This window comes from Mobula birostris, chromosome 18 (assembly GCF_030028105.1).
Source record: "Mobula birostris isolate sMobBir1 chromosome 18, sMobBir1.hap1, whole genome shotgun sequence".
NCBI lineage: Eukaryota > Metazoa > Chordata > Chondrichthyes > Myliobatiformes > Myliobatidae > Mobula > Mobula birostris.
In genome coordinates this window covers 13,585,644-13,874,001 of record NC_092387.1, presented here as the reverse complement: position 1 = coordinate 13,874,001, position 288,358 = coordinate 13,585,644, and the positions used below count along the sequence as shown (strand labels likewise).

Genomic DNA, 288,358 nt, shown 5'->3' with positions numbered 1-288,358 from the left:
GTTCAGATCATAGTTGTAAATCAAAGAATGTGGGTCCCGTAGTTGAGTCCTGGAACTATGAGGGCCTCCGTTGGTCAGGGTTGTCCATGGATGTTGTGTCCCAGCTGTCTACCATAAGGAGAGCAGGTTGTTGCCCATGTAGCAGGCTCCCTCTCTCTACACAGCTGATGAATCCAAAGGAACGGTAGAGACCAATAACAGTTTGGCACCAGCGGCATTGCAGGGGTTGCCAGTCAGGGTTGGACCCAACACAGGACTGCTTTAGGGACTCCAGCTCCAGATTTTTCCTTTGGGGTTTGCTCCCGAAAGCCTTCCCCATGAGTGGGTATAGCTGCAAGGCAGCGGAGGTTTGAGATCAGAGTTTTCCTCCTAGCTGAGCTGCCAACCATTGCTAATGAGCCCCATTTGCACAAAGCGATTTGCACAAAACATTTTCTAGGTAGTGAGAGCTTCTTATCTGCACTACCTCCCCGGCTGTAAAAACCTTAAGGGACCAGTAACAAACTAATGAAAACAGTAAGTGTTAGAAACACACATGTCAGCAGCATTGTAGAGGGAGAAACTGAAAGATCTAGTTCTGGTGAAAGTTTATTGATCACCAAGAGCATGACGTGAGGATTCAGCCCAGTGGAGTGGTCTTGCTGCAGAAACCAGAGAGACTTCCAGCATCCTTGGTGGCTACACGTGTTCAGCTACAGCTCCTGACCGAGTTCATAACACTGCTGGAGCTGTGAATGGACCCCCTGTGGAACAAAGGCAAAAGGGTGATTGGTGACCATTGGGAAGAGTAGGAGATGTAGGCGGGTGTGAAAGTTACCCCGTGCTCTCAAGCAGATCTGCTGTTCAGCAGGGAGGGGGGAACTGGTTAGATTGGCCTCTCAGTAAAAACAGTCAGGGTCGTCTATGACCCAATGGCTGTCTCTGCTGGATAGTAGCGGAGAAAAAAAGACAAGGGGAGCTTATAGTGTTAGGAGATTCAATTGTGAGCAGAGAAGACAGGTGTTTCTGTGGTCAAGCAAGATTCCCAGATAGTATGTTGCCTTCTTAGTGTCTAGTGGTTCCAGGGAATCCTGAAGGGGAGCAGGATCAGCCAAAGGTGATGTTGCATGTTGGTACTAAAGTCTGTAGAAAAGGGGATGAATTCCTGCAATATGAAATTTAGGGAATTGGGTAGAAGGTTGTAATGGCTGGATTACTTCCTTAGCCACATGCTAATAAGTATCGAAACGGGTGGATAGATCTGATGTGTGCCTGGTGGAAGAATTGGTGCTGCAGAAACGGCTTTAGATACTTGATGAAGATTACTTATAGAGCAGGTGGGATCTGTGCAAGGAGAATGTCTTGCACCTGAATTGCAAGGGGAAGAGTATCCCTGTAGGGAAGTTTGCTGATACTGTGATGGGTTTGGCAGGAGACGGGAATCAGAGCAGTAGTGTACAGTGGTAGAAAGGGAATCAAGCACAGAGGATAAACTTCAAGTGAGTCCAGTAGGCAGAACATAAGGGGAATGATGAGGCATATAGGAAGACTGGTAGGATAAACTGCATTTGCTTTAATACAAGGAGGCTGATGTTGGAGTGTGGATCAACCCATGGAAACAATATTCTTACAGTCACAGAAACACATGGCTGAAAGAAGGGGAGAACTGGTAGCTCAGTGCCCAAGTGTATAGAAGTCTCAAGCTGATGATGGTACGTTAAAAGGCTTGGGGACATGAAGAACATCAAGGCATTACTCAGGAGGGATGTTTTGGAAAGATGAGGCCATATGAGTAGAACTTAGAAATAAGAAAAGAGCCATCATTTTGCTGGGGTTATAGTACAGTACTCCAAACAGAAGAGATAGAAAAGACAAGTAGACAGAGTATAAGACAGACCATGGCTAGAAACAGCTGCTTTGCAGGAAAAGCAAGGTCCAGTCTTTAAACCAGGAGCTAGTGAGAATTCAGGGCCAATGTGTTCCTGTGTGAAAGGTAAGGATGATAAGATTAGGAACCGGGAGATGACAAAAGACATTGAGCTTTGATAAAGGGGGTAGGGTGGTGGGGAAGAAGCATTTAACAGGAGAGTGGACAACTGAAATAGAAGATTCCCTTGAGAAATATCGAATTGGAGAGTATTGAAAAATAAAGCAAGGTAAAAAATGGACCATGAAATCATCATTGGCAGATAAAATTGAGAAAAATCCTTGGGTATTTTATCAGGAGCAAAAAGATAAACCAGAGGAACAGTCTGTGTGGAGCCAGGGGATGTAAGTAAGGTCGTAAATGAAGACTTCAAATTTGTGTTCAAAAGTGATAGGCATCTTTGAGTTCACGAAGGGGGAAAAATCCCAGAGACTGATGAGATGTATTCATTTGCCTATCAAAATGTCCCTTATTATCTACTTCTACCACCACTGCAGGCAGTAAATTCCAGGCACCCACCACTTGCTTTGTATTTTAAAAAAAAAGTTGCCTTTCACATCTCCTTTGGAATTACCCCCCCAACACACACACACACACACACACACACACACACACACACACACACACACACACACACACACACACACACACACACACCACCACCACCACCACCACACACACACACACACACACACACACACACACACACACATATACACACACACACACACACACACACACACACACCCACCACCACACCTTAAATGCATGTTCTCTGGTATTAGACATTTCAACCTTGGGAAAAAAAGTACTGTCTGTCTGCTCTATAACATGTCTCCCATAATTTTGTAGACTTGTATCAGATCTTCCCTTAGCCTCCACTGTTCCAAACAAAACAACCCAAGTTTGTCCAACCTTTCATGATAGCACATGCCCTCTAAACCAGGCAACATCCTGGGAAACCTCTCCTGCACCCTTTCCAAAGCCTCAACATCCTTCCTAAAATGGGGAGACATTTTATAATCCTAAAATGGGGTGACCAACCAGAACTTTATGTAATACTCAAGACGTGGCCTAACTAGAGATTTATAAAGCCGTAACATAATTTCCTGACTTTGGAACTCAGTGCCTCAACTAATAAAGGCAAGCATGCCATAGGCCTTAACAATCACCCTTTCAGCTGTGTGGCATCTTTCAGGGAGCTATGAACTTGGACCCCGTGATCCCTCTGCTCATTAACAGTGCCCTTAACAATGTACTGTCTCTTTACATTTGACCTACCAAGGAGTAACGCTTCACATTTGGCTGCGTTAATCTCCATCTGCCATTTCTCTGCCCATATCTGCAATTGATTTTTTTTTCCCTCTGTGTCTTTGCTACTAATCTGTGCCATCCACAACACCACCAATCTTTGTTTCATCTGCAAACTTGCTAACCCACACCTCTACATTTTCATTTAGGTCATTATTATACAACACAGACGCCAGAGGCCCCAGTACAGATCCCTGCAGAACACCACTAATCACAGACCTCCAGGTAGAATAAGTCCCTTCAACCACCACCCTCTGTCTTCTATGGGCAAGCCAGTTCTGAATCCAAACAGCCAGTTCACCATTGATCCCATGCATGTTAATCTTCTGGATGAGTCTCCCATGAAGGACTGTGTCAGACATCTTATTAAGATCCATGTAGACAATGACCAGAGCTCTGCCTTCATCAATTACACTCCCCAGCTTATCAAAAACTCAATCAAGTTAGTAAAACATGACTTCTCCTATACAAAGCCATACTGGCTGTCCCTAATTAGGCTGTGATTTTCCAAATGTTCAAAAATCCTATCCTTAAGAATTCCCCCCAGTAACTTCCTTACCACTGATGTGAAACTCATCAGTCTGTAGTTTCCAGGATTATCCCTCATTCTCTTCTTGAATAATGGAACATCATTACCTACTCGACAGCACTCCAGGACCTCGCCTGTGGTTAGAGAGGGCGCAAAGATATTGGTTAAAGCCCCAACAATCTCTTCACTTGCCTTTCTCAAAAACCTAGGTTATGTCCCATCAGGTCATAAGGACTTATCCACCTTAATGCTCTTTAAGAGACCCAGCTCCTCCTTTACTTCAAAATGCCCTAGCATATTAATACACTCAGCACTGATCTCCCAATCCTCCGCATCATCCTGCTTGGTAAATACTGGTGTAAAGTACTCATTAAGGACCTCACCCGCATCCTTTTCAACCAAGCAAATGTTCCCCCTTTTATCCCTGAGTGGTGCCATGCACTCCATAGTTATCCTCTTGCTCCTGATGTATGTATAGAATGCCTTGGGCTTCTCCTTAATCCTACTTGCCAAGGACTTTTCATGGCCCCTCCTGGCTTTCCTAATTCCCTTCTTAAGTACTTTTCTAGCTTCTTCATAATCCAGCAAGGCTCAGTTTGACTCTAGCCTCCTAAGCTTTACATACTTCTTCTTTTTCTCCTTGACTAACTTCATCATCTTCCTCAACATCCAAGGTTCTCTTGCCATGCCGGCCTTGTCTGTCCTTCTGACTTGTCGTGTGCTTGTGCAGTTGGTTTTTAAGTACCCTCCACATGTCAGATGTAGACTTGCCCATGAACAGCTGTTCCCAATTAACTCTCCCTAGTTCCTGCCCAATGCTCTTGTAATTTACCGCGTTCCAGTTTAATATTCTACTGCAAGGTCTATCTTATCCTTCTCTGTAGCTATCTTAAAACTTAAGAAACTGCTCACCCACTGAAAGGTCAGTCATCTGGCCAGGCTTGTTACCAACACCAGGTATAGTACAGCCCCTCCTCTCGTTTGACTATCTACATACTAAGAAACCCTCATGGACGCACCTACCAAAGTCTGCTCCATGTAAACCACTTGCACTAAGAAGTCCCCAGTTTATATTAGGGAAATTGAAGTTGTCACTGACAACAATCCTATTTACTCTTTTCCTTAATCTACCTGCATATCTGTTCCTCAGTGTCCCTGCGGCTCCTGGGGATCTGTAGTGCAATACCATCAGTGTGATTGCACCCTTCCTAATCTTGACTTCTACCCATAGAAACTTGGTGGACAAACCCTCTATTATGCTTCCTCTTAAGTGCAGCTCTGATATTGTCCTGATTAGTAGTGCAACTCTTTTCTCCCACCACCACCTTTTACGTCCTCTCTACCTTTTCTAAAACATCAAAACCCTGGGACATTAAGCTCTCACTCCTGTCCTCCTCTCAACCAAGTCTCTTTAATGGCCGCAATATCATTGTTCCAAGCACTGATCCATGCTCTAAATTCATCACTTTTACCCATAATACTCCTAGCATTAATAAACACACACTTCAAGCTATCTGTCCTATCATACCTACTACTTTTCTCCTGCTTGATTTTACCGGCCCTGACATCTGCCTACCTCTCCATCCCTCCACATTCTGAACTGGTGTTCTGGTTCCCATTCCCCAGTCAACCCCGAGGAGCTCTAGTGCACCTCCTGGCCAGGATATCAGTTCCCCACCAGCTTAGGTGCAGCCTGTCCCTCTTGTACTGGTCACCCCACCCCAGAAAAGGTTCCAATTATCCAGAACCTGAAACCCTGCCCTGCCCCCCCGCACCAGGTCCTCAGCCACTACTGATCTCTGCTGTCATCATATTCCTGCCCCTACTGGCTTGTAGAAGTAATCCAGTAGTAATCTACTACAACCAGAAGTAATCCAGAGATTACTACCTTGGAGATCCTGCTCTTCAGCCTCTTTCCTAATTCCCTATATCTCTGTGCAGGTCCTCTTCCCCCTTTCTACCGATATCATTGGCTCCAATGTGCACCACGAACCTCTGACTGCTCACCTACCCCCTTGAAAATATTCTGTAGCCGCTCAGAGGCATCCTGGACTCCAGCACCTGGGAGGCAACACACCATACTGGTGTGGCGGCCACAAAAACTCCCATCCATCCCCTAACTTTTGAGTTTCTATTGCTATTGCTGTGCCTGACTTTACCTTTCCCTGCTGAGCCTCATAGCTGGCCACAGTGCCACTGACTTGGCTACTGCTGTGCCCGAATAGGTCTTACCCCACTCAGCAGTATCCAAAGGGTATACTTGTTGCTGAGGGGAATGACCACAGGGAATCCTGTACTAACTGCTTCCTCCCCTTTCCTCTGGTGGTCACCCATCTTCTATCTGAAGCCTGCGTTCTGGCTGTGACCAATAAAACTTTCACCTATGAGGTTTTCAGCCTCCTGGATGGTCCTGGTAACATCCAGCTCCAGCTGCAGTTCCACTTGCTTGACCATAGTTCAGTAGCTGAAGGTGGGTGTACTCCCTGCAGTTGTAGTCATCAGAGAGACAGGAGGAGCATTCTACCAACCTAACCATCCTGTCTACACTGAACTAAGGATTTACAGTCAATAAAGAAGCTTGCCTGTCCTTCCCTGTACCTTCTCTCTTAAACCCTTGAGTTTTGAACTTATGGTCACTTACTCAGCCTCTTCTCCGCGAGCTCGTTGTACGCTTGGCACCAACTTCTCAAGCCCAAGTTCCATAATCAATATAAATGATTCAGCACCCTTAGCTTCTGCCTGTTCTCACTGAGGTTTGACCACTCTAATACTGGCCCACTCCACTTACACCTCCCTTCTTTTTAGTGTTTGGAAAGATGGTGGTGCGCTTAGATGTAGCGACCACTCTGGGTCCAATCAGAAGTGTATTTGTTCTTCCTGTAAGTCTCTATTATGATTGAAAATCACTGCTGGATACTGAGAATGTCAAATACTGCAGGACTAACCTATCAGCAATTTGTTCAGTAGTGATGGAGGTGCACTTGTTCTGTACCTTTGTGCCAAGATGCTGTGTGGTTTTAAAAGAAAAAGCTGCAAGTGATTGTCTTTGATTTTTTTATTGTGATCACGAGACCCTGTCAGACATTAATAACGTAGAATACTGCGAACCTGGTTCACTGGTTCATTAGAGAGACTGGTGCAGGGGAGCTGCATTGCCTGGGTTGTTGCATAGATAAGGACCACAAGCCTTGGACTTGCCAGTGAAAGATATGCCAGAGCTGTCAGTGTGCTACTGGATTTCATACTGGGTTCAGTGCTGCCCTCCAGTGTTTGCTCAGTGCTTAACTCCAGTGTTCACTGGGTAGATGAACAAGTTGGACCAGGTCAACTCAGGGGACTTGGTCTTTCTTTTTGTGACCCTTTTTCTGAAATTGTAGCCATATGTCCTGTGTGCTGTTGGTATTGTGTTTTGCACCTTGGCCTTGGAGAAACGGTTTCATTTGTCTACATTCACTTATGGTGGAATGATAATTAAACCTGAACTTGAAGCTCGAACTTTGTATTAGCTGAAATAAAACTCACTCCCAACGAGACGAGTTTTTTCAAATGGCTCGTGCCCAAAAACATTGTCACTCTCTCAGTCACTAACTCAAAGAATGGCTCACTCAAACAATGACTCACTCCCATTGAGAGTTAGTTATTTCCAATAAGTATGATTATAAAATTAATAGATGACAGAAAAACTAGTGTGGACAGTAAGGAGGGCTGTCTAAGGCTACAGCGTGCTATAAATCAGTTGGAAAGTTGGGCCAAGTATGGCAGATGGTATTTAATCTTGATATGTGCGATGTGATGCAATTTAGGAGAAGAAACAAGGGTATGATAAACAGAAAATGGTAGGGCCTTGGGGAGTATGATGAGCAGAGAGATATTGGAATGCAAATCCAGAACTCCCTGAACTGGCAGAACAGGTAGAGATGGTGTTCAAGAAGGGATATGGGATACCTGCCTTTATCAGCCATGACATAGAATATAAGAGCTGGAATGTCACATTACAACATTATAAAACTTTGGTTAGACCAAACTTGGAGTACTGTATGCAGTTTTGGTCATTATTGTAGGAAGCATGTAGTTGCACTGGAGAAGGTGCAGAGGAGATTCAGCGGATTGAACCATTTCAGATACACAGATTGTATAGCTGCATGTGTGTTTTCCGGAGTGGAGGAGGCTGAGCGGTGAGATGATGGAGGCGTACAAAATTGAGGGATATAAACAGTAAGAATTGTATTCCCATAATAAGAGTTGTCTAAAAGGGCATTGTTTAAGATGAGGGCAGAAGGGGTAAGAGGGACAGAAGGGAGTTTTCACATGGGCTAGTTAGGATCAGGAGTGTGCTGCCTAAGGAGGTAGTAGAGCCAATGCTCGCAAAAAGTTGATTGAAGCTTCCAGAGAAACATTTGAATCACCAAGGTATAAGAAGCAATGGACCTCGTGGGTAAATGAGATTAGTATAGATGGATGCAACAGTGGATGTGGTGAGTCAAAGGGCTTCATTCTGTGCTGTATGACTCTTATCACTCTGTTAACCCCTCAAATCCTTGAGGATTTTCAGTATTTTCTGGTGTCAGTTTTCCAGCATCTGCAAATAGACCTGTAAACTTTTATGATTTGGTTCACATTATCATTTACATTGTTTCCCACTACATTTAAAGTACTGGATCTATTGCCTTTTAGGTTGCGTGCGGCTTAAATCACACACTAGCTGTCTCTGCTGATAGCATGATGGTTTGGGCCTTTGGTGATGGAGATTATGGAAAGCTTGGTCTAGGTAACTCAACAGCCAAGTCCTCTCCTCAGGTATGGCTTACCAAACTTTGGTGATTATAATAACATTAATTCATATTTTTCCTCCCTGATGCTCTATGATGGCATCAAATAAAGCAAATATTTAAACAGTCAACTTCTATGGCTACATTTGTGGAGTTTAATGTTTCTAAGTAATTAAGTATATAATTCAGCTTTTTTGTTGCTGTTATTTAGTGTAAAGGATTTTAAATTTTCTTTTTGCAGAAAGTAGATGTTTTGTGTGGAGTAGGAATCAAGAAGGTTGCTTGTGGCACACAGTTTTCTGTTGCCTTGACAAAAGATGGCCATGTGTACACCTTTGGCCAAGGTAAGACAATCATCGTGGATTTTTATGGATTCATATTTAGAATGTACAAAGTGAACGTGTAGGAACATTGGAAGCAATGCAAAGAACCATCAGGCTATTTAGTGGGAATTAGTTTGGGTCTGTATTCCATGGAGTTTAGAGAAATAAGATCCTAAGGTAAGGGAGCCATGGTAGATATTGGTATGTTTTCACTAGTAGGATAGTCATAACAAGATGACGTAACTACAAGATTCACTGGACATTAAAAACTGAAATAAATGCATAGCAAATTCTTTTTGTGAATCTCTGGAATTCTCTGCTTTGTGGTGCTAATTATAAATGAATGAAATTTATAATGAACAAAGAAATGTGAGAAAAATAAATCAATATGAACTGATTGATCAGACCATAAGGCATCTGAGCAGAATGAGGCCATTCGAGCCCTTGTGTCTACTCCGCCATTCCGTCATAGCTGATTTATTACCCCCCTTCTACCCCATTCACCTGCCTTCTCCCACAATATTTGCCCTGATTAATCAAGAACCTATCAACCTCTACCTTAAATATACCCATTGACTTGGCCTGTATATCCATCTGACAATGAATTCCACAGATTTACCACCCTCTGGGTAAAGAAATTTTTCCTTACCTCTGTTCTAAATGGATGTTTCTCTGTTCTGAAGCTGTGCTTTTTCACTCTCCCACTACAGGAAACATCCTCTCCACATCCATACAATCTAGCTCTTTCAAATTTCAATGGGTTTCAATGGGATGTTCTCTCATTCTTCTAAACTCCAGCGAGTACAGGCCCAGAGCATCAGATACTTTTATGTTAACCCTTTCATTCCTGGGATCATTTTCGTGAACCTTCTCTGGACCCTCTCCAATGCCAGTACAGCTTTTCTTTGATAACGGGCCCAAAACTGATCACAATACTCCCAAGTGTAGCCTTCTAAAGCCTCAGCGTTACATCCTTGCTTTTGTATTCTAGTCCTCTCAAAATAAATGCTATCATTGCATTTGTCTTCCTCACCACTGACTCGACCTGTAAGTTAACCTTTCAGGAATCCTGAACAAGGACTCCCAGGTTCCTTTGCCCTTTGATGTATTATTGAATTCCATGAACCAAAGCTTGGTTTAACAAACCAGTGATGAAGGAAAGATGAGACACTGCAGTTACTAGCAACCTGAAATAAAAACAGAAAATGCTGGAACTGCTCAGTAGGTTAGGCAACATCTGTGGGGAGAGAAACAGAGTTAATTATTGTTTCATGTCATTGACTTTCATGAGAGAACTGTTATTAATCCAGAGACCCATTTTTTCCAAGAACATGAAATTCAAACTCCACCGCACCAAGTTAGCTAAATCTAGTTAACCAAGTAATCAAAATAAAGACATCCGTTAGTCTTGCGAGACCATGGATCTGCGCCTGGAAAGTCTTCACTCTCCAGGGCGCAGGCCTGGGCAAGGTTGTATGGAAGACCAGCAGTTGCCCATGCTGCAAGTCTCCCCTCTCCACGACACCAAGTGAAGGGCATTAGGACCCAGACAGCTTGGCACCAGTGTCGTCGCAGAGCAATGTGTGATTAAGTGCCTTGCTCAGGGACACAACACGTTGCCTCAGCTGGGGCTCGAACTCATGACCTTCAGGTTGCTAGTCCAATACCTTAACCACTTGGCCACATGCCCACTAAGTAATGAGTGGTTAAGCATTGGTCCAGTGATCTGAAGGTGGCTAGTTCAAGCCTCAGCTGAGACAGCGTGTTGTGTCCTCAAGCAAGGCACTTAGCCACACATTGCTCTGCAACGACACCGGTGCCAAGCTGTATCGGCCCTAGTAGTGCCCTTCCCTTGGACAACATTGGTGGTGTGGAGAGGGGAGACTTGCAGCATGGGCAACTGCCGGTCTTCCATACAACCTTGCCCAGGCCTGTGCCCTTCCAAGGCGCAAATCCATGGTCTCATGAGACTAACAGATGCCTATTAAGTAATCAGGAAATTATAGAAATAGCATGTTGTATTAGTATTGATCATAAAGCTACCAGTTTATTGATTTAAAAATCCACCTGGTTGACCAATTTCGCTTGAGAAGGAAACCTGTTGAGCTTACTCAGTTGAGTCCACGTGAGACTCCCCCTTCTTTCCCCCCCCCCACCGCCCCCAAATATTTCCAATAATTTCTATTTACGTTCTGGTTGTTGTAAATGTAAATGAAGGTTAGTTAGAGATTTCCACTAATCAGTAAGATCCTGGGAAAAGGTTCGGATTAACTTGACCACCACCTTTCCTGTGTTAATTTAATCTGTAACATAAATCCGACAAGACGGATAATCATTGTCAGAAGTGACAAAATTACAGAGTAGAAATCTGTCCTATGGTCTGGAGAGAACGGTCTCGGCCCGAAACATCAACTATGTACACTTTTCCAGAGATGTTGCCTGGCCCACTGAGTTCCGCCAGCGTTCTGTGTGTGCTGCTTGGATTTCCAGCGTCTGCAGACTTTCTGTTGTTTGTGATATCCATCCATTGTTCACTTTTGATCATATCTGCATAAAAGGATGGGGCACAGGAAGTGCTGGTTTGCATCTGGCGGGTGAACTTTTGTATTGTCTGTGGAATCTGGAGAGGCCTCAGCTGTAAACGTGACCTAAGTATATTTTATGATGAGAGCAGACCTTGCACTATAAAGCTTGGTAAATTAGTGCTCATGGTGGTCCAAGAATAAATGGTCTGTCTTCACCTTGATAAATTTGTTCATTTATGGATTGAAAATTAAATACTGACAATCTAATACATCTTTCTGTCCACCTAGACCGCCTGATAGGCTTGCCTGAGGGTCGTGCTCGCAACCATAATAGACCTCAGCTTGTACCTGCTCTGAATGGAGTTTTTATTGAGGACATAGTGGTGGGCGCTGAGCACACGCTGTGTCTTTCATCGTCTGGAGATGTTTATGGATGGGGCAGCAATTCAGAAGGGCAGGTAAGAAATTTGAACAACCTGAACTTTTACCCGTCTGTGATGAAAATGTAAGGTGCTCGATTAGATGTGAATTCAGAATTAGAGGGCACGGGTTGTAACTCTTGCTCGAGAGCAACTGGAGATTTGTGTACAAACTATTTCTGTTGAATATTTTTGATGCTCAGTGAATGTAAAAATATTGGAATAAAACGAATTGTAAATGAGATTGTAACTAAAGCAGGTGGGCACACAAAGCAGGCAATGGTTTGAGTTGGTGGTGTTGCGATTTCTCTTACTACTGAGATGTCAGGTATCAGAAGGTTCTGCTGTGTAATCTGAGAAGAAAGCAAGATGACACTACTTCAACATTAATCTGTAAGAACTAAGCTTTTTCCACCCCTAACAAGGACACTGATGTCAGGGTATGTGGCTGGGTGTTTAGGACTTTCCTATGAAGTTTCTGTTGTCTCCAGCCTGGGTATTTGCTTCCAGCTTGGTGTACTACATAATGATGAGCAACAATATCAGATGCAGCCAGGACTCCCTGCACTGCAGACTGCTCCCACTCCAAACTGAAAGAGGGTTTTGAGAGTTAATGGGAATATATTTTTTTAATGACTATCCTCTTTAAAAACTCCAGCTTTTTCCTCTTCCTTATTCTTACTGGGCATTAGACCCTGGGATTCCTAGTTCTCTTCTAACTGAACAATTGACTGCAATGCTTCCTGCAAGTATAGTTATCCCAGACTATGTCCTCTCTGTCATCCCTGTCCTCTCATTCCGTAGCACCTTCCATACCAGGAGGTAAGTCTGACACACTCACAATTAATTTAGATAACTGACTACTTCACATTATTAATTTTGATATACAGTAGCTAAATGTAGAGAAAAGTAATGCTGACTTTAAAACCCAAATGACTTTGACCTGTGCAGCTACTGGATCACTTACAATCAGAAACCCTTTTCTTCTTCACAGTATAATTATTTTTCATTTTAAATGCTTTCTGTAAATGCCTTTTTATCTCGAGGATGGGTATAAACACAGATGCTCCTGGTTTTGGTCGAACAACAGAAGTATTCACGGTTGTGCCTTGTCTCCAGTTTACAATCTCCACTCCTTTTCCCTCTGTGTAGCTGGGTCTGGGACACACCAATCATGTAAGAGAGCCGATTCTAGTCACAGCACTCCAGGGAAAGAGTATTCGGCAGATTTCAGCAGGACGTTGCCACAGCGTGGCATGGACGGCCCCTCCAGTACCACCAAGAGCACCAGGTGAGCTGGCAACAGCTTATCTTCAGGTTTACTGTAAAAGTTGCATGGCTCCATTCAATCATTAATAATTACTTTGAAAGGATTTTTGTCAAATATTTGAGTAGATATTCACCATTTTAATAAATGTGAATATCTACTATTCTATGTATGTAGAGCAAGAATTTCCCCTCAAATCAAGGTTCTTCTAAATAAACCACTATTATAAGGTCGCATGAAATAGATGAAGTATTTATTGTACAGGTAGGTAAATTGTGTTTCTTGTAAATTAACAACTTGATCAGAGTTCAAAGTAAAATTTATTATCAGAGTACATGCATATCGCCACTTACAACCCTGAGATTGTTTTTCTGCGGGCATACTTAGCAAATCTATGGAACAGTACTTGTGAACATCAGGAACTGTGCAAATGCAGTTATAAATAAATAGCAATAAGTACAAATACAACATCCATCAATATAACAGTCTTTAAGTAAGTCCTTGAATGAGTGTAGCTATCGTGTTTTGTTCAAGAGCCTGATGACTAAGGGGTAGTAACTGTTCTTGAGCCTGGTGGTGTGAGTCCTGAGGCACCTGTACCCTCTACCTGATGGCAGCAACAAGAAAAGAGCATGGCCTGTGTGGCGAGGTCTTCTCGTGATGGAAGCTGCTTTTCTACGGCTATGTTTCATGTAGATGTGCTCAATGGTTGGGAGGATTTTACCGTGATGTGCTCGGCCAAATCCACTACCTTTTGTAGGATTTTCCGCTCAAAGGCATTGATGTTCCCATACCGGGCCGTAATGCGAGGAGGTTATGGTGCCTGTGGAAAGTGAGACAATTTGGTTTATTGGAGGTCAGGAAAAACTATTGCATGTTCTATTACCCATTATTCGATTAATCCGTGTGGGGAAAATCCATGATTGGCCTTTTCTGCGTTTTCCCTGGTTGACCTGTGGAGAGTAATTTTTTTCCTCTTTATCAGTGGTCATGATGGACCAGCTGCCGAAAAGTTGTTCATTTCTAAGTCTTTTGGAATTGTGTCCAGCAAGTCTGATAACTTGTGGCACCTTAAAGTATTCTGAAAAGGGTGATAGCTGCTGTTCACGGCCACAAATATCATAGAGAAAGTCCAGTGCTGCTTGGTATCAGAAGAGTCTGTTTACTACAAGTCTGTTAAATGAAGAAACCACAGCACCACCACCACCTTGATGGGGGTAATTATTGGAGGGTTGCCAGTATCAGCCACACCCTGTGAACAATTTATTTAGAAAAATCACTCTTGCTGGCTTCTGATCATCTTGCCCCACAACGGGATGGTGATTTTTTTTTTTGTTTTATTTCTATATTTGCCTGAATTTTGTAGTAAAAGGTGAAGCTTCACCTAAACTTGAATGAAAAATTGGATTAGTATGATGCTGAAATGTTTTTTGATTGTGCACTTGATGTGAGAATCTGCTGTTCCTCTTGGTAGGTGTATCCGTGCCTCTGCAGTTGGGTCTGCCAGACTCCGTTCCACCACAGTTCAGTTCACTGAAGGAAATAAATATCGAAACAATCAGGGCCAGGCTCCGGTTGCTCTACCACTTCTCTGACCTTATGTACTCGTCGTGGAGGTTGCTTAATCTTAGTCCCAACAATCAGGTAAGCAGCGTTGGAAACGGGACAGCTAGCTCTTTAATAATGAATCGTCCATTTTAAAAAAAACATCAAAAATTTTTGAACTAATATTTTTAATTGTGATTACAGAATAGTACATCGCACTATAATGCTGGAACATGGGGAATAGTCCAAGGCCATCTGAGGCCTTTACTTGCACCAAGAGTTTATACTCTTCCAATGGTGCGTTCTATAGGAAAGACAATGGTCCAAGGCAAAAATTATGGCCCCCAGATCACTGTGAAAAGGATATCTACCAGGTTTGTTTTATTAAACATTTTCCGCTGTGCATTGCCTTATTTCTACAGATCAATTTGAATAGCTCCAGTTTTTTTTTTCCCCTTCACAATGACGAAAGATGTCCTTAATGTTTTGTTGCATCCCTACTTCTATTCCTAGAGGCCGGAAGTGTAAGCCTATCTTTGTACAGATTGCGAGACAAGTGGTTAAGCTCAATGCTTCAGATCTGCGATTACCTTCTCGTGCTTGGAAGGTGAAACTGGTGGGAGAGGGTGCTGATGATGCTGGTGGAGTATTTGACGATACCATCACAGAAATATGTCAGGTAATATTTACTTCATCTACTTGCATAATAGCTCTTCAGAGTGTCCTAAAATGGAGCAAGGATGCCAATTTCTATTCGAGTCAAAGTTTTAAAAAGTAGCAGGTTCTGAGCAAATTTTTGGACCATAAAATTTTAATGTTGCCTCAAGGTTAACAATATTTTTAATTAATAACAATTGTAATTGAGTTTTAGATTATTGTTAGTTGCATAATTTGATTTTCTTGTATGTTATTCTGATTAATATGTATAAAATGTTGACTTGAGAGGCATAAATAGAGCGGATAGTCAGACTGTTCCCAGGGTGGAAATGGCTAATACAAGGTGTAGGTGGGATGTCAGGTAGATTTTTTACACAGAGACTGGTAGGTACGTGGAAAGTGTAGGGGGATGTCAGGTAGATTTTTTTTTTTACACAGACTGGTAGGTATGTGGAACGTACTGCCAGGGGTGGTGTCAGAGGCAGATACATTAGGGACATTTAGGAGGCTTTTCCTGGGTGGTGAGAGTCCTCGGTGATGATGCTGCCTCTTGAGGATGGTGGGGAGCATGGTGCCCATGATGGAACTGGCTGAGTCCACAATCCTCTGAGACTCTTGTTATCCTGTGCATTTAGACCTCCATGCCAGGAGGTGATGCAAGCAGTCAGAATGCTCCTTAACACATACAGTAGCATGCAAAAGTCTTGGAGACCCTAGGTTGTTTTAATATACATTTATTTTAGATGTTTATTTTTTTGTCTTCTGAATTAGTGTATCAGCAGAAAACAGCAAATTTTAAATTTGGAATTTGTTGCCACAGGTGGTTGTGGAGGCCAAGTCAATGGGTATATTTAAGGCAGATATTGATGGGTTCTTGATTAGTCAGGGCTTGAAGGGGTACGGGGAAAAAGCAGAGATTGGCGCTGAGAGGGAAATAGATCAGCCATGATGAAATGGCGGAACAGACTCGGTGGGCCAAATGGCCTAATTCTGCTCCTGTGTCTTGTGGATGAAAGTAAAACCAGTATGTGGAAGGGAAGGGTTGGATTGATCTTAAAATAGGTTAAAAGGTCAGCACGACATCGTTGGCCGAAGGGCCTGTACACAGTACGATGCTGTACTGTTCTGTGTTTAGTAACAAGATACACTTTACTTGTTAAACAGGAGCTTGAAATGGGGATCGTAGACCTGCTCATTCCTACTCCGAATGTCACGGCTGAAGTAGGCTATAATAGAGACAGGTAAGAATTAGTACTTAATTCCTGTGAAAATTTTGTTGGCTGATTCCTGATACGCAAGAAAATGTTTTATTTTTTGTACTTTTTTAATGAATGAGCAAATGGAATGTTGTCCATTAATCAATGTAAACCTGAGATTACTTTTAGCAGAAGAGCCTTCAATCTTTCTTCGTTGTTCAGCACTAAAATATTTGACAGATAATCAAAGTCTGAACAATCATCTTGAGTTCTAGATTATAAATATAATTCTGGAATCAGAACCTAAACTTACTTCCGAATAATCTAAAGCTTTCTAGAATAAAGTGTAGGTCGCTGATTTTGCTGCACAATACACGGAGTGTTAACCCTGTGCTCTGGGGATGGATGGGGTCTTGGAGCATAGCAGACTTCAGGGGCTGAATGGCCTAATTCTGTTCCTTTGTCTAGTGGATCCTGGAGAACTAGTGAGGCAATTTTCCTTAAATGACAGCAGCATCTGCACTTTACCACCTCCTTTACAAAGAGGGAAAGATATTATTTTCCCTATATGATCATAACTCTTTACCTCCACAGCCTCCTGTGCAAGTTCTTTTAATTACTGGAAACAAGTGAAAAATTATTCATTCAAAATTATGCATGCACTTGTGTTCCCACAGGTTCCTCCTTAACCCTTCTGCTTGTTCGGAAGAGCATCTGCTGCAGTTCAAGTTTCTAGGCATTCTTATGGGTGTTGCCATTCGCACAAAGAAACCATTAGATCTCCACTTAGCACCAATGGTGTGGAAGCAGCTCTGCTGTATTCCACTTTCTTTAGAAGATCTGGAAGAGGTGGACTTGCTTTATGTACAAACACTGAACAGCATTCTTCACATTGAAGATAGTGGAATTACTGAGGAGAATTTCCATGAGGTATGGTTCATGATTGAATTATAAACTTAAAAGCATCTTTCATTATTTGCATAATATCAAATGACCATTCCCCTTTCCCAAGTTTAGCGTGGGAAAATGATTCACTGCAAGCATGCACACCATTGGACCCTGGGGAAAAGGGAAATGCTGAGATTGCGAAGATGTGAAGGGAGCAGCAAATCTAAAAGTGCTGTCAAATGGCCTTGATATTCTGCTGTTTTACTAGACTTTAGTGCCAGCTGCCAGGAATGATAATGACAGAGAACTGTTAGATGTATTGTGGGTCTGTCAGCAGCAGCTGGCTTGCATTGCCACTTGCCCTTCTAAATCTAAGTGACATCTTTTTGTCCTCTCTTGTAACATTGCTTTCTTGTTTCCTCCCATCCAATCCACAGATCTCCTTATTTTCCCTCAATTGATGACTCCCAAGAAATGTTAAATTATACTGAGCTTATTTGGTTCAGGACTAATCCCTGTGTTGAAACTATTTCCTTCCTGCTAAAATGTCTGTGGCGAGCACGGAAGCGGTAGCTACATATGTTGTTCTGATGGAATAGACAAAGTGGTTTCATATTCAATCTGCCTCCTTCCATTTTTATCATCTCTGAATCCCTCTGGTGCAGTCGTAGAATAATGTTTCTCCACGCCTATATAGTGTAAAATGCTCACTACTGAGTTTTCTAACCCTTTCTCATTATGCTGTTTTCACGTATAAAGAGAATATCAGAGATCCACAAGACTGCGGGACTTAGGAGCAGAATTACGCCATTTGGCCCATCAAACCAGCTTCACCATTCAATCATGGCTGATTTATTTTACCTCTCAATCCCATTATCCTGCCTTCTTCCCATAACGTTTGATGCCTCTACCAACCAAGAACCTATCAACATCTACTTTAAATATACTCAATATACCATTGTCGTAATGAATTCCATGTGTGGCACCCTGTCAAAGGCCTCTGAAAATCCAAGTGAACATCTTCCACTTTGACTGTTCAGCCTGTTATCTCCTTATAAAATTCCAACAGATTTCTCAGGCAAGATTAACCCTTAAGGAAACCATTCTAACTTTGGCCTCTTTTATCATGTAGCTCCAAATACCCCAAAACCTCATCCTTAATAATAGACTCCAACATCTTATCAACCACTGAAGTCAGGCTAACTGACCTATAATTTCTTGTCTTTTGCTCCCTCCCTTCTTAAAGAGTGGTGTAACAGTTGTGATTTTCCGGTCCTCCAGAGCCACTCCAGAATCTAGTAATTCTTGAAAGATCACTACTGGTGCCTGCACAATCTCTTTAGCTTTCTCTTAGTGATAACGACTACTCTCGCTTCTAACTCCTGACACTTGAATTGCTAGCATAACTGATGTCTTTCATAGTGAAGACTGATGCAAAATACTTATTAAGTTGATCTGTCATTTCTTCCTCAGTTACTACGTCTCCTGTGTTACCTTCCAGCGGTCTGATATCCACTCTCACCTCTCTTTTACTCTTTATATATCCGAAAACTTTTGATATCATCTCTGATATTATTGGCTTGCTTACCATCATATTTCATCTTTACTCTCCTTATTGCAATTTTTAAAGATTTCTTCTGTTGGTTTTTAAAAGCTTCCAATCCTCTAGCTTCTCACTAATTGTTGCTAGATTGTATGCCCCCTCTTCTGCTTTTATATTGCCTTTAACCTCCCTTGTCAGCCACGGTTGCCTCATCCTTCCTTCAGAATACTACTTCATATTTAGGATGAATCTATCATGCACCTTTCGAATTGCTCCCAGAAACCCCAACCTTTGCTGTTCTGCTATCATCCCTGGTAGTGTTCCGTTCCAATCAACTTCGGACAGCTCCTCTCTCATGCCTCTGTAATTCCCTTTACTCCACCTGGAATACAGATATATCTGATTTTAGCTTCTCCCTCTCAAACTGCAAGGTGAATTCTATCATATTACGATCACTGTCTCATAAAGGTTCCTTTACTTTAAGCTCCTTTTATCAAATGTGGTTCAGAATTGGCTTTTCCTTAGTGGGCCCAACCACAAACTTCTCCAAAACACCATTCCTTCTCCTGGGGTCCAGCACCAATCTGATTTTCCTAATCAAGCTGAATATTGAAATTCCCCCGTGACCATTGACTTTTGTGCATGCCTTCTCTGTCTCCAGTTGTAATTTCTGTCCCCCATCTTGGCTACAGTTCGAAGCCTGTATATAATTCCCATTGGGGCCTTTTTACCCTTCCAGTTTCTTCACTCTATCCACAGGATCTATATTTTCTGTTACATTGTCACTTCTCTCTAAGGATTTGATCTCATTTTTTAGCCAACAAAGCCGCTCCTCTGCCATTCATTGCAAACTCACCATGCATTTTTGCATGCTTTTTGCCTCTTGTAGAATCAGTCTGGCACATAGTAGTGGCCCAGATTCTGTCATCTGATTCAAACCATCAATAGCTTCAAGAAGGGATAAGCGATGATCTTCCTGCTCTACGTACAGAACAGTGAGAGCATTGCTTATCCTTTCTTGAATCTAATTGTCAGGAGGGCACAGGTTATCAACTGCAGCACAAAACATCTTGCAGGTGCTCCAGATAATTGTCCTGGACTCCATTTGGCAGTGTAGTATCCCAGCATTTATATTTAAATATCCTTAGTTACGCAATGAGAATGGGGACGGGATGAATATCTAATGTAACATACTGTAATATCTCTGATATTAATAAATGTATAATACCAGAGAGCATGCATTTAAGGTGAGAAAGGGTAATTTTAGAGGAAATGAGGGGTAAGTTGTTTTTTTTTTACACAGAGAGTAGTGGGTGCCCAGAAAGCACTGCCTTGGTGGTAGTAGGGGCAGACACATTAGTGACTTTTAAGAAACATTTAGGTAGCCACATGAGGGTGAGGAAAATGGAGGGATATGGACATTGTAGCGATAAAGGATTAGTTTATTTGGCACTTGATTACTAATTTATTTGGTTCAGCACAACATTGTGGGATGAAGGGCCTGTTCCTCTGATGTATATTCTGTGTTCTAATATCTGTTCCGTGAGACCAGCATCATCATTGAGATAAGTTGTAGAGTACATCCAGTTGATGAGTTAAAGGGCAACTGGAAAGAGAAAAGGAACAAAAGCCATGAAATAATGACAGTTGCTCCTTTTAGTTGCAAAATGCAGGACTGTCACCCATGCCCAGCAGATCAGGCTGCACCAATGGAGAGAGAAAAACTGAGCCAATATCACAGGTGGGTGATACAGTAGAAATGGCCAGCGATGGTACGAGCTGGAGAAATCAAGTTACCTGAAGTTGTGGCTTTCAATATTATACCCATGTTCAGACGGAAGATGAGGTGCCATTCCCCAGGTTTACACTGAGCATTATTACAACAGGTCATAAGGCCAGAGACAGGTCAGAATGGGATGGGAAATGAGTCGGACTGTGTGCTGTGAGTCACCCCTGCAGACCGAATGGACTTGCTCCGTAAGCGGTCACCCAATCTGCATTTGATTTTTCCTTTGCAGAAGAGATCACAATGTGAACATTAAATGTCGCAGATTAGGTTAGAAGAGGTACAAGTGAATCACAACTTCACTCAGAAGAACTGTTTGGGTTCTTTCCATGGTTGGTCAGGGAAGAAGTAAAAGGATAAATATTGCGTTTTTGTGGTTGAGCAGAAAAGGAGCACGAGGAAGGGTGTGAGAGAGTAGACCAGGGAGTCAGGAGAGAAAAGTCCCTTCAAAGCACTGAAAAGAAAGAGCAGGGGAATATGAGCTTCTTATTGAAGCCGCTGGAAACTGCAGTAAGTAGATAAGAGGTCTTTAAGGACTGTATCAACTAGAGTGGAGAGGAACTCAATGGTACAGGAAGGAGGAGATGTACAGAGATAACCTGTGTGGAAAGATCTCATCAGAACAGTATATAAGTAGCCTATCAGTTTCAAAGTTAGCACATGAATCCTCCTTTGTGTGAGTTGTTTACTTTGATGGGTCAAATTTTGGTCAATTCTTTACACAAGCGTGCTTGTTATAACACTGACTTTTACACAGCATGGAGCAAAAGAGCACATTAATTGAAGTCTATGTTGTATATATTTGCTGTTGACATTCAATAAAACTCATGTCCTGGAAAACCAAGTGGTTATTCCTCAGGAATGTGAGGGGTTTCCTGTGTTATTTAAAACATTTATTGAATACACCATTGAAACATTTCTAACCCCTTGGACTTAGTATTTAATTTTATGTATTCCATTTCATGTAAAGTTATTACAAACTGATGTTGGGTTTCTTTATATTTTGCCAAATAAATATTGAAGAGCCGTTCTGGAGAAACTTGAATTCAAATTTCAGGCTATTCTCTCGGGTAGACAAGATATTTGGTCTGATTTAGTAATACTGCTTTTTTTTGTGTGTTTCAGATGATACCTCTTGATTCGTTTGTGGGGCAAAGTGCAGATGGCAAAATGGTGCCCATAATCCCGGGTGGGAACAGCATCCCACTCACCTTTTCCAATAGGAAGGAGTATGTGGACAGGGCAGTCGACTATCGGTTGCATGAAATCGATCGTCAAGTAAGTACACCAACTTTTAAGTAGACCTAACTCATTTCGTAAACTAATTCGGTCACATTTTATTTTTTCTATTATTTAAAATTAACTAAATTGAATACTTAGTATTAGAACGTAGTGGAAATACATGCAAAGTGCTATTTCTCCTGCTTTGACAATTTGTGTCCTATACATAATTTTACTTCATTGTGAAGAGCTTTTATGTTTTTCATTATTAGAGGCACACGATTGCCAGTTTGGTGCAGTACGTGTGCTTATTGTTTTAGTTCCATCTCTGTCTTCGTAAGTATCCCCTTGGCTGCCTTGCTTGTGCTATGGCCTTGTAGGTGCTGAGGTGAGCAGTGAGGGCACTGTGGGAGCCATGGATGGGCAGGAGTCTGGCAGGATTAGTGGTCTGGATAAACTGAGGGCACTCCCACTCTGAATCAGCATGGATGTTGTATCTCTTCAAAACAATTTTGAACATCTTGAATATAAAGTCATTGTCTTTTCCCGTTTCCAGCTGGTAATCTGCTGCGACAAAGCTTCAAGCACAATGACTGTGCTTGGCTCTGTAACCTGCCCAGTAAAGCTAATTTAGTGTAATTATGGTCTCCTTTCTGTTGCCCAGAGAGAAAACTTATCTCCAGTGAATTTGGTGGATTTTCCGGAGAGTATTTTGTGGTGCTTTGAGTCGTCTGCTGTAGGCTGTACAGATCTCAGAAACATAAAGGAGGGGGCATGGGTAGACCGTGAATGTTGCGCCACATCAGAGATCTCGATCTTAAGCCACTGTTCTTTAGTAAATCACTGGTGCTTTGAAGCCAGTGCTTAATTTCATCGTGAATGGCTGCCAGCACTGAAGTGTGGCTCCCGAGAGAGAAGAAGTGTTCTGCGTTTTACAGGGTGTCAAAGGGGCAATGTGATGCAGTGGGATCAGGCTGGCATAGAGGACCATGGTCATGCAGATATTGAGTATGAGGTATTCCTGTCTTTAGCAAGCATCATTTGACAGGTTACTTGCAACTTCGTAAGTTTTTTTTAAGCTTGAGGTACCAATGGGTAGACAGCTATTAAGTCCGGGATCTGAAATTTGGACACTGTAGCCGTCAGTATTTTTATTAATACAGCCTTCAGTAATGCTGTGTGGATTCCCAGCTCATCCATTTAAAGGGACTGCATACTGAACTTCATCATATGACAGATTCAGTGAGGTTATCAGAGTTCCAATAATTGTGCCCTTAAGCCAACTAAATTCCACTGCTGGAGAGGTTGACAAACACCGTAGAGAGATTTTGGATACATTTCAAGATGTCTTAACACCTCTTGACAAATTCCTTTTCTATAGCAATTTGTTTTCTTCCCTGAGAGGCATCAATAGCTGTACAATGTGTAAAATTCATCTGCAGTGAATTTTACATCCTCTAGTCTGAAAGGTATGGTGACCAGCTGTCACTAATCCTGTTTCTCCTGAAACCATGCTGTTTAAAAGGCCAAAATCAAACAGCTCCTTTTGCTGCTGTTGAGATCGGTGACCACCTGCAATCTCAGTTACTAGCTGCTTTATCCATGGAGAACTCTGGCAGCCACACTCAGCTTCTTGGCTTCAGGGTCATTCTTAGCAACTGTGGCACAAGAACATCAGAAATAGAAGCAAGAGTCAGCCATCTGGCCCATCGAGCCTGCTGTCCCATTCAAAGATCCAAAGTGCATTTATTGTCAAAGAATGTATAAATTATACACCTTGAGATTTGTTTGCTTACAGAGATCAGAGCTGATCTGGCTTAGGACTCAGCTCCACCTACCTGCTCCTCTGTAGCCCTTAATTCCCCTGTGATGCAAAAATCTAACTAACTGTGTCATAATCAAGTAGGTTCTATTGCTTCCCTTGGCAAAGAATTCCACAGATGCACTATTCTGTGAAAAGTTTCTCCTCATCCCTGTCCTAAATCTGTTCCCCTGAATCTTGTAGCTATGTCCCACTTACCAATAGAAGCAACATTCCTACCTCTGTCTATCCCTTTCATAATTTTATATTTCTTCTGAATTCCAGTGAGTATAGTCCCAGGTGACTCAGTTTCTCTTCACAAGTTAACCACTGCCCCCCCCCCCCATATAAGGGTTTAACCTGGTGAATCTCTTCTGCATCACTTCTAAAGCCAGTTTATTTTCTTTAATGTTTCTTTAAGTCAGGAAACCAGAACTGAATGCTGCATTCCATATGTGGCCTCAACCGTATCCTGTGTAGTTGCAGCGTAAACCTCCCTGTTCTTAATTTCAATCTCTCTGACGTGAAGGCCAGCATTCCATTTGTCGTCTTAATAACCTGTTGCATCTGCAAACCAACCTTATGCAGAAGCAATCCCCAGTCCCTCTGCACAAGGGCATGCTGCAACCTTCCAACTATCTAGTGGATCCAGAATTGGCTTGCCCACATAAGACACGGGGTAGTTGGAGATGGTTCATATTCTGCATACAGGTCGGTGACCAGTGGTGTTCCGCAGGGATCTGTTCTGGGACCCCTCCTCATTGTGAATTTTATAAATGACCTGGATGAGGAAGTAGAAGGGTAGGTTAGTAAGTTTGCTGATGACATAAAAGTTGGGGGTGTTGTGGATGGTCTGGAGGATTGTTAGAGGTTACAGCAGGCCATTGATAGGATGCAGAGCTAGCTTGAGAAGTGGCAGATGGAGTTCAACCCAGTTAAGTGTGAAATGGTTCATTTCAGTAGGTCAAATTTGAAGACTGAATATAAGACTCTTGGCAATGTGGAGGATCAGCGAGATCTTGAGGACACTCAAAGCCGCTGTACAGATTGACAGTGTTGTTAAGAAGGCGTATGGTGTGATGGCCTTCATCAACTGTGGGATTGAGTTCAAGGTCATGAGGTAATGTTAAAGCCATACAAGACTTCAGTTACAGCCTACTTGGAGTACTGTGTTCAGATCTAGTCACCTCACTACAGGAAGGATGTAGGTATTATAGAGAGAGTGCAGAGGACATTTACAAGGATGTTGCCTGGATTGGGAAGCATGCCTTATGAGAATAGGTTGAGTGAACTTGGCCTTTTCTCCTTGGAGCGACAGAGGATGAGAGGTGACCTGATAGAGATGTATAAGATGATGAGAGGCATTGATCGTGTGGCTAACCAGAGGCTTTTTTCCTAGGGCTGAAGTAGCTAACACAAGAGGGCATGGTTTTAAGGTGCTTGAAAGTAGGTACAGAGGGGGATGTCAGAGGTAAGCTTTTCAGAGAGTTGTGGGTGTGTGGAATGCACTGCCAGTGATGGTGGTGGAGGCAGATACAATAGAGTCTTTTAAGAGACTCTTAGATAGGTACATGGAGCTTAGAAAAATAGAGGGCTATGTGGTGGGAAATTCTAAGCAGTTTCTAGAGGAGGTTACATGGTCAGCACAACATTGTGGGCTGAAGGGCCTGTAATGTGCTGTAGATTTCAATGTTTTAAGTTCTTTCTTTTTCAATCTTTTTATTAATTTCAAAATATAGAAACAAAACATAGCAATAATACAGATAATATGAGATGTATTGTTACATTTAAAAAAAAAGAGTAATTGCAAAACCAAATAGTGGAAATTACCAAAACTCCCATACATGTAGAACTGATCACGGATAATATAAAGCAAAAAAAAAGGAAAAAGACAAAAAAAAGAAGAAAAAACCCATCCCAAAAGAAAAAAAAAACTAAACTAAACTAAAAGACTTGGGCAAAACTAACAACTTAAAAATGGAAAAGAAGAAAACCTCAGCGTCGACGCCTCCACTCCCCTCCAACAACAGTACAGAGAAATAAAACCAGTTTGGAAATGATCAAATTACATCAAATGAAAATGCTGAATAAATGGCCTCCAAATTTTTTCAAACTTAATAGAAGGGTCATAAACTGCACTTCTAATTTTCTCCAAATTCAGACACACCATAGTTTGTGAAAACCAATGAAATACTGTAGGAGGGTTGATCTCTTTCCAATTCAACAAGATGGACCTTCTAGCTATTAAAGTAAGAAATGCAATCATCCTTCGTGATGAAGAGGTTAAATTATTTGAGTCTATCATTGGTAATCCAAAGATAGCAGTAATTAGATGAGGTTCTAAGTCTAGATTTAGGACCGTTGAAATAATATCAAAAATATCTTTCCAATATTTCTCCAACAAGGGACATGACCAAAACATGTGAGTTAAAGAAGCAATCTCAGACTGGCATCTGTCACATATTGGATTAATATAAGAGTAATAACAAGATAGTTTATCTTTGGACCTATGAGCCCTGCGAACTACTTTAAACTGTATCAACCTATGCTTAGCACATACAGAGGATGAATTCACCAACTGAAGAATTTTTTCCCATTTTTCAGTCGGTATATTAATCTCAAGTTCTCTTTCCCAGTCAGCTTTAATTTTATTAGAGGCATCAGGACATAAATTCATAATTATATTAAATTCATAATTATATTATATACAATTGCTATTACACCTTTCTGAGAAAGATTTAAGTCTAAGATTTTTTCCAAAGTGTCCAAAGTTTCCAAAGTGAATTATTCCCTTTAAATAAATTCATAATTATATAAATTCATAATTATATTATATACAATTGCTATTACACCTTTCTGAGAAAGATTTAAGTCGTAAGATTTTTTCCAAAGTTTCCAAAGTGAATTATTCCCTTTAAGTAAGCATGTACCTATTTATGGACGTTTACCATTTAAATTGGTTACTGATTCATTTATATACTTAGGGATAACAATTACCAAAAAATATAAAGATATATTTAAAGCTAATTTTTTACCTTTAATTGATCAGATTAAACTTTTATTTACCAAATGGTCCCCAATCTCTTTGTCTTTGATTGGTCGGATTAACGCTATTAAGATGATCATTTTGCCTAAATTTTTGTATATATTTCAATCGGTTCCAATTTTTATCCCAAAATCTTTTTTTGATAACGTGGATTCAAAAATTTCCTCATATATTTGGCAGAATAAAAATCCTAGGTTAGGTAAAAGATATTTACAGAAATCCAAGAAGGAGGGGGGACTTGCCCTCCCAAATTTTAGATTCTATTATTGGGCAATTAATATTCGATATTTAAAATTTTGGCTACAAGATTTGGAAGCATCTTTAAACCCTCATTGGGTAAATCTTGAATCTAATTCATTACAAGGGTTTTCCTTGGGTTCGGTTTTAGGAAATTTACTTCCTTTTACTTCTTTTAAATCATATAGACAAATGAATAACCCAATAGTTAAACATACTTTACGTATATGGTTTCAATTCCGAAGATTTTTTGGGTTTAATCAATTCATTCTAGCAAGTCCCATTATATCAAATTTTCTTTTTCAACCTTCCATGATGGATCAAGCTTACTTTGATTGGAAAACCAAAGGTATAATATCTTTTCGCGATTTATTTTTGGATAACTGTTTTATGTCTTTTGATCAACTCTCTAATAAATATAACTTACCCAGATCTCACTTTTTTAGATATTTACAGATTAGAAACTTTTTAATTACTGTCTCTCCTAATTTTCCACACCCATATCCAATGGACACTCAATGTTTTAAGTTCTAATCTGTTTTTCTATTTTCACTTCCAAAGTGGATGACCTCACATTTACCAAGGATGTACTCCACCTGCCTGACACTTGCCCACTCATTTGATCTATCAATATCTCTTCTCAGACTCTCCCCAGCTGCGTAATTCGTTTCTCCATTTAATTTACTGTTATATGCAAAGTTGGATATGCTACACTTGATTACTTCTACCAAATGATTTATATATATTGAATAGTTACAAGCACATCGCTGACCCATGCAGCACTCAACTCTACACTTATTGCAAACCAGAGAAACACACATTTATCCCAACTCTCAGCCTTCTATTGGTTAACCAGCCTTCTATTCGTACTAATATATTACCTGCAACACTGTGCATCTTTATCTTATGGATAAGCCTTTTATAAGAATATAAGACATAGGAGCAGAATCGAGCCACTTGACACTGTCATGGCTGATTTATTCTTCCTCTCAACCCTGTTCTCCTGTCTTCTCTCCATAACCTTTGATGCTCTTACTGATCAAGAACCTATTGAGCTCCACTTAACATAGACCCAATGGCCTGGCCTCCGCTGCCATCTGTGGCAATGAATACCCTCTGACTGAAGAAATTCCTCCTCGCCTCTGTTCTAAAGGGACTTACTGATATTCTGAGGCTGTGCCCTCTGGTTCGAGACTCCCCAGCTATATGAAACATCCTCTCCACGTCCACTCTATCTAGGCCATTCAATAATCTGTAGGTTTTAATGCGCTCCCCCCTCATTCTCATAAAACTCAGCAAGTGCAGGCCCAGAGCCAACAAATGCTCAGGGGAGATGTCGGGGGTAAGTCTTTTACGCAGGGAGTGGTGAGTGGAGGCGGAAACGATAGGATACATGGAGCTTAGAAGAATAGAGGGCTATGGGTAAGCCTAGGTAGTTCTAAAGTAGGGACATGTTTGGCACAGCTCTGTGGGCCGAAGGGCCTGTATTGTGCTGTAGGTTTTCTGTGTTTCTAAATGCCTTCATACATTTAACTCTTATTCCCAGATCATTCTCATGAACCTCCTCTGGACCGTCTTCTGTGACAACACATTGTTTCTTAGATAGTGGGATCCACACTGCTCACAATACTCCAAGTGCAGTCTGACAAATGCCTCGGCATCACATCCTGTTGTATTGTAGTCCTCTTGAAATGAATGCTAATATTCCATGTTCCTTCCTAGCACTGACTCAACCTGGAACTCCATAGTCCCTTTGCACCTCTGATTTCTGAGTTTGCTCTTCATTTAGAAAGTAGACTATACTTTTATCCCTTCTACCAAAGTGCATGACCATACACTTCGCTGCACCGTATTCCATCTGCCACTTCTTTGTCCATTCCTCTAATCTTTCTAAGTCCTTCTGCAGAGTTCTTGCTTCCTCAACACTACTGAGCCCTCCACCTATCTTAGTATTGTCTGCAAATGTGGCCACAAGTTTCATTTGTTAAATGCCGTATTGAACGCCTTTTCTCAAGTATACATCATCCATGTTGCTTTCAGAAACGAGGTTGCAGGATGGAGATGATTGGGGATTAAATATCCAAAAGACCAGACAGAGGGGACATGGACACGAGTCTCTGTTGTTCAAAGTACATCTATTATCAAAATATGTATAAATCATACAACCTTGAGATTTGTCTGCTTGCAGGCATTCATGGTCTGCAGTTGTATCCTGATGGATATCTTCCTGGCAGCCTCCTGCCAGTGGTTCTGTGGGGTATCTGGCTGCTGTAAGGCATTGTCCTTTGACAGTCTATTTGGGTCCTCTGACCACCTGAGGGCTCAGTCCTATGCTCCCTCTTATCACTGCAGCGTCCATCCATTCAGTAGCATTACACCTCTGTAACTGGAAGAGTGTTGCTTGCACCGGCCCCCCAGGCCTGAGTTGACGTAGTAGTAGTAGTGCTTGCAATGTGTAGGTCCCTTCAAGAGCTGCAGAGATGCACCTACTACGCTAATGCTGACAGCTACAGCGATTTGCATGGCATCAGTAAAGAATGCTGCACCCACATGATCTCAACATCACATTGCAGATAAACTAGACACCATTCTGTGAATCTTGCAATCTGCACAGCGGCTCCGCATAGAGCTGCTGCCTCGACTCCAATGACTCGTGTTTGGTCCCAGCCTTGGGTACTGTCTTACTGGGTTCTGCCCAGATCCCAAAGATGTGCCGGTTAATAAGATAGTTGCTTCCTGTAAACTCTTTTATTGCAGGCAGGCAAGGGGAAAGAATCAGAAGGGTTGGGGGGGGGGAGCTTAATGGGCATGTGAGAGAATAGATTTCAGGGAAAAGTGGGGGAATTGGATTATTGGATTGATGAGACCTTTGATAGAATTAATGTGCCAAAAAGGTGTTTTCAAAGAAAGGAAAGGTCTTACTTTTTACATGACTTTCACAAATATTCATGGAATAATACAGTGCTGACTTTATGATACTTAAGATACAGGTGAGTAATTTCTAGCTCCTCATTGTGTGCATATATCACAAAACTTTACCTGAGCATCATTTTTTTAATATATCGGTCTCGACATAGAAATTGGATGGCAGCAGTAAAGGCACAATGGTTGCCTTGTTACTGTCTGTTCAGGGTACAGGAAATCCAGTGCATCACGAGCTACTGAACAGATTCTATAATAAAGGGAATTCTTCACAAAGCATGTATGGAAACATGAGTCAGAATGGATCCAGGTTTGTAGAGGAAAGAAACGCAGGGAATTGTAGGCAGATTGCCAGACTGGGAGGGTTAGGGAAGGGAAGGGGGAAATGTTGGTAGGATTTTGTAACCAGCTGCTTGCAATCAGTAGAGATTGGTGATCAAGCCAGCAGACCAATGGTCAGAGGGGTGGTCAAGGCATAGTCCAGGGTAAGGGGAGAAAGAAATTGGACAGCTGGTTAGTAGAGACAGGCAAGTGACATAAGAGTGGGGCAGCTGAGGTTCATGGAGAGGGAGTGATGAAAGACCGTGAGAGTTGTCACTTGGCAAAGTGGGGAGCTCACCTGAGGATTTGTGCTGGTTGCAACCGTTGGGACAAGGTGCTGTTAGGTGGTGTTTAAGGGAGCCTGGCAGGCATCACACATGATACCTTCTGCATTTGGGTAGGCTGTGGCTGCACTTCCAGTCACCTACAAAGGAGACATGGTGTGTTTTGCTCACCTTTGAACACCATATATTCAAGCTCTACTGACTATGGGTCAGATTCACAGGAGACCCAACCAAGATTGGCAATAGAGCCCTGATTTTCCTTGCTGATATTTTCTCATCAAACTCTATCTCAGTATCATGGTGGTGTTCTCACCATTTTTCCAGCAGTGTGGTATCTCTATTTCTCTGTTCCCACCTTTGATTCTCAGTTGCTGCTCTTCCAACAGGCTACCTGTCAAATAGTGGTCCAGCATGATATCCTAACTCAATATTTGCAAAGCTCAGCTCTCTCCCTGTTCTGGTCACGTACTATGTATGTGTTAAACTTAACAACATTACACTTCCTCAACTTCCACATTTGGTCCATTACTAAGAACTATCTACATTTGCCACTATTCTTACCATCTTATTGTTGTCACAACAATCCATGGCTCTGCTGTCACCACGTCACCTCTTTGGAACCCCTAGTGCTTTCACTGTCTACCTCCTAAGACTCATTCTGCTCTGCTCTGCTCTGCTCAAACACTTAGACAGGCTTTCACTTCCACTTTCTTCACCCAGGCTCCCTCACCATATTCTTGCAGGCTTTTTCTGTCTAGTCAGCTCATACATGCCTCGCTTCACACCTTCCCACAAGTTTGTGTAATCCTCTATCACAGCACTGCTGGTGTGCAACCCTGGATAGTCTAGGGAGCATTTATTAATCACCCAATATTTATTATTTATCTTTGAAAGATTTTCCTTGAACTTTGCTTTTGGTCAACCTTTACAGTTTCCTAATTCCTCTCCTTCTCGTATTCCTGACCTGCCTCCCGCCACCCACACCCCTACAAATCTCAACTAGTTTCTTTTTTTTAATATTGGCAATATTATTTGCCCATCCTGACACACTGTATCTTCACCCTTGTCCATTTTAGAAAATTTAGAGTACATTTAGCCCACTAAGAGCTGCCCATCCTAATTCAGATAATCCTAGATTACAGTTCTTCAAATACATATCCAATTTACATCTGCGATAAGAATTCCTGTCTCTGCCACCCTTGCAGATCTCCACTACCCTCAATCTTTCAACCAATTCCTTTAAATATACATCACGTGGGTTATTGCCCGGTACCAAAAGAAAGATTTGCCTGTTTTATTTTCCAAAGAAAATATCCATAATTTATTCAATCATGTAACAATACATTTCTTGGCAATGTCTTTGTAAATCTGTCCGGTACAATCAGACCTTTCCTGTATTGTGGCCATCACCTGGTGCTGTGTCTATTATTGTGCACAGTTCCACTCCAATTTATTGATTGATTGATTGAGATACATCACAGAGTGGGCCCTTCTGGCTCACCAAACCACACCATTCAGCAACCCCCGATTTAACCCTTGCCTAATCACGGGGCAATTAACCCACTAACCGGTAGGTCTTTGGACTGTGGGAGGAAACTGGAGCACCCGGAGGAAACCCAGGTGGTCACGGAGAGAAGGTACAAACTCCTTACAGGCAGTGGCGGAACTTGAACCCGGATCGCTGGTACTGTAAAGCATTGTGCTAACCACTACACTACTGTGATGCCCCATTTTGTGTCTTAATAAAAGGAAGCATCCTGCTTGCCCTTCTGTCAAGGTATTGACCTGTCCTACCTTTTAATATTCCATGTTCCTCCTTGTTACTAAATGTTATTCCATTCCCCAGTGGTACGAGTTCTCAGTTCCTTGGATTAAATTCCATTTAATAGTTTGCTGCTTTGTTTGCCTGGCCATTTCTATCCTCTGCAATCAAAAGTCTTCCTCATCTCCGATGCTGGTCTTGCCGCAAACTGCTGTAAACTACTCGATTGCAGTTCCGTATTCCTGATTAGTCTAATGCAGAAAGTTCATTTGCAAAAGTTAGGAGACTTTGCTGAGATGTAAAGGTATTTTCTTTATTGGTTCAGGTGGCTGCTGTTCGAGAAGGGATGTCTTGGATCATTCCAGTGCCACTGCTGTCTCTCCTCACTGCAAAACAGTTGGAGCAGATGGTTTGTGGGCTTCCAGAAATCTCTGTAGAAGTCCTGAAGAAAGTTGTGCGCTATCGGGAGGTGGATGAGCAGCATCAATTGGCACAGTGGTTCTGGAAGACATTAGAGGAATTCTCCAACGAAGAGAGAGTACTCTTCATGCGCTTTGTGTCTGGCAGGTCCCGTTTGCCAGCGAACACAGCCGACATCTCTCAGCGGTTTCAGATTATGAAAGTTGATAGGGTAAGAACGTTTTTGATACTGTAAAAGCCCAGCAGGCAGAAATACATCCACTCTGGCCAGTAATCCGAAGAGCGAGAATTGCTGGCTACCTTCTCATGGGTTAGCTTGTCAATGACTTCTGTACCTGCATATTGAAACACAGAAGTCAGAGACCAGCTGAAGCCCAGCCAAGTCCAACAATGAAGTACAAACATCCTGAACTGAGGGGCTGATGGAGTTCAGGGCAACCATGGCTGCTGTGAGTAGCATGACCCCATTTATTTGGGTTAGCTTGCCAGCGGAATTAAAGAGGTAAGGCACATGGATTAGTAAACAACCGGCTGCAGCAGGTCAAGCGACATCTGTGGGAGGAAAGGAATTGTCATGTTTCTAATCAAAACCCTGCATCGGGACCAAATGGTTCAGCTTATTTTCTTAATTTCTCAATTCAAAGATAATATAAATTAAAAATATTGAAATCTATTTGAACAGTTTAAAATGTTTCTGAATTGTGGAAAAGCAGTCAGACTGTTTTGGGAGCAGGGTGTCAGAGTCCTGAAGCCTAGTCACTGCTCGCAATCCATCCCACTAGCTCCCAGATCCACGAATCCTGCAAAGCCACAGGTCATGGCCACTGCTTGGCAGGCCGATTGCACACATCCAGTCCAGTGCTGAGATAGGATGTTCAACACATCTACTTCTTGCCAGTGTTTTCTCTACATGAGCCAACAAAAGATAAATGACACCAACACACAAAAAAGTTGCTGGTGAACGCAGCAGGCCAGGCAGCATCTCTAGGAAGAGGTACAGTTGGTCCGAGACCCTTCGTCAGGACTAGCTGAAAGAAGAGCTAGTAAGAGATTTGAAAGTTGGAGGGGGAGGGGGAGATCCGAAATGATAGGAGAAGACAGGAGGGGGAGGGATGGAGCCAAGAGCTGGACAGGTGATTGGTAAAAGGGATATGAGAGGATCATGGGACAGGAGGCCCGGGGAGAAGGAAAAGGGGGAAGGGGGGGAACCCAGGGGATGGGCAAGGGGTATAGTCAGAGGGACAGAGGGAGAAAAAGGAGAGTGAGAGAAAGAATGTGTGTATAAAAATAAATAACGGATGGGGTACGAGAGGGAGGTGGGGCATTAGCGGAAGTTTGAGAAGTCAATGTTCATGCCATCAGGTTGGAGGCTACCCAGACGGAATATAAGGTGTCGTTCCTCCAACCTGAGTGTGGCTTCATCTTGACAGTCGAGGAGGCCGTGGATAGACATATCAGAATGGGAATGGGATGTGGAATTAAAATGTGTGACTACTGGGGAGATCCTGCTTTCTCTGGCGAACAGAGCGTAGGTGTTCAGCAAAACGATCTCCCAGTCCTAAATTACACCAGTTCATTTCCAGTGTCCCACGATCATGCATATAACATGCTCCTGACGGTAGTGTTGTTTCTAATATCAGGGAGCATTTAACACAGTTGCCTTTGGATTTGATCTGAGTCTCTGGAGTTGTGGAAGAGTACCTGAAGAGACAAACTGAAGTGGGGGGCTGATTAACGTCAGGTATTTTGGGAGCTTGATTTAAAGAGGAGCAGTAGTAAAATAAACAGACCCTTAATCTTACCTGGCTGCCCAGCTGTATTTTGTCAGCTTTCCCATCCATTTCCCTTAGCGTCCAAAAATTTATCAGTCATAGCCTTGCATGACCTTTGCCTCAGTGACAGAGCCAAAAATTGGAATTTATTTTGAGTAAACTAAATGTTTTCTTGTCAGTTCTAAATTGCTGACCCATCACATTGTCAATGTGACCTTTCTGACATGATCCTCCAGCCTAAGGAAGCAGCCTCTCTGTGTCTCAATGAATAGCTCTTCATTCTCCTACACTCCAGTAAACACCAGCTGGCTTTTCTCAACCTCTCTTCATAACTTAACCCGCCCAGACTGAGGAAACATTTTTGTGCCTGTGTATGTATATCAGACCCCACATTTCAAGTATGAATGTTAATTTTCATATTCAAAATCCAATAAACTTTCTCAAATACAATAGCAACTGTTTGCAGAAAACCTCCATCCCTTAGTCTGGGTTTATCAAGGATAAGCAAAAACATTTCAGTCACACTCTGAAATGTTGATTCCCTTTGAATTTGTATTCGTACACATTTTTTTGTTTAGCTGCCGAAGTGCATTTTTACTAAATTGGATAGCTCCCAGGGAAGAAAATCTTCACAAATTAAATTCACATTTTAACTTGCATCATGCAAATAGTATCTGGTATTTTCTGCATAATTAGCAGAAAGCAGCAGTGTTGATGTTCTTTTACTTTACACTGCTGCAAATGAGAACTTGGCAGTATTCCTCACACGTGGCATGATGACATTGACTTTATGTTTGGGGGCTGAACTGCCAAGATGGCCATTTTATGTAGCGGGTAGACAAGCACTCTCACTACATGGTCAAGGATTTGTATGTATATAAGTTGTGCATTTTTGTTTTATATATTTATGAGGAATATACTTTGGTGGGATGTGCTCATTAATTTGTCTGCATCTGCCTTGGTGTGTGCAGTATGCTGTGATGGACCAAATTGGACGTTATGGTTGGTGACTCAGAAGGCTTTAAACACCTTGATACATCTGACAAGAAGCAACGGCCCAGCCCCAGCCCTGTCATTTCTGTCACACTGTTGGTGTGCCGAGGATAGGATCTCTGAGGCCTATTCTATGAAGCCCAGTATTGGCTAGTCCTCACCGAGGAGAGTTGGTTCAACCTTCCTGGTTGATCCTGCATTAAGTACATATGGGAAAGGCTACAGGACAAATCCAACTTGATTAAGCTCATTAATAGTCCAGCCTGTCCATTGATAATTAAACAAAGGCTCTGTAGAATGTTCCTTACTATCCATCATTGGCTGCCTCGTGAAATGTCTCTATCATTGAAACTGGAGCAACTTGGGAAATGACTCAATATTCTAATGAAACAGTGTTTGACGTTAATCAAAACATCTGTAACTGCATTCTGATCTGATCAAATAGATTATTTAGATCATTTGTTTTGTCTCTACTCTGTTTCTGAACACTTACAATGTCTCTCTCCTTCCCGCACAGCCTTATGACAGTTTGCCTACCTCACAAACCTGCTTCTTCCAGCTACGGCTCCCACCGTACTCCACCCAGGCGGTAATGGCGGAGCGACTGCGCTACGCTATCAACAACTGCAGGTCCATTGACATGGACAATTACATGTTGTCGCGCAATGTGGACAACACAGAAGGCTCAGATACGGATTATTGATTCTTTGAACAAAGAAAACTGCTGCACTAGGGGGATGCTGAGCAAGTCTTCTGATATTGTACGTGTAAGTGACTACTGCAGTTATAGTGAGAAGCCCAGAATATTTTAATTGTATATGTACTTGAAGAAAAATGAATGTGATTGACAAATGTTATTGTTTGAACTTTAATTTCAACTGTAAACAAGTTGAAAAAGAAAATGCATTTCAACTGGTTTTGTTTCCTTTTTTTGTTCAATTTTGATAAGTCTGCATGGAGATAATTTGGTGCATTTTTGAGAATGGTAGAAATTATCCCTCCCAGCAAAAGAGGGCTACAGAATTAAAGTTTTACAAACTGTACATTGTGTATAATTGTTCATGAGGGAGAGCAATTTTACATAAATATTCTTCTATTTATTTTTGTTTTAATTTGAATTGCCTGTGCTGGGTTTCCTATCAGAAATACACCAGAAGAATAAAACATTAATTTAAAGCTGTTTGTCTCTGCTAATTCTCATTGATCCAACTATTAACATCACATCTCAATGCTCACTATTTTGCCCCGAGGAGAAGTATTTCAAAAGATGTTATGACCGGATTTACAGTACTGGAACAAGGCATTGTGCTGGAACACTCCAGGAGGAACAAACATTTGAAGATTCACAGGATTGGATTTTCTGATGGTCTTCATGAACAGTAATTGTCTCTCTCCATTACAGCTGTTGCAAATCAGGAAGCCTATCACAATTGCTGCTTTCTCCTCCCCATCTCCAATGATGGAACAGTAAATATAATGACCCAATTGCAATGTATAAAATATACACGCAGGGTTGTGGGACAGCAGCATCACATTGTAAGACTTGTAAGATTGTAAGGAGCAGAATTAGACCATTTGGCCCTTCAGGTCTGCTTTGCCATTAGAGCTGATTCATTATCCTGCTTAATTCCAGTACATTTTAACTCCCAGATGGTATCTAGTTGGAGGCCATAGTTACCAAGTTAAATGGTTGAATATTCAGCACAGAATGAGAATAAATTTCTTCACCCTGAGAATAGTGAATTTTTAAAATTCTCTTTCCGAAATGTGTAAGATCTGTCACTAAGATGGGTAGATTTTTCTATATTAAGGGAGTCGTGAGATACTAGGCATAGAGAGACAGAGAGCGCCTTTATCCCCAGAGTGGCAATGGTGAATATGAAAGGGCGTAATTTTAAGGGAATTGGGGGTGGGGGCGGAGTAGAGGGCGATGTCAGAGGTAGACTTTTTACACAGGACTTGTGAGTGCCAGGGGTGATGGTGAAGAGAGTTGATTCGGGACATCTAAGAAACTCCTATATCGGCAAATTGATGAAAGAGAAATGAGGGTTAGGCTGGCACAGCATCATGGGCTGAAGGGCCCATATTGTGTTATACTGTCCTATGGTCTGTGTTAACCGTAGCTCAAAGGCTGTCAACATCAGTTTTGCTTATAATTGTTCTGAAGGCTTCGATTACTTATCTTCTACTAATAGTTTGATACCTAGAAGATGATACGACGTAGAAGAATTCATTGAGCAGCTCCAAGACCCAATCACAACAAGAAAACTGGTTTTACTTCATAATACAAAAGGAAGAAATAAGTAATCAAAAATCAAATAATTGCAGAAGCTGTAAAATCAGAAGCCTAAAAATAAATATTGCAGTCATGGTGTGCAAATCCTACAGAGAGTGTTTAAAGTGATGGATGGAAATAAGTTTTTTTTGAGAAAATGAACTTGGATTGAATATGAACACTGTCTTTTATTGCACTGGTTGCATCTTGCCTCTGCGAAATCATTTTCATCAGCAAGGAACTCATTAATCAACTCAGCTCACCTCGTCTGTTGAGTGGCTCCCAACTACAGTTCAATTCAAAATAATTGACAGAAAGCCCATAATAGAACTATCAGGAAATTCTTCACCCACAGGGTTGTTTAGATCTAGGGTCAATGAGAAAATGATGGAAGTTGACCCACTGAATAATTTGTATGGCTATTTGATGTAAAGAGATTCACCAGGTCATAGATAAGAAATGGAGATGGAAACACCTCTGTTTCAAGGTTTCTGGGCAAGCATTATGGGTTAGATGATGTGCCCCTGTGCTGCATTTCCACAACTCAATTCACAAGCAAAAATCTGGAAATCAAAAGTAAAATGGGAGATCTTTGTCAGGTTATTTGCATCTCTGTTGTAAGAAATACATTAACCAGAGTTTCAGATAGGAAAAACCACCATCTAGGCCATGCTCTCTTCTCGTTGCTGCCATTGGGAAGAAGATACAAAGCCTTGAGACCCACACCACAACAGTTATTATCCTGCAACCATCAGGTTCCTGAATCAGAGTGGACAATTTCACTCACCCCAATATTGAAATGTCCCCACTACCTGTGTACTCACTTTCAAGGATTCCTCTCATTTTCTCAATATTTACTGCTTATTTATTTATTATTATTTATTTTGCTGTGCATTTGCACAGTTTGTCTTTTGCACACTGGTTGCCCATCCTGTTGGCTGTGGTCTTTCACTGATTCTATTGTTTCTTGTATTTGCTGTGAATGAACAGAAGAAAATGAATGTCAGTTGTATATGATGATATATATGTACTTAGATAATAAATTTACAGTGAACTTTGAAATTGATAATCTTTAGGTTGCTGAGAAAGGAGAACGGCCAAGAACAACAGTGAAAGTCTGTGCTGGGATAAGAACTAGGAACAGGAGTAGGCCATTGGCCCATTGAGCCTGTCTGCCCTTCAAATAAGATCTTGGCTCATTTGGCCATGGACTCAGCTCCACCTACCTGTCTTTTCCCCATAACCCTTAATTCCCCTACTATGCAATAATCTATCCAAGCTTGTCTTAAATATATTTACTGAGGTAGCCTCCACTGCTTCATTGGGCAGAGATGGAGAGCATGAGGAGAGAATGGCACATGTAGTGCTGATGGACAACTGGAAATGTGGCAAAGGGGTGGGTTGGGGGGGCTAACTATCTTAAAGTAGGAGGTAAGGTAAATCTGGAAGACTGAGACAAGGTTGGAATATCTGATTACATGGACTTGTTGAGCTCACTGATAATTGGACTCTGCAGCTTTGTATTTTGAATTGTAGTCCAGGATCCAGGTGAATTGATGGAAGCAACAGTTGAGGTGTTCAGGCAGGGACATGAACAGGCTGGGAATGAGGGAAAAGGCACTCTGACAGGCAGGTGATCCTGGTCAGCCCAGGCATCTGAGCCTGTTCCAGGTTCAAGGGTCTAAAACACATTTTCAGAAATTGTTCTGCACTCACAACTTTATTTCACAAATATTCAAATTTACAGGATAGATGTGTTTTTAAAATAAAAACATATGTTTTACAATTTTATAACAATTTGTTGTGTCCACTGGCCTGTAACTGATGATATTTGGAGCCAGGAGATAGAACAAAGCTGGAACACGAAATACACCTTTATTCAGTAAAACTGCACAGCTACAAAAATATCAAAATTCAACAGTATATCCCGAAGCACGACTATTTAAATAGTTTACTCAAGAACTTTCATGGTATTGATAGGACCAATGACCAATCAGTGAAAGCCAGTCTGGGGTTGGTTGTCAGCTGACCGGTAGGCGTCGGTTCTTTCTGCTTGCTGCAACGCAATCAATACTTTACGGTTGAGGCTGAAATGTGTGGATATTCCTCCCACCAGGAACTTACAGCTTCCATTATGTCACCCCAATATAGACAGATATTGGTGGCTGAAAACAAGGGCATTTCCTGGTATCGTTAAAGCTCTCAGAGCTCCAAGGGATCTCTCCATAACAGATGAAATACTTTGGATGTGTAACACTTAATTGTAGCTAACTTGCGCTTAACAGGCCTCCACAAAAATAAAGAGCTAGCTGAGGAATCTAATTCACAAGAGACTGGAGGGGCTGAAATCTGGAGGTGGAGTGGTAAGAGAATCAGTATTCTGTCAAAGTTACTTGCTGCTCTTCGACTATTCCAGTAGCCTCTTGTCCTTCCACATTGATAGTCCAGTGGTTCAGCAGATTTAATTTGCCCTGAGAAACTGTTTGAATCCAGTAATTCATGAAAATGAAAAGTGAGAGCGAGGTTGAGGTCTGACCTCATGGAGGTGTGAAAATTAAGGGGGGGAGAGTAGGAGAGTCTGAAACTAGAAGGTGCGGGTATAAGGTAGTCGGAAGATTAGAAGGAGACCCGAGGGGCATTTTTCCCCACAGAGGATGGTGGGTAAATGGGATGAGCTGCCAGAGGAAGTAGTAGAGGTGGGCACCGTCCCATCAAACACAGAGGTGGTTCCCATGAGAAACACTGTCTTCAGCCGGAAGCAGGTCACGTGAACCGGCGTCGATGATGTCGTGGGGAAGACCTGTCCCCCAGGGGTAGTCTGAGGAAGAGCAGCATCCAAACTGGTTGTCCTCGGCTGGGACCACTGCCGCTCCTGTCCCCAGGGCTGGGGAACATCTCAGAGCTATTCATTGACAACACATCTCATGATCATGGGGGCAAAAAGACAGAGTCCACAGCCGACTCTGGTAATCTCTGTGTATACAGTCAACACTGTCAGCAGAGAGCTGGGTAATTTCAATGCGAGTGAAATTCACTTTCGAATTTAGGCTACGTCCACACTAGACCGGATAAATGCTTTGTGCTGCACAATTTCTGTGAGACAAACAAGGAGACTGTCCCTGAGCAGAATGTTACTGCAGCTTTGCAGTGTGACAAAGAATTTCAATCCCCCCACACAACCTAACAATTTCAGAACAGATGGCAACGAGACTGAAAGCCAGAAGAGTTAGAATTGTACGCACCAAATACTTTGACCCATAACCTACTGAATAAATACTCACTTTGCCCTGTTTTCTGTCCTTGCTTGTATGAAGGTGGTTTACCTATTTATGCCAGTGCTTCTCTGACAATAGATGTGTAATAGCCTAATTGAATGGAAATACAAGGTAACACTGATGCAAACATGTTTTATGCATTTAACAAGGTGCTTTATTAATGTATTGCTTGTGCAAACATTCAATAGATGTAATTGTCACTACTTCCAAAATGTCATTTTTATGTTTGGCTTAGACGTAAAAATGTTAAGGCCAAAAAAGGAAAATTGTAAGTTTCACTTTTACTCAGGTAAAAATAAAATCACTTTTGCCCAGTAACTCGTTTTTTTGCTCATGTTAAATACAGCAAAATAATACAGAAAGACATAGCAAAAGTAAAGGCAAACAAATGAGGTAACAGCAAATTTCACTTTTGCCCAGTAACACGCCTTATTGCATTTAGTTGTAGCTGTCGTCCCTTTCATCGGTGAAGAGACTATGGCTGTAGAAGTTTCCAGGGTGACCCCTCTGTGGGGGTGGGGCCACCCGGGGGTCAGTGTGTCCGTATGTGTAGTGGCTGTGAGGCTGGTATTGTGGCGGTGAAAAGTACGGGGGGGGGGGGTATCATATTGCTCATCATTGCAAATTCCTCCAGAGCAGAGTGAGTCAGTTTTTCAACGTTCGCTGTCAGCCGGGTCATACTGTCCCTGAAAGCCCTGTCAGTTGCCTCCAAACGCTCCAGCATTTGCTTTTTCAGTTTTAAGTCCTCCTGCGCGAGAGCCAAAAACTGGCCGTCGTTTGACAATTTCCTTTTAAGTTTGTCCAGTCTGTAAGTGGACAAAGGCGCAGCAAGTCTTTCACGGCGAGATTCCACACCATCGCCTGCTGCTTGGTCCGAACTGTCGGAGTCGGACGTGCTGGTCGAAGAGGCTGGACATCGGTCGCTGTGATGTGCGTCGACCCCGTCCTCCACATCGCAGCTTTCCACGCCGCCTGGCTGCTCACACAACTCCCGGTGCAGCAGAACGAGCTCACCGTGTCCACCGCCTGCCGGTATTCGCGGCTAATCGCCTTGAGTTCGGTTACAATAATCGTCTTGGTTATATGTCCAACTTGTGCGGACAGTCCCTCCCCAGGGATTCTGCCGCGAGGTACTGCTCCTTGTAGCGGCCGAGGATGTCGCTGTACTTGGTCTGGCACGACTCCCAGTCCACGTTCTCCGCTGCTTTGCTGAATCTGTAGTCGTTCGTAACCCGCAGCAACAGCTCCATTTCGTCGTCTGTCCAAACGAAGAAGTCCGGCCTGCGCTTTCCAGCGGAGGTTTGCTTTGTATCCCTCGAGGACATTGTGATAGGTACTCTGGTTTGCGATCAATGGAAATAGCACACGGCCGCCGCGGATCGGAAATAATGAACCGTTCCCTCTCCGCTTGTTGCGTTAGATGTGACCTGCGTGTGCCCAGCAGCGGGAGATTCGCCCAGATACCTGGTAATGCAAACACGAGGAAATCTGCAGATGCTGGAAGTTCAAGCAACACACATCAAAGTTGCTGGTGAACGCAGCAGACCAGGCAGCATCTCTAGGAAGAGGTGCAGTCGACATTCCAGGCCGACACCCTTCGTCAGGACTAACTAAAGGAAGAGCTAGTAAGAGATTTGAAAGTGGGAAGGGAGGGGAGATCTGAAATGATAGAAGAAGACAGGAGGGGGAGGGATGGAGCCAAGAGCTGGACAGGTGATAGGCAAAGGGGATATGAGAGGATCATGGGACAGGAGGTCCGGGGAGAAGGAAAAGGGGGAGGGAGCATCAGAGGAAGATGGAGAACAGGCAAGGAGTTACTGTGAGAAGGAAAGAGAGAAAATAAATAAATAGCAGGGATGCGGTAAGAGGGGGAGGATGGGCATTAAAAAAGGAAGACATCTCCTTCTTCCTGGAATGAGAAGCCTCATCCTGAGAGCAGATGTGGCAGAGACGGAGGAATTGAGAGAAAGGGATGGCATTTTCACAGGTAACCTTCCTTTTTTAAAGAAAGGGGCTTCCCTTCCTCCACCATCAACTCTGCCCACAAACGCATCTCCCCCATTTCACACACATCTGCTCTCACTCCATCCTCCCGCCACCCCACTAGGAATAGGGTTTCCCTTCTCCTCACCTACCATCTCACCAGCCTCTGGGTCCAACATATTATTCTCCGTAACTTCCGCCACCTCCAACGGATTCCACAACAAAGCACACCTTTCCCTCCCCCCCCCACTTTCCGCAGGGACCACTCCCTACGCAACTCCCTTGTCCATTTGTCCCTCCCATCCCTCCATCCCTCCATCCCTCCCCACTGATCTCCCTCCTGGCACTTATCCGTGTAAGCGGAACAAGTGCTATACATGCCCTTACACTTCCTCCCTTACCACCACTCAGGGCCCAGACTGTCCTTCCAGGTGAGGCGACACTTCACCTGTGAGTCGGCTGGGGTGATATACTGCGTCTGGTGCTCCCGATATGGCCTTCTGTATATTGGCAAGACCCGACGCAGACTGGGAGACCGTTTTGCTGAACACCTACACTCCATCCGCCAGAGAAAGCAGGATCTCCTAGTGGCCACACATTTTAATTCCACATCCCATTCCCATTCTGACATGTCTATCCACGGCCTCCTCTACTGTCAAGGTGAAGCCACACTCAGGTTGGAGGAACAACACCTTATATTCCATCTGGGTAGCCTCCAACCTGATGGCATGAACACTGATTTCTCTAACTTACGTTAATGTCCCTCCCCCACCCCCATCCCTCCTATTTATTTATTTATTTATTTATTTCTCTCTCTTTCCTTCTCACAACAATTCCTTGCCTGTTTTCCATCTTCCTCTGGTGCTCCCCTCCTCCTTTCTTTCTTCCAAGGCCTTCCATCCCATGATACTCCCCATTCTCCAGCCTTATATCCCTTTTGCCAATCACCTGTCCAGCTCTTGTCTTCATCCCTCCCCCTCCTGTCTTCTCCTATCATTTTGGATCTCCCCCTCCCCCTCCCACTTTCAAATCTCTTACTAGCTCTCTTTTCGGTTAGTCCTGACGAAGGGTCTCGGCCCGACACGTCGACTGTACCTCTTCCTAGAGATGCTGCCTGGCCTGCTGCATTCACCAGCATTTTTTTGTGTGTTTCCCATTTTAATGTGGATGGAGGTATTTTCAAAAACGCCTGGTGTGGACGCCTATCGTCTTTATGTGAAACTGGCATTTTCAAAATTTTCCAGTCTAGTGTGGACGTAGCCTCGTGGGCCGATACAAAGCGTAGGGTTGATACTTAGCCAAAATGCATAGGTTTAAGGTAAGGGAGTTCTTTCAGAGGGGGTTTGAGGAAGAATATTCTTGTATTCCGAGGTGTAATGGAATCCGGAACCAACTCCCTGGGGCGTGTGGAGGCATTATACAAGTGTGGAGATGGGACAGTTCAATCAGAAAAGGCTCGTATCCGTGGACAGAAATAAACAGTCGACATTTTGGGTCGGGACTGTCATCTGGACTAATCCCTGGGAAGTGAATTAGTATAGATTCATGCTTAGATGTGGCCTGTTATTATATCTTTGGGCTACTTAAGATCTGACATGAGATGTACTATTTAAAAGCAGCGGGCTATTGCCAGGTAGCACTCACATCGACAGTGATGAAATGCTTTGAGAGGTTGGTCATGACTAGACTGAACTCCTGCCTCAGCAAGGACCTGGACCCATTGCAATTTGCCTATTGCCACAATAGGTCAACAGCAGATGCAGTCTCCATGGCTCTCCGCACGGCCTTAGATCATCTGGACAATACAAACACCTTTGTCAGGATGCTGTTCATTGACTATAGCTCAGCATTTAATACCATCATTCCCACAATCCTGATTGAGAAGTTACAGAACCTGGGCCCCTGTACCTCCCTCTGCAATTGGATCCTTGACTTCCTAACTGGAAGACCACAATCTGTGTGGATTGGTGATAGCATATCCTCCTCGCTGACGATCAACACTGTCGCACCTCAGGGGTGTGTGCTTAGCCCACTACTCTACTCTCTATATACACATGACTGTGTGGCTAGGCATAGCTCAAATTTTCTGACTATACAACCATTGTAGGTAGAATCTCAGATGGTGACGAGAGGGCGTACAGGAGCGAGATATACCAACTAGTGGAGTGGTGTCGCAGCAACAACCTGGCAGTCAACGTCAGTAAAACAGAAGAGCTGATTGTGGACTTCAGGAAGGGTAAGACGAAGGAACACATACCAATCCTCATAGAGGGATCAGAAGTGGAGAGAGTGAGCAGCTTCAAGTTCCTGGGTGTCAAGATCTCTGAGGATCTAACCGGGTCTCAGCATATCGGTGCAACTATTAAAAACGGCAAGAGAGCAGCTATACTTCTTCAGCATTTTGAAGAGATTTGGCATGTCAGCAAATATACTCAAACACTTATATAGATGTACCGTGGAGAGCATTCTGACAGGCTGCATCACTGTCTGGTATGGAGGGGCTACTGCTCAGGACTGAAAGAAGCTGCAGAAGGTTGTAAATCTAGTCAGCTCCATCTTGGGTACTAGCCTACAAAGTACCCAGGACATCTATAGAGAGCAGTGTCTCAGAAAGGCAGCGTCCGTTATTAAGGACCTCCAGCACCCAGGGCATGCCCTTTTCTCACTGTTACCATCAGGTAGGAGGTACAGAAGCCTGAAGGCACACACTCAGCAATTCAGGAACAGCTTCTTCCCCTCTGCCATCCGATTCCTTAATAGACATTGAATCCTTGGACTCTACCTCACTTTTTTAAAATATATAGTATTTCTGTTTTTGCACGATTTTAATCTATTCAATATACATATACTGTATAAAGTATACTGAATAAGATTTATTATTATTATTATTATAGATTATGTATTGCATTGAACTGCTGCTGTTAACAAATTTCACGTCTCATGCCGGTGATAATAAACCTGATTCTGATTCAAAAGTAAGCAATGCCAATTCGGGCCAATAGGTCCTTTAGTCAGCAGCCAGTTACTTAATCAGACTCCAGTGATCAGGACCGTTGCTTTTAGAGAGACTTGGTATTTATGCAGAGAAAGCAACACACATCAAAGTTGCTGGTGAACGCAGCAGGCCAGGCAGCATCTCTAGGAAGAGGTACAGTCGACGTTTCAGGCCGAGACCCTTCATCAGGACTAACTGAAGGAAGAGTTAGTAAGAGATTTGAAAGTGGGAGGGGGAGGGGGAGGGGAGATCCAAAATGATAGGAGAAGACAGGAGGGGGAGGGATGGAGCCAAGAGCTGGACAGGTGATTGGCAAAAGGGATATGAGAGGATCATGGGGCAGGAGGCCTAGGGAGAGAGTAAGGGGGAGGGGGGAAGCCCAGAGGATGGGCAAGGGGTATAGTCAGAGGGACAGAGGGAGAAAAAAGAGGGGAAAAAAGGGAAAAGAAAAATAATGATAAATAAATAAGGGATGGGGTACGAGGGGGAGGTGGGGCATTAGCGGAAGTTAGAGAAGTCAATATTCATGCCATCAGGTTGGAGGCTACCCAGACGGAATATAAGGTCCTGACGAAGGGTCTCGGCCTGAAACGTCAACTGCACCTCTTCCTACAGATGCTGCCTGGCCTGCTGCGTTCACCAGCAACTTTGATGTGTGTTGCTTGAATTTCCAGCATCTGCAGAATTCCTGTTTGCGGAATATAAGGTGTTGTTCCTCCAACCTGAGTGTGGCTTCATCTTGACAGTAGAGGAGGCTGTGGATAGACATGTCAGAATGGGAATGGGATGTGGAATTAGGTTGTGTGGCCACTGGGAGATGCTGCTTTCTCTGGCAGACAGAGTGTAGGTGTTCAGCGAAATGATCTCCCAGTCTGCGTCGGGTCTCGCTAATATATAGAAGACTGCATCGGGAGCACCGGATGCAGTATATCACCCCAGCCGACTCACAGGTGAAGTGTCGCTTCATGTCCCCTTCATACCCCCTTCATACCCCATCCCTTATTTATTTATTATTATTATTATTTTCTCTCTCTCTTTTTTCTCCCTTTGTCCCTCTGACTATACCCCTTCCCCCTCCCGCTTTCAAATCTCTTACTATCCCTTCTTTCAGTTAGTCCTGACGAAGGGTCTCGGCCCGAAACGTCGACTGTACCTCTTCCTGGAGATGCTGCCTGGCCTGCTGCATTCACCAGCATTTTTTACGTGTGTTGGTTGAATTTCCAGCATCTGCAGATTTCCTCGTGTTTGCATTTGTACAGAGATGAGGTTTGCACAACTAAGTGGAAGGTGAATGCAGAGAGAGACTCGGATTTACCCGCAAGCTGGCTTCTATTTTCCACGGGTAGCATAGGTTTCCATCGCTCAGCACCATTTACTGTGGGATGGATAGTGTCCAGGGTTTCAGAATCAGATCTATTGTCACTGACAGTGGTGGTAAAATTGACTGTTTAGTGTCGGCAGTGCAGTGTAGCCATAAGAAATGCCAGTAACAATAATAGATGTGAAAGAGGAATAACACGCTGGTGTTCTAGTACGACGTGGATTCTGATTTTCTCTAACATCTCTTGTGCAAAGCAAGAAAATTCTGCACATTTTGAAATATATTCTGTGAAGAAGTTAATAGACAGGAGCCATAGTGGAGTGACAGATTTCTGCGGCTGGTGTTGGCTGGGAGTGGAGTGTCATGAGGACTTCGAGGGGCTCTGTTCACTTCTTTACCTATTCCGGTTGCTCCATCGGCTCGTGCCAACTGAAGGACTTTATATGGGCTAGAATGGCACCAATGTGTTTTATTTTAGAAGTGTTATTTATTTTTTCATTATTTATTCCTTTTCACGTCGTCCCATCTGCTTGGGTCACTTCTCTCAAAGCTAATTGCCGGTAACAGCTAAGTAGGCAGAATGACTCCTTCATCTGCACGGTTTTACTAGCTTTAACAATGTTTTTCTTCTGATTTATTGCTTGGCAATAAGTAAAGTGATAAAGTTAGCTTGACATGTGAATTATATGCCAAGCTGCCAGCGTCATTGTGCATGGCACGTGTTTACATTTTCCAAAATAAAAGCAGGAAATGCTGGAAAATCACTATGGGTCAGGGAGCAGCAGTTAACATTTCAAAACCCTTCATCTGACCTGCGAAAGAGATGAAGGAGGTTAATCTAAGTAGCCAAGAAGATTGAGGAGGGCGGTGGCTGGAACAAGGGGTGAAATGCTGTAGGTAGCGCTTTATCTGTGCAATGTGTGGCCGAAGCTGTGAAATCCGTGGGATGTTTGTTAGTCTGGTCGACTTGGATGTGTCAAAAATAAATGGCCAGTTCTGGTCTGGTCGAAATAGAAAGAAAGACTTCGTCCTTGAGGCTGCAACGTGCAATGTGTGCGAAGTCAAGTTTATTGTGTGCACAAGTACAGGAAGATACGGGTACGGGTACAATGAAACAAAATGCTCGCAGCACCGAGACAGATACGAACAGAATATAAATCGTACATATTACATAAAATTACTTTCCTTAAGCTCATGTTGGGCTTTGACTCAGCAGCCAATGAGAGCACAGACACGGCGGGCAACCGAAGGATTAGGGTCGCTGTGGCTGGCGTGATGTGACGTGCTCTGCAAATCACTTCGCTGGTCACAGAACCATGGTGTTCCTGATATCCCCCGGGCAACAGTCCGTCCTCAATGACAAAAGGTACTGACTTGACCTGTGAGCGTGACCAGCTAGGTTTCGTTGCACAGCCGCCTCTGTCTGTTCAGAGTTTACTTTTCCTTGTGCAACGTGGTGCTGAAAGAGGTCGGGAAATCAAGAGCCGGTGACCCGAGTGAACAGGGGAAGCAGCTAACTCATGTTTCATCTGATGTAGACAGTGCACGAAGATCAGTTTAGAAAAGGGTAACTCAGGGAGAGAGACTGGTTAAAGGGACGTCTTTCCAATTGTAAAGATGTTTCATTGTTGACGTGGATGACAGGCTGCATTAGTAATAACGTTGACGTGCATTAGTACTTGGACCAATGTTAAGTTGTTTGGAACGCTTTGATGTGACACTGACCTCCCAATGTGCAAAGTTACAGTGCGGAGGCATTCCCTGAGTTGCCGCAGCAGAGCTGTGTAACTCCCGCCACACTGCTGGACATGGGTGGACATCTGCCACCAACGCCACCATCTTTTCCAAAACAATAACAAAAAGAAATGCTGGAAAAACACAGTAGATCAGGCAGCAACAATATCCTTCATTAGAACTCCGAGGGAGATAAAGCAAGCTAGTCTAAGTTTTGGGAGGGACGCGGCTGGAACAAAGGGAATGTCTGTCAAAGGGTGAAATGAAGTTCCTTTATCTGTGTAACATGTAGCTGATTCTGTGAAAGGTGTGGGTTTTTTTTAAAGAGTCAGAAACACGAAGAAGGGTCTCGGCCGGAAACGTCGACTGTTTACACATGCTGCCTGACCTGCTGAGTTCCTCCAGCACTTTGGATTTTTTTAAAAGTCTGGCCCTCTTGAATGCGTAGAATAGCTGCAACATTTTCAGGCAAAAATGAGGTGTCAAGTCAAGTTTATTCTCATGTGAGTTTCTTTTGTCACGACTAAATGCTGAGTCATTTGCGCCATTGGCTGAATATTGTTTGGACAGAGATTTCCGGGCTGCAGGCCTCCAGTAACTCCGCGGCGGCTTCCAGCTGACCAGTCCTTCCCATATTCCCCAAGGAGGAGTGTTCAGTTTGACACTGAAATTCTGAAAGGGGACCTAACTGAGAGTTTCCACATTCTATCTTCTCAGAAGAATTATAGTGTCTAATATATGTTGCAGATCTATTAAATGTAACAAATGTGTATATATTCATACAACTATTTGCCAGAAGACTGAGGAATCTGCTTCTCCTAGATACATAGAAGATAGAGCACAGTACACACCCTTCAGCCCACAATCTTATACTGACCCTTTAACACAATCTAATATCAATCCAATATAGCCTTCATCCATAGATACAGTTAGTTAGGGATAAGAGATTTAAATGTACAGGTTTTGGGTGTGTGTGCAGGTTAATTGGGGAAATTAGCAGCACATTAGGAATGTCTAGGAGTCACGATGTTGATTTAAAGAATGGGCAAAAAATTTACTGCCAGGAGATGAGTTGGCAATTTAGACATTGGAACACAGTCGTGAGCCTCAGCTTTGAACCTTGTTGTACTTTTAACCCTATCATTTTCCTAAGGCAGAAGGGAAATCCAGTGTTCCAGGAAAAGACTAGTGTTGTCAGAGACTTCACGTACAGCAAGAGAAGCAGTGAAGTAGTGATCATAATCTGATTGAATTCGCACTGCAATTTGAGAGAGAGAAGCATAACTCACATGTATCAGTATTGCAATGGAATAAAGGGTATTACAGAGGCATGAGAGAGGAGCTTGCCCAGGTGGATTGGAGGAGGATTCTGGTGGGGGTGATGGCAGAGCAGAGATGGCTGAGGTTTCTGGGAATAGTTCACAAGGCGCAGGATTGATATGTCCCACAGAAGAAATTCTCAAATGGCAGGAGTATGCAACTGTAACTGACAAAAGAAGTTAAGGACTGCATAAAAGCCAAGGAAAGGGCATATAAGGAAGCAAAAGTGAGTGGGAAGTAGGATGATTGGGAAGCTTTTAAAATCCAACAAAAGGCAACTAAAAAGCTATAAGAAGGGAAAAGATGAAATATGAGGGCAAACTAGGCAATAATATAAAGCAGAATACTAAAAGTTTTTTCAGTTATATAAAGAGTAAAAGGGAGTTGAGAGTTGATGTTGAACCACTGGAAAATGATGCTGGTGAGGTAGTAATGGGGGAACAAAGAAATGGCAGATGAGTACAGTACTTTGCAGAAGTGAGTGCCATAACTATTACAAAGGAAAAAGTGCTAGGCAAACTCAAAGGTCTTGAGGTGGATAGGTCACCTGGACCAGATGGACTACATCCCAGAGTCCTGAGAGAGGTTGCTGAAGAGATAACGGATGCATTGGTCATGATCTTTCAACAATCACCTGATCCTGGCATGTTTCCTGAGGACTGGAAGATTGCAAATGTCACTCTACTCTTTAAGAAGAGAGGAAGGCAAAAGAAAAGAAATTATCGGCCAGTTAGCCTAATCTCAGTGGCTGGGAAAGTGTTGGAGTCTATTATTGAGGATGAAGTTTTGAGGTACTTGGAGACTAATGATAAAATAAGTCAAAGTCAGCATGGTTTCTGTAAGGGGAAATCTTGCCTGACAAATCTGTTAGAGTTCTTCGAGGAAGTAAGAAGCAGGGTGGACAAAGGAGAGGCATTTACTTGGATTTTCAGAAGGCATTTGATGGTGCCACACATGAGGCTGGTTAAGGTAAAATCCTATGGTGTTACAGGAAAGATACAGGCATGGATAGCAGAAAGGCTGACAGGCAGGAGGTAGTGAATGGGAATAAAAGGGGCCTTTACTGGTTGGCTGCCAGAGATTAGTGGTGTTCTTCAGGGGTCGGTATTGGGACCACTACTTTTCACATTGTTTGTCAATGATTTGGATAATGGAATTGATGGCTCTGTGGCAAAGTTTACGGACGATACGAAGGTAGGGGCCGGGGTAGATAGTGCTGAGGAAGCAATGCAATTTCAGCAGGACTTAGACAATTAGAAGAATGGGCAAAAAACTGGCAGATGGAATACAGTGTTGGGAAATGTATGATAATGTATTTTGGTAAAAGGAACAATAGTGCAGACTATTATCCAAATGGGGAGAAGGTTCAAACATCAGAGGTGCAGAGGGGCCTAGCAGTCCTTGTGCAAGACTCCCAGAAGGTTAATTTACAGGATGAGTCTGTGGTAAAGAAGGCAAATGCAATGTTGGCATTTATTTCAAGGGGAATGGAATATAAAAGCAAGGAGATAATGCTGGCCCTTTACAAGACACTAGTCAGGCCTCAGTACTGTCAACAGTTTTGGGCCCCATATCTCAAAAAGGATGTATTGTCATTGGAGAGAGTCCAGAGGAGATTCACGAGGATGATTCCGGGAATGAAGGGGTTAACATACGAGGAGTGTTTGGCAGCTTTGGGCCTGTACTCACTTGAATTCAGAAGATTGGGGGGTATCTCATTGAAACCTACTGAATGTTGGAAGGACTAGATAGGGTGGATGTGGAGAGGATGTTTCCTGTGGTGGGGGTATCCAGAACTAGAGGGCATAGACTCAAAATTGAGGGACGACCCTTTAGAACAGAGGCAAAGAGGAATTCTTTTAGCCAGAGAATAGTGAATCTGTAGAATGCTCTGCCAGTGACTGCAGTGGAGGCCGTTCATGTGTATATTTAAGATGGAAGTTGATTGTTTCCTGATTGGCCACGGCATCAAAGGATATGGCAAGAAGGCAGGTGTATGGGGTTGAGTGGGATCCAGGATCAGCCATGATGGAATGGCAAAGCAGACTCGATGGGCTGAATGGCCTAATTCTGCTCCTGTGTCCTATGGTCTTATGGTTGTTTCTTCCATCTCACCGAACACCACAACCCCCCCCTCCCCTCACCGATCACTACAACACCCCCTCACCTCACCGAACACCACAACACCCTCCCTCACCGAACACCACAACACCCCCTCACCTCACCAAATACCAGCACAACCCCTGACCGAACACCACACCCCCCTCCCCCACTGAACACCACAACTACCCCCCTCACCGAACACCACAACCCCCCCTCACCTCACCGAACACCACAACCCCCCCTCACCTCACCGAACACCACAACCCCCCCTCCCCCCGAACACCACAACACCCCCTGACCGAACACCACAACACCCCCCCACTGAACACCACAACCCCCTCTTCCACCGAACACCACAACCCCCCCGAACACCACAACACCCCCTGACCGAACACCACAACACCCCCCCACTGAACACCACAACACCCAACTCACCGAAAACCACAACCCCCTCCCCCACCGAACACCACAACACCCCCCTCCCCCACTGAACACCACAACACCCAACTCACCGAACACCACAACCCCCTCCCCCACCGAACACCACAACCCCCACTCACCGAACACCACAACCTCCGTCACTGAACACCACAACACCCCCTCCCCTCACCAAACACCACCACAACCCCTGACCGAACACCACACCCCCCCTCCCCCACCGAACACCACAACACCTCCCTCCCTTCACCGAACACCACAACACCCCCTCCTGTCACTGAACACCACCACAACCCCTGACCGAACAGCACAACACCCCCTCACTGAACACCACAACACCCCCCTCCCCTCACCGAACACCACAACACCCCCTCCTCCATTGAACACCACAACCCCCCTCCCTTCACCGAACACCACAATCCTCCCCCACTGAACACCACAACAACCCCTCCTCTCACTGAACACCACAACACCCCCTCACCGAACACCACAACACCCCCTCACAGAACACCACAACCCCCCCTCCCCCACCGAACACCACAACACCTCCCTCCTCCACTGAACACCACAACCCCCCCTCCCTCACCGAACACCACAACCCTCCCTCACCGAACACCACAACCCCCCCTCCCTCACCGAACACCACAACACCCCCCCACCGAACACCACAACCCCCCCTCACCAAACACCACAACCCTCCTCACCGAACACTATAACCCCTCCCCGCACTGAACACTGCAACCTCCCCTCACTGAACACTACAACACCTCCTCACCGAACACCATAACCCCCCTCACCGAACACAACACCCCCCTCCCCCACCGAACACCACAAACTCCTCCCCCACCGAACACCACAAACCCCTCACCAAACACCACAACACCCCCCTCCCCCACCGAACACCACAACACCCCCTCACCAAACACCACACCCCCTCCTCACCGAACACTATAACCCCTCCCCTCACCGAACACTGCAACCTCCCCTCACTGAACACTACAACACCTCCTCACCGAACACCACAACACCCCCTCACCGAACACAACACCCCCCTCCCCCACCGAACACCACAACACCCCCCTCCTCCACTGAACACCACAACACCCCCTCACCGAACACAACACCCCCTCCCCCACCGAACACCACAACACCCCCCTCCTCCACTGAACACCACAACCCCCCCTCCCCCACCGAACACTACAAAACCTCCTCACAGAACACCACAACCCTCCCCCACCGAACACCAAACACCACCACACCCCCCTCCCCACCGAACACCACAACACCCCCCTCACCAAACACCCCCCCACCGAACACCACAACCCCTCCCCCACCGAACACCACAAACCCCTCCCCCACCGAACACCACAAACCCCTCACCAAACACCACACCCCCTCCTCTCCCCTGACCGAACACCATTCTAAAGGGGTGGATAGATGTGGACTCCACCCTGGCACTGGAGACTGCCAGGTCCTGGAAAATCAATTGCGCTGACTGGGTCAAGCCAGTCAGTCAGGCCGAGCTCTGGGTTGGGGTTGTTCCAGGATCCTGATTAATATCTGCACCAAGGGTGGAAAAGAAAGAGCATGGAAGAATATGGGGGTTCCCCTCTGAGTCTGATCCATCAAACACGCGCCCCCACCCCCAGATAAACCAGGTCCTGTTGACACCCAGGGAAGTGTTTCAACTTCCAGGAATGAGAGAAGACAGAGGCTGCCAGTGCGAGACCTTCAACAGGAATCCAAAAGGACATTCAGAAGGATGGAACTCACTGCGAGAGGAAGCAGCTGAGACAAATTGTCAAAATGCTCAGGCGTCTACAGAAGAAATGGAAAATGAATTTAGGTGAATAAGACAAATTTGAGAGATTCTGGAGAAGCCTCGACACCAACGTTGATCCGAGTGGGCTGTTCCTTTGTCACTTTCTATGCAAGAGGCTCCAGGATCATTTCCCCGCAGTGGACAGGGCAGACAGGTTGGCATCTTATCTGCAAGTTATAGTTGGTTCAGGCTGCGCTGAGGGACAGGTTCATGCAGCTCCACCGAAATCAGAGACAAGAGTGAAATCTCAGAGCTAAGCAACTATTAGCAATTCTTTTCTGAAATACAGACTTGGGTTGGTGAGCGAGTTGTTTTCGCAGTCAGTCTTTGCACGATAGACGTACGATAAATTGGACTCATGACTTCTGAATCTAGCTTGTCATGACCTTGTTCACCTGCACTGCACTTTCTCTATCGACACTGCACTCTATTCTACATCTTACCTTGTTTAACCTGACTGTACTCACTGTGTCATGGTTTCATCTGTATGCACAGTATACAAGACAAGCTTTTCACTGTATCTCAGTAAATGTGACAGTAACAAACCAATTCCAATTCAAAGTTAGGAACATCCCAAAAATAAGATACTGGGAGCTGAAATTTCGGATTGGCTGGCTTTCCGGCAATCTCCCATCTGAGATTATAAATTGAACTAACACACAACAAACTTGCTGGTGAACGCAGCAGGCCAGGCAGCATCTCTAGGAAGAGGTACAGTCGATGTTTCAGGCCGAGACCCTTCGTCAGGACTAACTGAAGGAACAGTTAGTAAGAGATTTGAAAGTGGGAGGGGGAGGGGGAGATCCAAAATGATAGGAGAAGACAGGAGGGGGAGGGATGGAGCCAAGAGTTGGACAGGTGATTGGCAAAAGGGATATGAGAGGATCATGGGACAGGAGGCCCAGGGAGAAGGAAAAGGGGGAGGGGGGAAAAATCCCAGAGGATGGGCAAGGGGTATAGTCAGAGGGACAGAGGGAGAAAAAGGAGAGAGAGAGAAAGAATGTGTGTATATAAATAAATTACGGATGGGGTACAAGGGGGAGGTGGGGCATTAGCGGAAGTTAGAGAAGTCGATGTTCATGCCATCAGGTTAGAGGCTACCCAGATGGAATATAAGGTGTTGTTCCTCCAACCTGAGTGTGGCTTCATCTTTACAGTAAAGGAGGCTGTGGATAGACATACCAGAATGGGAATGGGACATGGAATTAAAATGTGTGGCCACTGGGAGATCCTGCTTTCTCTGGCGGACAGAGCGTAGGTGTTCAGCAAAACGATCTCCCAGTCTGCGTCGGGTCTCGCCAATATATAAAAGGCCACATTGGGAGCACCGGACGCAGTATATCACCCCCGTCAACTCACAGGTGAAGTGTCGCCTCACCTGGAAGGACTGTCTGGGGCCCTGAATGGTGGTAAGGGAGGAAGTGTAAGGGCATGTGTAGCACTTGTTCCGCTTACAAGGATATGTGCCAGGAGGGAGATTGGTGGGGAGGGATGGGGGGGACGAATGGACAAGGGAGTTGCGTGTTTCTCAAATTAGCTCTGGCCCTAGTACCTCCGGGTGGCTCATTGTGGGAACATCTGGCTGAAGTGAAGGTCGGGATGCAATTGTCGTCAGAGCCTTTGAATCACACATCAACTCCGCACCAGATGTGAGTGCCATAGATAGAAGGTATTGAGAGCAGGGACCTCTTGGGCCGCACACAGCCCCCCTGAGACTGGAGGAAGCATGAGATGGACCCACAGCAACTCTTCAACTTCACCCCCATTCCTCACGGTGAGGCTGTGCCTGTGGTCTTCTGTCTGTTCTTGTAAAGGTCTGGCTGTAGTCATGGACTCACAACATGGGCAGTGCCCGCCTCCCAGTAGTCCGTGGTACTCAGCCACTGTTACCAGAGCAATTGCTTCTTCATCCCTTTCCCAAGGCTGTGGCGTGAATCGGGCAGATCGGGAATCATCGTGGCACTGTGCTCTGCATGGAGGGACAGGGAAGGGCAGGCCCCTCGGATCACGTCAAGCCCCTCCTGTGTGATATTCCTGCAGAAGTCCACATGTAGCGTTTTCACGTTGGTCCCGTAGGTGGCCACTGCCTCCAGGGTTTTATCGGTCAGACGTGCACAGTTCTCCAGTTTCAAAGTATTTAGTTTGGGACATTTCTCAAGGATTTGGGTGATGCAGCCATCGTTAAGGTGTCCACATCCTGAAAGGGTTAACGATAGCAAGTTTGGACATCTGAAAAAAAAAAGCACAATGATTACAAAGACTGTGGCAGCAGATTTATCAGCTCAGCCACAGATCCTATCCCCATACAGCAGCTCAAAGAACAGGGACTGTGACCAGAATGAGTCTGCTTCTTCAATCTCACTGTAAATGCAGCAACAACAGCAGCTCCCAGCACCATACTCTCCGGAAACAAATTAGTCTGCAAAATATTGAAAAGGAATTTCCTACGGCAGGAAAGGGCTCTTGCACACGGACCTATAGCAAAAATCTGACAGGCTAATGTGTAATCCTGAGTACCATGGCAGGGGTTTACCTGTGTAAGTGCCATCGTATGCTGATGGGGGTGCAGAGTATACGTCATAGAGGGGCAGTAGAAATTATTCACAGCTGGTTAAAACATGCCCTTTACTTATCCAGCCGTCAAGACTGTTCAAAACATAAAATAGATCAAACATTTGAAGAAATTCAAAAGCTATTAAATTGGGAACAAAATACTTAAGACAAATAAAACATTTAACCCAATTAATTAAAAGAATACATTACTGTTAGGGGTAAGTTTTTTTTTACGCAGAGTGTGGTGAGGGCGTGGAATGGGCTGCTGGCGATGGTGGTGGAGGTGGATACAATAGGGTCTTTTAAGAGACTCCTGGATAGGCACATGGAGCTTAGAAAAATAGAGGGCTGTGGGAACCTTAGGTAATTTCTAAATTAAGTACATGTTCGGCACAGCATTGTGGGCCGAAGGGCCTGTATTGATTTTCTATGTTTCTATGTTACGCCCCTCACAGTAGTTCCTCTTGATTCAGACAAGTCACTGGGGTTTGGTCACAACTTCACAGTCGTGCCTGGAATCCTTGCAGAGCGCAGCCAGGACATAGCTGTCAAAAAAACAGCCGGCAAATGCAGGACTTGCCCATTGTCCTGAACTCACTGGCAGACGTAGGGCAACTGCTGCCAGTGCCACACAATATTGTGCCCATTTGGTGAGGCTGTACCCGCTCTCTGTGATGGGTGAGAAAGATCCCACGAGCAAAGAACTCTCCCTGTGTCCGGGACAATGAACCCAATAAACACTGACAGATTCACTGGTTTGTCTGAGGGAACCTGCCTGCTGTGCTCCTCTCATAATCCCAGTGACTCCACTTTAAAACTATCCATTGGCACCATCTCACTGGGGCATTAATAGTGCCCTGAACATAATCAATTATTCTACACAGAGGTTAAAATCAACAAAGGAATGGTGGGCAGTGAAGTTTGTGACTGGTAGCTACCAGTAGACACAATCACCCCTTCTGTGTGCTCTGTGTGTGGGATTGAGCCTCCCACGGCTGAAATATTGGTCAATGAAGGGGACTTTCTCAAAGGAAGAGGGAAGCAGTGAGAGTCTTGAGGAGGAGTCCCAAAATTCAGGACACAGATGACACTCACTGCCTGATGTAGAGAATTTTGAGGGTTAGCCGAAATTCCTGAATTCAGTGTTGTGTCCCGAGGCCTGTAAGATGCCTAAATGGAGTGCAAACTGCAGTGGGTCAAAGGTACATTGAGAGCTGTTGGAACAAGTTACAGGGTAAGAATGGTAGTGGAGTGGAGAATTAAGCTCCAGGTCACCCATTAGGAGTTCTGCAAGGCCGTCATCCAGTCTACGTTTGGTTTCCTTGTGAAGAAACGGAGCTCTTTGCTGTGGAGGATATCAAAGGAGGAGGTGAGGGCAGGGGTGGTGGGCTAGAAAATGGGTGAGACCAGAAGATATAGGAGCAGAATTAGCCCATTTGGCCCATTGAGTCTGTTTCATCATTTCATCAAAGCTGATCCAATTTTCCTCTCAGCTTCCGCCATCTCCCCATATCCCTTCATGCCTTGACCAGTCAAGAACCTTCCAACCTCTGCCTTAACTATACATAAAGACTTGGCCTCCACAACTGCCTGTGGCAAAGAATTCCGCAGATTCACCACTCACTATCTCTGGCTAAAGAAATTCTTCCTCATCTCCGTTCTAAAAGGATGCCTCTCTATTCTGAGGCTCTGTCATCTGGTCTTAGGCTGTCCAACCATAGGAAACATCCATTCCACATCCACTCTATCAAGGCCTTTCACCATTCAGTAGATTTCAATGAGGTCACCACTCATTCTTCTGAATTCTAGTGAATACAGGCCCAGAGCCATCAATATGACAAACCATTCAATCCTGAAATCATTTTCATGAATCTCCTTTGAACCCTCTCCAGTTTCAGCATATCCTTTCTAAGATAAGGGACCCAAAAATACTCACAATACCCCAAGTGAGTCCCCACCAGTGCTTTATAAAGTCTCAACATTACATCCTTGATTTTATATTCTAGTCCACTTGAAATGAATGCTATCATTGCATTTACCTTCTTCACCAAAGACTCCACCTGCATTTAACCTTTATGGATCCTGCACAAGGACCCCCAAGTCCCTTTGCATCTCAGTTTTTTGTATTTTCTCTCCACTTAAAAAATAGTTAACCCTTTCATTTCTTCTGCCAAAATGCATGACCATACACTTCCGGACACTGTATTCCATCTGCCATTTCTTTGCCCATTCTCCTAATCTGTCTAAGTCCTTCTGTAACCTCTCTTGTTCCTCAAAACTACCTGCCCCTCCACACGCCCCTCTTCATATTGTCTATGAACTTTGCGACAAAGCTATCAATTCCATCATCCAAATCATTGACATATAACACAAAAAGAATTGGCCCCAACACAGACCCCTGTAGAACACCACTAGTCACTGGCTGCCAGTCAGAAAAGGCTCCCTTTATTCCCATTTTTTGTTTCTTGCCAATCAGCCACTGCTTTATCAATGCTAGAATCTTTCCTGTAATACCATGGGCTCGTAGCTTGTTAAGCAATCTCATGTGTGACACCTTGTCAAAGGCCTTCAAAAAATCCAAGTACATAACATCAACCAATCCCCCTTGTCTATACTGCTTGTTACTTTTTCAAAGAATTCCAACAGATTTATCAGGCAAGATTTTGCCTTGAGCAAACCATGCTGGCTACGGCCTATTTTTATCATGTGCCTCCAAGTACTCTGAGACATCCTTAACAATTGACGCCAACATCTTCCCAACCACTGAGGTCAGACTAACTGGCCTATAGTTTCCTTTCTTCTGCTTCCCCACTTCTTGAAGACTGGACTGACATTTGCAATTTGATTCTAGTGAAAATGAATTCCAGTGATTCTTGAAAGATTGTTACTAATGCCTCCATGATCTCTTCAGCCACCTCTTTTAGAACTCTGAGGAGTACACGATCTACTCCAGGTGACTTATCTACCTTCAGATCTTTCTGTTTCCTAAGAACCTTCTGTCTAGTTATGGTAACTTCACCCATTGGCATCTGGAGCTTCCACCATATTGCTAGTGTCTTCCACAGTGAAGACTGATACTTATTCAGTCCTTCCGCCATTTTGTTGTCTCCCATTACTACCTTTCCAGAATCGCTTTCCAGCGATATCCACTTCACCTCTCTTTTACACTTTGTATGAAAGATGAATGTGTTCTCAAAAGGGACAAATGGTCTCTGAGTCAAGAAGGTTCATGAACTCCTCCTGTTTGTAGGTGACCATGAAAGGGGCAACAGGGAGGTGAGGGAAAGGAAAGGCGAGGAAGAGAGTGCAGTGAAGAAGCCAAGAGTTATCCGCGCGTTTTCTGGGTGATCCGGAAACCAGTGAGAGGTATTGGAATCACAAGCAAGGGAGAATCTATGGATGCTGGAATTCCAAACAAGACACACAAAATGCTGGAGGAACTCCCCAGGCCAGGCAGCATCTATTGGAAAAGGTACAGTCGACGTTTTGGGTCGAGACCTTTTGGCGGGACTGGAAGGAAAGTAGGAAGTGATGGTGTTTTATCAGATCGATAGGTCCTGCAACATCCACTTGTCATTCTGTTCATTATAGAGAATGTACGTAACAGGCTCACAGTCCGCATTGAACAAACCCTAATCCCGGCCTCTGCACACAGTGCCTAAGGAATGTTTGTACAATGCCGCTGTTAACCTTCTGGTCCAGGGGAATTCCGAAGCAACTGCCATTTGCTCCCCCTACACTGACCTCCTTCCCGCCCCCCCTCCAAACTTAGTGTCCATCATTCCTCAGTATTCAATGACTAGTGTAGGCTTGTGACCAAACAGCTAATAGTAATGGTGATAGTCAAGCTAGGAGTGGGATTCAAATATCTCAGGAGAGGGGGTCTCCTGTCTTTACCAAGTAGCCCTGGACTTCTTCTTTTCCCTTTACACACCCATCCAGCTCCCTTCTGAATGGCACTCATTCCCATCACTACCTCCCCTAACAGTTACATTCCACACCCACCTACTCCCTGCATTTAACAAATCCTCATGTTCAGTTCATTTGTTTTGTTCCAGGTTCTTGGTACCTTTGGCAATGGGAGCAGTGTCTCTCCATCCCTTCTTCTGTACCATGCATGATTTTAGATACCTCTGTCGGATTCCCACCCGACTTGTTTCTGTTTGTCCACTTAAATGAAGTTCTGCATCTTTAGAGTAATTTTGGAAAATCTTCTCAAAAAGAGCTTTTAGTTTTCCTGAAGAATGTTTTCCGGAACTGGACACAGTTTTCCAGCCGTGGCTGGACCGGTGTTTGATAAAGCCTTGCTCGTGTAGGCTATGCTTTTATTTATAAAGTCCAGGATTGTTTACATATTGTAGCCACCTGCTCAATCTACCCCATCACATTCAGCAAACCATGAACACAATCCAGGCCTTTCTGTTCTTGTACCTGATTTAGAATTTACCTTTCATTATTCCAAGTAAAATGTAACACTTCACATTTCTCAGCATTAAATTTCATGTCTCCCTTATATCAACAATCTATAAAGTTCATTTGCTCCCTTACATCAAAAAGTCTCTATCTCCATGAGGACTGCTCACAGTTCACAATGCCAAGTTTTGTATCATCTGCAGATTTCAAAGTTGTACCCTGCATACCCAAGTCTGTTATTAGAGAAACAAGTTATTCAAGGTGATTCCCTCTAGTCTACAAACAAACCTCCGTGCTACAACTCTGCTGCCCTGTTACTGAACCCCACCCTCCCAAGTGACTATTCCATAGGCTTCAGATTAGATGGCAACCCTATCCAACTTCCTTTCTGTTCCTTTCTTTGTGCTTTTGATCTGCCTTGGTCCTTTCACCTGCTCCAGCCCCCTATCACCAGTTGCTTTCCCCCACCCACTCCTTCTGTCCCTCACTCGCACACTGCCCCCTCCCCTCTGGGTCCTTGTTCCCATCTGGCCGTCATCCCTCCCTGGATTTTACTCTTCACATTTCATAATCTGCAGCCCTTTGTTGTCTCCACTGATCCTCCCAACCTCTATCGCTGTTCCTACCCTTTACTCCATCTATCAATCAACCCCTCTTCGCCTTTATGCACCAATCACATGCCATTTGTTGCCCCATTCCCCTCCCCAAGACAATCTCACTTCATTCTTTCAATCTGGACGCAGGATCTTGACCAGAAATGTCGAGTCTGTTTCTCTCCGCGGGCACTGCCTAACTCACTCAGTTCCTCCAGTAACACTTCTTATGCTCAAAATTCCCACATCAGTGATCTGAGGGATCAGAAGTGGAGAGAGTGAGCAGTTTCAAGTTCCTGGGTTTCAAGATCTCTGAGGACCTAACCTGGTCCCAACATATCGATGCAGTTATAAAGAAAGCAAGACAGCGGCTATACTTCATTAGGAGTTTGAGATTTGGTATGTCAACAAATATAGTCAAAAACTTCTATAGTTGTACTGTGGTGAGCATTCTGAGAGTGTCGTAAATTTAGTCGGCTCCATCTTGGGTACTAGCCTACAAACTACCCAGGACATCTTCAAGGAGCTGTGTGTCAGAAAGGCAGCATCCATTATTAAGGACCTCCAGCACCCAGGGCATGTCCTTTCCTCACTGTTACCATCAGGTAGGAGGTACAGAAGCCTAAAGGCACACACTCAGTGATTCAGGAACAGCTTCTTCCCCTCAGCCATCCGATTCCTAAATAGACATTGAACCCATGAGCACTACCTCACTTTTTCAATATATATTATTTCTTTTTTTGCATGATTTTTAATCTCCAATATACATATACTGTAATTGATTGATTGATTGATTTTTTCTTCTATATATGTATTGTATTGAACTGCTGCTGCTAAGTTAACAAATTTCACGACACATGCCAGTGTTGTTATATAAACCTGATTCTGATTCTGATCCTAATCCGTAGTCACTTGAGCCTTCTCTCTCTACTGGAGGTGGAGTGACAAAGTTAACAAGTGTTTAATTAACATCACCTCCATCATTGACCTCAGTTCACCATAGGTCTCTTTTCAACTTAGTGACATGATTTACTTGCGACAATTCCACCCTTGTCTACTCTAAGCAATCCTCACTTGTCCAAGTTAAACACTTGTTAAATTTGTCACTGATTATTGATTCTAGGATTCCCTACACCACTACGGGCAAACGGAATGGCTGTAATCACTGTGTTTATCCCAGTGTCCTTTAATGAACAAGGGTGTAACACTGGCTGCTTTCCAGTCCTCAGGCACCACCCCTGCATCTACAGTTAACTTGAGGATAGGTGCCAGTTTCTCTCTGGCTGCCAACTTCTTTGCCTCATTGAGAGTTCTGATTTGAAGCCTTCAGTTCAATACAAACTTGAATTTGCTACAGTCTTAAACAAATTCTTTAATTCATCTTCTAAAACTAAGTAAATAAGCAGCTTTGCACAGACAGACACTGCTCAGAGCAAGTTTCCCATCTTCCCACCAACCTGTTGCTTACTTCAGCCAAGAAGCTGTTGACCAGAGTAGAGTGGCGACTGCAGATGTCCCTCTGGAAGCTGCTTTTCGCCCAGTCCTCAATGTTACAGACCTTCACCCGGCTGGAGTGCCAGCAGATAGACAGGGAGTGCAACGCAGGGCTCAGCAGGAAGTTGTCCTTCATTAGCTCTGATGGCGAAGAGAAAGACAGCAGGGACCACAGAGCAGGGTCGTGGAAGACTTCCCGCAGCAGTTGGCAAGTACTGGACATACTTTTCCTGTTCTCCTTATCCAGAAAGGAGAAAATGTGAAGCAGGCATTCATGGTTTAAGTCTGTCAGCCGCATTGGGAGAAGGCATTCACATCCACACTCCACCAAGAGGAATGCAAAGCTGTGTCTGGGAAATCTGCCCCATCCAGTCTGCCTAAACTCTTTCATGCACTTATATGGATTAGGAATGTGGCCCTTTCTGAGGGTGACAACAGCTGTTTAAATTTAGAAGCCTGCACCTCTCCTGGAGTCCAACAACATCTCGGTTCAGTGATGTTAGTTCCTGTAATGAACAACAAGTACTCAGAATGTTAGCAGAATGTTGAAACCTTTGATTTATACCTCACCTCAACTATCGAAAGCATTCGTTTATTCCAGACTGTTTGAAATACACATTCCATATTCCAGCAGAACTTCACTTGCATCTGGAAGTTAACTCCTAACAACAAGGTCAGCCGACAGAGCTGCAAAACACCAGTTTAACCTCGCAGCTGAGCTCTCAGCGTGAGTTCTGCAGCAACTCACGGGAAGGTGCTACCCTGGAACCCACGCCTGTGCAAGTGCAAGAGGTTTCACACGCTCACGGAGACAGCGTTAGTAGAGGAGGCTCTTTAAGAGTGCAGAGTCAGTGCTGAACAGGCACCATGTGGGCCAAAGGTCAGTGTTCAGTAAAAAGTGTGTGCCGGGCAGCCCACAAAGCCAGCCAGTGGGTGAGGCACTTCACGGGTACGGTGTCAGTGAGTGGAGAGGTAGCGTGGATAGAAGCAGCACGAAGGAGGCAGGGTCTCAACAATAAAACCCTGCCTTGACACTTCAGCAGTGATGAAGACTGAGAGATGTTTGAGTCAATACTGGCGTGTTTAGATTTCCTAAAAGCAAATAGTCAGTTCTGCACACACTTGGGGAACCTCAGACTGGTTTTAGCTTCTCAGAGATGGCTCATGGTGGGTGGGATCCATTAGGTCGCAAAAGGCCAGTCCAGGTTCATTGTTCTCTTTATACAACCAGGCAAGACAAGAGCATGACTTTAGCATGACTTTCAAAGATTTGATTTGAACTCTGATACATTAGTCTCTATTCCATTCTCATCCATCCATACAAAGTTGTAAAGTTTTTAATTCACTTTCTTCAGGGACAGGGTTATTTCTCTTGAGGAGACGGTGGTGAGGCCTGCTTTGAACCAGCCCCGCCCTCCCCGTGAAGGTCCCTCCGTGGAGCTGTTGGGGTCGGAGATCCAGAATGCAGACTAACAAGATATTCCCGTGACCCTGAGGGGAATCTGCAGCTGGTGGTGTTCCCTAACCCTCGCTGCTCTTTGTCCTTCTCAGTGGCCAGGGTGACAGGTTTTTGAGGTGCCGTCAGAGCAGTCAGGGAAGTTACCTACGGCACACGAGGAGCTCTTCTTCCGCTTTGCATTCGATGTCATCGTGGCAGCGGAGAGGGGCAATGGCGGACAGGTTGGTATAAGAACGGGAGGGGGTCGGATTAACTGCAGTAGGATTAATAATACTAATAATTTATTGATAGAGCACTTTTCAAACAGACAATGTAGTTCAAAGTGCTTTACAATGTGATAAAGTGCAAACATGAAGATAAAAGACGTTAGTTGAAAGCAAGGTTAAGTAAATAGGTTTTGAGTTGGCATTTAAAAGGTTCAACCAGGTTTGCACCCTTTTATGATTTCAGGAGAGTAGTTCAAAAAAGCTGACCTGCCAATTATCCTTTGAGGGAGATGGTTTAAATTTAAGAGACTGGCGGGAAAAGACCTGAGAGCTCGAGCAGGGTTATAAAACAAAAACGATTCTGTGATGTCTCTTGGTCCTAGACCATTGGGAACTTTAAAAACGTAGAAACATAGAAAGCCTACAGCACAATACAGGCCCTTCGGCCCACAAAGCTGTGCTGAACATGTCCGTACCTGAGAAATTGCCTAGGGCTACCCATAGCCCTCTATTTTTCTGAGCTCCATATATCTGTCCAGAAGTCTCTTAAAAGATCCTATCGTATAGGCCTCCACCACCATCGCCAGCAGCCCATTCCACACACTCACCACTCTCTGCGTAAGAAAACTTCCTCCTGATGTCTCCTCTGTACCTACTTCCAAGCACCTTAAAGCTGTGCCCTGTCATCCTAGCCATTTCAGCCCTGGGAAAAAGCCTCTGACTATCCACATGATCAATGCCTCTCATCATCTTATACACCTCTATCAGATCACCTCTCATCCTCCTTCGCTCCAAGGAAAAAAGGCTGAGTTCACTCAACCTATTCTCAAAAGGCATGCTCCCCAATCCAGGCAACATCCTTGTAAATCTCCTCTGCATCCTTTCTATGGTTTCCTCATCCTTCCTATAGTGAGGCAAACAGAACTGAGCACAGTACTCCAATTGGGGTCTGACCAGGATCTTGTATAGCTGCAACATTATCTGTCAGCTCCTAAACTCAATCCCACGATTCATGAAGGCCAATGCATCGTATGTTTTCTTAACCACAGAGTCAACCTGTGCAGCAGCTTAGAGTGTCCTATGGACTCGGACCCCAAGATCCCTGTGATCCTCCACACTGCCAAGGGTCTTACCATTAATACTATATTCTGTCAACATATTTGACCTACCAAAATGAACCACCTCACACTTATCTGGGTTGAACTCCATCTGCCACTTCTCAGCCCATTTTTGCATCTTATCAAAGTCCCGCTGTAACCTCTGACAGCCCTCCACACTATCCACAACACCCCCAACATTTGTGTCATCAGCAAACTTACTAACCCATCCCTCCACTTCTTCATCCAGGTCATTTATAAAAATCACAGAGTAGGGGTCCCAGAACAGATCCCTGAGGCACACCACTGGTGACCGACCTCCATGCAGAATAGGACCCATCTACAACCACTCTTTGCCTTCTGTGGGCAATCCAGTTCTGGATCCACAAAGCAATGTCCCCTTGGATCCCATGCCTCCTTACTTTCTCAATAAGCCTTGCATGGGGTACCATATCAAATGCCTTGCTGAAATCCATATATACTACATCTACCGCCCTACCTTCATCAATGTGTTTAGTCACATCCTCAAAAAATTCAGTCAGGCTCGTAAGGCATGACCTGCCTTTCACAAAGCCATGCTGACTATTCCTAATGATATTATGCCTCTCCAAATGTATATAAATCCTGCCTCTCAGGATCTTCTCCATCAACTTACTAACCACTGAAGTAAGACTCACTGGCCTGTAATTTCCTACGCTATCCCTACTCCCTTTCTTGAATAATGGAACAACATCCGCAACCTTCCAATCCTCCAGAACCTCTCCCATCCCCATTGATGATGCGAGGATTATCACCAGAGGCTCAGCAATCTCCTCCCTCACCTCCCACAGTAGCCTGGGGTACATCTCGTTGGGTCCCTTGACTTATCAAATTTGATGCTTTCCAAAACTCCTGCACATCCTCTTCTTTAATATCTACATGCTCAAGCTTTTCAGTCTGCTGTAAGTCATCCCTACAATCACCAAGATCCCTTTCCGTAGTGAATACTGAAGCAAAGCTATCTCCTCTGGATCCATATACACTTTTCCACTGTCACACTTGATTGGTCCTGTTCTCTCACGTCTTATCCTCTTGCTCTTAACATACTTGTAGAATGCCTTGGGGTTTTCCTTAATCCTGTCTGCCAAGACCTTCTCATGGCCCCTTCTCGTTCTCATAATTTCTTTCTTGAACTCCTTCCTGCTAGCCTTATAATCCTCTAGCTCTCAATCATTACCTACCTTTTTGAACCTTTCGTAAGCTCTTCTTTTCTTCTTCACTAGATTTACAACAGTCTTTGTACACCACGGTTCCTGTACCCTACCATCCTTTCTGTCTCATTGGAACGTACCTACGCAGAACCCCATTCAAATATCCCCTGAATATTTGCCTCATTTCTTCCGTACATTTCCCTGAGAACATCTGTTTCCAATTTATGCTTCCAAGTTTCTGCCTGATAGCCTCATGTTTCCCCTTACTCCAATTAAACGGTTTCCTAAATTGTCTGTTCCTGTCCCTCTCCAATGCTATGGTAAAGGAGAAAGAATTGTGATCACTATCTCCAAAATGCTCTCCCACTGAGAGATCTGACACCTAACTAGGTTCATTTCCCAATACCAGATCAAGTACAGCCTCTCTTCTTGTGGGCTTATCTACATACTATGTCAAGAAACCTTCTTGAACACACGTAACAAACTCCACCCCATCTAAACCTCTCGCTCTAAGGAGATGCCAATCGATACTTGGGAAATTAAAATCTCCCACCACGATAACCCGGTTATTATTACACCTTTCCAGAATCTGTCTCCCTATCTGCTCCTCGATATCACTGTTACTATTGGGCGGCCTATAAAAAACAGCCAGTAGAGTTATTGACCCCTTCCTGTACCTAACTTCCACCCACAGAGACTCTGTAGTCTATAATCCCTCCATAACTTCCTCCTTTTCTGCTGCCGTGACAGTGATCACAATTCTATCTCATTTACCATAGCATTGAAGAGGGATGGGAACAGACAAGTTAGGAAAATGTTCAATTGAAGTAAGGGGAAATATGAAGATTTCAGGCAGGAACTTGGAAGCATAAATTGCGAGCAGATATTCTCAAGGAAATGTATGACAGAAATGTGGCAAATGTTCCATGGTTATTTGTGTGGCATTTTGCATAGGTACGTTGCAACGAAACAGGGAAAGGATGGTAGGGTACAGGAACCATGGTGTACAAAGGCTGTTGTAAATCTAGTCAAGAAGAAGAGAAAAGCTTACTAAAGGTTCAAAAAACTAGGTAGTGAGAGATCTAGAAAATTATAAGGCTAGCAGGAAGGAGCTTAAGAATGAAATTAGGAGAGCCAGAAGGGGCCATGAGAAGGCCTTGATGAGCAGGATTAAGGAAAACCCCAAGGCATTCTACAAGTATGTGAAGGGCAGGAAGGTTAAGATGTGGGAAATTAGGACCAATCAAGTGTGACAGTGGAAAAGTGTGTATGGAACTGGAGGAGGTAGCGGAGGTACTTAATGAATACTTTGCTTCGGTATTCACTACAGAAAGGGATCTTGGCGATTGTAAGGATGACTTACAGCGGACTGAAAAGCTTAAGCATTTAGACATTAAGACAGAGGATGTGCTGCAGCTTTTGGAAAGCACATCAAGTTGGATAAGTTGGAGAGAGGCATAATATGATTAGGAATAGTCAGCATGGCTTTGTCAAAGGCAGGTCCTGCCTGCTGAGCCTGATTCAGTTTTTTGAAGATCTGACTAAACACATTGATGAAGGTAGAGGAGTAGATAGAAACATAGAATCATAGAAAATAGGTGCAGGAGTAGGCCATTCGGCCCTTCGAGCCTGCACCGCCATTCAGTTCTGATCATGGCTGATCGTCCATTTCAGAACTCTGTACCTGCCTTCTCTCCATACCCCCTAATCGCTTTAGCCACAAGGGCCATATCTAACTCCCTCTTAAATATAGCCAATGAACTGGCCTCAACTGTTTCCTGTGGCAGAGAATTCCACAGATTCACCACTCTATGTGTGAATAGGTTTTTCCTCATCTCGGTCCTAAAAGGCTTCCCCTTTATCCTCAAACTGTGACCCCTCATTCTGGACTTCCCCAACATCAGGAACAATCTTCCTACATCTAGCCTGTCCAATCCCTTTGGAATTTTATATGTTTCAATAAGATCCCCCCTCAATCTTCTAAATTCCAGAGAGTATAAGCCTAATCAATCCAGTCTTTCATCATATGAAAGTCCTGCCATCCCAGGAATCAATCTGGTGAATCTTCTTTGTACTCCCTCTATTGCAAAAATGTCTTTCCTCAGATTAGGGGACCAAAACTGCACACAATACTCCAGGTGTGGTCTCGCCAAGGCCTTGTACAACTGCAGTAGTACCTCCCTGCTCCTGTACTTGAATCCTCTTGCTATGAATGCCAGCATACCATTCACCTTTTTCACGGCCTGCCGTACCTGCATGCCCACTTTCAATGACTGGTGTATAATGACACCCAGGTCTCGTTGCACCTCCCCTTTTCTTAATCCGCCACCATTCAGATAATAATCTCTTTTTCCTGTTCTTGCCACCAAAGTGGATAACCTCACATTTATCCACATTAAATTGCATCTGCCATGAATTTGCCCACTCAGCTAACCTATCCAAGTCACCCTGCATCCTCTTAGCATCCTCCTCACAGCTAACACTGCCACCCAGCTTTGTGTCATCCGCAAACTTGGAGATGCTGCATTTAATTCCCTCATCTAAGTCATTAATTTATATTGTAAACAACTGGGGTCCCAGCACTGAGCCTTGCGGTACCCCACTAGTCACTGCCTGCCATTCTGAAAAGGTCCCGTTTATTCCCACTCTTTGCTTCCTGTCTGCCAACCAATTCTCTATCCACATCAATACCATATCCTCATTACCCTGTGCTTTAAGTTTGCACACTAATTCTCCTGTGTGGGACCTTGTCAAAAGCCTTTTGAAAATCCAAATATACCACATCCACTAGTTCTCCCCTATCCACTCTACTAGTTACATCCTCAAAAAATTCTATGAGATTCATCAGACATGATTTTCCTTTCACAAATCCATGCTGACTTTGTCTGATGATTTCACCGCTTTCCAAATGTGCTGTTATCACATCTTTGATAACCGACTCTAGCATTTTCCCCACCACCGATGTTAGGCTAACCGGCCTATAATTCCCCGGTTTTTCTCTCCCTCCTTTTTTAAAAAGTGGGGTTACATTAGCCATCCTCCAATCCTCAGGAACGAATCCAGGATCTAAAGAGTTTTGAAAAATTATCACTAATGCATCCACTATTTCTTGGGCTACTTCCTTTAAGCACTCTGGGATGCAGACCATCTGGCCCTGGGGATTTATCTGCCTTTAATCCCTTCAATTTACCTAACACCACTTCCCTACTAACATGTATTTCCCTCAGTTCCTCCATCTCACTGGACCCTCGGTCCCCTACTATTTCCAGAAGATTATTTATGTCCTCCTTAGTGAAGACAGAACCAAAGTAGTTATTCAGTTGGTCTGCCATGTCCTTGTTCCCCATGATCAATTCACCTGTTTCTGACTGGAAGGGACCTACATTTGTCTTAACCAATCTTTTTCTTTTCACATATCTATAAAAGCTTTTACAGTCAGTTTTTATGTTCCCTGCCTGCTTTCTCTCATAATATTTTTTCCCTTTCCTAATTAAGCCCTTTGTCCTCCTCTGCTGGACTCTGAATTTCTCCCAGTCCTCAGGTGTGCCGCTTTTTCTGGCTAATTTGTATGTTTCTTCTTTGGAATTGATACTATCCCTAATTTCCCTTGTCAGCCACGGGTGCACTACCTTCCTTGGTTTATTCTTTTGCCAAACTGGGATGAACAATTGTTGTAGTCATTCATGCGATCTTTAAATGCTTATCATTGCATATCCACCATCAACCCTTTAAGTATCATTTGCCAGTCTATCTTAGATAATTCACGTCTCATACCTTCAAAGTTACCCTTCTTTAAGTTCAGAACCTTTGTTACTGAATTAACTATATCACTCTCCATCTTAATGAAGAATTCCACCATATTATGGTCACTCTTACCCAAGGGGCCTCGCACGACAAGATTGCTAACTAACCCTTCCTCATTGCTCAATGCCCAGTCTAGAATGGCCTGCTCTCTAGTTGGTTTCTCGACATGTTGGTTCAAAAAAATGATCCCGCAAACATTCCAAGAAATCCTCTTCCTCAGCACCTTTACCAATTTGGTTCACCCAATCTACGTGTAGATTGAAGTCACCCATTATAACTGCTGTTCCTTTATTACACGCATTTCTAATTTCCTGTTTAATGCCATCCCCAACCTCTCTACTACTGTTAGGTGGCCTGTACACAACTCCCACCAGCGTTTTCTGCCCCTTAGTGTTATGCAGCTCTACCCATATCAATTCCACATCCTCCCGGCTAATGTCCTTCCTTTCTATTGCGTTAATCTCCTCTCTAACCAGCAATGCCACCCCACCTTTTTTTTCATGTCCATCCCTCCTGAATATTGAATATCCCTGAATATTGAGCTCCCATCCTTGGTCACCCTGGAGCCATGTCTCTGTAATCCCAACTATATCATAATCATTAATAACTATCTGCACATTCAATTCATCCACCTTGTTATGAATGCTCCTTGCATTGACATACAAAGCCTTCAGGCTTGCTTTTACAACACTCTTAGCCCTTACACAATTATGTTGAAAAGTGGTCCTTTTTGATTTTTGCCCTGGATTTGCCAGCCTGCCACTTTTACTTTTCACCTTACTACTTTTTGCTTCTACCCTCATTTTACACCCCTCTGTCTCTCTGCACTTGTTCCCATCCCCCTGCCACATTAATTGAAATCCTCCAGAACAACAGTAGCAAATACTCCCCCTAGGACATTGGTTCCAGTCCAACCCAGGTGCAGGCCGTCTTGTTTGTACCGGTCCCACCTCCTCCAGAACTGGTTCCAATGCCCCAGAAATTTGAATCCCTCCCCCTTGCACCATTTTTCAAGCCACGTATTCATCTGAAATATCCTCCTATTTCTACTCTGACTATCACGTGGCACTGGTAGTAATCCAGAGATTATTACCTTTGTGGTCCTAGTTTTTAGTTTATCTCCTAACTCCCTAAATTCACCTTGTAGGATCTCATCCCGTTTTTTACCTATATCGTTGGTACCTATGTGCACCACGACCACTGGCTGTTCACCCTCCCACTCCAGGATGTCCTGCAGCCGCTCAGAGACATCCTTGACCCTTGCACCAGGGAGGCAACATACCCTCCGGAGTCTCATTTGCGGCCGCAGAAACACCAATCTTTTCTCCTTACAATCAAATCCCCTATCACTATAGCTCTCCCACTCCTTTTCCTTCCCTCCTGTGCCACAGAGCCACCCATGGTGCCATGAACTCAGCTGCTGCTGCCTTCCCCTGATGAGACATCTCACCCAACAGTATCCAAAACAGTATATCTGTTTAGGAGGGAGATGACCTCAGGGGACTCCTGCACTACCTGCCTACTGCTACGCTGTCTAGTGGCCACCCATTCCCTTTCTGCCTGTGTAGCCTGTACCTGCGGTGTGGCCAACTCGCTGAACGTGCTATTCACAACTTTCTCAGTATCGCGGATGCTCCAGTATGAATCTAGTTGCAGCTCCAGCTGCTCAATGAGCTCTGCCAGAAGCTGCAGCTGGACACGTTTCCTGCACACACAGTCGTCAGGGACACTGGAAGTATCCCTGATTTCCCACATGCTGCAGGATGAACAAACCACGGGGCCGAACTCAGCTGTCATGACCCACCCAATACGCTACAGCCTCGCCACCTTCCTTGCTTCAAAGAAAATACCACTGCAGGCTGTTCTCTTTTTAAAGGAACTTACCCGGCCTTACCTCACTTGGAGTGAAGCTCGTCCTCAGCCTCTGCTCGCCAAAGCCTCTCGAGACAAAGCCTTCCTACTCTGTCTCCCTCTACTCCGTCACCCACTCCATTAAACTGCTCTCTTTTAAATACTCCCGCTGCCTCATGGACCGACTTACACGCGCTTGCGCAGTCCTGTCCCAATCAACCGCCAAGAAAAATGGCAGACTTCCACAAACTGCTGTCTTTTAAATACTCCCGCTGCCTCATGGACCGACTTACACGCGCTTGCGCAGTCCTGTCCCGATCAACTGCCGAGAAAAATGTAGTGTATATAGATTTCAGCAAGCCATTTGATAAGGTACCCCATGCAAGGCTTATTGAGAAAGTAAGGAGGCATGCGATCCAGGAATCCAAGGGGACCTTGCTTTGTGGATCCAGAGTTAGTTTGCCCACAGAAGGCAAAGAGTGGTTGTAGATGTGTCATATTCTGCATGGTGGTCAGTGACCAGTGGTGTGCCTCAGGGATCTGTTCTGGGACCCCTTCACTTCCTCATCCAGGTCATTTATAAAAGTCACGAGGAGAAGGAATAGGTTAGTAAATTTGCTGATGACACAAAGGTTGGGGGTGTTGTGGATAGTGTAGAGGGCTGTCAGAGGTTCCAGTGGGACACTGATGGGATGCAAAACTGGGCTGAGAAGTGGCAGATGGAGTTCAACCCAGATAAGTGTGAGGTGGTTCATTTTGGTAGGTCAAATATGATGGCAGAATATAGTATTAATGGTAAGACTCTTGGCAGTGTGGAAGATCAGAGGGATCTTGGAGTCTGAGTCCATAGGACACTCAAAGCTGCTGTGCAGGTTGATTCTGTGATTAAGAAGGCATACAGTGCATTGGCCTTCGTCAACCGTGGGATTGAGTTCAAGAGCCGAGAGATAATGCTGCAGCTGTATAAGATCCTGGTCAGACCCTACTTAGAGTACTGTGCTCAGTTCTGGTCACCTCACTACAGGAAGGATGTGGAAACCATAGAAAGGGTGCAGAGGAGATTTACAAGGATGTTGCCTGGATTGGGGAGCATGCCTTATGAGAATAGGTTGAGTGAACTTGGCCTTTTCTCCTTGGAGCAATGGAGGATGAGAGGTGACCTGATAGAGGTATATAAGATGATGAGAGGCATTGATTGTGTGGAGAGTCAGAGACTTTTTCCCAGGGCTGAAATGGCTAGCATGAGAGGGCACAGTTATTCCATCAGCGGTTTGAATTGGGCACGGCTGCGCAAGATTGTGGAGGTCGGCCAGTGAGAACGGCGGGAAGGAGTTTAAAAAGAAGACAGATTTACAGAGCAGGCATCAGAGAAGCAGGTGTCGGAGTAGTGGGAGACAGAGTAGCAAGGCTTTGGCTCAACGGGGCTGAGGCGATAAGACTCCTGGCCTCCCGGACAATAGACAATAGGTGCAGGAGTAGGCCATTCAGCCCTTTGAGCCAGCACCGCCATTCACTGTGATCATGGCTGATCATCCACAATCAGTACCCCGTTCCTGCCTTCTCCCCATATCCCTTGACTCTGCTATCTTTAAGAGCTCTATCTAACTCTTTCTTGAAAGAATCCAGAGACTTGGCCTCCACTGCCTTCTGAAGCAGAGCATTCCACAGAACCACAACCCTCTGTATGAAAAAGAGGATGACCACATCTGCACCAGGTGTGTCGAGCTGCAGCTCCTTAGGGACCGCGTTAGGGAACTGGAGCTGCAGCTCGATGACCTTCGTCTGGTCAGGGAGAGTGAGGAGGTGATAGAGAGGAGCTATAGGCAGGTAGTCACCCTGGGACCACAGGAGACAGAGAAGTGGGTAACAGTTAGGAGAGGGAGGGCATAAAGCAGATGCTAGAGAGTACCCCAGTGGCTGTCCCCCTTAACAATAAGCACTCCTGCTTGAGTACTGCTGGGGGGGGGGGGGGAACGGCCTACCTGGGGGAAGCAACAGTGGTCACGCCTCTGGCACAGTGTCTGGCCCAGTGGCTCAGAAGGGTAGTGAAAGGAAGAGGATGGCAGCAGTGATAGGGGACTCTATAGTTAGGGGGTCAGACAGGCGATTCTGTGGATGCAGGAAGAAACGCGGATGGTAGTTTGCCTCCCAGGTGCCAGGGTCCCGGTTGTTTCTGATCACGTCACAATATCTTGAAATGGGAAGGAGAACAGCCAGAGGTCGTGGTACATACTGGTACCAACGTTATAGGTAGGAAAAGGAAGGAGGTCCTGAAAGCAGACTACAGGGAGTTGGGAAAGAAGTTGAGAAGCAGGACCTCAAAGGTAGTAATCTTGGGATTACTGCCTGTGCCACGTGACAGTGAGTATAGGAATAGAATGAGTTGGAGGATAAATGCGTGGCTGAGGGATTGGAGCAGGGGGCAGGGATTCAGATTTCTGGATCATTGGGACCTCTTTTGGAGCAGGTATGACCTGTACAAAAAGGACGGGTTGCACTTGAATCCCGGGGGACCAATATCTTGGTGGGGAGGTTTGCTAAGGCTATTGGGGAGAGTTTAAACTAGAATTGTTGGGGGGTGGGAACCGAACTGAAGTGACAGAGGAAAGGGAGGTTGGCTCACAAATAGAGAAAGCTTGGAGACAGTGCGAAAGGGAGGACAGGCAGGTGATAAAGGACGTGCTCAGACTGATGGTTTGAGATGTGTCTATTTTAATGAGAGGAGTATAATGAACAAAGTGGATGAGTTTAAGAGTGTGGATCAGCACTTGGAGCTATGATGTTGTGGCCATTACAGAGACTTGGATGGTGCAGGGGCAGGAATGGCTACTTCAAGGGCCAGGCTATAGATGTTTCAGAAAGGACAGGGAGGGAGGCAAAAGAGGTGGGGGCGTGGCACCGTTGATCAGAGATAGTGTCGCAGCTGCAGTAAAGGAGGAAGTCATGGAGGGGTTGTCTATGGACTCTCTGTGGGTGGAAGTTAGGAATAGGAAGGGGTCAATAACTCCACTGGGTGTTTTTTTTATAGACCACCCAATAGTAACAGGGACATCGATGAGCAGATAAGGAGACAGATTCTGGAAAGGAGCAATAATAACAGGGTTGTTGTGGTGGGAGATTTTAATTTCCCAAATATTGATTGGCATCTCCCTAGATTGAGGGGTTTGGATGGGGTAGAGTTTGTTAGGTGCATTCAGGAAGGTTTCTTAACGCAATATGTAGATAAGCCTACAAGAGGAGAGGCTGTACTTGATCTGGTATTGGGAAATGAACCTGGTCAGGTGTCAGGTCTCTCAGTGGGAGAGCATTTTGGAGATAGTGATCACAATTCTATCTCCTTTACCATAGCATTGGAGAGGGATAGGAACAGACAAGTTAGGGAAACATTTAATTAGAGTAAGGGGAACTATGAGGCAGGAATCAGGCAGGAACTTGGAAGCATAAATTGAAAACAGATGTTCTCAGGGAAACATACCCGAGAAATGTGGCAAATATTCAGGGGATATTTGTATGGAGTTCTGCATAGGTATGTTCCAATGAGACATGGAAAGGATGGTAGGGTACAAGATCAGTAGTGTACAAAGGTTGTTGTAATTCTAGTCAAGAAGAAAAGAAGAGCTTACAAAAGGTTCAAAAAACTAGGTAATGACAGGAATCTAGAAGATTATAAGGCTAGCAGGAAGGAGTTTAAGAATGAAATTAGGAGAGCCAGAAGGGGCCATGAGAAGGCCTTGGCGGACAGGATTAAGGAAAACCCCAAGTACGTGAAGAGCAAGAGGATAAGACGTGAGAGAATAGGACCAATCAAGTGTGACAGTGGAAAAGTATGTATGGAACCAGAGGAAATAGTGGAGGTACTTAATGAATACTGTGATTCAGTATTCACCATGGAAAAGAAACTTGGCAATTGTCAGGATGACTTGTAGTCTGAAAAGCTTGAGAATGTAGATATTAAGAAAGAGGATGTGCTGGAGCTTTTGGAAAGCATTAAGTTGGATAAGTCACCGGGACTGGACGGGATGTACCCCAGGCTACTGTGGGAAGCGAGGGAGGAGATTGCTGAGCCTCTGGCAATAATCTTTACATCATCAATGAGGATGGGAGAGGTTCCGGAGAATTGGAGGGTTGCAGATGTTGTTCCTCAATTCAGGAAAGGGAGTAGGGGTAGCCCAGGAAAGTATAGGCCACTGAGTCTTACTTCGGTGGTTGGTAAGTTGATGGAGAAGATCTTGAGAAGCAGGATTTATGAACATTTGGAGAGGCTTAATATGATTAGGAATAGTCAGTACGGCATTGTCAAAGGCAGGTTATGCCTTACGAGCCTGATTGAATTTTTTGAAGATGTGACTAAGCACATTGATGAAGGTAGAGCTGTAGATGTAGTGTATATGGATTTCAGCAAGGCATTTGATAAGGTTGTGTGGCGCATGGCTAAGTGGTTAGGGCATTGGTCTAGCGATTTGAAGATCGTGGGTTCGAGCCTTGGCCGGGGAGCGTGTATCCCCTTGAGCAAGGCACTTAACCACACAATTCTCCAGTCTACCCAGCTGAGAATGGGTACCAGCAAAAATGCTGGGGGTTAACCTCATGATAGACTGGCATCCTATCTGGGGGGGGGGGAGAGGGGAGTCTCATACTCTCGTACTCTCAGTCATTTCATGTCACGGAAACCGGCATAAGCACCTGCCTGATGGGCCACAAGGCTCTTGACAGACTTTAATCTTTAATTTGATAAGGTACCCCATGTAAGGCTTATTTGAGAAAGTAAGGAGGCATGGGATCCAAGGGGACATTGCTTTGTGGATCCAGAACTGGCTTGCCCACAAAACACAAAAGAGTGGTTGTAGATGGGTCATATTCTGAATGGAGGCCGGTGACCAGTGGTGTGCCTCGGATCTGTTCTGGCACCCTTACTCTGTGATTTTTATAAATTACATGGATGAGGAAGTAAGTAGAGGGATGGATTAGTAAATTTGCTGATGACACAAAGGTTGGGGGTGTTGTGGATAGTGTGGAGGGCTGTCAGAGGTTACAATGGAACATTGATAGGATGCAAATCTGGGCTGAGAAGTGGCAGATGGAGTTTAACCCAGATAAGTGTAAGGTTGTTCATTTTGGTAGGTCAAATATGATGGCAGAATATAGCATTAATGGTAAGACTCTTGGCAATGTGGAGGATCAGAGGGATCTTGGGGTCTGAGTCCAGAGGACAGTCAAAGCTGCTCCGCAGGTCGACTCTGTGGTTAAGGCGGCATACAGTACATTGGCCTTCATCAATCGTGGGATTGAGTTTAAGAGCTGAGAGGTAATGTTGCAGCTATATAGGACCCTGGTCAAACTCCACTTGGAGTACTGTGCTCAATTCTGGTCGTCTCACTACAGGAAGGACGTGGAAACCATAGAAAGGGTGCAGAGATTTACAAGGATGTTGCCTGGATTGGGGAGCATGCCTTATGAAAATAGGTTGAGTGAACTTGGCCTTTTCTCCTTGGAGGAACGGAGGATGAGAGGTGACCTGATAGAGGTGTACAAGATAATGAGAGGCATTGATCATGTGGATAGTCAGAGGCTTTTCCCCAGGGTTGAAATGGCTAGCACAAGAGGGCATAGTTTTAAGGTATTTGGAAATAGGTACAGAGGAGATGTCAGGGGTAAGTTTGTTTGTTTGTTCTTGTTTTTTTACGCAGAGAGTGGTGAGTGCTTGGAATGGGCTGCCGGTGACAGTGGTGGAGGCGGATACGATAGGGTCTTTTAAGAGACTCCCGGATGACTACATGGAGCTTAGAAAAATAGAGAGCTATGGGTAAGCCTAGGTAGTTCTAAGGTAGGTACATGTTCGGCACAGCTTTGTGGGCCGAAGGGCCTGTATTGAGCTGTATGTTTTCTATTTTTTTTATGTTTTAGGTGCTTGGAAGTAGGTACAGAGGAGATGTCGGGGGTAAGTGGGTTTCTTTTTAAACAGAGTGGTGAGTGTGTGGAATGGGCTGCCAGTGACAGTGGAGGTGGCAAATACAATAGGATTTTTTTTAAAAGAGACTATTAGATAGGTGCATGGAGCTTAGAAAAATAGAGGGCTATGGGTAACCCTAGGTAATTTCTTAAGTACATGTTCGGCACAGCATTGTGGGCCAAAGGGCATGTATTGTGCTGTAGGTTATCTATGTTTCTATATAACAGCTAATCTACTTCCCTGTATCCTTTCACAACCTTCTTAGCTATCTGCAACTCCTCCAATTTTCGTTTCATCTTGTTACATACCTCAAGGAGATCTGTGTTTTTTTTTGTGAGAATGATGTAAAGGTCTTTTGGAGGTCACCTGATGTAATTTTCCCGCCGATGTGAGGTCTCGTGATGACGTGCATCACGGGTATATAAGGGAAGACCCCAGATGACGCAGTTAGTTAGTTTTTAGTTTTCCAGCTAGAACGTGCATCTGTGTCTCCGTTTTTGTTGCGTATTTATTTTATGACGCAGTTTCATTTTTAAAACGGAGTGTTACGCTCTGTTGCAAGGTACAATAGTGCTGGATTGGCAATTTTTGCTAGATGTATTGATGTACCTTATTCCAGCAGTAGTACGGGAGAGTGAAGACTTTATCGAAGTACAGGACCCGATGGATTGAGAGGAGTCGGTATCGTTCGGCAGTTTAACAAAGGATCGACCTTATTGAGTCTTCATTGAAGGAGTAGTGACCTGCATCGAAGATAACGCTTGCCAAAAGAGAAAAGAGTTCATGCAAGGTTTGCTCTCTAGAATTTAAAGTCAGTCGTTTTAAACTGTTTACTTCCTGCATCTTGAATCCTTTGGACAGAACCAGCAGGAAAGTCATGTCTATGAAGAAATCCTTCTCCAGAGAAATCTCTCCCAATTGAACGTATAAATCTGTTGGACTTTCAAATTTACCATTTTAAGAACTATATCTGACTTTACCACTTTAAGAACTGTTTTCGCATTTAACACTTTAAAGAACCAGTGCCGAGTGACGATTTGTTGAACGGCTGATTAACTTCCGGTTAAGGTTTTCGTTTGTTTTTTTTTATTGTTTATCCATGTTTAATAAATGGTTGGTTGTTTTTATATAACCTGTCTCGATTAATATTCATTGTTGCTGGTTACGTAACAATCTTAAATGTAACCTGACCATCTATATTCTTATCCAAGTCCTTTACATATATGACAAACAATAATGATCCCATCACCCATCCCTGCAGTACACCACTAGTTACAGACTTACAGTCAGAAAAACAACCCTGTACCGCCTTTAACCAAGCCAATCTTGGATCCAATTTGCCAATAAATCTCGGGTTCTACTTGCCCTAACCTTTTGGAGCAGTCGATAAAGTGGGACTTTATTGAAGCCCTTTCTAAAGGACATGGGAAACAACACCTCCTGCACTACCTTCAAAAAATAAGTTCAAAAGTTGAGACAGGATTTCCCATGTGTATAACCTACCAGTACTTGTGTTTCAATCTGAACAAAAATCCTGTCCCTTACAATTTCATTTCCCAATAATTCCTTTATTACTGTTGTAAGGTTCGCCAACTTGCATTTCTTTATCCCTACTGCTCTTTTTGGGCAAGGGAACATTATCCTCTGGTACCTCATTTACGGTTAAAAACCGCATTGTTGCAAATATGGGCGTACCCCTCCTCTCCAACACCTCCCACATTCTTCTTCCTGGTGAAAAACGATCAGAAGTACCCTTTTTGGGCCCACTGGCTGCATAGATTTCCTTTTTTGGTCCCCAAGACAACCTAATTAGAACACTGTTTGCCAAGGGCTTTTCATGTCTTCTTTCCGACCTCTTACATGCCCTACAAACCTCAAAATATTCACTTAAAACCAAAAAAAAAATCAATCCTGCAAATTCTTTTAATTACTAAGATGCCCAAGTTGACAGTGAAACAAGCAGCTTCTCCTTCAAACCACCATTTACTATGATCCCTAGTGTTACCCTTATAATGATTTCCTATTCATGCATACTACCACATAATTCCATGTATTTAATTTTGCTAACCAGGACTTACAACAAGTTGTCTAATATCTTCTGAAATTGCAGGTGGACTGACACTTAGCTTTGAAATAGCTGCCAATATATTGTAAAGCCATCCCCAAAGGCCTTGCGTGTGTCTCCTTTGCTGCAACTTGCTTTCAGCGATCCAGTCTTTCAGATAAAACAGAAAGCACAGGTCTCTGCTTCCATTAAAGGTGCCTGCAGGGGTCAAGTTTGGAAATAAAGTCTAAGTGGTTATAAAATGAAAGCACTGTTATCAGTACATTGCATGCTTGGCTGACACTGCATCACCCAAGCTTTAATAAAAAAAAAATCAATCACACTGATGTCCACTTTTGCCCTGGTGGAAGAAATCAATGCAAGCCTAATCATGTCCCCCTACAATGGTCAGTCCCAAGCCAAATTTGAATATCTGAAGGCAATAACAATAACCAAGCTGCTGGATGGGAGCTGGCGCTTGGAAAATCTCCTGCAAAAGCTACAAATTATTTTGCAACTACAATGTAGAAACAGTGCATGTGAATGATCTTCCTCTTTTACCTTAGACCAATTCAATGTTGAATGCTTCCTTAAAAAGGGGTTGGTCATTCAGGACAAATAAGAAGTTTCTAAATACAGATAAGACCATCTTTGAGCCAGATTTTCAGACAGCACACCTGGCTCAATCTGAACATTTCAGACAGCGATAAGATTTTTAAATATTAAAGTAAATCAATGAGTTTAAGGTTAGTCCAGGGAAATCGCACAGTATTAAAGGATCATAGGAACAAAAGAAAATAGCTCAGCCAGGCCACCAGACCTTGCGAGCTTGCCCTGCCATTCAATATGAACATGGCTGATTTGCCCAAGGACTCGTCTCAACTTTCCTTATTACTCTCACTTCCCTAGCCTTTTAAATTAAAAAAAAACCACTATCTTTTTAAATAACACACATCAAAGTTGCTGGTGAACGCAGCAGACCAGGCAGCATCTCTAGGAAGAGGTACGGTCAACGTTTCAGGCCGAGACCCTTCATCAGGACTTGAATTTCCAGCATCTGCAGAATTCCTGTTGTTTGCATTTTTAAAATCTTTTTAAATACCCTCCTTCCCCCACCCCCAAATAATCTAGCCTCCATAATTCTCTTGGGACTAGAATTCCAGTTTCACCACCCTCTGCAAAAAGTACTTTCTACTCACCTCCACTTTAATTGGCTGGGCACTTGTAACTATGTACCCTTATTTCAGGACTCACCCAACTAGTGAAAACGTCACATCCACCTCATCATGTTCCATCAGGAGCTTGAGTCTCGGTACCAGCTCATCCACCGTTCTTCCAAACTCCAAAAAAATACCGACCCAAACTGTTTAGCCTATCTTGACAGGACAATCTTTTCTCTGATGAATCTCTTTGGACAGCCTCCATTGCTTCTGCCAGACTTTGTGCCATCATCTTATTGACCATTATCTTGTATGGTCTCCCTGTGACTGCATGGGTTTCCTCTGGGTGCTCTGGTTTCTACCCACAGTCCAAAGACATACCGGTTAATAGACAATAGGTGCAGTAGGCCATTCGTCCCTTTGAGCCAGCACCGCCATTCACTGTGATCATGGCTGATCACCCACAATCAGTACCCCGTTCCTGCCTTCTCCCCATATCCCTTGACTCCGCTATCATTAAGAGCTCTATCTAACCCTTTCTTGAAAGCAACTCTGTTCTAAATGGCCTACCCCTTATTCTCAAACTGTGGCCTCTGGTTCTGGACTCCCCCAACATCAGGAACATGCTTCCTGCCTCTAAGTGTGTCCAATCCCTTAATAATCTTATGTTTCAACCAGATCCCCTCTCGTTGATTGATCATTGTAAATGGCCTTGTGATTATGCCAAGGTTAAATAGGTGGGTTTCTGGGCAGCAGAGCTCTGGCTTGGAAGGGCCATTTCTGTACTGTATCTTTAAATAAATAATTTTGTACTTGCAAAACAGATTGACATTCATTTGCTCAAGTAGTGACACTGCACTGTAATATTATTGTAACAATACATGAACTTTTACATACATAATACCAATTAACCTACTAACAGTCTTTGGACTATGAGGTTTACGTACATACCATAATACCCAAATTATCCCATCTCTACCTTTACACCTGGTTCAAGAGCAGTCAACAACTCTGGGGGTGGAAAGAATAAAAGAGCCACTGATAAACTCAGGAGATAATTGAAAAATAACTGCAATGTCACAGGTGAAAAATTAATTCCACATTTCTCGGATACAGGAATTTTTTTCAGAGCTAAGAAGACAGGATATACACATTGCTAAGGGGAAATACTCAGTTACAGAAAGGAGGAATATGCATTTATTCAAGTAGTTCTTTTATGTCCATTGGATGCCTGGAAACACTTGAGCTGGTTTTAATCATAGCCACATCTTTCAAAAGAGCAAGTGCACACAAATGGGTTTACATTTCCAAGGGATACAGAGATTAAAAGATAACTGAATTTGAAACAGCTGAAGGTGGTTAAAAGAATTGAATAGACTTTATAAAGGCTTGCTAAGCTGCACAATGATTGGCCAATAATATTAAATTCCAGAATCACATCTAATTGACAAGTATTGATTCAGAATCAATTTTAACTAGAAAAGCTGCAGTGAGAAGGGATTAGGAAAAGGTTTGTAATTAATGACCACAGCAGTGTTGCAATTAAGCACAACACCATTAAAGCTTGAGGTGTCAGAGTTTGGAATTCAATTCCAACATCATCTGCAAGGAATCTGTATGTCCTCATTGTGAACGCATGTTTTTTTTTCCCTGGGTAGTCTGGTTTCTTCCCATAGTCTAAAGGCAGCTAATAGATTAATTTGTCATTGTAAATTGTCTAGTGGTGAGGTTAGGGCTAAATCTGTGAGTTGCTGGTGGCACGGCTCGTAGGGCCTATTCCGCACTGCACATCTAAATAAATAAAGACACAGCACAAAGTCTTGCATCATTAACATTGCACTTTACTATCAGTGAAACAATACATGAACATTTACTAATATACATACCATTATAAGCAGCCATAGTAGTACATATACAATCAGGTTTTTGTGGGGTTTAAACTGAATAAATCTCATGTTATTACTATGTCAGTTCATGTTTTGCAACCAAAAACATTAGCATTAAATAAGTTTATACAGTTTTAATAAGCAATTCAAGTTTAGAATGTGTTTTCACATTGAAGAGACTGATCTGTTGAAAACCTCCCAACTGCTTGTTGGCTTTTTCTTCCGCAGCTGCTGCCTAGCACAGTACATCCGCATGCAAATACATCATTTCATCTCATTATGTGAATTAAACATTCAGTTCCAAAAACACTACTTAGGCCACCATAACAGAATTAATGAGAATGCGCCTTTGATAAAAAGGACTTATACTGGCATGAAAATATACCATTTTACATGAGTAAAAGTCAGTTGCTGTACCCACTGTTCCATGTTGTACACAATTTGTTAAAGATTAACTGCCAAGTTTCCTCTCGGGTAACCTGGCATCTTTTCATCTCTCTTCATCAGGTAAAAAACACAAATTACAAGCTATTCTTTTCAGCCTGCATCTAATCAAACCTTAGCAAATCACTGCCAGTGAGTGATGTACATAAACCCTACTCTGCCCAGCAAAGTATTGGGATAAATCAGAGTCCAATTTTTAAAACTCAGCGGTTCCATTTTTTTTGCTCCATCGTTTCCCCTTTGAAAACTCATTTCCTGTAAGATTCAATGGTTCTTTAAAAAAAATAACAAAGTTGAATACCCAAATTACAATGTAAAAGCACAAACCTAATTGTGCAAGATAGGTGCGTGTGGAGCAGAATGCCATTGTTCTGAGTTACCAGTGTTTACAATGGTTGCATGAGAATTGGCAACAAAATTAGACAATGAACTCTTTTCATTAAAAAAATTATTGGGCATATACAAGAGAATAAGATATAGCACTGCAAAGTCAAGGTGCATTTACACTGAATGTATCAGAATGCTAAGACCAGGTCCTAGACATACACAGTACTTGTTTGTAGAAGCCATGAAAATAGTAACACCTGCTAAAACAAAACCCCTCAGGGACTCTGCCCACATACTTTATTAGACTTGTCCTGTTACTCAGATCATTCTACCAGAGAGAAATGATAGCTAAAGTCAACATACAATCTTGTGTTTCATTAGGAAATCACAAACCAAGATGCTATGTAAGAGGTTTGAAATCTGATGTAAATGCACCTTGAGGACAACAAATGCTATCCTACAATTTACTCTAAAGAGGCCATTTTAAAATATAACATTTCAATGTCAGAGTCTCCAAATTCTTGATCAACAGCACCCACTAGATTTCAAAATGTTCTGTGATACACTAAAATTAACCAGCTGTCCTCGATTGCTGTATCAGCACGAGTGATGGTGCAAACAAAATTATCATCAGCAATTTAAAAGTGCAGGATGAAAAGAAGCCTCGAGCTATCAAGTACTTGTGGAAATGTAGAACTGTTTGTGCGTGCTCCAATTCAGTATTGGCTGGGAAACACTTGCATATAAAAAACGTTAGGTTGCATTAAAATTTGGTGCCTGATCCCGATTTGGTGTGGCGTTCCACATAGAACAAGATGTAGGCCTTGGCCTTCACTACAGTTTCTTCTTCAGTCAATGTAACAGTACTGTCATTGAAGTGGAACCAGCGTCCTTCGTGAGTTGCATATGCAGTATAATGACCTGAGCCAACTCTAAGAGGGTAGAAGAAAATGCAATTACTGCTCCACTCATAACAGATTGTTTCAATTAATTTAATTTTAGGATCTTTGTAAGATTTGCATTCATTTTACCCAAACACTTAAAAATCAAATGTCATCATAAATAAAGCAACACACACAAAATGCTGGAGGAACGCAGCAGGCCAGGCAACACCCATGGAAAAAAGTGAAGAGTCTATGTTTTGGGCCAAGACCCTCCGGAAGCCAGGAGAAGGGGAGGGGTGAAGTAAAGAGCTGGGAAGTCGATTGATGAAAGAGATGAGGGCTGGAGAGGGGTGAATGAAAGGAGGGGACAGAAGGCCATGGAAAACAGGGAAGAGGGATGAGCACCACAGAGGTGGGAGGCCAGGTAAGAAGATGAGAGGGGGAAATGGGAATGGTGAAGTGGAGGTGGTTTCATCTACCACCTACCTTCCTCCCCTTTCCCCACCTTCTTACTCTGACTTCTCATCTTATTTTCTCCAGTCATGAAGGGTCTCAGCCCGAAACGGCGACTGTTTACTCCTTTCCATAGACCTGCCTGGTCTGCTGAGTTCCTCCAACATATTGTGTGTGTGTGTGTGTGTGTGTGTGTGTGTGTGTGTGTGTGTGTGTGTGTGTGTGTGTCTAGCCGTGAACTAATTGTAATCTGGAGAAAACACACACGCCAAGTGCTCATTCACTCCACCCCAGATACACCAAACAACATGGGATAAAAACAAAACGCTGGGAACACCCAGCAGGTCAGACAACATCCATGGAGAGACACAGAATCACATTTCAGGCTGAAAGCTCTTCGTCTTAACTTGAAATGTGAACAAACATTAGATTTAACCTGCAGAGGGTGTTTACCAAGAGATTTCCCAATGTCCAATCTATGCCACAACTTAAATTTAACATTCTCACACTCCAACCCGAAATGTGAACTGTTCCTCTTTCCATAGACATTGACTGACCTGCTGAGCATCTCCAAGGATCTTCTGTTTTTATTTTAGATTTCTAGCATCTGCATTTTTATGATATTCAACAAGACAGTACTTTGTATCCCAAACAATGAAATAAACACTACCGCCAGGACTCAAAGTCTGCAGGGCAGTAGTGAAAGAGGTGAATCAATCTGACACTGCTTACAGTTTGTTCTGCCACATCACCATAGTGTTAACCATCAACAAAATATACTGCAGCAGCAAGCACCACTCTCACTCATGATAATTACAACCTACAAGAGCAGTAGGTACAAGGGAAGATAACCACCAAAGCTGAGCTGTAAATCACTATCACTGGGACAAGCCTGGAACTCTTCTGTCTGCAGCCATTTAGTGTGGCAGTTCTAGACCACCGAGTCCATGACAAACAGCACTGATGTGAACTGCAGCCTTGCTTTGCCAGTGGAATCAATATCACTAAATGTTACTGTAACATGAATGCACATTTTACCATCCACTCAAGGGAGGCTCAATGTGTACAGCAGATGAAACTATTCACAAGCCATATAATAAACAAATAATCATATTACAGACATAGAAAAGTACAGCACAGAAACAGGCCTTTTGGCTCATCTAATCCTTGCCAAACCATTTAAACTGCCTAGTCCTATCGACTTCCACCCAGATCCCTACCATCTGTGTATTTATCCAAACTCCTCTTAGACATTGACATCGAGCTCACATGCACTGGCAGCTCATTCCACACACACAACTCTCTGAGTGAAGTTTCCCCTTATGGTCTGCTTTAACTTTTCATCTTTCACCCCAACGCATAGCCTTAGTTGTAGTCCAACCAAATCTCAGTTGAAAAAGCCCACTTGCATTTACCCTATCTACACCCCTCTATTTTATATACCTTTATTAAATCTCACCTCAATCTTTAACTCTCCAAGGAATAAAGTACTAACCTATTCAATTTTTCCCTTTTAACTCATGTCCTCTAGTCCCAGCAACATCCTTGTTAATTTTCTCTGTACTCTTTCACCTCATTTACATCTTTCCTGTAGGTAGGTGACCAAAGACGTGGCCAAGAAGACTACTGCGCCTTCAGGGTTCCTGGATTTCGTGGCTCTGGAGGCGGGTGGACTCGAGGTCGGTGTCTCTGCGGGAAACTGGTGTATCGTGGGAATACAGGGACGATTGAAAGCAGCTAGTTGACTGCTGGTTGTGTGCCCAGGGACCCAAGTTCTTTAACATCGTAAATCAAGCAGTTGTTTGTTACGTCTCCCCTCTCGCTGTGAAACGGGGACACCTCTTTTTCCCTTAGTAGGGTGAGACAGAGCCTGTGGTATGTCAAATACTGGATGAACGAGTAGTCTTTGGGGTACTGCAAGCCTGTGTCTTTACTGATGCTTTGCTGCATGCTTGAGTGCTCGGCGGGGAGCGCCGATGCTTTATTTTGCTGGTTGGGAGGGACTTTGGGGTTCTAACATTTAACTGTCATTCATTCTTTGGGGCATTTCTGTTTTCATGGATGGTTGCAAAGATAAAGAATTTCTGGATGTATATTGTATACATTTCTCTAATATTAAATGTACCTTTGAAAATTGCACAATACTCAAAATTAGGCATCACTGAAGTCTTACACAACTTCAGGTTAACATCCCATCTCCTGTACTCATGCATTGCTTTATAAAAACCAATGTGCCAAGAACTTTATTTATGACCCCATCTACCTGTGACACCACTTTCAATGAATTATGGACCTGTATTCCCAGATCCCCTTGTTCTAACGGACTCTTCAGTGCCCTACTGTTCACTGTAGTTGGTTGGTCCTACTGAAGTGCAACACCTCACACGCATTAAATTCCGTCTGTTAGTCTTCCAGCTGGTCCAGATCCTGCTGCAAGCTCTGATCGTCTTTATCACTGTTCATTATACTCTGTCTTGGTGTCATCTGCAAACTTGCTGATCCAGTTAACCATATTATCATCCAGATCATTGATAGAGATGAGGAACAACAGACCCAGCACTGATCCCTGCGCCGTCCCACCAGTCAGAGGCCTCCAGTCAGAGGGGCAAGTATCTACAAGAACTCTCTGGCTTCTCCAACAAAGTCATGTCTAATCCAACTTACAACCTTGAATGCCAAGTGACTGTGTGCAATTCTGGTCACCACACTATAGGAAGTGTGTGATTGAATTGAATGCAGAAGGGATTCACTAGGATGGTGTTGAGGATAACTAATTGTGATGGGAAATTGGATAGGCTGGTATTGCTTTTCCGAGAGCAAAGGAAGCTGAGGGTTAATATGATAGCAAATTAACAGAGACATAGTCAGTCAGAATCATTTTCCCATACTAAAGGAATCGAAAACAAGAGGGCACTGATCTAAGGTGAGAGGAAGGAGTTTAGGGGAATCTATTTTTATATAAACACAGAACATTACTGATATCTAGAACGTGCAGCAGGAGGTGGTGATGGAATAAAGTACAATTACTATATTTATGAGGCACAGACTAGGAAAGCATAAAGCACAGTCCTAAAACTGGCAAACTGGGTCAATGTAGAGAAGGGGTGCATGGATGTGATGGGCCAAAGGGTCTGCTTTTGTGTTACACCTCTATGAAAGAAGTTAGCCACATTGATCTCAGTGGCTAAAATTTGCCAAGCAATCCTGGAAGAGTTCTGCAATGCCTAATCGATCTCCATTAGTTACCTCAAACTTATTCAACCATTTTCCAAGATGTTGCTGAGCAAAGAGGAGAGCAGCTGAACGCAAGTGTGCACAAAGTTAAACTCACATCCACCTGAGCCCCACAGCACAGGTCAGCAGGCTCCCAAGAGATAAATCCCCATGACTCACCTTGCACCTCTACAGTCATTAGAGGAAAGCACTAGCTCACCACACCGCAACAGTGCTCCAATGCCAACGTACTGATATCTAACTATTCTCTATCCACAGTATAAGGGCACAATTGCTAAATTCTATTCCCAAAAGTAATTTCCAGCATTACCATAACTACATATTATTTGATATTTTCAATGTGCACTTTGTTTAAGCCAGCATGACTGGGTCTTTTTCATTTGCCAGTGCACAAATAAAACAGGGGTGCACCATAACAATGAACTGAAGCTGTAAGTGGTGGAACTTTACTTTGGTCTACAGATTAATATAAATCATGTTTCTATTAATGGAGCATGCTTATCACCATACTGTAAGTGGATCTTTCCCATATGCATTTTTGTGAACATTCTAGGTTTTATCCTACTGAATTTACTATAAAAACTCCTGTCCACTTGAAGGTATAGTGAAAGATTAGCTGTGAGCCACCTCCACTAATGCTTGTTAAATGGCTCCAACTTGCATATTAGCTTTCAGATGCCCATTTTTAAGGCCTAATTTTTTGTGGCAAGTATTACTCAAAACATTCCCCCAATGTAACTTAAATGTTTAATGTGAATATCTGCAGATTATCTCTTTCATCTGATCTAAAACTAAAGAATTGAGCTTTCTCGAATCTTTCCTCATACATTAGGTACAAGCTTCACTCATCTGTGCTGGCTGTATCTGGGGTTTGAATGCTTCCATAGTCTCAGTAATGAGAACTCCACAGAGTAGCCAAGATGCATCTTATCAGAGGTCTACAGTTACAGCATCATAAAACCAACCTTGTACTAGAAACAGAATGCAAAACTGCATTTGCTTTGCCAAATTATGCTCCACAGAGGACAGTGTTAGATAACATTGAAAACTGTCTTTAACTTGTCAGGTACCAGAGTACATTTAATCCAATGAGCAGCATCTTTCTCCAACTTTCAATTTTCATTGCAATTTTTGTTCAGTGGAAAACAAAAAGCTCTTTAAAAGTTATTTGCTGATTTACTGCACTCCAGCACAACCAAGAGCCAATCAAAGAACATACCTAAACATGTCATTATTTTCCTATGGTTGCCTGAACACAAACATTAATGTCTGAATCTAAACAGTAACAGGGAATTTTATTAAAACAGAACACTTAGCTGAATTACAATTTCAACTGAAAACAACCAATTGGTCTTGTGACAAATATCTGGCTTTAAAGATGCCGTCCATTGGGTTTCCAAGTTGACCTGAGATCGCTTAAGATAAGCAGTTAAGTGACTAGTTCATTACCCAGCTTAGAGCAGTTTAAGGGTCTGACTTTTCCCCTTCTTTTGGATCTCACCACCTTCATGTCATTTTCTGTTTACCTCCTGATGAAAAGAGCGGGTCACCATGCTCCTCCACAACTCTGACACCTGCTGTGAACTGGCCAGCATGTGAACACATTAGTCCTGGGACAGATAGAGGAAGCCAGGTGGTCACCAGTTTTGCAGAAACAACGGGGAATTTGGTCTCACTCTTAACAAATCCATTTCTGACAAACCTGTAACTATGGAGGTGCGCAATGAACATTGGTACCAAAATCCCACAGGGACAGTGTTGTAGGATTACTAGTTAGTGCAAGACTACCACTCAGTATAGGACTTTTAACAAAAGCAAAGTGAAACAAACAATCCATAGCAAGTCACATTACAACAGGGAATGACTAAGGTCATTCATTTTGTTATGTATGTACATGGTTACACTGGCACGTCCACAAACATTTTCTTCTAAACAAGACATCTGGACAAAATGGGAAGCAATTTTAAGCCTTTCTAGCTTTACAACAACTATGAAAAGCATTTCATTTAAAAGATTTTTATATAAATTGTTTAAAACTGTAAGGTGTAGGATTAGGAGAAAGAAAATTTAACTTAAAACTATTAATATTTACTTAGTCTTAATACTTGTGTTTAGAAGGATTATTGAGGCTGTTTGATCTAGTTGCAGTTAATTGAGCACTGACAGTATACTCAAACATCAACTTAATTCACCTCCGCATCAGCATCATCTCTATTTGATCCATATTCACTATCTATACCACATCTATAAATCTGGTGATTAGATTAAGTTGTTTGAATAGATTAAGCTATTTGATACTGTACTTGCCACACCATTTAAACCCTAAAACACTGTATTGCACGTCAAGTTTAATAACCGTGGTCTACAATGTGATAAGAGAATCAAAAGCAGGTGCTTACCCTGAGCCATGGTGCACCACCACTGCTGCAAGGTCATACAGACAGCTCTCCGGACCACTGTTCTCAGGCTAGAGAAGGGGGAAAGGTGCAGATCGTTAAACCAGCCATTCTCTGTTCTTTCAAATTAACCACATTTTCAAAAAGGCTTTCTCTCTTTAACCAGGGACACAGTTTTCCTGTAGTCTCGACCTGCAAGTTTATAAACTGCTAAATTGGTTGTATTTTTTAAAAAAAAACTGAGGAACCCAAGACGGTACCCTACACCACAGTAGTGTAGCAGTTAGCGTGATGCTGTTACAACTCAGGGCATTCCTGAATTTGGAGTTCAAGTCTGGCACTGTCTCTAAGGAGCTTGCATGTTGTCCCCACGACTGCATGGGTTTCCTCCCACAGTTCACACATGCCAGTCAGTGATTAACCAGTCATTGTAAATTGTCCTGTGCTTAGGCTAAGTTAGATAGGTGGATGCAGGGTGGTGTGGCTTGTTGGGCCAGAAGGGATTGTTCCGTGCTATTTCTCTAAATATAAAAAATAAATAAACTTTTTGGGGGGGGGGGGGCGAGAGAAGGGCCTGTCTGCATCTGTGATAAAATATTCAGTTACAAGTCAATTGGCCCCATGTTCAAACCTCACAACAGGACTTATTGGATGTTACTAATCAAAGGAGTAGGAAGCTCCCCAAGCATCCTGGCTAAAATTCAGTCAGTCACCCGCACGTTACCCCATTCACTTCTTTGCTTTGTTATTTGAGTACCCCTACTGTGTTCAAAACTGCTGCTGCACCACCACTTTGATAGGTCATAGCAGGATGCAGTAGGTTCAAAAGGTCCACACAGCATGACTGGAGGAAAGAGTGCAGAAGATCAGGACGGATGCCAGGCAACAGATGGCAAAGAACCAATTTTTTTTTTTGTCTCTAACAAAATCTGGGCTCAAAGTCCCCAGCCTGTTGCTTTGACAGGGAATTGTAGAGTGGGTATGCTTAAGACTGCAAAATATGATGTGCAGAATATTACCATAATCCACCAGGAAAAGCAAAGTATGAGAACATGTGGAATTAATCCATATGCTACTCTCAAAGTTAATGAGGGAGCCAATATGAAAAGGTAAATGAAAAAAATACAAGATGTTCAGCTACAAACGCACACACACAGGTACTTTGTTTGCATGTAGGATGCAATCTGACAGAACAGAGGACAAAAGTAGGTCATTAACATATGGACAAGTTACTCCCAGGCTGCTGTGCTGGGAATCTGCTGTGAACCCCTGCCCTTCCAACTACTCAGTGCTGCTCTGTTGGGAAGCCAGTGTGAATCTAGCAGTGAACTAAATTTCAGTGTGGAGAGGCTGCCTATTGAGCCTGTTACCATAGAGAAATTCTACCAAGGTTCCACAGGGAACTGTGCAATGAACTGTGTGCAGCAATGAGGAGAGATCGGTTTCTAACACATCCAACAAGGTAATGACGAGGAGATTGCAGGATCTGGGTGGTTGAGCGGTTTAAAACAGCCCGACAATGCCAGAGAATGTAGTTTGAAAGACCATCCCATTGCTGAGCAGCCACACCACTGGGCCTCACAGCCAGCATCACACCAAGCTCATGGAGATTCATTTTTGGGAAGACGTTTAAGAGCAGGGGTTCACACAAGGCTGCTGGCACAGCAGTACACAGCCAAATGTGCTTAAGGCACTGAATCAAGGGCCTCACCATGAATCACTGCTCTGTGGGGCGGTGCTGGATGGGTGAGGCACGTTACAATGGTATGCAACCGCTCCCATACCATTACGTACACACATTTCCCTTAAGTCTTAACGCTATAACAATTTAAATACTTATAAAACAGACAAACAATTCTAAAGTGCATTTACCTCCAATAAGAAGCACTTCATGTCTAGGCCTCGCAGAGGGAACTCTACATATGTGTCTATCTTGTTTCGCAGATAAGCTGTCCAATGAAATCGCTTCAGATGCAAACATAGCACCTAAAGAGGGAGAGGAAAGAGGTGTTTTAAAAGTGAAAACTAATTTAGTTACAAAATAATAGTTTCCTTCAAAGCCTTGGGTTGCAACAGAGAAATATTAGAAGAGGAATCATGCTTTTAATAAATGTATTAATGCATTTCCATTTAAAATCTATATAAAAAGGCAGGATAACGCCTTCTCTTTACAGTGCCAATGTTACATAAAATGAGAACCTGAAACACATTTAACTAGTGACAACAGCGTAATGAATACAAGTGGAGATAAAGAAAACTACTTTGCTGAAATGCCCCAAAATCTTTCAATTGAACAGCTATCTCCTTTCAGGTGCGTAACATGAACTCCCTCCACCAATGGTGCGGTCTGCGTTGTGTAGATGGCATAATTGCAGCCTTTGCAATAACATGTCCAAACTACATCAATACATCTCAAATACATTGTTTCTACTAAGGGAGCAAGAATCTGAGAACAACCCACAAGGTCACATGCCAAGCTGACTTTGAAATGCATCTCTAATCATCACAGCTGGATCTACATAGTGGAATTGCCACTCCTAGAACTGCCTCAAACTACTTGGCAGGAGTATCTTGGCAGAAAATGACTCACCACTTAAGGACCATGAGGGATCAGCAATAAATGCTAACCTTGACAGCAACATCCAGTTCAAGTAAATGAATAAAATGACCTTTGTAACAAGTAGAATGGAATTGTCATCGACATTATTAATCCATTCAACAGACACACAGAATTATGGATAACGGGGTAAACCAATTTGGAGGAAAGTTTTAAGCATCTAGTTCCAGAAGTTTCATGCAGTTTATAAGTTTTATTCTGGCTACTTGTATTAGTATACACCCTATCCTCGTTATATGCGAGGGATACTTTCCTCAAAGTTGACGCATAATGTGAAATCGCATAATGTGAATAATTATTTAAATAGAGAAAACAGGAATGCGTTCCAGAGGGCTTCCTAAATATGTCTTATCTGTAATTTATTCATATTTTCATACCAATACGACACAAAAGCAGTACTACAAGACAACAATTGTATTATATTTCATCAATTTAAGGTAATATTCAATGAAAGTTAATGTCAGAGGGTGTACAGTACTCACCAACAGTGGCAGGTGTGTTTGGTCCGAGAGATAAGTGGTTGTTGTGACACTGTTGTCCGGCAGCTTTACATAGATAAGGGGGATGGCTGTGGTCATCAGGGTCATATCAAGCACAGCAAGGGGTGAAGGAAGACTCACAGGACTCTTAGAACTGCCGGCAGAAGGTGCTACCGATTTGAATAAAGTGGTGAGAGTTGTTTGCTTGGCAGCATTTTGTTTTAAATTTGCTTGCAGGGAAGAAGGGTTGATGCAGGGGAAGACTGAAATGCTGACTCCGTTCTAAACGTTGGTCCATGTCCATCGCCATTTGTGCCAAGTGTTCCGACTTCCACCATTCCCTCACCGTTGGTAAACCCCCGGGATTTTTAAAATCGTCTGTTGCTTGCAGCATCTGAGAGATAGCTCATGGCAGGAAACGCGCTGTTATGTTAGGATGAATGCTGTCCAAATGTTTAGGATGGGCTGGCGCATTGTCAAGCAACAAAAGAACTTTAAAGGCAAGATTCTGTTGCTGGCAGTAGCATCCCAGAGCTGTGTACCTTCAGCTAATGCTGCGCTGTTTATAATTTCCAACTTTTTTTCCCCCAAGTGTTAAAGTGGTTCTCTGCCGCTCAGCTGACGGCCCAGGACATGACATCGGACGCTTAGGAGGCATAGTTAAATATTTCAAGTGCAAAATCACTGCACTGTAGGTAAAATCAACAGAAGTTTAAGATCGCGCATCCACACCTTGCCAAAACCAATGCGAGACTGGCAGGAGTGAGACTGAAGCATGCGCACGTGACTTGTATTGGCGGGAAAGCAATGCTCCTCGCATAACTGAGAGTTTTGGACGCATATAACGAGACGTTGGTAGAAATAGGTTCCTTGCATAACTGTGAATCAGCATTGTCTGAAGATGCATATAACGAGGATAGGGTGTACTTGTATACAGAGACTTGTATTTTGTAATTTCAAAACATTGAGGAGTCCAAAATTACTGGTGTAACAGTTTTTACTTTAAGTGAAGTGTGTAGCTATCACATGGTAGCATGACGACGTATATAATTAATGTATTTTTACATATAACAATTAAATGAATGCATTTACATACAGATACAAAAAAATTACTCAAAATTACTCATCACTTCCAAAAATGAAAATGCTTCCTGAATCATTAATAAATATGGCTAATAATCTACACTATTAGGCAACATAGTAAATTAAGCATACCTGAAAGCTCTAACTCAAGGACGGTATAGGTGGCGCCATGATAAGGTGCTTCTGGCTCTTGCTGACACACTACAGCGGGAGAGATGCAAGAAGAGGACGGCTGGCACAGATTTGAGGAAGGCCATCACCTTCATCAAAGAGGGAGCCAGGCCTTTCGTAACCAAACAACCAAAGTCCAATCTGCTGCTAACGGCCAGGTCCTGGGAGATGAGGGTCGATGTGGGAAGGAGTTGCAGTTCCCGGCTGTGGTGCACAGAACCCTACGCCCGGATATTGTACTGTGGTCAGCTGAAGACAAGAAAATAATCTTGACTGTGCCTTGGGAGGATGGATGGGAAGAGGTCCACGAGAGAAAGGCCTTGAAGTACCAGCTCTTACTGCAGGAGTGTAAAGACAGGGGATGGCAGGCATGGTTGTTCCCTGTGGAGATCAGCTGCAGAGGTTTCCCAGTCAAATCAGCATGGCGGTTGTTGTCAGATCTGGGCCTGACTGAAAGGAGCAAAAAAAACAAGCAGCTCGTAGGATGGGGGAAAAAAGAGGTAGAACGAGCCTCTTGTTGGATTTGGAGTAGGCGAGAGGAGGGGACCTGGAAGCCAGGAGCAGATGGGCAGTGATTTGGACGCTACTATCGGCCCACCAACTGGAGAGTGTCATGGTTAAGGGTCGAAACATTGTGAAGGTTGGGACCACCTGATGACATCTGCTCCTGGCTGAAGGCTACGGTTACCTTATAAGGTAACTGGAGAATGCACCCTAACAGGTGTATGTAACAAGAATAAAGTATGCTCTCATGTCTTAAGTTAGGTACAACGTCTATAATATTGCAAATGCCCACTATTTTTAATTTTTTAAAAAATAAGAAACATTGTCCTCACATGAAAACCCAAGGAAGAAACTTATGAAGTTGACAAAAAGCAGCACACCAAAAGATTAGGAGCATTTGAGAACTCAAAGGAGAGCAAGAAATTGGTAAGTACAGTCAAGACAGAAAATGTAATTAAACTCCGTAGCTGCTTAAAGCACTCAAGCAGAAAATGGAATACCAAATTGATCTGCATCTGTGGATGGAGACTTGTATTTTGTAACTTCAAAACATTGAGGAGTCCAAAATTATCGGTGTAACTTAGTTTTTACTTTAAGTGAGGTGTGCAGGTATCACATGGTAGCATGACGACATATATAATTAATGTATTTTTACATATAGCAATTAAATGAATGCATATACACACAGATACAAAAAATTACTCAAATATTAGATACACAACAGAACCAGTTACTCTTTCAAGTTGACAATCTTTCATCTGTTTTCAATGACAGGTAACCAACCTGAAATGTTAATCTTCTCTCTCTATGAGTGCTGCTCAATTCAATATTTCCAGCCTTTTCAGGTTTTATTTCATATTTCCTGTATCTGCATTTTTATTATTTTTCAAATAAATACTAACCTTTGGCAACTTTTGAATCCAAAATTTCTTGGTGGACTTCTGTCGCTTTTTACACCTATGACACATATATAGCTCTGTTTCATCCAACTCCTCCAAGTCCGTGAAACTGCGCAGGCAATCTGGAACAAAATAAATCAACTTGACTGTAATCACTGACTTCACTAAACATTCCATTTATAAGTGCCTGCATAACACCTCAGAAAGAAACTGAAAGTGGAAATATATATCAGTGATTTTATCCTTGCCTTAATTTGTTCAGATTTTGTTACTGGAGTAGGCAAGACAGTCTGATGGGCAATGGAAATGCCCACTTGAATGACTCGTCCTAAGAACTGCAGGCCTTGCTGTCCAATATGTTGTAATAACCCATAGCAGTTGTGTTTTTTTTAAAACTAACGTTATATGTAATTTGCAATGCCCAAATACATCCAAACCACATCGCAAATCTTTTGTTGGGTAGTGTTCTAATGTCGGTATTTGGGAAAGTCAATGCACAATGCCTACCGTGTTTTTTTTTCCCCTTCATTTATCAGGTCCCAGGATGCCATTAGGTGTTCTAATAGATAAACGGAAAACAAAACTTGCTGTGCTAGTTTTAATCACATTCACCAAAATAAATCAGGCAATAACAAAAATAGTTGTGAACTTAATTTAAAATAATTAGTAATTCAGTTACAAGAATCACACAGAAATAGAGGGGGGAAAAAATACAGAGGAACACGAAGGTGCCACCAGAGAACAGAAATGTAGGGCCCTGGAGACTGTTGTACTTGGGGACCATAATACATAGTTCCCTGAAAGCTGAGATTCACTTAGACTGGGTGGTGAAGGCTGCATTTGACATGCATGCCTTCATTTGTCAGGGTCCTGAGTACAGGAGTTGGCATGCCATGCTATGACTGTTCAAGTTATTGGTGAGACCACAGTTGAGACCAGAGTATTTTTATTTCTGATAGCCCAGCAACAGAAAGAATGCAAAAAAGATTGACAAGGACATTATCAGGACCGGTGGTCTTGATAAGGAGCTGGAGAGGCTGGGATTTCTTTTATTCTGGAGCTTAGAAGGCTGATGGGTGACCTTAGAGAAGCACAAGCATCACAAGGGGCATAGATAAGGTAGCAGGATAGGGGAACCTAAAACTAAAGGGTTTATTCGGATGAGGGGGCAGAAAAAAGTTCAAAGTAAAATCTATTAGCTGAGTACATACATGTCACCACATACAACCCTGAGATTTTTTTTCTGCGTGCATACTTAGCAAATCTAACTAAACAGGGTCAATCAGCAACAAACTGTGCAAGTGCAGGTATAAATAAATAGCAATAAACAACTACCATGAAATAAGATAAATGAGTGTAGTTCTCCCCTTTTGTTCAAGAGCCTGATGATTGAGTAGAAACTGTTCTTGAACCTGGTGGTGCAAGTCCTGAGGCTCTTGCACCTTCTACCTGATGGCAGCAGCGAGAAAAACGCATGGCCTGGGTGCTGCTGATCTCTTATGATGGCTGCTATGGCAATATTTCATGTACATGTGCTCAATGGTTGGGAAGCTTTACATGTACAGGGCTGAATCCACTACCTTTTGTAGGATTTTCTACTCAAAAGCATTAGTGTTCCCAAACCAGGCTGTAATGTAGTCAGTCAACACACTTTCCACTACACCTCTATAGAAGTTTGCCAAGGTTCTCTGCAAACTCCTGAGGAAGTAGAGGCACTGTCGTGCTTTCTTCACAATTATATCCAGGACAGGTCCTCTGAGATAGTGACACCTAGGAACTTAAAGTTACTGACCCTCTCCACCTCTGATCCTCCAATGATTACTGGCTCATGGACCTCTGGTTTCCCTCTTCTGAAGTCTACAATCAATTCCTTGGTCTTATTGACATTGATTGAGAGGTTGCTCTTACACCACTCAGCCAAATTTTCAATCTCCCTACTGTACGCAGATTCATCACCACCGTTGATGCAGCAAACAGCGGTGTCATCAGCAAATATATATGGTACTTACCCCCTGCTCTACTCAATTTACACCCATGACCGCAGCTAAGTACATATCCTTGTGGTGCTCCTGTGCTGAAAGTGATCCGGACTCACTGGGGTCTATGTAAGTTAGGTAATCCAGGATCCCATTGTAAAAGGTCCAGGCCTTACGAGTTTACTGATTAGTTTTGAGGGGATGATGGTATTAAATGCTGAGCTGAAGTGATAAAGTGTATCCTGATGCATTTATATTTGCTGTCCAGATGTTCCAGGATTATGTGAAGAGTCATCGAGATAGCACCTGCTGTAGACCTGTTTGGTTAGGCGAATTGGAGCTGACTTACGTCACCACTCAGACAGGAGCTGATTATTTTGACCCTGACCAAAAATGTGAAGTGAGATTTCAGATCGAGGACAAAGGAATCCAGTATAAGAGGAAGAAAGCATTGCAGACTTGCATAATTATGTAATCAATGACTTGGACACATTTAGTCTTTCTGCAAAATAAAACAGTCTCATGACTTTTCTAGCTTCATGCTGGGAAATGGAAACCAAGTACTTGATTGGGTAGATTTGTAATGTAATTCATTGCTGGCCAGTAACTTCCTATGTATTAAAAAATGACAGTTGTAAATGGTTAATTGGCAAACAGCCATATACATGTCATTCATAATTTGTTGCTTTTCTTTTCACTTGTCATTAAAAATACTTAGTCAAGTACTTCAGATTTTCCAGGTCAAGGTAATGAGATACTAATAATTATGTGACTAATGTACATTAGTTTTTTGTGATTATTATATACAGTCTGGACTCAGATGGCCTAGAATTTGAAAACAGTGATGCCATCTGTTTTCAATGCATGACAGAAACTATCAGTAACCTGTCACACGCGTGGAAGACCAAAATCACAAGTCACTAACAAGGATTCACTATCTCCAAAGAGTGCACTATTGCAGTCTTTGACAGTGTAATGAGTAGGAATCAACTGTTTTGAAAATTCTTAACTCCAAAAAAGCCATGCTTTGCTCAGTGATGAATAAATAAGCTTTTTAAAAAGCCATGTTTATGTGTGGTGGAACTAAACAGTGCCTCTTGTTCTGTAGCACCAATTTTACATGTAGAATGCCGGCTGACCTTTATGTCTAAAGTCCACGGTAATTCAATAAAGTTATTCAAACTTAAGCTGATATTCATTCCTCTAACTTTTTGGATACTTTCATCTTATTTCCCATGTAAAATATTTAAGTTAAAGCTTAAGTTCCCATCATTCTGTCAGTCAGAATTCTTAAATCTGACCGGCTGCAGAGCTGGCTGCTAGCATCGCATTGCAGGCTAGGATCAATTGCAACTGATGTTAAAAGGAAGAAATTAATCCCATAGGAGATCTGCATGTAGCTTTCTTCAAAGTGAGTTGCATATATCACTTCACTACTAATCAAAAACTATGCATCAAGATTCTCCAACATAAAACAAGCCAAAGTTGACTATTTGTAGAAATGTACATTTTTTAGTAGCAAATTCAGAACACACCCCTACTTATCCTGCCTGACATCACTGCTGAGATGCAGTTTTATTTAAATGGAAGAATTTGATGCCCATCAGGGATCAATAATTTGAATGATAATTGAATGCCATGAAGCAGCAACTAGATTTCTGCTTAATCCACATATGAGATGCATAATAATTGCAGATGCAGTTATATACAGGCCTCCCAGCAGTGGCTGGAATGTGGACCACAGATTACTACGGGAAATAGAAAAGGCGTGTTAAAAGGGCAACGTTATGATAGTCATGGAAGATTTCAACATGCATGTTGATTAGGAAAATCAGGTTGGTAATGGATCTCCAGAGAATAAGTTTGTTGAATGCCTAAGACAGTGGTCCCAACCACCGGGCATGTGCTACCCAGCCGCGAGGAAACGATATGATTTGGTGATATGAAACAATATGAGTCAGCTGCACCTTTCCTCATTCCCTGTCACACCCACTGTTGAACTTGAATGCACGCGAGGTCATGACCCACGCGTCATCCATGTCAGCACGGGAAGATCAACTCCTCGAGCTTGCAAATGACAGCGGTCTGAAAAGTATGTTTGACATAAAATCTCTGCTGGCATTCTGGATCAAAGTCAAGGCTGAATATCCTGAATAGCCACGAAAGCACTGAAAACGTTGCTTCCATTTCCAACATCATATCTCTGCAAAGTGGGCTTTTCTGCAATGAATGCAACGAAAACTAAATTGCGGAATATGCCGGACATAAGGAACCCCCTTCGAGAATCGCTGTCTCCCATAACCCCTCGATGGGACTGTCCTGCTGCAGGAAAACAAGTCCAGGGCTCCCACTGATTCAATGTTGTGGGTGTGTTGCAATGATTTTATATGTTCGTACAAGGAAAATGTGCGCTGTGTATAATATTTAATATTAAATTCATTAGATAATGAAATTGAGTGTATTAGCCACTTATAAGTGACTTATAGTTGACTTATCACCTATATTCTGGTAGTGATTAACACCCACCCCCCACCCCCAGTCGGTCGGTCTGCAAGAATACTGTCTATTAAACCGGTCCGCGGTGCGTAAAAGGTTGGGGACCCCTGGCCTATGAGATGGCTTTTTAGAGCAACTGTTGAGCCTACTAGGGAATCAACTACACTGGATTGGGTGTTATGGAATGAACTGGAGGTGATTAGGGAGCTTAATGTAAAAGAACCCTTAGGAGGCAGCGATCATGATATGATTGAGTTTAACTTGAAATTTGATAGGGAAAAAGTAAAGTCTGACGTAGCAGTATTTCAGTGGAGTAAAGGAAATTACAGTGGTATGAGGGAGTAAATTGGAAGGAGATGCGGGCAGGCATGATGGCAGAACAGCAATGGCATGAGGTTCTGGGGAAAATGAAGGTGCAGGATAGATCATTCTAAAAACAAAGAAATACCATTGTAGCTGATAAGGGAGGGCATACAACAAAGTAGGAAGACAGGATTGTGAAGCTTTTAAAACCCTACAGAGAGCAACTAAAAGAATCATTAGCAAGAAAAAGATGAAATATGAAAGCAAGCTAGCAAACAATATCAAAACATAACAGTTAACTTGCAGGTAGAGTCGGTGGCGAGGAAGGCAGATGGTCTAGAATACAAGAGCAGGGGATGTGATGCTGAGGCTTTATAAGGGCACTGGTGAGGTCTCACCTTGAGTACTGTGAATAGTTTTGGGCTCTTCATCTAAGAAAAGTTGTGCTGGCATTGGAGAGTTCAGAGGAGGTTCACAAGGTTGATTCCGGGAATGAAAGGGTTATCATATGAGGGACGTTTGATAGCTCCGGGTCTGTACTTGCTGGAATTTAGGAGGAGGAGGGATCATATTGAAACCTTTTGAATGTTAAAAGGCCTAGACATGGTAGATGTGGAAAGGACATTTCCCATGGTGGGGGAATTCTATGACAAGTGGGCACAGCCTCAGGATAGAGAGGTGTCCATTTAAAACCGATGCGGAGAAATTTCTTTTGCCAGAGGGTGGTGAACTTGTGGAATTTATTACCACAGGCAGCTGTGGAGGCCAGGTCGTTGGGTGTATTTATGGCAAAGCTTGATAGGTTCTTGATCGGACACAGCATCAAAGGTTATGGGGAGAAGGCCGGGGAATGGTGGGAGGGTGGGGGGGGGGGGGGGCGATAGAAAAGGATCAGCCATGATTCAATGGCGGAGCAAATTCGAAGGGGCAAGTGGCCTATTTCTATTCCCATGTCTTATGGTCTAATTGCTTTTTGTTCCAATATATTTGCAAAGTGCTCACAAAATACATCAAAATGACTTCCATCCAACCAGTCGGTGTTCTTAAGCCCACAGTGAAGGAAGAGGGCAAGAGCTCCATAGAAGCAAACAACTATAAGCTTCAATGATAACTACAACAGAAGTCGGTCATTTTTGATGTTCTTAGAATCAAAGTTACTGTCCACCTCAACTCTTCCCAACATTGCTCACTTATTAGTTTTGGTTTAAACACCCTACACCCCTTATAGTGAACATTCAGTTTGATAGTGTTTGTTCTTCCAGCAGTGGATGGAGAAGTTCCTGCGAGCATAGTGCTCAGTTAGACAGACATAAAAACACTGCCTACGCGGAGACCATATTCCTGATGAGATGTCAAATCAATTCCTTGGTCCCGCTGACATTGAGAGGTTGTTATTACACCACTCAACCAAATTTTTAACCTCCCTTCTGTACAGTGATTCATCACCCCCTTTGATACAACCCACAACAGTGGTGTCGTCAGCAAACTTGTACATGGTGTTGGAGCTGTACTTAGTCACATGGTCATAGGTGTAAAGCGAGTAGAGCAAGGGGCTAAGCACACATCCCTGTGGTACGTCTGTGCTGATGGAGATTGTGGGAAAGATGTTTTTGCCAATCTGAACTGACTGGGGTCTATAAGTGAGGAAATCCAGAACTGGAGTTTACTGATTAGTTTTCAGAGGATAATAGTATTAAATGTTGAGCTTTAATCGATAAAGAGCATCCTGACGTATGCATCTTTGCTGTCCAGATGTTGCATGATTGTGTGAAGAGTCAATGTGATGGCATCTGCTGCTTCAGACGGCGAACTGGGACTGGATCCAAGTTGTCACTCAAACAGGAGCTGATATGTTTTAATACCAGCCTCTGAAAACACTTCACTGTGGATGTACGCAAGTGCCAAAGGGCAATAGTCACTGAGGTCTCTTCTTGGGCACCGGTATGATTGGAGCCTGTTTGGAGGCAGGTGGGTAACACACTGCTGGAACGACAGATTGAAGATATCCGTGAATGCACAGCCAGTTAGTCAGCACGGGTCTTCACGACTCAGCCAGGTAATCCATCTGGATGGGGTGCTTTCCTTGAATTCACTCTCTTGAAGGCAGCCTGCACACCATCTTCAGATACCGAAGCCAAAGCATCTTCAGGAGATACAGGGGTGTGCAATGGGTCCTCCTTGCTCTGGTGGTCAAAGTGAGTACAGAAAGCATTGAGCTCATCTGGAGGCGAAGCTCTGTTGTCCCTCTATGTCACAAGATTTAACTTAGTAGGTAGTTACGGCATTCAAACCCTGCCACAGTTGTCAAGCATCCCTCGTTGATTCCAGACTCGTCCGGAACCACCACTTTGCCCGCAAGATGGATTTCTGGAGATCATAGCTGCAGCTCTTGCAGCATTTTTGATCTCCAGACATGAGTGCCTCTGCTCTGGCTATCAGCAGATTCCAGATTTCATGGTTCATCAAGGACTTCTGACTGGGGCAAACCCGGACGATTTCGTGGGAACACACTCATCCAAAGCTGTTTCAATAAAGTGTGTTACAGCCCTGGTGTAGTCAATCAGGTTCTCAGTTAAATTCTTGAACGTGACCCAATCCACTGATTCAAGGCAGTTCTGAAACCATTCCTCAGCCTCTTGCGACCATGCCTTGCTCTTTCAGCTCTGTCTGTATGCAGGTAGGAATACAGCCAAGTAGTCCGATTTGCTAAAGTGTGGTCTCGGAAAAAACGATAGGCATTCCTTATCATGGTGTAGCAGTGACAGCTTGTTGGGGCCTCTGGTGCAAAAGGTTACGTGCTAGTGACAGTTGGGCAGGGTTTTCTTCAAAAAGGCTTGGCTAAAGTCACTGACTATAATTTGAGATGCATTGGGATCAGCTGTTTCTTACCTAAAGATGACATTGTGAGATGCGCAAGTGCTGCTGGTGGTACATAAACTGCGGTCAGGGTCATGGACAAGAACTCCTGTGGTAGATAGAATGGTCTACATTTAATTGTTAGGTGTTCTAAGTCAGAGGAACAAGAGGTCGACTTAATTTCAACGTCCGTACACCAAGAATTCATTAAAAAAAAACACAAGCACATGCCGCCACTTTTTTCCTTACCAGAGTTTGCGGTTTGATCCATTCAGAAAATCGTTAAACCTTCCGGTCAGATAACTACGTCCAGCATATTCATTGTTAACCAAGTTTCACTGCAACAAATAATTGAGATCTGCCTCATCTGTCTTTGATACAGCAGCTTTGCCCTGAGATCATCAATATTATTCTCCAGCAACTACATATTTGCCAACAAGATGCGGGATAGAGGAGACCCCGTCTCTCTGTGCTTCAGCCTGGTTTGAATTCTGCCGCTCCTATTGCACTTCCAACCATTTTGACCCTTAAAGGCACCGCACTTAACTGCTCTGCCGGAGCTCATGATTTCTGCTCCGTATTCAGTCGTCGACTGTCAGATCTGAAGATCACTGATGGGATTTCGTAGTCCATTAGAGGAAATTTACATACTGCAGATTGTAGAGAAAGTAATTCAGAAATATATTTAGAGGAAAGCTGGTACCTCAGAGTCAATGTACGCTGGCGCCATCTTGCTGATATCCAAGGAGGTTTGAAAACAAACAGGTTTTAAAATAATTTGATTTTTAAAAAAGAAATAAACGTTTTCCCTCTTCACTCCCACATACTTAACAAAATAGATTTCACTGGGTTAATATTCAACAGCTTTAACAAAACTCAGCATGCATGCAGAAAGGTTGTGAAGAGTCGAGGGCACTGACTACAGTAAACAAATGACATTTACAAATTAGAGTACTAACTCAATGGATCAGCGCAATTTGAGTAAAGAAACTGATTCAGTCACCTTCAGCCATTTTTAGAGTATGGTGCATCTTAAATGAGTGAGGCTATAAAGAAAGCAATGAAGTACAGTATGTATTATATTAAAAGAAAGACAAATGTATGTGACAAACCTATGCATACGTCCAACCACCACAAGATGTTTGGGTTATAGTGCACTGAAAACTAACAGACTGTAAAAAGAAAGAAGCACAGATTTGATGAGACAAATGTACAAAATCTCCCTCAGAACACTGCATCAGGTAATGAGGGAGGAGAAGGTGGCGGCGCGATGCAGCACGCGTGGCCGTTCCGAATGAATATCGTATGTGTAACCAGGGGGCCATGCACAATCCAGATTTGATGGAGACAGCCGTGAGAAGCATGAAGGAACACCTGGAGTAACTTCTGAAATGTCTGCTTTGCTGCCGCTGCGACTGTGCGATCGAGAATCTCCGGAGATGAAGGCCCCAAATCCTCAGCTTTGCCTATTGCCTGTTGCCGGGGCCAGGGTCAGGGTCAAAGCACTCAGCAGAGATGGTGCTTGGTGTCGGACAGCTGGTCGGAGGCTTGGAGTTTTTGGACGGACTCGGAGTCAGACTGTGGCCAGATGCTTCCAGTATGCTGCATAGGCAAGTTGGCGGCGCTGGAGGTTTACCGTCTGCGTGAGATGATGGGACTTTCGAGAGACTGACACCTTTACTGTGCCATGGTCTGTTCTTATCAAATTACGGTATTGCTTTGCACTGTTGAAACTATATGTTATAATTATGTGGTTTTTGTCGGTTTGTCATGTGTTTTCGTGATATCATTCTGGAAAAACATTCTATCATTTCTTAATACATGTATTACTAAATGACAATAAAAGAGGACTGCGTGTCCTCATAATCTAATCTAATCAATAGATTTTTATGACAATCCAGTTGCTTACCCAAATCTTAAACTCTCATTATAAATTACTTAGTACTGCATCTTTTTATCTTTCAATTTTATGTAAAAATTACACACAACAGAAACTTACCACGTAGAGTACATACTGGTCCACTATCCTGATTCTTGCATCTTTTGTTTCTGAACTGACTTGGGATATCTAATGAAAGATCTTGAAACAGAAAATTTCTTTAGAAATAAGCTCTTAAATAGGAAACAGCTAAAACATAAAAATACAAAGAAACTTACCAAGGAATGGATCGAACTTTCGAGATTCGGTTCCACATATTAGACAGTTGACTTCATTCTGGAGTATTCCTCCGAATATATTAGTGACAACTGTTGAAACACCATTTCTGAAAATAATCATGTTACAAGCAACAGGTAAATAAGGAAGCAAAAAGCCATGTTGTTGCTATTATTATGCTGTAACATTAACACACAACACATTCTCCATTCTTCCCTAACATAAAATACAAGAATCAGGGACTTACATGCAGCATTTACTGGAGGAAGAGATGCTCGAGCTGTCTGGCAAAATAAATGAAGTTGTCATACCATTGTAGCTTCGCTGAAGCTCCAAGTGTAGATGGTCTAACAAGTATCGCATAAATTCATGAGCATCTTGTTGCTGATATCCTCTGCAGAGAAATAAAATTAACCATGTGATACTTGGCACAGTGAATGTCTGTTCGCTTAAGTACATTCTTTCCATTACAAATCACAGACTACTTTGCTCCTTTTGTTCCATTATCCTCAGTGTGATAGTGTATGTCAGCTGAGTTATTTGATGTGCAAAAGGGACAATTTCAGACAAACAGTTCAGATTTGCTATGAAATCAATTCCATCTACAGACCTCCTTTGCTGTAGTATTTCATGTATTCCATTCCGTCTTCTGAGGCTAAGTAAGAAAATGCTGCATCAGGGATGAAGCTTTGAACACGATATACAGTGAGGGAATTATGCCATGGGAAAAAGCAGAACAGGTTTTGCCTTCATCCATATTTTGTAAAGTCAATTACATACAAATGACAGTTGTTATAGTACCTAAATTGCTGCTCCCTCTCTATTGTAATCAGCACTTCACATCACTAACAACTCTAGGGCAATTTTACGCAAATGGCAACACTTTCAACTCTCTTGATGAAAGCATAATTAGTTTGTGGAAATTCAGCATGGTCACTCCCTGGTGTTTCACACTTTCTTTGTAAGTGCAGTGTAAAGAGCTTTTTTGAAACACATAATGTCAATTAGAGTTACTATTTACAGCTCAAATCAAATGTCACTGGAAGACGAGTGCATTGAGATTTACAATACATTTTTCAAGTTTAAACCTTGTCTTAAATGTCTAATTAGCTGTCCTAATGCATGAATTCACACTTAATTGCCAGAGAAACAGAAACTAATGCCACATCTTTTAACAATTTTATAGCAAGCTTTCATATTAAACTCAATTAACAGCATAAAATATTTGCCCATAATTTGAAATCTTCCATTCAAAATGCCTTTGAAATACAATTATGAATTTATTTTACACCGCTTTTCTACAGAAAATCAATTCCTTCCATGATTAACAGATACTATAAACTTCCAGAACACGTCAGTATCTGTACAGAGAGCAAAAATCAAGCTGCATCCTGACCTTCTGTTCCTCCAGCAGTTTTTGTTTTGCTCATTATACCTGCAGACTCTTGAGTAAGAAAGGCTTCAAGTGATTTGGACAAAAGGATAATCTGATGCCTACCTGAAATTTGGCATGATCTTCCAAATGACATAGAAGAGAGACTCAGGACAGAATGCAGTTTGGCTTCCTTGCCATAAAGCACAGAGTGTTTTCCGGAACTCTTCTACTAGGGAACTGCAGTATCAAGCAGGGATAAAAGGGTGGAACATCAATAGCACTACCCAAGTGCTCAGACAGTACAAGCATTTTCTCAAACTACAAGAACTATATTACAGAGTCATTTGAACCATTGCCTCAAATTGGTTTGTTTCTTTAATATGGAAGGCTATTATGATAGGGTACCCCTGTGGCTGTCCCCCTTAACAATAATAAGTCCTCCTGTTTGAGTACTTTTTTTTGGGGGGGGGGGGGGGAGAGATGGCCTACCTGGGGAAAGCAACAGTGGCTGCGCCTCTGGCATAGAGTCTGGCCCTGTGGCTCAGAAGGGTAGGGAAAGGAGGAAGGCAGCAGTAATAGGGGACTCTATAGTTAGGGGGTCAGACAGGCGATTCTGTGGACGCAGGAAAGAAACGCAGATAGTAGTTTGCCTCCCAGGTGCCAGGGTCTGGGATGTTTCTGATCGCGTCCACGATATCCTGAAGTGGGAAGGTGAACAGCCAGAGGTCGTGGTACATATTAGTACCAATGACATAGGTAGGAAAAGGGACAAGGTCCTGTAAACAAGTTGAGAAGCAAGACCTCAAAAGTAGTCATCTCAGGATTACTGTCTGTGCCACACGACAGTGAGTACAGGACGAGAGTGAGGTAGAGGATAAATGCATGGCTGAGGGATTGGAGCAGGGGGCAGGGATTCAGATTTCTAGATCATTGGGGCCTGTACAAAAAAGACGGGTTGCACTTGAATCCAAGGGGGACCGATATCCTGGCAGGGAGGTTTGCTAAGGCTATTGGGGAGAGTTTAAACTAGAATTGCTGGGGGGTGGGAACAGAACTGAAGAGATGGAGGAAGGGGCAGTTGGCTCAAAAATAGAGAAAGCCTTGAGACAGTGCAAGAGGGACGATAGGTAGGAACATGCTCAGACCGATGGTTTGAGATGTGTCTATTTTAATGCAAGAAGCTTCATGAACAAAGCAGATGAGCTTAGAGTGTGGATCAGTACTTGGAGCTGATGTTGTGGCCATTACAGAGACTTGGATGGCTCAGGGGCAGGAATGGTTACTTCAAGTGCCAGGCTTAGATGTTTCAGAAAGGAGGGAGGCAAAAGAGGTGGGGGTGTGGCACTGCTGATCAGAGATAGGGTCACAGGTGCAGTAAAGGAGGAAGTCATGGAGGGATTGTCCACCGAGTCTCTGTGGGTGGAAGTTAAGGAACAGGAAGGGGGTCAATAACTCCACTAGGTGTTTTTTAAAAAATATAGACCACCCAATACTAACAGGGACATCAGGCAGATAGGGAGACAGATTCTGGAAAAGTGTAATAACAGGGTTGTTGCGGTGGGAGATTTTAATATCCAGATATTGACTGGCATCTCCCTAAAGCAAGGGGTTTGCATGGGGTGGAGTTTGTTAGGTGTGTTCAGGAAGGTTTCCTGACACATGCAGATAGGCCTACAAGAGGAGAGGCTGTACTTGATCTGGTATTGGGAAATGAACCTGGTCAGGTCTCTCAGTGGGAGAGCATTCTGGAGATGGAGATCACAATTCTATCTCCTTTACCATAGCATTGGAGAGGGATAGGAACCAGACAAGTTAGCAAAGTGTAAAATTGGAATAAGGGGAAATATGAAACTATCAGGCAGGAACTTGGAAGCATAAAATGGGAACAGATGTTCTCAAGGAAATGTACAGCAGAAATGTGGCAAATGTTCAGGGGATATTTGCATGGTGTTCTGCATAGGTATGTTCCAATGAGACAAGGAAAGGATGGTAGGGTACAGGAACCGTGGTGTAAAAAGGCTGTTGAAAATCTAGTCAAGAAGAAAAAAAATCTTAGCAAAGGTTTAAAAAACTAGGTAATGGTAGAGATCTATAAAATTATACGGCTAGCAGGAAGGAGCTTAAGAATGAAATTAGGAGAGCCAGAAGGGGCCATGAGAAGGCCTTGGCGAGCAGGATTAAGGAAAACCCCAAGGCATCCTACAAATATGTGAAGAGCAAGAGGATAAGATGTGGGAGAATAGGACCAATCAAGTGTGACAGCGGAACCAGAGGAGATAGCTTCAATATTCACTACGGAAAAGGATCTTGGCGACTGTAGGGATGACTTACAGCAGGTTGAAAACCTTGAGCATATGGACATTAGGAAAGAGGATGTGCTGCAGCTTTTGGAAATCAAGTTGGATAAGTCTCTGGGACCGATGAAGTGTACCTCAGGCTACTGTGGGAGGCAAGGGAGGCGATTGCTAAGCCTCTGGCAATGATCTTTGCATCATCAATGGGGATGGGAGAGGTTTCAGAGGATTGGAGGGTTGCAGATGTTGCTCCTTTATTCAAGAAAGGGAGTAGAGATAGCCCAGGAAATTCCAGACCAGTGAGTCTTACTTCAGTGGTTGGTAAGCTGATGGAGAAGATCCCGAGAGGCAAGATTTATGAACATTTGGAGAGGCATAATATGATTAGGAATAGTCAGCATGGTTTTGTGAAAGGCAGGTCATGCATTATGAGCCTGATTGAATTTTTTGAGAATGTGACTAAACATGTTGATGAAGGTAGAGCAGTAGGTGTAGTGTATATGGATTTCAGCAAGGCATTTGATAAGGAACCCCATGCAAGGCTTATTGAGAAAGTAAGAAGGCATGGGATAAAAGGAGACCTTGCTTTGTGGATCCAGAATTGGCTTGCTCACAGAAGGTAAAGAGAGGTTGTAGACGGGTCATATTCTGCATGGAGGTCGGTGACCAGTGGTGTACCTTAGGGATCTGTTCTGGGACCCCTTTGTGATTTTTATAAATGACCTGGATGAGAAAGTGAAGGGATAGGTTAGTAAATTTGCTGATGACACAAATGTTGGGGGCATTGTGGAATGATACAAAGGTGTGGAGGGCTGTCAGAGGTTATAGCAGGTCATTGATAGGATGCAAAACTGGGCTGAGAAGTGGCAGATGGAGTTCAACCCAGGTAAGTGTGAGGTGGTTCATTTTGGTAGGTCAAATATGATGGCAGAATATAGCATTAATGGTAAGACTCCTGGCAGTGTGGAGGATCAGAGGGATCTTGGGGTCCGAGTCCATAGGACACTCAAAGCTGCTGCGCAGGTTGACTCTGTGGTTAAGAAGGCATACGGAGCACTGGCCTTCATCAACCGTGGGATTGAGATTAAGAACCGAGAGGTAATGTTACAGCTATATAGGACCCCACTTGAGGTACTGTGCTCATTTCTGGTCACCTCACTACAGGAAGGATGTGGAAACTATAGAAAGGGTGCAGAGGAGATTTACAAGGATGTTGCCTGGATTGGGGAGTATACCTTATGAGAATAGGTGTGTGAACTCAGTCTTTTCTCCTTGGAGCGGCGATGGATGAGAGGTGACCTGATAAGAGGTGTAGAAGATGAAGAGAGGCATTGATTGTGTGAATAGTCAGAGACATTTTCCAGGGCTGAAATGGCTAACATGAGGGGGCACAGTTTTAAGGTGCTTAGAAGTAGGTACAGAGGAGATGTCAGGGGTAAGTTTCTTTTTTTAAAAAACGCAGAGAGTGGTGAGTACATGGAACAGGCTGCCAGCAACTGTGGTGGAAGTGGATACGATAGGGTCTTTTAAGAGCCTCCTGGATAGGTACATGGAGCTTAGAAAAATAGAGGGCTGTGGATAACCCTAGGTAATTGCTAAGGTAAGTACGTGTTCGGCACAGCATTGTTGACTGAAGGGCCTGTATTGTGCTTAGGTTTTCTATGTTTCTATTTAATCAATGTTTTTGAAACGAACGAAAACTGTCTGCTAAATTCCATTCCCTCATTTTGCCATCAAACTTAAAATATTTGCGGATTCTCTTCTCCCATCCAGTCCTTCTTGTATACATGAAGACTTATTTTAAAAATATTTTGAGAATCTCACGGCATATGCAACCGGGTGACCACTGAATCTTATTCATTATCGTTAAAAGTGTACTTAGGCATCCATCCAGGTAATGCTAGAATAGTGGGGAGACCATTTTTGTTTTCTGCAGAAGCTGGTGGGGCTTTGGGATCAAGTTCCTCCCACAGGTACTGGGCATGGTGAGGAACGGTGAGTGTTAATTGACGATATCCATGTGAATTTATCTATGCTTGTTGGTGTCGAGAATATCAGTGATTTGACATGTTTTACATGTGGATACTTTAGATTTTCACGAGTGAAGGCATCGGCGCTGGATAGCATGGCTTGTGCAAAGTTCCTTACCGGCCAAGTAGGTCAGTCTTCCTGTAAGTTAATTACTAAGCAGTATCTTGCAAATGTCGTGCCAAAGTGTTCCTTTTGTCCAACTTTATTGTATCATGACCGATTGTGAATGTAACAGCGTAACGTGAATGTTTAGTCTCTGTTTGGAAGCTTAGCACATGTGTACTAAAAAGTAGTAGACGCTTTAGATGAGATGTATCCGGTTACATTTTCGCTGCTATGTATAAGGTACAGGGTTGGTGAGATTCGAATGTTGTTTGTATTGTGTTCCTTCAGAATTGCCACTACCGTATTAGATCTGTGCGGTTTCCTTTTTATACTGCACACGCAATTCGTGGATACACAAGGGTGTGGATCGGAAATTAAACTAAGATTGTAACGACAGGAACTGGCTGTAAATTCGTTCATTTTGTTTTTGAGACCCTCTTCTGGCACCAAAACATCTAAAACAGATAAAGGAATTAAAACCCAAAAAAGTATTTGTTGTCCTGAGTGTGTACTTTGCCCCCAGGCTACAAAATTTGGTACCAGGAGTGGGGTTAATTCCAAGCCAGTTTACAGGGTCTCTGATTGTTGTATGCAGTATAATATATCATACCTAATACGGTAGTGGTGAAGACCAGGACCACTGTTCCCTTTGGGCGGAGGGAGGGAGGGAGGGAGCGCCTGTTGCCGCATGGAGAGCGTGGTAGAGCCTCGGTAATGGGCTGAGATGTCAGCGACTGACGTCAGGACACAGAACGGAGACGCGGATCCAGGGAACTGCGGGCTGTGAAGCCATCGCGTTTGTAGCAAAGGAAGGCAGCAACTCCTATTGCAGGCTTGTTGTGAAAACTTTAAAGACTTAAGCTCTTACTATGTCACACTCAGAGGACACACCAGTTAAACTAGATCAGAATGAACAAATTAGGGAATTGTATAGTAGATATGATGAAGCCATGGCAACCATAGATAAATTAAGCAAAATGTCCTATGTATATGTCCCAAGGGAAAGACACATTGTTCCATTTACGGGAGATGTTGAGAAAGATGGGAGGTCTGTTGATGACTTTATTGAAGTACAACATGCACTTCATACTAGAAATCAGTCTGACCAAGATCAGTATGACTTTGTTATGTCCCTGCTCAGGGGTGCAGCCTTAGAGGAAGCACATATGCGCAGTGATGCTGAGGAAGACCGGGCTGATGACTTGTTCACCTATCTCAGGGAAGCTTTTAGAGACGAGCGCAGTGCACCCCAGCTGTTGCATAGCTTCTACAGTCGCAAACAGCGTTGAGGGTGAAGATGCAAGAGTTTTCCCATGCCCTAGCCCAAGCTCTTAACTTACTACTGAAGCACTCCCCTGATGCCATGCCAATGAGAGGGTGGTGCAGAGAGATCAATTTATAGAGGGGATCAGGGATCCTTCCCTCAGAAGTGAGCTCCATAGATTCACGCGGGACCACCCCAAGTCCTCAATGAAAGAAGTGCAAGAGGAGGCTTGTCTGTTGCTCATAGAAGAGCCCCTGGGAAATACAAAGTCTGGAAAGTCAAAGTGTAACAATAGCCCCGCACAGTGCTCGATTCTTAAAGCTCAGGAATCTGAGGCTACGTCCACTCTAGACTGGATAATTTTGAAAACGCCGATTTCAAGTAAAAATGACAGGCGTCCACACTAAATGTTTTTCAAAATATTTCTGTCCACAGTAAAACGGATATTTGGGCAAATCTACTCCTACTGGGAATGTGCTGACATATCTACAGAAAACAAGCGAAGAGGAAACGGTATAATATTTACGTTTCCGCGGCGGCGTTGTGCTATTTCCATTGGTCAAAAACTAGAGTACCAACAGTAACAGCAAAAGAAGGTTTTCAACAATGTCTTCGAGGAATACAAAGAAAACCTCCACTGGAAAAAGCAGTCTGGACTTCTTCGTTTAGACAGACAATGAAGTCGAGCTGTTTCTGTGAGTTACAAATGACTACAAAGTCAGCAAAGCAGTGGAGAACGTGGAGGGAGATGTTCGACTCCAAACAAGCTATTAACGTAGACAATAAAGTAAACAACACACGCATGAAGCCGTCCTCTACCCAAGGTCAACAAGAGAGTGGAATCTTCTGCCGCCAGACCTGCGCAGTATTTCTGACATTAATATTTTTAAAGATAGACTCATTCAAATCAATTTAGGGGACCTAGTCCAAAAAGCTCACTTTACAATTTAACTCTCACGCCGTTCACACTGACTGCGCGTTATAACAGCCGTCCGGCAGTGCTTGCGCAGTACCAAGCAGAAGCAGAAAAAGCATTGTTGTTGTGTTGTCGTGACAGCATTTTTAAATCTCTCCGTTTACCCCATCCACACTACAACACGAAACAATCATTTTCAAATTTACACACTCTGGAGAGTGTTTTAGAAAAGCTCCATTTTCGGGGGATGAAAACACTTTTTCCAATGTGGACGGAGGGTCAAAACGAAGAGAAAAAGCTTCGTTTTCAAAATTATCCGGCGTAGTGTGGATGTAACCCGAGTCTGTCACACTAGATGACATCCTTAAAGTAGTCACAAAGCAGGGCAAAGCCCTTTGTGAACTGACTCAAGCAGTGAAAAGATCTCACTGTACAGAGGGACATTACATGCGCTACTAGCAGCAGACGTAATTTACAGCCTAGGTACACAGAAGATGGGCAACCAATATGTTTCAAGTGTCAGGTGGGAGAGCATTTGGCCAAGAATTGCCCATGGAAGCAGGGTGCAAGGGAAGTGGAGCCTGCATCCTCTCGCCCTCAAGAGGTTGGGAGTCGGGCAATTCAGTGGAACCCCATAGATACAGATAATTTACAGCTATCTCGTGACCAGTTGCTACAAAGCGCCATAGGAACATATCCAGTTGTTGAGCTTGAAATATCAGGTATTGCTGTCTGTTGTCTGTTGGACACAGGTAGTCAAGTAAGCACCCTGACCGAGCAGTTCTTTTGAGAACACTTGAATGGAGAGGACAAGGACATGTTGTCCACTGCTGGCTGGCTTACGCTAACAGCTGCAAACGGTCTTGATATTCCTTACCTTGGATATCTAGAGCTAGAGGTTCAAGCAATGGGCATGAAGGTACCAAATTGTGGCTTTCTAGTAGTCAGGGATCCTGTTAGCACCAAACCACCTATCCCACGTATTGTAGGCATCAACGTTATCAGCCAGTGTAGGTAACTTATCTATGCAGAGTTTGACACCACCCTAGAAGGGAAGCCGGATTCTGATTGGAGAGATGTTTTCCAGAAAGTGCAGATGCACACTACTGAAAAGAAAGCAACAGTCCGAGTATTGGGAAAAGATACTGAGCATAAACCTGCTGGATCTGTAGTCACCATTGCGGCTAGCAAGGCCACTGGCGATGCTGGTAGTGACCATAAAATGTAACTTGAGCCATTTAACACCCCTTTACCAGGAGGTGTCGTAGTCATTCCTACTCATTGACTCTGATAATCGTATAGTGCCAGTACAGATTTTATCCTCTCTCGCCAGGATGTATGGCTCGCACCTAGGACCCGGCTGGGTATCCTGTCAAAGGTGAAGTGCGTTGATAGTGATTAACAATATGCAGTAAGATTTCAGCGGATTTCAGCTGGCATTGTTCACATGACAGTGGGTGCAAAGAAAGAGTGTAGTACTCACAAGTTAAAGTCAATTCTAGACAAGCTTGATATTGGGGGTAGTGAAAAACAACAAGCTCAGCTAAGAGCGTTACTGGTTAAGTACCTGGATATCTTCGCAGTTGAGGAGGAAGACCTTGGGTACACTGACAAGGTGAAGCATGAAATTCAGTTCATTGATGATGAGCCTGTTTCACAGCCGTACCGTCGCATTCCGCCGAATCAGTACAATGAAGTGAAAGAGCACATCTCAAAGTTGTTGAACAAGGGTGTGATTCAGGAGAGCAATAGTGCGTCTGCCTCGCCTGTGGTGTTGGTCCAGAAGGCTGATGGTAGTATAAGATTATCGGAAACTGAATCTTAAGACCAGAAAGGACGCGTTCCCGCTCCCGCGTATTGATGAGAGTTTTGATATCCTGCGGGGAGCGCAATTTTTCTCGACAATAGACCTCGCAAGTGGTTACCACCAAGTGGCGGTAGAGGAGCGTGATAGGCATAAGACTGCTTTTCCGACCCCGCCAACACGAGGAATTCTGCAGATGCTGGAAATTCAAGCAACACACATCAAAGTTGCTGGTGAACGCAGCAGGGCAGGCAGCATCTCTAGGAAGGGGTACAGTCGACGTTTCAGGTAGAGTCCCTTCGTCAGTCTCGGCCTGAAACATCGACTGTACCTCTTCCTAGAGATGCTGCCTGGCCTTTTTCAACCCCGTTTGGTCTGTATGAATATCTTCGCATGCCGTTTGGGGTCTGCAATGGACCGGTGACTTTTCAAGGGCTCATGCAGGCAACCTTGAATGACTTAGTCTTCCAAATCATGCTTGTGTACTTGGATGATATTCTGGTGTATTCACAGACTTTCCAGGAACACTTGGAGAGGCTCGACACTGTGTTTAAGCACCTCAAGGAGATTAGTCTGAAGGTAAAACTGGAGAAGTGTCATTTTCTGCAGTCAGAGGTCAAGTTCTTAGGACATCAGATATCAGCCAAGGGAACAGGCACCAATCCTGAGGAGGTCTCAGCTGCTCAGCAGTGGCCAGTACCATCTACAGTTAAGGTCTTAAGATGGTTTCTTGGCTTTTGCAGTTATTATCGACGATTCATTCAGGGATTCTCAAAGATTGCAGGTCCACTGCATGAAGTAGTGAATTTGTGTACTAATGTAAGGAGTCCCAGTAAAACAAACTGGCTGTTACAACAGTCTTGGATGGAAGAATGTCAAACCGCCTTTGACTTGCTCAAAGAGAAACTGACCAGTTCCCCCATCCTTGGCTTTGCCGATTTCTCCCAGCCCTTTATAGTGGAGACTGATGCCAGCAATCATGGGCCAGGAGCTGTGTTATACCAACAGCAGGGAGAGGCAAAGAGGGTTATTACATATGCAAGCCGGCGATTAAAGAATGCCGAGAAGAATGATAGAAATTATAGCAGCATGAAATTGGAGCTGCTTGCACTTAAGTAGGCTGTAGTAGAGAAGTTTCGTGGATACTTGTTGGGTTCCAAATTCACTGTAATCACTGACAATAACCCCCTATCCCACTTGAAAACTGCCAAGTTGGGAGCAGTGGAGCAGAGATGGATGTCACAGCTGTCAGAGTTTGACTTCGATGTCCAGTATCGTCCGGGTCGGAGCAATACCGTGGCTGATGTGCTCGCTAGGCAGCCATTTGCAGGGGAGCCTGAGCCTGTCTCAGAGGATGCAGCGTTTGATGGGTCTGTAGCAGTCTGTAGTTTGATCCAGCTCTTGACCCAGCACTGGTTACCGCTGGTCTAAACAGCTGTAGGGTTAAGCAAATTCGAGCCTGGGAAGCTGGTACTAGTGATGCAAGTGGTCCGATGCAAGGGAACAGTCCAACACTCCAACCCTCCCAAGTTACTCTAATAGGGACTTGCATACTTTTCAGCAGCAAGACCCTGTGTTAGGTGTCCTAAGAGACTTGTGGGATCAAAAAAGAAAGCTGAGTAGCCAGGAGCGTAAAACTCTGCCTAAACCCGTTTTGTCTCTGTTAAAGCACTAGGACAGTATCAGGGAGCGTAAAGGGTTACTGTATAGGGTAGTTGAGGATGAGAAGCTTGGGGAGTGTTACCAGCTTCTGGTACCTATCAGCTTGATCAGCAAAGTGTTAGAGTATGTACAAGACTTTATGGGCCACCAAGGCATAGAACATACTCTGCAGTTGTTGAGAAGCCGATGTTTTTGGTTGGGCATACCCAAGGATGTGGCACAGTGGATCAAAAATTGTCCACGTTGTGTGCTAACTAAGATGCCACAACCTAGGATTCATCCCCCCATGAAGTCATTTCTGGCTTCTAGGCTGCTTGAAGTTGTAGTGGTAGATTTCACTGTGTTGGAGCCGGCAACTAACGGACGTGAGAATGTCTTAGTGGTCACGGACGTTTTCACTAAATTCATCTAAGCATTTCCGATTTGGGATCAAAAGGCGGATACCACAGCAAGGGTGCTCTTGAGGGAATGGTTCATGAAGTACGGTGTCTCTGAGAGGTTGCATTCTGACCAGGGCTGTAACTTTGAAAGTGAGGTCATAGCTGAGCTTTGCAAACGACACAGGGTAAAAAAGAGCCGTACTACACCTCATCATCCTACTGGCAACGCGCAGTGCGAGCGTTTCAACAGGACGGTGCATGATTTGTTGCGTACGTTGCCTCCAGAAAAGCAGTGCAGATGGCCAGAACATCTACCCGAGTTGGTGCATGCATATAATGCGACCCCTCATGCAACCACCAGGTATTCACCTTGCTATTTGTTGTTTCGGGTGGATCCCCGCTTGCCCGTGGATGCTCTGCTGGGACAAGAACAGACTGTGGACCGGAAACATGACTGGCTACCTGCACACCAGAGCCGACTGAGGGATGTGCATGCCAGAGCAAAAGAATACTCTGAACGGAAGGCGGCAGAACGCATTGCCTGGCAGGAGGACAAAGTTTACTGTCCCAAAGTTGATGCAGATGTGCTGGTTTACCTGAGGAACAGACCATTAGGCCATAATAAGATCTTTAGAGCAGCAGTTAAAAAGGTTAAAAGTACCCTTGTAATTAGTGAGTAATTGAGGACGATTACTTGAATGCAGGGGAGAATGTAACTGGGTGACCGTCGAATCTTATTCATTATCGTTAAAAGTGTACTTAGGCATCCATCTGGGTAGAGATGATGTCATTACGCATGCACGGGATAGTGAGGAGACCATTTTTTGTTTTCTGCAGAAGCTGGTGGGGCTTTGGGATTAAGTTCCTCCCAGAGATACTGGGCATGGTGAGGAATGGTGAGTATTAATTGATGATATCCATGTGAATTTGTTTATGCTTGCTGGCGAATATCGGTAATTTGACATGTTTTGCATGTGGATGCTTTAGATTTTCATGAGTGAAGGCATCGGCGCTGGATAGTGTGGCTTGTGCAAAGTTCCTTACCGGCCAAGTAGGTTACTCTTCCTGCAATTTAACTACCAGGGAATATCTTGTAAAAGTTGTGCCAAAGTGTACCTTTTGTCCAACTTTATTGTATCATGACTGATTGTGAATGTAACAGTGTAACGTGAATGTTTAGTCTCTGTTTGGAAGCTTAGCACGTGTGTACTAAGAAGTAGTAGACGCCTTATATGAGATGTATTTGCTTACATTTTCACTGCCTTGTTAAGGTACAAGGTTGGTGGGATTCTAATGTTGTTTGTATTGTGTTCTTTCAGAATTGTCACTACCATATTAGTTCTGTATTAGTTTTGTGCGGTTTGCTTTATGTATTTTTATACTGCATATGCAATTCGTCGATACAAAAGGGTGTGAACTGAGATTGTAGTGGAACTGGTTGTAAATTCGTTCATTTTGTTTTGAGACCCTCTTCTGGTACTAAAACATCTAAAACAGATAAAGGAATTAAAACCTGAAAAAGTATTTGTTGTCCTGAGTGTGTAGTTTGCCCCAGGCTACAAAATATACAATTCATACAAAGAACTTAAGCTTTTAGAACTGATTTGTTCTCCTCACCCACCCACCTCCCATGACTACATGGCAATCAGATAAGGCATAAACACCAAATCCTGAAAAGTCTAAACCTTACTAAAATGTCTAATTAGCTGTCCTAGTACACAATTCAGTCTACTTGCTTTAAAGTCATCAACAGTGTACAAAATTATGACAACATAAATTGTCAGATTCAATGAAAATGGTATTCCACAATACTGGCTACTGTTCCAAGTTTGATATTAAAATACATTTTCAACTATTGGTTTGCTCATGCCTATACTATTCAATGTTGTTGTGCACTGGGGTTTAAAAAGAAAACAATAGTAACATACACACTGTTGTCGCCCTGGCTTCTGGTGTGATAGGTACGTCTACCTGCAGTTTTACCACTACGCAATTCCACTGCTGGCAGCTCCTTGAAATAACAGCAGAATTGCTGAATGTTACTGCAAGTGGGAAGGAAAAAAAAGCTGTTAAAAACAATACTGACTGATGTCTCTATAGCGTTTTAAACTTAAAAGCTTAAATATCACTGCTAAATAATTCATGCCCAAAGAAAAATAATTTGACCAATGAAGTGTACAGAATAAATTGCAGAAATTGGGAATCTGAATTAAAAACTGAAAATACTTGAAATAACCATGTCATATAGCATCTGTGGGAAGAGAAACATTTGATATTTCAAGTCGATCTTTCAGTAATGTTAACTGTCTCAATTAACTATCATCCAGTAGCACTTCATGACCAACCTCTCAAAGCACTCATCACAGTGGATTTAAGCATATCAACTCCTGCCTGAAGAGCGATCTGGATTCATGCCCAAATTGCCTACCATCACAACAGGTCAACAGCAGATGCCATCTCTTTGGACCTTCACTCATAGCTGGAACATTTGGACAATGAAGGAGCATACATCAGGATTATCTTCACTGAACACAGCTCAGCATTCAACATCATCATCCCCTCAAACATAATCACTAAGTGCCAAGACCTAAGCCTCCCTGTGCAAATGGATCCTCGATTTACTCAACTGTAGACTCCAGTTTGGATTGGCAACAGCATCTCCTCCACAATCACCATCAGCACAGATGCATCACAAGGCTATGTGCCTAGCCCTCTGCTCTACTCGCTTTACATATATACACACATATTATATATATATCACCTAAAACTTTGACAAACCTCTATAGATGCACAGAGGAGAATATTTTAATTAGTTGCATCATGGCAAAGTAGGGAAACACCAATGCCCAGGAATAGGAAAGTCTATAGAAAATGGTGGATAGGCCAGTCCAACACAGGCAAAGCCCTTCCCACCAATACACACATTTATAAGGAGCACTGTCACAAGAAATTAGCACCAACAGCCCCACCATCCAGGCCATGCACTCTTACCATCACTGGGCAGGAGGTACAAGAGTGAGTTCCCATCCCAACAGGTTCAGGACAGTTATTACTCTAGAACCATCAGCCCTCCTGAACCAAGTAAATAACTTCATTCACCTCAACTCTGATCCAATTCCACAGCCTACAGACTCATTTTCAAGGACTCTAGAACTCAGGTTCTCAGTGATAGCTATTAGTTTTTAAAGTTTGCATAATTTGTCTTTTGTACATTGGTTGTTTTTTAGTGTTTATGTATATTTTTTCATAAATTATATTGTATTTCTTTATTTTCCTGTAAATGCCTGCAAGAAAATTAATCTCAAGGTAGTACAGGTTGAATACCCCTTATCCAAAATGCTTGGGGACCAAAATGTTTTGGATTTAGGAATATATAATGAGAAAGCTTGGGATCGCCATTATTTTCAAATGAATTTATGTGCTACCAGTAAGCAGCAATCTTTGTATTACATTTGTTCATCACAAAAGTACCCAACAGTAAAATTTATCACATAACTTCAATATAATGAAAATATGTTCAGGGCTACAAAAGCAGCTCAGGAGCATTGGGAGAAAATCAAAATCAGTTGCTGAACAACAAGCAACGGCAGGCTTTCAGTCTCCACCTACGACACCTCATTTTGATTAAAAGGTTACAGTACACTATTTGTATTTTACTTTTTTAAAGAAGGTTTTATGTAAGGGATAGAAACAATCAGCATTGTAGACTGGTTCTGGTGCTAGATTTTCGTAATCAGATGTTTTAAAAATTTAAAGTCATGCCTTTTCTTAAATTTCTGCAACCAGCCTGCTGAATATTTACAATTACCATAAATTTTCAGCTCATTGTGTTAGATCTTGCTTATTTCACAATTAGTACGTTAAGTGGCCTATGTTCACTCTGAAGCTGACAATACATGAGCAAGATCTTCATTTTTTGCTTTATGCCATGTGTTTCTGTTTTTCATTAATTTCTGTTTATTACATATGTGAGACCTGGCTGGTGGTGTAGTGGCATCAGCGCTGGACTGCGGGGCGGAGGTTCCGAAGCTCAAACCCGGCCAGCTCTCCCCGGCACACTTTCCATCTGTGCGGGGTTAAGAGCTGGTGATCTCTTTGAAAAAAACTCACCCGGCAGTAAGCAATAGCAAACCACCGCTGTAACTTGCCTTGTACGCGAATTCCAACGACGTCAGAACGGTGTGGGAAGAAGTCGTCCGCTACCCAGAAAAATTCCAGATGTGACCTACATTACATATGTGAGGTCACTTCTCAGAACTGTGTGTGGTGTGCAGAGACCCACACATTGCATGGAAACCTTCCTAGCATCTTGTGGAATTTTCCATTTGTGACACATCAGCGCTCTAGAAGAGTTGGATTTCTGATTTTGGAATTTTGGATAAGAGGTACTCAACCTGTATATGGTGACATACACAACACTTTAATAAATTTACTGACTTCTTTGCATGGATACTGCCTGGCCTGCTGAGCATTTCCACAGTTTGCTTTTATTTACACAACACAAAGTTTCCATTCACACGCTGAGCCAAATGTTCCAATATACTTTTCAGTAAATAAAGACACCTTCTGAATGGCAGCCACTAATGTAAACACTGGAAGCTCACATAAACTGCAAGGAAAATTATCTGTTTCATTTATGGTCAATAAATGGATAATTATCCAGGACATAACTGGTTAAATTATCTTCTCTTTGCAATTGTGTACTAGATCTTTTACAATCATTTATTACCTGCAATGGACCAGTTGCTCAGTAATCACTGCACTGTCAGCCTAGATTTCTGGGCTCCAGGACTATTGCAAATTATAGCTCAAGTTCTAATTTGCTAAGTGAAGTAGAAAGAGTCAGGTATACACATCAAAGTTGCTGGTGAACGCAGCAGGCCAGGCAGCATCTCCAGGAAGAGGTACAGTCGACGTTTCAGACCGAGACCCTTCGTCAGGACTAACTGAAGGAACAGTGAGTAAGGGATTTGAAAGTGGGAGGGGGAGGGAGAGATCCAAAATGATAGGAGAAGACAGGAGGGGCAGGGATGGAGCCAAGAGCTGGACAGGTGATAGGCAAAAGGGATACAAGAGGATCATGGGACAGGAGGTCCGGGAAGAAAGACGGCGGGGGGGGGGGGGGACCCAGAGGATGGGCAAGGGGTATATTCAGAGGGACAGAGGGAGAAAAAGGAGAGTGAGAGAAAGAATGTGTGTATAAAAATAAGTAACATAAGTAACAGATGGGGTACGAGGGGGAGGTGGGGCATTAGCGCAAGTTAGAGAAGTCGATGTTCATGCCATCAGGTTGGAGGCTACCCAGACGGAATATAAGGTGTTGTTCCTCCAACCTGAGTGTGGCTTCATCTTTACAGTAGAGGAGGCCGTGGATAGACATGTCAGAATGGGAATGGGATGTGGAATTAAAATGTGTGGCCACTGGGAGATCCTGCTTTCTCTGGCAGACAGAGCATAGGTGTTCAGCAAAGCGGTCTCCCAGTCTGCGTCGGGTCTCGCCAATATATAAAAGGCCACATCGGGAGCACCGGACGCAGTATATCATCCCAGTCGACTCACAGGTTAAGTGTTGCCTCACCTGGAAGGACTATTTGGGGCCCTGAATGGTGGTAAGGGAGGAAGTGTAAGGGCATGTGTAGCACTTGTTCCGCTTACACAGATAAGTGCCAGGAGGGAGATCAGTGGGGAGGGATGGGGGGGACGAATGGACAAGGAAGTCGCGTAGGGAGCGATCCCTGCGGAATGCAGAGAGAGGTGGGGGAGGGAAAGATGTGTTTAGTGGTGGGATCCCGTTGGAGGTGGCGGAAGTTACGGAGAATAATATGTTGGTCCCGGAGGCTGGTGGGGTTGTAGGTGAGAACCAGGGGAACCCTATTCCTAGTGGGGTGGCGGGAGGATGGAGTGAGAGCAGGTGTACGTGAAATGGGGGAGATACGTTTAAGAGCAGAGTTGATAGTGGAGGAAGGGAAGCCCCTTTCTTTAAAAAAAGACATTTCCCTCGTCCTAGAATGAAAAGCCTCATCCTGAGAGCAGATGCGGCGGAGACGGAGGAATTGCGAGATCGGGATGACGTTTTTGCAAGAGACAGGGTGAGAAGAGGAATAGTCCAGATAGCTGTGAGAGTCAGTAGGCTTATAGTAGACATCAGTGGATAAGCTGTCTCCAGAGACAGAGAGATCTAGAAAGGGGAGGGAGGTGTCGGAAATGGACCAGGTAAACTTGAGGGCAGGGTGAAAGTTGGAGGCAAAGTTAATAAAGTCAACGAGCTCTGCATGCGTGCAGGAAACAGCGCCAATGCAGTCGTCGATGTAGCGAAGGAAAAGTGGGGGACAGATATCAGAATAGGCACGGAACATAGATTGTTCCACAAAGCCAACAAAAAGGCAGGCATAGCTAGGACCCATACGGGTGCCCATGGCTACACCTTTAGTTTGGAGGAAGTGGGAGGAGCCAAAGGAGAAATTATTAAGAGTAAGGACTAATTCCGCTAGACGGAGCAGAGTGGTGGTAGAGGGGAACTGATTAGGTCTGGAATCTAAAAAGAAGTGTAGAGCTTTGAGACCTTCCTGATGGGGGATGGAAGTATATAGGGACTGGACATCCATGGTGAAAATAAAGCGGTGGGGGCCAGGGAACTTAAAATCATCGAAAAGTTTAAGAGCGTGAGAAGTGTCACGAACATAGGTAGGAAGGGATTGAACAAGGGGGGATAAAACCGTGTCGAGGTATGCAAAAATGAGTTTGGTGGAGCAGGAGCAAGCTGAGACAATAGGTCGGCCAGGACAGGCAGGTTTGTGGATCTTGGGTAGGAGGTAGAAACGGGAAGTGCGAGGTGTGGGAACTATAAGGTTGGTAGCAGTGGATGGGAGATCCCCTGAGCGGATAAGGTCGGTGATGGTATGGGAGACAATGGCCTGGTGCTCCTTAGTGGGGTCATGTTCGAGGGGTAAATAAGAAGAAGTATCCATGAGTTGTCGCTGTGCCTCGGCAAGGTAGAGGTCAGTACGCCAGACTACAACAGCACCCCCCTATCGGCGGGTTTAATAATAAGGTTAGGATTAGTGCGGAGGGAGTGGAAAGCAGAGCGTTTCGAAGGAGTGAGGTTGGAATGGGGACAAGGTGTGGTGAAGTCGAGACGGTTGATGTCCCGTCGGCAGTTAGCGATAAAGAGATCCAGAGCAGGCAGAAGACCAGAGCGGGGTGTCCATGAAGAAGAGGAGGGTTGAAGACGGGAGAAGGGGTCATCGGTGGGGGTGGAAGAGTCCTTGCTGAAGAAGTAGGCTCGGAGACGGAGACAGCGGAAGAAGAGTTCCGCATCATGGCGAATGCGGAACCCGCTGAGGTGTGGGCGAAGGGGGACAAAGGTGAGGCCCTTACTGAGGACACAGCGCTCTGCCTCCGACAGTTGAAGGTCGGAGGGGTTGGTAAAGACCCGGCATGGATGAGAGGTAGGATCAGAGGGGGGAGGCTGGGTGTGTCAATGGAGAGGGGAGGGTTGGGGTGAGAGGAAGATAGAGCTTCTGAGGACCCAGGAGTTGACGGTGGGATCGGAGAGAGATGGGGTTGCAGAGTGGTGGTGGGGGAAGGAGAGACGGGAGTCACAATAGCAGCACATAAAAACCCGGCCTGGAGTTCAAGGCTGGAATCTTGAGAGTTGGGATCAGAGGGGGGAGGGGGGAGGCTGGGGGTGTTTGTGGAGAGGGGAGGGTTGGGCTGAGAGGAAGATGGAGCCTCTGAGGGCCCAGGAGCTGACAATGGGATTTGAGGGAGTCAGGTAACCCCCTTGTCAAATGTTACAAGTTACAACTCTCTTGGTGACAGAACAGAAAGGCAGATTCTCATTTACAATGAGTCTACATGCACTTAATTGATCAAACTCATTAGGCAATCCTATCCCTGACTATCAGTTAAAAACTAGACTTCTAAATCAAAATACCTAAGCTCCAGAGTGAAAAGCAATGTAGGTGTATATTTTAAAACAAAAAAAATCTTAAGAATACTCAGCAAATTTGTCACACAACTTGAACAGACTTTTCATAAAAACGAATTTTGTTGGGGGTGGGCGGGGGAAGAAAATCAGATGTTTTTCTATGCATAGTTTGAAAACAAAACATGAGCATTTCTAACATTTTCTACCTTTATTTCAGAGTTCTGAAATCAGCAATATTTTTCATACAATTAACCTTTGATCTTAGTTCAAGTCAAGGAATCAAGCATGCATAATATTTACATCAAATCCAAACAATTACTCTTTCAATTATATTAAGATAATTGTTCTCTACTCTTAATTCAATGAGAAGAATTCATTATTTATACCCAGTGCTTTAATCTTCAACAATGAGATCTCAAAAACCCCATGTGCATGGTACTGTAAACAAAAATTTAGCACCTGTCTGATCAATCATACTTGAATTCAAAATACATTCGTTATCACTTTGAGAAGTTTTCAGTTAACTGTTTGAAACAAATATTAAACGGACATCATTAATTTTATGTTAAAGCATGTCGCACCAGACATTCAGCCATTTTGTCTGGCACATGGTGTCAGGATTAACCAGGTCACATTATGAACGTTCCTGACTCAACCCTTGTATTTTTTACAAGGCCGAGTGGCTAGCTCGACACTCAACCCGGCACGGATGGAAAGCGTGCTTGGAGGTGGCCTGACCTAGATTCGAACTCGGGAACCTTCGCTCTGGAGTCCGGCGCTGATTTCACTGCACCACAAGCCGACCAACATCACTAATTACTTTCAATAGACAGAATATTAAAACTAAACATGTGTTCATCATCTGTTGATGTTACATTTTCAGGGAAGCTGGATCTGTTTGTACTTGTTTCAACACATCCAAAGGCATATTTTAAATTAAAGCCAATGAGTTCATGTATCCTCACATATAATACTGCTTTTGCTTGTGTTTCACTTTTTAAAATAGTTTATTTACAACAATTACTTGGGCATATTAAAAAGCATTCACTAAATCATACTGATAATTATACTGGTATATTTATAGGTGCCTCACTGAACTGATTTGAGGCTAGTCACTCGGACGTCAGTCATTTCTTCTCTTTAGCTTAAATGTTTTTAAAAACTCCAGGAACAGTGCAAACATACATACTTGCTAAGTGTTTCATACCAGGAAGAGGTGCTATATAGAAAATGGCATTCAAATGTTTGTATGTAGGAAACTAATACACAAAGAAATTCAGAAATGCCTGGACCAATGTTAAACTGGAATTTACACAGACACTTTACTGGGACCAGATCATCACTACTGCTACCCCACCTTCAGTTATAACAGGGAGATATAATTAGGAAAAGGGTAAAATGTTCGTAGAAGGAGCCAAAGAACTTTTATTTTCTTATTGTTATCTAGAGTAAGCTAAAAATTCCAGGTCTGGAACAAATTTGGAAGTGGAAAAAGTGCAACATGCACTTATGAGTGAAGAAAGTATAATGGGAAGACCACCTAGTACCTACAAATGTTATCGCCGGGGGTTCACATAGCTGAAGAGTGCCCAATCCTACAGCTTTTGGGACGAGAGGTATAGAGAGTGTAGACAGAATCACCTCAATATTCCTTGAAATTCTTAACATTCAAGAATCTATAAAACTGTCCTGAACATACTTGGAGATTGAAGCTTCACCTCCGCCATTTTAGGGCATTGAATTACGAAGATATATCAGTCTGGGTGAAGAGAATGTTTCTCAACTGTCTGGAATGGTCAGCTCCATATTCTGAGATAGCAGACATTAGACCCTACAGACAGAAGACATTTTTACCTGTCAAGTCTTTCCTGCTTATGCCAAAACTAGTAATTTTTGAGACAGGGTCACCCGGCTGTAATAATAACTTCATTTTTCTCTTCAGAGAAACTTTAATTTGCCAAGCATTTCCAGCATTCTTTTGACTTCAAATTTCTAGTAGCTGTATCTTTCTCCCCTCTTCAAAAGCCCTCATTCATCTCTCTTATCTACACAAACCCTCCCCCTTCACTCTTGTACAATCTTAATCATCACCTCATAGAAAGATTCAATTTATTCTTGCTTCCCTTCCCCATACTGGCTGCATCATAGACACGAGACCATAAGACACAAGATTAGGCCATTTGGCCCAGAGAGTCTGCTCTGCCATTCAATCATGGCTGATTTATTATCTCTCAACCTACTGCCTTCTCCCTACAACCTTTTGACTCCCTAATCAAGAACCTATCAACCTCCACTTTAAATATACCCACTGTCTCTTTAAAAATTTATTCATTTGCGGATGTGGGCGTCACCAGCTAAGCCAGCATTTACTGCCCATCCCTCGTTGCCCTTGAGGAGGTGGTGATGAGCCACTGCAGTCCCTGAGGTGTAGGGTACACCCACAGTGCTGTTAGGAAGGGAATTCCGTAATTTTCACCCAACAACAATGAAGGAACAGTGATATGTTTCCAAGTTAGGATGGTGAGTGACTTGGAGGGGGATTTCCAAGTGGTGGTGTTCCCAGGCATCTGCTGTTCTCGTCCTTCTAGATGGTAGTGGTCTTGGGTCTGGAAGGTGCTGCCTTAGGAACTTCGGTGTACTGTTGCAGTGCATCTTGTAGATAGTGCATACTGCTGCAACTGTTTGTTAATGGTGGAGGGACTGGATGCTTGTGGAAGGGATACCAATCAAGTGGACTGCATTGTACTGGATGGTGTCAAACTTCTTGAGTGTTGATGGAGCTGCACTCATCCAAGCGAGTGGCAAATATTCTGTTACATTTCATTTGCCTTCCTTGCCACCAATTCAACCTCCAAGTTAACCTTCAGGGAATCCTGCACAAGGACCCCCAAACCCTTTTACATCGCAGATTTCTAAATTTGCTTTCCGCTTAGAAAATTCCTGCCACCAAAGTGCATGACCATACACTTCCCTACCCCATATTCCATCTGTCACTTCTTCGTCCATTCTTTTAATCTTAAGTCCTTCTGCAGACTCCCTGCTTCCTCAACACTACCTGCCCCTCCATCTATCATATTGTCTGCAAACTTGGCCACAAAGCCATCAATTCCATCATCCAAATCACCAACATATAAGATGAAAAGAAGCGATATCAACACTGACCCCTGCAGAACACTACTAGTCACCGGCAGCTAACACCTTTGTTTACTTACTTCTTACTCTGGTGAAAGATCATGTGCCTGAAATGTTAACTGATTCACCCTCCATAGATGTTGCCTATTCCCAGTAGTTAGCTTTTATTTCAAATTGTAGGTACATATGGCTTTTTACTTTAAAATATTTGATCAATTCTACTGCAAAAACACTAACTGGCACTCTGATATATGAAAAAAAGGAAAAAGCTTCCATGAGGAATGGTGGCAATACCTTCCACCACAATAATATAATTTGCTTGAGGAAAAACAGCTTAATGTTGATGAAGATACATAACCTGAAGTTTTCTTAAATTTGCAGATTTCTGAAAAATTTGAAACTGTTGGGATAACATTTATAATTACATTTTTTGGCTCCCTTTTCACAACCATAGTTGACTTCACTAGAGCAGGATCCACTGTTGGAACAAAACACATCAACTTTCAGTGGTTTACTGTAATCACCTATGACTCAGCCAATCTATGATGTAATAACTGAGTGCTAAGCCGGTTACCTGAGAGACTGAAGGATGGCATTCATAAAACAGGTGTTCCCAAGATTCCGAAGTCCCGTAGCGCATATGGCAGAAGTTCCTCCCTGTCAACAATTAGGTGATCTGTTAGCAGGCAATCCAGACACCTAATGATGCATGAATATTTGCAGCAAAATAGTAGACTGGTAAAATCCTAAGTGAGGTTTCACAATAAGATGCAATCACCTGTATAAAAAGCTTCAAAAGGAAACTCCTTTCAGTCAATAACAAATGGTTTGCTTTTACTGACAATCTAGACTATTTAAAATCAAAGGGAGTCTCTCATCCCTGCCACATTTCTTAGTGCATAAATCAAATTCTGGCGAATAAACCAAATAAAATTTAAACACTCCTTGTTCCCTTATGGACACATCACAAGTGTTCGGGCACCAGTGCAGGACAAATTCCAGTCGTTACTTTGCCATCACCAGTAAACCCCACAAGGAAAAAAAAAATCACTCAAGGATCTTCAGAGAGCTTTCAAAACTTTTCAGTTACTCACTTCAACATAAATTACATTGTAGAAGATTTTTGAAATATAGATAAAATGCTAATTCTCCAGAAAAACTTCAACATCAGGATTATATCCTCAAACAAGTAGAGTGAATTACCTCTGAACAATAATGTGAAAACAGACAAGCAAATTTGTACATACCAAATATATAGTCTCTTTCCAAATATGCCTTAGAGTTCAGTAAAAAGGCAATGCATATCCAATCATTTGTACTGAGCAAACACAATGTCAAAATTTTTAGAACAAGTATAGTCGTGTTCTAATTAAGTGCAAAGTAATTATGCTCTGTACTTACATTAAGTTTCAAATACTTGTTGTTCATGGACGAACTTTCCATCAGCTTTCTTTTGCAGTGTCTGTCTGCGGAAAATGCTGAACTGTGGAGAAGACATTAAAAACTGCATTACTTACACCAGACAATACAATATTTGTGTTTAATATCACAGCTGGGTTCAAATAGTTCATTATTCAAAACAAATGTCACACCGCACAAATGGACAAATTCGCACAGACATACTGCAAGAAACCAGACGTGATCGGTTGATCATAACTAATCAGGTATCAATATCACTCGTGCACCATGAGCAGAAAACAAATGACAGCTCAAACTTTAACTAGCAATGCAGGACCATGCCTGAAGTTCTTAATTTCTAAATCAGGTTGTTGCACGTCTACATATGGCCTTTAGGAAAATGACTTCTTATATTGGAATCTCACTTATGAAGAAAATGACTTCTCAATTTCCCTACCTCCATTCTCAACAATATACAAGAAATTTAACATTAAAAAACTTTGGGAGGGGGTGGTAAATGTCACACATGTGCAATCTTGGTGAGTAAAGCAAGTAATTAGTCACATCATGGTATCAGGAATAAACTGCTTTGTCAATTGGCAAGCAGCTTTGGTTCAGTTGTCAATGACCACCAAAGTTAATAATTGGACAAAAACAGTCAATTTGTTCAAAACAAGTTTCTCATTCAGACCACTGGTGCACTTCTCTTATTGAGAGTATAATAGGGAAAGGGTATTCAGAATGCCATACTACAAAAGACATGTCTTAAACACAAAATATTTTTATTTTGGAAATAAAAAAAATAAGTTGAGATTGAACAAGCCAGCAGTTAACAAGCACCCTATCCCCCCAGAGAATATGCTGGTGAAACCATAACCAGAAAATATGTTGCACTACTATCAGGCTTCAATTCTGCTAATTGTTTCAAGCAATGGTTCCAAGCTCATGGTGTACTGGCAGTGCTAACTAATTTTCTATTGGGTTTTTCATTTACAGGAACTGTTCAACTTTCTGATTTCCAGCATTCTCTGATTTTGTTTAGATGAGGTGACAGATAGTCAGGTGATGAAGAAAATATGATTAAATGAAAGAGTTAAATAAAACACTAACTATATATCAGATGTACTCAATAAGTGCAAGAGTTGTTATCACTCTTTGAATTCAAGGTGGTAGAAACTACACCTTAAAACGGTGTTGCATATGATGAAGGCACTGCCATAGCGCAGTCACGTAGAGAATTGCAGGACTTGAGTCAAATACAATGAAAGAATATACTGCCAAGACAGAATTAGCATGCAACTTCATTCAAATTCAAAAGATTGAAGCATTTGTTCACTACTCACTAGCACTTTCAGGTGTTGGATGCCCTGAGCTGTCAAGTACAATTGTTACAATGCATTCTCATGGACAATATAACAGATTCAGATAAATTAACAATGTTCTACCATATTACAAGGCATAATTCAGAATAGGAGCAATTTGTCCCAGAGTATCCCAGCTCTGATCTGTTCTTGCAGACAGCATGTGAGGCAGGTCCGGTTCAGTTTCTGGTCAATGGTGACTTTTGAAATGCTCAGTTTTAACTATAGTCATGCTAGTCCTGATGATCCCTCCTTTTTACACTAATTCAACAAGTATTGGTCCTGAAAATGACATATTACAACTATGAAGACATTAAGGGATACTGTTATGGCTATTCAAAGCTGTCTATTCAATCTCATTAGCTTTCCAATAGTGCAGTATAGTTGTATAAACATTAATTCAAACTTCATTAATTCTACTTCTAAAATGCATCAGTGACAGTAGGTTTACAAGAGTTACTGCTGTAATTGTCCTACTAGAATAGCATTCAATTTAATATTCAATTTTATTATCCAATATTCAATCCCAAGTATTCAATTTAGTACTTTATTCTAAATTGTAGGTATCCATTAAGTTGACTAAATTTGATGAAGACATCAACCTCCCTAATTCCTCAGGTTTGTTTAGAGCTAGTTTTATTCGTAGTGTTAAGTGACAAGAAAAAAAATCTAGACACGAGAAACCTAAAATAAAAACAGGAAATGCTAGAAATACCAGAGATACCCAGGTTAGGCTGCAACTTATAAGATGAGAAACAGGGTTAGTATTTCAGGTCAAATACCCTTTGTCGCACAGTATGCATCACAATAGAATGAAATCTATGTACTGTATGTAGTAGTTGTACAAACCATTGGTTAAACCATACTTAAAGAGTATTGTGTACAGTTCTGGTCACCACACTATAGGAAGGATATGGTAGTAACTGAGTACAAAAGAGATTCATCAGAATGCTGCCTGGAATAGAGGGCTGTAGTTATGATCGTATACGCTGGTTTTTTTCAAGGGAGCGTAAGACTCTGAGAGTGACCTTAGAGATTTACAACATTGAGGGGCATAGACAGGATGAGCAAGAGAATCTTTTTTCCAGGCAGGGGAATTCAGAACTAGACAGCACATTTAAAGGTGAGGAGGGAAATGGCAAGTTTTAGAGGGTGGTGAATACTTCGAATGAGTTGCCGGAGCAGGCAGATAATATTATACAAGGCACTCTAATAAACTACTAAAGGGATATAGGTCTAATACAGCCAAATGGTATTAGAGTAGATAGGTATCACGGTAAGGGTCCATTTCTGTGCTATAGAACTCTACCATTCTGTATCGCACCAGATACTATTCATAACAGATTGTGCATACATTGCATTTTCCATTACAAAAGATTGTCACTTTGTTATGTCTCCTGGAGGCAGCAGGTAGCACCCACACCTGAGATTGTAAATTCAAATCTCAAGGACTTTAGGAAGCTATTTTAGACATTACCATTGAAGTGATGCACTACTGAAGGCACTACAGCCAATAACTCATGCTGAGTTAAACTGAGGATCCACCCACAATGGTTGATGAGCAGAAATGGTTCAATGAATGGTATGAAATTTTCTTGGCATTCTTTTTGCTATTTCATACTGGACCAATTCTCATAAAAGCTGAGACACAAATCAAGTCCACAAGCTTCCTGCCACATTCAAATATACATAATAATTACCTACTAAAACAAATTGAACATATTCAGACCATTTTCTCTATGCTGATTATCTTTAATACTAATCTTAGACAGCAGGAAAAACCATGTGGACAAAACTGAATGCCATGGAAAGATGGGTAACATTGATATAATTACAATATCCCCAAAAGTAATAAGTATCAAAGAAAGACGAGAATCCCCTTTCAAAGCAGTAGGTGCATAAATAATTGCAAACCCACAAGAGTTGGGCACAGTCCGCATGTATCCAGTAAGTCAAAGTGGAACCATACAAGAATGTTCAACAGGAAAGGGAAAACAGGAAACTGCAGGCTTAACATCTGTCATTGGAAAATGCTTGCAGCTATTATTGAAGACATCATAAGGTATTTTTTTTTAAATTCAAGGTAATGGCAGAGTCCTAGAGAAAGGGAATTTATATTTGGCCACTATCTAAGCTTCTTTATCTACGGGTGGAAAAAGAAAATGCCACTGCTAGATGTGATGGTGCATCATATGGATCAACTGGGTCCTCAGCTTTTTATAATTTGTATAAGGACTCAGACAAAGAGCAGTACCATACAAGAACAGACCCTTAGGCCCACAATGTTGTGCTGAATTCATTAAGCTATTGATGCTTATTAAACTACTCCCTTCTGTTTGAACATGGTGCATTTCCCTCCATTCTCTGCATATTCATGTGTTTAAAGCTTCTTAAATGCCTCTATCACATCTGCCTCCACCACAAACTGCAGCAGCACAATCCAGTCACCAACCACTGTGTTTAAAAAAAATGCCCAACATATGAACTTTCCCCTCATACCTTAAATACATACACTCTAGCATTAGAAATTTCAACCCTGGGGATAAAAGATACCAGCTGTCTAATCTATGTCTTGCATTATTTTTTATACACTTTTATCAGGCCACCCCTTACCCTTCATTGCTCAATAGTAAACAACCAGAATTTGCCACCATTCCTTGCAACATTTGCCTTCTAATTTAGGTAGTTTTCTGCTAACCTCTTCTGCACATTCAACGCCTTGACAACCTTCCCATAATGGGGAACCAAAATTGAATGCAATACTACAGAGGGAGCCTAACCAGAGTTTTATAAAGTCACAACATAACTTCCCAACTCAAACGTCCTGACAAATAAAGGCAACACATGTATACACCTTATCGCCCTATCAACTTGTGCTGCCACTTTCAGCAAGCTATAGACTTGGAATCTAAGATCCCTCTGTACATCAATGGTGTTAAGGACCCTGCCATTCACTGTGTACTCTCTCTTTACATTTGATGTTCCAAAGTGCAATACCTTATACTTGCATGGACTAAATTCAAGCAGTCATTCCACAATCTATATCCAACTGTACTCTTTGGCAATCGTCTACACTATCCACAACGTTACCAATCTTTGTGTCATCTGCACACTTACTAATCCACCCATTCACATTTTCATCCAGGTCATGAATATACATTACAAATAACAGATCCTTGTTGAACACCTCCACTGACCTCCCGCTTCTATGACAAGGCGATTCTCAATCAAAATAGCCAAATCACTATGTATCCCAGGCATTTTAATCTTAGAAGGACCTTAATTGAATGCCTAGTAAAAACCATGTAGATAACACACTGCTCTGCCTTTAATTACCACTGTCACCTCCTCTAAAAACTCATCCAGTAAGACATGAAATGACCTGCACAAAACTATGCTGACCGTCTGTAGTTATGTCATACTTTTCAAAATTCTATCTTTAAGAATCCTCCCCAAAAGCCTTCTCCAATAACTTTCACTAACGTGAAAGCTGCAGGTCTATAATTTTCAGGACTGTCTCTATTTCACTATTTGAACAAAGAAACAACATTAGCTATGTTAGATCTGGAGATGATGTTATCTAGGAGATTCTTCTGAGGCCAAGGATGCAGCTCAAATCTTATTACAGCTGTTTTATTAGATGTTGATCATAGTACAGCTCCGATAGGGTCAGCATGTTCCGGAAAGCGAAGCAGTAAAGAACTGTAAGTGGCTGTACCTGGGTGAAACTTAACTGGCTGTAACAAAGAAATGACAGCACACAGTTTCCTTCTATATTTCAAACTGGTTTAGGCCAGTTTAGATAAGAAGCCAGTTTAGCAGCTACTGACTGAATTACACTTCAGCTATGCAGACAAATAATCTACAGAAGTATGGAACCAAATATACTTCAAGTTAATAAAAGTTCACAGACAAAATAGGTGATAACAAGAACATAAGAAAGCATGATGAAAGCTGAAACTACTATTACATATACAATCTGGAACCTAATCTAAGTACTCTCTGGGATTTTGCCTGAGATTAAAAGTGACGAAGATCTTGGTCAAGACCCTAGAATTGTTTTCTAAGAGGCAGAGATAGACAGGTTCTTGATACCAAAGAGGCAAAACGTTTGAAGTTAAGGTTACAATGAGATCAGCCAGAATGCTGTTCTGAAAGTTGTAGAAAGGCGTTGGTTGTATAGCGGTCTATTCCTAAATCCGAGTTCAAGCTCAGGCTCAGGAAAAATTTTGGAACCTTCTCTTTGAAAGATAGGGAATAAGTTTGTGTCAGACTTAATGTCAGGTGGTTTTGATACCTTTATATGACAATAATTTAGACAGTGTTTGAGTAGTCAAATACAAACTGCCAGAAGTGGATGGGATGAAAGGGAACACTGACAAAAGATATTCAGAGTTCAAAGGGAGATGACAAGCACTAGGTCAAAAAGCATGCAAACAAAAGAGTGGCAAGATGCAACAAAACTCTCTCTCGACTTTGAATGAGTTTTGTTTCAATAGATAGGTTTAGGGTGGGTTATCTAATGGGTATAGATGCTTATTTTAGATAGTTAAAGAAAGTGCCAGATAGAAAATATTGATCAAAACCAACTTTGAGCAATATGTGATGTATTTTTTAGGAAAGAAGGATCAAAGGAAAATGAAACAGGTTTGACAGAAGAGGTGATGTGTGCAGAAAGCAAGCGCAGACTTGGGGAAGAAATGATAAAATGAAGAGATTGGGAGTAGAATGTGCGGCTGTAAAAGTAAACAGCTGTGTAGACTGCCATCTGAGACAAGATTCTACATTCAGAATTTCAAACAAAACTGGTCACTGTAAGCAGGAATAGTACAAAGGCAAACTATTGTAGAGAACAGGAATTTACTACTGTCTTTTTAAGTTCCAGAATCAATCTGGAACGCAGTGCCTTTAGAGAATGTAGTACAGTAAAACCTAATTCAGCAACTGACAACATAGACTACTACTCTCTTGGTTTAAGGCAGTAGAGGGGGCAAGGCACTTTGAAAGAAAATCAGGTAATATTCAATTTAAAATAAAGTTCTAGACTCACGAGCAAACTCCTAACAGAATTAACCACCAACACCCTACCCGTAATGAACTTGTTGGGAGACCACCTAGCCAGAATGTTAAGTCATACTACCACTGTCAGACTTTACTTATGCTGTTATAAGGTTCCAAGCCAGGTAGCCCTCTGGCAGTGTAACAGATTACATTTTTAATGTGCTTTTAATCTATGAATGCTACTGATTTACTGAGCACTTCCAGCATTTTTTATTTTAATGTAGATCGTGAGGTAGATGCAGAGACAGGGAAAATAGATAGGACACCAGTAATTTTGAAAGGCATTTTCAAGAAATTAATTTCTGATATGCAAAGACACGCAAAAATGAAAAGTGTTTTTACAAAAGCAATGGCTGATTGAAACTTCAGATGGAGAGGACTCTATGTTGACTGTATTTGGGAAAGTTATTGATTTGTGGTAGAAATGAAGGCAAGAGTGGAATTGCAGTATTCCTACAAGATGCTGGTTTTTGATCAGGAATAAAACGTAATATTAGTATTAAGTGAATCAGTACACATTGCTGTATTTGCTAATGTTTGTCTAACGAGACTGCATGACCATCTTAAAGTTACAAATTTATCAGGTCGCATCAATGTTTCCACCTCTGGTGACCAAACGTGCATGCACAAGAGGTCTTAACTTGGAGATGTCCTTGATTTCCTACAAGGAACACCCGATCACCATAACCACCTTAAAACTTACAATGTACTGTGCTGTGTAATACAGGATATGTTCTATGTATTGCATACAAATCTATTCATAGTAGCTAAAACTTCTTTAATTGTCTCCAAGTTACCTTGATCAATTCAGCAACTCTGCATACATCACGCTCCAGAATATACCTCAAGAGTTTCTACTCAAGCGTAACCATGACAAAAGAAACTCAAAGGCAGGAAATAACAGTAAAAAACATGGCAACTGATCAATGAAGAGTTTAGCACTTCATGGAAAAGGAAAGGATTAGCAGCATGAGTGTGGTGGAAAATTTCTTCATATACTGCAGTTACTGCAAAGGGCTTCAAAATGGCAATAGCATATCTGAAATTAGTTGCATTTGTTTCTTGGAAAGAAAGATTAGAATAAGGAAAAATACACAAGCAGAACTAAGGGGACATAGCTAATTTAAGCTTACATAGGCTTATGATTTTCAAGGCATTTATTCAATAAACTTGATTGAAATGCGATTCAATAAACTTGAACTCTGGGGCTTTGAATGAAGTGCTACAAAATCCTTCATCTGATCAAAGACTAAAAATGGGAATTTTGAGAACCTGTATAGCCAACTCCCAAAGGGCAATTCTCTAGAAAACAATCGATTAAAAAAACAACTTGCACTCAGACATTTTGTATAAGGTTTTATTCAAAACATGGAAAGACTTAATTATTTTGCATTGTGAAAAATGGGCAATTGTCATTTTAAGTGCATTTTCAACAAAAAAAATTGGGATTACACAAATGGTCAAGCAGCATTTGTAGAAAGAGAAACAGTTAACAAATGTGCAAACCCAAAAAATCCTTCCAGTTAAGATCAAAGACCAGGACATTGAGAGGGAAGGGATAGCATTGAACTCAATCTTAAAAAAGCAGACAGGCAAGTGGTTGGGTCATTAGTGAGTGGAAAAAACATTGATTATAACTTACAGTTTCAAACAAATTATTGGAAGAGCTAAGGATTGATGAAAGTTCAATCCTGAACTGGGGGAAGTGGCAGACTTACAGACAAGTTGACATCCAATAAGTGGGAGTCGTTCAAAAGGACGAGAATATGCACATTCCATTGAAGGGCATGGGCAAGTCCCAAGTCCAAGGGACTTGGATGTTAATGGAAACAGAAAACAAGTTCACAGGTGCAGAGATTGTAGTATGTACTAAAAAAAAAAGGTCAAAGAGAAAGCATGCAATATCACAAGAATGCAGGAAAATGCCAGCTTGTCCCTCAAGGTTGCCCTTTCTTTCAACATGACCTTGACTGATCTATAGCAACACTAAAATGCTCGAGGAACTCAGGTTATGCAGCAGCTATGAGAATGGAGGAGGAGCTCGGCCTGAAACGTCGACTCTTTATCCATTCTTGGATAGTGCTGCTTGAACTGCTGAGTTCCTCCAGTATTTTGTGTTGCTTTGGATTTTCAGCATCTACAGAATTTCTTGTGTTTACAATTGGCTGATCTATGCTGATTTCAACTCTTCCCCTGTGCCAGTATCCCTATCCCTTACATCCATTTCATTGACAGTTTCAAAACCCTGTGTAATGGCAACAAAGCCTTAATCACCAAATCTTTTACAGTATAATTTTCCTCAACTACTTGTGGGATATGCCTGCTAACATATTGATTCATGAAATAGACTACCTCTGAACACTCATTTAACATCTGGGGGAGCATATCAAGGAAATGCTTAAGTATTTTATGTACATTAAGGGAAAGATAGGTCAGTGAATGTGGGATTCAATAATGACCAAAGGAGTAATATGGATTCAGAGACTGTAGATGAGGTCTTAAATGAATTCTCATTTGCATTCACCGAGGATATCATAATTGATGAATTCAGGGATCTAGGATGGTGGTGAGAGAGTAATGGTGTAATCCTAGAACAAGGTGGATCATCTCCCAAGGCCTGATGAAACTAGGGCCTTAGCAATTTTTTTTAAATCTTCACTGACCACTGGCAAAGAATCAGAATTGGGTTCAATATATACATATATAAATAAGTGCAAAAAAAACCAAACAAAAACGTGTTCAGGGACCATTCAGAAATCTGATGACAGAAAGAGAAGAAACTGGACCTAAAACGTGTCTCTCTTCCGTCTCCTGCACCTCCTCCCTGATGGTAAAAATGAGAAGGGGGCAAGTTCTGGGGGTGGGGGGGGGGGGAGGGTCCTTTAATGACGGATACTGCCTTCTTGAGGCATTACCTTTTAAAGTGCCAAGTGACTGAAGGTGAACAAACATGCTACAGTTATTCAAGGCCAGCAGGGGGGAAAAAATAAATGATTATGGGTCTAAGCGGTAGGCATAGAAACAGAAAGTGCTGGAAAAGCCAGGCCAGAACAGAGGGATTAATTTCCGATCTGAAACAGTTTGTAAATTCTAACATAGTGCCTTACACTTGAAACTTTACCTGTTTCACTTGTCACAGATGCAGCCTGACTATTTCCTACATTTTCTGGTTTTATTTTAAACTTACAGCTCCTACAGTTTTAAAAAAAATTTCAGTCTATAGTGGGGAAGTTATAGAAGGAAATATTAAGAGACAATTTCTAGGATAATTTTTAGTACCAGGCAAAATCCTGGAAGATTGGCAAGCAGCTAATGTTGTTCCTTTGTGCAAGAAGGGAAATAGGGATCTAAGTTAGAGACGGGTGAGTCTCATGTTGGTGGTAGGGAAGCTATTGAAGATAATTCTTAGGGATAGGATTTATGAGTATTTGGAGAAGCATGGCATTGTGGGCCAAAAGACCTCTTCCTGTGCTGTACTATTCTACGTTCTATGATTAGGAAAGGAAAGGTACGTTACATTCAATTACTGGACGATTTCCCTCCACGCCTCTCTGACGTGGTGGGGAACCATGTACGAGGCAAGTTACTGCAGTGGTTTGCCATTGCCTTCTGCCGGGTGAGTTTCCAAAGTGATCACCAGCTCGTAATCCAGCACAGATGGAAAGCGTGCAGGGGAGCCGGCTGGCTGGATTCGAACTCGGGACCTTTTGTCCCGAAGTCCTGCACTGATGACACTATGCCACCAGTCGGTGTGGTGTATGATTAATCTATGATTAACTATTCTCAAGAAAGGCAGGACTAAATCAAAAATATTTAGCATAGATTAGTGAGAGATCTTATCAAATCAATTTGATTTAACTCTTCGAAAGGGTGACGCAATGTATTGATGAGTGCAGCTGAAATACTTTGTGGACATTGACAAATTCTCCCATGGGAGACTAGTCCATGGCCCATGGGATCAAGGACAAGTTAAGTAATTGGATCAAAAAGTGGTTTTGTAATAAGTAGCAGAGGCTGACACAGGATTGTTGTAGTGATTGATGTTGGAACCCACACTATTGATTAATAGTGTTAATGCAGCAGGCATAATTAATTATACAACAATTCATGCTACTGAGCAGCCTTGGGCAGCAGGATAATACTGAGATAGTGGCAAACTGGACCGAGAAATGGCAGAGATTCCAAGGAGATTAGGATGACAGCACAAGTGATTATGCTATATCTGATACTTGCCTTTATTAATAAGCAGGAACGTTATGGTACAGAATATAAAACTGTTTAGGGCACAATTGGAGTGTTGTGTGCAGTTCCTGTTGTTACTTCGCAATGTTAAGTGGGATGAAACATTTCAGTTTAGAGAGACTGAATAAGATGGGGTTGCATTCCATGGTGGATATAGTTAAGGGGCAAGCCTAATTGAGGTAGTTATGTGGGGTGTAGATAGTAACTAACTTGCCCCCCCGCACAGTAAAGATATCCAAAACCAAAGAGCTTAGTTTTAATGGAAAATCTAGGAGGTTGAGAGAACGAGGAAGAGCTCTTCACCCAAAGGATGGTTGGAATCTGAGGTACTGTAAGTAGGGGACCTGACCTGGTTTGGCTTTCCAGAATGCATTAATTTCATACTTCAGTTAAATTTCACATGCCATTCTTTTGCTTACTTTCCCAGTTGATGCAAATCCTGTTGGAACTTTAGATAATATTCTTTACTGTCTACCACACCACCAAACTTTGGCATCATCCACAAACTTACCATACTCGTCCAAATTGCTAATACAGATGGACAAAGAACAGGAGATGCAGCACTGATCACTGCAGTACACTACTGGTCACAGATCCCAAAGAACTATCTACGAACTCTAACTCCTATCACCAAACCAATGTTGGATTTAGATTGTTAGCTCACCCTGGATCTCAGATGATCCAACCACCCAGATCAGCCTAACATGCATATTATTCTTTCCTTTTGTTCTTTCTTCTACTCCCTGACTTCTCCACATTTCACACCTTGGCCCATATTCAACATCCAAAAGATTTTGCTTTTGCTACTTGTATTAAAATCAGATCCAAAAATAATTTCTCGACTACATGAAAATAATGAATTTACCAATAAGTGACTTTCTAGTTCAATCTTGCAATTTTAAAAATGTTTTAGAAATATTGTATTTAAACAGTCTTAATCCAACCAGAATTATGTTATGCCAAACATAATGCGGGCCAATCTCCTTCAACTTTCATTATGGGTTCTGATATATTACATGCAAAACTATTTTGGTAAAACTTGACTTGTATTAGTCCTCTTTAATTTACTAATACGAAACATAACCCATATTTTATACATGAATAGCCTTTAAGTCTAATGTGAGGAACTGGCAGGAAATACATCCCGAGAGAAAATACTTCATACAGTACTTGTTGATTAGCTTGATACAGAGGGGAGTAAATGAACATGGGTCAGGCCAAAAGTCTTTACTTTATTATTTCAAATTGACTGCTGAAATAAAAATAAGACTACATGGAAGATTTTCAAAGTTCAAAGTAAATTTGTTATCAAAGTATGTATGTCACTATATACAACACTGAGATTCTTTTTCTTGCAGGCATACATAGTAAACCCAAGGAATACAACAGAACCAATGAAAGACTGCACCCAACAGGACGGACAAACAACCTACGTGCAAGACAAACTGCAAATGCAATAGAAAAAGAACAATATATGTGGAGAACACAAGATAGAGTCCTTGAAAATGAATCCATTGGTTGTGGAAACAGTTCAGTGATGGGGTGAGTGAAGTTATCCTCACTGGTTCAAAAGTTTGATGGTTGAACATAGAACAGAATAGTACAGCACAGTACAGGCCCTTCAGCCCACAATGTTGTGCAAACCCTCAAACCCTGCCTCCCATATAACCCCCCACCTTAAATTCCTCCATATACCTGTCTAGTAGTCTCTTAAACTTCACTAGTGTATCTGCCTCCGCCACTGACTCAGGCAGTGCATTCCACACACCAACCACTCTGAGTAAAAAAACCTTCCTCTAATATCCCCTTTGAACTTCCCACCCCTTACCTTAAAGCCATGTCCTCTTGTATTGAGCAGTGATGCCCTGGGGAAGAGGCGCTGACTATCCACTATCTATTCCTCTAATATCTTGTATACCTCTATCATGTCTCCTCTCATCCTCCTCCTCTCCAAAGAGTAAAACCCTAGCTCCCTTAATCTCTGATCATAATGCATACTCTCTAAACCAGGCAGCAGCCTGGTAAATCTCCTCTGTACCCTTTCCAATGCTTCCACATCCTTCCTATAGTGAGGTGGCCAGAGCTGGACACAGTACTCCAAGTGTGGCCTAACCAGAGTTTTATAGAGCTGCATCATTACATCGTGACTCTTAAACTCTATCCCTCGACTTATGAAAGCTAACACCCCATAAGCTTTCTTAACTACCCTAGCTACCCGTGAGGCAACTTTCAAGGATCTGTGGACATGTTCCCCCAGATCTCTCTGCTCCTCCACACTACCAAGTATCCTGCCATTTACTTGGTAATCTGCCTTGGAGTTTGTCCTTCCAAAGTGTACCACCTCACACTTCTCCAGGTTGAACTCCATCTGCCACTTCTCAGCCCACTTCTGCATCCTATCAATGTCTCTCTGCAATCTTCGACAATCCTCTACACTATCTACAACACCACCAACCTTGCCAACCCACCCTCCACCCCCATATCCAGGTCTTTAATAAAAATCACGAGGGGTAATAAGTGCTCTTGAACCTGGTGCTGTGGGCCCCAAGGCTCCTGCACCTTCTATCTGATGGCAGCAGCATGGTTTGGGTGGTGGGCGTCCTTGACAATGGATGCTGCCTTCTTGCAACAGTGCTCCATGATGTGATGTGCTCAATGATAGGGAGGGCTTCACCCGTGATGAACCAGCTGTATTCATTTTTGTATGATTTTCTGTTCAGGGGCATTGGTGGTTTCTTATCAGGCTGTGATGCAACCAGTCAAAATACTGTCCACCGCACATCTATAGAAATTTGTCAAAGTTTTAGATGTCATGCTGAATCTTCAAAACTTCTACGGAAATAGAGGTACTACCATGCTTTCTTCATAATTACATTTGCGTGCTGGGCCCAAGACAGGCCTTCTGAAATGGTAACACCAAGGTATTTAAAATTGCTGACCCACTCTACCTCTGATCACTCAATGAGGACTGGCTCCTGGACACTTTGTTTCCTCCTCCTGAAATCAATAATCAGCTCCTTGGCCTTGCAAGCATTGAGTGAGAGGTGGTTATTGTAAAACTACTCAAGACAGATTTTCAATCTCCCTCCTATAACCTGATTCGAAAACCACCTTTGATTCAGCCAGCAACAGTGGTGTCGTCAGCAAACTTAGATATGGCATTAGAATTGTGCTTAGCCTCACAGTCATATATATAAAGTGAGTAGAGTAGGGGCTAAGCACACAGCCTTGATGGAGATTTTAGTAGGGGATGTTGTTGCCAATCCAAACTGACTGGGGTCTGCAAGTGAGGAAACGGAGGATCAATTTGCACAAGAAAGTTGAGGGGATGAAAGTGTTGAATGCTGAGCCGTAGTCAACAGAGCACTCTGATGTATGCATCTTTGCTGTCCAGATGTTCCGGGGTGATGTGAAGATTCAAAGGAATGGCACCCTCTGTGGACCTGTTGTGCCGGTAGGCAAATTGGAACAGGTGCAAGTCGCTCCTCAAGCCAGAGATGATAAATTTCATCACCAACCTTTCAAAGCACTTCATCACAGTGGGTGTACAGTTGCAAGAAAAAGTTTGGGAAACCTTTGGAATTAACTTCCTGCATTAATTACCCAACATACGGTCTGATCTTCATCTAAGTCACAATAATATACAAACACAATCTGCCTAAACTAATTAACACAAAGAATTGTAAAAAGTATGTGAACCTCTGGGTTATCTGCAGATGCTGGAAAACTAAGTAATACACACACAAAATGCTGGAAAAACTCAGCAGGCCAGGCAGCATCTAGGAAAAGAGTACAGCTGACGTTGCAGGCCGAAACCCTTCTGCAGGACTGAAGAAAAAAAGCTAAGTCGAGTTAAAAGGTGGGGGGAGGGGGAGAGAGAAACACAAGGTGATGGGTGAAAGAGACAGAAGGCCATGGAAGAAAGGGGGGAGAAGCACCAGAGTGAGGTGATGGGCAGGTAAAGAGATGAGGTGAGAGGGGGAAAAAGGGGGATGGGAAATGGTGAGGGGGCGGGGGGGTGTGGGGAAACATCACTGGATGTTAGAGAAATCAATGTTCATGCTGTCAGGTTGGAGGCTATCCAAGGTGTTGTTCCTCCAGCCTAAGTGTGGCCTCATCACGACAGTGGAGGATGTCATGGATGAACATATCGGAATGGGAATGGGAAGTGGAATTAAAATGGGTGACTACCAGGAGATCCCGCTTTTTCTGGGAGACGGAGTGTAGGTGCTCGGCAAAGTATCTCCCAATCTACATTGGGTCTCATCGATATACAGGAGGCCACACCTGGAGCACCAGATACAGCACATGACCCCAACAGGCTCACAGGTGAAGTGTCGCTTCACTTGGAAGGACTGTTTGGGGCCCTGAGTGGTAGTGAGGGAGGTGTAGGGGTAGGTATAGCACCTGTTCCACTTGCAAAGATAAGTGCCAAGAGGGAGATCAGTGGGGAGGGATGAATGGACAAGGAAGTCGTGTAGGAAGTGATCCCTGCGGAAAGCAGAAAAGTAGTGTGGGGGAGGGATGAGGGAAATAATGTGCTTGGTGGTGGGATCCTGTTGGAGGTAGCAGAAGTTTTTGAGAATTATGTGCTGTACACAAGGCTAGTAGGGTGGTCGGTGAGGACAAGAGGAACCCTATCCCTGGTAGGGTGGCGGGAGGATGGGGTAAGAGCAGACATGCTTGAAGTGGAAGAGATGCAGTTGAGGGCAGCGTTGATGGTGGAAGAAGGGAAGCCCCTTTCTTTGAAAGAGGAGGATATTTCCTTCGTTCTAGAATGAAACGTCTAATCCTGAGAGCAGGTGCGGTGGAGATGGAAGAATTAAGAGATGGGGGTGGTGTTTTACAAGTAACAGGGTGAGACGAGGCACAGTCCAGATAGCAGTGAGAGTCTGTGGGTTTATAATAGACATCTCCAGAGATAAAGGGGAGGGAGGTGTCGGAAATAGACCAGGTAAATTTGTGGGCAACTTCCACCTCGTGTTTCTCTCTCCTGTTCCCCCACCTTTTAATCCACTCCTTAGCATTTTTCTCCACTCCTGCCTAAGGGTTTCAGTCCGAAACATCGACTACTCTTTTCCTAGATGCTGCCTGGCCTGCTGAGTTCCTCCAGCATTTTGAGCGTGTAATTCAGTACTGTTGCTACTCTCCCCAAGGGTTGACGTATTGCAAAGATCACATTAGAAGCACAATGTGCAATGCTAGAGGAGGTGAAAAGGAACCCAAAGGTAACAGCAAAAGACCTGCAGAAATGTCTAGATCTTGCTAAAGTCTCTGTTCATGGAAGGACACCACTGTTCTCCAAAAAAAAAAAAAAATTGCTGCACATCCAAGTTTGTAAAATACGCCCTGAGTGTCCCACAAGGCTTATGGGACAATTTTCTGTGGACAGAAGAGACAAAACTTGAACTTTTTTTGGCAGAAATAGGACACTGCACACCAAAACCTCATCCCAACTGTTAAGCATGGTGAAGGAGCATCATGGTTTGGGGCTGCTTTGCTGACTCAGGGCATGGATAGCTTGCAATTGTTGAGGGAACAATTAATTCATAATCGTATCAAGACACTTCATAGGAGAACGTCAGGGTAGTGGGCCATCACCTGAAGCTTAATAGAAGTTGTATGATGCAACAAGACAATGATCTGAAACAAAAGTACATCAACAACAGAATGACTTAAAAAGAAACTGTTTTGGAATGGCCAAGTCACAATCCAGACCTTAACCCAACTGGGATGCTGTTGCATGATCAGAAGAGGGTTGCTCATGCAAGGTATCCCAGAAATGTTGATGAACTGAAACAGTTTTGTATGGAGTCTTCCTTTAAAGTTTCTCTTCGCTATTGTGCGAGTTTGAACAGTAGCTACAGTAAACATTTGGTGGAGGTTATTGCTGCTAAAGGAGGTTCTACCAGTTATGAAGTACAAGGGTTCACATACTTTTTTGAAGCTCTTCTGTGATTGTTTAAATGGTGCACTCAGTATTGACGAGAAGTAGAATTGTTTGTGTTATTAGATTAGGCAGATTGTGTTTGTCTATTATTGTGACTTAAGTGAAGATCACACCACATTTTATGAGTAATTAATGCAGAAAAACAGGTAAATGCAGGCTTCAAACTTTCTTGCAAATGTAAGTGCTACTGGGCAGTAGTCATTAAGGCAGATTACCACATACCGGCAAAGGGAGGGCAACAAATAAAACTCATCACACCCTAAGCTACTTCCTCCTGTTGGGCATCCATAAAAGGGACAGGTAACTCTGGTCAATTCAGCACAAAGGACAGCACTAAATGCTTGAGAAAACTGAATGGATTATTGGTCCTACTTAATTACACCAATTTTCACTTTGGGTGTTCAAGTGCTCTACAGAAAATGTGCTTATTTGTGATACTAAATAGCAACTATGCAGTCAAGTGGTCTGAGTAGGTGCAGAGATGCAAATTATGGCCTAATATATGTCCTCCAACAGTTTAAAGCAATCACCAATTTAATGGGATTAATGAGGGTGGGGTTGGTGGATATTAAATGAGGTACCAGTGGAAGCTGCAGATAAAGGTACAATTACAAATGTTTTGAAGACATTTGGACAGGTGCATGAATAGGGAAAGTTTTGGCGGCTAAACAAAGGAAACTGGGACAAGCTCAGGTAGGCACCCTGATCAGCATGGGCAAGTTGGGCCATAGGAACTATTTCAATGCTGTATAAATCTTGTCTAGTGTTAAACAATTGTCCATAACTGCAACTTGCAAATGGGAATCCACAAATTGTCACACCTTGCTAAGTAAGACAGCAGCAGGATGAACATGAGGAGTCCACTGGACTGTAAAAGTTGCAGTCTCAAGCAAAACTATGACTGGAAACAGGCTAATCAACACAATTATTGACATATATGTATACATCATGATAAATAGTGCATGAATCAGCATCAAATATCTGACATTTTGCAGCAAGTGAGCTTTCACATTTTGAACAGTTGACATTGAAAACCTGAAATGAAAGCAAAATGCTGTGAGTGCTCAGATCAAACACCATCTTTTGAAAGAGAAAATTATTGTCTCAGATTTAATACACAAACTGCTGAGGACCTCAGCAGCTCGAACATCATCATTGGGAGGAAAGAAAATGCTGGTGTTTCAGGTCAAGGCTCTACTTCAGGGCAAAGTGGAGCCAGAATGATGAGGAGAAGGGGAAGGCTGAGATGGGGTGACAGATAGACTGAGGAAAGAATATGGACAGGAGTAGAGTTGAGAGACAGAGGCATATGGAAGGAAAGCAGATGGTGAAGGTAGAGACAAGAGGCTGAGGATGATGAGCAGTAACACAAAAGGTACAAGTGCTGGAATCTGATGGGCAAATGGATATGGCAATTTACTGTATGAGTGTTGTGAGGATGCATATATTGACTATTCTCACAGAATGAAGTGTTATTCTTGTAGTTGCATTGGGCCTCCACCTAGCAGTGATGAAGGCTGTGGATGGACAGGTCAGTGGAAGAAGGGGAGTTGAAATGCTTTCAACTGGGAACTCAGGACACCATTATAGACAGAACACAGGTGCTATGCAAACCAGTTACATCACTAATTCAGAGACTGTATCACAAACATGGAATGAAGTTTGTAGATACACTGATTCTTTACCTCATTTAGAAGGGCTCTTTAGGTTCTTGGATGGCGGTGGGGAAGTGGTACAGGTGATGTCTTCCGAACTGTTGAGCATTTCCAGCATTTTGCTTTTATAATTTCAATTACTTTAAGTAACAAAGAAAAAAAAAACCGACATGTATTGGTGTCCTGAGTTCCCAGTTGAAAGCATTTCAACTCCCCTTCTTCCACTGATCTGTCCATCCACAGCCTTCATCACTGCTAGGTGGAGGCCCAATGCAACTACAAGAATAACACTTCATTCTGTGAGAATAGTTAATATATGCATCCTCACAACACTCATACAGTAAAATTGCCATATCCATTTGTCCATCAGATTCCAGCACTTGTACCTTTTGTGCTACTGCTCATCATCCTCAGCCTCGTCTCTACCTTCACCATCTGTTTTCCTTCCATATGCCTCTGTCTCTCAACTCTACTCCTGTCCATATTCTTTCCTCACTCTATCTGTCACCCTGTCTCAGCATTCCCCCTCTCCTCATCATTGGGAAGCCTAAAGCACAAACCAAATTTACACTATGATTGTCCATATCAAATGAGTGCAATTATAAATATAGCCACAGCATATAATTCAGGTAAGCACAACTCAATGTCAGGAATTTTTATCCAATACAAACAAAAAATCATTGAGATCTGTGTGGTTAGAAACTGCTTAACCATTTATTGGTCTTGCTTTCACAAAGATAATAAAAACTACAGAACTGAAGAAACAATCATTGCAGGGGCAAAAGCGACAGAAAAGATCATTAAAGGCAGCTAGCTCATTTTCCAGCCAAAAACAAAGAGTGGTGTATAGAATTAAAACCAATAAAACTACAGATGCTGGGAATCTAAAAAAAATAGAAAATGCTGGAGATACATACTCAGCAGAGAAGGCTGATTGGGAAGGTGGCAGGTGTGAAGAAAAAACAGTTGAAGATCCTTTGGTAGAATTTGGAAGGAAGTAAAAAGCTTGTTAAGGTGAAGATTTATGAGGTGTGGTGGGGAGGGATGTTTCTTATTGAGTACAATTGAAGATAAGCAGTGAGATTATCCAGTCAATGGGAGAAATTAGGGAGCAAAAGGATATTCAAAAGAACACGCGAGTTGTGAAATGTAGAGAAGACATACCAAAAGATTTTTCCATAATCATTTTTTCTGTACAGCAAATAGTTTAGAGTTGAGCTTCAGGAATTGCAGGATCAATAGTTATGATATCTTCTTCCAAAACACTATCTGGATGCAATCCTTTGCCTTTTTCTACCCATCTATTTTCCTTCTGTGTCTATCCAATTCCTTTTTGAAAGAGCTTATTTTCTACCATCTTTTGCACTATTCCACAACTTTCTCCCCACCTAGTATATTTTGCCCTTAAATTGCATAATCTAGTTACACAATCTAATACTCAGATATGTACACATACACATCTTTTAGCTCAATTCTAAAGATGTGCAGGAGCAATCACTTCACATGTTGCTCAGCCAGTCAGTTCCCTTCAAAACTTTTACTCCTCACTCATTTACCATATCCCCACGAAATAGCCTTTTTTATTGCCTCAGTTTACCACTGCATAGTGGTATTTGTTAATCTGTGAACAACTTAATACAGGACAATACAAAAGCAACAAAATTCATCAGGAATGCTCGAGAGTTTCCAACTTGGCATGCAACTTAATCCATGATTAGGACATCAGAACAACTTTAAAAGTTAAGTTGAGCTCCCACAGCACAGTATTTATGCAGAAATTCCCATCTCTAAAGAAGCAACACCATTTGTGTATAGCACAACATGGATTCAGAGCAGATCTGTCAGCTCAAAACTGGCACCATAGACAACAGAATCATAGATAAGTACAGCATAGAAACAGACCATTGAGCCCTCCAAGTCTGTGCTGACAATCAACCACACTTTTGCACTAAATTGTGTTAATTGTCCCCTTTTCTTATCAGGTCCTACCCATCTTCTACACAATTTAATGCAACTGACCGTACCAATCAGCAAGTCATAACGATAAGGGAGGAAACCGAGAGGAAGATGCAAACCACACAGACAGCACCAGAGGTCAGGTTTGAACCCGGGTATCTGACACCAAGGAAATAGTTTTCCCAGTTGTGCCAGCCATGATGAGGAACAGAAGAAATAAATTCTGTAACCTATGTGCTCAAAACTTGGCATTTCTCTTAAAATGAAACAGGGAACCAATTCTGATTCCAAAAGGCATGCACAAGTACTCTGAGCAGCAAAATGCACACTTGAAGATTAGATGACAAGATGCAAAACAAATACTTACATGCTAAACAGAAATAGACAAAGAAATATAACCCAATGGATCAGATCTGAGCTCTCCACCTCTATCATATAATATGGAAAGGTCAAAGACCTTTCTTCAACAATCAGAGGCCAACGTGAATACCAAAGACAAAACTGAAACATTTGCAACCAACAAAGCCAGGATCTGGTGCAGGGGCTCAGATTTATGGATCACTGGGATCTCTGCTGGGACCAATACAAAAGGGACGGATTACACCTGATCCCGAGGAGGTCCAATATCCTTAAGGGCAGGTTGGCCAGAGTTGTTCGGAAGGGTTTAAACTAACTTGGCAGAGGGATGGAAACCAGAGCAATAGTGTTGAGGATGAGGTAGTTGGTTTACAAACAGAGGCAACGTGTAATGAGACTTGTAGAAAGGAGGGGGTGATAATATGGCGAAATTGCAGTCAACAGGGTGAGTTGCAATGAAAAAGGCGGACAAAATTGAAAAGGGTGAACAAAGGACTGAGGTGTTATACTTGAATGCACACAGTATACAGATTAAGGTAGACAAACTAGAAGCACATTTACAGATTGGCATGCATTTTGTTGTAGGCATCACTGAAAGAGGATCAAAGCTGGGAGCTTAAACATTGATACATACACATTGTACCGAAAGTTCACACAGGAAGGCAGAGGGGTTAGTGTTGGCTCTGTTGGTAAGAAAATGAAATCAAACCATTAGAAAGAGATGACATAGGGTGGGAAGGCATTGAATCATTGTGGATAGAGCCAAGGAACTGAAGGGTAAAAATACCCTGATGGAAGTTGTATACAGACTCCCAAACAGTAGTAAGGGTGTGGTCTACAAATTACAACGGGATGCATGCCAAAAGGGCAGTGTTGCAATAGTCATGGGAAATTTCAATATGCAGGTAGATTGGGAAAATCAGGTTGGTGCTGGATCGCAAGAGGGGGACTTCGAGAATGCCTATGAGATGCCTTTTTAGGGCAGCTCATGGTTGATCCCACTAGGGGACCTGCTATTCTGGATTGGGCGTTGTGCAATGAACCAGAATTGATTAGAGGGTTTAAGATAAAAGAATCATTAGGGGAAGTGATCATATGATCAAATTTACCCTGAAATTTGAGAAGGAAAAAGAATTTCAGAATGTATATTGTATACATTTCTTTAACATTAAATGTATCTATTGACCTATTGAGAAGCTAAAGTCAAGTCAAGTCAAATTTATTTATAAAGCACATATAAAAAAAACAACTCATGTTGACCAAAGTGCTTTACAAACTATAACAGGTAGCTAAAATCACAAATACAAGAAACACAGATATAAACAACAAGGCACACAGCTTATAGACACAAAATAAACACATGAGCCTAGGCACAAGCCAAAAATCAGCCACATCAGGAAGATTCAAACTCTAGTGAATAATGGTAAGTTTTGAGCCTGGACTTAAGAGTCAGTGGAGGGGGCAGATCTGATAGGGAGGGGAATACTGTTCCACAGTCTAGGGGCTACAACAGCAAAGGTGTGATCACCCTTGAACTTAAATTTAGATCGCAGCCCCAAGTCAGTCGACCTGACGGACCTGGAAGTAGAATAAGGGGTTAGAAGGTCTGCGATGTAGGAGGGGGCCAGCCCACTTAGGGCTTTATAAACAAAGAGGAGAACCTTAAAATCAATTCTAAACTGTACTGGTAGCCAGTGGGGAGAGGCCAGGATAGAAGTAATATGGTCCCTCTTCCGGGCACCTATCAGGAGCCTGGCTGCGGCGTTCTGGACCAGTTGCAGGTGGAACAGCGACAACTGACTAATCCCAGTATACAGGGAGTTGGAGTAGTCCAAGCGAGACAATATAAGGGCGTGGATGACTTTCTTGAGATCTTTGAAAGGGAGAAACAACTTGATTTTGGCAACAGTACGAAGCTGGAAAAAAACTGGCTTTTACCACTGCATTAACTTGCTTGCCAAACTTAAAGGCGGAATCAAATATCACACCAAGGTTTTTGACATGGGGTTTGACAAGGGTGGACAGATTACCAAGACTGTTGGTAATCACTTTGATGGAGTCAGGGAGGCCAAATAGGACAACTTCAGACTTGCCTTCATTGAGCTGTACGAAGTTCTGTGCCATCCAACACTTTATGCCCTCAAAGCAGTTCATGAGGCTGACTAGATTTGACTGCTCGTTTGGTTTCAAGGGGAGATAAAGCTGTGTGTCATCAGCATAACAATGGAAGGAAATGTCGTATTTTTGAAGTCAGATGTATCAGCATTATAGCGGAATAAAGGGAATTACAGAGGCATGAGAGAATTGGCCAAAAGTGATTTGGAAAAGAACACCGGTAGAGATGACGGCTGAGCAGCAATGGCTGGAATTTCTGGAAGCAATTTAGCAGACACAGGATAGATACACCCCTAAGAGAAAGTAGTATTCTAAAGGCAAGATGACATAACTGTGGCTAACGAGAAGTTAAAGCCAACATAAAAACCAAAGAGGGCAAAATTTAATGGGAAGTTAGAGGATTGGGAAGCTTTTAAAAACCACAGAATGCAACTAAAAAAATTCATTAAGCGAAAGATGGAATATGAAAGCAAGCTAGGCAATAATATTAAAGAGGATACCAAAAGCTTCTTCAGACACTAAGTGTAAAAGAGAGGCGAATGGTTATTGAACCACTGGAAAACGATGCTGGGGAGGTAGTAATGGGGACAAGGAATAGCAGACAAATTGAATAAGTATTTTGCATCAGTCTTCACGGTGGAAGACACCAGCAGTATGCTGGAAGTTCCAGAAGTCAGGGGTTATGAAGTGTGTTAAGTTCCCTTTATTCGGGAGAAGGTTCTTTGGAAATTGAAAAGTCTGAAGGTAGATAAGTAACCTGGACCAGATGGTGTAGCCCACAGGGTTCTGGAAGAGATGGCTCAAGGGATCTTTCAAGAAGCACAAGATTCTGTAATGGTTCCAGAAGACTGAAAAATTGCAAAGGTCACTCCACTCTTCAAGAACGGAGAGAGGCAGAGGAAAGGAAATTATAGGCTAGACCTTGATGGTTGAGAAGACGTGATTGCTAGGGAAGTGGTTTTAGGGTAACAGAGGACATGTAGTCAGCATGCTTTCCTCAAGGGAAAATCTTGCCTCATAAATCTGTTGGAATTCTTTGAAGAAATAACAAGCAGGATAGACAAAGGAGAATCAGCTGACGTTGTGTACTTGCATTTTCAGAAGGCCTTTGACAAGGTGCCACACATGGGGCTGCTCAACAAGTTATGAGCCCATGATATTACCGGAAAGATTCTAGCATGGATAAAGCAGTGGCTGATTGGCAGGAGGCAAAAGAGTGGGAATAAAGGAAGCCTTTCCTAACTGGCTGCCAGTGAGTAGTGGTGTTTCACAAGGGTTTGTGCTGGGACCGATTCTTTTTATGTTATATGTCAGTGATCTGGATGACAGACTTGGTGGCTTTGTTGCAAAGTTTGCAGACAATATGAAGATAGGTGGATAGGCAAGTAGCTTTGAGGAAGTAGAGGCTACAGAAGCACTTAGACAGATTAGGAGAATGGGTAAAGAAATGAAAGGGCTGACTATTTTCTGAATAGAGAGAAAATACAAAAAAGAGGCACAAAGGGACTTGGAGTCCTTGTGCAGGACTTCATAAAGGTTAATTTGCAGGTTGAATCTGTGGTGAGGAAGGTAAATGTGATATTAGCATTCATTTCAAGAGGACTAGAACATAAAACCAAGTATGTAATGTTGACAATTTATAAAGTACTGCTGAAGCCATATTGTGAGCAAGTTTTGGTCCTTTATCATAGAAAGGATGTGCTGAAACTGGAGAGGGCTCTGGGCCTGTATTAAGTAGAATTTAGAAGAATGAGGGATGACCTAATTGAAACCTATTGAATGGTAAAAGGCCTTGGTAGAGTGGACATGGAAAGGACGCTCCCTAAGGTGGGAGAGTCTAAAATCAGAGTGCACAGCCTCAAAATTGAGGTGCCCTTTTAGAATGGAGACAGGGAGGAATTTCTTTACCAGAGAGTGGTGAATCTGTGGAATTTATTGCCATAGGCAGCTATGGAGGCCTAGACTATGTATATTTAAGGCAGACGTTGATAGATTCTTGACTGGTCAAGCCATGAAGGAATACAGGGACAAGGCAGGAGATTGGGGCTGACAAGAAAATTGGATCAAGACCTCCAATATAAATGATAATTTAGATTCACTGAGTTAATAAGAAACATATGGAAGCAATGAATATAGTTAACAAGGCCTCACAATATCCTTACTTTACAGTTGGAGACTTGCTTTCCAAAACTAGCATGTCAATCCCCTAACTGCTCTCCTGTTCAGCCATAACACTGGTCAGCCAACAATGTGAATTGACTACGTTTGTCTCATCTGCCAAGCACAACAAATACATTCTACCTAATTAACTACCTTCAATGACCAGCAAACTTTTAGGAGATAGAGTAAATAATGCTATCGACATGCAATTATTCACCAGTAACTTTTTCATTGATACTCAGCTTGGGTTTTTTTTTTTATTACAGTTCCACTCACCTCCAGGGACTTCGTCTAAAGATGAGACAAGATTGCTCGTGGTCAAGTGCAAAATCCAAGAGTCCTATGATCCAAGCTCATTAATGAAGAAGTTGTAGATGGTTGTGTCCATGTTATAACCGAGAAAACTCTTGACCACTTTATTTTCTGTGATACATGAAATGGTCAAGTGCAAAATCCAAGAGTCCTATGATCCAAGCCAGTGGGAATCAGGGGCATATTCTATATTGGCTGAAGTCATGTATCACAGAAAATAAAGTGGTCAAGAGTTTTCTCAGTTATAACATGGACACAACCATCTACAACTTCTTCATTAATGACCTTTGAGAACTTCATAAACAGCGCTGCTGCTGATGACAAGACAACATCTAATTCCATTAACAAATGCTCAAAAGAGAATATTAGTGCAAAAGAGGAATAGCAAAGAGTGTTCACGGACCATTCAGAAATCTGATGGTGGAAAGGAAGAAGCGGTTCCTAAAATATTGTGTGGTTCTTCAAGTTGCTGTACTTCTTCCCTGTAAAAGGAGGGGGGCCCTTGATGTGTGCCACCTTCTTAAGGCTCCACCTCTTCAGGATATCCTCGATGGAAAGGACCGTGGCCTTGGATGTGGCTAGTCTATAATCTCCTGCAGACCCTCTTGATCCTGCACACTGGAACCTCCATACCAAGTACTGATGTAACCAGTCAGGATTCTCTCCACTGTACATCTACATAAAATTGCAATTGTCTTTGGTAACATAGGAAGTCCCCTCAAACTTCTAATGAAAGAGACATCAGTGTGCCTTCTTAATAATATTAATGTTAGATTAATGTTAAAGAAAGATTTCTGAGATGCTGACACCCAGAAACTTGAAGCTGCTGACCTTTTCTAAAAGCACTGACCCCTCAGTGAGGACTAGTATGAGTTCACAATCAGTTCCTTAGTCTTGCTCATATTGAGTGCAAAATTATTAATTGTGGCACCGCTCAACCAGCTAATCTCATTCCTGTACACCACCTTGTTGCCATGAGATTCTGCCAACAGTGGTGTCATCTGTAAATTTATGGATGGCACCTGAGCTGTGCCTAGTGATACAGTCATAAGTGTAAGCATACATAGTTGAGGTGCGGTAACGTTTGGTGTCACTGATCTGCGTTGACTGTGATCTCTTGGTTCCTGAAGATCCAGTTGCAGGGGAGGTAGAGGGGCCAGGATTTGAAGCTTGTGATTAGTACTGGGGGTGGGAGGAGAATGACTGTGTTAGATGCTGCGCATTAAATTGATAAACAACAGCCTGACAAATGTTTTGCTGTTGTCTAGGTGCTCCAAAGCAGAGTGGAGAGGCAGTGAGATTGTGCTTGTTGTCAGCCTGTTGTGACGGGGTGGGGGGTGGGGAGGGGGGGAGAGAACGACGACGACAGTTACAGTAGGTCCAGGTTCTTGCTCAGGCAACAGTTAATTCCAGCCATGACCAACCTCTCAAAGCACTTCATCATAGATGTGAATGTTACTGGGTAATAGTTGAGACAGCTCACCCCACTCTTTTTGGACACCAATATGACTGATGCTCCTTTGAAGCAGGCGGGAAACATCTGACTACAGCAGTGATGTCCTTAAACACACTGGCCATTTTCAGTACACTACCAGGCACACAACTGAGACCTGGTGCCTTGCAAGGATTCACCGCTTTGAAAGATATTCTAACAATAGCCTCCAAGACAGAGCACAGGATTGCCAGATGCTGTGAGGATTTGAACAGGTGTAACGTGATTCTCCCTTTCAAAATGAGCACAAAAGGCATTGAGCTCATCAAGGACTGCAGCATCACAGCCAGCTAAGTTGTTAGATTTTGCCTTACAGAAAGTAACAGCATCCAATCCTGCCATAGCTGCTGTGACCCAGAGTTGACTGGTACCTCTTAGTGCATCTACCAAAAATATACCCTGTCTACGGCATGCATTTTAAAAAAAAGTCCCCTCCATAGATGCTGCCAGACTTGCTAAGTTCCTCCAGCATTTTGTATGCGTGGAACAAACAATAGTGATTTGACTAGCCTGCATCTACAACTAAAAATAAATCTATGATTCTTAATTGGACAAGGGCAGCAAGTGCAAGGAAACACCACCAACTAATACCTGCCCTCCAAGTAATACAGCATTTGAGCTTGAAGGGGGAAAAAAAAAAGCTGCTGGAGGAACTCAAGAGGGTAGGCAGCATTTGTGCAGGCAAAGAGGAACTCCAACTGGACAGATTAGAGGGATCAGTATAAAGAGATGGGCGGGTGGTGAGGCAGGAAATAGTAATCAATAATAAGATGTGTGAAAGCAGCCACTTGGAGGAAGGGAGAGATGGAAGTAGTAACAACTGAAGCAATGGGATGATGAGCAGAAACAAGGGGTTACCAATTATGAAATCTTAAGTGACGAGTAGAACCACAAAAAGGAAGCTGGACAGAAGGGAAAAGTGGAAGAAGGGGATAGGGGACTGAGTGATTTGAGTGTGTGGGAATCAGGTTTTTGGTTGGGTGAGTGGGCAGGAGAAAGAGGGATTGGAAAGAAGGGAGTGTGTAAGAACACAAGGTGTTGTGGTTTACTTGAAATTGTAAAACTTATTGTTCATGTCATTGGGTTATATATTACTTAAGTGGAATGAAGTCATGTTCTTCTAGTTTACATTTGGCATCATTATGGCATTAGCATCCTCAACTGCCAAGCAGGTTCAAGTTCTAATGGAGAGGAGAGTTAAAACAGCTTGAAACCAGGAAGTCAAGATAGATATTGCAGACAAAAAAATAAAAGTGCTTAGCAAAGCAGTAGCCTGCTCTCCACTTTGGTCTCACTGTTGGAGACAAGAGCACTGAATGCCAACGACAGTTTGGAGGTGGTGTATACGAATTGCTGCTGCACCTCAAAGGTTGTTTGGGTCCCAAGAAGGTGGGGAGTGAGAGAGCGCGAGAGGGATGTTGTAGGAAAATGTATATCTTGTGGTTGCGGGAAAAGTGCCAAGGGACAGGGAGGGATGTGAGGGGATAGATAAACCAGGGAGTCACAGAAAGAGAGAGGTCCCTGAGGAAATCAGAAAGGTGTGATGTTTGGTATGATTCTGCTGCAAGAGCAATCCCACCACCAAAAGCTGCAGTTCTTTGTAAACCTCAATGTTCCTTTCTTATCAAATTCCATAATCTGCTATCCTTTATCTCTACATATCCTCCACCTGAATTTGGAAATGTACTGCTCTTCTTTCAATGCACTTTGGTTTTCAACTTCAGTATCAGGGTTCAATAGATGGTAATTACCATGATGTATAATAAAGGCTGGAATTGCTCGATACCAACATCTAATAATGGTTTTAAAAATACAAAACAAAGTTAGCTTTTCCAACTTAAATCTGTACCAAGCAGAGGAAAATACTAGGCATTATTTCAATTGTTATAAGTCTTAATCAATGATACTTTGCAACAAAGCAACAGAAATTTAAAACATTTCTATTCAAGGGAAGATACACCATATTCCAGAATAGACAAGAGGTCAACCACTGAGGCCACTATGAACTTTTAACAAAAACAGACACCAAACTTGAGACACAAATATAATCCATGCACAATAACAAGCCAGCTGTGGTCAGATGATGTATGGGATGTCAATATCTATTATTCAGTAACAGTTCATCATGAGTATATCTTTCACAGTAGTGAATACAAATTTCATGATCATTGATTTTTTTTTTGAAAAAACCATCCACACCAAATGCTACTTAGTAGTTTGCAATGGTTTCCACACTAAATGTCAATGCAAATTCAGAATTCTAAAGTTACACCAGAATCACACACTGTCTTTGTACAAATAGTTTACTGGTTTGGTATCATTGACTTGACTTCCACCTTTCACAAGTAATAACCACAAGACAAAATGGGACGCAAGGTTAGCACAGTGTTTTACAGTACTGGCGACCAGGTTTCAGATCCTGCCACTACATACAATAAGTTTGGATGTTCTCCCCGTGACCATGTGGGTTTCCCCTGGATGCACTGATCTCCTCCCACAGAAACAAGAGTACCAGTTAGTTGATTAACTGTCCCATGATTAAGTTTTGATTTAAAAAAAAGGTGGGGGGGGCAGGAGATTGCTGGGCAGTGTGGCTCAAAAGGCTGGAAAGGCCTATTCCACACTATCTCAATAAATAAACAAAAATAAGATAATTTAGGGCTCAATCATGCTACCTGCCAACATCAGGAATGAAAGTTTACACAAAGCTAAATGCTCAATTATATTTAATATCATTATACTCAATCGTAAATACTGGTGACTTAATTGACTCAACAAATCTTAATAAACACTAGTGGTCTTCTGAAACAAAAAACTAATTCACTAGTCAGATCCTTATTTACCTCAATATTGATACACCAGTAGTATAACCACATTATGGAAGTAATAACTTTGTAGAAGATTGATGGCTAAGATACCCAAAAAGACATTTTTATCAGAATCAAGTTTATTATCACCGGCATGTGTCGTGAAATTTGTTAACTTAGCAGCAGCAGTTCAATGCAATACATAATATAGAAGTAGCAATAAAACAAAATAAAGTAAATCAATTACAGTATATGTATATTGAATAGATCAAAAATCATGCAAAAAACAAATATATTAAAAAATGTGAGGTACTGTCCAAGGGTTCAATGTCCATTTAAGAATTGGATGGCAGAGAGAAAAAAGCTGCTCCTGAATCGCTGAGTGTGTGCCTTCAGGCTTCTGTACCTCCTACTTGATGGTAACAGTGAGAAAAGGGCATGCCCTGGGTGCTGGAGGTCCTTAATAATGGACGCTGCCTTTCTGAGACACCACTCCTGGAAGATGTCCTGGGTTCTTTGTAGACTGGTACCCAAGATGGAGCTGACTAAATTTACAACCCTCTGCAGCTTCTTTCAGTCCTACGCAGTAGCAACCCCCCACACCCCATACCAGACAGTGATGCAGCCTGTCAGAATGCTCTCCACAGTACAACTATAGAAGTTTTTGAGTATATTTGTTGACATACCAAATCTCAAACTTTGAATGAAGTATAGTTGCTGTCTTGCCTTCTTTATAACTGCATCGATATGTTGGGACCAGGTTAGGTCCTCAGATCTTGACACCCAGGAACTTGAAACTGCTCACTCTCTCCACTTGCGATCCCTCTGAGGATTGGTACATGTTCCTTCATCTTTTCCTTCCTGAAATCCACTATCAGCTCTTTCATTTTACTGACGTTGAGTGCAAGGTTATTGCTGCGACACCACTCCACTAGTTGGCATAACTCGCTCCCGTACGCCCTCTCGTCACCACCCAAGATTCTACCAACAATGGTTATATCATTAGCAAATTTATGGATGGTATTTGACCTATGCCTCACCACATAGTCATGGGTATACAGAGAGGATAGCAGTGGGCTAAGCACACATCCGAGGTGCACCGGTGTTGATAGTCAGCGAGGATCCAATTGCAGAGGGAGGTACAGTGGCCCAGGTTCTGTATTTCTCAATCAGGTTTGTCGGAATGATGGTATTAAATGCTGAGCCATAGTTGACGAACAGCATCCTGGCATAGGTGTTTGTGCTGTTAAGGTGGTCTAAAGCTGTGTGAAGAGCCACTGAAATTGCATCTGCTGTTGACCTATTGTTGACAAATTGCAATGGGTCCAGGTGCTTGCTGAGGCAGGAGATCAGTCTAGTCATGGCCAACCTCTCAAAGCATTTCATCACTGTTGATGTGAGTGTGATTATCATTAAGGCAGCTCCCATTATTCTTCTTAGGCAGTGGTATAACTGTTGCCTTTTTGAAGCAAGTGGGAACTTCTGCCCATAGCAGTGAGAGGTTGAAAATGTCCTTGAATACTCCCGCCAGTTGGTTGGCACAGGTTTTCAAGCCTTACCAGGTACTCCATCCGGACCTTCCACCTTGCGAGGGTTCATCCACTTCAAAGACAGCCCAACATCAGCCTCTGAGGCAGAGATCACAGGATCATTAGGTGCAGCAGGGATCTTCACAGCTGTAGTTATATTCTCCCTTTCAAAGCGACCATAGAAGGTGTTGCGTTCTTCTGTTGAGCATTGCGGCCATTCATGCTACTGGGTTTCGCTTTGTATATATAAAAGTATATATCCAGGTTTTGAATTTCACCATTTTAACTGATTTACAAAAAAAATTTAGAAAACACCTGTCTTCAAAATAGCTGCTTCTTTTCAAACTGTCAATTAATATGAACTGGGCACAATTTACATTTTCATTCCATTTGCTATAAAAATGTTGCACATGGCTTTTGAAATATTCATAACAAGCAATCTCACTTCTTTGAAATATTCACTTGCCAGTGACAAGGTAGTGTTGGAGATGGTAATAAATGAGCCAATAAATTGTATGCAAGAAAATAAAAATTGTTTCAAGGTAACTACTGAACTAGGCTGTACATATCACTTGTAACACACAAAATGCTGGAGGAACTCAGCAGGTCAGGCAGCATCTATGGAAATGAATAAACTACTGACATTTTGAACCAAGACCTTTCATCAAAATTGGAAAGTAAGGGGAAAGGTGCCAGAACTAGGAGGAGGGGGAAAAGAAAGGAGTACAAGCTGGAGAGTTATAGATGGAGCCAGGTGGGTGGGGGAGGGGGATAAAGAAAGAAGCTGGTAGGTGATAGGTGGTAAACGGCTAGAGAAGAAGTAATCTGATAGAAGCGGGAGGACCATGGGAGAAAATGAAGGAGCAGCAGGGGAGACAATAGGCACTTTAGAAGAGGTAAAGGGGGGGGGGGGGCCGGGGGGGGAATTGAAGGGGTAGGGAAAAATTACTGGAAGATGGGGAAATTGATGCTTATGCCATCAGGTTGGAGGCTACGTAGATGGAATACAAGGTGTGCTCCTCAAGTTTAGTGGCTTCAACATGGCAGAAGCAGCCATGAAGGCAGATGCCAACTTTGTTACATGTATAGAAAAGCACAGGATCTTCTGCTCAGCTTGAAAACCTGGCAGACTACAACAACACTGAAAGTACACAAAAACACAAGAGAAATTTGTCATAAAAGTAAGGAAATTTGTGGAATAAAATGGTCAAATGTACAACACATTTGCTGATGTTAAAGTACATCAACATTCAATTTTGTAACATGAGAACACATTTCAGAAACCAATAAGAAACATATTTAGAAAATTAAATGAAAGCATGTAGCTATAGTCAACAGTATTCCTAGGCCTTGTCTGATACTCCACATATCCTCCACAATTAGTAAACCACCTACTAAAACTCTTAACTTGAAAAGATGGCTTCATAACCAAATTTTAGAAAATATCACACCCAGTGGCATTTTTGGTCATGAAATAATGTTATCAATGTATATAAATGAGAAAGACAATATTGATATAATATGCTAAATTAACAGTTGACATAGAGATATAAAGTACAGCATTTAGCCCTTTAGGCCTGTCCCTGCATTCAACATAGTCATATGGATTAGTACCCCATTTCCACCGTTCTCCCATACCCCTTGATCTCTTCATTAAGTACATCTTCCAACTCCTTGAATATACACAATTATTTTGAGTATATTTAGTAGCCTCCAATGATTATGTGGAGAAAATTCCACACTCCAGGTTAAGAAATTTCTTCTCATTTTTATTAAAGTGACATATGCACATCCTGAGTCTGAGAGCAACAAAAAAATCTGGTGGAACTGTCAAGTTAGGCAGCTCTATGAAGTAAATAAACAGTCCACATTTTGGGCCAAGACCTTTCATCATGACTGAAAAGGAAGGGCGGCAGAAGCCAGAATAAGAATGTGGGACAGAAGAGTACAAAATGGCAGGTGTGAGGTGAGACCAGGTGAACGGGGTTGTGATCCTTGGTTCTGGCCGTACATCCTCTGTATTTAGTTTATGCAGTTCCAGGAGAACTATACAAGGTTTCTATTAAGATTTTCTCTCATTCTTCAATATTCCCATGATTATAGACCTGACCAATCTAATCTGTCAAGTCCTGCCATCCTGAGAATTACTGTTACAAGTTGTTTTTGCAATTTTCCCCAAAGGCAAGAACATCATTCCTCAAATACTGACTAAATCCTGAACACAACCATTTTTCTACTCTACACTGAAAACTGCATCAGAGCTGTTAACCGCACCCATGCTCAGCTTTTCCCCACCTTCTGCCCTCAAATGTGGGAGCCATAAAACACTACACACCAAAACTGGCCCTTCAGCCCATCGAGTCCATACTGAAATATTAACTTGCTCAAGTCTTATCAACCTGCACCAAGACCATAGCCTGCCACACCTCTCACATCCAGTTATCTATCCAAATTTCTCTTAAATATTGAAATGGAACCCTTATCCACCATTTGCACTGGCAGCCATTCCACTCTCACCACCCGCTTGAGTGAAGTTCCCCATGCTCTCCTTAAAACACTCCACCTTTAACCCATAATCTCTAGTTATGGTCTCACCCAACCCCAGTGGAAAAAGCTAGCTTACATTTATATTATCTATACTGCTCAAATCTCCATACTTTCCCAAATCTCCTCTCAAGTTTCTACATTCCAGGGAATAAAATCCTAATGTATTCAACCTTTCCTGATAACTTGGGTCCTCAAGTCCCAGCAATATACTTGTAAATTTTACATGAACTCTTTCAATCTTATTGACATCTTTCCTGTAGGCAGGTGATCAAAACTGTACACAATACTTCAAATTAGACCTCAACATCTTATACAATTTCAACATAACATCCCAACTGCCGTACTCAATACATTGTTTTATTAAGGCCAATGTACCAAAAGCTTTACCACTGTACCTACTTGTGCTGCCACTTTCAAGGAATTATGTGTGGATCTGTATTTCAAGATCCTTCTGTTCTACATGCTCCTCAGTGCTCTACCACTCACCATGCAAGATCTAACCTAGTTGGTCCTCCCAAAATGCAATAATGACACGTGTCTGTATTAAGTTTCATCTGCCATTTTTCCAGTTGGTCCAGATCCTGCTGCAAGCTTCGACAGTCTTCCTCGCTGTTCAGTACACCCCTAATCTTGGTGCCATCAGCAAATTTGCTGATCCAGTTTACCATATTATCATTCAGATTGCTGAAATATAGATGACAAACCCATCACCAGTCACAGGTCTCCATCTACTGCCATTCTCTTGTTTCTCTCACAAAGCCAATGTCTAATCCAATTTACTACCTCATTCTGAATGCCAAGCAACTGAACGTTCTTGACCAACCTTTTCTGCGGTGCCTTGTCAAAGGCCTTGCTAAAGTTCATACAGACAATATCCACTACCTTATCTTCATCAACTTACCTGGTAACTTCCTCATAAAACTCTAAAATTGGTTAGACACTACCTGCCATGCATAGCCATGGGTACTTCAGTAAGTAACATAGTTTTAAGATGTTTTTAAAAAATCTATCAATATTCAAAATTAACAGTTCCCAGTCTGCAGACTCAGGTTGTAAGTGCAGGAAAAGGAAGTGTAGACAGTGAGTTGGATCACAAATCAAACGCAGAGGCTTCAGACCCCCACTCCCAATAACTTTTTGGCAAATGTACAATCTTTGGAAAATAAAATTGAAAGACTTCAAAGCAAGATTGCTGTACCAGAAGGACACAAAGGATAGCTGTGTACATTGCTATTCTCCAGTTCTGGACACAGCTCTGCAGCTCAATGACTTCACCATTCAGCATAAAGACAGGATAGCTCAGTCTTTTAAAGGCAGAGGAGATGGAGTACACTTTATAACTAACTCATATAACGGGAGGCAGACAAGTGGGTCACAGTTAGGAGGGGGAAGGGGAAAGGTCAGGTAATAGGGATTACCCCAGTGGCTGTGCCCCTTAACAACAGGTACTCCTGTTTGAGTACTGTTGGGGGGGACAGCTTACCCGGGAGAAGCGACAGTGGCCGTGCCTCTGGCACAGAGTCCGGCCCTGTAGCTCAGAAGGGTAGGGCAAGGAAGAGGAGGGCAGTTGTGATAGGGGACTCCATAGTAAGGGGGTCAGATAGGTGATTCTGTGGACGCAGTCCAGAGACCCGGATGGTAGTTTGCCTCCCTGGTGCCAGGGTCCGGGATATTTCTGATCATGTCCAAGATATCCTGAAGTGGGAGGGTGAGGAGCCAGAGGTCGTGGTACATATAGGTACCAATGACATTGGTAGGAAAAGGGATGAGGTCCTGAAAGGAGAATATAGGGAGCTAGGAAGGGAGTTGAGAAAAAGGACCGCAAAGGTAGTAATCTCGGGATTACTGCCTGTGCCACGCGACAGTGAGAGTAGGAATGTGATGAGGTGGAGGATAAATGCGTGGCTGAGGGATTGGAGCAGGGGGCAGGGATTCAAGTTTTTGGATCATTGGGACCTCTTTTGGCGCAGGCGTGACCTGTACAAAAAGGACGGGTTACACTTGAATCCTAGGGGGACCAATATCCTGGCAGGGAGATTAGCGAGGGCGACTGAGGTGACTTTAAACTAGAATGGTTGGGGGGTGGGAATCAAATTAAAGAGGCTAGGCGTGAGGAGGTTAGTTCACAACTGGGGGATGGGAACCAGTGCAGAGAGACAGAGGGGTGTAAAGTGAGGGTAGAAGCAAAAAGTACTAAGGAGAAAAGTAAAAGTGGCAGGCTGACAAATCCAGGGCAAGCATTAAAAAGGGCCACTTTTCAACATAATGGTATAAGGGCTAAGAGTTGTAAAAGAGCGCCTGAAGGCTTTGTGTGTCAATGCAAGGAGCATTCGTAATAAGGTGGATGAATTGAAAGTGCAGATTGTTATTAATGATTATGATATAGTTGGGATCACAGAGACATGGCTCCAGGGTGACCAAGGATGGGAGCTCAACGTTCAGGGATATTCAATATTCAGGAGGGATAGACATGAAGGAAGGGGAGGTGGGGTGGCGTTGCTGGTTAAAGAGGAGATTAACGCAATAGAAAGGAAAGACATAAGCCAGGAAGATGTGGAATCGATATGGGTAGAGCTGCGTAACACTAAGGGGCAGAAGACGCTGGTGGGAGTTGTGTACAGGCCACCTAACAGTAGTAGTGAGGTCGGAGTTGGTATTAAACAGGAAATTAGAAATGTGTGCAATAAAGGAATAGCAGTTATAATGGGTGACTTCAATCTACATGTAGATTGGGTGAACCAAATTGGTAAAGGTGCTGAGGAAGAGGATTTCTTGGAATGTTTGCGGGATGGTTTTTTGAACCAACGTGTCGAGGAACCAACTAGAGAGCAGGCTATTCTGGACTGGGTTTTGAGCAATGAGGAAGGGTTAATTAGCAATCTTGTCGTGCGAGGCCCCTTGGGTAAGAGTGACCATAATATGGTGGAATTCATCATTAAGATGGAGAGTGACATAGTTAATTCAGAAACAAAGGTTCTGAACTTAAAGAGGGGTAACTTTGAAGGTATGAGACATGAATTAGCTAAGATAGACTGGCAAATGACACTTAAAGGATTGACGGTGGGTATGCAATGGCAAGCATTTAAAGGTTGCATGGATGAACTACAACAATTGTTCATCCCAGTTTGGCAAAAGAATAAATCAAGGAAGGTAGTGCACCCGTGGCTGACAAGAGAAATTAGGGATAGTATCAATTCCAAAGAAGCAGCATACAAATTAGCCAGAGAAAGTGGCTCACCTGAGGACTGGGAGAAATTCAGAGTTCAGCAGAGGAGAACAAAGGGCTTAATTAGGAAGGGGAAAAAAGATTATGAGAGAAAACTGGCAGGGAACATAAAAACAGACTGTAAAAGCTTTTATAGATATGTAAAAAGGAAAAGACTGGTAAAGACAAATGTAGGTCCCCTACAGACAGAAACAGGTGAATTGATTATGGGGAGCAAGGACATGGCAGACCAATTGAATAATTACTTTGGTTCTGTCTTCACTAAGGAGGACATAAATAATCTTCCAGAAATAGTAGGGGACAGAGGGTCCAGTGAGGTGGACGAACTGAGCAAAATACATGTTAGTAGGGAAGTGGTGTTAGGTAAATTGAAGGGATTGAAGGCAGATAAATCCCCAGGGCCAGATGGTCTGCATCCTAGAGTGCTTAAGGAAGTAGCCCAAGAAATAGTGGATGCATTAGTGATAATTTTTCAAAACTCGTTAGATTCTGGACTAGTTCCTGAGGATTGGAGGGTGGCTAATGTAACCCCACTTTTTAAAAAAGGAGGGAGAGAGAAACCGGGGAATTATAGACCGGTTAGCCTAACGTCGGTGGTGGGGAAACTGCTGGAGTCAGTTATCAAAGATGTGATAACAGCACATTTGGAAAGCGGTGAAATCATCGGACAAAGTCAGCATGGATTTGTGAAAGGAAAATCATGTCTGATGAATCTCATAGAATTTTTTGAGGATGTAACTAGTAGAGTGGATAGGGGAGAACCAGTGGATGCGGTATATTTGGATTTTCAAAAGGCTTTTGACAAGGTCCCACACAGGAGATTAGTGTGCAAACTTAAAGCACAGGGTATTGGGGGTAAGGTATTGATGTGGATGGAGAATTGGTTAGCAGACAGGAAGTGGGAATAAACGGGCACTTTTCAGAATGGCAGGCGGTGACTAGTGGGGTACCGCAAAGTTCAGTGCTGGGACCCCAGTTGTTTACAATATAAATTAATGACTTGGATGAGGGAATTAAATGCAGCATCTCCAAGTTTGCGGATGACACGAAGCTGGGTGGCAGTGTTAGCTGTGAGGAGGATGCTAAGAGGATGCAGGGTGACTTGGATAGGTTGGGTGAGTGGGCAAATTCATGGCAGATGCAATTTAACGTGGATAAATGTGAAGTTATCCACTTTGGTGGCAAAAATAGGAAAACAGATTATTATCTGAATGGTGGCCGATTAGGAAAAGGGGAGGTGCAACGAGACCTGGGTGTCATTATACACCAGTCATTGAAAGTGGGCATGCAGGTACAGCAGGCGGTGAAAAAGGCAAATGGTATGCTGGCATTGATAGCGAGAGGATTTGAGTACAGGAGCAGGGAGGTAATACTGCAGTTGTACAAGGCCTTGGTGAGACCACACCTGGAGTATTGTGTGCAGTTTTGGTCCCCTAATCTGAGGAAAGACATCCTTGCCATAGAGGGAGTACAAAGAAGGTTCACCAGATTGATTCCTGGGATGGCAGGACTTTCATATGAAGAAAGACTGGATGAACTGGGCTTGTACTCGTTGGAATTTAGAAGATTGAGGGGGAATCTGATTGAAACGTATAAAATCCTAAAGGGATTGGACAGGCTAGATGCAGGAAGATTGTTCCCGATGTCCAGAACGAGGGGTCACAGTTTGAGGATAAAGGGGAAGCCTTTTAGGACCGAGATTAGGAAAAACTTCTTTACACAGAGAGTGGTGTTCTCTGTGGAATTCTTTGCCACAGGAAACAGTTGAGGCCAGTTCATTGGCTATATTTAAGAGGGAGTTAAGATATGGCCCTTGTGGCTACGGGGATCAGGGGGTATGGAGGGAAGGCTGGGGCGGGGTTCTGAGTTGGATGATCAGCCATGATCATAATAAATGGCGGTGCAGGCTCGAAGGGCCGAATAGCCTACTCCTGCACCTATTTTCTATGTTTCTATGAAATAGTCTGATCTCTCTATAAAATTGTTCCTCTGAATCCTGTAGCCTGTTGGGTGGTCTATACGTAATCCCACTAACATCGTCATACCTTTCTTATTCCCCAGTTCCACCTATAAAGCCTCACTAGACAAACTCTCTAGTCTGTCCTGCCTGAGCACTGCCACGACATTTCCCAACTAGTAATGCCACCCCTCCCCCCACTTCAACCCCTCCCATTCTATTACATCTAAAACGATGGAACCCTGGAACATTGAGCTGCCCGTCTTGCCCATCTTGCAACCCAAGTGTCACTAATGGCTACAACAATCTGCCTTTTCTACTGTATTCCTTATATTGAAATATATGCAGCTCAGAACATTAGTCCCACCAAGCTCAATCTTTGGATTCCTGACTTTCACGTAGGCCTAACACCTTTCTCCACAACCACTTCATTTGTTCTGTCGCTCTGGTTCCCGTTCCACTGCAACTCAGTTTAACACCCCCCCCCCCCCAAGGTCCCTCCTGCACAGGTCTCACCTTTCCTGGAAGGCAGCCTAATGGTTCAAAAATCTAAAGCCCTCCCTCCTGCACCATCTCCTTAGCTAAGTGTTAAACTGTATGGTCTTTCTATTTCTGGCCTCACTATCACATGGCGCGGGTAACAATTCTGAAATCACAACCCTGGTGGTCCTGTCCTTTAACTTGGCAATTAACTCCCTGAACTCACTTTGCAGGACTTTGTCAGTCCTCCTACCCATGTCATTGGTATCAACATGGACCACAACCTCTGGCTGTTCACCCTCCTACTTAAGAATGCTGTGGACTCGATCCAAGATGTCCCTAACCCTGGCACCCAGGATGCAACATATCATCCGGGAACCTCAATCGCGTCCACAGAACCTCCCTTCCGTTCTCGAACCAATGAATCTCATCACTACAGTTTGCTTCCTCTTCCCCACTTCCCCTCTGTGCCACGGAGCCAGCTCAGTGCTATCTTTACTTGGCCTCACCCCTGACACTTCTCACCCTTCCTTGATCTGTCACCCCCATCTCTGGTGACAGAGTATCTACTGACTTTTTAAAAAATAAACCTAATGACTCTCACAGCTATCTTGGCTTACCTCTTCCTACTCTGTCACTTGCAAAAATGTTATTCTCTTTTCTCAGTTCCTCCATCTCCATGTATTTGCTTTCAGGAGGAAGATTTGCATTCTAGAACTGAGAAGGCTTGTATCTTCAAAGAATGGGGCTTCCCTTCCACTACCATCAATGCTGCCCTCACCTGCATCCTCTCCATTTCTCACATCTGATCACGTCCCATTCTCCCACCGCCATAACAGGGATAGGGTTTTCCCTTGTCCTTACCTTACACCCCATGAGCCTAGGTATCCAGTACACAATTTTCCACAACTTCCATCCATCTTCAACAGGATTGCATCATTATGTGCATCTTTTCTTTTCTCCCCCCCCCAACCAACTCTCCACTTTCCATAGGAATTGCTCTACATGACTCCCTTGTCCACTCGTCCGTCCCCATTGAGTCCCCTCCTGACACTTATCCCTGCAAGCAGGACAAGTGCTACACTTGCCCATAACTTTCCCCCTCACCAATTCAAACAGTACTTCCAGCTGAGGGGACACTTCACCTGCGAGTCAGTCATCTACCGTATCCAGTACTCCCAGTATGGCCTCCTCTTCAGAGATGACACCATAATAAGACTAAAAGATATAACAGCAGGATTAGGGCATCTGGCCCATCAAGTCTGCTCCGCCATTTCTTCTCCCAGTCCCATTCTCCTGCCTCCCACCCCACACCCCTCCCCCGCCACCCAACCCCTACAACCCTTCATGCCCTGACCAATCAAAAAATCTTCGGACGCATCATAAATTGAAGGGCCACTTCATCAAGCATCTTTGATCTGTCTGCCTCAAAAGGTGGGATTTCCTTGAGGCCACCCATTATTTCAATTCAATTTCCCATTGTGACACGTTGCTCCATGGCCTTCCCTATTGCTGAATTGAGGCCACACTCAGGTTGGAGGAGCTACATCTCATTCTGCCTGGGTAGCGTCCAATCTATTGGCATGAACATCAATTTATCTAACTTATGTAAATTTATCTCCCCCTCCCCCTTTTCTCTTTTTCCATTCCCCATTCTGGTTCCTGTCTCACCACTTTTCTCCTCAACTGCCCATCTCCTCCTTCTGGTGCTACCCCTCCTTCCCTCCCCCCCACCCCCCCCATGGTCCACCATCCTAACAGATTCCTCCTTATTCGGCCTTTCACCTCTTCCACCTAGTACTTCCCAGCTTCTTACTTCAGTAACCCCTCCTGCATCCACCAAACTGCTCAACTGGTTTCACTTATCACCTGCCAACTTGTACTCCTTCCCCTCCTCCCATCTTCTTATTCTGATTTCTTCCCCTTTCTAACCTTGATGAATAGTCTCTGCCTGAAATGTTAACTGTTTAGTCCCTCCATAGATGGAGCCTGACTTGAGCTCCTCCAGCACTTCATGTTGCACAAGCGGGCAGAGTCCTAAGGTCCTGTACAGCTGCAACAGGATATAACGCCACACAATTTCTACTACCTTCTAACCGATTACAACATCTGACTGCTTTCAGCAATTGAGGTACGAATACCCAGGTCACAGTTTGGAAAAGGGAAGGTTTATCATTCTGATAATCTTTCTTTATAAAAGGTGGATAGCCTTACATTGTCTGTCATGAATTAGCCCACTTACCCAAATCACATTACCTAAATGACACTGGAGCCTTACATTCTCCTCACTGCTACACTCCCTCATAGCTTTATGTCATCTTAAAACTAGGTAATACATTTAATTCCCTCAGACTAAAGTAAGGACTGCACATGAACCTGCTCTTTTGTTCCAGAAAGCTAAATATATCAACTTAATGAATACCTTAAAGATAATGTGCTCAGTTATTTTAAAGTTCATTGTGGTAAATGTAATGTATCAAATCAGCCAAAGGGAGAATTAGGGTTGACACAGACCAATATTACAAACCAATACAAATAATCTACCCTTAAACTATTCAATTTACGCTTTAATGATAATAGCCATTCTCCAACAACGAACAGTTCAGAGTACATAGATACATTGATTTTCCTCCCCCTCCTCCCCCCCCCCCCAAGGAAAAATGCTTTGGTATTTTGAAGAGACATTGAAGTCTTTTCACACAGTGCAAATTACATGGAGATTTTTAGTAATTCTGAATGCAAAAGCAAACCATACATGATTTATTATCTCTCTTTCAATCTTAGGAGGATTATACCAAAATCATTTCTGAACTGACTAAAGATGGATGAGAGAGTCCATGAAACAAACCTCAATATTCTAGGGATTACAGAAGAACCATTAATTTATTCGCACATACTTCTCCAAGTTCTGTAGATGCTCTCTGACCCTCTGCACCAGTCCCATCTTGGTATCATTCACCACAAAATCATCGCACCTATAACTAGAAGTAACAAAACACAAATTAGGAAAATATGGTTGACTCATTTTAATACTAGGCACTTGCATACCCTTTGATAGAACTAGCTCATCCAGTGTGGTAATGTCTACATGACTTTAAAACTAAGGGTCACCTTCAAATGAATGTAACTTTTTACATGTGTGAGCAACCTTTGTCTTGTTTAACAAGCATCAAGAGCAAGGATAGAAATTGTTTCATTTCAGTTGAAGGTGAAATCAATGTGTACTTATCTCAAATTTGACTCAGAATTCAGAAATTTATTAGGTGTGCCTTTTGAATTTTTAAAATTTATGAAAGGGAAAGAAAAAGTTAATTTTAAGAAAGGTAAGCCAAGCTTAACTCTTTTCTTAAGGTTGGCTAAAAATCATTCTCTACTCAAAAAAGCACTGACAAATATTTTTGGATTATATCTACAATTTACTGATCATATTAACGTACTATGAGCTCTAGATATAATAATCTTTACGCAGGGGTTCCCTGAGACCTGAAAATTATTTCAAGGGTTCTTCCAGGGCAAACAGTTTTAGAAAGGCTGGACTAGGGCAAAGTGCAATTTTTAATTCTCTCTATATTTTCATCAACTTCACCTAGATTTTAAGACCCACCCTCAGGACAATTTACAAATCCAATTCACCTACTAATCCACACATATTTGGCATGGGGAAACTGGAGAAAACCCACTTAGTCAGGTTTGGACATCTGTCTCAATCACTGAGGTAGTGGCTTGACTAGCTTGAAGCTGCACATTTTTGCATTAGTAATAGGTCAGCTTTTTCTATCATAAATAGACCAACAGGCAGTACCATAACAACAGAGCAAGATAACAAGGACATTTGCATTAAAAGTGTAAATGTGCAAATAGGAAAATAATTACAATGGGAAAAGACAGGTTCAAATTTTCTTGGACACAAAAACAACTATAACACAAGAATCGTCTGGCAGCAAGTATATTCGATTAACTGATTTATACTGGTTTTACAGTAAACATTCCAATAGGTTTACTAATATTGTGTGGCTTCTGAAGCCTATTTAATTTACATAGATGTAGTCTAAATTATAAAATCAATTTACTTACATTTCATAGACTGACAAAAACGACATGGCATAGATTTATGCTCAATTATTCAGTGGTAGCTCCACCAAAAGTGGAGTGACATTAACATAATTCAAATCTTTGGGGTGCAAGTTTCACCTCTTTAAAATAAATAAATAAATGGGACCAGCAATGCTTGTCATCAATTCTATCAATATCAGATTTATTTAAACCTCAACCCATTCATTAGCTTGAAAACACCTTGGTCAACGTGGATGAATTGAACTGTATAATTGACTAGAAATGTGCACAAAAGTATGTTGCACAATATAGAATTGTATCCCAATACACTTGCCCAATAATGAGAACATAGAAATCTACAGCACATTACTGACCCTTTGGCCCACAATGTTGTGCCGACTCTAGAAAATGCCTAGAATTTCCCTAATGCATAGCCCTCTATTTTTCTAAGCTCTGTACTTACCTACGAGGCTCTTAAAAGATCCTATTGCATTCACTTCCACCACTGCTGCCAGCAGTGCATTCCACACACCCACCACTCTGTGTGGAAAAACTTACCCCTGACATCCCTTCAGTACCCATTTCCAAGCACCTTAAAACTATGCCCTCTCGTGTTAGCCATTTTAGCCCTGGGAAAAAGCTTTCATCATTTTAAACACCCATCTAGCAAGAACAAATTCAGTCAGGAAAATTAGCTGAGACAGAAGAAACTGAGTCGTATTTTTAAAAAAATGCTAAATTGTCAAGGAAAGTACAACTTCAGACATTTTTGGCCCTCAACAGATAATCTACACAGCAACTTCCATGCACCGGTGCACTGATGAAAATTTAATTATTTAACAGATACTATATTTAGCAAGTGAACTTGTTTGAAGTCCAACAATGACTGAACTCTTACACATTTTCAGATACACAATAAAACTGGACCAAATAGCCTATGGCCTGAAGAAAATACAAGCGACCCACACATTACAGGCGCCGACTGCATTCCTAGAAAACAGTATATTTTTACTTCCTCCCTACCTATCCCTCAAATTCTGCTAAGTGTGAATTGTATACTGTATCTCAAAATTTTGGGTAGTGATTTCTGAATTCTGTCAGGGCAAGTGCTCCAACCCAAGACGGTCGCTTGTAATATGTACTGATGTGTGACTAAGGCTTCCAATACATTTTGCTTAGAATTGAGCATTAACTACATTTTTCTAAAGCAAAATACAAACTGAAGGGAGAACTCAGTGGGTTGAGCAGCATCTTGAATGGCAAGAGTTATGTTGAAACTGATCCAGAGTCTTGAGTCATCAACAATTCCTTTCACTCCGCTAACTGATACCAGCAGTTTGTATTTTGTTCCAATTTACAGAATCGGTAGTTTCATATCTCCTTACTTCTAAAGTTTAGTGAGCACTATTTAAAAGAAATCAGTTTCCAAAATGTTTGAGGGAAGGAGCAAGTTAATAAAGTAGTAAATTCAGGAACTTAACAACACCCTTCCAAATTAAAATTTTTAATTCTTCAGATTCTAATCAACTTCTTTTGATCTATAGGTCAGTTCTAGCATTAGTCAGCATACAGTAGTAAAATAAGTCACCTTACGTGAAAAATGGCAGCACTGATCATTTAGAATATTCATGAGACAGTGAATCTGGCTGAATGACAGAATAGCTCACATCCCCAGTGAGTTACATAAATGCAGAAATACTGCTGCTCCAAATATGTCTACATGAAAGTAACCCATTTACACTTCAATGTTCTGCATCTGATGCCCCATATTTTATACAGTAAAATGTAGTCTAACATACCAAAGAGAATGCATTTCCAGTTTTCGACTATTTTTAAATGAGTGAACAAGTTTAAGAGGACAACAACTTGCATAAGAAACAGAATCAGTTAATCATTGGCAATTTCAAGCACACCACCTCCTCCTTCACAATGATAGCTAATCCATCCCAACACCTTCGCAGATTACCCTTACTCCACTCAATTACAAACATCACGCACTCTCTCGTGAATGTCTCCCTGCAGGAGAGGATCCTCAAAAACTCAGAATCTTCCACCTCATCCCTAAATTAATACATTTCTTGTAAGCATAACCCCTGGTTCTACAGTCTAAAGCACAAAAAGCCTCTGCATTCATTGTGTAAAGAGTCAAATATGTGATAGAAAAAAAGTTCAATGATTTCTTATTCTTCTAGTCTATAGAAGAAGTCTACGTCATCATAAAAAGACAAGAAAGACTTTGATAATAGTCTTATTAATTCTGGGCTCTCTGGTATACCTATCTGGATTTTTTTCCCATTTCATTGAGTATGCTCAGGAAGATCAATCAGAGGAGGAAGAAAGCAAGCACACACAAGAGAACATGTTTTTGATGAACAAAAGCAGAATCACAAATATGATTTCAATTTATTTAAACTAACCCAGGAAAATAAAAGCTACATTCCAAAAAAGGAGCAACTTCAATTTATGGTATTCACAGATTTGCCAAATCCTCTTGGGTACAAAATGAAATGTGTGCAATGCTAGACAATTTAAGCAGCAGCTGTGAAGCAATACTGCAAAAGTGGCTCTACTTGCACAAAGCAAATCAATGGCACAGAAGTAACAAAAGCTTACAATGCAATGATTGTATAACCATCTATTGTCCCCAGCCAAGGCTATTTTGTTACTAGGACAGGTGAGGAACAAACAAAATGAGAATGTGAAGTAAATTTTGCTCCCCAAGGCTGTTTAAATATTTGAAATAAAGAGAACATCTCATCATAATCTCCAAAACTGAAAATATTGGAAATTAACCAGAAGTTCAAACATACATACAGCTTTATCATAAGAAATTCCATTCATAACTCATTTGATCTTCTATTTAAATTAAATTTCAAAGAAAATATGAACTGGTTCCTGATTATTCATAAGGGAGCTCTCTGATGTCAGGGAACAATCCAGTGCAGTGACCAGCTGCAGTCCTTCAAGCCTCAGGTACTGCTATATTGCTTGGAGTGTTCTTGAAGATCATCAAAGAGGTTGGATTCTATTTCAATTGGCAGCACATTGATACTTCTGGTAGGGATGTCTCAGTTCCAGTGACACTGATTTGATCCTGATCTCGGGTGCTACTTGTGTGGGGTTTGCATGTTCTCCCTGTAACTTTTGACCAGGGTCAACAAGAATTGGGTGGGGGGGGGGGTGAGGTGGAAACTAAGGAATGCAAAAAGAATGTTGAAAGGAAATAAATTTCCTTGTCATATAGGAGGCCATTTCAGTCCACGGAGCCGTCTGACTCCCTTGCCCCATCCCTACAACCTATTTCCCCTACATTCCAATGTTTATAAATGACCTGGATGAAGTAGAAGGGTGGGTTAGTAAGTTTGCTGATGACACAAAGGTTGAGGGTGCTATGGATAGTCTGGAGAGTTATTCCGCTTTAATTTCTGACATCGATAGGATGCAGAACAGGGCTGAGAAGCGGCAGATGGACTTCAACCCAGCCAAGTGCGAAATGGATCATTTTGGTAGATCAAATTTGAAGACAGAATATAATATTAATGGTAAGGCTCTTGGCAGTATGGAGGATCGGGGAGATCTTGAAGTCCATGTCTATAGAACACTCAAAGCTGCTGCGCAGGTTGACAGTATTAAGGCGGCGTGTGGTGTGTTGGCATTCATCAACTGGGGGATTGAGCTCAAGAGCCGTGAGGTAATGTTACAGCTATACAGGACCTTGGTCAGACCTCACTTGGAGTACTATGTTCAGTTCTGGTCACCTCACTACAGGAAGAATGTGGATACTATAGACAGAGTGCAGGGGAGATTTACAAGGATGTTGCCTGGATTGGAGTGTACTCGGCCTTTTCTCCTTGGAGCGTTGGAGAATGAAAGATGACCTGATAGAAGTGTATATGATGATGAGAGGCATTGATCATGTGGATAGCCAGAGGCTTTTTCCCAGGGCTGAAATGGCTAACACGAGGGGGCATAGTTTTAAGGTGCTTAGAAATAGATACCAAAGGGATGTCGGGGTAAGTTTATCTACTCAGACTGGTGGGTACGTAGAATGCACTGCCGGTGGCAGCGGAACCAGATACAATAGGGTCTTAAGAGCCTCTTAGATAGGTACATGGAGCTTAGAAAAATAGAGGGCTATGCGCCAGGGAAATGCTAGGCAGTTTCTAGAGTAGATTACATGGTCAGTACAACATTGTGGGCTGAAGGGCCTGTAACATGCTGTAGATTTCTACATTCCATGTTGTTCTGTGTTTCTGTCCGAAACGGCAACTGTACTTTTTTTTTCCCCCGAAAGATGCTGCCTGGCCTGCTGAGTTCCTCCAGCATTCTGTGTGTTGCTCAGATTTCCAGCATCTACAGATTTTCTCTTGTGATTGGCTCCCTACATTCCGTTTAATTTCTATAAGCAATTTAACAACTTCAGGAGATAAAAATTAAGATCCAATGTATTTGATGCTTCAATTCAGATCACTGAGATGCAAGACAGCCCTTTTGGATTTCACCCAAATTGAATGAACACAGGGCTCATTACAGATCTTAAGGTCACCTTGTAACTGTCCTGTCTCAGCATAACAAGGCTGTCAACTTCTTTTAGTTTGTTTCCAGCATTATTTTCAGTGTCAGCTTCTCCCAACTATAATTACAACAGTGCATTGCAAAAGTATTCAGGCCTCAACCCTTTGTTCACATAAATGAATATTAGAACTAGGGATTTTGATTAATTTAACCTAGAGTTTTTATTTATGAATCACAAGCTCCCCACCAGACACACAGCAGAGCCAAAAAAACAACACAAGGAAAATTGCAAAGCATGTAAAACTTTAAATTCGAAAATTAAAATGTCAGCAGTTCAAAGCTATTCATCCCTCTTTGCTCAGTGCTTAGTTGAACCACCTCTCACATCAATTACAACCCGTAGTCTTTTTATACAAGTCTATTGGCTTTGCACAAAATGATGGAGCAAGATTTGCCCATTCCTCCTTTCAAAATTGTTCAAAGTTGGGGAGTGGCAGTGGATAGCATTCTTGCCAGGGATGCTTGATCGGGTTAAGGTCAGGATTCTGACTGAGCCACTCAAGGACATTAATTTTCTTCATTTGAAGCCACTACATGGTTCCTCTGGCATTGTGCTTTGGGTCATTGTCCTGCTGAAAGATAAATTTCCTCCCCAGTTTATGCTTTCTGGCAGAGGCTAGCAGGTTTTTATCCAGAATCTCTCTATATTTAACAGCATTCATCTTCCCATCAATCCTGATCAGATTGCCAGTTCCTGCTGCTGAAAAGCATCTCTACAGCATGGTGCTACCTCCACCATACTTTACAGCAGAGATGGTGTTATCTGGCTGATGCAAAAAGTATTACCTTTACACCACATATACCATAGTGTTGAGGCCACGTTCCACTTTAGTCTCATCTGATCGCAGCACCTTCTTCCAAATCCTTACAGTATCTAAGTGACGCTTTGCAAAGTCTTTACAGGCAAGGATTTTGTTTTAAATATAAGTCAGGGCTTCTTCTTTGCCACTCTTCCATAAATACTCTTTCTGTGCAAGGCCTTCAAGATTATGGAGCCATTAATTTCATCTCCAGTTGCAGCCACTGACTTCCACAGCTCAGAGTGACTGCTGGCGTTACAGTAGCCTCTCTTACAAGTGCCATTCTTCTTTGGTGACTAAGTTTAGTGGTTGGCTGACCTAGGCAATGTGGCTGTGGTTTCATATTTTCCCACTTTTTCCATGAGCTCTGAAGTATGTTCAGTGCCTTTGAGATGGTCTTGTACCTTTCCCCAGATTTGTGCTTCTCTATTATAACTCCCCTGACTTACCTTGAATGCTGATTTTATTTTGGTTTGCTCGGTTGAAAATCTACCATACTTTTGGACCCTACAGAGAGGGAGAATTTCTTATGAATTCATTGAAAACAGGCAATCCTCCAATTTTCTACATCAACAAATTGAGTCAAGGTAATATACAGTATTGCATCTGAGGAGAGTTGATGTAGTAATTACAAAGGGGATGAACCCTTTTTCAGCCTCAATTTCAATTTTTGATAAATTGTTGACTGGTTTTTGAATTTTTGATTTGACATTATGCATAATGTTTTATAGATTAGCTCAAAAATCTATAAAAGATGGCGCTCAGTACTCGGTGTCGGACAGCTGATTCGGAGGCTCGAAGTTTTCAGATGACTCAGAGACGGATTGTGGTCGGGCATGGCAGGGAGAGTTTTTCTTCCTTCTCGTCTGCGTGAGATGTGAGACATTTGAGAGACTTTGAACTTTTTACTGTGCTCATGGACGTCTTCATCAAGTTATGGTATTGTTGCACTGTTGTAACTATATGTTATAATTATGTGGTTTTGTCAGTTTTTTTCAGTCTTGGTCTGTCCTGTGTTTTGTGATATCACACCGGAGGAAATATTGTATCATTTCTTAATGCACGCATTACTAAATGACAATAAAAGAGGACTGTGTGTCTTCATAATCTAAAAAAAGTCCTACTTCAAAACATTTAAAATTTAGAAAATAAGACAGTAAAATATGGAAATAGTTGTAGGGGCTGAATACTTTTAAGGCACTGTATATCAAGAAGTCACAGAACACCATTAATTTTCTCTTGAAAATACATTTTAAGCATCAACCTTTCTGAGCACTGGCAATGCCCAAATACGATACACAATGCTGACATTATAGGGAAAACAGTAGCCAATCCAAGGAACTTTGGTTAACTAAAAACATGCAATTCAAATAATCAGATTAAAATGCATAATTTAGTTAAGTTGCATTTACAATTTGCATTTATCATAAATGTGCTGTCGAACGATGGGATCAAGATATGTATTCATGCCTAACGTGACCTGCAGTCAAATGCTCAATCCAAAAAAAAACGGGTTTTAAGTAGGAAAGGCCTTAAGAGGGAATATCTGAAGATTTCTGGATCCTAGATGGCAGAAGGCACAGCATCTAATCATTTAAAGAGGAATGTATGCACATGAGGATGGATACTTAACAGCAGAATGTTCAGGTGAATATTGCAAGGGTGCTGCGTTATGAGGCATTTTAAAGCCTTCTTCACTATTTAGCAAAACATGGAAGGAATTTTTGTTACCTTGTGAAGCTTCATATCAGCTCATGGTTTTGTATTTGTTCTGGGGTTGAAAAATATTGGAATGGTAATAACCAAACCTACAGCCAAGTTTTTCATCATTCTCTGACCAATGTTGTCCGTCAACCAACAGTAAAGAAAACAAATGACTGATTTCTAATGGTTAGGAAACAACTTGAAATTTCCTCGGGATATGATATGATGAAATGTCAAATGACCAAGGTCCATTCATTCCAGTGCAGAGAAACAGTCAGGTTTATGTGCTTTGATATTCAGCCTGTTGAAAGGGCTATCAGTTTCAGTCAAAACACACACAAACCAGTATGTACTTGAATTTGAATTTCCCAAGGTAAATGATATTTAGCCCTGAAGGTCAAACAAAGAAAACCTTTAAATTTGAAATGGTAGGTACATTAAAACTGCATACCAAGGCCTGTGGCTTAAACAATTTATTATCTGCATTAAAAGATTTAGCATCCAAGCTTCACATACCAGTAGGTGCTGTAACTGCTGCAATCCATACATACTGCATGCTGCAACTTCTCTTTTTCATGCTTTTCTGATTTTTTGACATTGTTGGAATGAATCTGGGAATCTTCATAGTGTTTCTTGGCATGTCCATTCACATATCTGCAAATAAAAATGCAAAGGCCTTTGGTTTTAAAATATTCACCATACTAAGGTCTGAACTTTAAAAAACGTTGACTTAAACATGAGAAGGAACTCATGGAGAGGAAAAGGTTGATGTTTTGAACCAAGGCCCTTCATCAGGACTGGAACAGAAGGCAGCAGAAGTCAAAATAAAGTAGTGTGGGGAGGTGAAGGAGTACCAGCTGGTAGGTGAGTGGCTGGTGGACAGAGGAATTAAACAAACTTTTTTTCAACAGAACAGGCAATAACTTAAAACATATGTCCCTGTATACAGTGAAAGGACTAGAAGGAAAATCAGGAAAACCCACAGAAGAGTGTGATCTGGAATTCATCATGTAAAGGATGCCAGAGGCAACCTTCAACATGTTATAAAAGTTGCTTGGATAAGCAACTCAATAGCCATGAACTACAAACTAAGCTGGAAGTGTAGGGTAATGCAATAATTCCATTTTTGACTAACAAGACAAATGGCCTCCTCCTACGCTACTAATTTATGCGACCATATGCGCAAATTCAATTAAAGCAAGGAGATTTTACATAAATATGTACTGAATTTTAGAAAATTCCAGAATATTTTTCATACCTCGAACATTCAATCTTTGTTCAACACTCTGACAGTCAGTCCCTATATTAGCATAAGGGTCTGTGCATATTTACTTGCTGATAGCTTTCAAGCAATGCCAGGTGACAGACAGCTAAGGATCCAACGGTGGCAATAAGTGCTTCCGAGAGCAAATGCAATTTGAATAACAAACAAAAACTAAGTTGACATGCCATTTCACTGTTGATGCATTGCTGAAAGGTCAGAGGTGCCACCTGAGTTAAGGAATTACAGGTTTTTGCGCTTAATCATCTGATACAATATCCCATGGCACAATTTAGAAGCCAACAGTAGCTTTATCTGTAATGTCCTGATCAAACAGGTTTAATACCTCAAAGAACCCCACTAAATACAAACAACAGGAATTCTGCAGATGCTGGAAATTCAAGCAACACATATCAAAGTTGCTGGTGAACGCAGCAGGCCAGGCAGCATCTGTTGGAAGAGGTGCAGTCGACATTTCAGGCCGAGACCCTTCGTCAGGACTAACTGAAGGAAGAGTAAGGGATTTGAAAGTTGGAGGGGGAGGGGGAGATCCAAAATGATAGGAGAAGACAGGAGGGGAAGGGATGGAGCCAAGAGCTGGACGGGTGATTGGCAAAAGGGGATACGAGAGGATCATGGGACAGGAGGTCCAGGAAGAAAGACAAGGGTGAGGGGGGGGGGGGGACCAAGAGGATGGGCAAGAGGTATATTCAGAGGGACAGAGGGAGAAAAAGGAGAGTGAGAGAAAGAATGTGTGCATAAAAATAAGTAACAGATGGGGTACGAGGGGGAGGTGGGGCCTAGCGGAAGTTAGAGAAGTTGATGTTCATGCCATCAGGTTGGAGGCTACCCAGACGGAATATAAGGTGTTGTTCCTCCAACCTGAGTGTGGCTTCATCTTTACAGTAGAGGAGGCCGTGGATAGACATGTCAGAATGGGAATGGGATGTGGAATTAAAATGTGGGGCCACTGGGAGATCTTGCTTTCTCTGGCGGACAGAGCGTAGATGTTCAGCAAAGCGGTCTCCCAGTCTGCGTCGGGTCTCGCCAATATATAAAAGGCCACATTGGGAGCACCGGACGCAGTATATCACCCCAGTCGACTCACAGGTGAAGTGTTGCCTCACCTGGAAGGACTGTTTGGGGCCCTGAATGGTGGTAAGGGAGGAAATGTAAGGGCATGTGTAGCACTTGTTCCGCTTACACGGATAAGTGCCAGGAGGGAGATCAGTGGGGAGGGATGGGGGGGACGAATGGACAAGGGAGTTGTGTACGGAGCGATTCCTGTGGAATGCGGTGGGGGGGGGGGGGAGATGTGCTTAGTGGTGGGATCCTGTTGGAGGTGGCGGAAGTTACGGAGAATAATATGTTGGACCCGGAGGCTGGTGGGGTGGTAGGTGAGGACCAGGGGAACCCTATTCCTAGTGGGGTGGCGGGCGGATGGAGTGAGAGCAGATGTACGTGAAATGGGGGAAGATGTGTTTAAGAGCAGAGTTGATAGTGGAGGAAGGGAAGCCCCTTTCTTTAAAAAATGAAGACATCTCCCTCGTCCCCCGCATTCTGCAGGGATCGCTCCCTACACAACTCCCTTGTCCATTCGTCCCCCCCATCCCTCCCCACTGATCTCCCTCCTGGCACTTATCCGTGTAAGCGGAACAAGTGCTACACATTCCCTTACACTTCCTCCCTTACCACCATTCAGGGCCCCAAACAGTCCTTCCAGGTGAGGCAACACTTCACCTGTGAGTCGACTGGGGTGATATACTGCGTCCGGTGCTCCCGATGTGACCTTTTATATATTGGCGAGACCCGACACAGACTGGGAGACCGCTTTGCTGAACATCTACGCTCTGTCCACCAGAGAAAGCAGGATCTCCCAGTGGCCACACATTTTAATTCCACATCCCATTCCCATCCTGACATGTCTATCCACAGCCTCCTCTACTGTAAAGATGAAGCCACACTCAGGTTGGAGGAACAACACCTTATATTCCGTCTGGGTAGCCTCCAACCTGATGGCATGAACATCGACTTCTCTAACTTCCGCTAAGGCCCCACCTCCCCCTCGTACCCCATCTGTTACTTATTTTTATGCACACATTCTTTCTCTCACTCTCCTTTTTCTCCCTCTGAATATACCCGTTGCCCATCCTCTGGGTCTCCCCCCCCCCCTTGTCTTTCTTCCCGGACCTCCTGTCCCATGATCCTCTCGTATCCCCTTTTGCCTATCACCTGTCCAGCTCTTGGCTCTATCCCTACCCCTCCTGTCTTCTCCTATCATTTTGGATCTCCCCCTCCAACTTTCAAATCCCTTACTCACTCTTCCTACAGTTAGTCCTGACGAAGGGTCTCGGCCTGAAACGTCGACTGCACCTCTTCCTACAGCTGCTGCCTGGCCTGCTGCATTCACCAGCAACTTTGATGTGTGCTACTAAATACAAATCCTGCAATAACTGCAGGGACACAATACTACAGATGCTGGAATCTAGAACAAGCAATCTGCTAGAGGAACTCAGCTGGTTGGGAAGCAAATGTGGAATGAAGGAACTGTCAGTGTTTTGGTCTGAAGCACTGACAATTACTTTCCTCCACAGGTGCTGCTCGAGTCTGAGCAATTTCCTCCAGCAAATTTTTTGCCATTCCTGGTAACTGTCAACTTCCTAGTGCTCTGGGTAACATTTAACCCTCAACTAATACTGAGATGAAGCATGACTAGATTCATTGGAACAATTAACAAATGAGGCATCAAGAAAACATTTGAAGATGGATTCAAGATCACCAAGATACCACACTGCAGGATAATGCAGCAAAAAGTACAAAAACAAACAATTAAGTTTGATGAAAGACGAAGGAAATTAATAAACAGTGTATTTTGCTGCAATGCAATATCTACGTTTTGGTAAGATCACCAGAAAAAACAAAGTGGATTCCAGTAAATTAGATCATCGGTTAACCGTGGCAGCCACTAATTTGGGACTACTCTTAAAGAATAAAAACTAATCAAGAAAATAGCAGGAATTCCCTTTTTTTTGGGACACTATGTCACTTAATTGGGACAGGAAACTGTTGGCAAACAGTTTCTAACTAGAATCAGTCACGTGAACTTGTGTAGCCATTATAGACACTACACCATGCTTAGAGTGAACGGTTTTTAAATAGTGTCAATTGCACGTGGTTCTGTTCAAAAAGCAGTAATACATCTCACTGATAGTTGGTGAGAAATAAACAGCAAGACGATTTAGAACTGTTTTGCTCACTGCAGATTCAAACATTCAGACTTGGAAAATGCCAGAAACGACAGAAGTGAAAATGAAACTACTTCACTACTTCAACGAGTTAGGAATCACCTTGAATATTAACCTTTCGTCCCCACTGGACAGTCAACTCTCACCTGTGGCTCTAAGCAGTTATTTGCATGTGACAGAAGTCACACCCCATGACACTGCTTTGACGGGCACGCTAAACCAGGTGAAGGCAGCCGACGGGTCTCCTACCCCAGTGAGGTAGGGACACGTCTGTCCTAGCATGCGAAGTCAATTCTGGTGGACTAGGCAGATAAGATCTACAGTGAGATCCAAGAGCTAGGAAGGCTGCTCTGTAACACTGCATGGAGAACTAAGGGCATAACTAGAAGCCATGGTCATCCACTGGAACCAGGGAAGACACACCACTGGACACTGGACCTCCAAGGTCAAGAAAGTGGAAGTACCCCAATGCAATGGCTTTACCACTTTAAGAACTCTCCCACTCAGGTTCCGTGTCATTATCAAATATAATGGACAACCATCATATTGGTAGTGTTCTAATGAATATGTAGTCTTTTAAATACGCAATTTGTTACTCAGTTAAATGGAAGTTTATCTCTTTTGTACCTTCCTAATTATTCCAATGATACTTTGGCTAATTGGGGCAGCTGCTTAATTGGGCCAAAATATACTAGTCCCAATTAAACAGAATCCACTGTTGTGTGTATATACAAACACATATACATGTACATCTCAGCTGGTTTAGCCTACCACCTGAACATACCACCATGTATTTATAAAATCACAGTACAAACTGCCTTACTGTCCCTGCTGGGCAGCATCATGGAGGACAGGTGGCAGAACAGAGCAATGTTATTTTTAAACAATTCATTTCAAACTAGGAAATAACTAATCCTCTCAATGGCCCAAGTATGGCCGTAATCAGAATATTACTTCTACATGTGAAAAACAGAATTCCTATCTAAAAAACATAACTTACAAACTTATAAGCTAAACATTTCAAAATTGAAAAGTTAGCTTATGACAAGTAGAGACAACTTATTGGGAAAACTCAAGGGTGGATATATGAATAGCATAAACAGACTTTCCTTCAATATTCCGGTAAAATAGTTGGAAGCAAATTGGATTTAAGAAAAATCAGTTCAATGGGTAAAAGCAAAGTGCAAGGTCCCATGCACCAGGACTTTATAGGTGCAGCGTTAGGCTGCTTGTTTTGTATAGTATAGGTCAACAAGTTTTATATACACTTAGAGAGTGTGACTAAGTATTTTGATGGTCAGGTAGTTTTCAGATAATACAAACATGGCAGATTGCTTGATATTTTGGAAGTTGTATGCTCCAGGAAGTCAATGACCTAATCTGTTTTTGTGACGTCATTACAATTAGCTGGGTGTTAAATATACTGTGGTTTTGATTTTATGCAAAGTTTATACCATCCCCACTGCAAACCCAGAAACTGGGCAGAATGTAACCAAAAATATATCATGCTGAATATATACATGAATAGACAGATGACTTAAAATTGTATCTTTATGGTTGCAAATGTAAAACATTTAAGTAATTGATCAGCTGTGGTTAAAAACAAAAATGAAGAACATGGATTTACTGCACTATACAAGTCTGAAATAACTTCATAGAAAACCCTGCGGGATAATCTTTGAAGGGATGCAGGCTGAAAACTTGCAGAATTTAACAATTACATTCAACAGCACGTTAGACAATGAGATTCAGAGGTTCAAGTGACACTGGGTTAAACCTCATCTTAACAATAGAGGTAAATTGTCTCAAATGATATGAGGAAATAAATTTAGGGCAGCTGGTCCAGTGATATTGAAAAAAATGCAAGGTGGTTGTGGTTAAGAAGTGCCTCTGCAATCGTTAAAAGAACTAGAAACAAGAACAGAAATGGATAAAAATTATGACCCTTTGATCCCAGCATCTGCAGATTATTTTGTGTTTACGATTCGCTACTCTGCTGCAAAGTCTCTTCGTGGTATGCCTACCCTGAAGTTTCCATCTTCTTTTCGACGGGAGTTCAGTGAGACCCTCTCTCACTGCTCCCACTGTGATCTCCGCCTCTCTCCGACTCTTCGACCAGATCCTCGCCCAGACCTGCTACCGCAGCCACGTCTCCTTCCTGGGAGCGCGTCTTTCCCCTTACTGGTTTTTCACTTGGAACCTTACAGCCTTCTCCTTCCCATCCTCCCCCCACCTTCTTTATAGGGCCTCTGCCCCTTCCCCCTACAGTCCTGACGAAGGGTTCCGGCCCGCAACGTCGACTCATCGTTTCCCCGGATGCTGCCCGACCTGCTGAGTTCCTCCAGTGTGTTGTGACTGTTGCTTTGACCCCAGCATCTGCAGATTATTTTGTGATAAAAATTATTAATTTTACGCTGATATTTCCAAGTGAGTTTTGCCCATATAGATAATGCTGTGTACCAGGATTTCAATCACACTGATCATATAAACAATATTAAAAAGTTTACAAAAAAGATAATAAATCATTTTTGCCAGAAATGACTTTCCACTCTCAAATCCTGTGCTTGGCCTGAAATAGAAATTCAAATCTTAAAAGACAGTACTTGGAATGACAAAATTGCTTCACTGCTCTATATATCTAGTCAGCTCAACCTACAATAAACTAAACAGAAGTTTCATTTTCCATATTTCTAGGTGATACAACATTAAACTAACGACAGATTTGAAAGGCAAGCAATATTTCAAATGTAGCTATAGAACTTTAACTGCAAGTTAAAATCATGCTGTGATTACAATCTGGTACCAAGGACAACTCTCTGTACTCCAACTGAGGGATAAACAAGCCTATCAGCTTTTACAAACAATATCACCAAAGCAAAAAAAAAATTGGATTCCATCTTAAGGACAGTATGCAACTCAAAATTTAATCATACCTTCCGCAATGCACACTCGAACACATCAGACAGACCCAAGGACTTTTATTGGAGCGACAAACTGCAAAAGAATAGAGCAAATCGTCTTACTTTCAGAAATGTCATTAAATATTTTTCACAATGTGGAATCTCCACAGTATTACAAAATCAACATATTTTAAATAGATGTAAATATTAAGTAATCCCTCTGCCACATTGAAGCTGTAGTACTCTACAATTGTAATTCAGAGAACAAACATCTTAAGGATGCATTGAAAGATTTTGCTAAAATACCAAATCACTAAACTTCACAATGTCTTGACTATGCCAGTGACTAAATGTCTTGCAGACCGTAACCCCCATTTTACAAGATCTTCACTACTGGCAACCAGCAATAGCCTTGGAGATCTGTCGATTACTTCTTATGGAAAAACAACTTTATATAACTCCTTCAACATACAAAAGCATCTCAACAGTGAAATACGAAAAAAATTACTCTTCCACAAAATACATTTTTCTTAAGCTTATAAAATGAAGCCTGTTCGGTTCCACTTATGAAATTAAAAGTTTAAGATTCCAGCCACTAGACTGAAGTATGCTCAATTTCAAATGTAGTAGTATACACAATTATGTTTAACAAATAAAGAAACTCTGTATTTTTATGCCATAGAACCTTCTGCTGTTATACCCAAATATCTGCGGTGAAACAAATTGTTAGCTTCAATGAACATAGGTGCTGGAATGAAATTAGAAAATGAAAATCACTTCCTTGCTAAATTCCCAAAGTTTCAAGTTGTTTTACAGGAAGAAAGGAACTCGGAGTACTTTACTGCAACGATTAGAAGACACTGGCAAAAACAAAAATTCTCAGTCTTAGGGGATTTCTCCCAGAGTTTTCACTCACTTGTAATGGGATCTCACACATTACTGCTGCATTATAAATTCTCAAAATTCTTCACTGGATAGCAGATACTAGTTATTACGAAACTCATTGTCATTCATCATTCAGATTTTCCCCACTGTATAATGATTAGGTGCTGGAAAAAGTACTTTCTTTCTACTAGCAAGGCCTAGAAGCTAGATATGCAGTGTTAATGTTACAGTCAGATCTGCAAATACTACAGAACATTAAAATATACCTCCATGAATTCTGGACTTTCACTATGTGACCTACTAACCTATTTAGAAGACTAAATAAAATATATACAAGGTAAAAAAAAACACATTTAAATCAGTCTTTCACCTGATAAAGGATCTTTTTGCACCACTGACTGTTTGCCCCCTCCCCTTCCTATTCCTGTTCTACACTTCCTTAAAATTTATTACATTTCTAACTTGGAAAAGAAAAACAAAACATCAGAAAATCAGTGTCAAGGAGGCAAGAGATTCATCAGTACTAGTCTCAACCAAAAACATTCTGTAGTTCCAGAATCTAGGATCTGTAGTTACTTCTGTGTACATTTCTAACTTATCAAGCTCCGATGACAGGTCATCAACCTTGAACGTCAACTTTTTTTTAAAACTAATGCTGACCTAGAGGATCTTTAAAAATTTATAGCATAGTTTTCAGGGAACAACATGTACAGGTAATTAATGCTTCAGTGGTTCTACTGTATAATAGATAAACTTTTAGCAGCAAGCCCTTAGGTGACGATTAAGTATTGAGGTGTAATGGCCATTAATTATTTATCAGCAACTTTTTAAACTCCAAATGAATCAGACTATTTGACCAACTCACATTTTCAACTAACCAGTTTAAAATTGAATTCTGGATGGCAGAAGTTCGTTCCATGGAACAAAAGATGAATGGAATAAAGTGAATAAATAAGCTCAAGCAGCCCCTGAACTTCAGCTCAAATTCAAACCAACCAGTGAAAGCTAATCTTATTTCAATCACTAGGATAACAAATTTTCACAAATGCATGTTTCAGATTTTAAACTAAGCAATGCCCAGTAACTGTCTTGCTTTAAATCTTTATACACAGTCAAATCAACATCATGAATTTTAATTCAGTTGTTAGTTACAGAAATATGATGAACTATTTAGGATTCCACTGTGCCCATGTCAACTGCAACTTCAAAAATTAATTTGCACATACAATTGTAACAGTTGGTACATTAGAACAGGCCTAGTTTCCTAACTCCATGTGCAACACAACTGCAACTTTTGGCAAAATTAGTTTTCATAACAGGATTACAACCATCCATTTCCGCTGATTTTTCCAGTTTTATTTCCACATGGCCCTCATATCAGACATAGTTAATCAGATGTAAAGCAAACTTCCTGAAATCTATTCCCATTTGCCTCATTTAAAAATGACAAATCTCACCAACTTGACAATTAACTCATACATTGCATTAAAACCCTCTGGAACCATAATTTATTCAGAACCCACAGAAAAAAAAATAACACCTCAAAACAATTTCATTCAGTCAGAACATTATAGCACAAAAACAGGCACTTCAGGCCAACAAGTCTGACCCAGACTATTAATCGTCTAGTCCCACTGATCTGCACCTGAACCATAGCACTCTGTACCCATCCCATCGGTAATCCAAATTTCTCTTAAATGCTGTCATCGAACCCACATCCACCACTTCCACTGGAAGCTCATCCAATAATCACCACCCTGAGTGAAGAAATTCCCCCTCTTGTTCCCCTTAAACATTTTGCCCTTGACCTCCAGTTGTAGTCTCACCCAACTACAGTGGGGAGAAAAAACAGCCTGCTTACATTTACCCAATCTATACTCAATTTTGTACACTTTCATCAATCTCCCCTCATTCTTCTAAAGTCCTAACTTGTTCAACCTTTCCCTATAACTCAGGTCCTCAAGCCCCAACAACTTTGTAACTTTTCGCTGCAATCTTTCAACATTATTGACATCTTAGGCAACCAAAACTACACATGATACTCCAAATCAGGCTCGCCAACATCTTGTACAACTTCAACATCCCAACTGCTTGTACTCAATACTTTGAACCATCAAGGAAAATGTGCCAAAAGCTTCCTTTATGACCACATCTACCAGTGATGTCACTTTCAAGGAATTATGGATCTGTACTCCCCAAGATCCCTCCACTCCACCACACTCCTCAGTGCCCTACAGCTCACTGTGCCAGTCCTATGCAGGGTTTTCCACCTCACACTCGTTTACACTAAATTTCATGTGTCATTTTTCAGCACATTTTTCTAGCTGGTCAAGAACCCACTTCAAGCTTTGATTGTCTTCCTTGCCGTCCACTACTCTCCCATTCATGGTGTCACGTGCAAATTTGCTGATCCGGTTTACCACAATATCATTCAGGTGATTGATATAGATGACAAAATAATGGCCTGAGTACAATGCCCTGCAACACACCACTCGTCACAGGCTTCCAGTCAGAGAAGAAACCTTCTATTTCTACTTTCTGGCTTCTCCTGTGAAGCCAATGTCTAATCCAATTTAGTACCTCATCTTGAATGCCAAGAGACTGAATCTTATTGACCAACCTCCCACGTGGGACCTTGTCAAAGGCCTCGTTACAGGCCATGGCGACAACATCCACTGGCTTCACTTCACCTTTCCTGATAACTTCTTTGAAAAACTCCAAGATTGGTTAGATACCATCTACCATGCACCAAGCCACAGTGACTATTCCCAATCCCAATATATTCAGCCCCTTAGAACACATTCCAATAACTTACCACCACTACTTATGTCAGGCTCACTGGCTTATAATTTCCTGGCTTATTCTGATAGCCTTTCTTAAATAGAACAACACTAGTTACTCTCTAACACCTCACTTATGGCTAAGTTTTAAATACCTCTGCAAGGACCCCTGCACTTTCTGCACGAGCCTCCCACAGAGTCCCAGGGAACAACCTGTCAGGCCCTGGGATCTATCCACCCCAATTTACCTCAAGACAGCAAACACCCCCTACTTTAATCTGTATATTGTCCATGAACTCACTGCTACTTTGCCTCACTTCAATAGATTGTGTCTGTCTCCCAATATGATACAGGTGCAAAAATCCATTTAAGATCTCCCCACCTCTTGCGGCCCACTCCGATCTTCCAGAGGACCAATTCTGTCCCTCGCTATCCATTTGCTCTTAACATATCTGTAGAAGCCCTTGAGATTCTCCTTCACCTTGTCCGCCATAGGAACTTTTTTGCTTTCTGTAGGTCTTCCTGATTTTCTTAAGTGTTCTCTTGAATTTATTATATTCAAGTACTTCATTAGCTTCTTGCTGCCTATACCTCCTATGCTCCTCCTTTTTCTTAACCAGGGACTCAATATCTCAAAAATCCAAGGTTCCCTAAACCTGTTACCCTTACCTTTTATTCTGACAGGGTCATACAAACTCTGTACTCTCCAAATTTCATTTTTGAATGCCTTCCACTTACCAAGTGCAACTTTGCCAGAAAGCAACCTGTCCTAATCCACAGATCCTTTCTGACTCTTCTTGAAACTAATGTCATTATGATCACTGGATGCAAAGTATTCCCCTACAGAAATTTCTGTCACCTGTCCTGTCTTGTTTCTTAAGAGTTTAGTATCACACTCTCTCTACTTCGAACCTCTATGTATTAAGAAAACTTTCCTGAAACTTTAACAAAGTCTATCCCATCTAGCCCTTTTAGAGTATGGGATCCCGAGTCAATATGCGGAAAGTTAAAATTACCCTCTATCATAGCTTTATGCTTGTTGCTTCAGTCTGTAAGCTCTATAAAAATTATTCATTTCCTCTTGATCTCCCTAAAAATTACCTAATTCCTGCAGATTATTGGGCGGTCTATAATATAATCTCATTAATATGGTCGTACCTTTCTTATTCCTCAGTTCCACTCATATAGCCTCAGTAGACAAGTTCTCTAGTCTGTCCTATCTAAAGAATTCCATTACATTTTCTGACTAGTAATGCCACCCCTCTCCCTTCAATCGCTCTCAACCTATCATGTTGAAAACAACATAACCCTGGAACATTGTGCTGCCAGTCCTGCCCCTCTTGCAACTAAGTCTCACTAATGGCTACAATGCATTCATTCTATGCGCTGATCCATGCCCCGAGTTCATCTGCCTTTCTATAAGACAGAAGCAGAATTAAGCCATTTGGCCCATTGAGTCAGTTCCGCCACTTTATCATGGCTGATCCTTTCTTTCCCCTCCTCAGCCCACTCCTGGCCTTCTTCCCATAATCTTTGATGTCGTGGTGAGAAAACCCAAAAGTCTGAGATACAAAGTGACTTGGAAGTCCTTGTGCAGAACATCCAAAAGGTTAACTTGCAGATTGAGTCGGTGGTGAGAAATGTAAATACTATGTTAGCATTCATTTCAATAGGTCAAGAATATAAGAGCAGGGATGTGATGCTGAGGCTTTATACAGCACTCACCTTGAGTACTGTGAAGTTTTGCCAGCACATCGAAGTATTGGAGAGGGTTCAGAGGAGGTTCACAAGAATGATTCCAGGAATGAAAGGGTTATCATAGGAGGAACATTTGATGGCTTTGGACCTGTACTCACTGGAATTCAGAAGGATGAAGGGGGAATCTCATTGTCTAGGCCTTTCAACATTCAAAAGATTTCAGAGTAGATGTGGAAAGGATGTTTTCCCATGGTGGAGGAGTCTAGGACAAGAGGGCACTGCCTCAGGATAGATGGGTGTCCATTTAAAACAAATGTGGAGAAATTTCTTTAGGCAAAGGGTGGTGAATTTGTTACCACAGGCAGCTGTGGAGGCCAGGTTGCTGGGTGCATTTAAGGCAGAGATTCATAGGTTCTTGATTCCTCCATTACTTGCACTGAAGCATACACAAACCAGAACTTTAGTCCCATCATGCTCCATGTTTTGATTCCTGACTTTGTATGTAGATTTAAGAACAGTTTTACCCACAATCACTCCATTATCTGTCTGGCTCTTTGGTTCCCAGCCCATGCAACTCCCCTACCCCCACTCCATACAGCACTAGCAAATCTTTCAACAAGGATATTAGCCCCCATCCAATTCAGGTGCAAACCATCCCTTCTGTATAGGTCCCACCTCCCCTGGAAGAGAGCCCAAAGGCCAATAATTATGAAGCCCTCCCTCCAGCATTACCTCCACAGCCGCATGCTAAATTGTATGATCTGCCTATTTCTAGCCTTACTAGCACGTGGCATGGGTAGCAATCCTAAGATCAAAACCCTGGAAATCTTGTCCTTCAACTTAACACCGAACTCCATGAACTCACATTGCAGGACCTTGTCACTCTTCTTATCCACGTCGTTGGTACCAAGGTGGACCACAACCTCTGGTTGTTCACCCTCCCACTTAAGAATGCTGTGGACTCAATCTGAGATGTCACTGACTCTTGCACCTGGGAGGCAACATACCATCCAAAAATCTTGTTCTCACCTATCTCTTCCCCTAAGCAATGAATCCCCTATACTCCTGATCACCTCTTCTCCCCTCCTTCCCTTCAGAGTTAGAGGTAGACTCAGTGCCAGACCTGAATCTGCCTCTGCCTCTATGGTTCAGAAGGGAAGTGGGGGTGGGGGAGGGAGAGGGAAGAACAGACAGCTGTGGCATTGCTTTGCCAAGTCACCCCCCCCCCCCCACACCCAGCCGTATCCAAAGCAGTATAGCTGTTATTCAGGAATACACTGCACTGGCTGCTTACCCCTTTACCTCTTCCTGATGGTCACCCAACAACCTGTTTCGTGCACATTGGGCGTAATAACCTCCCTCTATGTCCTGTCGGAAAAACCCTCAGCCTCCCAAATGATTTGGAGATCATCCAGTTCCAATTCCTTAACATGGCAGCTGAGTGCACTTCGTATAGGTGTAGTCTTCAGGGACACTGAAGGTCTCCTTCCCTTCCCATATCCTGCAGAGAAGCATTCCACTATTCTGCCTGGCATCCCCACTGCTCTAAATGTGCAATAAGAAAGAAAAATTAAACGATCTACCTACAACCTTCGCCTCTATGAGCCGAAGTCTGAAGTCCCCACTCAAACACTGGCTTGCTCTCGTAATAACCTCACTACTTAAACTTCACTTTTTACTGGCCCTTATCAAGTGCCTATTTATGCACAAACATCTCCTCAAGAACCGTAGCATGCAGAAAAAGTAACATTTAGTAATATAAATGACTAGGCAAAAATGAAAAATGTGGAGGGAAAGGACTGTTTAGCTACAAAAACAATGTAATTGCCAATTTAACTCTAATTTCATCTGTAGGATTCAGGAGAGGTTCTTTTTGAAAATAGGCAGAGTTCCACGCCCTTCCTCAGACATAAACAAAAGCTACAAGACAGGATTGCCACAACAATATTATTCTAAAAAATACTGAAATAAATATTTGAAAAATAAAACTTGCAAAAAGCACTTCCTCCCTTTCCTATGTTGTTTTCTGGTATTAAATTCACCAGACTTCCAATTTTTGATGCCCAATTAATTCCTCAAATTGCTTGATGAACATCTGCAAAAGAAAACCCACAGTTTATATCGCAATTTAATTCCACCAATTCTATCACTGAGGGCCTGCAGTGAATTAAAAGAGGAACACTCCTAACCAGATCTCACACTTTGCACTTCCTCTTGCAAAACCCACCACCAGCAGGAAACAAGTCTCCAAAATAGAGCAAATGATTGCTTCATCCTTTGCAAAACTATTGTTGAAAAGTTGTATTTCCACTCGCAACATTCTCTATTAAAGCCATTATGCAATGCACATGATACACAATTTTATTATTGTACATTTACAAAATGGTTTGTGAACACCCTTTTGCTAGTTCAGTGCGTAAAATTTTTCAGTAACTTTATGTATTAAAACAACTATTCACCATAGGTAGATTACAGATAACCAAATGCTTCAACTACAAAAAAAAACTTAAATCTTTGAAAATACATAGATGTATTTCACACTTGGGTCCATATTTATAATAACCTTTGATTTTTATTTCAAAACAGTCGCACTGTTACTACCACATGATGTATTTGTAACACCAAGATTAATCTACTCACATTGTAATATTAATTTTATTTACATATTTTGCAAACTATTGGCAAGACAAACACTTATAGCCATTCCCAAATGCCCTTCAGTAGATGGCATTCAATACATTCCATATGAAGCTATCCACACCCAACTGAGCAAGACCACAAAATATGGGACAAAATTAGGCCATTTGATCATGGTCAATTTATTTTCCCTCTCAACCCTATTCTCCTAACTTCTTCCAGTAAGCTTCAACACCCTCACTAATCACAAACCCAACAACCTTCACTTTAAATTTAACCAATGACTTGACCGCCACAGCTGTCTGTGGCAATGTATTCCACAACTTCAGTATCCTCATCTCTGTTCTAAACAGACATCCTAACCTCAAGCTGTGTCCTTGATTCTTCCACTACTGGAAGCATCCTCTCCACATCCACTATTTAGGTCTTTCAATATTCAATAGGTTTCAATGAGATCCACCATCACCCCATGCCCCCCGCACCAAATTCTTCTAAACTCCAACAAGTACAGGGCCATTAAATGCTCCTTATACTCTTCCATTTCTGGGATCATCGTCGCAAACCTCCTTGGGACTCCCTCCAACGTCAGCACATCCTTTCTTCGATATGTGGCCCAAAACTGCCCCCTATACTCCAAATGCAGTCTGACCAATGCCTTACAAAGCCCGTATTAGATCTTGATGTCATATCTAGCCCTATTGAAATGAATGCTAATACTGTATTTGCCTTACTTACTACCAACTCAACCTGCAAGTTAACCTTTAGGGATCTTGCAACAGGACTCCCAAAGTCCCCTTGTACTTTGATTTTTGAGTTTTCACCCTTTTTCCAAAGTGCATGACCATGGACTTACCTACACTTAATTCTAACTATAACTTCTATATCCATTCTTCCAACCTGTCTAGATCCTTCTGTAGACTCCCCGCCTCAACACTATGCCTCCACCTATCTTCATATCGGCTGAAAATTTGGCTGTACTGCTATCAATTCCAAATCATTAACATAAAACACAAAGTAGTGAATCCAACACTGATTTCTGAGTAACACTAGTCACCGCAGGCAAGCAGAAAAGGCCTTCTTTATTCCGCTATTTGCCTTCTGCCTATCAGCCTATTTTCTAGTCATGCTAGTATCTTTCCTTTAATACCACAGGCTCTTATCTTGTTCAGCAGCCTTATGTGCAGCACCTTGTCAAAGGCCTTCTAAAGATATAAGTAAACAACATGCACTGATTTGCCTTTGTTGTCCCTGCCTGCTATTTCCTCAAATATGTGGGAGATACTGGGGCTTTAAATCTTTTACATGTGACAATGAAGGCATGACACTGTTTCCAAGTTCCAACCTATCATTTCAGTATCATGCTTGATTTGGGAGGAACTTGGCAATAGTGGCGTAACTAAGCACCTGCAGCCCTCGTCTTTCTAGATGGCAGAAATTGCAGGTTTGCAAGGACCCATCAAAAAGATTTAGATCTTAGTTTATATGGGAGGGAATAAGTACCAAAGTAGGCAATTTAATCCACATTAATGCTTAGGCATGTGGGGAGCATGGGCTTGCATAACATGCAAGAAAAATACCATCTGCTCTATAGAGTTACATCTTAAGTTCTGATACTAAAAAAGTCAAGGGCCTGAAACATTAAGCCTGCGCCTTTCCCCATAAACCCTGCCTGACATACAGCACTTTCTGGTTTTAAGATTTCCAAGTTCTGCACCGTTTGGCTTTTAGATAAACAATATCACCAACAGCTTAGGAATCAGTTTGCCATTACTGTAAATACAAATTATTCACAAGAACCAAGAATCACAATTGCAATGTTGCTCGTTCTGCAACATCTAGCCGCTACTACAACAAGCCCAGCATTCCCTCTGCCATCAAGATTTCTGAGCAGTCCATGAACCCTGAACACCATCTTGTTTTGCACTTTTTTGCAATTCATAGTATTTTTTTTTAAATGTCTATTTGCACAGACTGGCCATCACAAAACATCTAATTTCACATATACAATTCAATGATAATAAACCTGATTCCAATTCATCCAGATTGCCTGCCTGCCCATCCAATTTCATATCCCATGAACCAAACCAATCACTTTCCAGGAATGGAGCAATGAACTGCAGTGCACCAAGGGGCTCGTATTGAAACATTTTACTTGATAAGGTAAAACATTTACAGGCATGATTTAATGATTGTATTATTTCAAATTCTAAGTACCATACAAATCAATTTGTTACTTGACTGAAATGGGCCTACTTTGTAAACTGCTACAGAAGAACTCTTGGCTACAAGAGACTGAAGATGCTGGAAAGCTGGGGAATACACAAAGGGATCCAGTGTGGCTCTATTGGTAAGAGATTGAATTGCATCTTTAGAAAGAGGTAATATAGGGTCAGAGAATGCTGAATCTTTGTGGGTGGAGTTAAGGAACTGCAAGGGTAAAAAGACCATTATGGGAATCATATATAGGCCTCCAAATAGTAACCAAGATGTGGGGTTGAGATTGCAAAGGGAGCTGGAAAGGGCATGTAATAAGAGCAATGTCACAGTTGTAATGGGGGACTTCAATATGCAAGAGGATTGGGAAAATCAGGTTGGTGTCGGATCGTTAGAGAGGGAGTTTGTTGAATGCCGACGAGATGGCTTTTTAGAGCAAATTGTGCTTAGCCTAGTTGGAGAAAAGCCATCTTAGATTGGGTGTTGTGCAATAACCCTGATCTTATTGGGGAGCTTATTGTAAAGGAACCCTTAGGGGGCAGTGATCATAATATGATTGAATTCATACTGCAATCTGAGAGGGAGAAGCATAAATCACAGAGGAATAAAGGGGATTACAGAGACATGAGAGAGGAGCTTGCCCAAGTGGATTGAAGGGAGACACTGGCGGGAATGACAGCAGAACAGAGGTGGCTAAAGTTTCTAGGAATAGTTCACAAGGCACAGGATAGACATGTCCCACAGAAGTTCTCAAGTGGTAGGACTCAATAAATGCAGCTGACATGGGACTACATAAAAGTCAAGGAAAGGGCATATAAGGTAGCAAAGGTGAACGGGAAGTTGTATGACTGGGAAGATTTAAAATCCAACAAAAGGCAACTAAAAAAGCTACAAGGGAAAAGATTAAATATGAGGGCAAACTAGCCAATATAAATCAGGACACTACAAAGTTTTTTCAGTTATACAATAAAAGGGAGGTGAGAGGTGATATTGGACCACTGGAAAATGATGCTGGTGAGGTAGTAATGGAGGACAAAGAAATGGCAGATGAACTTAATAAGTACTTTGCTTCAGTCTTTACTGTGGAAGACACTAGCTGTATGACAGAGGTCTGTGAGTGTCAGAGAGCAGGAGTGAGTGCCATTGCTATTACAAAGGAAAAAGTGTTTGGCAAACAAAGGTCTTAAGGTGGATAAGTCCGTTGACCAGATGGATTACAATCCAGAGTCCTGAGAGGTTGAAGAGATAACGGATGCATTGGTCATGATCTTTCAAGAATCACCTGATTCTAGCGTGGTCCCAGGGGACTGGAAAATTGCAAGTGTCATTCCACTCTAAGAAGGGAGGAAGAGAAAAAGAGGAAATTATAGGCCAGTTAGCCTTACCTCAGTGATTGGGAAAATACTGAAGTCTATTATCAAGGATGAGGTTTCAGGGTGCTTTGAGACTAATAATAAAACAAGTCAAAGTCAGCGTCATTTCTGTAAAGGGAAATCTTCCCTGACAAATCTGTTAGAATTCTTCGAGGAATGTCATTTACTTAGATTTTCAGAAAGCGTTTGACAAGATGCCTCACATGAGGCTGCTTAACAAGATAAAATTCTACGGCGTTACAGGAAATATACTGGCATGGGTACAGGAATGGCTGACAGGCAGGAGGCAGCAAGTATGAATAAAAGGGGGCTGCCAGTGACTCGTCACTATTTGGAGCGCTACTTTTCGCATTGTTTGTCACTGATTTAGATAATGGAAGTGATGGCTTTGTGGTAAAGTTTGCAGACGATACCAAGATAAGTGGAGGGGTAGGTAGTGCCGAGGAAGCAATGCGATTGCAGCAGGACTTAGACAAATTGGAAAAATGGGCAAAAAAATGGCAGATGGAATACAGTATTGGGAAATGCATAAAAATGCATTTTGGTAAAAGGAACAATAGTGTGGACTATTATCTAGATAGGGAGAAGGCTTAAACATCAGAGGTGCAGAGGGACGTTGGAGCCCTCGTGCAAGACTCTCAGAAGGTTATTTTACAGGTTGAGTCTGTGGTAAAGAAGGCAACTGCAATGTTAGCATGTACTTCAAGGAGAATAGAATATAAAAACAAGGAGATAATGCTTAAGCTTTATAAGACAGTAGTCAGGCTGCACTTAGAGTATTGTCAACAGTTTTGGGCCCCTTATCTCAGAAAGGATGTATCATCACTGGAGAGAGTCCAGAAGAGATTCACAAGGACAACTCCTGGACTGAAGTGGTTAAATATGAAGAGCATCTGGCAGCTTTGTGCATGTACTCACTGGAATATAGAAGAATGAGTGGGGATCTCACTAAAACCTACTGAGTGTTGGAAGGACGAGACAAAGTGGATGTGGAGAGGACGTTTCCTCTGGTGGGGGGTATCCAGAGCTAGCTGGCTCAACCTCAAAATTGAGGGGTGACTTTTTAAAACAGAAGGAGGAATTTTTTTTGAGTCAAAGAGTGGTGAATCTGTGGAATGCTCTGCCAGAGACTGCAGTGGAACCCGAGTCTGTGGATATATTTAAAGCACAAGTTGATGGATTCCTGATTGGTCAAGGCATCCAGGGATATGGTGAGCAGGCAAATGTATGGGGTTGAATGGGATGCTGGATCAGCCATGATGTGGACTGAATGTCTTAACTCTGCCCCTCTGTCTTACGGTCTTAAAAATTCCCAACATTTTTTTATGCCATGGACTAATACCATTGCAAGGGGCCTGTGGACCCCAGCTCTAATGGAACTTAACAGGTCAATTGCCATCTATGGAGGAAAATATATTGCTTGGAAGTAGGTACAGAGGAGAGGTCAGGGGTAAGTTTTCTTTTTACACAGAGAGTGGTGAGTGCGTAAATGGGCTGCTGATGACGGTGGTGGAGGTGGATATGATAGGGTCTTTTAAGGGACTCCTAGATAGGTACATGGAGCTCAGAAAAATAGAGGGCTATAGGTAACCCTAGGTAATTTCTATGGTAAGGACATGTTCGGCACAGCTTTGTGGGCCAAAGGGCCTTTACTGTGCTGTAGGTTTTCTATGTTTCTGGTGAAGACCCTTCACCTGGACATAAAATTCTTGACTGCACCAACTTTTTTTGAAGTTAGGTAGGGTCTTGTCAATGACAAATTTAAGATTATCAGTGCTCATCTTACCAGGAGTGTTGAAAATTCTTACATAGTACATGCATAAAACCAGTTTCTGCAATAAAGACCAGCAACATAAGGGTTCAGATTGAAGATAACTGTCTGAAGAAACAAAAAAGCAGAGATTTGAGCTTTACTGAAAAAATAGAGCTTGGAATACTAACAGAAACAGATCCGAAAGTAGATGTCACAGGGGACTGGATAACACATGAAGAAAACTCTTTAAAATAAACCACAGTCAAACTGGCCCAAGTATCTTCTCTCCTGATTTTAACACTTGAAATGGACTCTTAGCCAGGAGGTGAACATGCTGACACTAATTACTCGCATGATGGCCTCTGCTACAATTATGATCTCAAAATAGTGTTCTACTGGCATAAATGAGGACAGTGTTGCCCAGTTTTCTACTCCCATTCACAATGTCACACAGGAGCCAGTTAATTATACATGTCAGTTCTTTGGCTGCTTTGATGATCATTGTGACAATATATCAGAAGATAATACCAATTTATAACATTTAGAACTGCATGGCAGGCAAGCCTTCCATTTAAAGGAATATTATACTACAACCAGAAAGATTATAGGCCTGATCAGATCACAGGTGAGTCACAACTGTTCTCTATTTCAACACTGTATCAGAGTCCTTATTTAAGAGTTAGATGGCAAATGTGTCATTAGAGCGTGCATTTGAATCCAAAATAATCAGCAAAAAACCAAAAAGGATTTTAAACACTGCAAACTGGTATTTTTTTTGCATGAAAATGTTTCAAAAACAAGAAAAACTTAAACATTTTAAATAGTAATAATGTATAGTGTTAAAAAAACAAATTGTATCCGTGATTACAATTTTCAGAAGTTTCTTCACAGCACCCAACTTATTTAATGAAAAAAGATTACAAGAAATTAATATTCTGAAGTCAGGATTAGAAACGCTAAACAGAAACAAATTCTCACAACTGTATTCAGATTTACAAAAAGACAGCTATACGAGACTTCAAGGTGTTTAACTTCCATGCATTCCTCCGCACACAAAAGACTAGCATTTGTGAAAATTATCTTACTGAAAACTGTTTCTAAAAATCTCGACTTAAGTACTCGCCTTTAAATCTAATAATTATGCAAAATAAAACTTCACATCAATAAACTGAAAATCCTATTGTATTCATCACCGTCTTGCTACTGCCAGACAAAGCTGATTAGATGGCCCATCCCATCGTGCCTCCACCACATCGGCTTTATAATTGTATGGGATTCTTGTTCGGAGAATTCTACGAGGAATCTGCCTGTATAGAGTCAAATTCACTAGGCGCGACTAAAGCAAGTTTCTTTCAGACGTTGCGCCTGGGCAGCCCAGACAATGGAAACAATGCGAGGCCTAATAATATTCCAGTAGAAGAAAGTCAGGCTGGTCTGACTCCGAACGCCTTTATACAAAGAAAGTCATCGAATGCTCAGGTTACAGAGTAATCCACTTACTCTCTCACAAAATACCGCATTTTTGTAAGAAGAAACCCGGCGTCCCCCCCCCCAAGTGAAATGCCTGCTATATATCATGATTTTATGGATGGTACGTGGCAAAAATGTCAATCCACAGGGGTTACTTTTCACATACATACAGTATAGGCATATTGGGCTCTGCTTAATAACTCCGCACCGAAAACTTCGCCTAAATCCAGCCGCCAGGCAGTCTAATTCAATTGGTGAGAGACTTTTCAGAACAGCCGCAATCTTACATTTACTCATTAAATCATGTTAAAGAGAAGCGGAGAAAGCACTGGACTTATGAGTAGGATTAAGAGAGAATGCGCCAACATGACCTCGAGTCTAAGCCCCGGCGCCAGCCACCCTACACAAAGGTGAGGCTCTACTGAAAAGAGCGAACCTTCTATTTCCCCTTCCCTCCGCCCATCCACTAACAAAACCAGCTTTTTCCCATATTTTAATTTGGCACAGTGGGCCGGGCTCAAGCCTGCCGAGGCCCGGCCTTTCCTGATGGCTTGGCACCGGGCGAGATGCAGCGAATCTCAGCGCTGCCCTTTTCAAACACACATATACATACAATGCAAAGACTAGAGGGAAAGTACGGCCAGGACCTGTGGAGAGCGGAACCGTGCGGCACTCACCGGCACAACACCAGGAGGACGGCGACCCATTGGGGAACTTGGTGGAATCCGGCACGATGCAGACGCTGGTCGCCAAGTGGGGGCACTCCATGTTCAGGGGCTAGAAACCGGCAGCAAGCGGCGCTCTCGGTGCAGAGCTCCGGAGGAGGAAGGAGAGAGGGAGGAGGCGGAGGGAAGGGGCTGAGCCGAGCGCAGGAAGGGGCGGGGGACGATGCGGAACTAGCCTCTCGACAGGCCCCGCCTCAGGCCGACATCTTTTCGGGCCTAGTGAAGCGCGGAGCCAGCCTGCTGCCTGGGGGAGAGGCGAAAGCGCTAGGGTGGTTCTGGACTTTATTAGAGCCGAGAGTAGAGGCCCTGGCTGGGCTCCAACGGAGACTTTCCCCCATTAGTTCCTCAATTAACCGCCACCCCACCCATCGCCTTGACAACTGTTGTCCCTCACCCCGTCTCCCAGGAGATTTGTCCCGGCGTTTGACGTCACAATCCTCCGTGACGGTCATTTGTTGCCGTCAGCGTGACATCATAACGACCGCCCTAACGACGACCAATACCAGTCAGTGTTGGGGCGCTGGTAGTCAGAGCCGCGGAGTGAGTGAGTAACCTGAGGCCCGGCTCTTTGGCCCCCGGCCTGGCGATTATTGTACCAGAGTTCGGGGCCTGGGCCCGGAACCAGAGGAAGTATGGCTGCGAAATGGTTTGAGAGAGGAACTGGCCAAAGTAGATTAGAAGGGGACGCGATCAGAGATGAGGGCAGAGCCGCAATGGCTGGAGTTTCTAAGAGCAATTCGGAAGGCGCAGGATCGGTACAGCCTAAAGAAGGCACAATCGTGCCTGAGACAGGAGGTCCAAGCCAACATAAAAGCAAAAGAGAGGGCAAATAATAGAGCAAAATCAGTGAGAAGTTAGAGGATTGGGAAGGTTTTAAAACCACCAAAAGGCAACAAAAAAGCGAGAAAATATGAAGGTAAGCTAGCCAGTAATAGCAAAAGAGGGTACTGAAAGTTTTTTTTTCGGATTTAGAGGTGTGTGGATATCGGATCACCGAGCAATGATGTTGGAGAGGTAAAGGGAGACGACGAAATGGCGGATGAACTGAATTAGAATTTTGTTGCGTCATGGTTCACTGGAAGAACGCTAGAAGTTCGAGGGTGTCAATGAACAGAAGTGAGTGCAGTTGCTATTACTAGGGAGAAGGTGGTTGCAAAGCTGAGAGGTCCGAAGGTAGCTAAGTCATCTGGATCAGATAGACTACATCCCAGCCCCAGGGTTCTGAAAGAGGTAGCTGAAGAGATTGTGGAGGCATCAGTAATGATCTTTCAAGAATCACTCGAGTCTGGCATGGTTCTGGAGAACTGGAAATTTGTAGATGTCATTCCAGTCATCAAGAACGGAGTGAGGTAGAGGAAATGAAATTATATGTCAGTTAGCCTGATTGAAGCTTTAGGAGTTGATTGTTAAGGATGAGGTTTCAGGGTACTTGGCGGCTCATGATAAAGTAGGCATGGTTTCCTTAAGGGAAAATCTTGCATGACATATCTGTTGGAATTCTTTGAGGAAATAACAAGCAGGATAGACAAAGGAGAATCGGGTGATGTTGTATATTTGGCTTTTCTGAAGACCTTTGACAAGGTGCTGCACATGAAGCTGCTTAACATGATACTAAGCAGCCATACTTATTACAGGAAAGATACTAGCATGGACAGAGGATTGGCAGGAGGCAAAGAGTAGAAATAAAAGGAGCCTTTTCTGATTGACTGCTGGTGTTCACAGGGGTCAGTGTTGAGACAGTTTCTTTTTACGTTGTTTGTCAATGATCTGGATGATGGAATTGAGGGCTTTGTGGCCAAGTTTGCAGATGATATGAAGATAGGTGCAGGGGCAGGTATTAAGGAAGCAGGAAGGCTGCAGAAGGACTTAGAAGGATGGGCAAAGAAGTGGCAGATGGAATACAGTGTCGGGAAGTGTATGGTCATGCGCTTTGCTAGAAGGAACAAAAGCATAGGCTGTTTTCTAAATGGGGAGAGATAATTCAAAAATCTGAGGTGTCAAGGGTCTTGGGAGTCCTCATGTAGGATTCCCTAAAGGTTAATTTGAAGGTCGAGTTGGTGGTGAGGGAGGTAAATGCAATGTTAGCATTCATTTTGAGAGGACTAGAATATAAAAACAAGGATGTAATGCTGAGGCAGTATAAGTTGCTGGTGAGGTGAGGCCTCACTTGGAGTATTGTGAGCAGTTCTGGGGCCTTTATCTAAGAAAGGATGTGTTGACATTGGGGAGGGTTCAGAGGGGGTTCACAAGAATGATTCTGGGAATTAAAGGGTTATAGTATGAGGAGCGTTTGATGGCTTTGGACCAATATTTGAATGAGGGAAGATCTCATTGAAACCTATCAAATGTTGAAAGGCCTAGATAGGGTGGATGTGGAGAGGATGTTTCCTATAGTGGGGGAGTCTAGGACCAGAGGGCACAACTCAGAACAGAGCGATGTTCATTTAGAATGGAGATAAGGAGGGGTTTTTTTTTTAAGCCAGAGGGTGGTAAATCTGTGGAATTCATTGCCACAGGGGGCTATGGAGTTTGTCATTGGATGTATTTAAGGCAGAGGTTGATAGATTCTTCATAAGTTAGGGCGTGAAACGTTACTGGGAGAAAGCAGGGGAATACCATTGAGAGGGAAATGGATTTGCCATGATCAAATTGCAGAGAAGACTTGATAGACTGAATGGCCTAATTCTGCTCCTCTGTCTTAGGAAACTAATAGCAATCCGGTCAAGAGCTCCGACCTTTGGGATCCAGAACTGGACCTTGGGCATGTTGATAGCATTTTGAAGGTATTGATGCAAGGAATTTAAACTCTAGGTAGAGGACAGGAGTTCGGTCCCTTGAACCTGCTTTGCAAATCTGATTTCAGCATCAGTTTCTTGCCTGCTTTCCATGAATCTGAATTCGCCCGTCAGACCTAACATGTATCTCAGTCTTGAAGGTCTCCAGAGTCGCATAGTGTAGACTTTCAAAAATTCACAATCCTAGCAACCTCATCCTGTAAAGTCCCAGAACCACTCAAAAGCTCCAAAGACTTCATCACTGAGAGAGGAACGACCTTTGCAGATGGGCTATACCTGGGGACAACTTGAAAGACGGGCCCAGGACAAGGAACTCTGGCTATTTGCTGTCAATGGGCCTATGCCCCAGTAGGAGTGATGGCCTTGCCTACTAAATACCTTTATTCCCAGCAAATACCCAAACTAAAGTTGAGTACAATACAAATCTTTATTAGTACACATTCAATTGACTTTTACAGTTCACATTTAATTTACTGTTCCTGCTTGTTTTTAATACAATGAATCAGATTCAGATTTTTAAATGAAATATCCAGTGAAATGTGTCATTTGTTAACAACCAGCACACCCAATGATGTGCTGGAGCAGCCTGCAAGTGTTGCTAACATAGCATGCCTGCAATATTCCAGTAAACACACAAGTAGCAACAACTACAACAACAAAATGAGCCCCTTTCCTACCCAATCGCACACCCAGAAAAGCCTGCAACGCCAGGAAAGCCCATCTCTGGGCCTCCAGTCATTGTCCACGAATTCTCAGTCTGGTAGACATCAGACCTCCAACTTCAGATTTTACCTTAGGAAGCCAGTCACGAGTTTGTCTTTCAGACCTTGTCTTCTGGACTCACATGGAACGCTGACCCTGGCCCTCAGGACTGCAGTCGTTAAGTTTTCAGGTTTTCACCTTTGCTTTGCCCTCTGGACTTTGCCACCTCTGGATTCGCTCAGACCTCCAGCCCCGGTGATCTGCGGGGCCACTGGCCCTCATGGCTCCTGCTCCTGTCCGAGACTAGAGGCCTGTGCAGACCTCCAAGCTAGGCCCTCATTCCAACTTCGGGCTCGCTGGTCTTCTCATTGGCAGCAACACGACTTCTGGAATCGCTGACGTTTGATTACTCAGCATTTCAACCTGGACTTGAACTCTTCCTCAGGCTCTTAATTTACTACCCCTTTCCCTTAACCTCTAACCTAAAGTCTGAGCCACGACATTAACCAACACCACAGTTCAGCACCGTCTTGACCAGAAAACAGAGACGTGGACTTGGATGCAACATACGTGAAATGGTTCAAAATCTTCTCCAAGTTCCAAATATATGTACTTCCTTAAGCAATAGCTGTTCTTAGGTTATTACTTCAGATGTGCTTGATGTTTCTTGTTTTATGGTTTTACACAGGTCTTTCAAAATACTGGGACTATTTAATCCCATCTGAGCCAATTAGACACAGACGACTGTGAGACTGATTGCCGCCTAGGTATTTCACTGCTTCAATCTAGGTCTCTCGTTATCTCTTATGACAACAAGCTCCTCTGTCTGCTGCAGAAGCCTTTGATTCTGGGGGCATGTTTCTGTGCTTCTTATCTTATCTCATCCAACTGATCACTGTCATGATCTTTGATACTGTCCCAATACAAGCTAAGAACTTCTATTGATAACAATGAGTTTTAAATACTCCATTTCCTTATGAAACTCTGCTTTAGCTCTGTATGTCACAGTTTAATTTGCTGCAGATGGCCTCTCACAACAGCTCCCGATCACAATTCTTTGATCAAACAATCCCAGAGAACACCCTTCCAGTAAACTGATAGCAATTATTTTAGCATTCCATAGAACTTTTACAGAACCTTAACTATCCTTGTATGTGGCCTTTACAGTGAAAACACTATCTCGTCATTTGGATTGATTAATTTTAACCATTGTTTAATTATAAATCATGTCAAATTGGTGCATTTTCAAATCAAGTTTTCTAGAGGTTTAGCTTCCAAGTTGTTACACTACAATCAATATAGTGAAACTTCCCTGAAATGCCATCCCTAAAATAGGATGTCCAGAAACAATGCTGCAAATCAAAAGCTATACAGTAATATTCAATCCCAATCACAAACTGATTCCCACTGACTTCACTCTTTAGCAACTACCTGAAATAAATCTGGAATGTCTGAAAATCTGGTATTGTATTTGACTAAGGCAAGCTTCAGACCATTTACTGCCTGTTTCCCCTCAGATGCTGCTTGACTTCTAGCTCCTTTGTGTGTTGCTACAGATTTCTAGCATCTGCACTCTATGGTATATAGAAATGAAAAGATCTCTGTTTTGAAGTCTTCACAGTCCTCAGGAGAGAGTATTCCATCCCTTTCTTGACACAACTGTTCCATCCAGACTTGTCTGTCCCAGTGTGTCCCTTCCCTGTTTACTTCATTCAACTCTCTGTAAACAGATAATCCAGAACGGCAGCCTGGGCCAGACTCGCATCAGCCCATTCACCTTTCACCCCGGGGCTCAAGAACCTGCATTCTATCATGGTTAGGTACAAGAAATTGAAGCAAGGGTAAGCCATTTGACTGATCTTTTAGCACCACTTTCCTGGGCTATCCTCAGATGCCTTTTTCCCTTAATGTCCTATCAATCCCCACCTTGAATATACTGGGCAGCTAATTCTTCTCAATTCCGTTGAGAAGTGAATTCCACAGATTCACCACCCTCTTGGTGAAGAAAGTCCTGCTCGGCTAACTTCTTATTCTGAGACTAACCCTTGGCTCTAATCATCCAGTGAGTAGAAATTTTAATTATTTTATTCAAATCTATCATTGGTTTCACCTCTCTCTCCTTAGAACTAACTCTGAAACATTTGCCTCAGTATCATCTTTGATCTGGCTTATGCCATAGGATATTCTGTTGTGCTAAATGTCCCTTACAAATGGAATCTATTGACTAAAGGTTGTTTAGTGTCATTTCCAGTACACAAGTGTAAAGGAGAACAGAACAATTGTCACTCCGGATCCAATGGAGCACAAAAACCACAATAGAAAAAGAACACTTATAAAAGCACAATAAATGTAAATACATAAGATAGATTATATACATGGATTGATTGTATGTCCATATAGTGATGCTAGGCACAGGAGTGTCGGTACATAAGGTGACTAATAAGAAATGATAAGGTACTGATAGTGGGATGGGTTAGTGGTAAAGGTGTTGATCAGCCTCACTGCTTGGGGAAAGTAACTGTCTGAGTCTGGTGCTCCTGATGTGGATGCTTCATAACCTCCTTCCTGATAGGAGTAGGACAAACAGACCATGAACAGGGAGCGTGGGATCCTTTGTGATGTTTTGGCCCTTTTTCTGCGCCTTTCTGTATACACAGTATGTCCTTGGTGGGAAGGCTGGTGTCAGTGATGCGTTGGGCAGTTTTGACCGTCCAATGTAGAGCGTTCCTGTCTGCCACAGTGCAGTTTCCGTACCTTACAGTGATGCAGTATGCTAGGATGCTCTTTACTGCACATCTGTAGAAAGATATGAGTATAGATGGCATAGTTCAGCCTCCTCAGAAAGCAGAGGCACTGGTGAGCTTTCCTGATTGTATAGAATGTTTTCTGGGACCAGGAGAAAGAAAACTCTGACCTCAAACCTCTGCTGCCCTGCGCCTATACCCACTCATGGGGAAGGCTTTGGGAGTAAACCCTGAGGAAAAATCCGGAGACCCTAAGGCAGTCCTGCATTGAGTTCAGTGCTGACTGGCAACTCCTGTGATGCCACTGGTGCCAGACTCTGTTGGTTTCTGCTGTTCCTTTGGATTCATCAGTAACATGGAAAGGGGAAGCCTGCTACGTGGTTAACAGCTTCCTCTCCGTGTCATACTGTCCTCGCTTGTGTATCAACTGATGGCACTGCACCTACAATGTTGGCAGCTAGGGTACAACATCCATGGTCAACCCTGGCCAATGGAGGGCCTCGTGTTCTGGGACCATGAGAGGTGGTGTGAGGTGTGCACTCCCAGGAGTTTCCACTGCTGTGCCGCTGAGTGAGTGGTGCAAGTTCTCTTGAAGTTGATAACCATCTCCTTTGTCTTGTTGACATTGAGGAAGCACTCAGACCTGGGGGCAGCCTGTGTTGAGGATGATGGGAAGGGAGGAGTGGTTGTGTATCCTGGCTATCTGAGGTCTGTGGTTAGGAAGTCCAACACCCAGTTGCACAGTGATGTACTTAGGCAGAGGAATAGGAGTTTGATCACCAGGTCGGTGTGACAATAGTGTTGAATGATGAACTGAAATCCAAAAACAGCATTCTGGCATAAGTGACTTTGTTTTCTAGGTGTGTCAGGGCCAGCTACATGACAGGTGTTATGGCATCTGTTGTAGAATGGTTCTGTTGGGAAGCATATTGGGTGTGTCCAATATGACAGGAATGGAGTTTTTGATATGTGTCATTACCAGCCGTTCAAAGCACTTCATGATGGTAGTTGTTTAGTTCTGAAGGTGTAGAGTTTTTTGGTATAGGGATGATGGTGGCTGATTTGAAACTCGTGGTAGCAGTCTTGAGGGAAGTTTTGAAGATTTCCTTGAAGACATCAGTGAGCTGGTGTGCACACTGCCTGAGTACTTAGCGTGTGTTGCCTGGCCTGGCCACCTTATGGGGGTTAACTTGGCAGAGTCATTCTCACATTTGCTGCTGTTACAGACAATGGCTGCTCACCTGGGAAAAGTTTTCATTGCTGGCATTGCGTTGCATGCCTCAAAATGTGCATAAAAGTTGTTTAGAGCACCTAGAGGGCAATGCCACTGGTACAGTCTGCACTGTTTTTTGTTGTGTAGTCAGTAATGCCCTTGATGCCCAGCCATATGCACTGGGTGCTCTTCACTGCTTTCTCCACTTTCAGCAACAGTCCGTATGCTGGGATTAACATTATGGAGATGTGGTCAGGGAGACCAAATGTCCTGCATGTTCATGTGATTGAAGTCTCCTGCAATTATGAAGAGATCGTTTGGATGTTTGTTTTGTAGAAAGCTCTCCCAATGTGTCCTTGGCATTCTCGCTGGGGGGTGGGGAGAAGTAGACTGCGGTGAAGAGCATGACAATAGACTCCCTGAGCAAGTAATGTGGTCGACATTTAATTGTAAGATGTCCAATTGCCCCAGAACAGTGACTGCTAACTACAGATGTGTTTGTGCACCAACCTTTGTTAGTGTACACAGAGATTCCACCTCCTTTGGCTTTCCCCAACAGGGAGTTTCTGTCTGGCTGAAATAGTCATCCCACCAAGTTAAAACGCTAAATTGGGCATGTTGTTGTTGAGCCACTTTTCAGTGAAAACCAGATGGTAGCAGTTTTTCAACTCTTTCTGTACATTCATTCTCCATCTCATTGAGTGCATTTTATTTTCTAGAAGCAGATATTGCCCAGAAGAAGTGATGGTACGACGGGCATGGTTAAATTAGCTTTCAGCCTTGTGAGTGCCCCAACTCTCTTGCTACATTTCTGCTCCCCCTTGCGCTGCCTCGGCTGACCCACCTAAGTCAGATCACTATCGCTGGATCTGGTGTCTGCAGAATCCCTAGTCCATTGAACACCAGTGGATTAAAGATAATTTTGTCCTATGAGTACAATGGTGGTGTATTCACGGAGCTTTGGTTGACTGAAATCCATGACTAGAAACGTTGAAACACTAAGAATTATTTTTATTCATTATTGGGAACGATACTGGGAGTAGAGAAGCCTCTGTGTCTTTTCGTGCTGTCATTTTAAATTGTTGTTGTCTACTCATAAAAGTTTTTGCTTTGGACAGACTACACCTGGTTGAATTTATTAGGCCTGTGAATGGGAGAGTTTTGCCAGTGTAATTATTTTAAGGCAGTGTAATTATCATAGCAGAGGAACAAGGTTGATAAGGACTAGCAGATGTCCCATAGCTCCATAAATAAATGTGTTGATGTAATGTGGAGACGGGAGTAGGAGGATACGATGACCTTTTATCTAGAAGTGTAGCAGGGGCATTTTGTCAATTAACAATCCTATTCATGTTATTAGGGTGCCTGGGTACTTCAGTTCCTGGCCTGCATATCAGCAGCAGAAAACAAATTCTGAAATTATTCCTCAGAGGGTGAAAGTGATGAGAATGTAGAGTTATTTTGTTTCCAGCATTTATCTGACGTTATACGCATGTCAGCAGATAGCCTCTGAGTCAGAAGGTTGTCAGTTCAAGTCCCATGTGATTTGGAGGCAGATTGACATTGCTATTAAGTTTCTATAATACTGAGGGAGGGCTGTACCATCAGGACCACCAGTGAGAGATGAAACTGAGGCTTAGTCTGCCCTCTTAGAACACAGAACAGGAACAAGGCCCTTCGGTCTCAGTGTTGTGTTGAACTAATTATGGTAATGATGCCTAATCATTTTAATCCCTTTCTGCACGTGGTCCCTATCCCTCCATTCTCTGCATGGTCATGGGCCTATCCGAAAGCCTCTCAAGTATCTCTGTTGTATCTGCCTCCGCTATTTCCATGGCAGTGCACTCAAGCAACCACCACTCTTGATGTAAAAGAACCTGCTCCGCACATCTCTTTTGGGCTTTCCCCCTTCTCATTTTAAATGTACGTCCTCTAGTGTTGGGCATTTTGACCCCGGGGAAAAGATACTGGCTCTCTACCATGTGTATGCACTCACGATTTTATAAATGTGTATCAGGTGTCCTCCATTCCAGGCAATATACTGATAATTCTTTGCTGCACCCTCTCCAAAGCCTCCACACCCTTCCTTCCTGTGAATTAGAGTTGAATGCAGTACTGCAGATGTGGTCTAACTAAAGTTTTATAAAGCTGCAACGTGACCTCCTAAATCTTGAATTCAATACCTTGACTAATAAAAGCGAGTGTACCATACACATTCTTTACCTCCCTATCATTTATGCAGTCACTTTCAAGGAACTAAGGACTTGGAACTCAAGATTCCCCTGTACATCATTTTTATTAAGGGTCCTACCATTCACTGTGTACATTTGATCTTCCAAAATGCAACACCTTATATATACCCAGATACCATTTCTTTGCTAGTATCTGTAACCGATCTATTTCCCACTGTATCCTTTTGCAGTCTTCTACACTAATGATAGCAACCTTTGTACCATCTGCAAACTTATATCACACATCCATGTTTTCAACCAAATCAATTATACACTGTATATTTTGCAAAGAGCAGAGATCCCTGTGGAACATCACTGGCCATGGACCTCCAGCAAGAATAAGATTCATTAAACACTATCCTCTGTCTTCTGTGGGCAAACCACTTCTGAATCCAAGCAGCGAAGTCACCATGGATCCCATGCATCCTAATCTGGATGATGAAGAGCCTTTCTGAATGCCTTACTATAATCCATGCAGACAACATCCACAGCTCTACCCTCATCAATTACCTTCATCAAAAAACTCAACCTATTTAGTCTAAGTCATGGACTGCCCCACAAAAGACACTGCATTTCCCTTATCTCTGCATCTTAAAGCCAACACATCTTAGTCCAATGAAAGGTTATGTTCTTCAGTTTTTTCCTCTGCACAGATGTTGCTGGAATCACTAAGAACTTCTAGTATTCTCTTCCTATTTGTCATAATTAGTGGGCTATCTTACACTGGGCTTGCTTTGTGAAAACAGGCTCCTCTAATTATAACATTTTCTCAAAGCCTATTATACTCTAAAGCAGGGGTTCCCAACCCAAGTTTAAGATTAACCCTTGCTTAATGATATTGGTCCATGGCATGAATAAGAATGGGAACCCCTGTTCTAAAGCAACACACAGTTCACCCAATTGGGCTTGCCGTCAATGATGCTATGACTGCTTTTAAACCTCTATCAGTCTTGCCCCAGTTGTTGCCCCATCTTAAATCCTAATCCAATGCAAAGACGAACTCATGTAAAGCAGCATACTTGACTAAAGGCCAATCTCCTAATTCACCCATGTTTATCAACATGATCGGGAAATAGCTGAAGTTTTTTTTTACTTTTTTAAAAATAACTGATGTAAAATTCTTTATGTACAACATTCAGGTTTAAATTACATCTGGCAGATATAATTTGATGTAAATATTTTTAAATTGTTTTTTTTAGAAAAAGTGCCGCACATGAGGCAACTAAACAAAAGCCCAAGGTATTACGGGAAAGATACTAGCATGGATAGGAGATCTGGCAAGAGCAGAGTGGGAATAAAGAGAGCTTTTTCTGGTTGTTCACAAGTTATTATGGTGCTTTGCAGCAATTGGTGTTGTGACCTCTTCATATTAGATGTCAATTGATGGCTTTGTGGCTAATTTTGCGAATGATATAAATATAGGTGAAGGGGCAGTTAATATTGAGGAAGCAGAGAGTCTATAGAAGGGCTTAGATTAGGAGAATGGGCAAAGATGTAATGGAGGTGGTTGCCAGGCTATGTTGAACCTGGTTTATTATGGCGAAGTTCCGTATCTTTAAGCCTACCAAGAGAGACATAGAACAGTTGGACTCAAGTGCAGAGGAGACTGGAGACAAGGATGGAGTTGAACAAAGAATCCTGAGGATTAGTTTGTAGAAAGCAAGCTAAGATTCAAGAATCACTGCACGCAGTGTAAATTAACTCAAGAGTGAGCAAAGATAAACAAAGGGAACTTAGAGAAACAAAACAATGCACTGATAGCTAAAAGGAGACACAGATTAAATAATCAACTATTAATCGGAGGAGGAAGAGCGTTAGAGCCTGGAGGGTTCAGACCAAAGCATGACAGGAACCCCAACCCCTCCCCAACAGTTGATGGACAGTGTATGCCATTAGACAATTGATAAAAGGAGCCGGGGGCGGCGGGGGGGGCTGATGGTAGAAGACTCAGGACTGGTGCAAGCGGACTGCACAGAAGGGTTTAGACAGGAGACGTGGAAGCTGAGATTGATACACATGGTTTGGGGCAACCGGATACAGTAAGTGACTGGGTTGATCCAAATGAAGAACCTTGAATGGTCTGATGTAACGTGGTGCCACTTCTCAACACTCAATCCACAGAGGAAGGTCCTTGGTGGAAAGCTGGACTCTTTGGCTAGGACAGAATGAACACCCCAGCCACCTTTGAAAGTTGATACGCTGCTGTTGTTGGAGAGGAGCCTTCAGGAGGGCTGCCTGAGCTTTAATCCACTTTTGCCAGCCACAATGGACCAGCTATTCAGCATGCAGGACTCTCACATTGAACTTCTGCTCAGGGAACAGGATGGGTAACCAAACTGAAACCTGAAGGGAGACATACCCATAGAAGAATGGTGCAGAGTATTATGAACAAACTCTGTCCTAAAGCAAGTGATCTCTGTAGGTGGTTGGGTAAAACAACACATGGCACCTCAGGGTCTTCTTCAGGTCCTTTTTGGTCTCCCTCTGCCCACCGGGCTGAGGGTGAAATCCCAATAAAAGGCTAACCATAGCTCCAATGAGTTAGTAGAAGACTTTCCAGAGCCCGGAGGTAAACTGAGGGCCTTGTTCAGAAACAACATCTAAGGGAAAGCTGTGCACTCTAAACACGTGTTACGGAATAAGGCCGACCAGTCTCTGAGCTGAGGGAAGCTTGAGTTGGAGTAACAAAGTGGCAGGCCTTGGAGAACTGGCCCACCATCAGTTACCTCATGATGGTGGCAGACTGATTAGGAAGTCCATGGAAATACGTGACCAAGGTTGGGAAGGAATGAGCACTGGATGTATCAGCCCCTGTGAACGTAATCTGGGCTCCTTTTTCTGGATGCAGATGTGACAGACTGTAAATATGATTTAACATCCCCATCCATGTGCGGCCACCAGAACTGCCACTTGATGAGCTCCACCATCCGCACAGATGCTGAATGTCCTGTGACACGTGATGTGTGCCATCACTGTAACATATTTGAACAGACAGAGTTAGGAATGAAGAAGTGACTTAGTAGGCCATTTCCTGGGTCTGCCCCCTACTGTTGTGCCTTCCTATCAGTTCAGTGCCACTAGCCTGGACCTCAGTAGCATGGGTTCTGGGACGGTGACCAGGTTTGGTTTTTCAAACAGCCTGTACAGCTTCTGGTTCGTTGAACCTGGATGGTAAATATTTGGCCCCCTTCAGCCAATTGTCTCCACTACAGGGCTAATTTGACTGCCAACCGCTCTCTATTCCCTGTGTCATCATTCTTTTCCGCAGGTGAGAACTGCTGAGAGAAGAAAGCACAGGGATAGAGTTTCTGATCAGACAGAGGTCATTGCGAGAGAACAGCTCCAACCGCAGTATTTAATGCATCTGCTTCAACGATGAATGGCAGCTCTGGGTCAGGAAGAACAATGATGGGAGCAGTTGTGAAGCAACTCTTCAATTTATGGAAAGCAATTTCTGTTGTCCAGCAAAATGAGCTGGAGGTTCCCCTTGTCAGAGCAGTAAGGGATACTACGATGGAACTGAAGTTGTCGATGAGTGTCCGGTAAAAATTAGCAAACCCCAGAACTGCTGGAACTGCTTGATCATGGTGGGTTGCAGCCAGTCCCTGATGGCCTGGGTCTTTCTGGGGTCCATCTGCAGATTCCCCTTGGAGACAGTAAACCTGAGGAAGGAGATTGTGGAGACATGAAGCTCACTCGTTGGATTCTCCAGTTTGACAAATAGTTGTTTCTGGAATAAACGTTAAAGAACTCGTTGAGCATGTCTGTGGTAGATTTTGGAGATGATGATTGTATCATCCAGAAGACACAGTAATTTAGCATTTCTCAGAGAACATTGATGATAAAGGCCTGGAAGACCACCGGGGCATTAACTAAATCAAATGGCATCATGAAATATTCCTAGTGGCCAGTGGGTGTGTTAAAAGTGGCCTTCCATTTATCACTCTCCTGAATGCGGACCAGGTTGTATGCATTTCAGAGATCCAATTTAGTAAAGATGGTTGCCCCTTGCATCAATTAGAAAGCCGTGGTCACCAGTTGCAAGGAAAATGTTTCTTCACTGTGATCTTGTTAAGCCCTCAATAATCTGTACATGGTCGGAGTCAACCATCTTTCTTTGCCACAAGGAAGAAGTCCATACCAGCAGGGGATCTGGAGGTGTGGATGAAACCAGTTCCTAGAGCATCATGGATGTTCTTTCTCTATGGCCACCCCTTCTGAAGTTGACAAGGAGTACTGTCTTCCTAGTGCAAATAGGTTCTGCACAGCAATTCAATCGCACAATTATAGATTCGATGAGGCAGGAATGTTGTGGCCTTTCTCTTTCTAAAACACCTCTGCATACTCAAGGCAGCTCAGGATTGGCGGGAAGGCAGGTGACCTGGCAGCGAGAAGACTATCTGTGGAGTGCACCAGTCAATTTGTGGGTTGTGGAGGACCAACCAGGGGTGTCCTAAGATCAATGGGAACTCAAGAGTAAGAATAAAGTGAAACTGGTACGCAGACAGATGGGAGCAATGGCAGATGCTCCCAGGGCCCAGAGGTCTTCTGTTCAGGGTGGTGGCCATGAGATGCGCTGGGGGAATTTGGAGATGTCTTGATAACCCGAAGTCCATAAAATTGCCTGCTGCATCAGAATGCATGAAGGCTCCAAGAGCATGTTCTTCTTTGCTCTAGAAAATATAGATAGACAACACTGCCCCAGATGCAGCAGACCTGGAAGGAGTGATGGATCCTGTCATGGACCTCCCTTCCCTGAACCGATCTGGATATTTTCCTGTCAATTCAGGACAGGCAGAACAAATATGCAGCTCAACACAGTAAGGCAGCACTTTCCCTTCATTCACCTGTCCCAGTCACCTGTTGGATTCTGCCCAGTTGCATCCTCTCCTTTGGAGGAAGTTGAGGGGAGCTGGGTGGAGGTTGTGCTTGACTGCACTGAGGACAATGAGACTGAAGGGGTTTGAAAATTGGTGACCCTAGATGACTCACTGCGGTGCTCTCCTCCTTTCCTAGAGACATTGTCAATATTGTCAATCCAGAAGGAGTTATCAGTAAGAGTTTCAAGATCTTCAACTGTATCTCTAGCTGCCAATTCATCTTTAGTTTCACCTGGACCATGGATACAAGATGTCTTGTGTTCCAACCACTCTCTACCACTAGGGTGCATAGCTCAATTATGTAGTTATCCATGGTACAGGTACCCTGATGAAGTTGGAGGGTAGATTGGCCATCTCTCGTCCACTGACTGGGTGGTCAAACATTCTCTTCATTTCCCTGGTGAAGAGGGATATGTTTGCAGGCTGTAATGGAGGTGGTTGGCAGGCTGGGTTGAATCAGGATTGTTAAGGCAAAGTTTTGTGTTGTTAACCCATGGCCTACTAAGAGAGACATAGGCCAGGTGGACCCAAGTGTAGAAGAGTCCAAAGAAGAGGATGAAGAATCTTTATTTGAAGATTGTTTTGTAGTGAACACAGGAAACACTACACATGTGGTAGATAAAGTCAAGACTGAGCAAAGACAGTCAAACCAGTAGGAACTTAAAAAGAGAAGCAAAAGAAGGCACAGGTGCACTGATAACTGAAACAAGACACAGGTGAAAGTAATTAACTAATAATTGGAAGGAGGAGCATCAAAGCCTGAAGCTCTGGTGATCAGACTGCAGCATTACTAAAAAGTGGCAAATGGAGAACAGTGTAGAGAAATGTATGAGAATGCACTTTGGTAGAAGGAATGAAGGCTCAGATTTTTTTTTTAAGAGATGAAGAATCAAAAATCAAGGTTCAAAAGGGCTTGAGGCCCAGAGCCATCAATCACTCCTTATACAATAAGCTTTTCATTCCCAGAATCATTCTTGTGAACCCTCTCCAATGTCATCACATCCTTTCTTAAATACGGAGCCAAAAACTTCTCTGAATGTCCAAGTGAGGCTGCACCAGTGCCTTATACCCTTGTTTTTATATTCTCGTTCTCTTGAAATGAAATTGAATTTGACTTTGTCACTACCAACTCAACCTGCAAGTTAACCTTTAGGGAATCCTGTGTGAGGACGCTGGAGTTCCTTTGCACCTCGGATTTTTGAATCTTTTCCCCATTTCGAAAATAGTCTACACTTTTGTTCCTTCTACCAAAATCCATGACCATGCATTTCCCAATATTGTATTCCATCTGCCACTTCTTTTCCCATTCTCTTTATCTACCTAAGTCCTTCTGCAGTCTCTTTGCTTCTTCGATACTACTGATCCTCCACCGATCTTCATATCATCTGCAAACTTGGCCACAAAGCCCTCAATCCCATCATCCAAATCATTGACACACAATGTAAAAAGAAACTGTCCTAATACTGACCTCTGCAGAATACCACTAGTCACCAGCAGTCAATCAGAGAAGGCTCCCTTTACTCCCACTCTTTGCCTTCTGCCAATCAGCCAATGCTCTATCCATGCTGGTATCTATCTTGTAATACTACGGGCTCTTGTTAAGCAGTCTCATGTGTGGCATCTTGTGAAAGGCCATCTGAAAATCCAAGTGCATAACATCCACCTATTTTCCTTTGTCTATCCTGCTTATTTCCTCAATGAATTCTAGTAGATTTGTCAGGCAAGATTTTCCCTTAAGGAATCCATGCTGACTTTGCCCTATTTCATCATGTATCTCCAAGAATCCAGAAGTCACATCCTTACCAATTGAATCCAACATCTTCTCAACCACTGAAGTCAAGCTAACTAGCCTATAATTTCCTTTCTTCTGCCTCCCTCCCTTCTTGAAGAATGGAGTGGCATTTGCAGCTTTCCAGTTCTCTGGAGCCATTCCAGAATGTAGAGATTCTTGAAAGATCATTACTAATACTTCCACAATCTCTTAGCTACCTATTTCAGAACCCTGGGCATAGTCTTTCTGGTCCAGTTCACTTATCAACCTTCAGACCTTTCAGTTTCCCAAGCACCTTCTTCCTAGTAATAGCAATTTCACTTATTTTTGCTCCCCGACGGTCTTGCACTTCTGGCATACTACTGGTGTCTTCATCAGTGAAGGCTCAATATTTAGTAAAATATTTATTCAGTTCATCTGCCATTTTCTTATCACACATTACTACCTCTCCTACATCATTTTCCAGCAGTCCAATATCTTCTCGCACCTCTCTTTTACTCTTTATGTATCTGAAAATAAATTTTGTATCCTCTTTGATATCGTTGGCTAGCTTACCTTCATATTTCCTTTTTTCACCTCATGGCTTTTTAGTTGCCTTCTGTTGTTTTTTTTAAGTTTTCCAATCCTCTAAGTTGTCCTCTCTTTTGCTTTTATGTTGGCTTTGACTTCCCTGTCCCATCTCCATGTGTGCTTGTAGCGTTGGACCAACTGTTGTGCCATCCTGCCTGTACATTAGTTTTTCTTTGGGATGTATTTATTCTGCACCTTCTGAATTTTTCCCAGAAACTCTAGCCATTGCTGCTCTGCTGTCATCCCTGATAGTATCCCCTTCCAGTCAACTTTGGCCATCTGCTCTCTCACACATCTGTATTTCCTTTTACACCACTGTAATACTGATACATCTGACTCAGCTTCTCCCTCTCAGATTGCAGTGGTGTTACATTATATTACAGTATTACATTATATGACAATGATTTTGATGACAGAATTGATGGTTTTGTGGACAATACCAAGTTAGGTGGAGGGTCAGGTAGTTTTGAGGAAGTCGAGAAGCTACTGAAGGACTTAGATTAGGAGAATGGGCAAAGAAGTGGCAGATGGAATATAGTGTTGGAAAGTGTATGGTCATGCACTTTGGTACAAGAAATAAAAGCATAGGATTTTGTCTAAATGGAGAGAAAATTCAAAAATCTGAGGTGTAAAGGAACTTGAGAATCCTCATGCAGGATTCCTTAACAGTTCATTTGCAGGTTGAGTCTGTGGTGAGGAAGGTAAATGCAATGATAGCATTCATTTTAAGAGGACTAGAATATAACAGGAAGGATATAATGTTGAGGCTGTGTAAGCATTGGAGTATTGTGAGCAGTTTTATGTCCCTTAACATTGGGGTACGTTCAAAGGAGTTTCATGAAAATTATTCTGGGAATGAAAGGCTTATCATGAGCAGATCTATTCACAGTACATCAAGAATATTTGAATTATTTGTGGTATTCGTTGTTCCGTTAGACAGACACAGCATGGATTCAGAAAGGGCAGGTCCTGTTTGACAAACTTACTGGAGTTCTTTGAGGGCATAATGAGTGCAGTGGATAGAGGGGAACAGGTGGATGTCATATACTTGGATTTCCAGAAGATGTTTGATAAGGTGCTGCACAAGAGACTTATAAATAAGACACAGATGCATGGAGTCGGAGGAAGTTTATTGGCATGGATAGTGGATTGGTTAACCGATAGAAGGCGGAGAGTTGGTATAAATGGGTGTTTCTCCGGTTGGCAGTCAGTGGTGAGTGGGGTGCCGCAGAGGTCGGTGCTGGGCCCGCAGCTGTTTACATTGATGATTTGGAAGAGGGGACTGAGTGTAGCGTAGCAAAATTTGCTGATGATACTAAACTGAGTTGAAAAGCAAATTGTACAGAGGAGGTGGAGAGTCTGAAGAGGGATATAGATAGGTTAAGTGAGTGGGCCAAGGTCTGGCAGATGAAATGCAATGTTGGTAAATGTGAGATCATCCACTTTGGAAGGAATAATAGAAGAGCAGATTACTATTTAAATGGTGAAAGATTGCAGCATGCTGTTGTGCAGAGGGACTTGGAAGTGCTTGTTCATGAATTGCAAAAAGTTAGCTTGCAGGTACAACAGGTTATTAAGAAAGCAAACAGAATGTTGGCCTTCATTGCTAGAGGGATTGAATTCAAGAGCAGGGAGGTCATGCTGCAACTATACAGGGTACTGGTGAGGCCGCACCTGGAGTACTGTGTGCAGTTCTGGTCTCCATACTTGAGGAAGGATACACTGGCTTTGGAGGCAGTGCAGAGGAGGTTCACCAGGTTGATTCCAGGGATGAAGGGGTTAACCTATGAGGAGAGATTGAGTCACCTGGGACTATACTCTCTGGAGTTCAGAAGAATGAGAGGGGATCTTATAGAAACATACAAAATTTTGAAAGGGATAGATAAGATAGAAGTAGGAAAGTTATTTCCATTGGTGGGTGAGACTAGAACTAGGCGACATTGCCTCAAGATTCAGGGGAGAAGATTTAGGATGGAGATGAGGAGAAACTGTTTTTCCCAGAGAGTGGTGAATCTGTGGAATTCTCTGCCCAGGGAAGCAGTTGAGGCTTCTTCACTAAATATATTGAAGGTACAGTAAGATAGATTTTTACTATGTAAGGGAATTAAGGGTTATGGGGAAAAGGCAGGTAGATGGGGCTGAGTTTACGGACAGATCAGCCATGATCTTATTGAATGGCGGGGCAGGCCCGATGAGCTGGATGGCCTACTCCTGCTCCTATTTCTTGTGTTCTAGTAAGGGTAGTCCCAGCCTTGACTATTTATCCAAATGACTTTTTCTATTTATATAGCAGAGAAGCTTCAGGGAAAATTAAGTAGGTTCAAAGGTCTGAGTGTTGATGGTGTGAATAAGGATGAACCTTTTTTTAACGCACAGGAGTTGACGGAGGCCAAATGATTGCTGATAATCAAAACCAAAAATCTTAAGAATGTATGAGTTAGGATTAGGAGTAAACTCTCTGCCTGCTCCAACATTCAACAAGATCATCTGCTAATATTCTACCTCAGCCCCATTTTCCCACAGCATCCCCAGAGTCTCTTACTCCCTTAACACCCAGAAATCTATTAATCTCAGATTCACATTAATTTATTTATCACATGTACAGTGCATCAAAACATACAGTGAAGTGTGTTATTTGCATTAACAATCAACACAACCATCTTAACTGGAATGTTGACCTCTGTTTTGAATGTGCTTGGTTAGCCGCAAATGTCGTCACACATTCCAGCACCAGCGTAGCAGTCCACAACGTTCACAGAGCAACGACAGAACAATTGCAACAAAACAACAGGAAAACAAGCCACATTCATCCCTCCTACCTACCCATGCACACACACAGTTCTGCAACCCCAGGACAGGCCGGGCTTGTCCTCCAGCAGACATTCAACCTTTGACTTCCTCAGCGGACACGCGGACTCAGTGCTCCACCATTGGCCTCGACTTCCAGACTTCCAACCAATGTTTGGACTTTGATCTTCTGTAGCGTCAGGACTTGCCGATTATGATGAATAAGGACGCTAGATGAGAACACCAGACTCTAGACCATGAACTGCAAACTGGGACCCCAGACAATCAGCCTCGAACTCCGGTCTCTCTAGCTTGCATACTGAGGGAGTCACTGTCGCCTGTGCCTCCTGCTCACACAGAACTCCAATCCTGGAGGTGATTGGTGACCTTGAGGTGGAGGTGGAGGGGGAGGGGAATAGCCCTATGCTTGCTGGTCTGCCAGCCTGATTTCCTACCACAGATGTCCTTTGTTCCACATCACCGGCCTTTGAACATGGAGCAGTGGTCAGACTCTGGTCTGACCCCACATCCTCAATCCCTAAGCCCTAACCTGACCCTTAATTCCCATTTCTGTCCCCAACTGATCCCTAAGAACCTACTAAAAACACTACATCTAAGCCATGACTTCAACAGAAACTGTAGCCCGCGCCACCTTGATCTTTAATTTGAATGATATCAATGATTAAGAACCATCACCATCCGGGATAGAGATTTCTAAAGATTTGCTGCTCTGCAAATGGAAAAAATAGTCTGCTCAACTTGGTACCAAATACCTTGCTCTGTATTCTGAGTTAATGTCTCCCAGCTCCCAACTCCTGTTTCTAGGTTCCTTTGACAAGGGAATTCCATGTATCTATTCTGTCAAGCTCACTCATTTTATTCTAAAACAGGCCTAGTCCACTCAATCTCACCAGACAAACTCATCTTCCTTGGAACCAGTCTAGTGAATAGTTTCTCTATTTTCTGTCTAGCAAGTTTGTCCTTCTTTAGGTAAAGAAAATAAAAATGCACACAATTCTCCAATTGTGGTCTCGCGTAGGACCTTAACAACTGCAGTAAGTCAACTTTACTTCAAAATTTGCATTGTCTCATAGTAAAGATCAAAATACCATTTGCATCTGCAGTTGCTTGCTGAACCTCTATATTAGCTTTCATGTGATGTATGTACACCAATAGGCAAGGTATGGCGACTCACAGTGTGTAAACAGGCCATATAGCCTATCACATCCACACTGACCAGTGGATACTCAACACTTAGCCCATACTCTTCCAACCACCAGCATTCTCAATCTGTCACCATTTTTTAAATGACCTCATATTTGTTCACGATATATTCTACCTGCTATGTTTTAATCCCACCCATTCAGGTGTCTTCATCCCCTTGAATCTAGTTTACATCCTTCCCATCCCATTTTGTTTTATGTCATTAGCAAACCTGGAAAATAACATCTGATCTCCTCAGCCAAATTGTTGACATGGATTGTGAGTTCCCTTTTATAAATTTATGCTGACTCTGCTCAGTCCTATTATTCTTATCAAGATAGTTCATCCTTTAGTATAGATTTCTACATTTTTCTACCACAGATGTTAATACTGCATCAGTATTTCTTGTTCTTTGTTTTCTTTCATCTCTCTTTCTTAAAACCTGAAAATAAAGTATATCATGGATTTTTTTTAAAGTTGTCATTTGGTACTACAACTACTGACTCTGTGTGCCCTTGCAGGCGGGCTGTAGGACGGGTTCGGCAATCACATTCATGAAAACGTAAGTTCCAGTCAATTAATGTTTCATTGTGGTGGTATTCAACTCCCTTCCTCTCATTTTCAGTCTGTAGAGACTTGACCAAAAGTAGCGTAACATCAACACACCCTGCTTATCATTGTCCTGGTTCCGGGAAAGAAGACTCCTATTTAGACTGACGCTATTAAGGAGTGGTATTTATTCAGTATTAAGCTACTATTGTTGAGCTGTCATATTGCATTTAGTATTTGTTTTAATGTTCCAGTTAATGGCATTTATTGTTTTTTTCTTTTTTAATCTTTTTATTAGTTTTCAGGTTCATAAGCGTAAGAACAATAGTGATATAAAGAGATTGGAATTACATTATTGATAATAAACATATACAAGAGAAACTACAAATAGTGCAAGCGTAATCAACTTCAAACTCTGGATATCATGAAGAGAAAAAAAATAAAAAGAAAAAAAATCACAAAGAGAACCCCCCCAAAAAAACAAAAAAAAAACAAACAGAACAAAACAGGGCTGAAACAATATATTAAATCAAATGCATTCATTAATGTCGTCAACTCTGCTTCTCTATTCATATATTCTAAGTTAATAAAAAGGATTCGGAAAAGGTCAAACTATATCATATGAAAGTGTTGAATAAATGGCTTCCATGTCTCTTCAAATTTAACCGAAGGATCAAAACTGACACTTCTGATTTTTTCTAAATTTAAACATGATAAAGTTTGAGAAAACCATTGCAATGTAGTAGGAGGATTGGTCTCTTTCCAGTTCAATAAAATGGACCTTCTGGCCATTAATGTAACAAATGCAATCATGCGACAGGCTGAAGAGGATAAAGAGCTATGTTCCGTCATTGGCAAACCAAAAATTGCCATAATAGTATGGGGTTGTAAATCGAAATGCAAAACTGTTGAAATTATATCAAAGATATCTTTCCAAAATTTTTCCGAGAGAGGGCAGGACTAGAACATATGAGTCAAAGAGGCCACCTCAGAGTGACATCTGTCACAAATAGGATTTATATGGGAGTAAAAACGAGCTAGTTTATCTTTAGACACGTTGGCCCTATGCACTACCTTAAATTGTATCAGTGTATGTTTAGCACATATAGAGGAAGAGCTAACTAATTGAAAAAATTTCTCCCATTTCTCTATAGGTAGATGAAGTTGAAGTTCCCTTTCCCATTCATTTTTAATTTTATCAGATATACCTGGCTGTATTTTCATAATTATATCATAAATAGTTGTTATTAATCCCTTCTGATAAGGATTTAAGCCTAAAAATGTTTCAGTGATATCAGTTGGGTATGAAATCGGAAATATAGACAGCATGGTATTTAAAAAGTTTCTTATTTGTAAATCTCTTAAAAAAAAGTGGGATCTGTGCAAGTTATATTTATCAGACAACTATTCAAAAGACATGAAACAGTTATTCAAAAATAAGTCATGGAAACATGTAATACCCTTCATTTTCCATATCAAAAAGGCTTGATCCATAACAGAGGGTTGGGAAAAAAATTAGATATGATAGGGCTTGATAATATAAATTTGTTCAAACCAAAAAATTTATAAAATTGGAAGCATATTCATAATGTGTGTTTAATTATTGGATTAACCATTTATATATTCAATTAGAAAGCACAAAGGGCAGTGAAGATCCTAAAATAGAAACTAATGAAAACCCTCATACAGAGTAACTTTCGAGGTTTACCCATTGTGGACTTGGAATTATATCCCAACCTTGTGTCCAAAATATTAAATATTGAATATTAATTGCCCAATAATAGAATCTTAAATTCGGCAATGCTAAACCACCATCTTTCTTGGACTTCTGTCGATATTTTTTACTTAACCTAGGATTTTTATTCTGCCATATATAAGAGGAAATTTTAGAATCAATAGTATCAAAAAAAGATTTAGGAATAAAGATTGGTACCGCTTGAAATAGATATAAAAATTTAGGTAGAATAATAATTTTAATAGCATTTATTCAACCAATCGGTGATCGAGACAATGGGAACCATTTAGTAAACAATTGTTTAACGTGACTAATTAACGGTAAAAAGTTGAGCTTGAATAAGTCCTTATGCCTCTTAGCAATTTCAACCCCCAAAAAAGGTAAAATAGTCAGTAATCAATCTAAGAGGTGAACATCTATAAATGGGAGCCTACATATTTAATGGAAAAAGTTCACTCTTGCTAAGATTCAATTTATAACCAGAAAAACTACTAAACTGAGCAAGCAAAGATAATACTGGTGGAACAGATTTCTGAGGGTTAGAAATATATAATAGTAAATCATCTGCATATAGTGATACTATTGTTTTTTTTTCTTTATTTCTGCACTTTTCTGACTAAAAGCCCCTATCTGCAAATCCTGTCTGGTATCAACTGCTGGTGTGGACCTGTCTGGTATTCCGGTTGAATATGCTGACCTTCTGGAGGTCTCCAGTAAAAAGGTCATCTCTCTATCTCCACACCGGCCATATGACTGCACCATTAACCCCTTACCCAGTACTAGTTCTCTCCAGGGCTGTTTTTCCCCCTCTCTCATCCTGAAATGGTGGCCATGGAAGAGTACATCAAGGAAGCATTGGTCTTAGGGTTTATCTGTCCGTCAACTTCAATAGCAGGGGCTAGCTTCTTTTTTTGTGAGCAAGAAGGATGGCATGCTCCTTCATTGCATTGATTGTTAGCATCTCAACAAAATGACAGTGAAGAACTGTTACCCTCTTTCCCTACTTGCCTCTGCATTCAAACATCTCCAAGGAGCAACTTTATTTTCCAAGATAGATCTGTGCAATTCTTACAACCTGGTTCGTATCTGAGAAGGAGATGAGTGGGAGACAGCCTTCAGCACTCCACTGGCCAGTGTGAATGTTTCGTGATGTTCTTTGGTCTGGCCAATGCCCCTGCTGTGCTGAGGGACTTGTTGAATCAGTTTGTTTTCACGTATTTGGACGACTTTTGATTTATTTCCACTCTCAGCAGGAACACTTCCAGCGTGTCCAGAGGGTCTTCAGACAGCTCCTTGAGAGTAACTTTTATTGCAAGCCAGAGAAGTGTGAGTTTCACAAGGGAACAGGTGTCACTTTTTGGCTATATCCTCAGCCCTTCCAGTGTTCAAATGGACAAGTGTAAGTTTCAGGCTACCACAGAGTGGCCCAAACCATCTACGGTCAAACAGTTGTGGCACTTCATGGGATTTGCAAACTTTAATTGCCACTTCATCAGAAACCTCAGTTCCATTGCTGCCCCCATAAATGCACTCACCAAGAAGATCTCTGCAGGACTCCTTTGGACAAGTGAAGCAGACCAATCATTCTCAAAACTAAAGCGAGGCTTCACCATTGTTCTGGGTGCTGCAATGCCCAGACCCATCCCATTGATTCATCGTGGAGGTGCATGCATTAGCTGTCTGCAGTGGAGCTGTACTTTCCCAGCACTGCTCTGTAAATGACCAGCTGAACCCCTGTATCTTCCTTTCCCATCGCTTAATCCCTGCAAGTTTAACTATGATGTCAGAAATCGAGAACCTCTGGCTCTCAAGAGGCCTTGGATGCATGGCAGCACTGGTTGCACGGGACAAAGCACCCCTTTTGAATAGGAACAGATCACAAGAACCTCTCCTACATTTGGGATGTTAAGGGACTCAACTCCTGTCTAGCCTGTTGGGCTCTCTTCATCACCCAGTTTAGTTTCACCCTCACCTACCATTCTGACAGCAAGAATACTAAGATTGAAGCTCTCTGCCAGCAGTTCAGAGGGTCTGAAGGCAACACTAATCCAGAGCCCATCCTTTCTTGGTTGTGTATTGCTGCTCCACTGATTTGGGGAATTGAGGAGGAGGTGAGGGCTGCCCAATTTTTGGATCCAGGCCCTGGTGAGACACCTCCCATCCAGCTATTTTTTTCTTGGCACACTGTGCCCGAGAGTGTTGGAATGGGGTTATTACTTTCTTCTGGTTTGACATCCAGAAATTCAGCAGACCCTGGAATTTATCATCAGACAAATTTGGTGGGCATCTGTGTCCCAGGACATCCACAACTTCATCTCTGTATGCCCCACTGGTACCCAGAACAAGATGTCACATCAGTGCCCTTTGGATCTGCTCTGCCTGCTGCGGGTCCCATCCCTTGGTGGATTTCATCACTGGTCTGCCTCTGTCTGATGAAAACACAACCATTCTGGTGGTTGTGGATGGATTCCCCAAGGCTCTCCCTAAGCTCCTGTCAGCTCATGAGATGGCCACCCTCGTGGTTCAGCACGTGTTCAGGCTTGGGTGGCTTCCATCAGGACATAGTGTCCGATTGAGGAGACAGCTCACCTCCATTTTTAGAAGGGCTTCTGTACTCTTGTGGAGCCACAGCCAGCCTCTTAATCTGGGTTAAACCCCCAATCTAACAGCTAGAATGAGAGAGTGAATCAGAAACTGGATTATCTCTTACTTTGCTCTGCCTTGTCTCTTACAACCCCACCTCCTGGAATTCAGAACTGGTTTGGGCAGAGATTGCCCACTATAACCTCCAGTCATCCTCCACTGACATATCTCCCTTTGAATGCCAAAATGGATTCCAGTCACTGCTTTTCCCTGACCAGTTGATTGATGTGGGGGGTTCCTGCTGCTGAACAGTTGGTCCAACGCCACAAGCACACATGGAGATGGGACAGGGCTTCTCTGCTGTGCGCTCAGAAACAACATGTCCAGCAGGCTGATCGGCTTCGCTGACAGGTGGGGCCTCTCAAGCCAGGGGAGCAAGTCTGGCTGGTATCTTTGTCCCTATGCTATGTGGGACCATTCATAGGGGAGAAGGCTATCAACAAGGCCTCATATAGATTGCGTCTACCACCATCAGTGAAGATCCATCCAGTGTTTCATGCTTCAGCTCAAGCTGCTGACCACCTCCCCCTGGCTCCAGTCACACCCCCTCCCCCTCCTCCCTGCTGGACGGTTCCATGGTCTATTCTATGTGGTGCCACCTGGCATCTCGCTGGGTGCGGAGCAGGGTCCAGAGTCCACAAGGCTATGCCCCTGAAAAACGTTCTCGGATTCTGGCCCATGTCATTCTGGATCAGTCCCTGATCCAGGGCTTCTGGCAGGCACAGATCTCTGGTACCTTGGGAGCTGTGCCTGGGGAGGGGGTCCCTGTCACAACCGTCGGCTTTGCTGCGGGGTGTGCAGGCAGGCAGGCTGGCTGCAGTACAGGTTCAGCAATCACGCTCATGAGTACTCATGTTCCAGCACTTAATGCTTCATTGTGGTGGTATTTAACTCCCTTCCTCTCATTCCAGTCTTGTCACGACTTGACCATACGCAGAGCTACGTCAATGCTTCCTACTTACTGTTGTGTTTCCGGGAAAAAAGAGTACCATTAGACTGACGCTAAGGAATGGTATTTGTTCAGTATTAAGCTTCTACTGCCAAACCACTGTATCAGCATTAGCTTTAGTTTGAAAATTCCTGTTGGCCTGGTGTTTATTGTTTTTTTCCCTTTATTTCTGCAAAGTTCCTATTAAAAGTCATTGATTGGCTTAAACGTCTCTTTCTCTTTCGGCATCTGGACCACAATGCACATTCTGTCATTTTGGTTCATTATTTCCATGCCACCTTAAAGAGTTGCTTACGCTAATCCCACTTTCCAATTCTTAGTTTGTGGTATTTTATTTATGATGTATCTGATCAAAATCCTTTCAAAATCTGCTTTCTACCATTTAAGGCAGTGCCAAAGGATTCATAATGTACGTGGCGTAACAAATGTTTCTTTCATTCAGTGGAAGGTCTGTGATCTTAAATTCTTTGCCTGAGAGTGCTGGAAATTGACCTATAGGAATATACAGTATTGTTTTGGACAAATAATGAAAGAGAACACTGAGCTTGAGAATTAATTGCTGTACAGAATTGCTGGCCAAACACTAAGTGCTGAGTTACTTTTTATGCCATTTGATTTTGAAAATCTGTGATCTAAGGTTCATTGAGTAAGATGTGTGAACTAATCCTGTCCACAGGTACCTCCTTACAGACACCAATTTTTAAGGGCAAAATTATTTCATAACTTCTACTGTGAAAAACCAGTTATTCATTACACCTGCTGGAATGTTGAGAGCTAATGGAAACACCTGACCCACAGATCAGACTTTCATCTCTGACTGTGACTGCAATACTTGCAAATAGTGTAGGGAGTATCACCTGTGTCAGGCAGATATTTTTCAAGGCATTTAATGGCTGTGAAGCAGCAAATGCTCGCATTCTGACCACAAACCGCAATGTAAAATTTCATTTAAAAATGTGACTGGGTAAACAGATTCAGCAGTCTATCAGTCACCAACCAGGTAGCACTCTTTACTCTGAGCTACCAGGCACCCAAACAGAAGGTCAACTGAGGTCACTAAAGAAAATGAAAGGCAGAAGTCAAAGTTTTACAATTAAAGGAATACTTGTATTTCTTCATGCTTCTTTTGCAACTTGATCACATACTGAAGTGAAGACAATGTTTCCTTTTGAAGTGTATCATTGTAGTAATATAAAAAGGCAATGAATTTGAACACAGGGTGATTATTGATGATTATTGGATAGATGGCCTGATTCTGCTGAGGGGATAAGTATTGGACAGGGCATCAGGAAGAGGTCTCCTGGTTACTTAATAGTTTTCACCTAAGAGGGCCTGATTCATTGTTACATCTGAAAGATGGTAACTCGGATACTGTAGCTCTCCCTCAGTACTGCTTCAGGGATACCAGTCTAGATCTCTGCAATAAAGCTTTTGGAAGAAGCCCAACATAAACCTTCTGACAGAGGCTGAATCATGGTGGAAATGCGTGCCTGAAGGAGAATCAGTGTATGTTATTTACTCGGTTTTCCAGAAGGCCTTTGATAAGGTGCTGCACATGAGGCAGCTGACAGGATTAGAGCCCGTGATATTACAGGAAAGAATCTATTGTGGACAGAAGATTGACCAATTGGGAGGAAGCTAAGAGTGGGGATAAAGGGGGCCTTTTCTGGTTGAATGCTGATGACTAGCGGTATTCCAGAGGAGTTGGTATTGGGTCTACTACTTCTCACGTTATATGTTAATGATCTGGATGACAGAATTGATGGCTTTGTGGACAAGTTGGCAGATCATACAAAGATAGGTGGAAGAGCCCGTGGTGTTGAGGAAGCAGGGAGTCTGCAGAAGGACTTGGACAGATTAGGAGAATGGGTAAAGAAGTGGCAGGTGGAATATAGTGTAGAGAAGTAAATGTTCCTGCATTTTTGTAGGAGGAATAACGACAGTGAATTCAGAAATCAGAGGTGCAAAGGGAGTGCGGGGGTGGGGGGGAGCGGTCCTAGTGCAGTATTCCCTAAAGGTTAACTTGTAGGTTGAGTTGTAATAAGGAAGGCAAATACAATGTTAGCAATCAGTTTGGGAGGACTAGAATATAAAAGCAAGGATGTAATGCTGAGGCTTTACAAAGCATTGGTCAGACTGTACTTGGAGTATTGTGAGCAGTTTTAGGCCACAAATCTGAGAAAGGATGTGTTGGCATTGGAGAGGGTTCAGAGGAGGCTTATGAGAATGATCCCAGGAATGCAAGGGGAACATTTGAAGGCTCTGGACCTGTACTTACTGGAATTTAGAAGGAAATGTGGGGTGGGGGGGGGATATCTCAGTGAAACCTAGCAAATATTGAAAGGCTTAGATAGAATGGGCACAGAGAGAATGTTTCCGGTAGTGGGAGAGTTGAGGATCAAAGGGCACAGCCTCAGAATAGAAGAACATCTCTTTAAGACAGATAAGGAGGAATTTGTTTAGCCAGAGGGCGGTGAATCTCTGGAATTCATTGCCATAGATGCCTGTGGAGGCCAAATTATTGGGTAAGTTTAAAGTGGAGGTTGATTAGTAAGGACTTCAAAGGTTATGAGAAGTCAGGAGAATGGTGTTCACAGGGATCATAAATCAGCCATGATCGAAAGGTGGAGTGGACACGTTAGACTAAATGTCTAGTTCTGATCACATCTTAGGTCTTATACGTGCTTCAGTTCTGACTCCTGAAGGTTCTGACTATAGGAAGGGTGTTATCAGTGCTGTAGTTGACAACACCACAAAGTCAATGGTATGAGGCTGGTTACCTACAGAGGGCACCATGACACCCAATCCTGGCCTTACCCATTATCTGTCATTCACACAGGTGTAAATTCTCAACCTGTCATTACCTCACGACGACTCTCACTGCAGTGAACCTCAGGTTTCAGCCTCTTGTTCACGTCCCTGGACTTATCAATGCTGAATTTATGTGCTGCACCGCTGATGTCTGTACCTTCAGTTGCAACTTCATTAAACCCAGAAATTCCCTCCTTGAGCCTTGCTTGTGGCGCAGAGTCACAGCTGGTAGAGCTATTGACTCACAGTGCCGGCAATTCCAGTTAAATCCTGACCCCTGTTACTAATTGTGTGGAATTTACACCATGTTCCTGTGACCCAAGTGGATTTCCTCCAGTGCTCCAGTTTCCTCGCACATCCTAAAGACCTGTGGATTGGTAGATTAGTTAGCCAGTGTAAAATTGCACCATTGCTGAGGTGAATGATAAAATTTAGAGGGGAGCTAATGGGAATGTGGATTTAATGTCAGAATGATGTCAACTGGTGTGATGGACAATGTAGACTTGGTAGGCAGAAGGCTTGCATCTCTGTCGTATGACTCCAAATCAATTCCAGTCTGCCACTAAAACTATTGAAATAAATGACAATAAACATATTTTCTGGGAATATTAGTTGACAAACTCTCCCTGGTTTTCCGCACAGAGGAATTTGATCTTTAATTTGCATCTCAGATTAACCTATAGGAGTACAAAACTCGCCCTGAGCTGCACAATGGCACCAGACTAGGCTACGTGCACGGATTAGGAATGGGAATTGGAGCTGCACTTTCCGACCCTGAGGTAGGGGTGTTAGGAGCTGCAACAAGGAAGCCTGTGGGCAGACTTGGTGTAAGTGCAGTTCACAGCCCCATGCATACATTGTGAAAGACACATTTTATAGAATTGCACCATTGACAGTAATGGTTATTGGCATGAAATATGCTTAGAGTAGAACAGTTAGAAATGTAATGAACAGCTTTCTAATTACATCAAAATATTCCATAAATATTTATCAGAAAGCTTTGAACTTTATTGGTTTATTTCTTCCATTTTATTTCATTTCAATTCCTTTGGTTAGTGGTTCCTCAATGTACTTTGTTACTGGCTTCCTGTTCCTTCAGTAATGAAACAAAGAAAGAGATTAAACACAGTGGAAGTAAACCCAATGCATTTGAATGGGGGACGTATCTAGTGCACTCATGCCCATTATCCCCACCTGTCCATTGCCCGTACAAATACACTAAGCAGGTTTCATGCAACCTCTACGTAGAACCATAGGTTAGTCAAGCTATCGGTTGAGACTGAACAAAAACGAGAACCAGAGCTCAGTACCCAATACCCACACCCAGTCCTTAGTAAAATAACTCCTTCTGGGCAGGAATCTTTAAGATATCAAACAGCAAAATAATAATTCAATTACAGGCAATCTCCCCATGGTGTGTTTCCCTCCTCCACCTTCCAATCCTCCGATCCACTTATTTTTGTCCCCTTTCTTCAGCTCTGCATTTCTCTTCATAATGCAGTATGCATTATGATCAGACATTAAGGGAGCTAGGGCTTTACTCTTTGGAGAGAAGGAGGATGAGAGGAGACATGATAGAGGTGTACAAGATAATAAGAGGAATAGATAGAGTGGATAGCTAGCGCCTCTTCCCCAGGGCACCACTGCTCAATACAAGAGGACATGGCTTTAAGGTAAGGAGTGGGAAGTTCAAGGGGGATATTAGAGGAAGATTTTTTACTCAAAGAGTGGTTGATGTGTGGAATGCACTGCCTGAGTCAGTGGTGGAGGCAGATACACTAGTGAAGTTTAAGAGACTACTAGACAGGTATATGGAGGAATCTAAGGTGGGAGCTTATATGGGAGGCAGGGTTTGAGGGTCGGCACAACATTGTGGGCTGAAGGGCCTGTACTGTGCTGTATTATTCTATGTTCTTCATCCTCCCATCCCCCTCATTCCACACAGATTCCCCGTCCTTCCCCCATCTTGTTCTGCTTCCACCTGCTGTCTCCACCTTCACCCTTCCCTCCCCGCACCCCTGCTCCCATCTATCACCTACTTGTACCTGTCTCCCATCTCTATCCCTTTCCTTCCATCTACCTGTCATCCTTCACTTGCCCTGAACCCACCAATTACCTCAGGTTTCTGTCTCAACACTCCCTCTCTCATTCTCCTACTGGCCGCCTCCCCTCTCCACTCATAGTCCTGCTGGTGTTTTAATCTGAAGCAGCAACAGTTTCTCTACCCTTGTATGCTGCTCAACCTACTGAGTTCCTCCAGTAGTCTGTTGCACCAGGTTCCAGCATCTGCATTTCTTGTGTAGACAAAGCATAAGATTGTATAGCACTTTCCCATGCAAAATCATGGGCTGTAATGCCTGTCCTATCACCCCTTTCCACCGTCCAGAGACCCAAACAGTTTTTCCAAATGAAGCAACAATTCATTTGCACTTTTTCTGATGTACTGTACTGCATTTGGAGTCACAAGAGATTCTGCAGTTCTGGAAATCTTGAGCAAAGCACACAAGGTGCTGGGGAGCTCAGCAGGTCAGGCAGTATCTATGGAGGGGGATAAACAGTCGACGTTCTGAGCTGAGACCCTTCATCAGAGTGTAACTGCAGCATCTGTGGAGGGAAATGAAGAGTCAATGGTTTGGGCGGAGACCCTTCATCAGTTCTGGAGAAGGGTCTCAGCCCAAAACGTTGATTGTTAATTTCCTTCCACAGGTGCTCCCCCAGCATTTTGCATTTGATGTTCACAGTGTGGTCTTCTCAACACTGAAAAAACAATGCAGATGGGGTGAAGGCTTTGCAGAGTGTCTTGAGTTCAATCTGTAGGAGTGACCCTGAACTTCCAGTTGCTTTCCACTTTAATTCACCGTCCCACTCTTCCTGTGGCCGCCTGCAATGGAAGCTCAAGCAACCACAGCTCACTTCTCATCTGGGCACCTTACAGTTTGTGGGGCTGGATACTGAAGTCTCCAAAATTGTGTTTGCTATTCCTCCCATCCCTTTATTTACATTTGCATGGCCATACAACACATCCAGACTTCACAACATAAGCAACATAATCCACAAAGAGGCTTAACTGTTCATTTAATGGCTACTCCACCTCACCATAGGTCACCTTTTGTTCCACCCATTGCCCTCTTCAGTCTTCTCAGCTACTTACACTAGCTTGCTTTCTCCCTTTTTTTCAGTTCTGATGAATAGTCTTTGATACTTCTTTTATTTAAGAGACATCCGTTAGTCTTGCGAGACCATGGATCTGCGCCTGGAAAGTCTTCACACTCCAGGGCGCAGGCCTGGGCAAGGTTGTATGGAAGACCAGCAGTTGCCCATGCTGCAAGTCTCTCCTCTCCACGACACCAATGTTGTCCAAGGGAAGGGCATTTTTAGAAATTGCAGTTTTTTTAAACAAAATAAAAATGTTATCAACCTAAAACATTAACTGCTTCTCGCTTCACAAATGCTGTCTGGCCTGCTAAGTATTCCCAGCAATTTATGTTTTAGTCCTCCAATACTTGATTGCAGGTTTTTATATATCTAGTCTCAAATGTTATAATTAGGCCATCCAGCACAAAGGTCCATGTTGGTCACATCCACCATTTTAAAAGCCCCCAAAAATTCCGGATCAATTCTTGGGCCATGATTCTCTAACTAGAAGGAGGTAACCACTATAAAACAGATCGTTCATTAGGTGCTGTAAAATCAAATGATAGATGTTGAGAACATAAGGACACAAGTTGACCCTAGTGTGACTGTGGGCTCCCCCAATCCTGTGTGCCACGGAGGATACCAGAGCCCCTAGATATTGGGGCCGTGTAACCAAATTTCTAACACGCCTTCCATTCCTGTAATATTAACCCAATTGATGTGGAAGTATAATTTCTGCAAGGGGGTGGTTAGAGGATAAAAGAGCAAACCTTTTTGTCCTGTGGATGAGGAACACAGCCAGTGCAACAATGAGAGTCATCACCACAGCACATCCCATTCCCAGTCCCACAGCCAACGCTGTAAGAGAACAGCACATTATTCATTATTTAACAAAATATTAACACCTTGTGTTGCCGCAGAGTGAGTTCACCCACCCATCACCCCTTCCACAAACAATTCTTGGGATGCTGTGCTAAATTCAACACTTAAGATCAACTCCCGAACCCCATTACTCACCCTCTCCACCCCCCACTATTTCCTACTCAGTGGAATCCTATATCACACATATTAATTAGTCAATGTTACACAGCACAGAAGTGAACTCTCTACAGTCCATGACAGTCATCAAACACCAATCCTACCTTATATTCCGTCTACATTATACACCTTATATTTTGTCTGGGCAGCCTCCAACCTGATGGCATGGATATCGATTTATCCTTCCATTTAACAAATTCTCCCCCACCCCCCAACTTTCCCTGTTCCCATTCTGAACTTTTACCTCTTCACACCTGCCCATTACTTCTCCTTGGTCCCTTCTTCCTTCCCTTTATCCTGTGGTCCACTCTACTCTCCTGTCAGATTCCTTCTTCTCCAGACCTTGACCTTTCCCACCTATCACCTTCCAACGAGTCTCCTTCCCCTCCACCCACCTTTGTATTCTGGCATCTTCCCTCTTCCTTCTGGGCAGGAAGATCTGAAGAACTGGCTGTTGCCCATGCAGTGGGTTCCCCCTCTCCACGTCACCGATGTAGCTCAAGGGAAGGGCAAGAGCCGATACAGCTTGGCACCAGTGTCGTCGCAGAGGTTGCCAGAGTGAAATTGTAAACAACATCAAACTGCCTTAGGGACCCCGGCGCTGGGTTTCTTCCTCGGGGTTTACTCCCGAAGCCTTTCCCATGGGTGGTTATGGCTGCAAGGCAGCGGAAGTTTAAAATCAGAGTTTTCCTTCTAGGTGGGGAGACGTCCAAGGCTGACAAGCCCCACCTGCCCAAAGAATTCTACATTAATCCCTTTTTATTCTCTCTACATTCACATCATCTTCCCCCAGATTCTATCACTCACATACACATGGGGAGCAATTTACAGTGGCCAATTAAGCGAACAATCCATAGATCTTTATGATGTGGGAGGAAATTGGAGCACCTGACATGGAGACAAAGACCACTCAGACAAGACCGGAGGTCAGGTTTGAAACCAGGTCATTGGAGCCGTGAGGCAGCAGCTCTACTGCCTGTGCCACTGCACCATGGGCAAGCTGAGCCAAGGATGGAGACCAGTTACTTGGATGTCCAGCCAGTTCTTGACACGTCTGATCCATTCAGCGTTTTAAAGCACCAACATCTCTTTCTGCAACTCAACCCAACATCAATGCTTCCAGTGTACGATAGGAGAGGATGGTAGGATATGTGAGAGGAAATACCAGGCCTGGCCCCATCCTCACCTATTCTTTCCACTTGCACGGTTCTGCTAATCTAACACGACAAAAATCTGGTCCCTTCTTCCCACCTTGCACCAAGCTACCAATATCATCTTGATCCATCATCTGTGTCTGCTGACATACACAGGATGAAAATGAGAAACAAAGCAGATGCTGAAACAAATACCAGATGTATCTGAAATACCCAGCAAGCTGGCTAGTATCTGCAGAATAAAAAATGGAGCCAATGCAACAGGGGGAAGACCCATGAGGCGTTGGCTCATTCTGCAGTCTGGCCTGTCAGGGTTTTTACCACACTGCTTTTAAAACTCTCATTTGGTAGAAAATTATGGGTTATTTAGCTTGTGTGTCCTCTTTCCTACTCAACAAGGCAAATGTATCAGTCCATTAGATTACTTTGACCTTTGTCTATAACAGCCTTAAAACAAAGTGCTTAACAATATAAAAATTAGCTGAGCAGTCATGAGAAAGCTGGTCTGCATTTAATGCTTCATGTGTTTTTTAAAATCAGATTTCAATGAATCCACATTGCCATTTTCACCATTACTTAAAACTTCAAAATGATTTAAAAATGGCCACAAACAGCCATACCAAGAGAAAAATCATTGGCCACTGCCTTTTTAAAAAATCTAATGTAAAATAATGTGTAAGAACACTCTTAGCTGAAGTTGACAAGATGGAGTGTGATGCAAAACTTGTTTAAAGTAGGGGACACTAGCTGACAGATTGGATTGCCAGACGATGGTCAGAGAGAGCATAATGATGTTGAAATGTCACTTCACTCTGGAGGAGGAATGACTAAACACCTACTGAAGATTCAATGTCCCCAGAAGGAAGCTTCTCTACTGCAATTGATGCAAACAGGAACGATTCCTCCCCTCAACCCCCAGGAAGATACTGGCAGGCTGCCCAGTGTGGCTCTCATGCCAACTGCATCCTTCATATCTGCCATCTGTCCTGTACATTTCAGTGACTTTGTGACCAATCTCTATAGTTAATCCTGCTGGGCAACTAGTGTGCTAATATCACTGGTGATACTTTGTACATCTGTCACTATCATCCACACAGTTAGGCTCTCAATGAGAGGATTTATTCCATTTTATTCTAATACATTCTTGTTTTCAAGTCACTCTGCGATCATCCCTTTCCCTGTGTAAGTGGTCTTCAGCAGCCCCTGTGGATTATCCACCTTCTCCAATAATATTCTGCATTCCTGAATTTAATCATTTTGCTATTGATCGTCATGCTCCTCGCTGCCAAGACCAATGTTCTGAAGCTTTCTCTTTAAACTACTCTTCAGTTCTCTTTCCCTGAATGTGCTTCTTAAAATAATTTTGTCATCAGGTTATTGCTAATGTGCTCTGTCACCTCTGCAAGTGTCATGGAGTCAATTTTTTCTGTTTGATAAGGGTCTTGTGATGCACCTTAGGAAGTTTCTGCTGCATTGAAATGATGTTTGTTTTTGTTGCAAGTCGCCATATCAGTGATGAGGATGTACTGACCGGTAAAGCCGATCTGCCTTTTTTGTGGCTGAGTCCACAGGTCCCACGTTGGCCTCATCAGGCAGATGAGAGCCCACAGAATTGGAGTTGGAAGCAAATCATCATCAGTCCTGAGGGACTGTTGAAAATGGTCAACCTTACAAAGTAGTGGAGTCCTGTCTTCAATTATGTGCGCTTCACCTACCTACAACCTACACCCTGCTTAAGGTCGCTTTATTAGAACATCCTTCCATTCCATTTCTCATCAAGCTAGCCCACTTCCCAGGAAATGCAAGTGTACTTTTTGCTACAGGCTTTCTATGAGGTAATGCATTACACACATCTCGATTCTCTGGGTGAAGATGTTGCCTCAAAATTCCTTGTTAGTGACTCTAATCCCTAGCTTTGGTCTTCCTCATCTATCTAAATAAACTCTTCCCATCATCTTGAACACAACTACCAGCATTTTTTTTTTCTGAGTCTTCAGCTGAATCTTCTTTTTCAATCATTTTTCAGGCATCTACTATCACCATGATAGTCATTGATCTTTTGTTGGGGTCAATAAATGCTAGCTACTGTGGCGTAGGCTCTACCCTGATATTTGATCCTTAACCTAGAGGAGTTGTGGCAACTTCCGCACAACCTCCTTCTCTCCGCCTACTCCTCTCTCCTCCACCACCAGAGTGTGTGTCTGCGGGACGTCATTCCTGTGCGCAGCTCACTGAATAGGCAACATTTAAGAAGGAGTTCCACAATGGGCCATTCTGAGGAAAGATGTCTCAAACTGGCCATATGCTCCTTCAAATGTAGAGGTCAATGACAGTGGTGGTGCGGTGGTTAGGTCACTGGACTGGCAGCCATTGATCAATAGGAATGAGTCCAAATCCCAGGAAGTCAGTTAGGGGAACTAAAATCCTCAAGTAGCTCTGAAATTTAAATAAACAAGTCAAATTGCAGTAAGAATGGAAGACCCCAAATGGCTAACAGAGGGAGAAGATCTGCTGTCCTTAACCTGAAGGGCCTGTACGTGACTCATGTGGCTGACTACCTCCTTGGCTCAGGGGCATCTACAAGTGGACACTGAATGTTGGCTTCTCCAATGACATTCACATCCTGAAATAAATAAAATCCAAGAGGTGTGGTTTAGATGGGGTACAGAATGGAGTCCATGTGATGGATTGAGGGAAACTGTTGCTTTTGCCAGAAGATAGAAATTAGAAAGCTATATCATTGAAAGTTCAATGTGAGACTCTTTCCCACAATAGTCGTAACTCTTGTTTCATAACTTTACATCCAAGAATGACAGATTTTTATTTAGTAAGTGAGATGGCTTGAGGTTAGATACAAACCACGCTGATCTCACTCTATCAGGGTAGATAGCCCATTCCTTTTCCTCATACTTGTCTCTCTACATCTACAGCATTCAAAATTGGAAAATTCGGGTGGGAATGTGTGGGTAAAGGTTGTCACTCATGATAAAGACAGATGTAGTTGGGATTTAACAAAGAGGACTAAGAACAAAGGCATTCAGACATTGAGTTCTACATACCTTCGTTCACCTCTGATTCATCGTCAGCCTCACCAGGTGGTCCTTCTGTCAAAACGGCATCAAAGCAGAAAGTTAGGGATCTGCTTGCAATTGGTTATGTTAGCACAGTTCAACAAAGACTAGTGTCTCAAATTGAGGGAAGCCAACTGGAAAATAATGATGATTCCCATGTAGGAATGCCCTTGTGATTTGGGAGTTTGGAATTTCATTTTCAAGCTCCTGACCTTCAGTTCCATGTCCTGAGTCAGTGCCCAGACCTTCAGGCTCCTGACTGCTGAAGAGTCCCCGTTTCTAAAGTGGACTTTGCAGCACTCACTGAGATCTTGACTCTCATGAATAACCTGAACATAGCCAAGAGTAATGGTATACAGGCAGGACTGGCAAACCATCCCTCAAAGCAAAGTTTGAAGGGAAATCTGGGAGGGGAAGGAGAGGAGGGTGTACAGAAAGGGAAATAAAATTGTATATGTGGCCTGGTTACACAACAATGCTCTATTAATAAAAACGCTGGAGACGGGAGCTAAGTTTCATGGTTCTTTACTGGCAGAATCCGAACCCGGCACACACGTACAGATCTATACGCACCTAATAGCGCATGCAACGACGTGTTACTAAAACATAAAGTAGTCCCCTATTATACTGTAGGCTACACGGTACACTCCTCCCCTTTTAATAGTGTATCAACTTTTTTTTTACTGGGGCATTATGCTAAACAAATATGTTTACTCTTAACATACAAACGCCTACCATTTGTTTACTCAGCAACTTAATAATATCAAGTTATAACAAAGTAGCGTAATAATATCGAATTATAACAAGCCTTTTTTTTTACTTTTGGTCTAAGACACATTTATAACTCAAGTCTCGGTGGGGGGGGGGTGTCTTCTCTAAATTGTCTGGCACTGAAGCAAATAGGTCTTCACTCTATTGACTGGAATAAATTGAACGATCCACAAATTGGCAGGTTCCAGCCATAAAGAGCAGTCACCTCCATCTTGCAAAGATGACGAAAGCAAAGTGAAATCTGTGAACAGGTGAATGTTATTCTTAAAAATATGTACAATCATCAAAACTGAGATGGCATTGGAAAGTGTCTACAACTGGAGTGTTCTTCAGTCTGTCAAGAAACTTGTTTGTTTTAATACAGATTTCCATGTAAAAGTCATGAAAAGTTGATCTCTGAGCATAGGGAGTTAAGAAGATGTGCACCTTCAACTTGCTAAGAGTTCTAGGCAGCAGATCACCTCTATAATGAAGACTCCTCTGTGCAGCTGTCCTAGATATATACGCATCTTTGTGCTATCACTTGTTTTCCTTACCCATATCTCATTTGTTCCAACTGAGCTAATTACACAGCCAATCTTCGTATTCTCCTTAGATTCCAAATAGATAGCCTGACCTTTATGATACCATCTCTTATCGTGATATAACTTTCCATCTTCTATTTGTGCTTCATATCTTTGTGCTGGTGATTCAGCAGGAGTGCTGGGAAGATGCTCAGGAGAAGACAGAGATGTTGGTCTTTTCGGAGATTTAAGCTTATCGCGAGTTCGCAGATCTTCCATTATCTGTTCATCTGTTAACAAGTAATTTATCTGCACAGGTGCAGGTTTTTGTCTTTTGGCTGTAATTGGAGCAGGGTCATTAGGTCTCCTCTTTAGTTTTCTAATCATTATTGGCTTTACCTCCATAGAATCTCCTGTGAGTTCCATTGTCAGCCTCTCATTCTCAATCATCTTTTTCCTTTTTTCTAACTCAATCTTTTTATCTTCAAATTCTTTCACTGCTGCTTTCTTCTCTTTAATATAATTCCTTTCCACTTGTTCTGTCTCCAGTTGCAGAAAAAGCTCAGCATTTCGTATTCTTTCCTTGTATTGTTGATCTAGTTTCTTCATCCTTTTCTGATACTCCTGCAAAGTGCCTTCCTGTAACTGCTGTAGCTGTCTTCTGAGAGATGTCAATTTCTCCTGGTACATCTGCTCTTTTACTTCCAGGTAGTCTTCATCATCCTGTTTATTGGCAATATCTGTCTCCATTGCATCCTCTGTATCTTCATCCAAGTTGCAGCCACGGATACTGCGTTCGTCCTCATCGTCGACGCTGTCTAGCTCCTCCTCGTTGTTGTAATAGTCAACAATGGCTGAGAGGAGAGCTGCGGACATCTTCCCCGCCGAGCTGTCCTCCTTTGTTGACACATCTAGTGCCTTGATGGTGTGCCAATCCAACTGGATTTTCCTGAGCCATTCACGTCCCAGCAACGGTGGTCCTCCATTTTCGGTACATAGAGGTTCAGCTGCTGTGTTTTGTCTCTGTAGGTCACTGTCACTTTAGTTTTGCCTTTGGGATGCACTTTCTGTCCTGTGTAAGTCTTTAGCAGTAGTTTAGTTTGTTTCAGAGGTATGTGAGAAAAACAGTCATTTGTAGTCGTGTACAGAGATCACTGTTAAAGCTGAGCCTGTGTCCAACTCTATATTCAGTCTCATGCCTGCCACCCGTGGGGTGATCCATATTACTCTTCAATCATCTGACTCTTTCATGCTGTGAAGTTGCAGACAAGACAATTCACTTTTGTCTGAATCGTTTTCATCAGAACTGCTTTCTTCCATTTATGATTATGATTATGAGAACACGCAGTCCCCTTTTATTGTCATTTAGTAATGCATGCATTAAGAAATGATAAAATGTTTTTCCAGAATGATATCATGAAAACACATGACAAGCCGACTTAAAAACTAACAAAAACCACATAAATATAACATTTAGTTACAACAGTGCAAAGCAATACTGTGATTTGATAAGAACAGACCATGGCACAGTAAAAGTCTCAAAGTCTCTCGAAAGTCCTATCATCTCATGCAGACGGTAAACCTCCAGCGCCGCCAACTTGCCGATGCAGCATCCTGGAAGCATCTGACCACAGTCTGACTCCGAGTCTGTCTGAAAACTCCAAGATTCCGACCACCTCTTCGACGCCGAGCACCGAGCACCATCTCTGTCGAGCGTTTCGACCCTGGCCCGGTCCTTCATCTCCGGAGATTCTCGATTGCACAGTAGCAGCGGCAGCGAAGCAGGCATTTCAGAAGTTACTCCAGATGTTCCTCTGCACTTCTCACAGCTGTCCCCATCAAATCCGGATTTTGCACAGCAATTTTGTGTACATTGTTGTGTTTTCCTTTCTGGGTTTTCTTGTTTCTCTGTATTTTGTCCTTTTTCTGCTGTTTACTAGCTTTGCATACTCTGCCAGTGTGGCCCTGTTTGCCACAGTTTCTGCATTCTTTGGCTTTAAACCAACAGTCATCAGGGTCATGTGACATGTTCCCACAATGGTAACATCTCTTTTATTCATTTCTGTTCAGTCACATTTTATTCATAGCATATTCCAGAGATTTTTGTTATATCTCTGAAACACCCCATGCTGCCATTTCCATTGATATTGCAATGTTCAGTGCCTTCTCTAATGTAAGGTCTCTTTCACCCAAGAGCTTCTTCTGTGTGGTTTCATAGTGCATGCCACACACTAACCTGTCCCTCAATGTGACCAGCTCCAAATTCCCAATGTCCTGATAATTTGCGCAATTCAGCACAATATTCAGAAATGCTTTCATTTGTGCTCTGATTCCGATTGTGAAAATTAAATCTTTCAGCAATGACCAGTGGTTTAGGATTTAACTGCTGTTGGAGAGTGTCTACTATTTGCTTGAACGTTTTGTCAGCTGGCTTTTCAGGGGTTAACAAGCTCCACAGCAGCTGGTATGTTTTTGCTCCCATAATACTGAGTAAGATGCTGGCTTTCTTTTCATCATTAACACTGTTAGCCTCACAATTGGGGTAGTGGAGGTACAATTTGTCCATCTGTGCTGATCACCCCATCCTTGACTAAGCTGTTCCACAGTGAACACGATCTGTTATGAGTCAACGTGATGCTTTCAGGTCAGATCATGCATAGCACATAACTCCGCCACACCGCTCAGGTGTGTTTCTGGGGTACAGGGGCTAGCGACTCTTGTGCCTGTTTTTTTTTGTGTTCTATTGCTGAGCAGCAGTGAACCATCTGATTGGCCTATCAGAGTTCTCTTTGGGAACTAGTTGACTTGATCAGCATTTCTGATCTGGCTATTGTTCACGATTGCATTTAATTAAAAAAAATAATTCCACTCTCTCAACGTAAGTTGCCCAGTCTTCAATGCCACTATCAAATGCTGTAATGGTTCCAATCATCACCATCTTTGTTATGTTAATTTAGCCCCATTTTCCCCTTGTTTTCTTTTTGACTCACGTGTCCTTTTTGCTAGCGCCATGGGTGCACTCCATCTAGATGTGTGTGTGTCTTTCCTTTTGACCTCCCTTCTGGGGCAGGCAGACCCTCAGTCCCTGGGGGTCAGCGCCGGCTGTGTCTCGGCTGGACTTGCTGCGGCTCCGACTGTGTCTCTTGGTCTCCTGACGTTCCTGACCCCGGCTGTGCTCCCGCTTCCTTTCAGACTCGCGGCCTCGCTCTGCCTCCTTCTCCCGCTCCTTGGCTCGTTCCTTGTGCTCTTCCTCCGAGTGTCGTTATCAATTAAAACACGGTGTTCCGATACGATGTAGGTTCATTAACCTCGTCGCCAATTTGTTGTGTATGTGGCCAGGTTACACAACAATGCTATTAGTAAAAACGCCGGAGACGGGAGCTAAATTTCATGGTTCTTTACTAGCAGAATCCGAACTCGGCACACACGTACAGATCAATACGTGCCTAATGCATGCAATGACGTGTTACTAAAACATAAAGTAGTCCCTTATTATAAAGTAGGCTATACAGTACAAAAGTAAAGAGAGCAACTTAGAAAATTGAAACCCAATGGATTGAAAAGCTACAGACATAAAAGTTGCTGGTGAACGCAGCAGGCCAGGCAGCATCTCTAGGAAGAGGTGCAGTCGACCTTTCAGGCCGAGACCCTTCGTCAGGACTAACTGAAGGAAGAGTGAGTAAGGGATTTGAAAGTTGGAGGGGGAGGGGGAGATCCAAAATGATAGGAGAAGACAGGAGGGGGAGGGATGGAGCCAAGAGCTGGACAGGTGATAGGCAAAAGGGGATACAAGAGGATCATGGGACAGGAGGTCCGGGAAGAAAGACAAGGGGTGGGGGGGGGGACCCAGAGGATGGACAAGGGGTATATTCAGAGGGACAGAGAGCAGAGAGAGAGAAAGGGAGAGTGAGAGAAAGAATGTGTGTATAAAAATAAGTAACAGATGGGGTACGAGGGGGAGGTGGGGCATTAGCGGAAGTTAGAGAAGTCGATGTTCATGCCATCAGGTTGGAGGCTACCCAGAAGGAATATAAGGTGTCGTTTCTCCAACCTGAGTGTGGCTTCATCTTTACAGTAGAGGAGGCCATGGATAGACATGTCAGAATGGGAATGGGATGTGGAATTAAAATCTCTCCCCCTCCTGTCTTCTCCTATCATTTTGGATCTCCCCCTCCCCCTAACTTTCAAATCCCTTGCTCACTCTTCCTTCAGTTAGTCCTGACGAAGGGTCTCGGCCTGAAACGTCGACTGCACCTCTTCCTAGAGATGCTGCCTGGCCTGCTGCGTTCACCAGTAACTTTTATGTGTGTTGCTTGAATTTCCAGCATCTGCAGAATTCCTGTTGTTTGGATTGAAAAGCTGTCACCCAGCCTGGGGCCTAGTTCAATGGCCCTCCACAAGCACCCACTGATTCCTTTCATCAAGTCAATTTTATATCCATTTGGCTAGCTCACCTTGGATCCCATGCAATCTAACCTGCCAGACTAGCCTACTATGCGGGACCTTGTCAAAGACTTTGTAGAGAACATATACTGTCTTGCCCTCATCAATCTTCTTAGTCACATCTTCAAAAAACTCAAGCAAATTCATAAAACACGTTCTCCCATACACAAAGCCAAGCTATCTCTAATAGTCCTTGTCTTTCCAAACTCCCGATGTGCCCTCCTCTACACTGGTGAGACCCACAGTAATTTGGGGACCACTTTATTGAGCACCTCTGCTCCACCCGCCAAAAGCAGATCTTCCCAATGGCCAAACATTTTAATTCCCATTTCCATTCCAAAATGTCAGTCCATGGCCTCCTGTTGTGCCACAATGAGACTACCCTCAGGGTGGAGGAACAACACCTTACATTCCATCTGGGTAGCCTCCAACCTGATGGCATGAATATCACTTTCTCTTTCTGGTAAAAAAAATTTTCCCTCCTCCTCTCCTCCTTTTCTATTGGCCACTCTGGCCTCTTAACTCTTCTCATCTGTCTATCACCTCTCTCTGGATCTCCTCCTCTTTCCCCTCCTCCTATGCATCCACTTCCCTCTCCCACCAGATTCCTTCTTCTCCAGTCTTTCTTACCCACTTGACTTCACCTATCACCTTTCAGCTATCCTCTTTCCCCTCCCCCACCTTTTTATTCTGTTGTCTTCCCCCTTCCTTTCCAGTCCTGAAGAAGGTTCTTGGCCCAAAATATCACTGTTTATTCATTTCCATGGATACAGCCTGACCTGCTGAGGTCCTTCAGCATTTTGTGTGTGTTGTGGAGGTAGATTCTGTCTCTCAGAATTCCCTCCAGTAACTTTCACACCATTAGTGTTAATCAACAGGCCTGTAGTTCTGTTTCCTTGCAGGCCTCCTTAAATTAAAGCACAACATTAGCCTCCAGTCTTTCAGTACCTCACCCATAGCTAACAATGATACAACGACCCCAGCAACTCCCTCTCTTGCTTTTCACAATGTCCAAGGATACACTTGGTCTGCTGCTGAACTCTCCAATCTCCCTTTCGAAAGACTCTCACTTCCTAGATATCCCTTTACCTACAAACAGTGTCTCCCTATCAACCTTTGCATTCATCTAATGCCATCAACGGTAGCCTTGGCCCAATGAACAGCTTTAATTTGTGGACCAATTCCATCTTTTTCCATAACTATTTAAAAATTAATAGAACCAAGATAACTGGTCCCAGAGTGCACCCCCATTAACATCTGCCCAGCCTCATTTCTCAACAGAGGCACGAATATTGCACCCCACCCTCGAGGAGGGCCATTGACATATTGCTTGAGCAAACATTCCTGGACATACTTAAATTCTACTCCATTTAAGTCCTAGGCACTATGGCAATCCCATTCAATATTATAGAAGTTAAAGTCACCTTCCATCACAACCCTATTATTCTTACAGCTATCTCTGACCCCCTTACATATTTGTTCCTCTAATTCCTGCGGATGTTGAGGATAACTATAGTACAATCCCATTCTTTCTCGTAAGTTCCACCCATATAGTGCCAATGCACAACCTTCCGAATATCCTCTAAGTATGCCATGATGTTCTCCCCAGTCAAAAACACAACTCCCCTCCTCATTTACCACCACTAGGACGATATGGAACTGAGTTCCTTCCCCAATGACCGGCAGCACCCGTGTAAGTTACTTACCCATTTTGGTCGCACAGACTTTGGCACATATTTTGGAAAATAAGAACCGGTTCCCATTTCCTCCACACCCCCCGTACAGGAAGGTCTTGCACTTCTTCTTTGCAAGGTCAAAGTAAAACAGCAGGTACCGCCCTTTGCATTCCCCCGGGTCCTTCGGCAGCAAGCAAGCCCTGTCTGTCGAGAGAGCACAGGGGAAGAAAGGTCACCTCAGTCACAAGGGGGAATGGGCAGTGCTGCTGAGGAAGGTCAGGGAAGATCAGTGGCATGGAGAGTATGGGATTCTGGCACTGAAAAGGAGTTGAGGGCTTGGTCATATTGAATGGTGGGCCAGGCTTGAGGGGCTGAGTGGCCTCCTGCTCCTTTTATCCTGTTTTCTTTTGTGCGCCATGCTACAAACAAAATCATGCCTTTCTGGCTACTGGAATGCAACAGACTTTGTTATAGAGAACTTAAGAGCAGTACAGCACAGGAATGGGCCCTTGACCGACAGTGTTGTGCTGAACCAATTAAATTAGTCATCAAATGGCCAACTAAACTAATCTCTTCTACCTACACAATGTCTATATCCATCCATTTTCCTCACATTCACATGCCTACCTGCACATCTCTTAAATGTTCCCAAAGTATCTGCCTCGACCACCACCCTTGGTAGCCCATTCCAAGCACCAGCTCTCTCTGTAAAACACTTGCCCCGGACATCTCCTTTGAAATTGCTCCCTCTCACCTTAAATGCACGCCCTCTGATATTAGAAATTTCAACCTTGGGAAAAAGATGGTGTCTACCCTGCCTTGTCTATCATAATTTTATAAACCTCTATCAGATCTCCCCTTGGCCTCCGCCGCTCCGGAGAAAAGAACCCAAACTCATCCACCCTGTCAGTAGATCACATGCCCGCCAATCCAGGCAGCATCCTGGGAAACCTCTTCTCTCTTTCCAAAGCCTTGACATCCTTCCTATGATGGGGCAACTAGAATGTATGCAATACCCCAGATGTAGACTAACTAGAGTTTTATAAATCAGCAACAGAACATCCTGACTTTTCAACTCAATGCCTCAACAAATAAAGGCAAACACACCGCATGCCTTCTTAACCATCCTATCAACCTGTGTAGCCACTTTCTGTTTGTGTGTATTTTTTCATTGATTCTATTGTATCTCTTTGTTCTACTGTGAATGCCTGCAAGAAGACGAACCTCAGGGTTGTATATGGGTGACATATACATACTTTGATCATAAATTTACTTTGAGCTGTGAAAGCTCTTTCCTCTTGCCAGTGAGTCTGGAACTCTGAATTCTAGCCCCAGGAATAGGAGGTTGCCTGTTAGGATTGAGAACAGGAGAGGAACTCTGTTTAAGAGTTGCGAATGTGTAAGGGAATGTGAGAGAGTTCAGTTATGACCCTGGTGCGGCTGATCCTTGCTCCTCTTCCCGATGTATTCAGAATCATTCACCAATTCACGCACCATGGTTCCAGCTCAGACATGCCTCACGGTGCTGTTCAGTGTAAGATTAGGTTCTACTCCAAGTGATAAGCAGCATGGAGATCAGAGAGACTCATCCCATTAGCAACTGGCTGCTGAGTCCTCCACTCCATGGCAGTGTCCCTGAAGATGCAAGATTTTGCCACTAGATGGAGGTCTTTCTCACGTCATTACAGTGCAGGAGGAGGCCAAACAGCCCTTTGGGTCTTTGCCAGCTCTCACTGCATTTTCACCAGTCCCATTTCCCCAATTTGTCTCTTGCAGTCTCTACCCTCTTGTGTGCCCATCACCTTCAACCTGATTCTCCTGCCAGCTACCTACAATTTACAGTGGCCATTTGACCGATCCCAACCTGCACGCCTTTAGGATGTGGGAGGAAACCAGAGTGCCCGGGGGAAACCCACGTGTCAGAAGAGAACGTGCAACCTCCACACGGGCCAGACCTGAGATCAGAATTGAAGCCAGGTCTTTGGCGCAGTGCAGCAGCTGCATGACCTACTACATCACTATGTCACCCCTGAGCCCTATTTGTGATTGTACACCTATAGCAACACTGCTCTGGGGCACAGACAAGGGGATTTTGTGAGGGATTACCTGCCTGGGACTCAGTGCCAGAGCAGGCTGTCGACTCAAGTATCTCAGACATGCAACACCCTTACTCCCCAAAGCCCTCACCACTCTACCAGGGGGTAAACGAGGATCTGGAGGAACTGATGGACTTTTACCGCTGTACCATTGAGAGCATACTCACCAACTGCATCTCAGTGTGGTATGGCAATTGTCCTGTATCGGACTGCAAAGCACTCCAACGTGTGGTGAAAACTGCCTAGTGGATTATTGGCACCCAATTGCCCACCATTGAGAACATCTACCATAAGCGCTGCCTGGGCAGGGTGAAAAGCATTATCAGGGATGCATCTCACCCTAACCATGGACTTTTTACTCTCCTCCCATCTGTTAGGTGTTACAGGAGCCTCCACTCCCACACCAGCAGGCACAGGAAGAGCTTCTTCCCTGAGGCTGTGACACTGCTGAACCTCACATCACAGCGCTAAGCAGTATTGCATCCGTATTGTACTGTCTCAGTACTTTTATATTTGTTTTTTTTGTAATATAATTTTTATTGAATTTTCAAAAGGAATACATGAAAAAATGGAATCTACCCTCCCCCCTCCCATTAACCCTTCCCCCCCCCCCCCATATATAGTCCTACCTAAAAAGAAGGAAAGAAACAAGAAAGAAAGGAAGAAAAGAACCGCCTGGGTATTGGAAGGTTTCCACATGCTCCATGGGATTCAAAATAAATTTGGTATAATTATTCGTTACTTTCCCCAAGTGACCAAAGTCTTTATCGGAGCACTTAAATATGCCATCCTATCTTTTGTAAGTAAGGGAGCCAAATATTCAAAAATGTTACATATTTGTCTCTTAAATTATAAGTAGTTTTTTCGAGTGGAATAGAACTAGCCATTTCATTATTCCAACGATCCATACTTAAATACGAATCAGATTTCCAAGTAACTGCTATAGTCTTCTTAGCTACTGCCAATGCAATTTTTATAAATTCTTTCTGATATTTATTCAATTTAAGTTTCGGTTTTATCCCTTCAATATCACCTAATAGAAATAATACAGGGTTATGTGGAAGTTGAGTTCCAGTAATTTGTTCCAATAAGATTCTTAAATTTATCCAAAAGGGTTGAATTTTAAAACAAGACCAAGTAGAATGTAAAAAAGTACCAATTTCTTGATTACACCGAAAACATTTATCAGATAGATTTGAATTTAATCTATTTATTTTTTGCGGTGTAATATATAATTGGTGTAAAAAATTATATTGTACTAATCTAAGTTGAACATTTATTGTATTTGTCATACTGTCAAGACAAAGTCTTGACCAATTTGTTTCATCAATATTAATATTCAGATCTGTTTCCCATTTTTGCTTTGACTTATGGGTTCCTTGTTTAATTGTCTGTTCTTGAATCAAATTATACATACAAGAAATAAATTTTTTAATTTTCCCTTTTTGTATTAAAATTTCAATTTCATTAGGTTTTGGCAAAAACATTGTTTGACCCAGCTTACCTTTTAAGTAAGCCCTTAATTGAAAGTAACAAAAGAAAGTATTATTAGATATTTTATATTTATCCTTTAATTGTTCAAGTGACATCAATATACCTCGTTCAAAACAATCTCCTATAAATTTAATCCCTTTTTGGTACCAATTATATAAAAGTTGATTGTCCATTGTAAAAGGAATACGTCTGTTTTGGAACAAAGGCCTCCTTGCTAATAAAGATTTCTGTGTTTCATTATCAACATTTATCTTATTCCATAGATCAATCAAATGTGTTAATATAGGAGATTCTTTCTTTTCCCGTATCAATTTAGATTCCCATTTATATATAAAATCTTCAGTTCTATTTTAATCCATGCTGGTTTTCAATCATCGAAGAAAGATGCAATAAATCTAAGTTGATTTGCTTTATAATAGTTTTTAAAGTTTGGAAGTTGTAACCCTCCTAACCCAAATTTACATGTCAATTTTTCCAATGATATTCTTGACATTTTACCTTTCCAAAGAAATGTTCTCACACATTTATTTAACTCTTGAAAAAATTTCTGTGGCAATTGTATTGGTAATGTTTGAAACAAATACTGTAATCTAGGAAATATATTCATTTTTACAACATTGACTCTACCTACTAATGTTATTGGTAATATCATCCATTTGTCAAGATCTTCTTGAATTTTTTTCAATAGTGGTAGATAATTAAATTTATATAAATTCTTTACATCATTATCAAGTCTTATACCTAAATACTTTATACCATCTACCGGCCATCTAAATTGGGTTACTAATCGACATTGACTATAGTCTCCTTTAGTAAGAGGTAAAATTTCACTTTTATCCCAATTTATTTTGTAACCTGATACCTTCCCATATTCATCCAATCTAGAAGATAATTTATGTAACGAATGTTGTGGGTTTGTTAAATAGATCAAAACATCATCGGCAAAAAGATTAATTTTATATTCCTCCTGATTAACTCTAAAACCCATAATATCTGGATCAATTCTAATTAGTTCTGCTAATGGCTCTATCGCCAATACAAATAAAGCAGGTGATAGTGGACAACCTTGTCTAGTTGACCTTTTTAACTGGAATGGTGTTGAAATTTGAGAGTTTGTCACTACTTTAGCTTTAGGGTTAGAATTTAAAGTTTTAATCCAATTTATAAAAGATGTTCCTAACCCATATTTTTCTAGTACTTTAAATAAAAAATCCCATTCTAATCTATCAAATGCTTTTTCTGCATCCAAAGCTACTACTATACTCTTCTCATCCCTTTTTTGTGCCAAATGAATTATACTGAATAGCCGGGTTACATTATCTGCCAATTGTCTATTTTTAATAAATCCTGTTTGATCCATATGTATTAATTTTGGTAAATATTTAGATAATCTATTTGATAAAATTTTTGCTATTATTTTATAATCCGTATTCAATAAAGAAATAGGCCTGTATGATGTTGGTTTCATAGGGTCTCTGTCTTTTTTTGGCAATACTATTACAATTGCTGTTGAAAAAGATTCTGGAAGTTTATGTATTTTTTCTGCTTGACGTATTAGTTCCATAAAAAGAGGAAATAATAAATCTTTAAATTTTTTATAAAATTCAGGTGGAAAACCATCTTCTCCTGGAGACTTATTGCTTTGGAGTGATCCTAAAGCTTCTTCAACTTCTTTTAATGTAAAAGGCATATCTAATCCCTTCTGTTCTTCCAAATTCAATTTTGGAAGAGAAACTTGTGATAAAAACCTTTCTATCTCGTTAACATCATTTTGGGATTCTGATTGATATAATTCAGAATAGAAATTCTTAAAGGTTTCATTTATTTCAAGAGGTTTATAAGATATTTTATTTGCCCTTGTTCTAATTGCATTTATTGTTTTGGAAGCTTGTTCTGTTTTCAACTGCCAGGCAAGAATTTTATGTGCTCTCTCACCTAACTCATAATACCTTTGTTTAGTTCTTATAATTGCTTTTTCCGTTCTACATGTCTGAAGCGTATTATATTGTAACTTCTTATTGACGTTGTTTTCGTTTTTCTTCTGACATAGATCTTTGAGATTCTTTTTCTAATTTTGTAATCTCTTTTTCCAATTGATCTAGTTCTGCCATATATTCTTTCTTAATTTTAGACGTATAACTTATTATCTGGCCCCTAAGATATGCTTTCATCGCATCCCATAATATAAATTTATCATCCACTGAATGAAAATTTGTATCCAAAAAAAATTGAATCTGTTTTTTCATAAAATCACAAAAATCTTGACGTTTTAATAATGTTGAATTAAATCTCCATCTATAAGCCACTTCTTCCTTATCAGCCATTATTATTGTCATTAATAAAGGGGAATGATCTGATAATATTCTTGCTTTATATTCCATATTTTTCACTCTGTGTTGAATATGCATTGATAATAGAAACAAATCTATCCTTGAAAAAGTTTTATGTCTATGGGAGTAGAACGAATAGTCTCTTTCTTTAGGATTGATTCTTCTCCATATATCAATCAAATTTAAATCCTTCAAAAGTTAAATTTACTACCTTCGATTTTATAACAGCCTTGGTTGATCTATCTAAGACTGGGTCTAAGCAAAAATTAAAATCTCCTCCAATTAATATTTTTTCATGCGCATCCGCCAAATTCAGAAAAGCTTCTTGTATGAATTTTGCATCATTTTCGTTTGGTGCATAAATATTCATAAAAGTCCATAGTTCAGAAAAAAGTTGACAATGTATAATCACATATCTCCCCGCAGAATCAGTTATTACATTTTGTATTCTAATTGGTAACGTTTTATTGATCAAAATTGCTACTCCCCTCGCTTTTGAATTAAATGAAGCCGCAACAACACTACCCACCCATTCTCTCTTTAGTTTCTGATGTTCTGTTTCCGTTAAGTGCGTTTCCTGTAAAAAAGCTAAATCTATCTTCATTTTTTTAATATGTGTTAAGATTCTTTTTCTTTTCACTGGTCCATTAAGCCCGTTAACATTAAAACTCAAAAAATTCAATAAATTAGTCATTATTCTTAACAAAGTTACTCCAATCTAAAACATTATTTATCTTCTCAACTCTCATAGTTCCTTGGGGAATCTCTTTAAACTTCACCATGTTGCTATGTCTCTCCCTCCCAACCTTCCAGGCAGAAAGAAAAAAGAAGATAGAAAAAAAACAAAAAAAGAAAAAACAAAATACCCTCCCACTAATGTTGTGAATGAAAGGATACACAACACTACCCCCCTCCATTTTACGGGTCGTGGCAAAAGCCACGCTTGCACACATGACTAGCGTAGCAATCGATCAGTGCTTCCTCCAGCTCCCCCGCAACAAAAAAAAACATTTTATATATTTATATATATATATATATATATATAGATAGATAAAATTAGTACTACGATTCCCAACTAATATTCCTCCAGTTTTAACCTTTCTTACCCCCCTCATATAATTAATAATATATTTATACATTCATCCAGTACTTTTATATTTGTGTGCTGTAGCACTTTTTTTATTCGCAGTTATTTTGTAAATAACACTATTCTTTGCATTTCTGGTCAGATGCTAAATGCATTTCATTGGCTTTGTATCTGTACTCAGCACAATGACAATAAAGTTGAATCTAATCTAATCTAATGTGTGTGTATATATATATATATATATATATATATATATAATGTATTCCTCCCCTCTATTTTTCATTCCTGACGAAGGGTCCCAACTGTCCATTTCACCCCTCAGATGCTGCCCAGCCCACTGAGTTCCTCCAGTAGATTGTGTGTCACTCTGTTTCAACATCTGCATTCTCCTGTGGGTCCGAGATCTGGACATAACCTGTCCAGCTGTGGATTTCACTCCCTAAGGCTCTCCACCTCTCGACGTCTTCCGGAAATGCTGCTGGAAACTTAGCTCTGCTGCACTGCTCTCTCTAGACGAAACATCCCCGGCAACTTAGAGAGTGAGAAGGTGGAGAGGATTGGAGAGTGAAGTCCCTTGCTGGGAGCTCAGTCCGATGAAGACACGGACACCAGGGGTGAAGCAGGTGCCGTGGGGAAGCAGCCCACCTCAGGACTGATTCCTCAGCTCCTTCTAACAATCACCTTAACCCAGGTCGTGTCGAAACTTTCCTCTTTTTTCCAAGGTTGATATTGGGATTTGAGTGGGATATTTAGAGGAGAGGTAATAGTTACAGCCGCCTGCACCTCAAGCTGCCCCCTCTCTGGGCTGACCTCCTGCCCTCAAACCCTCATGCCTCTGGTTAAAGCCATCTATTTCAGGTAGACTTGTGGCCACTGCATAGAACTGGCAAGGTAGAAGCAGTTCCTGCTTTGCTACTGATCTCTCACCAATAGACTGGGTCTGAGACCCCAGACAGACATTGTGTATCAAGATTTTACATACCGCCCTGTGGATAGGTCTCATCTGCACGATCTGAGCAGTTCTTCATGCAGGCCTTGTCAGTGGCGAAACGGTTCGCATTTCCTCCTGCCCCTCTATATGCAAAAATCTTACAGCGGTCTGTAGGTTTGTTGTAATAAAATCTCACAGAAGGATTATTTCCTGTCTGACCTTCATCCATCGGCAGGTTGCAAGCTGTAAAGCAGGTAAGGAAGTAGGTTATTACAAGAAAAGAGGCACAAGGGACTGGAGATTCTGGAAGCTGCAGCAACACACAACCTGGTGGAGGAGCTCAGCATCTGATGGAGGGGGGAGCAGGGGAAATGGAACATCAATGGTTTGGGTCGAGACTCTACACCAGGACTGTGAGTGGAGAGGGGAGACAGTTGGTGTAAAGAGAAAAGGGGATGAGATGAGATAGGGGTCAGTAGATAATTGGTGTACCAAGGAGCGATAGAGGATGAGGTAGCATTGGAATCCATTAAGTAAGGAGGACGATAATGGGGACAATTTGGGGAGAGGTAAGTGGATGGAAATGGCTGGGGGTGGGGATTGGTGGGCAGCATTGTAAGTAGGTGGACAAACATGGGTGATGGGAGGATGGAGGGGATTATATGGAAAGGAACACAAATGGGAGAACTGGGGGTGGATCAGAAGGTGTGGGAGGAGCAGGGGAACACACAGGGAATAAGGATGATCTGAAACCGGGAAAATTCAGCGTTCACCCCATTGGGTTGTAGGTTATGCAGCCAGTTTCTTCTCACTTCAGAATACTTTAAACTTTATACTTTATTGTCGCCAAACAATTGATACTAGACTGTACAATCATCACAGCGATATTTGATTCTGCGCTTCCCGCTCCCTGGGTTAAACAAATAATAAATATTAAAACTATTAAAAATAATAAAAATTAGTAAATATTAAAAATTTAAATTATAAATCATAAATAGAAAAATGGAAAGTAAGGTAGTGCAAAAAAACCGAGATGCTGGTCCGGATATTTGGAGGGTACGGCCCAGATCCAGGTCAGGATCCGTTCAGCAGTCTTATCACAGTTGGAAAGAAGCTGTTCCCAAATCTGGCCGTATGAGTCTTCAAGCTCCTGAGTCTTCTCCCGGAGGGAAGAGGGATGAAAAGAATCAGCCTTCCCCCAAATTAGAGCCTCAGTTTCAGGACTACTCTTGTTCCACTCCACAGCAACAGTAAGACTTACAGAGATATGGTCATTATCTCCAAAGTGCTCTCCTAACTCTTCAACCATTTGTCCCAGAGCAGCTTCCGAGACTAAGTTCAGCTCTATCCATTCTCTAGAGGACAAAATCTCTCTTACTCACGTGATATATATGAGCTCTTAAAAATAATGCTCCCCCCAGAATCAGAATCAGGTTTATTATCACAAAAATATGTCATGAAATCTGTGGTTTTGTGTCAGCAATACAGTTCAAGGCATATAAAAAAAGATACAAAAAATAAATAAATAGAACAAAGGACGAATAACAAGGTAGGGTTCACAGTTTCATGGACCATTCAAAAGATCTGATGTTGGAGGGGTGAAGCTGTTTCTAAAACGTTAAGTGTGAGCCCTCAGGGTCTTGCTCCACCTCCCTGGTGGTAGTGGCACTAAGAGGGCATGTCCCCGATGGTGAGGGTCTTTAGTGACAGATGCCACCGTCTTGAGCCAACACCTTTTGAAGATGTCCTCATTGGTGGAGGGTTGTACCTGTGAGTCTAGAACCTTCTGCAGCATCTTGCAATCCTATATATTTGAGGCTCCATACCAGGCTATAATGCAACCAGTCAGAATGCTCTCCATTGTACTTCTTTAGAAATTTGCTAGAGTCTTTGGTGACATGCCAAATCACTTCAAACTCCTAATGAAATAGTACCGCTGGCATACCTTCTTCAGTATGGTTGCATCAATGTGTTGTTGACACCCAGGGACTTGAAGCTGCACACCTTTTCCACCACTGACCCCTCAATGAGGACTAGTGCGTGCACTCCCAACTCCTCCTTCTTAAAGTCCACAATCCACGTCTTGGTCTTGCTGAGACTGAACGTGAGGTTGCCTAAGCGTTTCACTACTGTGATCCCAGTCAATATCAGTAGAACAGAGAGATCTGGGAATACAGAACTATAATTCCTTGCAAGTGGTGGATAGGTTCATAAAGCGAGCTTTCGGCACATTGGTCTCCATAAATCAAAGTATTGAGTACGGGAGTTGGGATGCTATGTTGAAGTTGTATAAGACATTGGTGAGGCCTAATTTGGAGCACTGTGTGTAGTTCTGGTCACCCACCTAGGGAAGGTTATCATTAAGATTGAGAGAGTGCAGGGAAAATTTACAAAGGTGTTGAGCACCTGAATTATAGGGAAGGGTTGAACTTTATCCCCTAGAGCAAAGGAGACTAAGGAGAGATTTGATAGAGGTACACCGTATACAAAATTCTGAGGGTTACAGGCTTTTTACACTGAGGTTGAGTGAGTCTAGAATTAGAGTCATGGGTGAAAGGTGAAAGGTGAAATCTTTAAAGGGAACATGAGGGGGACTTCACTCAGAGGGTGGAGTTAGATGGCAGCGCGTTGGGTTGCAGGAGCCCCTCGGGGGCCAACCAAAGGTGATCTTTTCTTTGTTAACTGTGGTTTTTATGATTGTAAGGCGACACTGGACTCCAAGAACTACAGGTACAGCAGGTCTACCGCATCAGTGAGCTGCTCGTTGTTCTGAGCAGCTGGCCGGGACATCGAAGGAACCGGCCAGCGGCTGGGTCAGAGAAGAAGAAGCCAGCGGCTGGATCGGAGAAGGAGAAGGAGCCGATCAGGATTTTGGAGGAGTCTTTCAGGATGTCAGAGGTATGGAAGAGCTGAACTGGCTGCAGACTGTATTGCTGCCTGCTGCTCGGAAGCATCGGAGTTGGTGCAGTATAACCGCGGGAGATTGTCTTGGACATTTCACTTGCCATCGCGAGTCTCTGTTGGACAGTGATAATATAAGGTGCCGAAGGCCTGTTACCCTTGTCTGGTGGTGGGACAGATGACGTGGGAGCTGTGTAGTCTTGGCTGTAGCGAGGACCAGGCCTCAAAGCCTCAGGCTTGCCTGCTGCTGCAGACCAGGTGACAGATGCAGAAGTGCTACAGCTTGGTGTCCACGCTCGGCCAGTCCTGGCCTTGCCCGTCAGTGCTTCCCTCCTGTGTTTGAGTGGTGGAATGACAGGCTGGATTGTTTGCATTTGTACACCGCCGGAAGACTGTACCATCGATTGCCAGACATTGTCGCTCAGGGTCTTGGACAATATAAAAGTTTTTTGAGTGAATATGCTTCTTTTCTCACTGTTCCTGAATTATGTACTCACCTTTTGAATTTTACTTGCTATTTTCAGGTTTGCTTGCTACTCTGAATGTTTTTCACCTTTGCACCAGAGGAACGTTGTCTCGTTCAGCTGTATCTATGGATGGTTTGAACGATTTGATTTGATTGAGAGCATGTGGAATGAGCAACCAACAGAAGTGGTGGATGCGGGTTTGATTTCAGCATTTAAGAGAAATTTGGACAGGTACGTGGATGGGAGGGGTGTGGTGGGGCACGATCCAGATGCAGGTCAATGGGACTAGACAGATGAATAGTTCAACACAGACTAGATGGGCTGAAGGGCCTGACTCCGAGCTGTAGTGTTCTATGATAATGCGTCTAAGTTGCAATCCTTGGTTTTTATCTTTCTTTGTGATTTGCTTCCAAACCTGCTCCTCCAGAGTCTTGGGGGCAGGTGCATAGACCTGCTGCCCAGGCTGAAATCTTACTCTACAGAATTAATCGTACCACATGGAAGCTGGTTGTTCAGCCTAACTTTCCACGCCAACCAGTGATCACCCTTCCATATCAATCCCATCCTGGTCCCTGCTCTGATTTTTATTTATTTATTTGTTTATTTGGTGTTCCAGGCCAATCTGAGCCCATGCTGCCCGATCACACCCACATGACCTACTAACCCATACGCCTGTGGAAAAGACGAGGGAACTGGAGCACCAGCAAGAAGCCCACGTGGTCAAGGGGAGAACGCACAAACACCTCACAGACAGCGGCAGGAATTGCACCGGGTCGCTGGCACTGTTAGTGTTAGCTACCAAGCCATCAAAAGTTGCCTTTTTCATGGGATGAATGTGGTGATGGGGAGTCGATGCCCAGCATGAAGACAGCATCTTGAGCACTCGACCCTCACGTTAAAGTCTAGTGCTCTACCAGCTGAGCTACCAGGCTCTAGCCCTATGTGGTTCAGGAACTTGTCTAGACACTTTTTAAAATATTGTCAGTGGCCCAGTTTCCTCCACTCCTTGGGTGAAGAAGACCTTACTCACAGCTAAATCTCTTCCCCTCACTGTAGTTTTATCTACCTATGATATGGCGTATGAGGTAATTCCTCACTGCTCTGCGGAACCAACCCAGACAAGCTCCAGTCTTTATTGGTAGCTCTGAATCAAGGGCCACAGTGAAGCCACAAGCACTAGCATTAACCTGCCAAGTGAGGCTTACACTGTGAGGTCAGACTTTAACCTTTGCCCAGGCGCAGCAGTAGCAACACAAACCCAGTGAGACAGACCCGATTCATGTTTAAGCCACATAAAGTCTATAGCCACCTTAACGTCTGCTACACATAGATATGTCAGCCATGGCCTCCTCTGCTGCCAAGATGTGGCCACTCTCAGGCTGGAGGAGAAATATCTGATATTTCACCTGGGTAGCCTCCAACCTGATAGCATAACCATCATTCCTCTAACTTCTGGAAATTTCTCCCCTCTCCCTCCCCTTTCTCTCTTTTTCCATTCCCCTTTCTGAGTTCCCTCTTACATCTTCTCTTCTCCTTACCTGCCTATCAACTCCCTATGGACTCCCTCCCCCTTCCCTTTCTTCATTGGTCCACTTCCTCTCCTATCAGATTCCTTCTTCTTCAGTCTTTTACTTTTTCCACCAATCAGCTCCCAGTTTCTTACCCCATTCCCCCTCCTCAACCCACCTACCTTCTCCTCAGCTGAGTTCACCTAATATCTTCTATCTTGTACTCCATCACCTCCCCCCCACCACCATCTTCTTATTCTGCCTTCTCCCCCTTCCTTTTCAAACCTGATGAAAAGTCTCAGCCCAAAATGTCAAATCTTTATCCCTTTCTGTAGATGCTGCCTGAGCTGCTGTGTTCCTCCAACATTTTGTGTGTTACTCTGGATTTCCAGCAACTGCAGAATGTCTTGTGTTAATCAGAATCAGGTTTAATATCACTGGCATATATCGTGAAATTTGTTGTTATGCGGCAGCAGTACATAATAACAACAATCTGTGAATTACAGTAAGTATATACATATATATATTTTAAAAAGTTAAATTAAGTAAGTAGTGCAATAAGAGAAAAAACTAGTGAGGTAGTGTTCCTGGGTTCAATGTCCATTTAGAAATTGGATGGCAGAGGGGAAGAAGCTGTTCCTGAATCGTTCAGCGTGTGTCTTCCGGCTTCTGTGCCTCCTTCCTGATGGTAGCAATGAGACGAGAGCATGTCCTGGGTGATGGGCGTCCTTACTGATGGACGCTGCCTTTTTGAGACATCACTCCTTGAAGACGTCCTGGTTACTACGGAGGCCGGTGCCCATGATGGAGCTGACTGAGTCTGCAGCTCATTTCGATCTTGCGCAGTGCACCACCAACCCCCACCCCACAGCAGACAGTAATGCTGCAGTTAGAATGCTCCCCACGGTACATCTGTAGGAATTTGTGAGTTCCTTAGGTGACATACCAAATCTCCTCAAATTCCTAATGAAATATAGCTGCTGTCATGCCTTCTTTGTAGCTGCATCGATATGTTGGGTCCAGGTTAGATCCTCAGAGATATTGACACCCAGGAACTTGAAATTGCTCGCCCTTTCCACTTCTGATCCCTCGATGAGGACTGGTGTGTTTCTCTCATCTTACCCTTTCTTGAGTCCACAATCATTTCTTTGGTCTTACTGACATTGAGTGCCAGGTTGTTGCTGCAACACCACTCAGCCAGCTGATCTGTCTCTCTCCTGTATGCCTCCTTGTCACCATCTGAGATTCTGCCAGGAATAGTGTGTCATCAGCAAACTCATAGGTGGTATTTGAGCTATGCTTAGCCAGACAGTAATGGGTGTAGAGAGGGTAGAGAAGTGGACAAAGCACACATCCTTGAGGTCTACACAGACCGTGGTCTTCTGGTGAGGAAGTCAAGGATCCAGTTGCGGAGGGAGGTACAGAGGCCCAGGGACAGCAGCTTGATGTAAGTATTAGTATTGTCCAGGTGATCCAAGACTGTGTGAAGAGCTATTGAGATCACATCCACTGTAGACCTATTGTGGCAATAGGCAAATTGCAGCGGGCCCAGGCCCTTCTTTAGGCAGGAGTTGATTCTAGCTAGAACCAACCTCTCAAAGCACTCCATCAATGTAGATGTGAGTGCTACTGGACAACACTCATTAAGGCAGCTCACCTGCTCGTCTTGGGCACTGGTATGATTGTCACCCTTTCAAGGCAGGTGGGAACCTCCGACTGTAACAATGAGAAATCAGAAATGTCTGTGAACAGTTGGTTGGTACAAGTTTTCAGAGCCCTACCAGATACTCCATCGGGGCCTGACACCTTCTGAGGCTTCACCCTCTTGTTATATAATCATGATATATATAATATCTGCTATATTCGAAAAAATTCCATATTCCTGAGGAGTCCAACAGCCCTGGTTAGTGAGGTTGTTAGCCCACTGACAGCCCCAATCTCACTGCGTGCGCACACCACATTGAATGATACACTACACAACACTCACTGACTCTCCTCCTCTCCCTGACAGGATATGGGTGCACAACCTACAGGAGCTAACTGGGGTGCAGGCTTGTCACCATGAGGATCTTCACTGCGTGACTGCTGCCCTGAAATTGTGGAACTAGCTGCCGAAGTTCATAAGTACAAGCAGTTAACTCTTTTCCTCTGTGTATCCCTCTGAGTTTTACCCCGTCCGCACACTGACTGATTTAACTTTGAGCTACTTGAGCCAGTATTAATTTTAGTTCAGGGATTTGAGTTTCTGACCTGTTGTCTACTCTGGGCCTTCACGTGGAAACTGTCCCGCTGGGAAAGCTCACACCCAGTTACATGGCACAAGTGCCTGTTTCCAATGTCCAGAGCGTTTCGGAATTAGATTTAATATCACCGGCGTATGTTGTGAAATTTGTCAACTTTACGGCAGCAGTACAATGAAATACATAAATAAATATAGAGAAAATAGCTGAATTGCAGTAAGTATATATATCTGTCTATTAAATAGCTGTTAAAACAAGTAGTCCAAATAAAAACAAATAAAAGAGTAGTGAGGTAGTTTTCATGGGTCCATTCAGAAATTGGATGGCTGAGGGGAAGAAGCTGTTCCTGAGTCACTGAGTGTGTGCCTTCAGGCTCCTGTACCTCCTTCCTGATGGTAACGGTGAGAAGAGGGCATGTCCTGGGTAATGGGGGATCCCTAATGGTGAATGCTGCCTGCCTAAAGCACCGCTCCTTGAAGATGTGTTGGATACTGTGGAGGCTGGTACCCATGATGGAGCTGACTAATCTTACATGTTTCTGCAACTTACTTCGGTCCTGTGCAGTAGCCTCCCCATACCAGACGGTGTTGCAGCCAGTCAGAATGCTCTCCACGGTACATCTGTAGAAACTTTTGAGTGTTTTTGGTGACAAACCAAATCTCCTCGAAACTCCTGATGAAATATAGCTGCTGTCATGCCTTCTTTGTAGCTGCATCAATATGTTGGGTCCAGGATAGATCCTCAGAGATATTGACACACAGGAACTTGAAGTTGCTCGCCCTTTCCACTTCTGATCCCACTATGAGGATCATCGAACTTTCTCAACTTTACTGATGTGGATGCTTTTGTTTTGTCGTTCCTTTGTTGGCCATTACACATAATTCTTCTCATATCTCTCATTACTGTTTGTCCAAATACTGTGCCGACTTGATTGTTAAGTTTGCTGCTGGTTACCATTGTTCATTAACACCAATGAGACAGAGTACAAGAACGAGGTTGTAAGCCTGTGTCATGGTGCCAGATCAACAACCTGGCCTTTAACATCAGCAGCTCTTGTTGGCCAAATCAAAGGTGTCAGCAGGGGAGGGAGATTGAAAATCTGGCTGAATGATGCCACAACAACAACCTCTCACTCAATGTGGAGGGAAGAGAAGATGGCGGCGCGACGCAGCACGCATGGCTGTTCCGAATGATATCGTATGTGTTAACTAGAGGGCTGTGCACAATCCAGATTTGATGGAGACAGCCATGAAAAACACAGAGGAACACCTGGAGCAACTTCTGAAATACCCGCTTCGCTGCCACTGCTACTGTGCAATCGAGAATCTCCGGAGGGGAAGGCCCCAAATCATTGTCTTTGCCTATTACCTGTTGCCGGGGCCAGGGTCGAAGCGCTCGGGAGAGATGGTGCTCGGTGTCGAATAGGTGGTCGGAGGCTCAGAGTTTTCGGACGGACTGAGTCAGACTGTGGTCGGATGCTTCCAGGATGCCGCATCGGCAAGTTTGTGGTGCTGGAGGTTCACCGTCTGTGTGAGATGATGGGAGTTTCAAGAGACTTTGAGACTTTTACCGTGCCTATGGTCTGTTCTTATCAAATTACAGTATTGCTTTGCACTGTTATAACTATATGTTATAATTATGTGGGTTTTGTCAGTTTTTCAGTCGGTTTGTCATGTGTTTCTGTGATATCATTCTGGAGAAGCATTGTATCATTTCCTAATGCATGCATTACTAAATGACAATGAAAGAGGACAGTGTGTCCTCATAATCTAATCTAAAAAATGTCAGCATAACCAAAGGATTGATTATTGACTACAGGAGGAAGAGAACATGGGTGCTCGAGCCAGTTCTCATTAGGGGATGGGAGGAGGAGAGGGTCAGTAGCTTTAAATTCCTTGGCATCGCCATTTCCAAGGATCTGTCCTGGGTCCAACATGTAAATGCCATCACAAAGGAGGCATGATGGTGTCTCTATTTACTCAAAAGTTGCCATAGATTTGGCATGTCATCTGAAAATTTGACAAACCTCTGCAGATGCAAAGTGGAGAGTATCCTGATTGATTGCATCACAGCCTGGTATGGAAACACCTTTGTCCATGAATTGATAAGTCTACGAAAAGTAGATACAGCCCAAAGCAGCACAGGCAAAGTCCTGCATATCATTGAGTGCAGTGCTGCCACAATAAAGCTGCAACCATCATCAAGGACCCCCTCTCTTCTCACTACTACCATCAAGCAGAAGGTAAAGGAGCCTTGGGTCCCACACCACCAAGTTCAGGAGCAGTTATTAGCCTCAACTATCAGGCTCCTGAACCAGTGTGAATAACTTCACTCACCTCAACTCTGAACTGACTCCACAACCTACAGACTTGTTTTCAAGGATTCTGTAAATCGTGTTCTCAGTATTATTTATTTACTTATTTTTAAATTCTTTGCACAGTTTAACTTCTTTTGTACATTGGTTGTCTGTTAGTCTTTGTGTATAGTTTTCGTTAATTCTAATGCATTTCTTTATTTTTCTGTAAATTCCTGCACTATAAATGAATCTCAAGGTGGAATAATATTATCAAAAGTACATACTTTGATAATAAATTTACTTTGACTTTAATGGGTTGGTGATATGGCAACTGCTCTATTCTAGACCACCGGAACCTGCAGAGAGCAGGAAACATTGCCCAGTCCATCATAGCCACAACACCTCCTTCCCTGTAGTCCACCTTCATGGAGTGTTGCTTCAAGATCATTAACAGTATTGTCAAAATTTCCCCTTTTCTCTCTTTTAGTTTCTGTGGTAAGGTAAAGGAACTTGAAAGCCCAGATAACCAGACTCAAGAGCAGTTCCCTCTCCTTTGTTGTCAGACTCCTGTGCCAGTTACCTCCTTCACAACCCCTTCCTGGTGACGCTGCCACGTTCTCGGACTCTTCATTCAACCTCTCTCAGCTATTCCGTTGTTGTCACTTGAGTATTTTTCTCTCTAGTTCAGAACGCACCTTTCTGCTCTTTCGGGTAGTTGATGAGATCCAAAGGCCAGGGAAGTGGTACGGCCACGCTCCGTGGAGAGCAAAGGGCTTTATGGTGGTCTTGTCATATTCCTAACCACAGGCATCATGCTATGCCTTGTTTATGGTCATGCATGGTTGGTCATAGGTCATTAATAGTCCAGATTAAGTCTGTGCACAACAACCTGTTCGTGCTTCTGCTCTCCTACCATGAGATCAGTGTGGCATCGTGCCGAAGAAGGATAAAATCATTGGAAGGTTACAGCTCAGAAAGAGGCCTTTCGGCCGATCGTGTCCAATCCCACCAGAGCAACCAACAGCGTCTCCTCATTCAAAACAATAGCACAATTTTACATTACAAGGACCACAAAATTAAATCCTTACTTTTAGTAATAGTTCTCTGTGTGTCTTATAATGCAATATATGCTTTACTGGGATACCACTGAGTACAGCCAGAGTGTGAGACGTAAGGAGCAGACAAACAGGCCAACCAAGGTGCCTACATCCTTTTGGCCCACATCCCTCTAAACGTTCCCATCCATGTTCCTGCCCAAGCCACAAAACGACATTAGCTGGAAGCAGTTTTCAACTTTCCATATCCTCTCCTATACTTACACTTCCCCATCCCCTTCCACCATTCCAAAGGGTGTGTCCCCTCCCCGCCATTCTTTGTTCCGTTCTTCTGTCTCCACTTTCCATGTTTCTTCTCGCATCACTTTCCCAGAAGATGCAGTGCCCGACCTTTCACTTCTCCCTCCCCTCCTTCCAGGAGCCATGCAGTCCGTCGAATCAGAGGGAGATTCCCTTGCACCTTGTCCACCACAGCTGCTGCATTCAGTAGTCACCGTGCGGAGAAACCAGATGCAGACTGGGTCACCACGCTGCAGAGCTTTTTGTTCCATAAGGCCATGAGGCATTGAGCAGAATTAGGCCATTCGGTCCATCGAGTCTGCTCCGCCATTCCATCATGGCTGATTTATTATCCCTCTCAACCCCATTCTCCTGCCTTCTCCTTGTAATCTTTGACATCCTTACTATATAAGAACCTATCAACCTCCACTTTAAACATACCCAATGACCTGGACTCCACAGCCATCTGTGTCAATTAATTCCACAGATCCACCACCCTCTTGCTAAAGAAATGCCTCCTCATGTCTTCTAAGCCGTCATACTTCAGTTCTGAGACTGTACCCCCTGGTCCAACTATACGAAGCATCCTCTCCATGTCCACTCTGTCTAGGCCATTCAGTATTCGATAGGTTTTAATGAGATCCTCCCCCATTCTTCTAAGCTTCAGCCAGTACAGGCCCAGACCCATCGAACGCTCCTCAAACATTAACCCTATCATTCCTAGGATCATTCTCAAGAACCTCCTCTGGATCCTCTCCAATGAAAATCTTTTCTTGGATATGGGGTCAAAAACTGCTTCTGACCAATGCCTTATAAAGCCTTCCATAGCAGTCACCACTTTAATTCACTATCCCACTCCCCCTGACCTCCTACCTTGCTCCAACAATGCCCAAGGTGAGCTCAAGAAATATCATTGCATCTTCCAACTAGGCGTATTACAGCCCATAAGACTTGGTATCAACTGCAACCACTTCCTCACAGGTATAATGTCAAACGATACAAAGCCACACAGCTCTGTGCAAAACCAGAAAACCAGAGTTCAGTGGATTCTGGTTAATTGGGACCTGTACATTTTGGCCCAATTAAGTGGCTGCCACAATTAACCAAAGTTTGATGGAAATAAATAAAAAGGTATAAAAATGACAAACTACCTTTTAACTGAGTAACAAATTATGTATTTAAATGAAATACAGGGCAAATCAGAACTCTGCCAATACTATTAGTGTGGCAAGGTGGTATGGAGGAGATACGTTGCTACCAAAGGGGGCATAAGGTGCCCCTTCCCTCCGCTCACCTGAAGATCACCCCTGGGCAGGATGTAGCACCTGATTAGCCCCCCAATCAGGGTCACATGAAGCCATGGGAGCAGGTGGTGGATGGTGATATGAGCAGCTGGTGCCTATCACAAGTCCTGGTTCTGCGACCACTGACGCCAGGCAGGCAATTTCTGAAGAGTTTTCATAATGGCTGGGGTCACCTGTCTTGTAAAGACACTGCCCAGAAGGCAGTGGGAAACCACCTCTGCAGATACATTTGCCAAGGGCAATCATGGTCATGATTGTTCTTAGGTATATAACTGGGTATTAGGTCTTAATAGTTATCACTGGAGGAATTCATCTGCATCATGTTCTTTTGACTGTAAATGAACAAATTCAGCGCAGACACCTACTGCAGAAAATGGACTGCCTTCATACAATGCTTTCAACGATTGCACCCTCCAAATCTTCATTTTCATTGTCACATTCAAGATGATTTTTGATACTTTCAAATTTCTCATAGTTCTTAACTTGTTGAAGTAGTGAAATCATTTCATTTTTGCTCCCGGCCGTTTCTGGCATCTCCAAGCCTGAATGCTTAAAACCACGCCCAATCTAGTGCGGTCTTTCATTGATTCTATTATGGTTATTATTCTTACGTGGAGTTATTTAGTATGTCCACAAGGAAGTCTATCTTAGAGTGTATATGGTGACACATACAATATGTACTTTGATAATAAATTTACTTAGAATTTTGAACTTTTGCACTATGCAGTGATTTGAACTGTATGAACAGTATACAAGATAAGCTGATCACTGTATCTCTGATGTGTGACGTGTGGAAACCAATTCCAGTTCCAATGCCAACAGAAGGATACAGACCCAAATCCAGATGAGCGATGGTCAGCACAGATGTTGTGGGCCGAAAGGCCTGTTTCTGTGTTGAATGACTCGATAGTTTTCAAAAGATTTTACACCATCCAGGACAGGGCTAAAGCGTTTGTCTGGCACCTCATCCAGCACCCGAGCCATTCCCTCCCCCTACAATGGCTCCCAGTGGCTACTGTGAGTAGCATTTACAAACTCAGCCATGCTAATCCAACCTCTAGCACCAAGCACGATAAGGACAGAACACGGATGGGAGCACCACCAGTGTAGGGTTCCCTCCGCGTGACACACCAACCAATACTGGTCTTTCAATCCCACTGGCTAAACCCTAGAACTCCCTCCTCAACGGTCCTGTGGGAGCACTTTCAACCACCACTTTCTTAAGGGAAATTAGGGATGGGCAATAAATTTTACCCTAGACTGTGATGCCTGGATCCTGAAATGAATTTTAAAAACATGAGAACTGTTTCTCACCCCACAGATGTTGCCCAAGTTTTTCCAGTATCTTCTATTTTTATTTTACAAGCCCAGGGTGAACTCTTTGTATTCCAAATAATCCTGTCTTAAGTCAATCAATACAAAAATGATATAAGATCTGAAGCAGCATGAGAACTTTCAATGAGTGTATTAGTTAAATATTATAAACGCACTTTGTATCACAAGGTTTAATAATTATAAATTGTAGCAAATTGAACACATTTTATTGGATGTTTCTGCACTGATGGTTGGGAGTTTAATCTAATCTTTGTTTGATGATCATAAACGTTAAAGGATTTTAACGTTCTATTACAGCTCCTTCTCTTCCTATCACTGTGACCTTTCCCAACCTTACCATTGATCGACACCTTTTGCACTCTACCTCATCAGAGAGCTTGTGTATTACTCAGAGCTGTGCCTTCAGCTGCCAAGTCCTGGTGGTCTGGACCTCCCTCTGAAACTTCCCACTTCTCTCCGACTCTCCCCATAACACCCATCTCCGTCCATACGTTCCCTGCTCGCAACTTGGCTTTATTTGATAAGGTTCTTTAGTAAAGTCCAGGAATGTTTCTTTAATTTAAGACAGGAATATAAATGTACTTTGCTGTAAATGACCACACCCGGTTACTTTGGCATTGACTTCGTGTATTGATGGGTGAGAATGAGTTATTACCCTGAGAGGGTGTTTGCACGGTGAGATGTGGGCAAGTTAGTTTTGGGGTTGGAACCGGATACAGACAGCTTTCCTCAGGGATATGAGTTTGGAGACAACCCTACCCCACCAACAGGTCGGGACTGGACGCATCTGGGAGCTGGCCAAGAGCTTTGCCTACTGTCGAAACTCTCCCATTTTACGTTAATTTATTTCAACCTTATTATTTTTAAAATGACTGAGGCTAACATTCCATCATCTTAAAACTAAGGAGCTTGAAACACGTGAAGTAAAATGATGAAACAATTAGAAATAATTCAGAAAATGTGTAGCTCGGGTGGCTGATGGTTATGTTCTTGGCAATTCACTCGGAAACGTTTTGTTACCATGTGAGGAGACATCGTTAGATCACTTTTGATCGTGGTGTGTCCTCGGAATGCTTGGCCTTTATGTACTAATCAATCAGCCGATTGGTCATCATTATAGAAACTCAGTTGTGACGTAGGGAGGAAATCATATCGCTGAATGGTTGCGTGGCAAACGTCAGTCATGCTGGCCTGGGATTTTGCCCGCATTGGCTCAAAGTAGGATCGAGCTGTACAATGTCTGTTTACAGAATTGCTTGTGGAAAACCATGCTTCTGGGAATTCTCCATGTTTGCTTGCGCCATGACTTTCACTGTTGAATTTGTGTCCCTCTCGATCTTCACGGGTAGAGACAAGGGAGAGTTGGTCACGGGTAGAGACGAGGGAGGGTTGGTCACGGGTAGAGACGGGGGAGAGTTGGTCACGGGCAGAGACTAGGGAGAGTTGGTCACGGGTAGAGACGAGGAAGAGTTGGTCACGGGTAGAGACTAGGGAGAGTTGGTCACGGGTAGAGACCAGGGAGAGTTGGTCACGGGTAGAGACCAGGGAGAGTTGGTCACAGGTAGAGACAAGGGAGAGTTGGTCATGGGTAGAGACTAGGGAGAGTTGGTCATGGGTAGAGATGGGGGAGAGTTGGTCACGGGTAGAGACTAGGGAGGGTTGGTCACGGGCAGAGACAAGGGAGAGTTGGTCACGGGCAGAGACTAGGGAGAGTTGGTCATGGGTAGAGACTAGGGAGAGTTGGTCATGGATAGAGACGGGGGAGAGTTGGTCACGGGCAGAGACGAGGGAGAGTTGGTCGGGGTAGAGACGAGGGAGAGTTGATCACGGGTAGAGACGAGCGAGAGTTGGTCGGGGCAGAGACGAGGGAGAGTTGGTCGGGGCAGAGACGAGGGAGAGTTGGTCGGGGCAGAGACGAGGGAGAGTTGGTCGGGGTAGAGACGAGGGAGAGTTGATCATGCCACTTTGCAGCCAGTTGATGTTCATGGATTATTGTGGATTGTTTTCTTCCAGTTTGGCTGACGTAATGTTTACTGCCGTCCCTGCAGTGGATTTTGTAATCCACAGTGGTCTTATCCAAAAGATTGTTTCCATAATGACAGCCATTCAGCTGATTGATAAGTATATAAAGGCCAAGCTTTCAGAGGACACACCACAATTAACATCGCACTGATGATGTTCCTCGTATGGTGATGAAATGTTTGCAACTAAATTGTCAAGATCGAAGAACATCTCAACCCAACTGATGAAAAAATTACTCCCTTAAAATAAATAAAAGCTCTAAAATAAAGCAATTTTTGTTTTAAAAGTTTCTGCTTCTCACCCACGGGCCTACGATCTCCATGGATCTGAGATGAGTCTCAGATTCTGCACCAGCTCCATTTGGGTCCCCTATGGGAGGTGATGAGGATTCCCAAAATAATGCTGGACAATACCAGTAAGGTTGGGCTATGCTTTGGGATGAGGGGGCGGACTGAGATGCTTGGCACGCGTCTGTGATTCGGAGACTTATTGTACTTTGGTGAAGCTCTGCGGTCTCAGTTGTCTCTATCACTGCTCTGCCGCTGTATTCCACCGCATCTCCTCCCCTTCCCATGCTCCCTAAACAGGCCACGTCAGTGCTCACTGCAGCAGGAGTGGGCCTGAACTAGTTCACCCTGGGGACCACTGTCCCATGTAGTCAATCAGAGATCAGCTCTACCGGTCTAATCTGTCCAACCTCCCTTCCAGTAAAAGGAAGATCGGAAACCCCAGGCCCTCCATCATAAAATGTTCTGTCACAGACAACTGAAATAAATGGACACAGGTAACTTCCGGTCTCTAGGGGGTCAACCAAAAGTGTTTGTGTCTTTTTAAAATGTCCTTTTTATGACTGCAAGACAACACTGGACATTAACAACTTTAGGTTCTGCAGGTCTGCCCCCTCAGTGAGCTGCTCATTGGTGGGGGAGCTGGACTTGATGTGGACTGTGTTACTGCCTGCTTATGGAAGATATTGGAGTCAGTGTGCTGTCTTGGACGTTTCTCTTTCAGTTGCAATACCCTGCTGGACATTGATAATGTAAAACACTGCAAGTCTGCTTTCTTTGTTTTTTGGAGAGATGGATGGCGGGGGAACTGTGTGGCCTTGGTTGTAGCGAGGACTGGGCCTTAAGCCAGGGGCTTGCCTATTACAGCAGTTTAGGAGAGGAAACACCAGAAGGCGATGTACAGCAGCAACCACGTTGGGTTGGGGTGGGGGGGGTCCCTCTCATCAGTGCTGCCCTCTGGTGTTCGATCGGTGGAATGACAACTGGAGTGCACACGTGTGTGTGTGTGTGTGTGTGTGTGTGTGTGTGTGTGTGTGTGTGTGTGTGTGTGTGTGTGTGTGTGTGTGTGTGTGTGTGTGTGTAGACTGCTCAGAACTGCAGTTACTTAATGCTGAAAACCATCAACTTACAAGATGTGACACTCAAGACTCTTGGGCTATATATACAGCACTGTGCTAAAGTCTTACAGCTAGGGTTCCCAAGAGTTTTTGTCAACGAGGAACAGCGAGTTTGTAAATCTGGCAGCAGCAAAGGACAATGAGAAGGGTGAGGAGAGTGCTGTGGGAGGGGTGTGGGACAGATGGCAGAGAAGGAGAGCCAGGGGAGGGGTGGGGAGTTGTGCAGGTGCAGACACACCCAGATCTGAGACACCAGGCAAGGTCATTTGATTCCAAACAATTGGTTTATTCATCATTACAGAATGTCTCTCTGTTGCTTCCCTCTCCCTTCCCATTTTCCCAAACATGACTCCCTTCTCCCTGCTCCCTTCCCACTCCCAGTCCTCAATGGAGACCCAGATCAGAATCAGGTTTATCATCATTCACATATATCATGAAATTTGATTTTTTTGCAGTAGCAGTATAATGTAATACTTAAAATTACTACAGTCTGAGGCACCCTAGCTATGTATATGTACCTAAGACTTGAGCACAGTTCTGTATTTTTTGTGTGATTGCATGTTTGCTTGCTATTTGATGCGTGCGATACGAGCCTCGTACTGCGTCGGACTGTCGGTAGGTGGTTTACACCTCGGCCCCCGGAGGAACGCTGTTTCATGTGGCTGTATTTATGAGTATTCATGTATGGTTGAATGCTAATTAAACTTCAACTTAACTTAATGAACTCAATTAGACCTGTATTCTCCGGGGCAGGGGTGGCCAACTTTTTACATTCCATGCGTCAATTTTTTCATTCACGAGTTCAGATGTGCCATACAGCTCTTGTACCCCCCATTCAATTCTTGTAAAAACAGGCGTGAAAAAATTGCATCTGAACTCGTGCGTGAAAAAATTAATGCATGGAATGTAAAAGGTTTGCCACCCCTTCCCTAGGGTTTAGAGGAATGAGGGATGATCTCACCCAAGCCAACAGGCTCCCACGGGAGCATGGCTGGGTTGGTGCTGGGACGTATCAGTTGCTGGGTAAACACGGAACGGCGGGACATAGGTACAAGATAAGGGGACAGTTGCTTAAAACTGGGATGTGTTGGAAGTACTGTACATCTCGCAGAGGAAGGCGAGTCTCTACCCCGGAAAGTGGTCGAGGCTGGGTCACTGCAGGGACTTAACCAGGAGGCAGGTAAGTGTTTGGAAGGTTGGAGAACTGAAGGCCGTGGAGATATGGCGCAGGGAAGTGCTGAGGCCTGGGTTTGTAACGACTGGCAGAACCCTGGCAGTCTGCGCCTCCTTTTGTTTGGTTGCGAAAAATTCAAGAGTGTTGGCTGCAGTCTGGTGCGTGCTACTGATCCTTTGGTGAATACTGAACTCTCTGATCCTTTTTTAATCTCAGCAAACACTTCAGGAATGGTGATAGAGATACTTTACACACCCTATCGCCTCTCATGACTGCTGATTATCCCACTCACGCTCCCTTTCTCCCTACTATGAGGTGGAGCTTCACACCAGAAACATGCAAGATCCTGCAAGCGCTGAAAATGTTGAGCAACACGTACAAAGTAGTGGAGGAACTGAGCAAGTCAAACGGCTTCCAAAGAGGGGAATAAACACTTGATATCTCAGGCTGAGACCCTGCATCAAGACTGGAAAGGAAGGGGAGGCTTACCTTCTGGCTTTTGGCCCAGGCTGAGGGCAGTGAAATGGACCACAAGGAGTGCCAGGCCTTGGGTCATACGGTACTGATTCTGCATGGTGCTGTCGGCAGATCCTTGGACTTTTGCCTTTTTAAAGAGTCACTTTGTTTCAGGAGTGGCAAGAAACATGGGTGCACAGAACGGAACTCAGTGCAACTGCCGCGTCTAGGCTGCGAGGTACTTCGGAGACAGTGGCCCTTGTTCCTTGTCTGATAAAAAGTGCAGTGCACCGGTACAAAATGATAATGAGCTGTTTAATATTTTACCAGGACGTCCTACTGAAAATTCAAAGTTATGTCCAATGAAGAAATGGTCTGTTGTGTTAGAAGGACGGGCCCTCTCGATATGAATACATAACCAGGCTGACACTCCCAGAGACGCTGCCTCTCCGCCTCTCCGATCATGACAACACTGTTTTAGTCTGTGAGCCAGGACCCCGCACTTGGGCCACCGGTACTACCTGGGGGGAATACTTCTTATAGTGATTTTTGGCAAGGTATACACCCCTAGTGCTAGAAAATATGTGATAGCATTGCTGCGATGGTAGCTTCTTCAAATCGTTCTTAGACCATGTGAACGCCACGGCCAGTGACTTGAACCAACAGAAGTTGAACAATCTGCTGCAAAGTCCACTCTTAGCTGAGCTGATAACCCTGTGGACAGACTTTCTGGAACACCTCCGTCACAACAATGGAGAGCTATCCGCATTCTGGATATCATACATTGACGTGGTAGAGACCATAGTACTTGGGCTTCTGCGCACCTCTCGTTGCACCTCCATGCTATAAGAACCATGATGCCATGGTGCTTTGCCTATGATAAGATGAATTATACCAGGTACCTGTCCCCTTACTTTGTTCAGATGATGAACCTCCCAGAGGAGAATCCTCCTGTGTATGAGGCCTTCAAGACTGGCCAATTCTCCGTGCAGCTGTCAAGTAACAACCCCTTTGGGCAGATCCCTGTGGACCAGGCTATTGAAGCCACAGTGAACAAAGACACAGACTCCTGGAGGCACATCACGGTTCAGCCTGAATGCTGGAGCTATCAAGCGTTACTACATAACAGCTGAGCACCGCAGTGCATTCCTGGGACAGTTAAGGGAGACGGTGCAAGGCAACAAATCAGAGCTTTGTCATGCGGAGCTACAGCAGCCAAGAATCCAGAAAGATGAGGAAGCAGTTTCAGCTGTGATTAGCCTCATACATGAATGGGTCAACCCATTTGCAGCGAAGTGGGACCTCATTAGCATCTCTATGGCAAAGGCAGCCCCCAAGGACATTGCCTCCGACCTGATGAAGGCATATGAGATTGGTGAGCAATGCTATGCAACCTTCAAGGATGAGAGACTAGAGGAAGATCCACCAGCAAAGAAATTCCATGACCCAATGAAAACCAACAAGCTGAAAACATTCAGTGATAAGTTTAAGAAGAGAGAAGTGAAATCAAATGGGAGGGCGATCATCTTGAAAGCAGATTATTTTGTGTTTACGATTTGCTACTCCGCTGCAAAGTCTCTTCAAGGTGTGCCTACCTTGAAGAAGTTTAAATCCTCTCTTCGACGGGAGTTCAGTGAGACTCTCTCTCACTGCTCCCCCTCTGTGATCTCTGCCTCTCTCTGACTCTTCAACCACATCCTGATTCTCCTGCCAATCACCTTCCTGCTTCCCCTCCCCCACCCCTTTGTCTTTCAAATTACTGTTTTCTTCAACTACCAGCATTCTTCAAACCCACCCCAAAGTTCTTCCTTCAGTCCTGACGAAGGGTTTCGGCCCGAATCATCGACCAAACTTTTCAACTGATGCTGACTGACCTACTGAGTTCCTCCAGAGCATTGTGACTGTTCCGCAGACAGGTCTTTGTTTGGACGCATCATAGTGATGTCACAAGGGTGCAGTCTACGCATGGAGGATATCCTTTCTCAACCCCTTGGACCATTGCCCTGGGCCCTGTCCACACCAGAAGGATTGCTGAGAAAGACAAATAAAGCTACTTTAGCCACAACCTTGCAGAAAGATGTAGCAGTAGAAGAGCAACTCCCAGGAAACTCTGCTACAGTGGTTGATGGAATGAACTTGGTCCAAAGAGTGAAAGGTGACCAAGTTACTTTCAGAGATGTTGCCACAACAATTCTGGGTATGGCTCTGAGGGAAGGCAGTCAGAGTAGCAGAACAGATGTTGTGTTCGACACATACAAGGAGAACTCTATCAAGAATAGTGAAAGATCTCTACAGGGTGAAGAGACTGGTCATGAGCCGCAAGGTATCACAGGCACGCAGATGGTGAGGCAGCGGAGGAGCTTCCTGACCAAAGTCAGTAACAAAAATAGTCTCATTAGCTTCATAGTCCATGAATGGAGGAAGGTAGAGTACAGAGCAAAGCTACAGGAGAAGATTCTATATGCAACTGTGAATGACAATTGTTACAGAATCACATCTCAAGACAGTGAGGAGATGTCAGCTCTTCAGTGTCAACAAGAAGAAGCAGATGGCAGTCTACTTCTCCATGCTGCCCATTTCACAAGAGAGGGATACCAATCTGTAGTGATCTGCTCAGAAGACACAGATGTCTTTATCATGTCTTCAGCATTTTGTGATGAGATTGAGGCCCCATTGTTCCAGAAGTGTGGCACTAGAACCCGTACAAGGCTCGTAAACATCAGGAAGGTTGCTGCCACTGTTGGCATAGAGGTTTGTAGGGCTCTCATCGAGTTGCACGCATATACAGGATGTGACACTGTAAGCGCTTTTGCAGGCAAAGGGAAGACAAGTGCCCTGAAACTTCTGACCAGCAACAGGGAAACTCAAGACACATTCTTAGAGTTGGGTCAGGAATGGGACCTCTCCCCAGAACTGATGGACAAACTGGAGGCATTTACATGTCTCCTGTATGCCCCAAAAGCATCGACCACCAAGGTCAATGAGCTCAAGGTCAAGGTGAATCAAAAGTCATCAACTCCCACCATGCAAGGACTGCTTAACAAAACATGCACAGCGAGCCAACTACCAGACTGATATATGGAGAAGATCTTTGGAGAAGGACCCACAAGTGCCAAGCCCTGTTGGCAGAGGATGGAAGATGGAGAGAGAAGAGGAAACTGAACAGTTGGAGGTGCACGGGATGGAAGGCCAGCCAGCACCCGATGCCGTCCTGGATCTGCTGCCCTGTAACTGTCCAAAACATTGTTCACTCCCAAGATGTATGTGTGTTGCAAATGGCCTCAGGTGTACTGACATGTGTAGACTGGCAGACTGTGAGAACCAGGCATCCACCTCAGAGAGTGTGGAAAGTTCAGATGAAGATGTGGAAGACTTGGAAAATTATTATGATTATTAATAGGTTATGAAAGTATGGAAAACAAAGTATGGAAAGCAATTTTTGATTAAATATATTCATTTTGCAACCAAATGGGGCCTAGGTTATGGCCATGTGGAACCCCACGTTTAAATGATTGTACTGTAATTCTATATGCTATGACAAAAGCTTAAGCTTGTTTTGATTTGATACAACAATATGGAAAATATCATGACATTGATAAGACCCCAGAAATCTCTCCAAATGAGGTTTTTTACCTTTTGGTTGGTGGGGTAACATTTTCTGCTGTGGTGATGTTAATATGGAATATATACAAAAAGTGATTACTTATTTGAAGCAATAAAGCTACCACGGGTGCAGTGCTATCACATATTTTCTAACTCTAGAGACGTATACCTTGCCAAAAATCACTATGAGCATTATTCCCCTCAGATGGTACCGACCAACCCTACTGGCTCACGGACTATTTCTTCTCAGAATTTGGCTGAGATGTAGACCTCAGCCAACGTCACCAAAATAAATCAAAAAGCCGATGCTGGAAATCTAGGACAAAGCAGAAAGCCCTGGACACACTCCAGGTTAGGAAGTGTGTGCGGTGAGGGGACAAAAAGCGATTGATGGAAGGTCATCAGTGGAAAATATTCACTCTATCTCCCTCTCCGCAGTTTCTGTCTGACTTGATTCCCTGAGCCCTTAAGCCATTAACTTCAGACCTTTCAGTGGGTGGGTTGTCTTAGAGAAAAACCTAAGCTTAGAGTTATACAGCCCAACTTGCTCATCCCAAGTTGCCTACCTGAGCTAGTCCCGTATATGCATCATATCCTTCTAAATCTTTCCTAGTACCTGTCCAAATGCCTTTTAAATACTGTAATACCTGTCTCTCTCTACCATGTCCTCTGGCTTGTTCCTCATACCCACCCTCTGTGTGAGAAATTTGCCCCTCAGGTTCCCTTCAAATCTTTTCTCTCTCCCCTTAAATGCCTGCCCTCGAGTTTTAGACCCACTTCCCTGGGGAGAAGACTCGTTCACATTATCTAAGCCCCTTGTGACTTTATTAACCTCAAATAAAGTTGTCCCTCAGCCTCATGCAGTTCTGTGAAAAGAAAACCCGGCCTATCTAATCTCTCTTTATAACTCAAGCCTTCCAGTCCCGGTGACATCCTTGTGAATTGTTTCTGCCCCTTTTCCAGCCTAATGACATCCTCCTGTAGGTGGGACCAGGACTGCCCACAGTACTCCAACTGCGGTCTCGTTAACGTCTGTGACACGGCATCCCAACAATATTTAGTGCTCTGACTGGTGAAGGCAAGCATATCAAAAAACTATTTCAACATTGTTTGCCTGCATTACCACTTTCCGGGAACAACATCCTTGTATTCCCCCTGCAATACTTCCCAAGGCCCTGCTGTAAGACTTAGCCACTTTCCCAGAGCGCACCACTTCACAGTTGTGAATTGTAGTTCTCTAATTCTCCTTCAAAAGCCTCTTCTAGACAGTGAATTCCTGACCACAATGCCCCTCTCTGGGCAACAGCCCCCTCATTCTGCCAGTGCCCTCCAGTCAGTGACCCATGCACCAAAGTGATATGGAATTAATACAGTATGGAAGCAAGCCCACTCACCCACACCAAGCACTGAGCTAGTCACATCACCTGCGTTTGGCCCACGTCTTTCTAAAGCTCTCCTATCCATAAACTTACCCAAATGACTTTTAAGTGTTGTACCTGCCTCAACCACTTCCTCCTTCGTGTAAAAAGGTTGCCCCTCAAAACCCTACTAAATCTTTCCCCTCTCACTTCAAACCTATGCCTCTCATTCTCGATGAGGGGGGTTGAGTAAGACTGAGTACTTTCACCCTGCTGTGTACTTGAGTAATCTGTTATAAATGTTGGTTGATTAAGCATTCTTCTTCCTCTAAATAATTCATTACGGGTTATATGTAAAAATACATGAATTGCATACATCGTCACTCTATCATGTGATATGTGCGTGCCTCGGTTAAAGTAAAGATAAAGCCAGACCCACGTTCTTCAGATTCCTCTGTTTTCTTTGAATTAATTTAGTGTTTTGCAGTTACAAAACATGACACTCCTTATAAATGCCACTCATGACTTTATATACCCCTCAATATCCTATACTCCAGGGAAAAGTCTTAGCCTTCCCAACCTCTCCTTATATCCTAGCCCCTGACAATGAGCTCGTAGATATTCTATGTGTGCTTTCTAATTTAATGATGCCTTTCCTGCAACAGGGTGACCAAAACTGTCCACACTACTTCAAGCGCAGTCTCACCAACGTCTTGCATCATTGCCACATGATGTCCCAGTTCCTATATTCGGTGCTAAGTGATGAAGGCGAGCCTGCCAACCCCTTCTCCATCTCCATGACAACTAGTTCCTCCTTACTCCCTCTCTATCAAACCCCTTCACTGCCTCCATCAGGTCTCTGCTCAGGACCGAAAGACCCCAGTACCTGCCCGGAGAGGTCTGCGATCCTCTGCTCCATTCCACCACCACACGTCCTTGCTCGTCCTCACACAATATAAATGACATTTATTGGTGCCATTCTACTGAATTACATGGAGAATTGAGTTTGATTTATCAGACGAAGAAAGACAGTTCTGAATATGGATCAGATGTGGAGTGCAGATCACTATGGGATTTAAATTAGTAAATGGGTTTATTATTGTCACAAGTACAAAGGGTACAGTGACAAACTTGTCTTGCATAATTTAAATAAAGTTTTGAAAGATTGGGGGGGTTCAGGATGGTGGGGAACTGGGGCAAATCAGTCTTAATTATATTTAATGGTGGATAAGATTGAAGGGCCAAATGGCCTACTCCTGCTCTTGCCTTTTTTGAAGAGATGCAACAAAGGGACCAGCCACCCGTTCAACTCATATTTTCTTGGGACAGTGTGGTCTCTCCATTTCTCAGGGCAATTTCTTCACCCTCTGCCACACATTTCCTTGCAAGCTATTCCCTCACACGCCCATGAACTTCCACCCCCTCATGCTCTAACACAGGGATAGTTGACAGTACCTGACTAACCCAGCAGCCTGCACACCTTTGGGATGGGGCACCCACAGCAAGCGTGTGCAGTCACGGGGACAGAGTGCTGTTGGGTCCTGGCGGTTTTGTGATCCAAAGCTTCTTCGGAAGTCAAGAATGAAGCATAAACCCTGTTGATTACAGCCATTGATTAAGTGATGTAATAGTGAAGAACAACCAAAGAAAAACGACAAGGATCAAAGAAGTTGTGGTCATTTTATACTAAAAACCAGCTGAAACCTGAAAGATAACAAGGCATACTTTGATAATGTATAGCCTATGTATAGGCCAGATTCAAGAGGCCTGATATCTGTTGCAGAAAAACTGAGAAAGTTCAAAAAAAAACCAGAATCAGTTATACTCCAATTACTGGAAAATTCATTGAACAATTATATGTATATAGGCGATTAGTTAAAACACAAGCAGGCAGACGAAAAGTAAAACAAAGGGAAAAATTACAATTTTTCTCTCTAATCCATCAGTGTAAATGTCACACAGACAGCACTCGAGATTGGGATTGAACCTGGTCCCTCATTCTGAAGACTAGTGTCCCATTCCCATATCTTCAGGGTCCTCTTGCACACTCGGTAACTGGACACGTGGATCAGGAGAGAAGAGGCACCCAGTCCTGCTCCACCTTGGATGAGCTGCTTGTAACCACGTTCCCCTACTCCCAGCAACTTTCTCAATCTAAGTTTACAGGAGGTGCATTTTAGGTGAGAGGGGGCACGTTCAAGGGAGATGTGCGGAGCAAGTGTTTTTTACACGGAGAGTGACGGGTGTCTGGAATGGGCAGCCAGGCTCGGTGGTGGAAGTGGGTGTGATGGTTATGTTTAGGAGGGTTTGGAGTGGAATGGAGAGACATGCAGGCAGAAGAGAGTTCATTTCATTGGCATTGTGCCTGGCACAGACATTGTGAGTCGAGGGATCCGCTCCTGTTCCAAGTTCTATCAGTCTGTTTCCACTGCTCTTCAACACGAGTTCAAAGACTTAACTCCCTCTGTGAGAGAAAAAAAAAATCTCTGCCTTAAAGAGGCCAACCCTTTATATTAGACAGTGAGCCAAGTTCTGGATATTTCTATAAGGACACAAGTTTCCCACATCTGCCCAGTCGAGACCCCGCTGGATCTTATATGTTGCAATGAGGTCCCGGGTCTCTCTTCTAAACCCCAGTGGATACAAGCCCAGCCTGTCCAACCTTTCCTTACAGGGCAATCCACTCATACCATGGTTCAGCCAAGGAGACTCCGAGCTGCTTCCAATGCACCGGCAGACAACCTTAAATAAAGAGACCAAGGCTGCACACAGTACTCCTGTGGCTGGCACCCTGGGGTAGTGACTGGTTCTGCAGTGTCACTGCTCTGGAGACCCTGGGTTCAGTCCTGACCCTGGGTGTTGTCTGTGTGAGGGTGGTGTCCCTGTGGCCATGCGCATTTCTGCTGGGTGTCCCAGCTTTCTCCCATATGCCAGGATTGTAAACTGGTGTGGGTGGAGGCAGGAGAATTGGAGTGAAGGGAGAGTTGAGTAGGCTGCAAGGGGGACAAATGGCGATATGTGCAGAGTAGTCAGCATGAAGCAAGGTGCAGAAGGGTGTCTGTGCTACATCAATCTATGTTGAATCACCACTACACCGAACAGCTGAAGCGTAATTCCCTATTTATGCAGCAACAAGGAACTTGTTGAAACCCGAAACAAGCAGTTGTTGATGTTTTTCTCATGACGCGTGCTGGCAATGTCAGAACCCAAGTGCAGAGGAAAGACAGGCTCCGATGTAGAGACGGCGACAAGAATTTATTCATAATAATTTCAAAAGGACACCGGTGGCTCAGCTGAGCAACGCTGCGAGAAGCAACAATCTCAAAACTAGGACCCCGCGATTAGTGCTAATTGGGCATCCACTTAAGTAGTACAAGTAACACGTAATCCCCGAGCCTATCAAATTTAAGCAAAGAGCACCAGGAGACCATGTTACAAAGAGCAAGTTCTGATGAAAAACAGAAGGAACGCTAAATGATTAACAACTCTCATTAAACAACAATTAAGTAATTCAGGTGCTCTAAACAGCTCAGAGCCCAATGCTCCCATGTTCCTGCCTAATAGCATTATAATTCACCTTCCTCCAACTAAATTCTTTCCCATACCCTCAGCTCCTATCTCTCTCCAAGGCTACGGTAAAAGGTCACGGAGATGAGGTCACCGTCTCTGAAATTCTCACCTACAGAAGATCTGACACCTGGCCTGGTTCATTTCCCAGCACAGATCCAGAATGGCCTCTCCTCTAGTTGACCTGACTACATATTGTACCAGGAATCATTCCTGGACACACCTAACAAATTCTTAAACCTTTTGCATTAAGGAGGTGCCAGTCAATATTAGGGAAATTTAAGAAACCCATGACAACAACTCTGTTATTTTTGCATGTTTCCAAAACCTGCCTACTGATCAGTTCCCCAGTGTCTCTGCTGTATTGGACCATGGACCATGACCATGAGTACCCTTGATAGAGTGATTGCTCCCTTCCTGTTTCTGACATCCACCCACATTGACCCAGTAAACAATTCCTCCACAATGTCCACTCTTTCCACGTCTGTGATACCATCCCTGATTACTAATGCCAATTCCTAACCTCTCTTACCTCCCTCCCTGTCCCCTTTGAAAGATCTAAAGCCCGAAACATTAAGCAGCCATTTCTGTCCTGGTGACAGCTAAGTCTCTGCAATGGTGACGACGGAGTAGTTCCATGCATTAACACACACTCTATGATCATCAACCTTGCTGATACTTATTGCATTAAACCAGACACACTACAATCCATCCCACCAACTGCAATCTTGTCCTATCTTTCCACACAGTCTCTCTTCATGTTGTATCTACCTGTGTATCACTGCTCCATCCTCTGGCTTATCACTCTGGATTCCACCTCCCAGCTAAGCTGGTTTAAACCCTCCCTAACAGCTCCAGCAGGTCTTCCCAGCAAGTCACCCTCTTCAAATTCAGGTGTCACCCCGTCCTTTTCTACAAGTCATCCCTTCCCCAGAAGAGATCCCAATGATCCAGAAATCTGAAACCCTGCCCCTGCCCCAGTTCAGCATACATTCATCTGTTAAATCATCCTGTTCACACCCTCCAGGGACTGCCACTGCTGAGGTCCTGCTTTTCAGCTTCTTACCTAACTCCCTATATTCTCTCTTCAGCATCTAATGCCTTATTTAACTCATGTCCTTGAAACCAATATGTACCGTGACTTCTGGCTGCTCACCCTTCCCCTTTGGAATGCTGTGGATGTGATCTGAGACATCCAGGATCGTGGCTACTGGGAGGCAACATACCATCGCAAGTCTCATTCACATCTACAGAAAATCCTGTCTGTGCCTCTAACTACTGAACCCAGTTCACCATTGCACTCCTCGTCTCTCCAACCCCTCCCCTCACTTCTCTGCTGAGCCCAGAACCAAACTCAGAGACCTGGTTGCTACAGCTTTCCCCTGGTAGGTCACCCCCTCCCTCAACAGGATCGAAAGTGGCATATTCATTATTGAGAGTGCAGCTACAGGGGTATTTGGCACCGTCTGACTATTTCCTTCCTCTTTCCCACTCCTGGTAGTCATCCAGCTACCCAACTCCTGTAAGTGAGGGGTGACGACCTCCCCGGAGCTCCTGTCTGTCACCTCCTCATTCTCCCATATAAGCTGAAGGTCATCCAGTCCATACGGAGCTGCAGCTAGAAGCACCTCGTGCAGATGTAGTTATCAGGGAGCCTGGAAGTCTCCCAGACTCCCAGATCTGACATGCAGAGCACACACCTGACCCTGAATCCATTCTTACTAGACAATAGACAAAGAAAGAAAGAAACTTACCAGAATCTTATCTTAGCCTCTGTCTCTCCTCACCAAATCCTCAGCACTCCAATCTAACGTTGGTCCACTCGCACAATGGCCGCTCCACTTAAAACATCACCTCTTTTTATAAGCTTTTGCCAAGTGCCTAATAAGCCACGATATCTCAAGCCTGCTGAAAAGCTCCAAAAGGTCTGGCTCATGTTTAAACCTGCGCTCACTCACCTCCAAAGAAATGACCACTGATATCTCAAGCCCACTGAGAAAAAAGGCCATCAGCCAAGTGCCGAGATAGACTATAAGTGAATATAAGCCATGAAAATAAGTTGTGAAGAGGACATAAGGAGGCTGCAGTGGGGTCACATACACCTTACATAAGACAAGATGAAAATCTGACAACAAGAGTCCAATGTGATCCAAAACAATCCCAAACATCGATGTTTCCTTTCATCCCGCACATGCTACTCGACCCATTGAGTTCCTCCAGCAGATTGTGTGTTGCTTCAGATTCCAGCATCTGCAGCCCCTTTTTGTCTGCCTATTTATGTACTCAGTTTCCCAGGCAATCAATGGTAACATTCTGTTGGTCTTCCACCATCTGTATACTGGCCCTTCGTGCACTAGGACTCTCAGTTACCTTTGCAACTCAGGGTGTGTGACCTCCCACTGTTTAGATCATAGACTTCAGTTCATTATTTTCCTTCACAAGACAGCAATGTCCCATTTCTTTGGGTTGGACTCTGTAGTTATCTTCCCTCCACAACTTATTTTCATAGTCATAGAATCATACGACTTGTAAATAGGCCATTCAGCTTGCTGTCCCCATGCCATCCAGTGGCCACCCATCTACGTTAGTCCCACTTCCCAGCACTTGGTCTGTAGCCTTCCATGTCAAGGCAATCTGAGTGCTTGTCTGGACACTTCTGAAAAGCTGCCTGTGACTCTGACCTCAATGTCAAAGTGAAGTTAGTTCTCATATGCACAAGAGTGCCCAGTGCGTTAAGAAACTTACTTGCAGCAGGTGAACTCGGAGAATTCAGTGTTCCGGATAATGTATTGGGTTGTCGACTACCCAGGCAGGACATG

At 42.9% G+C, this 288,358-nt stretch overlaps 4 protein-coding genes and 1 long non-coding RNA gene across 15 annotated transcripts in view; 2 read left to right on the top strand and 3 right to left on the bottom strand.

Annotated features, from left to right (window-relative positions):
- The window catches only part of herc1 (HECT and RLD domain containing E3 ubiquitin protein ligase family member 1), a 273,938-nt gene extending 237,319 nt beyond the window's left edge, over window positions 1–36,619 (top strand). For all 7 annotated transcript variants that reach the window (XM_072282232.1, XM_072282231.1, XM_072282229.1 and 4 more), the window contains 12 exons: window positions 8,421–8,543; window positions 8,757–8,859; window positions 11,652–11,821; window positions 12,935–13,073; window positions 14,524–14,693; window positions 14,799–14,968; window positions 15,108–15,273; window positions 16,416–16,492; window positions 17,125–17,377; window positions 21,790–21,942; window positions 32,584–32,889; window positions 35,961–36,619. In XM_072282232.1, the coding sequence (XP_072138333.1) occupies window positions 8,421–8,543; window positions 8,757–8,859; window positions 11,652–11,821; window positions 12,935–13,073; window positions 14,524–14,693; window positions 14,799–14,968; window positions 15,108–15,273; window positions 16,416–16,492; window positions 17,125–17,377; window positions 21,790–21,942; window positions 32,584–32,889; window positions 35,961–36,146 (2,016 nt within the window). In that variant the 3' untranslated portion in view covers window positions 36,147–36,619. The remainder of the gene's footprint in view (window positions 1–8,420; window positions 8,544–8,756; window positions 8,860–11,651; window positions 11,822–12,934; window positions 13,074–14,523; window positions 14,694–14,798; window positions 14,969–15,107; window positions 15,274–16,415; window positions 16,493–17,124; window positions 17,378–21,789; window positions 21,943–32,583; window positions 32,890–35,960) is intronic.
- Window positions 36,620–54,266: 17,647 nt separating this feature from the next.
- Window positions 54,267–64,112, bottom strand: fbxl22 (F-box and leucine-rich repeat protein 22). 2 transcript variants are annotated; one of them, XM_072282225.1, is made up of 2 exons: window positions 63,726–64,112; window positions 54,267–56,938 (listed from the first exon to the last, which is right to left on the bottom strand). In XM_072282225.1, exons 1-2 carry the CDS (start codon window positions 64,058–64,060, stop codon window positions 56,596–56,598), a joined length of 678 nt encoding a protein of 225 aa, XP_072138326.1. In that variant the 5' UTR covers window positions 64,061–64,112; the 3' UTR covers window positions 54,267–56,595. The 2 variants fall into 2 exon arrangements, 1 of the variants encoding a protein (XP_072138326.1); XR_011889609.1 differs by having other exon boundaries at window positions 56,850–56,938; window positions 63,737–63,826.
- A 15,758-nt stretch (window positions 64,113–79,870) lies between these two features.
- On the top strand, window positions 79,871–100,315 carry LOC140211953 (uncharacterized). The gene is made up of 3 exons (XR_011889610.1): window positions 79,871–80,109; window positions 88,112–88,196; window positions 100,145–100,315. It is a non-coding gene; the product is annotated as an uncharacterized lncRNA (long non-coding RNA).
- usp3 (ubiquitin specific peptidase 3) lies at window positions 84,350–205,646 on the bottom strand. 4 transcript variants are annotated; one of them, XM_072282221.1, is made up of 15 exons: window positions 205,210–205,644; window positions 189,756–189,816; window positions 182,833–182,970; window positions 174,082–174,165; window positions 131,981–132,062; window positions 131,154–131,236; window positions 121,446–121,559; window positions 109,185–109,298; window positions 107,934–108,080; window positions 107,689–107,795; window positions 107,531–107,611; window positions 97,904–98,022; window positions 94,020–94,133; window positions 92,151–92,218; window positions 84,350–86,112 (listed from the first exon to the last, which is right to left on the bottom strand). In XM_072282221.1, the coding sequence occupies exons 1-15, from the start codon at window positions 205,298–205,300 to the stop codon at window positions 85,944–85,946; spliced, it is 1,572 nt and encodes a 523-aa protein (XP_072138322.1). In that variant the 5' UTR covers window positions 205,301–205,644; the 3' UTR covers window positions 84,350–85,943. The 4 variants fall into 4 exon arrangements, with proteins under 4 accessions (XP_072138322.1, XP_072138324.1, XP_072138323.1 ...); XM_072282223.1 differs by lacking the exon at window positions 205,210–205,644 and adding an exon at window positions 204,256–204,278; XM_072282222.1 differs by lacking the exon at window positions 205,210–205,644 and adding an exon at window positions 190,639–190,904.
- Window positions 205,647–235,860: 30,214 nt separating this feature from the next.
- Window positions 235,861–277,209, bottom strand: LOC140211790 (inter-alpha-trypsin inhibitor). Its single transcript, XM_072281939.1, has 6 exons — window positions 277,045–277,209; window positions 258,621–258,812; window positions 250,662–250,835; window positions 243,227–243,271; window positions 238,746–238,833; window positions 235,861–235,933 (listed from the first exon to the last, which is right to left on the bottom strand). The coding sequence occupies exons 1-6, from the start codon at window positions 277,127–277,129 to the stop codon at window positions 235,870–235,872; spliced, it is 648 nt and encodes a 215-aa protein (XP_072138040.1). The 5' UTR covers window positions 277,130–277,209; the 3' UTR covers window positions 235,861–235,869.
- Between the last annotated feature and the right edge of the window lie 11,149 nt (window positions 277,210–288,358).

What these genes read in the sequence shown, in the direction of transcription:
- fbxl22 (XM_072282225.1), bottom strand. Translation starts at nt 64,060, where the DNA reads ATGCGGCTGACAGACTTAAACCATGAATGCCTGCTTCACATTTTCTCC. An exon ending in TTGGCTGAAGTAAGCAACAG is followed by an intron (nt 56,939 to 63,725) that starts GTTGGTGGGAAG and finishes TTTTTTTTTCAG; the next exon opens with ATGTCCAAACTTGCTATCGT.
- usp3 (XM_072282221.1), bottom strand. Translation starts at nt 205,300, where the DNA reads ATGGAGTGCCCCCACTTGGCGACCAGCGTCTGCATCGTGCCGGATTCC. An exon ending in ACAAGTATTTGAAACTTAAT is followed by an intron (nt 131,237 to 131,980) that starts GTAAGTACAGAG and finishes AATTGTTGACAG; the next exon opens with GGAGGAACTTCTGCCATATG. An exon ending in AAGATCATGCCAAATTTCAG is followed by an intron (nt 108,081 to 109,184) that starts GTAGGCATCAGA and finishes ATTTCTCTGCAG; the next exon opens with AGGATATCAGCAACAAGATG.
- LOC140211790 (XM_072281939.1), bottom strand. Translation starts at nt 277,129, where the DNA reads ATGCAGAATCAGTACCGTATGACCCAAGGCCTGGCACTCCTTGTGGTC. An exon ending in TGAATCAGAGGTGAACGAAG is followed by an intron (nt 238,834 to 243,226) that starts GTATGTAGAACT and finishes GTTCTCTTACAG; the next exon opens with CGTTGGCTGTGGGACTGGGA. An exon ending in CTCATCCACAGGACAAAAAG is followed by an intron (nt 235,934 to 238,745) that starts GTTTGCTCTTTT and finishes TCATTACTGAAG; the next exon opens with GAACAGGAAGCCAGTAACAA.